At 38.4% G+C, this 233,539-nt stretch overlaps 28 protein-coding genes, 3 long non-coding RNA genes, 2 other non-coding genes and 3 pseudogenes across 44 annotated transcripts; 17 read left to right on the top strand and 19 right to left on the bottom strand.

Annotated features, from left to right (window-relative positions):
- Positions 1-4,111: 4,111 nt before the first annotated feature.
- LOC116187241 (mini zinc finger protein 1-like) lies at positions 4,112-5,086 on the bottom strand. The gene has a single exon (XM_031515896.1). The coding sequence runs from the start codon at positions 4,671-4,673 to the stop codon at positions 4,377-4,379; it is 297 nt and encodes a 98-aa protein (XP_031371756.1). The 5' UTR covers positions 4,674-5,086; the 3' UTR covers positions 4,112-4,376.
- Positions 5,087-16,906: 11,820 nt separating this feature from the next.
- LOC116216062 (myb-related protein 306-like) lies at positions 16,907-19,402 on the bottom strand. The gene is made up of 3 exons (XM_031551980.1): positions 19,070-19,402; positions 18,007-18,136; positions 16,907-17,695 (listed from the first exon to the last, which is right to left on the bottom strand). Exons 1-3 carry the CDS (start codon positions 19,200-19,202, stop codon positions 17,059-17,061), a joined length of 900 nt encoding a protein of 299 aa, XP_031407840.1. The 5' UTR covers positions 19,203-19,402; the 3' UTR covers positions 16,907-17,058.
- Positions 19,403-25,494: 6,092 nt separating this feature from the next.
- Positions 25,495-27,756, bottom strand: LOC116216071 (pentatricopeptide repeat-containing protein At1g74630-like). Its single transcript, XM_031551991.1, has one exon. The coding sequence runs from the start codon at positions 27,666-27,668 to the stop codon at positions 25,725-25,727; it is 1,944 nt and encodes a 647-aa protein (XP_031407851.1). The 5' UTR covers positions 27,669-27,756; the 3' UTR covers positions 25,495-25,724.
- A 1,791-nt stretch (positions 27,757-29,547) lies between these two features.
- TRNAL-CAG lies at positions 29,548-29,628 on the bottom strand. Its single transcript has one exon. It is a non-coding gene; the product is annotated as a tRNA-Leu (tRNA).
- A 2,021-nt stretch (positions 29,629-31,649) lies between these two features.
- TRNAL-AAG lies at positions 31,650-31,730 on the top strand. The gene has a single exon. It is a non-coding gene; the product is annotated as a tRNA-Leu (tRNA).
- Positions 31,731-35,446: 3,716 nt separating this feature from the next.
- LOC116187415 lies at positions 35,447-36,775 on the top strand. The gene has a single exon (XM_031516100.1). It carries the CDS (start codon positions 35,734-35,736, stop codon positions 36,658-36,660), a length of 927 nt encoding a protein of 308 aa, XP_031371960.1. The 5' UTR covers positions 35,447-35,733; the 3' UTR covers positions 36,661-36,775.
- A 2,693-nt stretch (positions 36,776-39,468) lies between these two features.
- LOC116189302 (NAP1-related protein 1-like) lies at positions 39,469-42,902 on the top strand. The gene is made up of 10 exons (XM_031518905.1): positions 39,469-39,761; positions 40,829-40,951; positions 41,054-41,104; positions 41,220-41,291; positions 41,452-41,565; positions 41,666-41,727; positions 41,874-41,925; positions 42,035-42,091; positions 42,225-42,257; positions 42,496-42,902. The coding sequence occupies exons 1-10, from the start codon at positions 39,621-39,623 to the stop codon at positions 42,574-42,576; spliced, it is 786 nt and encodes a 261-aa protein (XP_031374765.1). The 5' UTR covers positions 39,469-39,620; the 3' UTR covers positions 42,577-42,902.
- A 6,905-nt stretch (positions 42,903-49,807) lies between these two features.
- On the top strand, positions 49,808-51,519 carry LOC116189336 (transcription factor TCP14-like). Its single transcript, XM_031518960.1, has one exon. It carries the CDS (start codon positions 50,120-50,122, stop codon positions 51,311-51,313), a length of 1,194 nt encoding a protein of 397 aa, XP_031374820.1. The 5' UTR covers positions 49,808-50,119; the 3' UTR covers positions 51,314-51,519.
- A 4,143-nt stretch (positions 51,520-55,662) lies between these two features.
- LOC116188450 (HVA22-like protein a) lies at positions 55,663-57,590 on the top strand. Its single transcript, XM_031517823.1, has 5 exons — positions 55,663-55,958; positions 56,133-56,159; positions 56,264-56,386; positions 56,766-57,012; positions 57,294-57,590. The coding sequence occupies exons 1-5, from the start codon at positions 55,891-55,893 to the stop codon at positions 57,351-57,353; spliced, it is 525 nt and encodes a 174-aa protein (XP_031373683.1). The 5' UTR covers positions 55,663-55,890; the 3' UTR covers positions 57,354-57,590.
- An 834-nt stretch (positions 57,591-58,424) lies between these two features.
- LOC116188449 (40S ribosomal protein S9-2-like) lies at positions 58,425-60,096 on the top strand. Its single transcript, XM_031517822.1, has 3 exons — positions 58,425-58,580; positions 58,979-59,360; positions 59,680-60,096. The coding sequence occupies exons 1-3, from the start codon at positions 58,553-58,555 to the stop codon at positions 59,861-59,863; spliced, it is 594 nt and encodes a 197-aa protein (XP_031373682.1). The 5' UTR covers positions 58,425-58,552; the 3' UTR covers positions 59,864-60,096.
- Positions 60,097-62,236: 2,140 nt separating this feature from the next.
- LOC116189040 (transcription factor ILI7-like) lies at positions 62,237-63,055 on the bottom strand. The gene is made up of 2 exons (XM_031518534.1): positions 62,767-63,055; positions 62,237-62,531 (listed from the first exon to the last, which is right to left on the bottom strand). Exons 1-2 carry the CDS (start codon positions 62,899-62,901, stop codon positions 62,376-62,378), a joined length of 291 nt encoding a protein of 96 aa, XP_031374394.1. The 5' UTR covers positions 62,902-63,055; the 3' UTR covers positions 62,237-62,375.
- Positions 63,056-66,493: 3,438 nt separating this feature from the next.
- LOC116188344 (RINT1-like protein MAG2) lies at positions 66,494-70,467 on the bottom strand. 2 transcript variants are annotated; one of them, XM_031517631.1, is made up of 4 exons: positions 70,022-70,467; positions 69,687-69,773; positions 68,793-68,896; positions 66,494-68,659 (listed from the first exon to the last, which is right to left on the bottom strand). In XM_031517631.1, exons 1-4 carry the CDS (start codon positions 70,329-70,331, stop codon positions 66,752-66,754), a joined length of 2,409 nt encoding a protein of 802 aa, XP_031373491.1. In that variant the 5' UTR covers positions 70,332-70,467; the 3' UTR covers positions 66,494-66,751. The 2 variants fall into 2 exon arrangements, with proteins under 2 accessions (XP_031373491.1, XP_031373492.1); XM_031517632.1 differs by having other exon boundaries at positions 66,494-68,641; positions 70,022-70,466.
- Positions 70,468-82,649: 12,182 nt separating this feature from the next.
- On the top strand, positions 82,650-83,966 carry LOC116188633 (transcription factor PRE6-like). The gene is made up of 2 exons (XM_031518109.1): positions 82,650-83,073; positions 83,510-83,966. Exons 1-2 carry the CDS (start codon positions 82,948-82,950, stop codon positions 83,654-83,656), a joined length of 273 nt encoding a protein of 90 aa, XP_031373969.1. The 5' UTR covers positions 82,650-82,947; the 3' UTR covers positions 83,657-83,966.
- A 4,243-nt stretch (positions 83,967-88,209) lies between these two features.
- Positions 88,210-89,933, top strand: LOC116188174. The gene is made up of 2 exons (XR_004152211.1): positions 88,210-88,948; positions 89,069-89,933. It is a non-coding gene; the product is annotated as an uncharacterized LOC116188174 (long non-coding RNA).
- Positions 89,934-91,539: 1,606 nt separating this feature from the next.
- Positions 91,540-94,661, top strand: LOC116188173 (probable serine/threonine-protein kinase PBL18). The gene is made up of 6 exons (XM_031517353.1): positions 91,540-91,827; positions 92,674-93,014; positions 93,105-93,240; positions 93,315-93,451; positions 93,545-93,668; positions 93,779-94,661. Exons 1-6 carry the CDS (start codon positions 91,761-91,763, stop codon positions 94,270-94,272), a joined length of 1,299 nt encoding a protein of 432 aa, XP_031373213.1. The 5' UTR covers positions 91,540-91,760; the 3' UTR covers positions 94,273-94,661.
- Positions 94,662-94,998: 337 nt separating this feature from the next.
- Positions 94,999-97,671, top strand: LOC116188162 (probable serine/threonine-protein kinase PBL3). Its single transcript, XM_031517337.1, has 6 exons — positions 94,999-95,311; positions 95,943-96,283; positions 96,374-96,509; positions 96,613-96,749; positions 96,822-96,945; positions 97,050-97,671. The coding sequence occupies exons 1-6, from the start codon at positions 95,245-95,247 to the stop codon at positions 97,529-97,531; spliced, it is 1,287 nt and encodes a 428-aa protein (XP_031373197.1). The 5' UTR covers positions 94,999-95,244; the 3' UTR covers positions 97,532-97,671.
- Positions 97,672-97,872: 201 nt separating this feature from the next.
- Positions 97,873-99,604, bottom strand: LOC116188163 (aldose 1-epimerase-like). Of its 2 annotated transcripts, none has more exons than XM_031517338.1 (5): positions 99,259-99,604; positions 99,105-99,154; positions 98,859-98,982; positions 98,672-98,770; positions 97,873-98,585 (listed from the first exon to the last, which is right to left on the bottom strand). In XM_031517338.1, the coding sequence occupies exons 1-5, from the start codon at positions 99,434-99,436 to the stop codon at positions 97,969-97,971; spliced, it is 1,068 nt and encodes a 355-aa protein (XP_031373198.1). In that variant the 5' UTR covers positions 99,437-99,604; the 3' UTR covers positions 97,873-97,968. The 2 variants fall into 2 exon arrangements, with proteins under 2 accessions (XP_031373198.1, XP_031373200.1); XM_031517340.1 differs by having other exon boundaries at positions 99,249-99,469.
- A 458-nt stretch (positions 99,605-100,062) lies between these two features.
- On the bottom strand, positions 100,063-105,748 carry LOC116188161 (ABC transporter A family member 7-like). The gene is made up of 18 exons (XM_031517336.1): positions 105,486-105,748; positions 104,885-105,266; positions 104,720-104,799; positions 104,474-104,615; positions 104,256-104,384; positions 104,006-104,130; positions 103,659-103,817; positions 103,408-103,570; positions 103,197-103,322; positions 103,009-103,092; positions 102,352-102,713; positions 101,816-102,016; positions 101,562-101,671; positions 101,375-101,459; positions 101,164-101,292; positions 100,977-101,082; positions 100,721-100,809; positions 100,063-100,561 (listed from the first exon to the last, which is right to left on the bottom strand). The coding sequence occupies exons 1-18, from the start codon at positions 105,561-105,563 to the stop codon at positions 100,262-100,264; spliced, it is 2,850 nt and encodes a 949-aa protein (XP_031373196.1). The 5' UTR covers positions 105,564-105,748; the 3' UTR covers positions 100,063-100,261.
- A 2,525-nt stretch (positions 105,749-108,273) lies between these two features.
- On the bottom strand, positions 108,274-110,107 carry LOC116188897 (annotated as a pseudogene).
- A 4,840-nt stretch (positions 110,108-114,947) lies between these two features.
- LOC116188160 (ABC transporter A family member 2-like) lies at positions 114,948-119,721 on the top strand. 3 transcript variants are annotated; one of them, XM_031517335.1, is made up of 16 exons: positions 114,952-115,540; positions 115,642-115,873; positions 115,955-116,124; positions 116,219-116,404; positions 116,506-116,601; positions 116,693-116,893; positions 116,988-117,147; positions 117,230-117,456; positions 117,547-117,664; positions 117,752-117,828; positions 117,931-118,020; positions 118,115-118,258; positions 118,358-118,663; positions 118,757-118,834; positions 118,932-119,108; positions 119,209-119,721. In XM_031517335.1, exons 1-16 carry the CDS (start codon positions 115,169-115,171, stop codon positions 119,473-119,475), a joined length of 2,901 nt encoding a protein of 966 aa, XP_031373195.1. In that variant the 5' UTR covers positions 114,952-115,168; the 3' UTR covers positions 119,476-119,721. The 3 variants fall into 3 exon arrangements, with proteins under 3 accessions (XP_031373192.1, XP_031373195.1, XP_031373193.1); XM_031517333.1 differs by having other exon boundaries at positions 115,169-115,540; positions 118,754-118,834; XM_031517332.1 differs by having other exon boundaries at positions 114,948-115,540; positions 118,115-118,663; positions 118,754-118,834.
- Positions 119,722-119,932: 211 nt separating this feature from the next.
- Positions 119,933-122,205, bottom strand: LOC116188164 (ABC transporter A family member 2-like). 4 transcript variants are annotated; one of them, XR_004152210.1, is made up of 6 exons: positions 121,287-122,148; positions 120,994-121,179; positions 120,789-120,887; positions 120,528-120,708; positions 120,331-120,418; positions 119,933-120,164 (listed from the first exon to the last, which is right to left on the bottom strand). XR_004152210.1 is itself a non-coding variant. In XM_031517342.1 (6 exons), exons 2-6 carry the CDS (start codon positions 121,458-121,460, stop codon positions 120,148-120,150), a joined length of 657 nt encoding a protein of 218 aa, XP_031373202.1. In that variant the 5' UTR covers positions 121,461-121,742; positions 122,071-122,205; the 3' UTR covers positions 119,933-120,147. The 4 variants fall into 4 exon arrangements, 3 of the variants coding, with proteins under 3 accessions (XP_031373202.1, XP_031373201.1, XP_031373203.1); XM_031517342.1 differs by lacking the exon at positions 120,331-120,418 and having other exon boundaries at positions 121,287-121,742; positions 122,071-122,205; XM_031517341.1 differs by lacking the exon at positions 120,331-120,418.
- Positions 122,206-122,448: 243 nt separating this feature from the next.
- LOC116188166 (ubiquitin-conjugating enzyme E2 2) lies at positions 122,449-125,314 on the bottom strand. 2 transcript variants are annotated; one of them, XM_031517344.1, is made up of 6 exons: positions 125,034-125,314; positions 124,454-124,592; positions 124,321-124,346; positions 123,204-123,293; positions 123,008-123,096; positions 122,449-122,868 (listed from the first exon to the last, which is right to left on the bottom strand). In XM_031517344.1, exons 2-6 carry the CDS (start codon positions 124,576-124,578, stop codon positions 122,740-122,742), a joined length of 459 nt encoding a protein of 152 aa, XP_031373204.1. In that variant the 5' UTR covers positions 124,579-124,592; positions 125,034-125,314; the 3' UTR covers positions 122,449-122,739. The 2 variants fall into 2 exon arrangements, with proteins under 2 accessions (XP_031373204.1, XP_031373205.1); XM_031517345.1 differs by lacking the exon at positions 125,034-125,314 and adding an exon at positions 124,950-124,972.
- A 15,081-nt stretch (positions 125,315-140,395) lies between these two features.
- LOC116187287 (WRKY transcription factor 72A-like) lies at positions 140,396-144,606 on the bottom strand. Its single transcript, XM_031515940.1, has 4 exons — positions 143,945-144,606; positions 141,817-142,425; positions 141,595-141,708; positions 140,396-141,495 (listed from the first exon to the last, which is right to left on the bottom strand). Exons 1-4 carry the CDS (start codon positions 144,128-144,130, stop codon positions 140,737-140,739), a joined length of 1,668 nt encoding a protein of 555 aa, XP_031371800.1. The 5' UTR covers positions 144,131-144,606; the 3' UTR covers positions 140,396-140,736.
- Positions 144,607-152,911: 8,305 nt separating this feature from the next.
- On the bottom strand, positions 152,912-155,526 carry LOC116215900 (tRNase Z TRZ1). 2 transcript variants are annotated; one of them, XM_031551708.1, is made up of 8 exons: positions 154,980-155,526; positions 154,461-154,623; positions 154,266-154,336; positions 154,043-154,138; positions 153,782-153,895; positions 153,614-153,682; positions 153,422-153,496; positions 152,912-153,323 (listed from the first exon to the last, which is right to left on the bottom strand). In XM_031551708.1, the coding sequence occupies exons 1-8, from the start codon at positions 155,217-155,219 to the stop codon at positions 153,249-153,251; spliced, it is 903 nt and encodes a 300-aa protein (XP_031407568.1). In that variant the 5' UTR covers positions 155,220-155,526; the 3' UTR covers positions 152,912-153,248. The 2 variants fall into 2 exon arrangements, with proteins under 2 accessions (XP_031407568.1, XP_031407569.1); XM_031551709.1 differs by lacking the exon at positions 153,614-153,682 and having other exon boundaries at positions 154,980-155,524.
- Positions 155,527-156,072: 546 nt separating this feature from the next.
- On the top strand, positions 156,073-157,183 carry LOC116188739 (18.5 kDa class I heat shock protein-like). The gene is made up of 2 exons (XM_031518221.1): positions 156,073-156,368; positions 156,488-157,183. The coding sequence occupies exons 1-2, from the start codon at positions 156,227-156,229 to the stop codon at positions 156,970-156,972; spliced, it is 627 nt and encodes a 208-aa protein (XP_031374081.1). The 5' UTR covers positions 156,073-156,226; the 3' UTR covers positions 156,973-157,183.
- Positions 157,184-159,772: 2,589 nt separating this feature from the next.
- Positions 159,773-160,750, bottom strand: LOC116188898 (annotated as a pseudogene).
- Positions 160,751-171,328: 10,578 nt separating this feature from the next.
- On the top strand, positions 171,329-173,231 carry LOC116189604 (homeobox-leucine zipper protein HAT5-like). The gene is made up of 3 exons (XM_031519324.1): positions 171,329-171,714; positions 172,060-172,454; positions 172,532-173,231. Exons 1-3 carry the CDS (start codon positions 171,618-171,620, stop codon positions 172,949-172,951), a joined length of 912 nt encoding a protein of 303 aa, XP_031375184.1. The 5' UTR covers positions 171,329-171,617; the 3' UTR covers positions 172,952-173,231.
- A 7,684-nt stretch (positions 173,232-180,915) lies between these two features.
- Positions 180,916-182,006, bottom strand: LOC116187252 ((-)-isopiperitenol/(-)-carveol dehydrogenase, mitochondrial-like). Its single transcript, XM_031515910.1, has one exon. The coding sequence runs from the start codon at positions 181,926-181,928 to the stop codon at positions 181,125-181,127; it is 804 nt and encodes a 267-aa protein (XP_031371770.1). The 5' UTR covers positions 181,929-182,006; the 3' UTR covers positions 180,916-181,124.
- Positions 182,007-185,919: 3,913 nt separating this feature from the next.
- Positions 185,920-187,073, bottom strand: LOC116215875 (annotated as a pseudogene).
- A 6,148-nt stretch (positions 187,074-193,221) lies between these two features.
- On the top strand, positions 193,222-196,513 carry LOC116187584 (protein NRT1/ PTR FAMILY 2.10-like). 2 transcript variants are annotated; one of them, XM_031516382.1, is made up of 5 exons: positions 193,222-193,406; positions 193,610-193,827; positions 194,058-194,299; positions 194,495-194,617; positions 195,443-196,513. In XM_031516382.1, the coding sequence occupies exons 1-5, from the start codon at positions 193,334-193,336 to the stop codon at positions 196,341-196,343; spliced, it is 1,557 nt and encodes a 518-aa protein (XP_031372242.1). In that variant the 5' UTR covers positions 193,222-193,333; the 3' UTR covers positions 196,344-196,513. The 2 variants fall into 2 exon arrangements, with proteins under 2 accessions (XP_031372242.1, XP_031372241.1); XM_031516381.1 differs by having other exon boundaries at positions 194,058-194,617.
- Positions 196,514-197,407: 894 nt separating this feature from the next.
- LOC116187585 lies at positions 197,408-198,398 on the bottom strand. Its single transcript, XR_004152095.1, has 2 exons — positions 197,717-198,398; positions 197,408-197,625 (listed from the first exon to the last, which is right to left on the bottom strand). It is a non-coding gene; the product is annotated as an uncharacterized LOC116187585 (long non-coding RNA).
- A 3,547-nt stretch (positions 198,399-201,945) lies between these two features.
- On the top strand, positions 201,946-204,551 carry LOC116187583 (protein NRT1/ PTR FAMILY 2.9-like). Of its 2 annotated transcripts, XM_031516380.1 has the most exons (5): positions 201,946-202,134; positions 202,342-202,559; positions 202,775-203,016; positions 203,212-203,334; positions 203,538-204,551. In XM_031516380.1, exons 1-5 carry the CDS (start codon positions 202,062-202,064, stop codon positions 204,436-204,438), a joined length of 1,557 nt encoding a protein of 518 aa, XP_031372240.1. In that variant the 5' UTR covers positions 201,946-202,061; the 3' UTR covers positions 204,439-204,551. The 2 variants fall into 2 exon arrangements, with proteins under 2 accessions (XP_031372240.1, XP_031372239.1); XM_031516379.1 differs by having other exon boundaries at positions 202,775-203,334.
- Positions 204,552-212,442: 7,891 nt separating this feature from the next.
- LOC116189396 lies at positions 212,443-214,277 on the top strand. Its single transcript, XR_004152394.1, has 4 exons — positions 212,443-212,822; positions 212,964-213,086; positions 213,480-213,643; positions 214,091-214,277. It is a non-coding gene; the product is annotated as an uncharacterized LOC116189396 (long non-coding RNA).
- LOC116189395 (ubiquitin-conjugating enzyme E2 5-like) lies at positions 213,944-216,458 on the bottom strand. Its single transcript, XM_031519049.1, has 4 exons — positions 216,235-216,458; positions 215,211-215,319; positions 215,052-215,104; positions 213,944-214,871 (listed from the first exon to the last, which is right to left on the bottom strand). Exons 1-4 carry the CDS (start codon positions 216,260-216,262, stop codon positions 214,831-214,833), a joined length of 231 nt encoding a protein of 76 aa, XP_031374909.1. The 5' UTR covers positions 216,263-216,458; the 3' UTR covers positions 213,944-214,830.
- Positions 216,459-220,391: 3,933 nt separating this feature from the next.
- On the top strand, positions 220,392-223,060 carry LOC116189394 (protein NRT1/ PTR FAMILY 2.11-like). Its single transcript, XM_031519048.1, has 4 exons — positions 220,392-220,752; positions 220,934-221,151; positions 221,239-221,792; positions 221,892-223,060. Exons 1-4 carry the CDS (start codon positions 220,557-220,559, stop codon positions 222,790-222,792), a joined length of 1,869 nt encoding a protein of 622 aa, XP_031374908.1. The 5' UTR covers positions 220,392-220,556; the 3' UTR covers positions 222,793-223,060.
- LOC116189393 (ATPase 11, plasma membrane-type) lies at positions 222,951-228,348 on the bottom strand. The gene is made up of 21 exons (XM_031519047.1): positions 228,295-228,348; positions 228,092-228,211; positions 227,858-227,956; positions 227,614-227,751; positions 227,345-227,479; positions 227,062-227,241; positions 226,762-226,968; positions 226,549-226,668; positions 226,321-226,440; positions 226,099-226,221; positions 225,848-225,952; positions 225,574-225,718; positions 225,280-225,444; positions 224,956-225,194; positions 224,843-224,875; positions 224,585-224,666; positions 224,336-224,496; positions 224,046-224,231; positions 223,771-223,953; positions 223,502-223,680; positions 222,951-223,220 (listed from the first exon to the last, which is right to left on the bottom strand). The coding sequence occupies exons 1-21, from the start codon at positions 228,346-228,348 to the stop codon at positions 223,124-223,126; spliced, it is 2,871 nt and encodes a 956-aa protein (XP_031374907.1). The 3' UTR covers positions 222,951-223,123.
- Between the last annotated feature and the right edge of the window lie 5,191 nt (positions 228,349-233,539).

Consider the following 233,539-nt stretch of genomic DNA (forward strand, 5'->3'; position numbering starts at 1 on the left):
ACAAATGTGTTTAACAACCATTGGATTGTGATACGTGTCACATAGTAGATCGATTAATTTAGAATACTTTCTACTTCAATTATGCAATGGATGGGATCGGCCGGTGCAGTACAGCTGCAAAGGTAACATGGGGAAGTTAGTTACATGCGTGTCGGTAGGACCTCCAAGAAGTACAGTCACTCTGCACAAATTAATTGAACAATTTTTTTCCTGACAGCGAGCGTTCATCATGGCATGCATTCTTTGCGTATGATGACAAGATTACACAATCGACCAATGGAAGAGCTAACAATACTGAACATCTAACCAGTTTAAAATTACTCAAATTATATGGTAGATAACTGTTGGACTGTATATGCACGCGAGACCCACAAGTGATCGATGGCTCGACCCTTTGGCCGGGCATCCACCACATGGCGAGGACGTATGCAACGGAGCGCGAACGGGCAGCTGCTAAGGATCGATGGGATTTGGAGCAGGAGATCTGATGATCGGCTTTACATATATACATAAAGGAGGGGAATAAAGGCTAACAATTGGAATGGCATGTGAGAGCATCTGATCTGAGAGAGCACATGGGTGATGTACATATCATATCATGTGGATCAATTCAATTAAGATATATGCATTGCTGCAAAACCTAAAACGACAACCATTGCGGGCTGTGCGGTGTAAAACCAAACCCTTTTCTTTGTCGACTTGTGTTGTGTCCCCTTCTTTTCATTTCTTATATACAAATTAAATATTCAACTGAAAATTAATTAAGTCAATATTTTTTTTATCATTATTTAGTTTTTATACACATGGAAGTGTGGATCGCATAATTATCTAACTAAAGAAACTCAATTGTGAAATGAGTTTGCACCGACATCACTCATCGTAAAATGGACTCAGAACTCTAGTCGCTTCATATAAATCCTATGATGACCGAGATCGACTACGGCATGGTACCATCTCTCATCACTATGACATTCACCTCGTAGCACCATACACACACACACACATATATGTATTTATAACTCATTTCCAAATTTCATAGAGGGTTGAGCTTCCAACTCCTCCCTTGGAAGAAATTATCAAGGCTTTACAATTTAAAAAATTGTGACTTGGCCCAAAGCAAACTTTAATGGGCTCGACGAAGCCCATCAAAAGACGGGCTGGGCCTTCAGCCCAGAATAAGGAAGTCAACGGCTAGATGAGATGAGATTAGATGGGTGGAATTGAGAGATGTATATATCGGGTGAGATGTCAAATTGAAAGGACTTTGCTTCGATAAGAGATGTCCCTCTTTGAGCTTACAACAAAAGAGAGTCTGAGTCATCGCTCACCGACTAAGCTATGGCTTCCCCCTCAACAATGCCATGCCCCCGAATTCACACAATTGCAAGCACCCACTACATAAAATTTCATATTCTCATCACCTATCAAATTAATTTTGTTATTATCCCTGTAGCTTTGGAAAATAATCATTATTATGTTTTTCTTTCAATACATAACGAAGCTGATGTCGCAAAATTATGAAGAGAATCGACACTCCTGTCGAGATCAATAATCTTTTCCCGGATGTGGAAGTTGTTAAAACATAGACATCATCGAACGATTCATAGAAGGGTAAGTTGTACTTTGAGTGGCTCAAGTACCATTTTTTCGCTTGTTTGCAGATAACACACCACCCTATAAATGGACACCCTTAATACGCTCGAAAAATCACCACATACGTCCATTACAAGAGACATCGGTATACAATTGACGATACGTACCGGAGAGATATATGGTAACATAAAATTATCAGCATATTTCATAGAAAGATTCGTCATTTAATTTTTCCCTCTTTCTAGGAAGTGAAGAGTTGAAATTTGAGGAAGGAGGTTTGGTATAGTGGTACAAATCATCGACTCAGAACCATAAGGTTCCGGATTCGATTCTTGTCAATGAAATTTTCATACACATTTATTTAGTTTTTACTATTTTTATACTAGGCTACAAGCTTCTCTTATAATAAAAAAAAACTTAAAATTATGTAATTCTTACATTTTATAACACGAGTGTGTCTCATATAAACATAGGGGGAATAGAGATATCCCCATGATCGAGCTAGTTTCGGACAGGAATAAGAAACCAATATTGAAAACCATAATTTTTTTTTTGATAGGTAAATTGAAACCCATAATTAAGATACAAGGTTCAATTGTTCATAAATAATTTGTAGCTACTGAAAGCTTTATTTAGCTAAGGTAAATAATACGAAAATATAAGTAATAGATCAATTCTTAAAAACAATTTGTAGCGCTTTCCGTAATAACTTGAATAAAAAAGAAAGAAATTAAATCATCTATCATATGATATAAGGAGATTAATTATAGCAAAGCTCTGACTTCATCAATTAGACCAAACATATCTAACATGATATGAAGTTTCCTATAACATGAAAATGAGTTGTATCGATCTATCCATTGGGCAGTAAAATTAAGAGATGGTGCCTAATAATCAAGCGAGGAGGTTTTATGCTTGTATAGAAAAATGACCGACATATTATCATAACTATGGATCTAATACATCATCTCTTTGTAAATACATAAAACAAGAGCACACGACACATTAATCATTTAATTGTAATGAAGTTGTTTTCATAAGCATGCCATTTTTTTTTTAAATATGAGACATCTTATATCTAATGTAGCTTAGCTACTGATTTATCCAGTGAATATCATTCTTTTTCTCTAATTTATTATTTCTTTTGGGTGATTTCTTATTTACTATTAAATTGTAACTACCTAGGGAACACCATATGTAATACATAAACATAATCAAACATGCCCTTCTTGTCGCAAAGAGAAATTAAATTAAACATGTATTTAACCATATACATATTATTGTTAACTCACGTGCGGTTCTCCCAACATTAACTAAGTTGCTATCCATATAAAATATGTATATACAATATGTGTATGCATCAGGTAGCTAGTAAATGTTTATCCCTGAACAACACTAATACAAAAAAAAATAAGAGAAAATAGCAACTAGAATTACATAGTTGAAACGAATATCAGATTGAAAGATAAGAAGATATACGTCGATCAAGCAACACATTTTCAAGAAAAGATCACCAAATAAAAGGCGTCTTAAACCGAGTCGAATTACATGATTTATTACACATATATATCCTTAATTATTGCTTTACATCTTGTATTTTTTTGTGAGAAGAAGATCATAAGATTGATCTGATGAAATTAAAAGGGGCTGGGGAGAGCGTACATGACATGACTGGGGGTGGGGCATGGGAAGGGAATATGATATTTCAAGCCCCAAATGATTTTAAACCAAAGATAATCTATCTTTTTTCCCGTGGGATACATATCCTAGCTAAGCTTGTTTGCCTGTCGAGAAAAAAGAACATGGGAGACCCAGCACACATCACTCAATACATACATTCATTCTATAATATAATTGTGGGTTATCGATATATCATTGTTTGAATCAAAACGGAAATCAGAGACTCGATCGACTTCATTTCTGATCGACGATTCCCCTACACTAGAAAACAGCAAACAATTTACTCCAGAACCTTGCTATACGTTTGTAATGTTAGACAATCTACGGTTTCGGCATACGTACTCGTTATAGTCGGGGAAAAAGGAAGAGGAATGAAAGGGAAGAGAAGAAACTAAAATTGTACACAAGAACATATGAAATTTCAAATTAAGAGAATCGACCAGAGTTCCATAATTGAAAGCATCCCATCATAGATTTTGTCGATCAATCACTTGAATTAATCACAACCATTAGTCATTTTCACCTTTCACTTCACTGGTTTTGCTAATTAGTTTCCCTTCACACCTTCATATTAAAATTAGCTGGAAATCCTACCCAAAAAAAGAAAAATTAGCTGGAAATCTTGAAGCGATAACTTTAGACAGTATGCGAAACTTCATCTTCATCCATGAATTCTTAATTATTGTGTGAAAAAGTAGCTAGTCTCGCGACTTCGCATGTCCATCGATTCCCCAATTTTATCATCGTATCGTGAAATCCTTATAAAATTTTCCCATGAAAGCATTTCGAAAAGCTCAAGAGTCATCGTATATATGAGTAACATATATATCGAACCAACTAGAATAGAAAATAGCCTTGCAATTCATGAATTAGGAATTAAATTTTTGATTCCACAGTCACACTTGAACAACAATACAATCATATTATCACACTCGATTCGGAACCGGTCTCCCTATCACAGAAATTTTTCTGTGACTATACAGTACTCCTAGCTAGGACTCTGATCCCTTCAAAGTAATACACATACTGTGCGTGTATGATTAGCAATATATGGGGCAGTACTCCATGATATATGTCGTTTGCATATGTATGATATAATTCGACTATCGGCGGCTGTAATTAGGTGGAGTATACTCACAGACAACCTCGGCAGTCTCAACTTCTCTCCTGTGGAAGTTCCTGTGGCACCCACAGGCAGCGCAATTCAGGGCATCGGCAGTCCCTTCCTCTCCGCTCGCCATGAATTCTCTGCACCCATCCACGGCGTACCCGCCGAGGCTGGCTGCATGGTTCTTCTGGCACTCGCCATACCGGATGGCTCGAATGGCCGACGACGATGTGTTCGACATGGACCGGGTCGACCCGTCTGATCTTCTCACAACCACTTGCCTCTTCTTCATGCTCAAAGGGCCGGCCGGCCAAGAAACCCTAGCGGTCGTGATGACCCGACCCGAGTCCGATCCTCAACCTTTCTAGGGAAGCTTTCCCGATTGGGGTTTCATCTAAATCTGAGAGGGCCTAAAGTAACTAATGGAGAAGAAGAAGAAGAAGAAGAAGAAGAAGAAGAAGAAGAAGAAGAAGGAACAGTGATGAGGAGGAAGGAGTGATGGTGAAGGCAAGGGGTGATTAGTCTTTATGGGTGGTTGATGGCTATGGAACCCTAACCCTAGCATGTGTGTTATATTTATAAAATTGCTCTGGTGGACTTGAAAAGAGGGCCACGAGCAAAGAACAACCCAGCTTTTATCATTTTCTCCATGTCGTCATACTAAAAGGGCAAACCATTTCAACTCTGCCCAATGCCTCCTGTCGACCAATCGTCGCCCGCCACCTCGCCCGCCTCGTCCAGCTTTTCGGTTAATTTTGCCATATAAGTATGAGAAAATTAGGTAGATTGACAGAGCCCTTTTGTCGAGAGAGAGAGAGAGAGAGAGAGAGAGAGAGAGAGAAAACAAGATGTTGAAGCATATTCATATGGTCTGAGATTCCATATGTAATACAATTGTGTCATCATAATATACATATATGTATAATGTTCTTAGTGTATAGTTACTTTTGAAGGTTTCTGCCCGCCCCTTGTTTCTTCTATATAAACAAATGAGAGATCAAGCACAACCTAAATGGTGGCTGCAAAATGACCATAGATTTTCTTTTTTTATATGATTGCAAAAAAGGAGAGAAATTGGTATTGGGCACATATAGCATTTTGCATTCGATAAGACATTTTGATGGGATTTAAAATCTCTTTCTTCATTTATTTTCTTTTTTCTGATTTTTGCAAAAAAAGAAAGGAAAAGAAAAGAAAAGTCTCCCTCTAAATTATTATTAGTCAAAGGAATTGAGTAGGGAAAAGGTGTGGGAGTGTAATTAAATTTGTTGTGGGTCCAAAATGATCCCGTAAAGGTGGGTCACTACACAAACTTCTAGTACTGTGACAACAGCTCTTGTCTCACATATTTAATTTAATTATCATTCACTCCTTGGACAGATGGGCCTATAAGGTCTCGGGGAATATTTACTGTTAATACACAAGTTGATATGACGCTACATCGATCAGTATGTGGTATTATCGTAGAGATCATTCATAACAGACTTCACAAATGAGGAGATTGGTAATTCAGAAGGTGAAATACATCATCTCAAAAATTATATTTACTTTATAATTAAGTTCTTTATATGGACAAATATATATATATATATATCGCAATTTTTAAGTGAATATTTCATTTTAAATCTCATTAACTAACTTCCAAATTTGGGAAGTGGGAATTCTAACATGTCCTTGTCGAAGCTACCTTGACTGAATTCATTTGGTGGCGCAAGAATCAAATCGGAATGAGCAGTCTAATTAACCTTTATCATTAGTTGCACAGTACCCCATAATTTTTGAAAAGTTACACTATACCCCTGACCTATGTAAAAAAATAAAGACGGTGCACCCTTTGTCTAATTTTCAGCGACTTTTCCGGTGAAACTAGATCACATGTATATCATGTGACTTTTTAAAGGGTAAAAAATGTCTAGTAAATTATTGAACTGAAATAAAAATAAAAAGAAAAAAAGAGAAAAGAAAAAGGACACCAAGACACGACCTCACCGAAGGAATAACAGTACATGCAAAATCTAGCAACCCACCTCCACTGTCCAACGATGCTTTCCTACAATCAATCCTCCATTTGGGTCGGCCTCCACCTCTCGAAGATCCACCTCCACCTCTCGAAGATCCACCTCCACCTACCTGGTGAATAAAGAAGTAGTTGGCAATGAGTTCGAAATTGACAAGGAAACCATGAAATGTTGATTCGAAATCGACGGAATGTACAATTTCACCGAGAGCTCAAGTTCTCTCCTCCTCCGCCATTCCAAAGCTAAGCAGAGTCCGTGTTGTCGACGATTGCTCTTGTGAAAGGCAACATCACTAAGTTGTCCATGGATGGATTCCCCAATGCAATCTTCTGCACTCTTTCTCCTCTCTATTACTTTGGGTGAAGTTTAAGCTCGTTGGAAACTGCCACAAGTTGAAAATTGCAATGAATCATTCACCATATTGATTTTTTTTCCCTTGGACAAATGCTTTTCATGTTTCTGCAGTACCCTTAGCTTCAAAGAACTAGGTCTGCTCTGTCGATGGAGTTGTATCAGCCATGTGATAATTGTAAAAAGAACACATAATTAAATTTTTCCTCGAACAAACAGATTATTTCTTTGGGATTGCTCGGATGCATTCTATCGTTGTCTGTGAAACCAACAACCTCAATCTAATTTTGCTCCGTCTTTATTTAATTTTATAATCAATTCACTCAATTGCTATGGACTTTTTTACCCTTTAAGAAGGTCACATGATATGCATGGGATTGATTTTTGCCGGGAAAGTGGGTGGAAGTTGGACAAAGGGTGCACTATGCTTATTTTAACATAGGTTGGGGAATATAGTGTAACTTTTCAAAGGTTGGGGGCAAAGTACATTTTACTTTTTTTGTAAATGGTGCAAAACACATGAAAATTTTAAAAAACATATCCTCCCATTCCTCATCCACTGGGTACGCGCTTGCTCCTCCTTTTCTATTTGTTTAATTTGAGCATGCTTCAAAAGATTAGAGTTTGTTAACATACGGGATGATGGATGCTTGCATTAAATAATATTTTTGCAAAATGATGATGGCAATAAGATTATAATATTATTTAACAGTTAATTAATTTTATCGAAACTAATGAGAACGCAAATCCAAGAGAGAAATTAGTAAGAGAAAAACAATCCATCATTATTAGTAAAGAAACGTGTGCAAAGTATCTTGAGGACCAAAAAGCAAGGCGGGGAGGGCCAAAAAACACGTGGGGGTGTCAACAAAAGAATTGCATTCGATTTTTTTATTAAACAACAATGGATGTTTAAGTAATTAATTATAGCGATTTTTGTCTCGATATAATTTGTTTTCTGATAAATATTATTTTACGATGCTTGTGCATCATCAAGGATATATTATGAGATGAGCTTGATCGTCTTACAAGTTCTTCATTCTTGGTGGGATTAGTCAACTGAGATGAAATGATTTGATTATATAGAGGGAGATCTAGAAAATCTTTTGCTTAAATGAGTGGAAATGTCGAACTCCTGAATACTTCCAAAAATCATTCATTTTCTTATGAAAAATGTGTATATTATTTAATGATTCATCATAATAAATATCAAACAGTTCAACAGTAAATTATGCGTCACCTTTTCTTTTCTATCAATTTCGGAGCCGAAAGTGATCATGAAACCTAATGACTAACTATAACAATACAAATAAACAATGGCTAAGTTGATTAGCTCTCCAAGGAGTGTAGTGGAGTGTTAAGAGAGACGGACGTAGGATTCATATAACGAGTTAGAGAGATTTTTAGGAGTGTGAGGAGTATATAAAGTTTTCGAGTTAGGGGTGAGCAAACGTAAATTTATAGAGAATCGAAAAATGATATATAAATTTTTAACGAACGTCAAAATTAAGGGGAGGAGGGAGGGAGGCGACTGCCTCTTAGCCCCCTCTCTAATAAAAAAACAAAGAGACATAATTTCTATTTTGATTCTAACCAATGAGATATTTTTTATCCTTTTATTCCTCTTCTTACGCTCCATTACCAGACCCATGTACCAATGTACGCCTCCTCATAATATATATATATATATATATATATATATATATATATTGCTAGAGAATGAGAAAAAGTTGAATAGCACTCATTGTTGACATGAAATCATATTAAAATTATCGGTTTCATCGCAAATATGGTGTCTCTCTATGTTTCTTTCTTTTCCTATTCTATTATTAGTTTCTTCGGCCGTTTGGCATATAGATAGTCGCTCTAGATTTGGAAAAAAAAAGAAAAAAAAAAGAAAAAAAGGTCTTGGGTTGGCAGATAAATATATATCGTTATTTATTAATTCCTTGTCAAGCATGTGAATCTCCCCTATAATTGAGAAAAGAAAAATCTCCCTTCTATAAAAGAAGATAACTGAAGGGAAGGAAAAGGACTTGCATTATCATACATACTGAGAGAGATTTGGGTGATGGCCTGTCATTAAGGATGGGATTACTGAGGCGACCTTAAGTGCGCCTCACCAACCCAACCCATTATGCTTTGCCTCTAAATGGAGCCACATATCTATATATATATATATATGTATGAACTTTGTGGAAGATCTTCTACCTTAATTAATCACCCCATTCTGATTTGCTTCTTCAAAATTGGCTTAAAGAATTAGATGTCCAGTGTGGATAGGGATGTTCATGGATAGAGTTTGGGATGACTGGATTTTTCCCAAATTCAAACCCTTCCCAAAACTACTAAGAATTTAAAGAAAAAATCTCAAACTCTTCCCACTAAGTTAACGAGTTTCAACCGAAAACCCATTTTTAACTCGTAAATACACTCTTTGCCATTATAAAAAAATCTAAATAGCAGCGAAAACAAAGCAAATATTATATCAAACCAGTTTCAAGAATAAAAACATCGATTACATTAATATCACTCTCACAAGAGTTCAATAACATCAAGTTTTACCAATGCAATGAGGAGGAAACAATAGATTTCGATGGAACTGTGTGGTAGCTCGAGAAGATCGGTACTTAACCGATGAGGAGATGCTGGAATAGCAGAGAGAGAGAGGCAGAGATGTCAGGCATGAGTAGAAGATATCAAGGGTGAGAGTGATGGGTGAACACTAATTGAAGGCTATTTGTAAACTTAACAAATGAATGATAAAATTTTAGAATGTGTTTGGTTTTTGAATTAAGTTTTGATTTTATTTAGTGTGTAATGATTATATTGTTGAATTATGAGAAAAAGTGTGAAAAAGTAATGAATAGTTGAGAGAAAGTAATGATTAAGTAATAATTGTGTTAATGAATTGTGAAAAAAAGATAATAAATAGTTGAGAGAATTTAATATTAAAAATTGAATTGAATGGTTAAAAAAATAAAAAAAAATAAAAAAGTAATGATTGTGTTATTGAATTGAAAATAAGTGGAGTTGAGTTGAGTAGAGTTAAAAAAATTTTAAGAACCAAACACATCCTTAGGGCCCGTTTGGTTTTATAATGTGATTTTAGAATCGTGATTTTGATTTTAACTCTACCCACTACATAACAAAAACACACGTTTCCCAAGTCAAATTTATAATACCATCTCATTTATCTTTTTCCACAATCAAAATCAAAATCAAAATCAAACTTAATTTAACTCTGAAACCAAACACCCCATTAGTAATTATACTTTAATTTTTGGACGGGTTTTGATGCGAAATATCAAAAATCCTTCCCAAACTCTCCAGGATTTTGACAAAGAAATTATAAACTCTTCCCGTGATCCAACAGACTAAACCTTTTAACTATCCATTAGGGGTTAGGACAGGTTAAAATCTGTTTATAGAAACCCATGAACATCTCTAAATGTGGAAGGCCCTAGAGAGAGGTAGAGAGAGAAAGAGACAGTGATTGACTTGATTGGCACAACTTACCCTATTTTTAATAAAGCTCTATATAGATGTTCATATATTGAAAGTAAAAATAGAACTGGCTAGACCCACCAAAATGGCTTTACACATATAACATTATATGGGTACATAAATTCTCTGGCCATATCTTCATATCCTTCGTTCATTTATTATTAAAAAAAAAATCTCCATATCCCTTAATTTCTCTTTTTTCTTTGATCTCACACCAATATAGCGTATAAACGACTCAATTATGAGTGAACAAGCTGTAGCTAGTCAAACGATACTTCAAGATGCGAATCTAAAAGCAAAATGTAATTAATCATTGGTTGTGGTGTATTTGACGAATTAATTGTCCTCCATGAGGGCCTACTTTACTTGCAGGTTGAAACCTATTGAATAGGAAGTCGATATCTGAGGGGATTCGAAGTCTGAGTGAGCTTAATACACCCCGTGATCCACCGGATAAAATAACAAGAAATGAAAGCAACAGATAGACAGTTTGGATGTAGCTTTCAACGCGATTTTCGGGGGTTTCTCTCTTCCCAATTCCTCATAATCATCATTTTCCCACAAGTTGATTAAATGTGAAAGGGTAAGGAGAGAAGATAGAATCTCTGAGCACCAATAAGAATCAAATTATTGCATATATATATACATATATATAGTATACATAACATATACACACACGGATTCCTATATATACACATACACATGTTACTATACGTGATGTCAATTGTTTTTAGAAGAACATGTGGAACTTTCAAAGGTTAGTTGAGAAGTGATGCGTTATGAAAACCCACCTCATCTTGATATATATATATATATGATTACATGTCAGGCTATTATTAGTTGTTGAGAGAGACTTATTTCTTGTCTCCAACAACTCAGGGCCCGCCATTTTTTCTAAGAAAAGTTAATTTAGAGAAAAAAAAAAAAGCCGCAGGAACAAATTGAAAATTGATGAGGACTTGGGGCATCATGTCCGCGCAAACTTATCTGGCAAATTCATGAAAATTACTTCCAAGATTGAGCAAAAGACATTATTTGAAATGAGCAACATGTTTTATCGTATGAACTAATCACTTGTTAAAAATTTCTCTTCTAACAGATCACAAAAAATCTATTGTCGTTGGAGAATATATATCTTATCGGAGTCATATCTATTTGGCCTGCTAGCCCTGACCCATCACAGCAACATTCTCAAAGCGTTTAGGATGTCCTCACATCCATAGGCGCATTTTAAAATGTTTCTTTTACTCGTGTAACTCGAGGCCCTTGACCTCGGAGTGTTGGGGAATATTCACGAGCGCCACATGATCGGATCATCGCATTGCTTGTCAGGTATCACTCTTTCGATCAAATGGGAAATTCATAAAATCTAATAAAAGATAGAACAATTGAAAAATAGAGGAGTACGACAAATAGATGGGCGAGAATTGATAACCTCCTGTTTTTTTCTTCCAACCTATCACTCTTTATATCAGTGGATGATGGGAAGTGGTGGGGAAGGCCCAACAGGACACGACTTATTTCACTCTTTGTCGTGTAGCTAATTCACATATCAGACAGTTTGAGACTTCCCCAATGGGCTCTTCTTTTGGGCCGGGGGCCCATGTACTTATTTGTCCCCTTCTTGAAATTTTTCTTTGTACCTTTATTATTATTATTGGATTGAATTGAGATTGAGATGATTGATCATTGGTCGGTTCCATAATAAGACGAATCGACCATGAATTGAACGAATGAAATGTGAACAGAGCTGAAAACCCATTCCCCCACCAATCACATCCGTCCTTTTTGTCTTGCTTATCATCTTTCCTAATGGGCCCCCGTTGGGCCCACCTCTATAACGATATATCAGGCGTAAATGTTGAGATGCGGATGTAAAACTAAAATAATAGAAAGGAATCGTGAGATGCGGATGTAACTCTATAACGATATATCAGGCGTAAATGTTGACATAGTGGATTTATGATCTCCGATCGTACTCATTATAGTCTACGAATATGATAAATTGATCATGAATTGGTCCCGCCTCCCTCGTACGCTCTCGAAGACAAAGTATTACCTAATGAACACAAACACGTGGGGGGCCTCTTTATCTACAAAGCACGAGAGAAGAAAGTATGCTGGACATGCGCGCTGATGCATGTGCACACATGGGGATTTGGATGAGCCCACCACCCCAGCCAAACCAAAAGGTCGATAATGCATTCGGCCGACCCATGCCGCTACGTACTACATATGCGCCGGAAGGCTTGCTTTTCTGGGTTCCTCGACGGACTGCATAACTTCCGAGAGAGGACCCAAGACTGCCTGATCGTGGCAGCAGTAGTTGGATTGGGCATCTCTGCGCTTATGCAGTACAGCAGGAAGGGGCACACCCCACAGCTTTGATGAACTCCCGAAGTCGATATCTGGTTTGGCCTATATAAAATAAGTTGTCCTCGGCCGGTCGCGCTTATATCAGTATTTGTTTTCGCAAAACTAGCTACGGGTTTACGTCTATCCAAGGTCCTAATTAACCGTGAAATGTATAAATGCGATGAAGTCCACCCAATGTCGCAATTGGGTTCCCAGAATCGGAAATGGAGCCCATTGCCTACGAAGACTTGGCCCATGACAAATTAAAAAACCCACTATTCTATTTCTTTAACAAATTTCTCCCCTAATATCTCCTCTACTGTGAATTTTTTTAATTTAAAAATAAAATCTAAAAAGGTTAAAAAGTTAGAGTAATCTCGCACGCGCGAAGTACTTGCATATCTTCTTAATATTTATTATTTTTAGGGTTGACTGCTGAAAAAATCACTAACTTTGCACTTTTTCTCAAATCTAGCACGAACTTTTTGAAATGACATGAGAAATTCTTAAACTCATCTTCTATTCTCATGTCTAGCATTCCATCAATCCTCCCGTTAATTTTAACGGATTTTACTTAACGGTGCCACATGGCGTATTCGGATTAGATGAGTGGCCCACATTGGATTTATTTAATAATTAATTATTCTGAAAAATACAAAAATAAGAAAAAAATAGGAGGGAAAGGGAGGAGACAGACTGGTAGCCACGGTGGCCATGATCGCGGTAGCCATCTCCCCAGTTGGGGTAGGCGACGACCTCTATCGTCGCTGGCGATCCCAATTAGAAGGGGTGGCAGTCGCGGTCAAGGCCCCACCAACCACTATCTAGAAATCCCCCGAAATCCCGCTGGATTTATTTAATAATTAACTATTTTTAAAATTAAAATAATTTTTTTTAAAAAAAAGGAAAATTCGAAAAGGAAGGGATGAGGGGGACATTTTGGGGGTTTTCTCAATTGGGGCTGGTGGGCCGAGGCCTTTCCTCCCAATAAGGGTCGTCGACGACAATAGAGGTTGTCACCGACCTCGACTGGAGAGGTGGCAGCCGCGATTGATGCCGCCGTGATCGCCGGTCTCCCTCCTCCATTTCCCTCTGATTTTTATTTTTAAATTTTTTAAAATTTTTTAATCTTCGAAATGATTAATTTATTAAATAAATTCAGCGGGGTTCACTCATTCAATTCGAATGCACCATGTGGTGCCGTTAAATAAAATCCATTAAAATTAACGGAAGAATTGACGGAATGCTAGATGTGAGAAAACGAAACATGAGTTGATGATTTTATGTGTCATTTCAAAAAGTTCGTGCTAGGTTTAAAAAACAAGTGTAAACTTTGTGATTTTTCTACCATTAACCCCTGTTTTTATACCCAAAGGAGAAAGGGTTAAACTTTATTAGTTGATCTTTTATTTTATTCTCCAGGGGACCCTATATATCGGATGAAAACATGAATCATTAGATGGTCCCCAAAATTAGGCTATATAGCTAGGCCGTGCCTAATAATGTATATATATAATTACATATAATATATGCACATATAAATTCCACTTATATATTTTTTTTCTTGGGTAAATTACACTGGTGGTCCAAAATGTTTTACAAATGTTTCATTATGGTCCAAAAAGTTTTTTTCGCTACATGATTGTACAAAATGTTTCAAAGTTATTTCATGATGGTATAAACGGTCAACTCGAGCTTGACGTCGTCAAGCCGACGCTGACGTGGCTACTACGTGTCACCTCCTTGCTGACGTGGCCGAAAAATTTTTAAAACTTTTAAAAAAAATTTTAATATTAAATTTAAAATAATTTTAATATTAAATATTAATTTTTTTATAAAATTATTTTTTTAAAAAAATTAAAATTTTAAAAAATTTTAAAAAAAAAATTTCAAAATTTCAAAATTTTTTTTTTATTTTTTTAAAATATTTACTCTTTTTTGTATTTTTTATTATTTTATATATTTTTTAAAAAAAATTTAAAAATTTTATTTTTTAAAAAATAATTTTCAAAATTTTAAAACATTTTTTTATTTTTTTGAAAATTTTTACTCTTTTTTGTATTTTTTAAATTATTTTTTGTATTTTTTTGGACTTTTTAAAATTTTATTTTCTCTTAAATGACGTGGCGTACTATGATTGGTTCCACGTAACAAAAGTGACACACAGGACGCGCCACGTCAGCAAAATGTTAACGGCTTTAAAGCCAATTGACGGTTTGTACCATCATGAAACAACTTTGAAACATTTTGTACCATCATGAAACAATTTTGAAATATTTTGTACCATCATGTAGCGAAAAAAACTTTTTGGACCATAATGAAACATTTGTAAAATATTTTGGACAACCGGTGCAATTTACCCTTTTTTCTTTAATCAATATATTGCTTATAACATGACGAGGGATGGACCTAGCAAGGAAGGTTCTCGCCGCAGCTGCTGACATATTTGATTATAACCTATCAAAGCTGCATGTATTTACATCTTTGATTTTCTCTAATTAGGAAAATTTATGTATTAATAACGTATAGATAACAGTGTAAACATATTATTTGGTACATATGCTACGTAAAATCAATAATGGTTTCAAATTTTGTGAATCATAGATACATATGTTGGATGATCAAATAGATAAATATTACTCAACCCATTCTTTTGTTCAGGACGGTGGAAAGGGAAAATGAAAAGAAAATAAATAGAAAAAAAGGTGGAGTAAATTAATAAAGAGCTGTCTCCATTTGCCTCGCAAATTGGTCAATATTAATTATGACCTAAATACATACATATATGTATGTATGTATGTATGTATGTATGTATGTATATGTATGTATTTATGAGTCGGCGGCCTCCAGGGATTGCCTTTACAGATGGGGAAGGCATGGGATGCATGCATGGATTGGCGCATGGTTCATACCACAAAAGTCCAACTTTTGCCGAAAAGATTTTTTCCAAAAGTCAAACCTTTCAGCCTTTCCCTCCGCAGACGTACATGTGTTTGCATTTAAAACGATCCATTTGCATATTCCCAAGGCTAAATTTCAACCCTACCAGCTAATTCCTTGGCTTAGATTTTCTCTCATGAATGAGTGTTGCTCTTACTACACCCAATGGAATTTGTTTTGCATTAAATCAACTTATTGATCGTACCAAAAATTTCGGTGACAATGTATATCATCATTCATTCGTTTGATGTTGAAGTTGATGTGACCCCACATAAGTCGATGCAGAAGCAGTGGAGGTGGATGGGGGGAGCGGTGGCTATCGTATCAGTATTCGATACTTTGTCATCGTCGGATCGGACCTTTCTTCTTTAACTGGGAGTAGGGTCATCCAATTAATGATCGAGGAGACAAAGTACGGTACAAGTAAATTATCGTAACTTATCAGAGAAAGAAAAGGCGAATTATTGTAAGAATTTTTGGGATTTTATGGATTCGAATTTGATCGATATATAGGAACCAAAGAATTAATGGGTTAATTATACGACAATTTTTTTTCACAAAAAGGAAATTTAAGAAGAAAAGGAACGAGGAATTGTTTCAACCGAAAAGAGAAAATCCAGAGAACATGTATCAATCATCTGTGAATCGGTGTGCCGACCCATTAGTTTTTACAATCCATTAAATGATCTATCAATTTGATTTGAGTTGCACTTGGGTCTAAGTTTTACCATGCGCAAAAAAAAAAAAAAAAAAATTGGAGGAGAAAATGAATAGTGCCTAAGAAGGGAACGGACAAAAACGAAGACAAGAGGGTCAATTATAGTACGATGAGAGTCGAGTTCATAATTTTTTAGTTAAAAGTAGTCGATTTATATATGTGCGATTATGGTTTGTTATATTCCTGACTCGTCAAGTTTAAATGAGATTTTTCTTAATCATAATTACCTACTGTCCACGATTAATTAGGAGAAATTAAAATCAAGAATACAAAGTCAAGAAAAATATAAAAATTCCATCGTGGTTTGAACTTGAAACAAATTAAATTCTGTAATTTTTCGAGAGACAATTATAAATCACAATGGGAACTTTTGTATTTTTTTCTATAAAGTAATATCTGAACAACTGTTAATTATTAGGGGATAGGGTTGATTAACTCTTCAAATTTCTACCGATTTAATAATAATTTTCTATAGTATAAGATTTTTGTGGTAACTAAAACCAACCCAACTTTGCAATTTTTAATCTTACGTAGAACTTACATTTTAGAAATTCACTTTTACGATAACTCAATGCCTACCATTAATATATACCTCATTATCCTAATTTAACTAAGCTCACATAAAAACTCCCGAAATTATTAGATAATTCAGCTATTTTCATGCCATGGTATCAACACATATATATATATGATTAATTTCTAATTTGTTACACCATGCGGGGCTGATTGAAAAGGCCTACGGATATAGCGGAAATATCTAATAATTATTCCACATAAATTAATGTGGTTCAAAACAAGGACAAGTCTTCGCCTAAGGGCATGTTCATGAAATCATCATCTTGATTCAGGAAGCCTGGACCTCCGTCATCGAGTAGCCATTTTTCAAACAACTTAAATGCCGGAACTTCGTTCATATGTTCTTCTGATTGAAATGCATCGGAGTTGGAGCTGAACACAGTCGTCTCGTGATCTCCTGAGGAACTCGAACTATTCGCTGCAAAGTTAGCAGGATAACAGTGAGTCGTCGTTGACATCCTGGATTCCGTTTTCACCGGTTTGAGAGGTTTCTTCATCCAGCCTTCAAGCAACCGAGAAATGTTCTGGGTGCTGGACGCGTACGTAGAGGCCGTTGTTTGTTCCGGCGGTTTGTCTTTGAATAAGTTCATGCCATTGATAGGCTTTGAATCTACGGACAAGGCCTCGCAAAGGGCTTGTTTGGCCATTTGTATGTCCGTTTGGAGCCTCCTCTCCCACTGACCTCTAGAGATACTGGATTGCAAACTCGTGGTGAGCTCATCTCGATCATCGGAGTAGCTATCGAGACTGGGCCTGAGCTTCCTCAGCTTCTTCTTCAAGTGGGTGTTCCAGTAGTTCTTTATATCGTTGTCGGTCCTCTGCGGAAGGTATGATGCTATAGCAGCCCATCTACGTATCAACATATGAATGTACACACCCCCTTTATTAGCGCCCATCAAGATCACAATCATGGACATAGACACATATTGTACATATACAATATCTGACCATTCAATTTTCGTTTCTTGATTCGAAAAATCTTCTGCCGGACGGCAGATTTATAAGTAGAGGCTATCAAGTCGTATCACATTTATAATCGACATAACTAAATAGGTCCCACAGATATCCTGTGCGGATTCATCAGACTCAAATAACGAGTGTAGGGACTGATTATTACTGTAAATCGTGGCCCTTGAAATATTGAGAAAGTTGCTTAGTACCTATTGCCAAGGAGGGCTTGAAGATGGATTATCGTCTTCTCCTCCTGATCCGTGAAGTTACCGCGCTTGATACCGGGTCGAAGATAATTGGTCCATCTGAGTCTGCAGCTCTTGCTGCATCTAAGCAGGCCTGTAAAATCAAACCGCACCAGCACACAACATGACATCGATCAGAACGATATTTTTGCTATGTGGCAATTGACTCGAACATATTGATCTTTTGTATATTGCAAAACGAAGATATAAATTCCACGGACCAAAATCACAAAAAGTTAATTAATTACCGTGATGATGTATGATATCATCATTTGTCTCATACGAGGATATATACATGTTTATATATGTATAGAGCAATTAAATGATCATACCTAGCTTCCGAGCATGAAACTTCATATATAAAATAAACACAGAAACTGAGAGGAAATAAATTACAACCAGCTTCTTCCAAAGAGATGAAATCTGAACTTTGGAAATTAGACTCGTATATATAAAAACACACACACACATATATAAATATATATATATATATGCTTTTTTTTTCAGTATGAATCCCGATATTTAGAAGCTCAATTACACCCCGATTAATCAAGTGGAGCAGCGTCAGCCTATGAAGGGATAAAACTCTCTCAGCGTGAATTTTTTATATTCATAATGACTCAAATCCAAAACCTTACTTAAGCGAAATATACGTCAAATCGTTTGAATCAAACCACATTTGTTATATATGTTTGGATGTATATGTGCTTGAAAAGACTCATATTTTCACCGAAAAAGGAAAAGACTCGTATTAGTGTATGGTGAATAACATAACTAAATTGGGAGCCGTACGCAGCCCCAGACTATCAAACATATTATGTAAACATAACTCATCGTGTAAACAAAATTCCGATTGCTATCAAATGTTGCTTCTCCTTACTCACTAATCTTTTAATATTACAAAACCCTTCGCTACGCATATTAAAGCGAGTGAAGCGGTAGCCCTTTCATCCCGACGGAACATAGATAAGATTGATTAAAATTACCAGTCACATATATATATAGAGGGTGGAGTGAACGTTCATACCGGTGTTGGCAGGAACGGATCTCCAATTGCTGGGGCCGTGCTCTTGGATGTAGGAGACGAGGACGATGTCTTCTTCAGGAGTCCACGGACCTTTCTTCACTCCATTCTGATCACAGCAAGGGGACCTTCCCATCTCTGATCTGATCTCTACACTCCCCTCTCTCTTAGCTCTTCCAATTAATCGTCAGCTTATTCTTTCTTCTTCTTCTTCTTCTTCTTGAACTTCAGCCTTTCTATTATTTGTGCTAGCTAGCTTCGCTTGTTAGAAAATTCGGAGACAAGCGGCGAACACCAGGACTCCCTTGTCCATACATACACATATATATAGATACATACAATTAATTCTTTTTTTAAAATATCTTTTGGGGTGACATTTAGACGCAGACTCATAATAGAGAGGGTGTAGTAATTAATAATGAGAGAGAGAGGGGCATGCAAATGCATTTTCAAAGAGAGTCAAAGTGACAGCAAGAAGCATTTACTCGAAGGGGCCAGGGTGCCCAAAAGTCATATATATGCTATATTTACCTCCGAAACTTCTGCGTACTTACATACCTGTCGGAGTATCATACCGGTCGAATCAATCATACTAAACAAAAAAAAAATAAATATTAGAAAATTCTAATATAACTTTAGATTATCGGGACACGCTTGGTATTTTAATTAAAATATTTAGTATTTTAATTAAATTATTTAAATGTTTGAACTAAAAATACTAAACTTATCACGATAACACGTAGCGATGTTGGTAAAAGATAATCAAATATACACACACAAGATATAGTTAACATGTATGTCTATATTGAGCGTGGAGAGATGAGTCGTTTCACATCATGTCAGTGATGAACTTCATTCACAGTAATTAATTAATCTTAGCATTCTGTGTGGTACTTCGGGCTTCACACAAAGCCCGGCCGCATCTGGCGTTCGATGCGGGAACCCTACTATATAATGGGAACCCTATTATATAATGGGGCATGTCCCGTTCATGCATCATCCATGCATGAAGGAATTAATAAAAGCTAAGCTTGCCGCATGCAATTTGCTTCGTATGACTCGACTGTAAGAATATATTATGCCCTGTTTGGATTCCCAAACAATAAATTTAAACTTTAACTTTAACTTCAATTTTAACTTTAACTCAACACACTACACAACAAAAATACACATTTCCCAATTCAAAAATTTTAACTTTTAACTTCAACTCAACACACTACACAATAAAAATACACATTTCTCAAGTCAATTTTATAATCACATCTCATTTGTCATTTTCCGCAATTAAAATCAAAATCAAAATCGAAATTACTTTAACTCTGAATCCAAACGCACCATACATATTTACATAGTTAAAGAAATAATCTTTTAATTAGGTGATCATCATGTCGCAATATATTCCGTGATTTGAGTGAGATATTTTGGTGTGTTTGATTTTAAAATTAAGTAGAGTTTAGTTTTGATTTTAATTGAACTGTAATAATTGTGTTGTTGAATTGTAAGAAAATGTGTGAAAAATTAATGAATAGTTGAGAGAAAATAATGATTGTATTGTTGAATTGTGAAAAAAATAATTGATAATTGAGAGAATTTAGTATTAAAAATTGAATTGAATGATTAAAAAATTGAAGAAAAAGGGAAAAATAATAATTGTGTTGTTGATTTTTATTGTGTAGTGTGTAAAATTAAAGTTAGAGTTAAAATTTTAAAAACTTAATTGCAAAACCAAACGGGATGGAACATATCTTGTGGATCGCAATTAATATTCTTTCGATGGGAAGATATCTAAGAAAATAATATTATGAGAGATTTCTACCTCTGCCTATTTAAAATGGCTTGTATCTCTATTTAAATGTCATATGCATAAAGTTTAGAAGTTAGAATACACTATAGATTTCGTTTCTTTTTCAAGTTCCTCGTGACATATAAAATTATTAAAGTTATCAAATAATAGTTTGAAGTCAATTTATTTCGTTGCATAATATATAATAATATATTTAAAATTAATCTTACATCGACTCGGCCAGTGTCGTCCGATGAAGTGATTAAATTCAAGTATGACTTCTAGACAACCCCCAAAGGAGAGTTTGCTTCTCCTCTCTTCTCTTTTCTGACAGGAATCAGTAGTATTCATCAAGGAGTTGACTTTGCGTGCATCATCCCAACAGGAAATTTATTAGTTGACTGAATTTAAAGAATTTCCCATGATGTTGTCGAGAAGTTGAAATCAGATTAGTTTTGCTCTTTGCTTCCTTCTTTTCTATGTATTATAAATGCCAAGTAAGAACGAAATGTATAACTTTTTTCTTTTTTCATTAAATCGCGTACGATATATTTTGATAATTCTATTTGTTAAAATTAATTCTTGTTTGCCGTTCATTCGTTAATGTAATCCTGGCCACGAGACATTTCTAATAAGAAGCGTGCGGAGCTTTTCCTTTGGGTGGTTTGGACTTCAATGGTTGCACCACCGAGAATTTTTAATGTTTATTAAATGTCAAACCCCGTGATATGTGTATTACGGGAAGATTTATCTTCCCATAATAATGTGCATGATAATAATGACAATATGAAGAGCTCATAAATTAGCTAGACTGAAATTATATCTTAAACCAAAATTTTTTTTTCGGTTATAAATAATAGACATGAATTTAGTATAATGAAATAAAAATCCTAACAATTAATAGAGGACATGAAACCATGAAAACCGAACCTGAATATTCGCTTCTTGATTTCCAGGTACGAACATGCACTACTGCACTACACAATTTTTCTATCTTAAACCAAATTATTAATTGCTCTCACATTCCGAAAAAAACGCATTTCTCTCTCTCTCTCTTTTTTTTGAGACTATGAAAGCGTTATCAGCCTTTTGGCTATATATTTTGAACCTCTGAATTACAGATAGTATATGTCCACTGATATGGTCATTTGATAACAGCACTAACACCTCTTGATTAAGAATCATCAGTTGGGATACATATAATTCATGGACATCTACTTATAAATATAGAAGAACGTCATCTACTGTTAATATTTTGTAGGAAAAGATTGGCCAAGATATGTGGAGAAATAATCAAAAGGGGGAACTGAAATTGAATAATACTGCATTAGAAGATTGATAAGAGCTAGCTAAAGAAGAATAATTTATCAGCTTGGCGCGATGACGAGCTTGAGATATATACATCTGCATGTATTAAATAGGGATATTTATCTAAAATAACCCATGATTTGTCCATTTTGTCAAATCTATCATATGTTTTTTTTGTCAAATCTATCCCATGATTTACTTTTTATATCAAATCTATTCTGGCGTTATCTTTTCCGTCGATATCTAACGGCCGTGCTGACGTGACACCTACGTGACAAGTGTGGCACACTATCTCTTCACGTGTCACGTCAGTACGACAGTTAGATGTTGACGGAAAAGATAACGCCGTGATAAATTTGATGCAAAAAGTAAATCATATGATAGATTTGACCAAAAAAAATATCGAATAGATTTGACAAAACGGACAAATCATTGGTCATTTTAAGTAAAAACCCATATTAAATATTCGAACTTATCCCAAAGATGTCGACAACATTATTGTGAGTTTGGATGTACTGTGTGGTGAGGATAATGATGACAACTTAGTACTCTATTGGTAATTCTAGCTAAGGTTTGATGGTATGGGCAATTTGTTGTATAGTGCGGTACCACAAATTAGCGTCACGTGCATGCCTACAACGTTGCTTGCTATATAATATATATGCAATAACTACTAAGGACTCGCTATTCCGACCGAGCATTTGTTTCTCGATCGTTGTTTTGTATGTTCATGGTTAAAGGGCCTGTACGCATTTTAATTTCTAATTGGATGGCGAAAGTTGATGTGAACCGCGAGTGCAGGCACATATGCATCTCCCATACGTCGTGGCACATATATGCAACACATATCAACATGCCCTACATCAACAAGTCATCCAGACGATGCAATCATGCTAATGAATGATCGAGAAAAATAAGGTTGCTCTCCTTGACATGATGTGACTCAATCATATTGGACCAACTTATAAGATACTCACCACCGAGGCCTGGTAGCCTGGTGGTTAAGGCCTGTGGAGGTGCCTTGGAGTTACAAGTGCGATTATCTCCCCGTGCAATTGTGGTTTTCTTAAGGCAAAAATCACGGGGTTGCCAAAAATGTATGCTAGGGGACCGATTGGCTTATGAGAGTCCAAGTAAGCTCCATCCTGCTGACCACTAACGCCTCGATGGGGGAGCTGAGCCATATGAGAATTGTTATGCCTGTCAACAGCGTCGGAGTCTGGGGGGGTGTGACTGCCCACTACATCAAGCTCCATTTGTTTTACCATAAAAAAAAACTTTATAAGATACCCAAATTGCAATGATACATTTTCTTGATGGGTAAATTGCAATTGCAATAATAATACATATTTTATTTTATTTTTTGCTAACCCGGGGTATTCGGGTTTCGTCCGACTAATTCTCGAGGCTTCGTGAACCCTCAGCGGTGCACGAAACGGGTAATCACGCCAAATGCGTTGTGGCTCCAAGAAGTTTTGAATCCAGGATCGGTTGGATACTTAAAATTCCTCCTTACCATTAGGTTAAACTCCCTGGAGTTAATAATACATGTTTTATTGTTTTACTTATAAGATACCCTTTTTTTTCCTTTCCTTTCTAGTGGATGAGGCACTGGTAAATAACGTACAACAAACGGTAATAAGAGAAATTGGCTTCGACAGATCACAAGAAGAAGTTAGCCACACCCTCTCATATAGGGGTGGCAATTCGTGTCGTGTCGTGTTTACACTTGTCCTGTCTAAACGGATTCGTGTTATCGAAGTCATAACCGGTATACGACACGATTATTAAACGGGTCAGGTTTTGGATACTCATACACGACACATTTATATTCGTGTCAACCTGTTTAGACACGTTTAAACCCGTTTATCGAAACGTGTTATAATAGGTAAACGTATACACGATACGATTATAAACGTTATTCGGACATGTTAACACAACTTGTTTATCCGAATACATTAACGCGACATGTTAATCCGATTAACTCGTTTACCCGAACATGTTAACACGACATGTTTACACGTTAACATGGAGATTGAGATGGAGGGAAGGGGGATGTGGACGGGGAAGAGGCGGGAGCCGCATCCAAGGGAGGCAGCGACGGCGAGGATGAAATCGAGCCATGAGGCGCATTGGCTGGAGCGGGACCAGCGAAGCGGTGGGCTTCGAAGGGGAGATGGTGGGAGTGGAGTCGTCGGCAAGTTTGGGAGCAGGGGAGGGCAAGATCTGAGGTAGTTCTGCGGACAATGCGAGGTGCACGGAGAGGAGAGCAATGAGAGCGTAGAAACAAAACTTCGCCATTGATGGATGAGAAGAAAGAAATCAAATCGTAGATGAGATCTAAGGGAGGGTAGTAGAGAAGTATAAGTAGAAATGGAAGTACGGTTGTGCTGTGTTGGATTGGATGAAAGAAAGGAAAAGAAATTAGGTTATGAACTTAGGAAGTTCGGATTACATAAGGATATTTTGGTAAATCCAAATACATAAATGGGTTAACGGATCACATGATTATAGTAACACGATTAAACATATCTAAATAAACAGGTTTAATCGTGTACAATCGGATTACACAAATTCAACCCGGTAAGACACGCTTATTAATCTTGTTTAAATGAGTTGGACCCGTTTAGAGCGATTATAAAAAATGTCCAACCCAAACCCGTTTAACTCCATGTCATATCCGTATTGTGTTATCGTGTCGTGGAAAATATTACTAGTCATACTCTTATGCATTTAAAGGTTTGACTTGGGGCAAATGCAAGTACCGCCGAATTTGACTCCGACAAATCCAACGTATGATTTTCGAGATTTTATCCCAACCATTGGGTAGATGACACGTGTCCAGATTGCCCCACTTCCAAGATGTGATTCAATGCGATGGTGATCTTAGTCAGAGTGAGGTGTTGACTGGTTTAGATCGTACATATCTTATTTCAGCCATGAATGATACCACAAAGTCAACCCCCGTCTCTCTCTCCCTCATAGTAAAATTCCATTTTGTTTTGTTCACCGAAAAAAAAAAAAGAGAACATGATTTCGTTTTATAACAATATAAAATATCCTCAACTTATTAATTAAGATTAATTTTTACTTTTTCATCAAATACCGGCATGGTACCGGGTACCCGGTGGCTGTAGGGGTCGGTTTTGGTGGCTGTAAGAGTCGGTTTCTATCACGGGGAACTCTGTCATCTTTGCAGATGTTTCCGAGAGATTTTATGACTGAGAGGTGGGCCAGCCCATGGGAAGTTGGACGTGTCCAAAGTGGGCTGACAATTGGGCCATTGGTAGTCTCGGTGGCCCATTGCTAATCCCCCCACGGTCACAAAACTCGTCACTCATCAAAGTCTTTCCAAGATAAGCAATGGATCATATATACTCATATGATCGGTTTCACTTGTAGGGGACAGGAAACTTTCCAAAGCACTTTCCCGATGCCGCGATCCCCAACAAGGCGGTCATCGTTCCTCGTGGCTACAGACTACGCTGCTGGTGCCACATTCGGATATCGTCATGACCAATTTAGACACTCTTGATGCACACGACTCGACCCAGCTGAGTTACAACATCACCAGTAATCCCTACAGGAACACGAGCCATCCTTGAAGGAATGAAAGCGACTCCTATCTCTAACCACGATCTCCACCTCGTACAACCGAGAGACTCTCTTCATGAACTCATGGCAGTCCAGGCAAATCCTCAAGTTCTTCACCACTCGAATAGTCTTCCCTCTGCACCATCTCTTCAACCCAAAAGCTACAGCGAGCTTCTCGCTATGCAATTCCACCGAACCTTCCTTCTCCTCGTCTTCTATATCGTGTAGCACGCTCTTAACTTCGGGAACATAACCTCCTTCCTCCCTCAACCTCGACATCATCTCCCTCAGCTTCTCGTAGGCCTCTTGTGATACATCGCCTTGCTTCTGCCCTGCCACAAAATTGTACACGAGCTTGTCCACTTCAATCACGCTCCATCCCGGAGCTTTCTTCATTCTTTCTTCTCTCATCGATTTTCTAATAGCGCCAACATCTTTCCATTTTCCTGCAACTGCATAAATATTCGAGAGCAGAACTCGGTCTCCAGAATTATTTGGATCGAGGTCAGAGAGCTTTTCTCTTACTTTCTCACCCAGTTCGACATTCCCATGGATGCTGCAGGCCCCAAGAAGGGTTCTCCACATAATATCAGTAGGCTCCATTGGCATTTGCAACACAAACTCGTACGCCTCATCCAATTTTCCTGCCCTCCCGTATAAATCGACCATACATCCATAGTGCTCGATTCCCGGTTCTATACCATACAAATCTCTCATCTTAGAAAAGTAGGCGCACCCCTGTTTGATCAACCCGGCATGACTGCACGCGTAAAGCATCGAGACGAAGGTGATCCCATCTGGCCGAACTCCCGATTCTTCCATCTCGTTGAAAAGCCGAATTGCCTCATCCGCACATCCGTGCAGCGCTAGTCCTGAAATTACAGAAGTCCAGGAGACGGCAGTCCTCTCTCCAGTCATCTGATCAAAAACCAACCGAGACATGCCCATGTCCCCACACTTAGAGTATGCATCCAAGAGGGCATTGCTCACAGAAACAATATCCAAGAAGCCAGATTTCTCCACAAATCCGTGCAGCATTTTCCCAAACTCGAGTGCTCCAGCATCCGCGCAAGCAGATAAGACGCCCGTCAAGCTCACCTCCGTCAGTCTCATGCCCGTTCTCTGCATATCCCGGAAGTGCCTAAAAGCCTCATCGTAGCAGCTGTTCTGCGCGAACCCGACAATGACAGAACCCCAAGCAACATCATCCTTCACAGGCATGGTATCGAAAATCAACCTAGCCGACTCGACATCTCCTGATTTCATCAACCCTGAGATTTGGACATTGTACGAGGCCGAATTCCGAAATGGCATTCTATAGAACAGCGACCTTGCACCCTCCAAGTCCGAGCTCCTGAAGCACGCAGTGAGCATCGCATTCCAGGTAACCACATTTAGTCGAGGCATTTCTCCAAACACTTTCCGTGCTGAATCCCCGCGCCCACACTCTGCATACATACTCACCAGTGTCGTCCCGACGAAGAGATGGGTGCTGAGGCCGTGAACGAAAGCCTGGGAATGCAGCTGAGAGCCGGCCCTTAAGGACCGGAGGCTTGCGGCGGCTTTGAGAGCAAAGGCGAAGGAGAAGCTGTCGGGGCGGGAAAGGGAGGCGGAGTCTCGGTTCAGTCGATTGAAAAGCTCGAGGGAGCACTCAGGGGTCTGCGACTCGGAGTAGCCGCGGATGAGGGTGTTGTACATGAACGCATCGGGGCCGGGGAAGTGGGCGAAGAGGATGTGGGCGTAGGCGAGGGCATGGCTGCCGGAGATTGCAGTGGCGCAGTGGAGGAGGAGCTTGCCGGCGACGAGAGGGTCGGCGTCGAGGCCGGTCTTGGAGAGGTGGGCATGGATTTGGCCGACGGAAGCGAGGGTCTTGCAGCGGTTCAAGAGAGAGAGGCAGGGGTGGTCGGAGTTGATCATTCTGCTGGACGATCCGGCGATTCCATGGGCAAATAGTTTTCATTTTTTTAAAAACTTTTTTTTCCCTCTCTACGGACGTGAAAGTCCAACCAGGCTCGACTAATTCAATTTGAATCGGATCACTCTATTAAGGGTAAAACTCTCAAATTAAATTTGTTTTTCTTCATTCACAAGAATCAAAACCGAAACCAATTCGAGTTGATAAATAGCAAATTTCGCCATCGTGTTTTATTTGAGCGAAAAAGAAAGAAAGAAATACATATATAATGTAGGAAAAATAGCTTAAAAATTGTCAATTTTTTTCAAATCTAACAATTTTTTAAATATTAACCTTAAAATATACGACATTTCATTCCCTTATCACTTCTAACAAATCGTCAATAACTCCGTTAAATATGCTAATATGGCAGATAATGGTGTAAACGCGGTGGATGGAGTCTTGTATGGCTGATCTCCTGGACAAAAAATAGTCTAGAAATTCACAAAGTTTCATAGTTCTTTCAAATGTACTATTTTTTAATATTTTGACCTGCAAATTCACAGAGTTTCATTATGTTACCACATCTACCAAATTGTTGATTGCTCTATTAAATATGTGTACGTGGCCTCTCTCCTAGATGAAAAATATAAAAAGAAAAGGAAAACCCAAGAGGAGAAGATGAAAGGAGAAATGAGGACTATGGTTTGCTGCCTAAAACCCTACTCTGATCGCCTATCCACACTTTGATTACCTCAACATCAACTTCTTCCTGAAATTTGGCTAATTTTTCTTGTTCCTAGTCGGTGAATTTTGTTAGCACTGACAAGTAGAGAAAATTTTTAGACGAGGTCCATAATTGGATTTATTCATTTTGTTCTACAACTTCATATTAGTTTTGTCATCTTCGCAGTCCTCACTCCTCCAAACATATTGCAGAGGAAATCTTTTATGTTAATATTTTCTTCTTCTTTTTTTACATGTGAACCTTGATATCCGAAAGTCCAACTGGACCCCAACTAATCTAATTGAGGTGGGTCGGCCCACTAAGAGATAAAACTCTCTCGGCGTGAATTTTTTAATTCACAATACTCGAATTTTAGATTTTACTTAAGGGGAACAAATGCTAAACCATTTGAACCAATCCACATTAATTAATACTACTTCTTTCATATGTACCTATCATATTCTAAGCATTTCTACTTCCTCCACAGTTATTTATTTATTTATTTATTTTGTTTTGGGCATTATAGCTACTGTATTGATTGACATTGTTTCACCGTTTCAATTGCAAGATAGAGAGACAATTAGTGAGGTTAAGAGAGAAGGAGAGACAGGGCAATGAGGTCGAGAGGAAGAGACAGGGCGGTGAGGGCGAGAGGGAGAGAACGAGAAAAGAGAGAAGGAGACTTAGCTCGAGTCGGTGAAGCTAGGCTCGGTTACGAGTTGAAGAGGGAGAGGAGGAGGTAGCATCAAAGATTAGGAAGCACATGTACCCTTGGGCGGAGGTAGAGCTCAAGCTCGAGCTGTTGCTGCATTCCTCTTCTCATTCTTTGGAGCGGAGAAAATCGACGGTGAGGTGATTGGAACTTGGATGGGCGACTGGAAAAGGCAGCGAACCACAGTCGCTGTTGTTTTCCTCTTCTCCTCCTTTCCTCGGATTTTCTTTTCTTTTATTATTTTATTTATTTATTTGTTCAGGAGAAATGCCACGTACGTATGTTTAACGGAGCAATTAACGATTTGATAGATGTGCTAACATAATAAAATTTTGTGAATTTTCAAGTAAAAAAAAAGTTGGATTTAAAACAAATTTGATATTTTGTGATTTTCTAGACTATTTTCCCTACAATGTAATGATAATTTTGGGAGAAAAAATTAAAGACAAAAGATAAAGATTATTGTCAAGAATGGGATTCGAACCCATGCCCTTTCGGACCAGTACCTGAAACTGGCGCCTTAGACCAACTCGGCCATCTTGACTTTGTTGCTATCAGGTTCCAAACAATCAAAATCAAGTCTCTCATTTTGAGGAATCGACAGAAGTAGTTCGCACATTCGGGATTGCCATGTAAAGTGGAACAGTTTTGTAGAACAATTTTTATTCGACAAACATATAATCTGATAGAGCTGTCATGAGATCGATGGTGGGTGGGTTTGGTCGACGCAGTTTTGCGCTTCTTGGGCTATTCTTCGTTCCTGGGTTGGTACTTTCTGTGGGTTGATCACAATCACCACGAAGGCCGTGCCTCCCAAGCTCGTAATGGTAAGAGTGAGACCGGCGAAATAGGGACGATCTTTTAAGGCTCATTTCTTGTCTTGGTTTGTTCTTGTTCAATGTCTTGGTCTTTTTATACATTCAGAAACCATTGCTCTGTGGTCTGATTAAGTCAGAGCTCGAGCTGCCTCCTTATGGAACTGCACATATCTAGCCCTGCATTTCTTCCATAGATGTAATCGGTTGTCTTTAAGGCAGGTTTGAAATGACATAATGGGCACACGAGCATTGTCGACGGATCAGTGACTATATTGTGTTCCAGGTCTTCATATTTGCCTAGAACGGTGTCGATGCTTACACACCCCCGATAGAGACCTTGCTGTTGGGAGGAAATGGTCATTTAGATCTCAGCTTCGAGCTTTCAGACCATCAACTTTAGACGTGAGGGTAAACGAAAAGAAACCTGCAGTAGTACGAATTTTACAGATAAAGTAGTGAGTACTGCGTCATTTTCTTGGCAGTTGTCTGAGCAAATTACACTAGCCAAGGCTTACGTCATCATAGCGAAAGAGCATAACAACCTTCAACCCGATTTGCAGAGTTCAGATTCCAATAATTGCTTCTGCTTATTCTCCAATAATTGCCTCGCCGAATCTGTAGTCGTTAACTCGACGGTTTCTAACTCTAACAGCCCCAAGCCCCAAGGGAACTTGTTTATCCATATTGGTGCTGATTGTATGAATTATGGAGCAATGCTGTATTGGTTTTAATATATAGCAACCATACCATATATATTCAGAGGATCCACCATTGAAGTTCGGAACTTGCAAGAGCTCCCATGGTCCTCTATGCTTCCTACTCTCCTGTAGTTGGCCTTGGAAATGCCAAATAGATGATCAGCCTACTAAGCTGTGCAGCCTGCGGGACCTAATGGATACTTCGTCGCTCAGCTACCTTCGGTTTTATATGGCAGAGATACATCTACCTGAGCAACTGAGAAGGTTGTATTTCTTGATGACGATGATATAGTTGTTGAGAAGGACCTGCAGGACCTCTTCTCTTTTCCTTGGATCAGCACGGGAATGTTAATGGGGTGGTGGAAACTTGCTTGGAATCATTCCACCGGTATTACAGGTAACCCCAACTTCTCGAACCCAGTCATCAGCTTCAGCTCGAAGATTTGATCCACAGGCCTGTGGGTGGGCCTTCGGATTCAATGCCTTCGATCTGCAAGGATATGATAGTATAGCAATGATACGAAGTTGCCACTTTGCCGAGTCGATGAGTTTAGTGTGACAATTTAATTACTTCGTTAATTAAATAAAATACTCTTTCGTGTTATTGTCTTCTGATCTCTCTTCATTTCTTTACGTTAATTAAGTACATATTACATGTATGAAGAAGAATGATGTTGTCGGCCTTTTACGCTGTTGTCTGGCATTTTCACTGTGACATGATATGTGGTATAGGGACAATAGCAGAGACGAAATGTTAGGGTCGAACGTTAACATTTTGTCTGCTATAGCTTTAACGATGTCATCATATCGATTATTTATGTTACGCCGTTATGTGATTGCCCATCGAGTTGATGAAAGACCATCATATTATATATGACTCATTTACTTTATATGATATTCGGTCGACAGCTTCACTATCTCCGTTGGTTATAACCATAATCTAAACCTCATGGTATTGACAATACTCAGAAATTATCCAATTAATTGCTGGGATAATTTATAAAGAAAATTTTATTGATATATTGCATACCGAAAATCCATCTTCAAAGGTGGAGATGGCCGAGTTGGTCTAAGGCGCCAGATTAAGGTTCTGGTCCGAAAGGGCGTGGGTTCAAATCCCACTCTCCACAATATATTCTTCTTTTTTCCCAGTCAATTCGACCATTCTCCACAATATTTTCTTTTTTTTTTTTCCAGTCAATTCCTTAGAATATAAAATAAAGGGGCACCAAAAATTTAATTGCAATCGGCATGTGAGAACTTGATGTACCCTCCACGATAGTATCTTTTTTCCCAATTCAATTCAAAAAAGTAAATTACACTACGAGCCTTCACTAGGAAAATTTGGATCATTCCCAAAATTAATTACTTAAATTTCACTTTTCTATTTCTTCTTTTTTGTGAAATATAAAAATAAAGGAGCATGGAAAATTTAATTAAACTCGGAATCTTTTGATTTTCATACGAGAACGAGTACCACTGAACTCGCCTATATTTACGGAACTAAGTGGGCAGGTACGGGTATTTTTATGAAAAATTTTCGATCCCCATTTAGTTCGGACCGGCTTTTTAAGAACAAAAAAATCACCCTAAGACCATTTGATGATACAAAAAACCGACCACCCATAACTTCGATTTTTCGAGTACCGAAGAAATAAAGAGATTATGCCTTAATCCATACAAGCGTAAAATGTTCAAAACAACTACAAAGCAAGTAACGAGTCCAGAAATCACATTAATAAGAACATCATCCAAATAAGAATATAATTCACCACATGTCAATACAACGAATTTAAGAAGTTCAAAACCGACTAATCTTACAACTTCCAAGTGCAAAGAGTCTAATAAAGAGTACAACCAAAAGTCCAACACAAATAACAAGTCTAAGCATTGTAAGTTAAACATCCAAATCTATAACTTCAGGATCTTCAAGCTCAATACCTTCAGCTTCAACTAAAAAATCTGCAAAATAAGATTAACAAACAATAATGAATCCATATATTGGAAGAGAGAAAAATATTAAAAGAACAAATATAATAGATAACAAAGAGAACTAGTTCTCTGTTATCTGTACATAACAGAGAATGAGCTGAATAGAATAAGGAAGGAACAGAACATCAAACAGAGATGGAACAAAACAGACGACAGAACAAAGTTCTCTGTTTGACAGAGAAGTAACAGAATTGAAAACAGAGAATAGAACATAGTTCTCTGTTCTACAAATTTTTCTTACATCTTAGACTGATTTTTATTTTGATAAACGTAAATACAAAGTATTCATCTCTTGTAAATATATAAGTATTATTCAGGCAGTTCCGGGTACCACCGGGTTACATAGGTCAGTCCCTTATATTTTTTTAATGGGGTTTTTTTCCCTTAAAGCCCAACCAACAGCTCTCTTTGGTTTTTCGAATTCGAGTTTTTTGATTCAATTAGGTTAGGAATTTTCGGGTTTCCGGATTTTTACTTACATCCCTGCTTATATTCTAGTTTAATTGTCCAATTTTTCTTTGGGTTAATAGCAAAAAAAAATCCCAAACTTTTCACATTTTAACGATTTTGGCACAAACTTTTTTCTTCAATCAATTAATTAATAAACTACCGTTTTGATAACAATGTTAGCACATTGTCAATTTCTCCGTTAATTTTAAGCAGAATTGTTGACGTGTACAAGACGGTGCCATGTGGCTCACGGTGATTGGCCGAGTGGGTCTCGCATTTTTAAAAAGTAAAAAACAATTGAAAATTTTTAAAAATAACAAAAAAAAAATTGAGGTGAAGAGGAGGGGAGGTGGTTGGTGGTGGGGGACTCGACGCTGGCCATCACCCCCCAATTGGGGTCGCCGATGACTTCTCCCCTCCACCTCACTGTCAGCCAGCTACCTTTTTTTTTTAAAGAGTAAATTAATGATTTGGTCATCGAGAGAACAATTTACATCAAATCTGACTTCAAGAATTTTTTTTACATCAAATTGAACCTTGAGAGATTAAGTGTATATTAAATCTGACCTTCCGTCGGACTACCGTCCAATAATGGACGAAAAAATATGATGTTGCATTCGTTGATTAACAATTTGCCCTTCGAGAGATTAATATTACATCAAATTGGATCTTGACAGATTAAGTGTACATTAATTGACCCATTTCGTCAATATCTCCATTAACTTTAACTGAAATTGCTGACGTATATGTAATAGTGTCACGTGACACACGATAATTGACCGAGTGAGTTCCATATGTTTTTAAAAAATAAAAAAAAATTATGAACTATATCCCGATCCGTAACTCGAACCATAATCGGAAAAGATAAATCTAACCATAAATCTAATATAATATAATGAAAATAAAAATTAAAAAAAGATGTTGTTCATCTTCTTTGTGAAAAAGATGAATAGCATCATGGTGGCTCCTCACCATGTGAACTTTCCTAAGCCAACCATCCGAAGACCCATGGGTGGGTTTGCGCTGGACTAGCGGGCCCAGCTCGTGGGGTGGCGAGCCCCCGGCTCAGCGGGACCATGGCTTGAGAGGTATGGTTCGCAGAAGCCTCGAGCTTATGGCGGTCTCGGCTCAGCAGATCGCTTCTTTTTTAGGGCCCCAGAGGCTCGTTCTCGGCTCATAAGAGCTGGGCGACTTTCGGACGACGTTGCCAAGTCCATTGCGAGGATTAATGAGCCTACTGCAAGGATCTTCAAAGACCTCTAAGCGATCTAGGGTTTTGGTTGACCCTAACGATGGCCAAATCTCCCATTTTTAGGCAATATTTGGTTATGGAAAGGCTAAATCTAGCCTCGCCATGCCGAGACTGTCCGGGAAAGGTCAATCTGGGGAGGTGGTGGAGGTGGTGATGGTGGTGGAGGCGGTGGCAGTAGTGGAGGCGGTGGCGGTTCCCATGGCTCTGGATGAAATTATGGCTCAAGAAGTGGTTTTGGAGACGGTAGTGACAATGGTAGTGGCAAAAGCGATGAAGGAGGAAGTGGTGGCGGTGAAAGAAGGGGAGGAGGTGGTGGAAGTGGAGGCTCAGGCACAAGAAGCGGTTCTGGGCTCTAGTTACGGAAGGGGTCAATTGGTGTATACTTAATTTGTCATGGTCCAATGTGATGTAAAAAAAATTTGAGGTCGAAATTGATGTAACACCAATATCTCGATAGGCAAATTGTTAATTTAATGCCACATCAGATTTTTCCGTCCATTATTGAACGACAATCTGATGGAAGGGCTCATTTGATGTACACTTAATATGTCAAGGTTCAATTTGATGTAAAAAATTTATTGAGGTCAGATTTGATGTAAATTGTATTTCTCGAGAAACAAGTCATTAATTTACTTTTTTAAAATTTTAAAATTTTTATTTTTTTTAAATGTGGGACCCACTCAGCTAATCACCGTGAGCCATGTGGTATTGTCACGTACACGTCAACAATTCCGATTAAAATTAACAATGATATTGACTGTGTGCTAACATTGTTATCAAATCAGTAACTTGTGAGTTAATTAGTTAAATAAAAAAATTCGTGCTAAAATTGTTATAATGTAAAAAGTTTAGTTTTTTTTTTTGTTATAACCCTTTTTTTCTTTTGGCAAGTGATGTAATTGCAGAAATAGTAACTGAAATCAAAAAGGCAAGTGGCGCCTATTTTTTGAATTATATACTTATTTGCATCATTCAAATGTTTGTCAAGTTAATGAAAGCCTCTTCATACGAGCGAGAGGGAAAGGAAAATAAATTTGAAAAACGGTCATTTTTGTAAATTTATATTGGCAATAATTTCCAGATATTTTTCCAAAAAAATAATAACAATTATATATTTGGTAGGGACATGTCGGGGCCTAACATGTTCTTGCCATGTTTGAACCTTCCAACATCTTCGTTCCAATGCAAGCCATCCATTCCATCTGTTCCCATCCTCAAGCCTCTATATATAGTTGAAACTCGAAACAGATTTCATCTGCCACCAGCACAACCTGAAAAAGCGAACCGACTGGTCGACCGGCAATGCTTCTGCGTATTCGCCAGGTGCCTATGCCTTTGGGGTTTCCTACCTGGGCCCTGCTGCTATTATAGCCCCTTCTTATACGTAACTGAAAAACATTCTTCACCTACCAAAGTTCTAACCTCGTCTTGGCTAAAGCATGGGGAGTAGAAGACACACCAACACTGATCTCCGCTCAGCCTCGTTCTCGGAATATGTCAACAACATAGCAGAGGACTGTGCTCGCTGCCCTGGTGACTCGCTTCCGGAGTATGAGCTTCCAATCCCAGTACTTCCCAGAAAACTCGGCCCCAGAGAACATGAAATAGACGTCTTTGATGCTAAGAAGTATTTCAACATGAATTCAGATGTGCAGACTGCATTGAATAAGGAAGAAAATCACATCCTGGGAAGAAAATCAGGAGCTCCTATCGTGATCCCTGAGACAGGTGCCGGCATCACGAATCCTTTCCAGGGAAGTGGTTCCGGAGATATCCCCCATCAGAAGAAGAAAAACCAGGGAACGAGGAGGCCAGGGATTTTATTCGGGTTCAGCTGCAGCGACTGTTGTTTGGACGCGAAATCAGTCCAAGTCAGTGAAGAATCTCAGGCCAAGAATCTGAACAAGACGGCAAGTGTTTCAGGGTCAGACAGGACAGCGGAATTCGAATTCCCGATCCTAAATGCAGTGGAACCAACGGAAAAGCAGCCTTGGAAGTCTCTAGACCTGTTTGGCTTGGATGCTATGGTCAGAGGAGGAGGAGATGCGGTCGCAATCAACCTTGAGAGGAAGCTGTCGATGCAGACTTGGGATGCGATCCCGAAAGCTCGAACCATTCCGGTTCCTCCAAGGACTGATGCAACTCATGGAGACGAAGTGGACAGTTGTGCAAGCTCGGATCTTTTTGAGATAGAGAGCATCCCTGCAATGTGCAGGCATGCCGCTCTAAGGCCAACTCGAAGCGAATCTCCATCAGAGAAGGAGATTCAGAAAAGGTGTAGCTCGAGCAGAATCTCGTTGTTGGGCTGCAAGAGCCAGAAGTCCGTGAATGTTGCTGAACCAGAAGAAGAAACGAGACCGAAATGATCAGCTCCTGCAGCTGTGAAGACCGAAATGTTAATGTTGTTGTTTTTTTTTTTGGTTCTTTGTTCTTTGTAATTGAGATGAAGCAATGATTTAATTAAAATCTTCCCAAATGTTACAGCTATGGTTTCTTCTAATATCAACATATTTAAGTATCGTATGTTGGCGACATAATCTGTTTGAACAACCCAAACTACTTACAGTCAACGCATTAGCTATGTGGGTGGCGCTGCTTGTGTCAATACTAATGTGACGAGCAGCAGCAGGGATGTGTTGGCTCAAGATATCCAAGTCCGATACCGGAAATACAAAATGGATTCGAGAAGCTCAATGAGTTATAATCTAGTCGAATTGATAAAGTGTAGCTGTTCCCGTGTCAGCAAGGCATATGAGACCGTGACCTTTTCATGTGCCAGTTCAAGTAACCGTCGTGACCACTGTAATATTGTCTGGTGTATCCCGAATATGTGTTTGTCGTTTCCAATCTGGTTCCGTAGGACGATACTTCCCGGGATCGCACGGGCTCATGAAATGACTCTCTGACCCCTCCTTTTTGTGTCATCATTCCTCTTGGTCGTCTAGATTTAGAACTGTCGGAGGGGTCAGGTGAATTTGGACACTTCTGCAATTTTCCAACCGAAGCTGCTTTTCCATAGCCCAACTTTGTCTCACTTTCATGGCTACAAATCCGCAGCTTTTGGTTCAAACATACAAATCAGATTGCCTGCTCCAGAAAGTTCATACATCAGGAGCCAATCCCGAATTGACTTTCGATTCATTCATTGCCAAAGTAAGGCACATGGCCCCGGATACTACTCATGGGTCCGGTATGGTCATCTTTTAACCCCAGAAGTAGTCACCAAGTCGGGAGTTTCTGCCGGCAAATCCAAGCCAGGAGCGAGTGGGATAAAACCGAATCATCAAACTTCGAGTTCCAAGTAAGATACGGTTTCTGGGTTGGACCTGATCTGACAAACGACAGCAAACATGTAAAGCCATGATCTGCCACCTGACCGGTTGATGAAAATAGCCCTTTTGTCTACAAAAGCTGACGCTGAGCCAAGGATTTGGATTACATAAAGTCAGTTACATTTCGATTTCTTGTCCAATTTCATGGTTCCGACTTATATGGAAATTCCAGCCTACGAGAAATTAGAGGGATCCTGATAGGAATGTTTCTTGAAGGGGACCGGTGAGTCGAGATCCATCTCACATTAAATTTTGGACACACAAGACTATTAACTGTTCTTTGTGGACCACAGAGAGTGACAAGCTGCCGGAGTGGCACGAAGGGATGTTTCTGATGATGATAGGAAAAAAGGGTTCGGTGCATATAATCGAATTCACACACTGTAAACTGATGGAAAAGGCGAGACATAACGCTGCACGATTAATAGTTTGCCACCAGTAGCTTGTTTGTAGACACGTTATCGAGTTTTAGACCGGTCTAGTCTAGCAGTTGCAAGGATTGAGAGATACCTCATTCACCCGGATCGAGCCATTCTGAACTGTGCATATCGAATTCAAAGGCTGCCCCAACTCGGAACATTAATTATGTTACTGGGAAATGGTCATAGGATGCGCTTTTACGATATTTTCAGTGTTAAGTGATCACATCACCTATCTAAATCCGTCTTCAATAGATTCGTTGTTTCTACTACACACTATTATCATATAGTACTACCATTCTTCTTTGTCGAGAGTGAGAAGTTGTGTGGACCACCGAACACGAGCATGCACTACCGCCATGACCCATGTCGAGATGATAGGATTAGGTTGGTATCGAATTCATAACGGAAATGAAAAGATAAATTTCACCAGAAAAAAAAAAAGTGTCGTAGTCAGATTCAATTGAGTACAGACGTGTGGAGATGAATGTGCGGGATAGTGCCCGTCCCACCAATGACAGTCGGACAGCAATTAATGCGTGGGCGTTTCTCTCTTTCGAGTCCTTCGAAGAAAAATAAGCATTGTCCACATAGGAAATAAATTTAATGAATAAATATAATGGTGGGGGCTAAACTTATAATAATTAGACACGGGCTGCACGGTTTGCCCAAGTTGGGCTATGCGACCTCATTATAAGTATTAGAAAGTTGGGCTTTGATTCCTGGGCGTGAGCCAATTCCTTTTCGGGCCCATCACCAGTGTTTTTATAGTTTTTCTTCGTCACAAACAAAGAAGCTCGTAGGCCTAATATAAAGTTTTATGTGTGACATTCAAATCCATGACCTATTAATTCTAAGTCGGAAATGGGTGACATTAGACTATGCACCCTTGCTCTTTATAGTTTTACTTCACAAACCCCTTCCAATCGATCCCAATATTCTTTCAATGCAAGATATTGTAAACTCATTTTCTTAGATATTTTTCTTAATTTCAACGAAAAATATATATACATTTACAATACGTTAATAAAACGATGTAACAAGTACTGTACCTATTGAGAGGTTTCATACAATGAACGCCTTGGAACACTTGGTAAGGTATAATTACCTATATAGTAAGTGGTAATTTAAATTTTCTCTTCTTGCTATAATCAGATTATCTTTTCAGAAGAATTATGCTTTCATCCCTCAAACTGTTTCTTGTACTTTCAGACTCGAAGTTACAAGGGATCGTATGAGAGTTGGATGCTAAAATTTTCTTTTTCTTTTTTTTTTTTTAAATGCCAAACAAAACATGCTATATGATTCTCCTATCTTAGGACATAATTATGGAAGGACCAAACTACCCTTCCTGGAAACTTGTCTGCTTCAGATAGGCCCACGTAGGATCCCCCGAGATCAACTCGTCAAGCGACAGATAAACCCGCCCAAAACCCTAAACACATTCTCTCTCCCCTTCTGCCTCTCCTCTGCTTTCTCAATCGCAGCTCAGGGCTCCGACAGGGAGTGTACTTCGAGCGACGAGGAGGAGGTGGGGGAGGAGGAGCAGGAGTTGACTGCTAGGGTTCCGCGAGGATGGTGGGAGACAACGGGAAGAAGATGAAGGTGGCGGAGAAAAGCGAGGAGGACAACCACCACAACTGCTCTGAGCTGCTAGACGGGGAGCTCGTCCTTTCCATCGAGAAGCTCCAGGAGGTCCAGGATGAGTTGGAGAAGGTAATATCCGACCCCCCATCTTCGCTCTTTCCCGGCTTTGGCGATCTCCATGTCGTGTTCTGCTTGTTCATGCTGAATTGGCTGCTTAAAGTTCCGGTATCGTTAGGAAAAAATCTTGCTTTGTTGTGTTTTGTGTGCGCTGGGTATGTTAGAATGCTGATGGATGGTGTTCCTGTCGTCATGTTCTCTTCTACTAGGACGGTTCCATGGATTTGTTGGGCATCAGCAAAATTCTAACTTTTCTTGAAAAATGGTAATGGTTTTGGAAAATTAAGTTTGTTGTTGTGTCCTGCCGTGCCCATGACTTATGGAGTGGCTCGGACTGATCCATCATCGGCCTTAAAGGTCAGGGCTGGCAAGACATAAAGTCGTACTTTGCAGTTCTGGGTTAATAACATAGGATAATACATGTGGGGCCGATAAAATATTTAGGTGGGTCCTGCTTGATGCAATGATCACAGTTGAATCCTACGTGTCCTCGTAGTCCACAAAAGATTCATTAGATTCTGCCTGTGTGATACAGAGTCAGTGCCACTTATTAGGTTCAGCCCTTGAAGCCCTACTTCGATTTTAGGTCCACCAGCTAGTAGCCGCAATGTTGATATTTTGGTGTAGGCGATAACGAAATATTGTCTTATGGCAAGTATCCCAAAATGCATTGTTGTGTTTTAGCTGTTCCTCGCTGCTAAATGTTCTTTGTCGTTGAACGAATTGACATTTGTTGTTTTTCCAGTAGGAAGAGGTTGAAATATAGGCTTTTCCTTTATCATTGGGGTTGATAGAGATTCCCCGGGCCTGCATTTATTGTTTCCGCTAAAGGACATGTGAGTTAACTTATTTGTTTCCAACAATTCGGGTTTAAAAGGAGTTATTTCTCATTAATCCCTCGATCGTTTAATGCTCTCATATTTACACTCTAGCTCCTTCCATTATTTGAATATTCAAATGAAGTTCAATTACTCATTTTCGTGGTTTTTGCGAAGGTGAATTTTTCCCTTGTACAAAGATAAAGGTGCCTTGCTGTTAAAGATTCGGTTTACCAGTTTTCATTCTTGTGGATGTTTTAGATCAATGAGGAAGCTAGTGACAAGGTTTTGGAAGTGGAGCAGAAGTACAATGAGATACGCAAGCCTGTCTATGATCAGAGGAATGAAATCATCAAGTCTATCCCTGACTTTTGGTTAACTGCAGTTAGTAATTCATAGCTCCCCTTTGAATATCATATGATTATAGATATTGTCTATTATTTCTATGATAATTTATTTTGCTTACTTGTGAATTTTCTTCTGTAGTTTCTGAGCCATCCTTCTCTTAGTGAACTTTTGACGGAGGAGGATCATAAGGTGATCTCTGGTTCACATTTCATACTGAGTTCGACTCTTTTCTAATTTTTGCCTTTGGTTTTGTGTCTCACTGCTTGCTTAACATTTTTTCTTTTTCTGCTTCTCTCTTTTATAGATATTCAAATACCTAAGCTCCTTGGAAGTAGAGGACTCTAAAGATGTGAAATCGGGTTTCTCCATAACCTTTGTGAGTGCCATCCTACTAAGTTCCTCATACCTCTGTTGTTATCTTTTCTAGTTTCCATCGTTTTCAAGCTCATGGAAGCTTGACAAAAAGGAGGCATTTGTACTCTGCTTTCCTCATGACTCTGCTGATCATATATTGATCTTCTCGTGTTTTTGTTCAGCACTTCAACCTGAACCCGTATTTTGAAGATACAAAGCTCACAAAAACTTTTACCTTCCTTGATGAAGGAACTACAAAGATTACTGCCCCATCAATTAAGTGGAAGGAGGGCATGGTATGGGTTTTAGATATTGCACTTAAAATGATAGTGCATCTATATTGATGTTGAAAGTAAAAGTATATGTCAGTGAATTGTGTTTGATTTATTTCTGAAGGGGCTAGTTAATGGAGTCAATCATAAGAAGAAAGGGAACAAGCGGCCGTTGTCTGATGAAAGGTTAATTGCATGCTGAAAGTTAATCTATCTTGCAGTAATCCTTCATTATGCAGCATCTTCAATTAATAACATGTACATATGAATATATGCATGTGCTATATGAGTGAAATTTGACTCACTACTGAAGTTACGTTTATGGGTGCCAGCTTCTTTCAGTGGTTTAAGGATGATGCTGCTCTTGATGCCATTAGTGATGAGGTAAATTATTTTAATTCGCATTTATCACCATCACCGAAGGTGTAATCATAATTGGGTAGTCAGTCTATTCCATTTATTACCATATTGAGCATTCTCATATACTCCACAGGTTGCCGAGATTATCAGGGAGGACTTGTGGGCGAATCCCCTTACTTATTTCAACAATGTAAAACATCGTCTCTGCCTCTCTCCTTTTCCTTTCTCGATCAATAATTCTATCCATTTTTTGTTCCGTGGAATGTGATAATATTTCATTTCATTTTTTTTCCTCTAATTGTTTGATTGTTAACCTGTCGCAGGAGGCTGATGAGGAGCTTGAAAGTGATGAAGAGGTAAATAAGCGCACAGCTCTCTTCCATTTCTGTGCTTCCATTCCATTCTCCTCCGGTGTTGATCTTTCCAAACTGACAGCTTCACTAAGGAGTTGTTACTATGCTATATCTTGCCCTGCTCATTGCTGTGTACTTTTTCCGTTTGCTTTCCGATTTTTCCCATGAAAGCTTTCTGAGATCTGTCCCTCTCTCAATTTCTCTCATCAATTTGAATACCGAGCTCTTCTGCTGTTCACAGGGAGGAGAGGGCGATGATGGTTCGGAAGATGATGACGCAGATGATGGTGAAGAAGGAGATGATGAGGAGGATGAAGATTAGAAGCGAACTGAATGAAGCTTTCCTTAGAGCATCGAAACCTCTACCGTGTTTCGAGAATAGGCATGTAAAGTGGGTCCATAGCAGTCAGATCTTATCGAAAGTAAACTCTCATACTATTTTTGTGGTGGCTTAGAGAACCAAGTGGGGAACTACCATACTTTTAGTCAGAGCCGGGCTTTTTCTCTAATAGGTTGAAGCTAATTATTCTTCTGTTTTATTGAGGTATTTTGTCCTATGACATAGATTTCTGTTGTTTCTTCCTGAAATGTGCTTTCTTGGATGAAGATCTGGTCTTGCACCAAAGAAGAAGATGAATTTTAGTGTGATGATTCCATCTATTCTTGGCAAACCGACAGTAGGTCGTGAAGCTGACAGAAGCCAATACATTCGTGACACTATGTGACTGACCCTTGGTATCGTTATGGATGAGCTCCCAGAACAATTGGTGGGAGGACTTCCCCCCCTGTCCCATGGATCAGCTCATCGAGCCCCGTCCCAGCATCACGGTCCGGCCCATGACCGATTGCTCGCTCATGGAGATCAGGTCCTGTAGTTTCCGGACCATGTTGCGGGTGGGGGGGGGTGGGGTTGATTAGATTAGCTCATGTTTATTATTAATCTCTTTTCTTTAGGCAACCGATGTGGGATTTGAAATTATTGAAGGAAATCATCGAGATTGTGTCGACCACGAATGGTGTCCCGGGGAACAGCTGATTTTGCACAGATAGTTTTCCTTCACAGCAGCAGACGCGTGGCTTCCAAAGATGACAAATGACTTGGAACAGAGCACGTGGACTTGTTCTTTTTTTGGTGTTTTTTTCCCCTCTTTTATTTGGGAACGAGGAGCTTTTCATAGAGGGAGACAGTGGGTCATTTTTATTTTTCTAGAATTTCGCCACAAAAATATCGCATAAAATAAAAATAAATAAATACCAAGTTCAGCAAATTCCTTCCCCATAATAGGAGAGATTCAAGAATAGATCGAGAGGACTGCGGTTCATTCTCTAAAATTTTAATGTTATAGGAAAGATTGTATATATTTCTTTTATTTTTAGTAAAATTACGTATATTCATCTCATAACTTGTAAAGTTATTTTTCCTTTTGTCCCTTCAAGGACTTAAACCCTCTCGATCAAAATCCCAGATGCGTCCTGAAGAGATTGTTACGGGGTCGATCCGGGACTCTTTCCAACGATCATTGATCGCATAGTCGGTTCGGGTCGGATCTCGGATAAGTGCAACCTTTTTCTTGGTGTTGGATGGATGGATGCTAATCATTCTACTGGGGCAAAGCAAAGGCAAGTATTTCAGAAGAGCACTAAGGAAAGTACATCGACAGAGAAAAGATTGATTTCCTGATTTACATTTCTTTTCCCCTTGGAATCTGCTGACAGCAATATAATATGAGGTAAGTGATTGTGGGAGTGGGGGGGTTGAAAAAAGCAGTCAAAATATGGGCTTTGAAGATCTAAAAATCGAAAAAAAAAATGCCCGAAAAAATTGAGTCCGATTATCGAATCATTCTTGCCCGATTCCATTCCGTCCATTCGTTCCGAAAATACTGAGACCATATATACAAGGACTGTTATTTGAATAGTTAACACCGGAGATGGACCAAGGGAGGACCGGTGGCAGTCACCTCCCTATAATTTTCTTACTTTAACGAAATTTACATATTGTTCTTCAAATTCTAATGAAATTTATATTCGCTCTCCTTAACTCGTGAAAACTATCATATAATTCGCCCCCTTAAGTCTAAACCCTGGATCCATCCTTGGTTAACATATAAATCACCTATTCAAGAATCACGAAACAAACGTTTTTGGCATGCATGAACTAAGTGCATAATTCTATATATGGATTTTTCTTTCTTATCACGACTGAATCTTTTAAGATCATATCCAAGAAGATATTAGCTCTAACACGATATTATTTGTTCAGAGTTCAGCTATGCAGTGACACAGGGTGGGCACGACACCTCGTCATAGCCATGTATTGCACACGGGCCCCACGTGGACCCCACGTATCGGACGGCTGTGAAGGCCGTGTCACTGCCACCCAAGTCATCTTAGAAAATTTCTACGTGTTCATGCGCTGTCTCATCACACTGACGTGGCATGTCGCTATTGGTAGTCCACGACCTTGTTTGGATAAGATCTTTCTAGCCATGGAGAAACTAATTGCTTTGAGGGGGTTGCATTGCAAGTCATGGAGAAAGCAATTGAAGATGACCTCTTCTATTTTTTTTTTCTTTTTTTTTTTGTTCAAATTATCTGCTACTCTGATGGGAACATTTCCAAATATTCTGTCCCTTCCTTTTACTTCCACCGTCCAAATTCGAGCATATGCAAAAAACCCGGCCAGAAGATTATTCAACGTAATGGTTACTAAAAACTACATCGATAAATTAAAGCAATTACCGGTTCTTTTCACACCTCGCTTGAGCATGGGAGAGTCGAGAGACATCTGGGAACGTAACCTGGATTAGATTGTCATTACCGCGTGACGAGAAGAGTCCCCGTGCGCCTAAAAGAACCATCTCTAAGATAATTGGAAATGATTATGGTGCATTTAGTGGGGCAAAGAACCTTTTGGGTTCTTGATCAATTGCTTCTATTGGGAGAGACAAGTTGGTAATGGTACCCTTTGCTTTAGTGATGGAATTGACAAGGTATGTATAAATATAATTCTTATGGACCCTCTCTCTATCTCTCTCAAATTCCTTTTCCTTCTCCAAGAGCCAATTAGGGCAACAAGCCACTAGAAACCCTAATAGCTCCTCATGGGACCCCGTGTTTGTGCCATGAGGTGGGACCAATTTTCCTCATCAAGAGGCTGTGACCAGTTTAATTATCTTTTTTCCCCCCGTAGTTTCCCAGGTTCTATATGCTGTCAAGGAATAACTTTTGTCTATGCATAAGTGCCATGTACATGTGTGTTAACACATGTTTAGTAGGTACCAACACGAGTAACGGTCACCACCATGGACCTACGGGACGAGGTTGGAGATTCAAGGAGATATATATGTGTGTGTGTATGTATATATATATTAATAGACGTGGTGATTGTAGAGACCGCTGCATATATTTGTAAAGTACTTACTCGTGAAACTCGGAACCGTAAGTCATTTCTTAGGAATTGTATTGTGATTTTTTCTTCTTCCTGGTTACTAACCGAATGGTCTCTCATGAACCAAACACGGGAAATTTTTTTTTTTAAAAAAAACTCGGCAATTCACACCTGAATGGCGCAGATGCAATCATAATCTTGTACTAGAAATCCCTAAAACGTTTTAATTAGTAGGCGAAAGCGAGCCAATACCGACTAATATGTACATCACTTCACTTTCTACTACCCCAAAAAAAATCTGTACATCACTTTCAGAGAAGTTATATATACAATGGAAAGATCAACACGTACCATTGCAAGCGAGGAATAGATCGAAGACCGGGTAATAATCGGGAACATGCACATGTTTCGGGTATCAGGTATTATTATTGCCACGACCGATGTAGTTGGACATGGAAGCAGTTGGGAGTGCTAACATACACGAGGAGGACAGCGATGGCATTGTGCTTGCGAGCTGTGGATGTTAACGTAAAAAGGTTCATTAAATGTTGTGGTGTGGTGTGTAATAGTGAAGGGGACAGAGACAGAGTTAGGACACAGTACTGACAATCGATGATGCTAAAGGTCGACTAATTATGGATGACTGACTTGACCTCTTCGTCATTGTATGCTTATGCTATGCTATTTCACAGCTAAGATTTGCTCCACAAACAAGTACTGCACACATTAAGACATAAGTCTCATCATCATGCTGTCAACATTGCCTGTCCCCTCTCTCTCTACCACAAATTCCGGCTACATGATAGTCGAAGTAAAAATCGGCTATATATGGACCATCAGTCCGTTCCCGCAACTTCCGACCTCAAATAGTTTCAACAATCATACTGCTATACCGTATTTCATTTCCGTTCCATCATTCGATCGATATGAATAAGCTTCACCCATATGGTTTCCTGGTTATTAGGGTACACGTTGCCCTAATTTTGAACAGATTTTAGTCTGTCCTGTAAGGTACAATTAAGGCATGCTGCATAGGTATCCAGTATACATATATACGGAGCATTATTCATATACATCAACACGTACGTAAGATAGAAATGTATTATGATAACGTGGACTCGGAGCAAGTGTTGCTGCAGCTAATTGATTGCAACTTATACCCAAAGCCCTTAAGTCAGCCACATTAGAATTAATTTCCCGGGTCCTTATACTAGAAATGTCCACCCCGAACCGAGTTTGGGTCCACGACCGCGACAGACACTGCCTCGTCATGGCCTGTACTTTGCGAAACATGGGATGGTTCCCCACCAATAAAGACCAATTTGGTCATCAGAGAACTTCATCCCCTTCTACATAGAAGACATTAAACGAACCGCAATGTTATCTTCTTGACTGTATCCTCCATGTTACTACTGTGCATGCAGCTAGATGCATTGCAGACGATGTGCACCGAATCATCGATCTATGCCAAATTATCCAATTAATGGACTGTCTAGTGCTTGGCGAGTTCTCGAGTCATGGGAGTTTTAACTAATTACTTGTCGACAGCTTAATAAGAGCTAGCACGACGGGTCGATGTGAATGTAAAGACAGAGAGAGTCGTTAGGAGGGGGGCAAGGAGCTGTCGTGGTCGATGGAATTATAAGTGCGCAGAGTAGAGTAGAGGAGGGTTTTGGGGTCTGGAGAAAAGGCAGCATTGGGGCTTAAATTTTGTGTGGTCCACAGTGCCCGCCATGTGGGCCAATCATTGAGGAGCCATCAGCAAAGGATTAGATACCCAGCAGCTCCTCTGCCAATCAGAATTCCCCACATGTTTTCATTGTCGCCATCTTTTGCTTTTATTATTATCTGCTCTTCTTCCTCCTCACTTCGCCTACATACCACATTTCCCGAATAAATTCAAATACAATATATATATATATATATATATTGTGAAATTGTAACAATTATAAGATTCACATATCCACGGGATGTTATCATATGCTCAGTTCAATCACAACTATGAGGTTGATCCTAAAAATGCAACACATATGGCTCCCAAATGACACACGGGCAACACTTTTATGTTATGATGATATCCAAGCTTTGAGATTTGCATATCTATGATTGTAGGAAATGAACTTTTATTCTTCGATCGACCGATCATAACCATGAGAATGAGTTATTATTTGCATATCTGAATAGCATCTTCGGGTTAATTAGAACATCCTTACCCGTGCGGGAGCACGGTCTTGGGCATGGGCACTCGGTAAAGTGAGATAAAGGAGACATCAAAAGGTTTTGTTACATCAATAAGGACTTAATTGAAAAAAGCAATTATTAGTCAAGGGAAAGAAGACAAGAGAGAGTCACTAAGCTATAACGAATCAAGATGATTGGATTCTTGAAGACCATTAGAGTAATTTCTCCCGAGAGCATCTCTAGGTAGATTAAGGAAGAACAAAATTTTCATTTTTCCAACTAATCATGGTGAAAGAAATAAACAATTAGCAGATTAAGCAACACGAATTCATAGGATCCAATCATTCTACTCTCCTATATTTTGGCAGGGGGAATCTACGAGGAACAAAGTCCAACATGGTGGAAAACTTATGTGGAAAACAAATAAAAAGAGAAGGAATTATTTCTCTTCTTTTTTCTTTTCTAGCTAGGTAAATCGTGTTGCCTCATTCACCGTTAAGAAAGCATCAATCACTCCATCCGCGAATTGAACCCGCGAAAGGATCAAGCCAGATAGCTAGATCCTCTTCACTTATTGAGGACCAAATTGAGTTCTTTTCCTCAATAACCTTTGCGAGAACAAAGTTCATGTAACCTTCATCAATCGCCGTATAGCCTTCTAGGATAAAATCTTCATATAGCGCAACGTCAACTCAATATCTTTAGCCTGCATAACCAGAGATAATGATTTTTAAGTTAATTCATGAAATTCAAACATGAGAAGCCTTTCGATTGACTGCAGATGTCTCAGCATAAACTCAAGACTCGATTGTGACCAAATTAAGTTCTCGCCATAGCACAAACATGTCTCGTAACATTTGTAAGAATAAAATAATAAAGGGACCGGGTAGGACTTTCCCGATTTAGTTAAGGAGAAAGAACCCACCAAGTGGAAAATCCTCAAGAAAATGACGTGGTCAAGCAACAAGAACGAAGATACCTTGGTAATCTAATTAGTAGGCTATCTTATTAGGACTATCGAAGGAGGAGGAGGGTGATAGAAACCCTAACCCAAAAAAAAATAATAATAATAAATAAAAATAGAAGGGCCCTCTCCTCATAGACGAATCTAGGAATTTTGTCCAAAAAAACGAAATTCAAACGAACTTTATTTATTTATTTTGTGCTAAATAAGAGAAATTTTATATCGTAAAGTTAAGGAGGACTAAATGAGATAATCTCATTGAAAAATTAATAAACTCAATTCATTTAAATAAAAATTTTATAATTTTTCTCGAATTCAAGAGGCGGCCACCCCGCGCCCCTTAAATCCATCCCTGCCTCTCGCTCTCCTTTCCTCTCCTCACCCTCTAAAAGGCAAAAACCACAGGGGAATCCCAAAGTTTTTCACCCCCGAGCAAAAGTTGCAGAAACAAAAGGCAAAGTGAAATGATTACATGAATGAGATGGGACCCTTTATTATTAGTCCTTCCTCTCTCTTTCTCTCTCTAATTTTTTTTTTTGACTTGGGATCGGTCCCATCTCCGGCCACCATTGTCTTTATGGATTGAATGATAAAAAGAGCACCTCACGTGGAGTCTGAACCAAAGCCAACCACAATAAAAATGGAATCTTGTTTCCCAAAAAGAAATGAAAATCCAACCCCATGACTTCTCAATTCTCTCAAACCCAATCGAAAATATTTTGGTTAGTAGCCAGTCCTAGGCTGATAGCCTCAATCTCAACTATAAGGGTCTATTCGTTTCGACTGTAAAAATCCAGACTTTCTATAGTATATTATAGTGTTAAGCCGTAAAGTAAATTCTTGTAATAAGTTTCCTGGGTTAGGAGAATTTTATGCAGCTTGAAAAGGACCTGAAATCTTGTTAATTTAAAAAAGGAGATATCAAGAAAGCAAAGCCTCCTTGAATAACAACAAAGCAATTCCTTTTCTTGAGAAAAATTTTGCTTTTTAAAGCTCACCCCTCATATAATTCCCACTCATTATCTTTGTTGCTTAAAGCTTTCCCTCCTCCCTTATCCTCACTCCCTCTCTCTCTCTCTCTCTCTCTCTCTCTCTCTCCACCTTCTTGCCTGTGCTAACTCAGTTCAAGACAAATGTGAAAACAATCCAACAGACACACAGAGGGGGGGAGAGAGAGAGAGACTCCATTGAAGGGCAAACCAGAAGCTCAAGAAGAGATTTTCGGAGAGACCCACAAGAAAACTTTTAATCAGGGGGCTCACACAAAGGTCGACAGAGGAGAAGTGAGAGACATTGAACTTTGCTTTACTTACTTCTTGATGTATTGCCATGGAAGGAGGCGATCGTCATGATCATCAACACCACCATCACCACCACCATCTCCAGAGACCCAACTTCCCATTCCAATTGCTAGACAAGAAGCTCGAGGAAGAAGCATGCTCGAGCTCCGGCAACAACTATCCCTCCCTTGCGATATCTGCACCCAACCCGAGCCCTAGTAGTAATAACAACAACACCAACAACGGTAACCGGCCCAGCACGAGTCTCCAAGTTCAGCCAGCCCCAGACCAGTCCAAGAAGCCGCCCCCGAAGCGGACATCCACCAAGGACCGCCACACGAAGGTTGAAGGGCGGGGCAGGAGGATCCGGATGCCTGCACTTTGTGCTGCCCGGGTGTTCCAGCTAACAAGGGAGCTAGGGCACAAGTCCGATGGCGAGACAATCGAGTGGCTTCTCCAGCAGGCAGAGCCTGCCGTGATCGCCGCTACGGGAACGGGCACCATCCCCGCGAACTTCACCTCCCTAAACATATCACTTAGGAGCTCCGGGTCCAGTATGTCAGTAGGGTCCCACTTGAGGTCCAACCCTGCGTACTTCAGCAACAACCCCAGCTTCTCAATGGCCCAGAGGAGTCGTCTCTTCCCCGGCATCGGACTATCAACCGAGCCCACCCCGACGCTGCTGAATTTTCAGTCAGGCAATCTGTCAAACATGTTACAAGCGAAGCCGGAGAGCACCTCGCTGGAGCTATCGGACGCTGATCAGGAGAGCGTGACCCGGAAGCGGCGGTCGGAGCAGGACCTAACGCAGCATCAACACGGCAGTTACCTCGTCCAATCCACCGCCGGGGCCCTTCCGGCCAGCCAAATCCCGGCGAATTTCTGGATGTTGGCGAACCCGAACAACCCTCAGGTCATGAGCGGGGACCCAATTTGGACATTCCCTCAGGTCAACAACATCAACAGCGGGCTGTACAGAGGGGCGGCCTCGAGCGGGTTACATTTCATGAACTTCCCGGCACCGGTTGCGCTGCTTCCAAGCCAGCAATTGGGGTCTAGCGGCGGCAGCGGCGGAGGGTTGGGTGCCGAGGGAGGACAACTGAGCATGATTGCGGGCTTAAACCCCTACCGGCAGTCGGCGGGTGGGGGAGTCTCGGAGTCCCAAGCGAGCGGGTCGCAGTCCCATCACGGCGGTGGCGGCGGAGGGGATGACCGGCACGATGCGGCGAGCCACCACTCGTAGAGGAGAGCGTAAACGTATTGTTATACCGCCGACAACGACGATGTCTCGTGTAGTTTGAATGTGTACACACGTGAGATTGAAATTTTCCTTAAATTTGATTGAGCTTTTTCATCTTTTTTTTTAAATTTTATTCTCTCTTTTTACCATTTTCAATTTTAATTTCAATTTTTTTGTGTGATTAATTAATATGGGATTTTTTTTGCCTATTTTTCTACTAATTTTTATTTTGGACAAACTTTGGTGGAATTTTATTGGCCATGTCATTGCGATAATTGGCGTTCAATAAGCTCTTTCATTCCCTTAAAGAAAAAAAAAATGTGACTTGTTGCCTTTTTTCTTGCTGAATTATGTAACTGAATGCCATAGCATGAATTCGAAAACTCGTGCCATTGCATGCATTTACCCTCATGCGCACAACATTATGCGACCTGCAAAATATTCATGTAGTCGTCGCTCTATCAAGAAATATCCGGTATATATAATATGTACTTTTAAATTTATAGGGATTGTTAAGCACGAAGATATATGAAGCCAGTAGTCCAACAATGTGCTTCATAAGATAATAGTGTCAGGTCTATTTTGGTTCCAATGTGTTTTTTTCCATGAGTTGATGATCTCAACGTGTGAGTGTTGAACCGATTGAGATACGTACCTCCAATAAGCTTCCGAATTATATGTAATGGGTTCCGACCCTGAATTGAACATGTCATATGGATGGTTTAATGAGAATCATTATGCTTACTCGACATTTCTGCTATGACACAAACAGAAGTTAAAAAGACCACATATCATGAACAGTGAAGAGATAAAACAGTGTACAGACGACATGTACATAATATATATTGTATAATAAATCACTCATTTATTGCTTTATTTTTTTTTCCTTCTTCCAACTGATCCTAACCTCTGCCGTGAGTCCATGACATTTCTTCCATTCCTCTATGAGATTTTTCTACACCTTCTTCTTCTGTCTAATTTTATCTTATTGTATTTATTTTCCGGAGATATGGGTTAATGCATAGGTATAGGTAGGGACATAAATATGGGAGGGGAGGGGCCCACACCTTATCAGTTCCAGGTGTTGGGTCAGGTGGTGGGCCCCATATGCTTCCTATTGTCCAAACCAATGTACATTTCTCACTGACAAACAGGTGGATCATTCCCACTTCTCTCTTTCTTTTCATTACCTTTTTTCCTGGTTGCTTTCAATTTGGCCCTCCGATTTTACTCTTGTCCAAATTTGCTCCGCACAAGTTCGAAATCATCTCAATTTGCTCATTGTAGTATGGGACTCCACCTCATTATGGTCAGATTTTTATTAGGCAACTTTTCAGGGGGGCCATGGTCATGAAACTACACATTTTTGTACAATAAGTACTTTTCATGGAACCTTGACCAATCTTTACCAAGTTAGGAATTAAGAGGGAGCGAGTTGTTTACGCTATTCTTCTTTTTCAAACTTCCTGACTAGATATGAGTGTGACAATGTCAGTGAAGGCGGCTCCCATGGTGATGTTCCTTGCTCTAGTGATGCTCTCGTTGGTGTATGGTCCCAGCGAGGGAAGGAAGATTATGGGAAAATATGTAGTCTTAGTTAGTTTGAGTGAGGAATGAGTTCTCCCCTGTGAGTAGTGCCCTCCCGTAATAATTTATAGGTTTTAACTTGAGAGAGTAATCAAATTGGTATGTAAGCTGGTATTTGGCGTGGTTATTTGTTCGTGACCTTGAGTAGTGTCCATATCACTTTTTACGACACGGAACTCTGGTGGCGATTTCTTGATGCCGTTAGTCTACAAACTACTTTGCAAAAATGAAATGTGTTTTACAAAGTCTATGCTTCTAATCAAGGAAACTTGCACAATTATGATCGAGCAAGAAGGGAGCGAGTTGTTCACGTCATTCTTCCTTCTTCGTGCTTCTCATAACATGAAAAGTTGTAAATACTGAAAATCTGAAAATAGTCGTGAAATTGCGAGGGGCAGCTAAGACAACTCAAAAGTATCAAAGGCAGAGTGATATTAAAGAAAAAAAGTTGAGGAGATAAGTTGCAAATACTTCTTCGGTAATATATTTTTAAAATTGTTTATAATAATTAATTCAATGTATTTAATTAATATATTTTCAGTAGAAAACAAGGAAAAAGAGGGGAAAAGAGAGGAAGAGTAGTTGCTTGCTGGCACCATTTAGAGATCTCTGGTGGGTTTTAATGACCCTACTGGACTGGGCCCACCGTGTCATTATAATCTGGACCGCTCCTTTGGTGGGCCCACCCCTTTGATGGGCTCATTGAATGATTGGGTCTCTCTCTCTCTCTCTCTCCCCGGTGGAATTTCCTGTTTATTCATGCATCCATCCAAGACTTCCAAGTTGTTAATTAAATCGTCTCCCTCAATCATGTTTTAACATAAACTAATATATAAATTCTCCAAAAAAGAAAAGATGACGTCGATGAAAGAATTTATAAAATAATCAACAGTTAAATAACTAAACATGTCATCGTATCAAGTTGCCGGGTCGCCGCCGCCTTCGACGATCCCCGATCCATCGTGATTCATCTGAAGCAACCAGCTGATGTGATGTGATCGAAGCTTTCTCAACTCGGCTATCTTTGGTCAGCATGCGCCCACGTGCCACGTCTTAAGTCGTCGCCGATGGTCGTAGTTGTACTTAACCGCTGTTTCTCGATGATTTCATAAATGAAATGTTTTCCGCGTAAAAGAAAATGTACCGAGATAAAAGTAAGTCTATTGTTTTACCCGGAATCGGCCTATCTAATCTCCTATATATCTAATCAATTAAGCTAGGGACTAGGGAGTCCTTTCCCAACAAGAAGAATGCATGTAGTTCCAAAAGCCCATTCCTCAATCCTTCCTAATTATGGGATATACTTGATTTCCATGTTTGGAAGCACAAAAGGACCAAAGTACTAAAACTGGGTCAGTTGGTCTTTAATTGGCCCATTAGGACATCCTTAATCCTCGTTGGCCCCATGAGATCTCTTAACCCCACCTTTTTTCGGTAAGGCTCTTAACCCCACCTTTAATCTCCATGATCACCCCCCGTATGGCTATATTGGCTAATAGGGCTTGGAATTGCATATACACACACATACATACATGCAATCAATCAGTCACGTGACTACGTACTTCTTGTGCTGAGCAATCCAAAACAGGCTGGTCGTTGGCATTGCAGTGCAGCCTATAATATCAAAGACCCACATGCGCAAAATGTGTCGTTGTCGAGGTAAGAAAGCTCTCCTTGCCGGTACGAATAATTCTCATCATCGGGATCTCATATGGACTGACGAGGTCTTGTAGTGGACACCCAATCGACAAGTCAGTGATTTCGAGTCTCGGTTCTATATGCATATTTACATGTAAAAAAAAAAAAGGAAATAAATTGAATTGTATAATATTGTAACCCCTCGTTTGGTATCTTTATTCATCTTCAATCAACAAATCGTTAGCAAGGCTTCTGGAGTTTCTTGGAGCCATGTTTGAAAATGAGGGACGACGAAAAGGCTCGAGCACCGCGTGAAAATGACCAGCTGTAGCTCGATTACGGCATGTGACCAGCACATTTGACTTGGAACTGTGATACTGGACCCCTTCTCAGAGGGACTCGGGACATCTTGATGCCGAACCCTAATTGATACCAGTATGATACGACGACACCGGATTCCGACGCCTTTGGCTATACGTACCGGGGATGCTTAAGGAGTCCTTCGAATTGAAGTTGGGCTTGGTAAAAAGAAGCCCAGGCCCAGTAGTCAATGCTACAGTTCTCACTACTTCTTCCAAGAGTTGGGGGATTGGTGGGTGGCAAATTCGTAAATCTGAATAATGTCCCTCCCTGTCAAAGAATCTCCTTTCCTAATTAGTTGAACAAAACCACTGACCTGTCGCAAGAATGATTTAATTAAGATTTGGTGTTACGGTTGTCCCTGTCGCTTTATGGTTCGGTCCTAGGTGAGGCGTTACAGTCAATCATCCGGATCGGCTTCAATTCGTGGATTCGTATTTCAAACAGTTCGGGTGGTAAGCTAAAACCGCTTTCAGCGGGTCGTGAAGTTAACCCCAATCCCGTTGTCCCATCCTGCTGGAACATGAGCGAGAAGGTTTTAACGGTTCCTTAGCCACAACGTCGTGTCTGGTAGACCCGTAAGATCGAAGGTTCTACCTCTGTGCTAACATTCATCCGTCTACTGGAATGGAACCTCCCTAGTACTTATTCTCGTTAAAGCCGTATCCGCGTATAAATGGCGGGACCACCGAGCTTCGGTGCACTCGCCCGTAGCCTAGAGCTCCTCAATCTATTCCTTTCGTAGTTGCTGCTTTCGACAGTCCCCTTGTCTGTTTTCTTCTCCACTTCTCGAAGAGCAAACATCTCTCTCTCTCTCTCTGTTTTTGTGTGTACGAGAAGGCAATTGCTTTTACTTTCTTCCCCCTCTCGCGTCTTTACCTGTTCAAGCAAAAACCCTAAGCGGCTCCCTACCCGTCTCTCGTGCTTGCCCTCCGATCTTGAATTGAGAAGGGATTCGCCCAAATTTGCTCCAATTTCGAATCTTTCTGCCGAAAATGGGATCCGGGTCCGGGATTGCGAGCTTGCTCAAGCTGCTGTTTCAGAACTTCGATGTTTTCGCCGGGTAATGCTCCTCTGCCGGACATTTCGAATTTAGCTCGAAAATCCCAAAAAAATAGGATTTTTTTACAGTCTTATCCGCCATTTTTCTTGAGCTTTGCTGCTCTGTGTTGGAGATGATTTAGTTTCACGTTATGGGCTGGCATTGTGGCTGATGACTTGCTGGAATTCCTTGCAGGCCTGTCGTGAGTCTCGTCTATCCACTGTGAGTTAGTTAAAAACTGTTGTTTCTTCATTCGAATTTGGTGATCGGTCCGATTTATCCGAGGTGGGATTGTTTGGGGTTGATGGGTCCGGTTTTGTTTGCAGGTATGCTTCGATTAGGGCAATTGAGACCAAGTCCCCTGTGGACGATCAGCAATGGCTTACTTATTGGGTTCTTCATTCTCTGATCACGCTCTTCGAGCTGACATTCTACAAAGTCCTTGAATGGTAATACCTCTTGTGGGGTTTAAGTAGTTTCCTTTTCCTTCGCAACGGTTACACTTCAATTGCGTAATTTATCTCGCACATCGGGAGATTCAATGTGGATGACTGGTATTTGATGATCCCGATGTCCGATTCTTTGGTATCTCATTAGATTGGATGATTGAGCTTTCGCTTTTCTCCTAATAATTAGGATACAAGCAGGTTACAAATTATCTTGCGGAAATTTAAAAGCAAAAGTGCATCATTTTGTATTGGGAAATATTTGTTAATCTCTCCAACTATGCATACATCAGAGGATTTTTATACCTCATTCAAGATGGTAATTTTATCTTGAGCATTGAGTTTATACAGTTATAATTCAGATGGCTCAATTCTTTTGCAGGATTCCGATATGGCCCTACGCGAAGCTAGTGCTGACTTGTTGGTTGGTCATTCCGTACTTCAGCGGAGCTGCCTATGTTTATGAGCACTTCGTGAGGCCGATATATGTGAATCCCCAGGAGACCATCAATATCTGGTACATCCCCAGGAAGAAGGATTTCTTCAGTAAACCTGACGACATCTTAACCGCTGCTGAGAAGTACATTGAAGAAAACGGGTCTGAAGAGTTTGAGAAGCTTATTCACAGGGTAACAAGCTCATGCTCTTGCTCCATATGCACTGGTAGATGAAACTATAGTCTTGGCAAACGTTGAGCTCAGCTGATTGCCTGTAAATTGAGTGCAAGCCATTCAGGCCTAGATTATGGTGGGGCCTAATCTATATGGTCCGGCCAGATCCCTTTGATGTGATTTTGAGGATTTCATTGCATTTCATCGATTAAGAAAAAACCCGGGAAACTAAGCAAATTGACATTATTGGTTGTATTTGAAGCTGAATTTTCAAATCTTTCCCTGCTTGACTTTTGCAGGCGGACCGGACAAGGAGGAGTGGAGGGTATGCCATCTTTGATGACGAATATAGACACTGATCTTATGTCTCTGCATACGTAGCTGTCCCTCTCGGTAGTATTTAAGAAGTTAACTCTTCGGGATTTATCTCTTCTTTAGTATCTGTTGTGATCTGCTTCCTCTTTTCTCAGTGTCTCCCTCTGTTTTGTGATGTAAATATTGGGCTAAGCTGAGTTCTTTCTTTGATGTGGATAACTGGATATACATATATATGTGAGAGCTCCTCTTCAAGTTAAAAGCCACTTCTTGGACCGTCACTTCGATCTTTTATGCTTGGTCGGTTACTTACATTGAACATATTGAGATCCACGTGAATGGGCCATGATCATATTGGTGTAGTTGGGCATGGTAATTACTGAGAGTAGAGATCGACATATGTATGTGTATATATTGACTGGAAAATCAATTCGGCCTTTTCTGAAGAAATTTTTTTGAATGTGTATGGATCTCTTGATTCTCCAATAGTTGGTTTGGATGCATTGTTTGCTAAAGAAAAAGTGCTGAAACAGAATTGCAAAAGAATAAGTACTGAATTTAGGATAAACTAAAGTGTGTGGAATACACAAATTTAAAATTGCTAAAATTAGAATTGGTGCTTTAAATTAGAGAACAAGTAGAAGTAATTAGAATTGGTGCCTTCAATTAGAGAACAAGTAGAAGTAATTTTTATAAGAATTTATTAACCTGTTAGAGAACAGTCGAAATTATGTTATTAAAAATGTTTATTACAGCATTGCTTCTGTTTTTGTTTAAAAAATGGTGGGAAAATGCTTATTCAACCTCTCATCGCACTCTTAGACGAACTTGAGAAGCGCCTTTCTTCGAATAATCTTTACGGGAGATCTAATGCGACTTTCTTGTTGAGGATCCGAGTTTGGCACCTGCACGGTTTTGTGACTGATTTGCATGCGTCATGAATTTGCGGGGTATTTATATGGACCATGTGGATTAGTCGGGGCAAATCCGAATACCATTTCTTAGGCCAGGGGGGTGATTTGGGGTCAATAATGGGCCTAAGAAGTCTAATGCAGGCCTAATAAGAAAAGCCCAACGCAGGGGCTCTGCGTTTTGGGGCTTTTTGGCGCTTTTCCCTTCTAATACTCGCCCATGTCGTCTTCTACCAAGGGCTGCCACTCTAAACCCTAGACTAGAGAACAGGAGTAGCAGGGGACGACGCCGACAGCTGCCCCGCCGGAGTAGGAGGACAGCAGCAGAGACCATGGTGCACGTCTCCTTTTACCGCAACTGTACTCTCTCTATCCTCTCTCTTCATGTATATCCCTTTGGCTTAGTGATTACGAGCTATTTGATCTACTGGCCATTGGTGTGATCACATACTGCTTAGTTTGTAATTAGGGACTCGGCTGCTGATATATTCTCTTCCTAGTCACCATTTCTATAGTCCTTAGAAATTATTACTAAATCTCCGTAGCAAAAAATTGATTTTTTACTTTTCAAGATTTTTGTGGATTGGATAGAGGAAGATTGAGGAACAATTGAGTTGTTTCCAGGTGTGTTAGATTTGATTTCTCTTTAATTTTCATGCTGCTGACTTGAAGCTGTTGGATTTGGGTGATAAGGTGAATGATTGCGTTATGATTTTCACTTGGTGAATGTTGTTTATGATTGATTTTTTTTTTTTCAGACGGTAAGACGTTCAAGAAGCCTCGCCGTCCATATGAGAAGGAGCGGCTTGATGCTGAGCTGAAGCTCGTGGGAGAGTATGGGCTGAGGTGCAAGAGAGAGCTCTGGAGGGTCCAATATGTCCTCAGCCGGATCCGTAACAATGCGAGGAATCTTCTCACCCTTGACGAGAAGAACGAGCGTCGGATCTTCGAGGGTGATGCTCTTCTTCGGAGGATGAACAGATACGGGCTTCTTGACGAGAGCCAGAACAAGCTCGATTATGTCCTGGCCTTGACCGTGGAGAATTTTCTCGAACGCCGCCTTCAGACTCTGGTGTTCAAGTCGGGTATGGCCAAGTCCATCCACCATGCTCGGGTGCTGATTAGGCAGAGGCACATCAGGTAACATTTTGTGTAGAATGTACATAAATAAGTTATTGGCGATGCTTCATGATTGGTCTTGGTTCTAGCTTAATTAATCTGCTCTGCATTATTCTGTCAGTCCATTGATTAGCTTTGCGATGATTGCAATTGTTGGATTCTATGGCATAGAAAATAAAGTAGTAAGGGTACAACACTCAGTAATAACCAATGGACCGTTTGTTTTCAGCACAAGAAAGGAATGCTCTCGACTTTTTATTCCTATTACTGTGATGTACATGATTTCTCGCAATTCCATGGATGCTGGTTCTCATTGTGTTGGGTTCTTTTGACCTGCCAGAGTTGGGAGGCAGGTTGTGAACATCCCGTCTTTCATGGTGAGGGTTGATTCCCAGAAGCACATTGACTTCTCACTTTCTAGTCCATTTGGTGGTGGGCGTCCTGGAAGGGTGAAGCGAAAGAACATGAAGGCTGCCGCAAAGAAGGCTGGTGGTGGTGATGGAGATGAGGAGGACGAGGATTGAAGCATCAGCATTAGAAACTAGCTTTGGTGTCTCATCGAAGTGCTTGGTTATTACCTAAAGACTCTATTTGGCCACCTTATACGACTGCCTATCATGTAGTTACTCAGCGTTTTGGTTTTGGTTCGTGATAAGGTACTTGTTTGGTTCGAGATGTTCATCTTTATCATTGAGATAGAAACCTTTTACTTAGCTGTCGCGATCAATTTAATCATGAGGTCGGTGTGATTTTGAAATTGTAGTCTCTCTTTAGAATTTTGTCACTTTATTTTGGTCAAAATTTTGCACTCTGAAAAAAGTCTTCATGTGGATTGCCGATTGTTCTTTCTCCTGGAGAGCTGATCCTAAATCAGAAATCTATCATCAAAAGGTTATAAGATTTGCTAATCGTATTCACAGTGTAGCGCCGAGCTATGTTCTTTCCAAGGATGCTTTGAGCTGTTGTGTGAAACAGGCAATGGAAGCATGTTCTCATGAGAAGATTGGTCCGTGTATCCAGTAGAACCTCATCATGCAAAACTCAAGCCTAGAACCGAAATGAATCGAGCATCTCGTGACGTCTACAATGTACTTCCTAACCCTCAGTAATTCGAGCATGCACGGCATTTGTCGTATCATGTTGTTGGAGGTAAAAGGGACAAAGTGATCGTCCCACGTTGGAAAATCAAAAGGAAATTCTTGGTTTATAAGATATTTGGATTTAACAACATATCAGTTTAAGCTTTTGAATTGCAGATGCATTCATGTCCTGATAGGCTCGTGGATTTTCCAACAAACGGTACGTGTTCGAGTGTGGCAGTATGCTCGTGGTAAGGCGAGCGCCCGTAGTCTAGTGCAGAGCACCTAACGGGCCGTAACCCAAGTATGGCAATTGGCCCCTAGTCTGTCGTTCAATGAGGGATGCTCGTGGTAGGGGAGGGTAGTTATTTTATAAGAATACTTTGGTCCAGTAACATATTGGTTTAAATTTTTGGGATGTGAATGGACTTATGTTCGGAAAAGGTAGTTATTTTATAATAATACTTGGGTCTAGCAATATATCGGATTAGATTTTTGGATTGTGGATGTACTTATATCCAAGTAGGTCCGTGGATTTTCCATATCATGTCACCCTGTTCCTTCCTAATGATTATGCGATGATCTTTACACAAATCCCTTGGCATCAGCAGAATAAATTGGAGTCTCTTTAGGATTTTATCACTTTATTTTGGTCAACATTTTGCACTTAAGTCTTCATGCGGATAGGATTGCCTATTGTTCTTTCTCCTAGATAGCTTATCCTAAATGGAAAATCTATCATTAAAAGGTTGTAAAATAGAGCTAATCGTATTCCCCCGGTAGGGCCGAACGATGTTCTTTCCAAGGATGCTTTGACCTATTGTGTGAAACGGGGCCATGGAAGTACGTACTCATGAGAAGTTTGATCCATGACGTATCGAGTAGAAGCTCATCATGCAAAACTCATGCCTGGGATTGGAATAATTGGAACGTCTCGTACTTAACATTTATGATGTACTTCCTACACCTCGGTAATTCGAGCATACATGGTATTTGTTGTATCATGTCTCGCTGTTCCTTCCTAATGATTATGCGAGACCATCTTTACACAAATCCCCTTCCATGGCCTCTGCAGACTAAATTCAGTCAATCCATGACGAATATATGGCTCTGTTTGGATTCAAAGTTAAAATTTTAAAATTTTAACTTTAACTTTAACTTAATACACTATATAATAAAAATATATATTTCTTAAGTAAAAAATTTTAACTTTAATTCAACAAACTATATAACAAAAATACATATTTTTCAAATCAAATTTATAATTTCATCTTATTTATCATTTTTCATAATTAAAATCATAATTATTTTTAACTCTGGAATCAACGCACTGATATTGTTTCTGGTCATCATCTGTATCTTTCAAGTGGGACCTCATGTCTGTCTGCAGTTGAAGAAAACATGGCAAACCTTAACAAAAAGACAAACCAGAGAGAATCCTAAAAGAACATCACCAGATATCCTAATCATATATACAGTTTATATTTATTTACTGGATGTAGAATAAGTGAAATTTATTAGGTGCACTTTATGGTTAGAGTTATAGAGTCATACCAACACCAAAGCGCATATTAATATCGATTAGTATGCTGTGGGACACCTTGTGATCTTACAGAATATAATATGTGTGAATAATATTTCAAAAAAGAAGTATTTAAAAATATTATATTCACCAATCAATGTCTCAACAGTCAAGTCTTATCCTCGTGATACTCTCTTACTGTCTTCTAGAGATACTCTTGCAATGACATTCCATTATGTTCCTTACTATTTGCAATAACATTCAGTATTACTCATAAAAAAAAAAGTCCTATCCTCGTGGACTGGAATATCAATCAAACTTTATAATAGTTAAATTCGGAGTGGTCGAATGGAATACAGCAGGTTCGACGGCTCTGAAAATCAACTCGACTCCGAAGCATACTAACGATGAAGGAGTTTTCGTCGAAGAATTATACTAATAGAGATCAAGAAGAGTTTTAATGAGCTCAACGTCAGCACTAGAAATGCCCATGTTATCCAGCAGCTTGGACAACTTCTCACTCAGCTCCTCCACCTCCCTGTTCAGCCTCTGTATGTAACTGCATGTCTCCTTCAATACTTCAGTTGGTACCTGAATGCCACCAACAAAGAAAAAAATATACGCATACACATTCATATATGTACATACATATATAATATATTTAAAAGCTTATCAAACATTTATTATCATTATACTCGGCATTGCGGTGTTCTCGGCGTCTCTCGTCCCACATGTCGGGTTCATTGATAACATTAAGTCATCGTCATATATATCATTCAGTCAAATGAATGCTGAAAACGGTTATATATGCAGTTCTGGTTGATACCCTTCCGTTGCTTCTGTGATTAAGCTGCGGGATCAGTTCTTGAAGCTTGGAGACGAAGTCTCGAATCTCGTCCTCGGACAGGGTGGCTGTCGAAGGAGCCGGACTCCCTGCTGACCTTCGGCTAGTGCCAGACATGGCTAAAGATGATCTGATGAAAAAACCCTAGAGAAAAGAAAAAACCCTAAAGTCTCTCTCTGTGAGTAATAGTGAGAGTTTGCAGGGGGAAGTGTAAGTGTGGGAAGAAGGGCTGCTTATAAAGAAAATCTTTAAGTGAGAGGACAGAGAGATGTCTGTCGGTCTAAAAAGACACAATTGATGAGTAGGTAGTTGGAAAACTGCGATCAAAAAACCAAATCTCATCATGTCACTCGATTTCTCGAGTGCGACCGAGAGATTTTCCCGGTCTACATTAAAAACTCAATCTTAGTCAGGCATTTGTATGTTTCGAATCCCTGCATTATAGGTGAAGTCTGTCCACTGACAACATGATTAGTCAATAATAATAATAATATAAATAATTTTTTGATTAATGAGGTAGTGAGAATGGGCCCTTTGTCTCCTATTTCTCAACTGTAGTGGGTCCACAATCACGTAGGCCCTTTAGCCAATTATATGATATTATAAAAGCCCACAAGGACCAGGTTTTCTGTCCATATTATTAGCAATCAGTCATTATTATTATTATTAAAAAACACAAATGCTAAATCCTTGTTCTAATTACACACGTGTCACATTCATAGATTGGATTTTAAGGCCCCCATTATTATTAGACTAGTCGAATTTGCCGGTGCATGCACGGGCTATAATTGTTCGATAACTTACAAAATTACTATTATAAATTCTTTTGTTTGAATATCTATAAAAATGACTTTTCTTTATTCTTATACAATATTTATGCATGCAATCTATTATTTTGATACGTTGCACGATCTAAGTAGTTAACTCATTATCAAAATATATTATTTCTCTTTTATTCGAAAAATGTCTCGATGAATATATTTTATTTTATTGATACAACAAAAGGTGACAATGAGAATAATACTCCAAATTTCATTTATCACCACATGACTCTATCTTACCTAAATAATAAAATTCAATATATTATAAATGTAATTATAAATATATTATTTAAGACATTTTTTTTTGTTTAATAAGACGTTTCATGAGTTCAAGTTTTTTTGGCTTCTAGCATTGAAGTGGCAATGCGATATTGTACCGAGTATCACGTCCCTATTGATGGTGACTCCAAAAGTCTTACAATCAAAGGCATACTTTGTCCTATGTGAGGCACATTTCGAGGCATCGCTTCGGCTTTTATTAGTTATATAGATATAGATGTTTACATGCCACCAAAAAGATGCCTACCTAATTTTTTTTTCTCTTTTCTTGCCTTTTTTTTTCCCTCTTTGTTTCTTTGAGGTCCTAGGAAAGATTGAGCCAATTTAGTGTCATGTATTGTCCTTCTTTAGATAAAGGAACTTTTGTAAAGATCGTTTCTGCTAGAACATTGGTATGACCACTGTATTCATTCAATGGATTTCGAACCTCTTTATCGTATTTAAATTATGTCACTACGAAGCATAATTTATGACCTATACAAGTCATGATTGTTTATTATTATTATTACTACTACTATTACTGTTACTATCATCATCAGCATCAGCATCTTTGAATTAATAAACATATTTTATTATCTAAGATCGATCATGCATTTATGTAAGAATTATCTCGATGATGGAAACCCTAATTCATCATCTTCTTATATATTTGGATGACTTCGTATGTATTCTTTTAATATTGAAAACCTCAATTTTCAACATCAATATTATGTGACAAAATTCGTATAATCAACATTACCCGTATGTTTAGATTGGAGAGAATCAAGGGAAGGGAAAGGAAAGGAAGAAAGGGATACTTGTATAGCAAATTTCAAAAACTCCATACAAAGTACCCCCCCTCCACTTATCGTTTTAACATTTGCTATGATCATGTCCTCAACAATGAAGTATTGAGGATTTAAGTGTATCCTTCTCGGAAGCATTTGAGGAAGTCCGCATATTGATCTTTTACCATATCAAAGGTATACTTAATTTCCTGGTCCACCGAAAAAAGGTATACTTTCCTGAAATAAAATCTTAAACTTCTTGCCTATAGCTCCTTCATCTGTATACTGGAGTAAAGCTTGCTCCCACTTGAGCGATTCTAGACTGCACAGTCAACATCTCAATAGGAACGACATTGGTCCGTCCAAGAACCTATTTTCGAGAATAATTTTTGAGGACCACCTAGGAAAGCTCCTTCAAGTCCAAGTACAATTTGACGTTTCCAATTTAACATTTTCCTCACTTTTCATATTGGGTGTAATCAGAACTATTGAAGGTTCATTTTCAATGTTGAATTATGTACATCATAAAGTATAAGATCTGGTATCTAGAGCTCCCGTTGGGTCTTATCATATGCTTGTGGTCCAAAAAAACCTTTGCAAGTACATAGACACGGTGCACGCTATGTGTCCTCCGGACTAGTCCGGGTTACGTGATCACTCGATCGAGGCAGAGGGCGAAGAGAGGAGAAAGAATATGAGGAGAGTGATGTGAACAGGGTAAATATTCAATGAATATTACTTATTCACTAATGATGAGTAATGTAAGAATCAATCAAAATACTTGTAAATGAGAATTTGTGAACCCGTTATGAGACCAATATTTTTTAAAATATTTTAATTGGATGCTATAGCTGCGAGTAGATGATAATATTAAGCTAATACTTGCTATGTGAAAGTGCATATACAAGAGAATTACTCCATGAAAGTGGGCCCAACAACTGTCATTATTGATGGGGCCCGCTTGGCCGTATCTACCGAACGATCCCAATCCGTCCCCTAAATTTCCGGCGACCTGCCGCGGTGTTCCCGCACAAAACCATTCGGCCAGAAACAGCCACGTGGAGGACTGTGGTTGGCAGTAAACTGTTCACACGTCACTCCCACATGTGACATGGACAAGCCAATATCAAATTAATGGGAGATTTTGTCTTATTGGCATGGTACGTTGTGGGACATGCTGACCTGATTAATTAAACCCTAATTGAGGTTAGGTCAAGTTTTAATTGGTAAGGAGGTGGAGGTACTTATAGCCATATATGATATTAATTCGTTGTTTCAATTTGAAAGGTTTAACCAAAAAAAGTCAGACAGTCGATTTAGTTTAGATTTATCACGTTAGTCTATTGTCTTGGCGTGTTTTAATCCCGAGAAAACGCTTAAACGATCCAATTCAGATTTTTCGGGTTTGAGAAGTGTTGGGCACAACTTGAAGGCAGTAAGAGACGCGGATTCTTTCTGTTGAAATGTCGTATGCATGCGTACACTTACAAGATGTCGTATGCATGCGTACACTTACATACCAAGAAGTGAGTACCGGTTTGCATGCACTTATACTATATGGTTTTTCGACAAAAAATCGACGAAAAATCGTGAAGTTTAAACATTTCAAGATGTCCACGACAAGGTCTGCGTGCATACGCTTGCATACCAAAAAGAGAACAGTACCGGCCACATGCACTTACCCTTAAGGATTTTTTCGACTATTATCATATGCAAGCCTTAGTTGATACAATGTCTGCATATCGTAGGACACGTATCGGAAAAAGAATCGATGCTCGCGTATATGTGCACATAGAGCAGAGTACATGGGAAAGACATAATTTTATGTCATGGTCGAAAATCTCTACGGTACACAAAATCACCTCACTAAATAGTTTAATCTCTTGCTAAAAATTGAGTTACATACTACATATGTATTCGTAAAAGTCGTGCTCGCTGTATAGTTGTAAGAATAAATCGACCTAATCTCAAATTTTATTGAACTCTCTCGCAAAAAAATACACTGGTCTAGAAGGTACAAAGGCGTCATTTCAGCACTCTCTTTGAATGCTATTTGAAGGTGAGAATGAAAAGAGAGAGACTGACAGTTTTTCCGATCCTTCAGCTCGCGAATACTCGATTTTTGGCGATCTTTTCAGCCTCAGCAACACTCAGCTGCCGAATACCATGCTCTTTCAAGGCCTCCCTGCCTCCTGCCAAACTATCTTTAAGCTGCTTTTCGTCCATTCTAAGCAACTTCAGTCCTTCTGATATCTTTGGGAAAAACCCTTCGGGCCTCAAGCACCAAGAACCGAAGACCCCGAACAAGACCTCCATGTCATGGCTGAACCTCTTGACACCGCTATTGTGAAACTTCATGTTGCCCAACAAAACACCAACAAAGAGCGTTCTATCCATCCCATCCGCTAAATTTCTCCAAACGCAGACAAAATCTATTCTGTTCAAACTTTCCTGTATGATTGACATTTTAACTTGCAAATGATCAAGTGCCCCAACGAAAGATTTTGACACAGACCAACCTTCTTCGCCCTTTTCCTGCCACTGCCTCCTGTTTTTCATGTAATCTCGTGCCAAAGCATCGAATCCTCTTAGGACAACAACCGATATCTTCTCAGTCCAACCTGTTCTGAATTCCTCCACCTTCTTGATCTCCTGATCAAGAATACCACGTCCCGGTTCTTCAAGAAATGAACCTCCAGGCTCATCGCTCTGTTCTGATCCCATCTCGATAAAGAAAATATCCTCGCACCATTCTTTGAGAACAGATTCGAAGTATCGGGAAGCATTGACACAGTTTGCGACTTTGATAAGGGCAGCACCATCTGTTAAAGCAGTCAACCCCTCAGCTTCTTGGCACCTGAGAAGAAGGCAATCTAAAAATTTCTGTATTGTAGGAGCACCGACTAATCTGAGAAACTTTGACCTAAAAGAAACAAGAGGCAAGGATCGACAGCGATCTATGACTGATGATAGGCTTCGAAGGTAGCAATCTGAAATAGCAGGAGATCGATAATCTTCAGAGCCAGACATAAGAACAGCTCCCTGTACTTTCTTTGTCCAGATTCTCTCACCCTCTGTCTCGGTCTTTAATTTATCAAGAGTGTCATTAAGCTCTATACCTGCCCATAATTCGAGCCAGTCGGGCCGATCACAGAAGACAGACAAGGAGGAAAGCTTCTGCAGGTTCCTTTCTTCAATGAGTGAGAAAGAGATTCCAGAATTCGCCACGAGGGATTTAATTCGTTTGTCAAATGACATCATCAAGTCAACAAGATGGAGCCACAATGTTCTTGCCTGTGATTTAACCCCGGATATGCTCTCTTCTTCTAGTTGGCTGACATAAATCGGGAATATCTCTTTCGCCAAGTACGTACATAAAGAAGAGATCATAGAGCCAATCCATTCTTCTCTGCAGCTGTAGCCTACTAGATTTGCTTCATCAACCAGTGGTTGCAACAACTCAACCAGTGAGTCCACATAGTCCCTCGTAATCTTATAAACAAGAGCAAAAATAAATTCTGGTCTATCAGTCCACTTTGAAAAGTGCCGTTCGGAAGCTAGGGAGATGGGATTCACAAGCTCCTCTATTGCCCAAAGAGGTTGTCGTAGAGCAATCTCCCGATATTCCCCCTCAAGTTGCCGAGATTTTCTTCTACTCTGCAACTTCTGAAGGCGGCACAAGGATAGGAAGTTTTCACAATATTGTAGCTTGAGATCCCCTTGCATTGTAAAGAGAGGGTTTGGGGCTGAAGAGGGTTTTGATGCATCCGGACCTGAAGAACTCAACGCAGAAAGAGGTGGAGGCCACCCGAGTGAAGAAAGAAGGGCCCGGTGATCTGCAATTGCCTGGGGTCTTAAGATGGCTAGTGCCCGATCTACTCTGTGATCAACTGCAGACACAAGATGTGTCCACTGAGGGCGTGCTTTTGTAACTTCAGTCACTGCATCTTCTATTTTTCCAAGTGTTTGAATTGCTTGTCTGCCTGCTTCCTGCAATAAATTTAAAGCCTGAGGGGACTCGTTTCAATTTTTAGACAATTAGTCAAGCAGGTCATTTAAGGGAAACTGAGAATGCAGGGGGCACACAACTAGGACGAGGAATGAGCGCATGGATTAGTAGAGTGGTTATTAGTATGCTCACTTCAGATGCTTGTGCCGAAGACTGCTTTCTTAAGGTTTTACTGAAGGTCGAAGACACAGCTTCCTCAACATCACCAATCAAGCTGTCAAGTTTTAGTGTTGTTTCTGAAAGACACAATTAAAAAAGCATCATCATGAATCATGAAGCAAGAAATGAAAAATTCAACAAAGCTCAATAGGAAATTATATGCGTTTAAATATCAGATTGCATCACATGATAGAATAGCCTGCTAATTGACATAAGGTAATGATTCAATAAAATCCATATTGTCTAGCCTCTCAATGACAAAAAGCATCTGCACAATGGTGCATAAACCCAATGCCATCACGTGTTACGGAGACCTTGGTCACTTCAAAAAAAACTGCTAAAGGGTTTAAGCAATGATCCTTATTCCATTTAACGAAGCCTCAGTTAACAGGACTGGATACTCTCAATGTAATGTAGCACATGTCCAGCTCTATGGAGCATCCGCTCAGTTCCGCGTATAGTAACGGAAAGAGGATTTTCTTTCTAGAGGAAAAGACAGACAGGTTCTTAGGCAACAAAGAACAGTGAGGTGCAGAATTTTTTTTTTCTTTGTTGTATTTTTGAGAAAATATGAACAAGGACGTTTAGCAACAGCAGAATACATGGACTGTCATGACACTGTAACATGAAATATTCCTAATAAGATCAAATAAATGGCGCTAAAAGAGAAGAACCATCCACAAAGACCCACAAGGAGATCAGAAGACCTTCCATGCTCAGTGCCAAATCTAATATAAGCAGCTCCTATACAGTCGATGTGTTTCCAAGACCGAAAGACAAGAATCCTCTTGTTTCAATGACCTATCCATCAGTCACGAGGTACACCAGAATATCAAAGATAGAATCCCGAGAAAAGATGAAACTAACCTGCGTATGCTCGGACAGTCTCCACCCTCGCTACCTCCTTTGCCAATGCAGGCAGTTCTTCTCCCAGTATCTTCTTCCCTCGACCATCTTCAAGCATCGGAACACAAAAAGTATCAATGCCACAGACTACCCAAATGGCAGAATTTCACAAGCAAGCATCAATAAACATGACCGGAAGCATCATACTTGAGCATCGAAATTATAACCTCTCACACTCAATCCACTTAAAGATTCAAACTTCAGACAGACCAACAACAATCAAATGCTCTCTCATGCATTATATGAACACAATGAATGTACATGTACGTTGGGGGCAAGTCCGGAAGTGGTTGAACCTGATTTTGGGTCAGAATCGCCGGTTAATGATCCGAGCTCATCCAATTTGGCAATGATGGCCCCGATTCGACCGTGAATTCCATCGGAGAAGGAAGAGTAAGCTACGAGGCTCGCTCCGAGCCGTGAATTCAGCTCAATCAGCTGCCGATCCAAGTCAACGCACTGAGTATCCAGCTCGGAGACCAAGCTTGCCGTCCGCGACAGATCCTCTTTCGACTGGAACCGCTCGTTGAGGAAAGACACCGCCAAGGCCGCGAGGTCGGAGGCTGGGGGCAGGGGCAGTGATGTCGCCACCATCGCTGACTCCATGTTCAGGCATTGACCGGAGCACGATCGACCATGGAAACGGACGGCAATGGGATCGGATTGCGCTTCTGCTCCGATTGCTTCAATGGAGGGGATACTGAGTCGGAGGATGACACTGACTGAGTCAGGGCGGCCTCGACTCGGCTTCTCTGTCATGGTTGGACGACTTGGATCGGGTCACAAAGCGCGGGACCCGAAAAAAGAGCTGAATATTTGGGCTGGCCACTTAGATGATTGGGCCCATTATCTCAACTGATGGGCTTCCAGATTTCTTGTAGATGGCCCTTGATGAGCCTAGGGCCCAATATCCGTTACGTAACTCGATTGATAGGATCTTTGCGATGAGACCACTAGATGTCCTTGGAGGACTTGACCTACTCCACGGGTGGTTTCGGTGGATTTCCAACCTTGAATCATCGATCATCGACTTGCCTTGGTCAGGTCATGATGGCGGGCGACCTGATAATGATCAGTACATTGAGCTGGGCCGATTAAGAAACATCCACAGTTCGACCAATGGGCTTCTGCATTTCTTTGTGGATAGCTCTTGATGAGCATAAAGCCCAATATCTGATACATAACTCGATTGATAGGCTTTCGCCGGTGGGAACACGAGATTCTCTCTGCCTATTGGGTGAGACTAATTTTTGCTAAAACGTCAGATTTGGTCCTATCCATGGATGCAGCTTCCAGTGGTTCTCAAACCCCCTCCGAGTCGCATAGCTCAACCTGCATCTTTGACGTGTTTTGATTTCGGGATGAGATGAATCCTAGTTTAGTTACCATTAAAAGATTCATTCCAAGAAGTAAGAATATGGGATGCATGACTGTGATAATAACTTACAATGACCCATTATATATTGATATCGTGTAAAGCCTCTGCCCACACAGAATCCATGGAGTGGAGCCAATCATATTTAGGGTGGATTAATTGTTGACATCAGTGAATTAAGGAATTTCCATCAACTTGTAATTTATGGTGAAAACTAATTAATATTACTTGCTCCCTCACGCGACTAGAAATTAAATAATTAATTAAATATATGGTTAGGTAAATTTAGCGTGTAATTGATCTGCCAGTACCGCAGAGCTTGGGACAGGTTTGACTATATATATATTTTTTCATATATATATATATATATATATATGTATATTCCAATATGCATGGTAGAATCTTCCAGCAAATTGATTATACTATAATTAATTAAGGTGCCAAAGATGGGCTGAAGGGAATGTAAGTGTCGAAATCAAGCTGCAGGGATTCTAACCAAGTTGGCCATGCATTCAAAATTAGCACATATATAGTCTTATTTTCAAAGGTACGTAAAACAAGTGTGTCAAGTTGTTTTCCATAATCTCTTAATTTAATGACTATTTATATGTATGTAACGGCTACTTAAATAAGTAATTAATCTGCCAGTACTACAGAGCTTGGGACAAGTTTGACTATATATATTTTTTTCATATATGTATATTCCAACATGCATGGTAGAATTTTCCAGCAAATTAATTATACTATAATTAATTAAGGTGCCAAAGATGGGCAGAAGGGAATGTAAGTGTCGAAAATCAAGCTGCAGGGATTCTAACCAAGTGTGTCAAGTTGTTTTACATAATCTCTTAATTTAATGACTATATATATGTATGTAACGGCTGCTTAAATAAGTATGCATACGTTTTTAAGAGGATTTTACTTAATAAAAAAGACCTTTTAGGGATGAGATTAAGGTTGGCCGCGCTGAGGGGATGATCAATTGAGTCGATGATGGTTCGTTTGAGATGAAAAATATATAAATACTTTTAATTCACAATGATGTGGTGAGAAATAATTTGTAATAAAATTGCTTCACTTAATTGATAACATGTATGACAATTATTGGAGTTATTAATACTCATTCCAATTTGTTACAATTTAATTGGTACTCTCTTAACGGTAAAAGAAAATTAGTAATTTTTCATGTAGAGATAGGCTCATCAAAAAATTTCTCCTTTGAGACTATATATATATATATATATATATATGGGCGGAGCGAATGTATTGGCAGGGCGGTCAATTGCCCCCCTGAACTTTGAATTTTTTAAAATTTTGTCTCAAAAGTATGTTTATTTATGAGTTTTTTTATGTAAAATTAGTATTTTACCCTCTTGAAAAAAAATTATGTACTATTTATATCAGGTAACATTTTTACTCTCATGGATGAAAATCCTGGCTCCGTCCATATAAGAGAGAGCGAGAGTTGAGAGACCGTGTCCCACTTGTAACAGTACTATTAACATGATATCTTTAATTTCTTTCATGCAAATTCGAGGAAACTAAATAAGGAACAATGAAGATTGATCTCTACGACGGAATTTATACGTGCTATATATATAACATAAGTTAATAATGATCACAGTTGGGTTAAAAATTTGCTAAGTAGCAATTCAATGGTAGTAACGATTAATTAGATAATTATGAAACGCACAGTTGTCGGGGCAGAAACGAGCCTGGGTGCACCGCTTCTTCGGGCTCTCATCCACGATGTAATGGCATTTCTCGCGAGAAGTTAGAACGTTATAGTTATGCATAATTACGGAAGACGTAATTAATTCTTGCCTTTGGGTACTCATTCTCTTTAGATATTCGATTCTGAACTGTTTAAGCCCTCTATTATTAGGAGGTATCGTCATTAAAATCTTTATACCCCGCTGATCTTGTTGTATTTGATTTTTCACTACCTTGGTTGGTGCTCCCAGGGCTAGTCCTAATCCTACACCGCAGAACCTATGTTATATATTCCGGTAAAAGTTTTCTTTAAAACCTCGTAATTAGAGTAATTATATACGTATCGAACATCGACGCGCGCAATCAATTGATATATTACATTTTTCAGCTATATATATATATATATATATATGTAACACTGTTAAAGAAATAGTATATGAATGGACGACAAATTTAGTTATTACTTAGTGGTCGTTGAGGCATATTGAACATTTAAATAAAAAGTTTGAATGCTAATATAGGACTATATATATATATATATATGAGAAAAACCATTTTGCCCCCCACCTTTGAGGGTGAATAATCTTTGTCCTCCAACCTTTGAAAAGCTATACTTAACCCCTCAACCTCTATACAATATAGGCACTTGGCCATTCTGATCAAATCCCGACGAAATTCCGCCTTTTTTTTACAAATTAAATAATAATAATAATAATAATAAAAAAAAAGAAAAACCATCAAACTTCCAATTGGGATTGGGAGCCCCGCCGACGATGTCGATCGGAGGGGTAGGGTGGTCGGTGGGGGCTCCCCCACCCTTTAGGTCGACGTCACTGGCGGATTCTATTAGAAGTTTGTTTCTTTTTTTCCTTTTTAAAAAAAAATTAATTTAATATTATTATTGAAATTTTTTTATTATCATAAATAATTTTGGCCGAAATTTGGTTGAAACCTAACTGTACGGGGCAAAGTATCTCTTTTTTTTTTATAGAAATTGGGGGTAAAGTTAAACTTTTTAGAGGTCGGGGGTAAAGCTCACCTAGCCTTAAAGGTTAGAGGGCAATTTACTTTTTTCTATATATATATATATATATATATATATCCAAACTATATTAATAAGAAAAAAATTGTTCAAATTGCGACATCGATGTCTCCTACAATTTTAAAAATCATAATCTAGTTAATAGATCAAATATTTCACATATACATATGTCTCCTTTTAGTATATTTTGTGAATGCCAAAGCGGATATGGGTTGTAAACTTGTAATAAGGATGCTAAAAATCAAGCATATATACACAATGAGGGAACGAATGGCAATTGAAGATGGATATTCCGGTTATAATTTTTTAGATGATATCATCTTATAAATGACGATATTCTCTATACAACCTATAAACAGTAATAAATATAAATAAACATCATGTATTGATATTTTTGTACTTGATCTGATGAGAGTGTGAGTAATAGATTTTATTATAATGGAGAAGGCACTATTGTAGTTTTCTGTTCGCATTCCCAAAAGCCCAAGAGTCAAGAACCACAATCAATTAATTGAGAAGCATATGTGATCGCTGACCCATAATCCTTATATTGGTCATACGTACACATATACACACATATATATCTATCAATTTGATTCTGATACGTTAAAAAGGTTTTTATACAGCTAAATAAATTTTTTGTTTTTTATTCGAATGTAATAATTTGCATTGCCTAGTTAGATATAAATTTTCTTAATTTTATTGCGCCCCGCCGACTTGTCTTGGATACCAAGAGAGACGAATACTCATAATTGATTTTTACTTGAAACTAATGGTTCGTATGCACTTGGCAGATTTACTCACAAACAATTTATTTTATATATTTATGAAAAAATTGAGCAGTAGCCGAAGATATTATATTGTTCGTTATTTTCTTTTATTTACTTTTTTTTTTCATTTATGTGTTTCTATAAACGTTTATTAAATAACTACCAAGGACGTCGGTGTTCACCCTAATATCTGAAAATTTAATGACTTACATGACAACAATATAAACTTTGGAAATTCAAAAATGTTTATATTCTGTCCAAACAAGTTATTATATATTTATATTATTATAAAGGAGAAGAATTTTTTTTGTGTAGTTTTTAATCTTACGAAATATTCATTCTATATAAGTTTTAATTTATAAGAGCCATTAGATCAAGGAAATGATTGTGATTTTAACAAAATAACTATCCGCTTCCCTCCTTGGTTCCCTCCATTTTACTACTAATATTCTCTCTCTTTCTGTCTCGTTTAGTACATGAGAACGAAATGGAATGGAACGAAAATCTCACCATTGTAATAAACCAGTGCTTATGCAGTGACACTTTCATGAATTAAAATGATCATTTCATTCGGAAAGAATTTTCCTTCCGACTTGATGGAATAACCATTCCTTCATTCCATTATTTCTATTAAATTTTATATGAATCATATATTTTCTTTTAATTTTATAAATCTAAGAATATAATATATATATATATATATAATATGATATCTTAAAATTAAGTTCTTCCAAGTAAATACACTCCAAATTCTCTAGTTCAACCTAGAAATCACTATTATTCTCTCAATATAATCACATTTCACTAATTAATCAATTTTAGTTGCTAAAATCACTTTTAACGACTAAAATATTTTTCAATTAAATATATATTTAGTTATCATGTCCTTTAGTTATTGAGTTCTAGCAACTAATGTGCAACTAAGTTTTTTTAGTTGTTATAGGCTATAGAAACTACATTTTACCTCTTAGTATATTGAAAAATGTAATTGTTAAAGAATTCATTTAGCAATTAATAAACTCTTTAACAACTAAAATTTTAGTTGTTAAAGAACAAAATATAGTTGTTAAAGTTTATACTAACTAAAATAGTTTGGTTGCAATATATTTTAGTTGTTGAATGCGACTTTTAACAACTAAAATTGATCATTTAGTTGCTAATAAACTACTTTGTTGTACTGCATGTACCAAACAGGGCTTTCTTCTTCTTCTTCTTTCGAAAAAAATGTTTTATATATTATAAAATTGAAGTGATTCAAGTAGTTCGATAACTCATCGCCTTAAGCAAAGGTCTTGAGTTCAAATTTTGTAAATGGAGAAAATCCAAAATTAGAAAAGTTTCATCTCTCATTGAACCGACTTATTTTAAACTTGAATTAATTGGGTCCACTGAACTTCTGTGCACAATATATATATTTTGTAACATTTACCGCAATTTATTAAAATACTTATTAACTTCATTTTCTCTTCCATTTTTTTAACTGATTAACTTGATATATTAATTTGGGATATTAACTCAATAAACTATGAACCTAATTACGATTAGAATAGTTATTAATTATCCCTTTCATCATCGTTAATCGTTATATATTATTCCATCTCAATAATATAAAAGTTGAGTTATTATGCGTACGAGTCGGGATATATTTTCCATTTTAGGGTACAAAGAAGCACATCATGATCGACGTGGAATATCTAAATAAATACGTATAAGCCATATACATACATGTATGTCCTAACCAACCCCAAATATTCCATGAGAATTTACAGATAGAGCCCTATTCCATCCTTTTGTGATTCCCAAATTTTATGTGAGATTAAACCTAGGTGAAATTCTCATTAAGCCTAACCATTTTTCAGTCCATGTTCCATTTTTTACTCAAGTTATTTCCTGGCGTCGTTCGGAACAGACCAAGAACAACCCCACCAAGACAATAACCAACCTAAATATTCCATGAGAATTTACATAACAAAAATAAGTGATTAATGGTCACTGTTAGTTGCAGGGAAGTTTCAGGAAAAAATCTAGAATTCTTCTTTCTTTGCTGTGATTTAGTCGATCTAGTTGGCAAGAAATGAGGCGATCTTCGGGAGCAAAGTCTTTTCTTTTGTTGATTTGACTGAAGTCGTATTCCTTCGATTGTCAACTTGGATGAAGGCAATATGTGAAGACTCTTCATACTTCATATTCCGCTCTTCTGATAGTATTCATAAATGGATAAATTCGAGAAGATCCAGACCAGCTTTCTCTTGGTCAGTTCCTCCTTTGGGGTGGCTGAAATGGAACATGGATGACTCTTCACTAGGGAAGCCAAGACGCTCAGGAATTGGAGGTGTTCTTCGCAATTCAGCTGGGAACTTTATTTGCATCTTTACTGCTCCATCTAGTGTCACTTAATCCAATCTTGTTGAGTTGCTTGCAATAAGAAAAGCTCTCCAACAAATTGCTTGCAATTCAGCTTATTTTGGCTCATCTCTTATTATTGAATATGATTTTCTGAATATAATTGGGTGGATTAACAATAGCATTGGCTTTCCTTGAAAGTACAAGGAAATATTCACAGACATCCATCTCTTTGCTTTGCACTTCAGCTCCATCAGGTACCATTAGCTCCCAGAAAAAAGAATTTAACCGCTGATTGCCTTGCCAAATCTGCAATCAACAGAGACCAAGAATTCATAGCTTGGATCTAGTTTTTTTTTTTTAAAAAATATATATATATTTCCTCTGTCTTTTCCTTCTCTATTCTGTTATGCTCTTCTTCATGTGAGGTTTTCTTCTTTTCTCCTCTTTTGTAATCTCTTAAGAACTCTTTGATCTCCATGTGACATTGTTTCTTTATTAATGAAATTCATGTGAGTTATAAAAAAGAAAAACTGTGCAACATAGTCGAGCAATTAACGGCAATAATGCAGTGACTTAGAACTAAACTTTTAATCAAAGATGCCCCTAACATGAAACAGTGGTATAATAATATTTGTGTTTTCGGGGTGAGCAAAGTACTGGTGGACCAAGGCCTGAAGGAGACCATTGCCTAATATTAACATAGAGGGGACTTTATAGCTTGGCTACTCCAATCTACAGTTCCAGTCAATTAAGTTTTACATTACAAAAGTTTGAGTTATCGAATTAAAATCTTTACCCGGTCGAGCTGGAATCGGTTGGTCTACTTAGCCAAAGCACATCCCCTCAATCTGAAAGTAAGATATTCTGCATCAATTTTCGTTTAATGGAATCTCCTATGCTCTTAAATGAATTTCCTCCCCCCTCTTACGAAGAATGTCTATGGGCCTCACTTAATCTAAGCTGCTGAACAAATACTAGAAAAATTATGTAATTAATTAATTAGCTAGATCTGCCAGCCTTTGCGGCCATTGGACGAGGTACAAGCACGTGCATCATGAAAGCATTTAATAATTAATCGTCCGATCAGATATTTATTCCCCTGATTAATCATAATCATAATTATAATAAATATAATAATTCGATTCATACGTGTCTTTGCAGAGGATCCTAAGCTGACCAAGAAATTATTTAGTCTTCTCCACGCTTTTGTTGCCATAATAAAATGATTTTCAGAGACTCGCCACATGGCTCAATTAGGTCATTAGACGTGTTAGGGGGCAGTTCTGTAAATTATAAAAGTTTGGGCTGTCATCGTTATATTAATAAAATCCCAGAAAAACAGCGTTGTTTCTGACACAACGGGCAGATTCAGATTCTGAGCCTGTGAATAGACATAATCTGGGCATAACTGTATATGCGCAGCATGACTCAGATTCTATGACTGACTAACTTGTAGAATCTAAGTAGTGATGACGTCGTGTCCAAATCATAACTGCTTCAAAATCTAGGCAGTCACAATGTTGTCTCTAAATCATGACTGTTGGGTGGTTATAGATCGAGAAGATAAAGCTTATCCAAGATGGATTGGGTCAAAGCTATGAATAATTATCACGTGGGGATAAGATGATGGTTAAAAGCAGTTGGATAACAAGAAGCCCACGTTCTCCATATCAAAGAGGAGATTTTATAACCGTCAAGGGGGGAGGAAAATCTATAAATACCAGAAAATCTCACAAGATCAATACATAATTCATTCAACAGACAGAATCTCTACAGATTTCTCAGCTCAAACGAGCTTTCATTCTGAGCTTGTAGTCGTAAGGCGATCCCCTTAACGATTCAAGTTCATAAGTCTGTGGCGGCAAGATTACATCATCAGTGGTGGCAAGATTACATCCTCAACAACAAGGTCACGACTCCATCGGCTTGTTGACAAAACTTCTCGCTCCCATTTGCTCAGACTGTCTCAACGTGATTGTATTCCTTCTACTTCGTCTACAGGCGACCTCTTATATGAATTCAGAGCCTAAACTACATGCCTCGATGAAAAACAGAGTAGGTCATCCTCTATAATTTTGGTTTGAGTTGTTTATTTCTATCTCGTTGGATTGCAACCATCATTATATATATCTTGTTAATTTGATTAAGTATCTTTCCTCATTGATTGTCTATTTTCATTTAGCTAATCTCTTTAATATATATAATCCTTCTATGGAAGGCATTACCAAAAGAATTCACTTATGATTTAAAGGGAAAAGAGGTTTTTCAGTTTTCTCTCTTTACAGAGAGATTATAAACCGCATTTCTCCCGGCATCAAAATATGACAACGGCTTCTATGAAATGTGATTGCGTGTATATGTGGTGTTAATGGGCCAACTAAGTTCTGAATGCGTTTCTCCTCCCTCTTGATGAAGATTTCAGATCGGGATTGTCAGTAAATATAAATAGAAAATTGCATAATTATAAGTAAAAGACAAATCGATAAATTTTCCCAGCGTTGATTGAGTCCTCCAAATGATCGTGGTCGACAGAGTGAATAGGACTATTATATAAAATAAAGTAAAGGTAGATATATATATATATATATATATAAATAAATATATGAGTTAATCTCTGTCGATCCGTCAAATACCAGCCGGATAGGAGTTTTATCGCGATCTCACATCACGAAAATATCTAATAATATATTAACATGATAGAAAGACTGATCACTGATCAGATTACATTACTGCAAAATCAATTCGAATATCTTTGGATATTATAGAGTGAGCCCTAGTTAATCAGAATTCTGGATATACATGAATAATATTCTATGCATATAAAGTTATGGTTCAGAGTGACTTGAATTTGGTGAGCCTGTCCAATATATATTTTATGATTCAATAAAAACTATACAAAAGAAATATGTGGTAGAAGCAGGACGAGTGTTTGGTCCATCAACTTAGAGAGGAAAAGAGAGAATTTGAGAAAGGGGGTGTAGTGTAGTGGATAACACCCTCGCTTGGTAACTTAGAGGTTTCAAGTTTCATTCTCATCAATGAGACTATATGTGTCCATTTATTTAGATTTCCTTTCTATTTCCTTGTATTAGGTCATGAGCCTCCTATTATAACTGAAAAAAAGAGAGAGAAGAATTCGTTTATATAATATTTGTTAGGGTTTTTAACCTTCTACTTGCATCTTATATGAAGATAAAGGATCCTCCTTTACTTGGCCCTAACGGTTCCTTTTTATTTTCGGTATGTAATTTCGTATTCAGGAACTCAATAAGTCCCAACTAATTCAGTTTGTGTCGGGTTGGTTTATTAAGAAATAAAATTCTCTCAATTAAGGATTTTATTCAATTCACAAAAATCAAATCCGATACCTTATTTAAGGGGATCAATAAGCGCCGAACTGAGTTAGTAACGGTGTTTTTTCTTTTCTTTTCTTTAAATGTGGACATATAAAAATCAATGTTTGCCATGAGACCATGTGTATGTGTATTGATAGTTAGATAGCTATAAATAGGATCTCATCATGTCGAAATTTCATTTCTATTTCCTTGTACTATGTCATGAACCTCCTGTTATAACTGAAAAAAGAAAAAAGAAAAAAGAAAAAAAGAGGGAACAATTCGTTTATATAATCTTTGTTAGGGTTTTTAACCTTCTACTTGCATCTTATATGAAGATAAAAGGATCCTCCTTTACCCGCGGATCAATATCGTGTACAACGTGCCCTGAATCTTCTTTTACTTCCATTAGTCATATATATAATATGTGATTGGCCCTAACGGTTCCATTTTATTTTCGGTATGTAATTTTATATTCGAGAACCCAATAAGTCCCAACTAATTTAGTTTGCGTCGGGTCGATTTATTAAGAAATAAAATTATCTCAATTAAGGATTTTATTTAATTCACAAAAATCAAATCCGATACCTTGTTTAAGGGGATCAACAAGCGCCGAACTAAATTGGTAATGGTATTTTTTCTTTTTCTTGTTTTTTTTTTCTTTTTTTTATATGGACATATAAAAATTAATGTTTGCCATGAGACCATGTGTATATGTATTGATAGTTAGATAGCTATAAATAGGATCTCATCATGTCGACCCAGGGCAAATTTTTTAATTAAAAAAAGACGTGTATCACCTATTGGTCTCTTGGAAGATTCCTAGAAATCCTTGGATTTGATTCCATATATAATGTTACCAATGCCTTTCCAGTTTCCACTCCTAAAACGGCATCAGACTTTTTAGAATTAGAAAGTGATGTATATATACACTTTTGTTCTGACTAAAACACGTCTGGATCTGCTATGAACCTAAAATATATTAACTACAAGCACAACCGGGTCCACCCTTCACAGAACGATCAGAAGGTAACTTCAAATTTTCGCATGCTAATTGTTCCGATTATATATTAAACGGTTAGCTTCCTTGCGATTTTTATCACCTTGTTTTGAATTGCATCCCGGTTTCGAACTCTTGTTTAAATTAATTGATTGCGGGAGTGGATCGTGCATGACATTGGGATATGTCAACGTGGTATATCGAGTACGAACTTCTCATTTCAAGTTGGGACCCTGAGGTGGCCACATGTAGCTAGTGCAGGCGTTGACCGGTCAAGACATGCGGGTGTCACTTACTACGCAGTTTGCCCTTCGCAGAGGAGAATATATATATAGTACGACTGTCTTGAGACACTATTGTGTAATACATATACACGTAGAGATTTTTCTTATATAATATATATTAATATTAATAAAAACTGAGGTAATCGTTGGAGAACTGAAAAAGAATCATAAAACACAATTTTTTTTTTTGTAATTTGATAAAATTATTATATAAAAATAATATAAATTGGGAAAACTATGACTAAAAAACAAATGGTGGAGTGTGATGTTGGAACTAAGAACACAACATGGACTTGCGTGTTGAGACTGACACCAACAGAGGCCTCTTTGCTGTCACAGCGCCTACTCCTCCTCCTCCTCTCTCTACCTTTAAGCCCCACTTGAGAGGAAATTTGCACCCCAAGAAACGATCGATATAGTATACGACCATATGCTTGGCCTTTACATAGTTTGCGGGGGGAGATGTTGTAACCTCGATTAACCACTTTTGCTTTATGACCGATATCATTGTTTCGGTCCTCTAATATGAACAGTTTTTTACAAGAAACGTCTCAACTGATAAGATGAACAAAATGATATATAAGTAATTGGAGAGTGTTACACAATCAAGAAGATTACAATATATAAGAAACCAATAATATAGCGTAAAACCGGTACATGTGATCATGACAAAAGGCTCTCTAGAGATTGGAATATTAACACATGAAATTGAAGAAGAGACAAGTATAAGGTGATATCTCTCTTGGAAATTTCATACCCCATCTCTCTCTCTTGGTGGCATTTGGCATTCTCTTTTTACACCAGGGGAGCCCTTTTTTTTTTCGATGTACATCATGATATTTGAAGATCCAACAGATTTCGTCTGATTCAGTACGAGTTAGACTAGTTCATTAAGAAAATAAAATTTTTTCAATATGAATTTTCTCCATTTACAAAATTCAAATAAAAATATTATTTAGAGAAAATAAACGCCAAATCGCTTGAATTAATTCACGTTAACAAAGGCAAGCCGTATTTAAATCCAAGCTTTAGCCCACAACTCTATCCCATGAAAATTGTGATCTCTCTCTCTCTCTCTTCCCCCATTCCCCAATACCCCCACTACTTCGTGGTTCTCCACAGTTAAGCTTTGCTTTCCACATTTCGGAACCAAACTTTGGTCTCCCTTTCTCTATATATACGCGCACACACATATATATAAAGCTTGTGTCCTATCGCTTCAAGCATTCAATCAAAACCTCGCGCTGGTTTAGTTCTTTCCTGATACACTGATATACACATATATTCACCATCGTCGGTGACGGTATAGAGCAGTTTCATTAAGGAGCTGTCAGTCGTGGTATAATATATCACCATCATGTCGAGCAGGAGATCTAGATCAAGGCAGTCAGCAAGCTCAGGGATCAGTGATGATCAGATCATCGAGCTCGTCTCCCGCCTCCAACAGCTCCTTCCCGAACTCCGCCACAGGCGATCTGATAAGGTATGTGCTTATATTAGACATCTCTCACTTCGGATGTCTCATCTCCCCGGTCTGTTATGAGTTTTGCAGAGATCGGCGTTCCAGAACAAATCGAAGAAAGCCTTTCGAGTTGAGCCACTAGCTAGGGTTTCTGCTAGCTTATAGATATGAAGGAAATAAGTGCATAATTTAATGTAATGAATGGGGGATTTTCCAAAAGAACCAATATATATTTAGTCATCCGATGTTGACGAACCTGTTCCCAATTACCGATTACGCACCTAAATAAAAAACCCAAAAAAATTCTGGAACTCTAGCGAAAAATTCCGGGTTTTTTACTATTGAAAGTAATAATATTAATAATAGTAGATTAACTCGGAAAGGAAGTATGCAGATGTCCAGCTAGTTCATCGTTGATTATATATTAATTAATGATTGATCGTATTCTCCCTGACAGGTTTCAGCAAGCAAGGTGTTGCAAGAGACGTGCAACTACATCAGGAGCTTGCACCGAGAGGTGGACGATCTCAGCGAACGGCTCTCTGAGCTGCTCGCAACGAGCGACACTGCCCAGGCTGCGATTATCAGAAACTTGCTGATGTAATGGAAATTAGCTAGAGAAGAGCCATAAGGTTGTATTAGTAAACTAGCTAGCTAAGAACTGTTTCCTTGTATGGCAAGATTAGATCCTTATTTTGATGTATCATGCATTAGCTATCATGCTCTTGGTGATGTCGTCTCTCTTTGTCGGGACTAATCTTTCTAGGGGTTTTCATTTTTCGGTGCTTGCTAGCTAGCCTAGAAATATTGAAATGGGTAATTGCAGCTCAGTGAAGTTCTCGATTATCCTTTTGCAGACGTTCGTTTTGTGGTGAAACATGAAAATTTTGTAATAAAATTTGACTTCCATTACTGTCGCAGCTCTTCGATCGGTAATTTCTGGCGCATTTGTTAGCTTGCTAGTGTATAATTTCTCTCCTTATACCACTTCGAAGCCGAGCGTGTAAATATATTCATATCCCAGGCATCAACTACAGCTACGACAACATGTGTGCGATATGTAAACACGGATATACGAAGCATTCGAGAAATATATATATAAACTGACAGGAAATATTAATGAGCTTTTACTAGCAAAATTCTAACCATATGCATGCAACATACTGGAGAACATACTGGCATCTATTATTCGTACATTTTGGAGATCATCCTGATTTAATTCGATCGACTCCTCATGTCTTTTTGCGATTAGATCAGTCCAACCAACACTTAATCATCGACTTTTCCTAGTGTTAGTTATTACCATCTGATTGTGAAGTGCTTTAACCGATAAAGATGGAACGAGTTCAACAGAAACAAGGCTTAGCTTTATACGCAAAAGCTTTTCGAAAGAACCAAAGGAGCTAGAGCTAGAGGGGGCATGGCCCCGGGTTTTAATTTCCCCTTGTGCGTTGGGGAGGGGGACTAGGAAGTATGGGGAAAACTAATTTGCGTTAACTTTCATCCCTGCTTTTGTAAGGAAGTATGGGGGATATCCAAACCTTTTTGTTTTTCATATCTCTCGATCTACATCACTCGATATACGAAATTCAATGAGCCCAACTATTAATTTAGGGTAAAGTCTGGTCTTAACTCATTTAAGATCAAAACTCTTACAAGCATCACCATACACGTCGTCATAGCATATGAAAATGCTTTTTGACATATTCTCAGACCATTCAACGCGTCTCGATAGGTCACTTTTGTTGTATTGTCTCCTAATCATGATTTTCTTCATTTATAAAAGTCGAACACTAAATCAAAAAGAAATAGTGTCAGATCACTTGGACTTATTCATAAAATTTTTTTTTTTCCCGTTGCCCTCATCTCACGCGCTCACAAAATCACCCTACAATATCTTCGAGCTCTCGAATTCCGCATAGTGTGATAAATGCAGCCTTTGACTTTTACTTTCATTCCCCGCACGAATACGAGCCCTATACACTAAACTATTATAATACGTGACGCTATACACACACACACACACACACATATATATTTGTATATTGAGTAACGTAGCAGAAACTTCGTTCAGCTGATAGTAATAACAGCTGCACTTTTGTGCATCTTCATAAAACTTGGTTTATTGGGGGTGAATTTTGTTCAAGAGTAAGCAACTCATTAATTCATAACACATTATATATACTCAGCAGCTTGTATATATATATTCTACTTGAGTTGTGCCAGGGAAGGGTCGGTCAGGCACGAAAAGGCTCATAATTAATATCCTCATAACCGACGAGAGAAAAGAGCGTTCATCAACTTGAATATGTCATGTAACCCAAAAGGGAAAAATGAAGTTACCCTTTTCTGAAGGGTAGCCAGCTGGTTCATTGGACGATGCCCTTTTCTCTAGGTAATGTCTATGGCTATGCATTAACCTGTTCGCCCGAAAATGTTGTTCTTTATTTATTTTGGATGTAATGATCAAGGACATATGAACTTCCTGAGCCGGTGGTCCATGTGTACCGTCTAATTGAATTGCCTTAAAACGTCAGGTTCCTACGAAATGGATTTATATTGCGTCATGGTTTGGATTATTATGGATATAACCACTTATACATGTTCGAACCAACAGTTTTCATATATCTAACCTAATACATATGGAGATATATAGTTTGGGCTATTATGGGAAAAGGAGTAAGGAGAACTTGAAAACTGTCCCATTTTTTTTTCCTTTTTCGGTCCTTGTCAGGTGCAAAAAACTGAAGAAAGGAAAGCTACAAAATTACTGCTTACCAAAAAAAAAAACAAGATACAAAATTACATAGTTTTTTTAAAAAAAAAAATTTAACCACTCTTTATCTATCTAATAACTTATTTTGTAATTTTTCAATTTTCATTTCATTCATGCTAACCCTCTTGAACGCACTGCGTGTATGTGAAAATTAGTTAGGTAAGCAATACATATAAGGTGGCAGTTTTTATCGATTTTATAGGATGTTTTCATTTTTAGTATATATACTTTTAAAATTCCTTAACCGGGAAGAATTAACTGGAGCATGGTTATATACTAAGGTAAAACTGTTGAAAAATTAAGGCAGTTAAAAAATGAACTTTTATTTTAATAGTATATAATTAGATAATCGAATGAATTCATAAGGACTAAAAACTATCAAAACCCAATACTTTACAAACTTTACGGCTTGTTTGGTTTTAAAGTGCGATTTTAAAATAACACTTTAACTTAATTCTACCAACAACAAAACAAAATAACTTATACAAAGTCAAAGGGTGAGCCCCATTTATACTTTTTTTTCCACAACAAAACAAAATAACTCATACAAAGTCAAAAGGTGAGTCACATATATAACTATTTATACCATTCTTTTTTAAAATCAAAATTTAATTTTAAAATCCTACTTTGAAACCAAACGCAACATTAGCCATTACAAATTAACTTTTACATCACATGATTTCTTTCTATTCCGCCAAAACATCATATGTTTTCACGAACTACATTATCAATTACTTTATCTTGACACAACATTTTAATACTATTAACTCTAAATGCTCTTATTAAAAATCAACATGGACTACAAAGGATAATATACTTAATAAAAAAAATAACTATATATCATGTTTACAATATTTGTAAATTATTAAATTGGACTGAATACTAATTTTGCCGCATACATTGCAATATTAGAAATTGGGCTGGCACCTCCTAGCTGGGGCTGCTTATTCATGCACGAGCCCAAGTGATTTGGATCAGGTCAGTCGTGGATAAGTTGGACCTCCTTTGCTCAGGCTCCTTCCTCTCGATCGGACGTGTACATTCCATTCGTTCACATCCCTTATGTCTGATGACACCTTTTTCCTTTTTAATAATGAGAATAACCTCACAAACATTATGGATTCGGATAAGTTCATTTGTAAGCACACGCGTGAATAGCAATTTACTAAGGCTACGGGTCGGCACAAGTTTATTTATATATTGTTCAGTGAGAAAAACAGAAAATTGAGGGAGTATCTTATATGTTCATATTATAGTACATACATTTATAGGAAAGTGAGATGAGAGTCACGATCCTCTTCAATCACGATCAGAAGTCATCCACCACATCCACTTTTCAACTTCGGTCAGTCCTATTAATAATTAAAAATGAAAAACTAGAAAAGTAATAAAATACTAATTTTTTAAAATACTAATTAGATGATGATGATAATAATAATAAGTTAATCAGAATCTCATATATATTATTTGTTTTTTCGATCGTCACGTGAACATCTTCCTGGTTGTAGAAAGAAAACAGGGCCCAGAGCCCTTTGCACATGTTTTCACATTGGCGGCTTTCAATCAAAATTATTTGAGGAACCTTTTTCTTGCACTAGCAGCAGCAGACTTCCTTTTTTTTTTTTTTTTTTTTTTTCCCCCCCCCCCTGAAAAGTAGACTTCTTTCTTTCATCACTTTCGACTCCTCTCTCGAGCTATCAATTAATATGAGCATGAAATTTTGCATCGGAACAGTTGTTTCTGGTTCTATCCGGCTCGCGGGGAACTCGTCGAATCCTCATCCTAACTAACTTTGTATCAACCTGCCTATATTGAACATACGACACGTACTTCTTCGACGGACACCTCACCGAATGTCAATAATCCAGTCAATACGCTATTTATGTTATTTGACAAGACAGTGAAGAAATTCTTAGTGAATGAAATCGGTACGTCTCTAGTATTGTGTGAATTGTAGTATAGGATCGAATAAAGGTCACTTTCAAGCAAAGTGACCTCTCTATATTTTATGATATTGTCAAACCCTTCCTTAACTTTTCTCCTACTCTAGTAATTTTATATGAATAGAAAAGGAAAAATTGACCTAAAACTTTTTTTTTTTCATTATGAATATGAAATAAGGAACGAAAAACATAGAGATACGGGATAAGTTTTATTAATAAAATTGCTTATGATATGATGAAAAGTGATGCCACTGCTGCACCAAATTTAATTAGAGTAAATTGACAAATTGATCCTCCAGAGATTGGATGTACATCAAATTTACCTTGAGAAATTTTTTACATCAGTTTAGAACTCTATTTTATAATTGTACATCATACTCAACCTTCCGTCCAAATCCGTCCTATTCCGTCCAAATGTTGTCAATTTACTCTAAAAATTAAAGATAGGGAGAGAAATTGAATTTAGGGAGAGAGAGAGAGAGAGAGAGGAGGAAGGAAGGAGACGATGAATACCCCTTCTTCGTCGTCTTCTCTTCCTCTTCTTCGCCATTGCTAATCCCACTCGATCTCATCGAAGCTTCCCCGCTGAGTCGGTCTCCATCTCTCCGCGTCTCGCAGAGTCGAAGCAGTAGCTCGCTGCCCCACCTTACCTTCCGTCCGGTTCTGCAGTCACCGACTTTCCCCGGCCGCCGATGACTCCCCCCGCTCCCTCCTTCTCTAGCCATGTGACTCTGGTCCTCGGTAATCTCCGCCTCGAGAGATGACTCCGTCGGCTTCGCTTCGAGATCCTCCCGCACCCCCGCTAGCGCCGACCAAGGATTTTGCCATGTCCACAGACGCTCACGCCCTAGCTCCCGGGGCCTCCTCTGCCATGCCGGAGCCGGCGCCGCTGCCGGTCCATTTCGTTCCGTTTCTCGCTTCCGGTTCTCATTTGCTTTCGCTCCCCTCATATAGGAGGGAAAGGAAAGGGTTAGGATTGATCATTAGGACTGTGGTTGACAAGGTCAATTTCGTTTTCGCATTGGGGCTGAAGCGTCGGGGCGTTCGATTGGCAGAGCCGGAGAACGATCTCGCCGTTTTGCAGCTCAGCTTCGGCTTTTTTGTTAGAGTTTAGCATCCTAGTCGAGGCTATCAACCGAATCTTTCCTCTTTCCTGCTCTTGCCTTGTTAGCCTCTGGTAAGACGAATCTGTTTACTTTTTTATAGTTCTCTTCCCTATAGGTATTACTCTGCAGGAGATAATTTTCGTTTTTGTGGGCATCTCGAAACTTATTTGGGTTAGCTGCCCCTGTTATAGGAAAGGCGGTGTTGGAGCAATCGAATTCCGGTAAACGATACAGCACGATGAGGTCATCTGGCAAGTTATTCGCTACAAACATTGTAGTTTTATGGCCAAGTGAGAAAATCCCACCTCAGAAATCTGCTTGCTCGCTCTGCCCGTTTAATTCTTTTTGTCGACTCGAAGTGATGTATTGTTCGGTTTGATTTTCATTTCATATGGTTCTCTGTTTTTTTCCCCCCATCTCCTGGTAGAATTGAGATCGGGATCTTCTGCAAAAACCCTTATAATGTCACTGGGGTTTGTAACCGGAGCTCTTGCCCTCTCGCCAACAGCTGCTATGCCACCATTCGCGAAGAAAATAGTTAGACCTTATTTCCTTGTTATGGTGCTTCCCATGAGTTTTTCGATGTAAGGAGCATGTTTCTGTCGATATATAAGTTGAGAATTTTATGATGCAATGACTCTGATGCATTATGTTTTTGTCACCTGGGAAGCTGGGAAATGGGAAATTTCTAGACTACTTACGAATTAGATAGCTGCTTAGCTGATTGTGTTCAACTATCGACTTTGGATGTAGACTGCTGAGATATGTAGGCTTTAGCTGATCTTCAGTTGCTCAATTTTTTTCTTCTGCAGGTGTTTTCTACTTGTATATGAAAACCATAGAAAGGGCTCACATGCCTAATAAGTTGTGGGAGAGAGTAAAGCTACCCATAAATAATGAGAAGGCACTTGAAATTATTGACAAGCATCTGGTATCGGAAAGTTATGTGTATTAGGCAGTTTTTTCAGTTGTAAAGACAACATTTCAGTTTATGTGTAATGCAGTTTTGCAAATCTTTGCAACTAAGTTAATGAAGTTAATGTATTGTTCTCTCAACTTCTCTCTATTCTGTCCTAGAACCATTATGTTCCACCGTTCCTTATCAAGTTTATCCCCTTTACCAAATAGCTTATTTGCTATATTCAATTGCCTGAATTTGCAGTACATGGACAAAAGCGCATTGTGAACCATCTGATCGAACAAGTAACGCATCCTCAGTACTAATCCATGAAACGTTTTCCCCTCAAGGACATTCTTTGAATTCCCAAAACCCAAAAGCATGCAACTGGTAACAATTCCATCAGGATAAAACAAGGAAATGCATTTGGTGAAACAATGAACTGCATTCTCTCATCTTCTCGACCGTTGCATGTACCTAGGCTTGGCAGCCCATGGACTTGAAATTGAGTCTTAATAACATCTAAAGGACACACTAATGTAGCAGCAATAACACCTGCACCAAATTTCACTATTCAGTCAACTGATCAATCACGAAATTTAACCGCAAAGCCAACCAAGCAGAGACGGGCACGATGTTGGAGCTCAGGCACATGGTTTAGACTCGGGCAATTGTAATTGACCTCGTCAACCAGTCCTAATGATCAATCCTAACCCTTTCCTCTCCCTCCTATATGAGGGGAGTGAAAGCAAATGAGAACCGGAAGTGAGGAATGGAACGAAACGGACTGACAGCGGCGCTAGCTCTGGCATGGCAGAGGAGGCCCCGGGAGCTAGGGCGTGAGCGTCTGTGGACATGGCAAAATCCTTGGTCGGCGCAAGCGCGGAACGGGAGGATCTCGAAGCGGAGCCAATGAAGTCGTCTCTCGAGGCGGAGATTACCGAGGACCAGAGTCGCATGGCCAGAGAAGGAGGGAGCGGGGGGAGTCGCCGGCGGCCAAGGAGAGTTGGTGACCGCAGAATCGGACGGAAGGTAAGGCGGGGCAGCGAGCTACTGCTTCGACTCGACGAGACGCGGAGAGACGGAGACTGAGTCAGCGGGGAAGCTTCGATGAGATCGAGTGGGATTGGCAATGCCGAAGAAGAGGAGGAGAAGACGACAAAGAAGGGGGGTTCGTGGTCTCTTTCCTTCCTCCCGTCTCTCTCTCTCTCCCCAAATTTAATTTCTTTCCCTATCTTTAATTTTTAGAGTAAATTGACAACATTTGGACGGAATAGGACGGATTTGGACGGAAGGTTGAGTATGATGTACAATTATAAAGTGAAGGTCTAAACTGATGTAAAAAATTTCTCAGGGTAAATTTGATGTACATTCAATCTCTGGAGGACCAATTTGTCAATTTACTCATTTAATTAAGATGTCACTGGCTATAATCTGAAAATGAGTGTAGGTGTACGTGGGGTCCACAAGGTTGCGGAGCCAGCTCATCTCGCCGGAGTCGGACACAGCTGCGAACCGCCCCGCTTCAACGGTCGCGCTAACGACTCCGGACAGGGCGAACGCTGTCGCCCCCACCACCAAATGACCATTTAACCCCCAACAACGATGACGTTATTACAAGAAAACCTCGTCACGACAACGCCCAAGGTTTTCAACTGCGTCCGTGTCCTTTATTGTCATTCCGCACAAGATTCCCTCCCCGCCATGCGTGCACGTCCTCCCGCGTTTGTCGTTTCCCGGGACATCTTCAAACCCCCTACCCCAAAAGAGAGAGAGAGAGAGAAAAAAAAAAAAAAAAAACCAACCCTCTGTTTCTTCTTTCCTGTTCTTCCCCGACAGTGTGGAAGAACAGAGAAATGGGTTCCCGGGGGAGCAAGAAACAAGGGGCTACTCAAGTCACTCAGCCCAAGAGCAGAACAAAGGCAGGCCATTGACCCGGAGAGGCATTGAAGAGAGAGAGAGAGAGAGAGAGAGAGGCGATTGCGATGGGCAATTGCTTAGCAGATTGTCGTTGTACAACACACAAGGCCATCACCTCGGAACCTGTCTGCGGTACGAGGCTTCTCTCCTGATCCCCCGTTTTTTGCTTCTGCACTTCAGGAGTGCCATTGCAATGAAATGAGCCGTCCCTACATTTGTTTTGTTTGTCCTTTCCTCTATTGGCCCGTGTTTTGTTCCTCTGTTCTGGGTTGATGAATCAATGGCTTTCATTGTCCCCTCCAAGTGACGATTGTTTATTGGTTTCAAGCTGGGAAATTAGATTGTGCAGTTACGACAATGTGCTTTCTTTGATTGATATGTCGTGTTTTAGGTCAAGGGGTTGGCCGGGAAAATGTCCTTTTCCCGGTCGTGATTCATGAAGCATCCTAAAATTCCACCTTTAGACTTGCATAAGATGTTTGCTTGCCAAGCTTTAGTACTCAAGTTCAATTTCTCTGTCGCATACAATGAAATTTTTTTTTTTTGAACTTTACCATCAATTGAGGAAGCTTTTGGTGAGGATTAGATTTTTGCTTCTCTTGCTTTGGATCTTGGTTGAAATCCTCAGAATGCAGCTGCTCTTGGTCTGAAACATATAGTGTTAAATGGGGTGTCGAGTCGATGGTTCGTACTGTGAGAGCAGGGAAATCTCTCGTTTGCATAAATTGGGGATTCACAGTTTTGATGGTGCTTTGTCTCGTAGAAGTCAATTCTGAGAATTATCATGTAAAATCCAGGGTTTACAGTGACTTGCAGTTATTGTTATGATGCTGTTAGCTTCTTCGAAAATGCACTAATGTAAGGTGATGATTTATGGGGAGTTTTAATAGGTCGCAGTCACAGCATAAGTTACTGTTAGGAGGCAAAAGCAAGCTTGCTTGCTTCCAAATAACAATTTTCGTGTTTTTCCAATCTCAGGAGCCATACATATTCCCATCACTATCGGTGGCCGCTGGTCGACTCCTCTGAGACCGGTGGTTCTTCCACCCCAGAGAGAAAAGTTTCCACCCGTAGCTCTTCCCACTCCAAACTGTGAAGGTGACACACTCGCATCTCCAAACTTGAAACCGTTCACGTATCACGAACTCAAGAATGCGACTAAAAACTTCCGGAATCTTATCGGGGAAGGAGGGTTTGGATGTGTCTATAAAGGTTGGATCAATCTGCAAACTCTTGGTGCTGCAAAGCCTGGGGCCGGGACAGTTGTTGCCGTTAAGAAGCTAAAGCCTGAGGGCTTTCAAGGCCACAAGGAGTGGTTGGTGAGGCTCCTATTTTTTGTTTCTTATCTGTTCCTTTTTCCTGCGATAGTATACTCGAATGCAATTAATAGGTTGCCTGTTGAGTTGCAGTCTGAGGTTAAATATTTAGGCCAACTTCATCATCCGAATCTGGTCAGACTGATCGGGTATTGTCTGGATGGGGATAAGCGGCTCTTGGTCTACGAATACATGCCGAAAGGAAGTCTGGAGAATCATTTATTTCGAAGTGAGTTGATTTTTTTTTTTTTTGAGTAATATAGCTTTGGATTGGCATTTAAGTGACACGATATCAAACTACAGGAGGAGCTGAACCGCTTTCCTGGGCAGTAAGGATGAAAGTTGCAATAGGAGCTGCCAGAGGCCTGTCCTTTTTGCATGATTCCAAGCAGCAAGTGATATACCGCGATTTCAAGGCTTCTAATATCCTCTTAGATTTGGTATACTCTTATTTTTTGTAGGCCAAGTAATCGGTCCTTTCTTTGATTAGATCATCTTAACATCATAATTTGTGTTTTCTGTCAATATTGCAGGAATACAATGCGAAACTTTCTGATTTTGGACTTGCAAAGGCAGGTCCTACGGGTGACCTGACCCATGTTACTACTCAAGTATTAGGCACACACGGTTATGCTGCCCCTGAATATATCGCTACAGGTATGTTATTAAGCTTTTGGTTTTTGTAATTCTCACAGCTTCAATTTGCAGAATTTAAACTCGTAAAATTTTCTTTGTTCCTCGTCTTCCTTCTAAAAATTTCCGAGCAGGGAGGCTCTCAGTGAGGTGCGATGTCTACAGTTTCGGAGTGGTTTTGCTAGAGCTGCTCTCGGGGCGGAGAGCTGTTGATAAGACGAAAGTGGGCGTGGAGCAGAATCTCGTGGACTGGGCAAAACCCTACTTGGGAGATAGGCGGAAATTGTTCCGAATAATGGACATCACTTTAGAGGGTCAATACCCTAAAAAAGGGGCTTTTATGGCTGCAACTCTTGCCTGGGAGTGTCTAGGGGATGCCAAACACCGACCTTCTATGGCCGAAGTTTTGGCTTGTCTTGAGAAGATACCTGTCCCGAAGGAGGGAGTGAATCGCATCAGTAATTTTGATAGACTTCAGCCCATGTCAATCCCGAGCCCAAGGTCTCCTCCTAGACGCCACCACCACCATCATCGATCACCATCTTCCACTGATAGAACACCTAGAGCAACGTCCCCTTTTGCAACCCAAGTTAAATCGCCGCTTTCGAAATCTCCTCACGAGGACTGACCTTCTTGTTCCTTGTGTTCAAAGTAACTCAAAGTGTGTCCCCATGACAGATGCTTAGGTTTCTTGGGAAGCAAGTCTGCATGCCGTTTGTTTGACCCCATAAGAAGCAGATGTAGAATTTTAAGTCTCTTAATCATAGGAAAACCAGCATATATACATTGTTCGTCGGCTGATGTAGAGTTTATTCTGTTTGCTGTTGCTTTTGAATTTGAACGCTTCTCGGGATTCCCTATCGAGAAGAAGATGACTACAAGAACTGTTCTCTGCGCATTTTTTAGGGAAAGGGGACTGTTAATTGTGTAACTGTTTCTGTAACATAATTCATTACTTTCAGTGGAAGGAATGTAATCTAATCTCTCAGTAATAGTTCTCTCGATTTTCGATTTTAATTCATATAATGATGGCCGAAGATTCATTCTTTATCAATGTACGTTCTTTACCTAAGCGCTAAGCGGTATATAAATCCGAAGGCCATGTAATTATTGCATGTCTCTATGGGATTACTGATTTGTGAACGGAAATTCGGGCAATTCACCGAGTCGGGGAAGCCGGTTTCTCCTAACAAGCAAGCTAATATATTTAACAAGAAAAACCTCCGCACTCACCACACGGTTAACGAGTAGGAGGTTTGCCAAGCTATTCTTAATTGCCATTAATCGTCATTTCCCGCCATGCATGCACGTCCAACCACGTCTCTCTCTCCCTCCCTCCCTTCCTTCCCCTTCTGTTTCTTGTTTTCTTATGTATCTGAAAACAGAGAGGCGGAAAGAAACCAGAGAGAGGAAGAGAGAGAGACAGCTATCTTGTCTCTCTTCTTTGTCACCGGCAGCGTGGAAGAACAGAACAGAGAAATGGATTTCAGGGGAGAGCGAGATCACACGGCCACAGGGGATGCTCAAGTTACTTAGCCCAAGAAAAAAGCCAGGCCATTGGAACAGACAAGAGATGTTCAAGAGATAAGAAGGCGATGCAATGGGCAATTGCGTGGGCGCTCGTTGGAAGAAACGCAAGTTCCTGACCTCAAAAGGGCTCTGCGGCAGTAAGAGGCTTCTCTTCGGGTCCCCAGCATTTGCTTCTGTGCTTCGAACATTAGAAAATCCATCCATTTCTTCTGATATGAATCTTTTTGTTCTTGCCCTCATGTTTCCTTTCCCTATTAATTCCTGTTCTGCTCGTCTGTGCACCGGTGAATCAATAAGGGCTTTGATTGATTGGATTGACGTGTCTTTAGGTCGTGGGGTTGGCTGAAGAGTGTTGGTTTTCCAGGTCATGGTTCATGGAAGCACCCCAATGAGGAAACTTTACAATTAAAAGAGGAAAATTTTAGTGAGTTTTCGAATGTTGATTGGCCTTTACCGGAAATGCTTTTCGAATAATTGTTTTAGGAAGGAAGAAAGAACTTATATTAGCTAACGTAGCTCTTTCGAGGCACTCAAAGGTTCCTTCGGAATCCTAAGAATGCAGCTGCCCTTGGTTTTACATTTCTCCTGTGAAAAGGTCTCGAAAACGTTTTGTTTCGTGCAAAATTTGGGATACAAAGTTCTAATGATGCTCTCGATACTGAGTATTTCTCATGTATCATCCTGGGTTTGTTGCGACTTGCATGCATTTTGATGATGCATTCATTCAGGTTCATTCGAATAACAATTTCGTTGTTTCTCCCATCTCAGGAAGCATACATCTTCCCATTACTATCAAAGGCAAGTCATCGGATCCTCTGAGTCCGGTGATTCCTCCACTAAGTGAAAAGAAGTGTGAACGCATAACTCTCTGCACTCCAATATCTGATGTTGACATACTCTCATCGTCTCATTTGAAGTCATTCACATATCACGAGCTCAAGAACGTAACGAGAAACTTCCAGAATCTTATCGGCGAAGGAGGGTTTGGGCGTATTTATCTAGGTTGGATTGACCTGCAAACTCTATGTGCCACAAAGCCCGGGAACGGGACAGCTGTTGCCGTTAAGAAGCTAAGGCCGGAGGGCTTTCAGGGCCACAAGGAGTGGATGGTAAGGATCTCATTTCTTGTTTTCTGTCTGTTCCTTTTTCCTTCGATAGTATAACTGAATGCACTTGATTCATTGCTCGTTGGATTGCAGTCCGAGGTTAGATATTTAGGTCAACTTCATCACCCAAATCTGGTCAAACTGTTTGGATACTGTCTTGATGGGGGTAATCAGCTCTTGGTCTATGAGTACATGCCAAAACTAAGTCTGGATGATCATTTATTTCGAAGTGAGTTCATGTGTTTCTTTCTAGTAATTCGAATATGTAAATATTCTCTTCAAAGCAATGTAGCTTTAGATTGGCAATTAATTGACAAGATATCGAACTACAGAAGGAGATAAACCACTTTCTTGGGAGATGAGGATGAAAGTTGCGATAGGAGCTGCCCGGGGGCTATCCTGTTTGCATGACTCAGAGCAGCATGTGATATTTCGTGATCTCAAGGCTTCTAATATCCTCTTAGATACGGTATACTCCTCTGTCTTGCAGTTTTCGATTATCTTAACATCCTAAATCTCATGTTTTTTATCAACATTGCAGGATTACAATGCGAAACTTTCTGATTTTGGTCTTGCAAAGGCAGGTCCGACCGGCGACCATAGCCATGTTACTACTCAAGTATTGGGCACACGCGGTTATGCCGCCCCTGAATATATCGCAACAGGTACATCGTCACGCACCAGGTTTTTCCACTTCTTTCAGATTTTTGCAATGTTTAACTCATAAGGTTTTCCTTTGTTTTGTGTTCTTTCTGTGATTTCCAAGCAGGGAAGCTCACAGTGGGGTGCGATGTGTACAGCTTCGGAGTGGTTTTGCTAGAGCTGCTCTCAGGGCGGAGAGCTGTTGATAAGACAAAAGTGGGTGCGGAGCGGAATCTCGTGGAGTGGGCGACGCCCTACTTGGGAGATAAGTGGAAATTGTTCCGTATAATGGACATCACATTAGAAGGTCAGTACCCTCAGAAAGAGGCATTCAAGGTTGCAGTTCTTGCCTCGGAGTGTCTAGGGGATGCCAAACTCCGGCCTTCTATGGCCGAAGTTTTGGCTTGTCTCGAGAGGATATGTGGCCTTAAGGAGGGTAAAGACCGCCCCGGTAAATCTGATAGACCTCAGCCCATTTCAACCCCGAGCCCAAGGTCTCCTCCAGGGCACCAACCCCATCATCATCGATCTCCAGCTAATCAAACACCTGGGGAAACATCCCCTTTTGCACCTGAAGTTAAATCTTCGCTTCCAGAATCCCTTCCGTGAACATGACTAGATAGAATTGCGTGTTGCATGGAGGTTTCTTGGGAAGCATATTTGCATACCTTTTGTTTTTGACATAGAAAACAGATGTACAGTCTTGACTCTCTTTGCCATAGGAAAGCCAGTACATATATTGTTCGTCAGCTAATTCTCGAGTTTATTTCTTTTGCTGTATTTCCTTTTTCTGTTAGAACCGTCTTGGGTATTTCTATTGACAAAGAAGACCGACAATGACTATGAGAAACTGTTTTCTGCGCATTTTTTAGGGAAATGGAACTGTCGATTATGCAACTATGCTGCAAACAGTGTATATTACTTGCAGCAGAAGGAATGTAACCTCACAGTAGTTCGTAGAAACTCGATAGAGTTCATCCCATATTGATCTTGATCTGTTATTCGATGGTAGAAATCTCATTCTTTATCGATATACATTCTGTACTTTAAGCAGTAAATCTGAAGATCATGACATGTTTGTAAGTTTCTCCTGGATTAATGATTTGTGAAGGGAAGTTCGGGTGATTCACCGAGTCGGGGAAGCCCTGCGTCTCTAAACAGAGGCCTGAGTGATTAGAATAGACGAACCCGCCTTTCCCCTTCACATTATCCAAATAATTTCCAGTATAAAACTGCACACCAACCTGATTACTCCACAGCTCCATCTCTCTTCCTGACATTTTTTCTCTTAGAACAGCAACCTTATTGAGATGCTCATGGCCGTGGCCGTCGAGAACATAGTTGATATCATACCCGGCAGGCAATTTGTTGATCTGGGACCCAATATCTCGAGGTTGGAGAAAATCGTAGGCGGACCCCTTTATGTCTGAAATTTGACCCGTGGGTATAAGCTGAGAATCGACCGGGGTGATTCTGGAGGCAAAGAGTTGGATTTCATGTGAGAGGATATTGCCACTGTTGTGGCCTCCGAGGTTCCAGTATGTGTGTAGGGCTAAGTTCACAGGAGTGGCCTTCTTGAGTGCCTTTGCTTCCATTTTTATACCGAGCTTGTTTGTTTCTATTAGCAAGAAGGTCACAGAAACGGAAAGATCACCAGGAAAGCCTGCATCACATGAAAAGCAAGAGAAGCCTTCTTAGTTAAAAGTTGGGCAAATTTATCCTTTGATTTAATTGACAATCAAACCTTACCCTGTTCACCATCATAGCTGTCATAGGTGAAGGTTATGTACGAGTCAGGCTCATAACTCTTCACGGTCCATACGACATCACTGAACCCTCTACGCCCACCTAAATTAGATTTGGAATGATCCTTTCAATATTTAAGTTGATCAGAAAGTAGAATGCTATACTTAATCTGATGGAGGTAAACAAATACCGTGCAGAGTGTTGTTTCTTTCATTAGCAACGAGCTTGTAATGCTCTCCATTTAAGGTGAATTGCGCACCTCCAATTCTGTTGGCAACCCTTCCAACAATCGCCCCGAAGTAGGCTGAATCGTTCTGTCAATAACCTCATTATTGTTGGGAATTATATATGTAGCTTTGGACAGTGAAGAAAGGTAGAGAAAATGGCTCATTTGAGTGCCTGCAGAGTAGAAGGAGATGAAGAAGTTGGTCCTGACCTTGTACTTGTCAACAGTATCGTACCCTAGAACAATATCTGCTAAGTTACCTGCAAAGCGATAAAAAAGTCGAGCTAAATAAGCAGCACCAAACTGAAACTTTACAACCCTGTTATGGAATAGGATTGAACAAGAGGGGGCGACCTGAACCAACCATTCCTGTCGGGAAGAACGAGAGAAACCATCCTGGCGCCATAGTGGGTGAACTTCACAGAAAAGTTTCCTCGCTTCAGCTCATACACTCCAACCTCTTTGCCTGCTGTAGGCACAGTTTCTGCAACTAAAGGCAATGCAAGCAAGAGAACACGAAGGAAGAGAACCTTCTTGCCCATTTTTCTGTTATAACTAAAACCAGTATCAGCTGAGTTTCGGAAATATGTTCTGACGGAGAATGGTCAATGAGAAGGAAAGAAGAACTGCAATAAACTTGTTGGCAATGCCAGTCATTATCCGGATAAGTAAACAAAGGCGGCATGGAATTCGACTTTCTTCTGCTTGTAGTTTTCTGTGTAATAATATGATGAGACCCCCATGACAAGGTCTTTTGAACAGAGAAAGGGACAAATCTCTTCGGATGATCCTTTGTGCGTTGTAACCTTTGGGACGGCTAGGAGTGGACTTCTTGTTCATCCTTGGATTTTATCTCATGTAGGACCCCTTTCATTATCTTTGGTTGGGCGGTAGCAGCCACAGAACCCAAACCGAAGATGCCATTTTGGCTTTTAGGATTATTTGGTTCCAGTTTGAATGTTTAGAACCCACAGTTAGAAAGAAATTCAGTGAAGTAACTGAAAGAATCGCTGATATTTTCATTTCTCAACTAGTTCGGAAAGCCGAAAAATGCCTGGTGCTACTGGTATTACCTGGAAACCAACAGTTCTCTTTCTCCTCCGTTAGTAGCTTTCTTTTTCTTCATACGGAACTAAGAGAAAGGAAGCATGAGGTGCGAGGGTTTAACTGAACGAATGGTGTAAATGAGCCTTTTCTTATTATTTCATACATGCATGTCCAAGGAGTACAACAAACGCTTCCCTATACAACAGTACGTGTATGCCCTGCCTAAATCTGTGACTGTAATACTAACCGATGATGAATCGAAAGGTAACTTCAAACCGGAGTCAAACGGGAGTATTGCTTCTACATTCTTGCTGTATTTATCACGAGAGAACATTGAACGCCTGGGCCCCACGGGCTACTTTGATGAAGACGTCCTCCAGGGTCGTGTCAGCCAGGCCCCAAGCATAGACCGTGAACCGGCTCTTAGCATTCTCAACTGCTTGGAACACATCCGAGATTCTGACCTCCTGCTTTGGGAGCTCGAACTTCTGGGTTCCCGATATCTGATAAATCCTCTTTGCTGTAGGGGACAGACCCTTCACCAAGTTCTCCACCTCTTCCTCGTGAGTTGAGGATGTTGTCATGGTGAACACATAAGATCCTCCGTATCGCGCTTTCAGCTGCAACATATAAACGAAGAAAATTGAGTGTTTATGATGTAGGATGCAAATCCTAAAGTTCTAACCTAGACTATTAGATCTGATTTAAATGAATTTGTTTAGACTGATTTCCAACAATCCTTTTGATCGCGTAGGATAGTGCTTTATGATGAAGTTAACCTCTTTCGGATTTCCAATGCATTGCAAACTCCCATCAACAAAAATTCCCAATCGATCGCATAGGACCTCGGCCTCTTCCATTGAATGGGCTGTTGGAAAAGGGAAACAAATTTTTATCAGCAATAATAATATGCTAAAAGTATGTATACCTTTTAGGAAAATCGGTCTCCACATTTTCCATTTTCCTCCTGGCTATTAACTCAGACCAAATAGAGTCAAATTCCACACAAGTAATCAGAAAGATATGGGGGATTACTAGTCAAGATAATAGCTCGATCTTGCTTGGCACGCTTCACGACATGCCACAAGTTGTTTCTTGAAGCAGGGTCTAATCCAGTGCTGGGTTCATCCATGTAAACAACCTAGAAAATTTCAAAAGTGATTAGATCAATTTTATAGTATTTCATTTTGTAGCAGTACAATAATCAAGATTTGAGAAGTACCTTGGGATCTCCGATAAGTGAGATTGCGACACTGAGCCTCCGTTTCATGCCTCCGCTGTATTTCCCCGCTTGTTTATCGGCCACATCTCCATAATATAAGTTCACGCTCTTCAAAGATTCTTCTACTGCCTGCAATAACAAATGACAGATGAATAGATGGGGAAAATGCAAGAGAAAAATAAGAGCTAACTAAACCAATAGGATGACTTACTTGTTCTAAGGCTGGACCTTTTAGATTCTTGAGTCTTCCGTAAAAGAGAAGGTGCTCCCTTCCTGTTAAAGTTTCCCAGAGGAGACTAGAAAATACAACATTAAAGGAGACATTTCTTAAGTTGTGAACTGGGTTTGGAAAATCGTATATCATCTCTACACATTCAACACGAAAATGGCAGTCTTACTCGTGCTGCGGACACACGCCCATGCTCGTATATATTCTGTCCATGTGTGTCCTTATGTCCATCCCCTGAACATAAGCTGCTCCGGATGTTGGTTTCGTAAGGCCAATCATCTGTTAACAGACAAAGAAAAGGTTTCAGATCTCACCAGCAGAAGAGAGATGTTATGTTAATTCTTCTATACAGTAATACAAGTGGGGGAGAAAAGCTACTCATCTCATCAGTTCTCAACACAAAATTATCAATTTTGTACATACCATATTGATGAAGGAGGTCTTGCCTGCTCCATTTGGACCAAGCATTCCGAAGCATTCCCCTCGAGGTAGAGCAAGAGACAATCCTCTGACTGCAAATTTCTCAGGGTTCCCATCCCTTCCCGGGTAGACCTTCTTAAGGTCATCGCAGATGATCGAGTAATTCGTGCTTGATTCAACCAGCAACTTCTCAACCCTCTCCCTCTGCAATAATCAGATAGACGTCTTATCAGTAATAACTGGTCATCTATAGAAGCAAACGATCACCCCAGCTGTTCTTCAGTTTTTTGATGTTTAAATGAAAAGTGCATCTGGTTCCTTTCTTAAACATCTTGTCGGGAAAACAGAGAAACGTTTCCATGATCTGTTGAATTACACATCTTGCAAAGTGCGATCCCCGACACTTAATTACCATCGTTGTTTAGTTTTTCGAGAAAAATGAGCATGGAAAACTTCCCCACTTTTCCACAACCAAACAACTTCTTGCATAGCTTTTTGATTGTGTATTGCTAGGAATTATCAGAATAAGAAATCAATACCTCTTGACTGACATCAGGTTTCTCCATCTGAACAAAAACCTTAGACCCCTGCCTTCTAAAGCTAGGCTTCTGAAAGGATGATGGTTTCCTTTTACGGAATTTTTCCAAGAAAAAAAGAGGACCTTTTCCACTCCCTGATGATATCAATTGATCGATATAGTACGCAAGTAAAAGCACCAGCAACCACTCGACAGTCATGATGATCAAGACCTCCGTCATCCCATTGGAACTGTCACTTAAATCACTCCATCGCATGCCATCAGTTCCCAAAAAGTTCCCGTTGAATGAATACTGAGAAAATTCGTACAGCCCACGGTACAGAGCGAAGCCGGGATATAGCTCCATCGCAATTAACCCACCTCCTGCATCAAGAAAAGATTGCCTTCTACATTTAGATGAAGCAAAGAATATTGACAAAGAAAGCGCTATGAAGAAACTCATTGCTGATATAGTTCCATTGTTGTTTGGTATGGAGGTATGGAGTAGGGATAGAAAATAGAATGTTATATCACGCTATACAAGGCGTGTTGGAGTGTCAAATGTAAGATGAAAAAAATGCAATACCAGAAACAGTTTTCTAGGTAAGTACTAATTCAAGGATCTTAAAGTTAGTGACTCGATGGCAAATCATTTCCTCTCGAGGTATCATCTACTTACTTGGAAATGATGCATCTTGAACGAAGAACTGGAAAAGAAAGCCTCCTAATAGCCCCGTCCCGAAGACAACTATGTAGCCCACCACTTTATGATCGAACATGGAAATCACAAAAAAGAGGCACATAAGCTTACAACTGAAGATGAACGTAATCATCACATAAGAACAAAATAATTCAAAAATGCCAAACCTGTAGCAGTCTTGACGTTCGAGAAAAATGCTGCCGCAAGAAAGGCCAGAGCTATCTGCAAGTTGATGTAGATCAAGTAAAATACGAACTGGATGCTGTAGTCATTCAATGTGAAGAATTTTAGGCCTGAAAAAAACTTAACTGCATTATTATCGTATTATTTCCAAGTGACCTAGATGAAATAAAATTAATAGTACGGTTTTGTTATTACCTATAACTGAACCAAAAATCACGAAACATAGCATATAGAGAGCTGATATGGTGAGAAAGTACGCATAAGAAATCAGCCAATATGGCCCATCACCAAGCCCGTGCATCTTCATCATGATCCTCAGCTTCTGTTGTTTTTCATAAACTAAAGCTGACAAGATAACCTGTTACCAAAATGAGAAAATTAAGTATGATAAATTAGAGAATTGAATTTGATTGTATAGAATTATCAGCGTAGTCATGCAAACTTACGGGAAATAGCTGTATAATAACCCATGTAAAGAAGAGGGTGCCAAGCAAAGAAGATATATCAAGCCTGAGTTTAGTTTGGGGCTTCGGCATTTCTTTGACAAACTCAAGGAGAATTTTGGTGTCTGATCCTCGCAAAAATTGAAGGTATGCATTTGATGCCTGAGAGAAGTTACACGATGGTCAGCTTTTGCCCATTATACAATTATCCAAACTGCATGATATACTTCTGAACTTCCTCAATTGGTGATTATGCAACTATTCCATACAACAATTTACACAACTATTTCACTAATGCCAACCCAACATGAAAGAAACATATTGGAAAGCAAAATAGTAGAAATTCTCACCAGATTTACAGACCGTGGGACACGCAACAATGCCATTGGGTTATTGCCAGAATCGTTCTCATACGTAGAGTTAAACCATATGCTCGCGTTGAAGTTATTGTCATCCGTATTTAAAAAATCATACGCTGTGAAATGGAAATAAGAAGATAAAATCATACTCTGTGAAAAGAAAGAAGATAAAGCCACAAAATTTCGGTGTACCTGGTAAAAGATAAGAAAACTATAGACTAAAAAAATCATGGAGACATACCTGCAACTATCTCGTTAATTTTCCTATCCGGGTTCCCTTTCCTATAACCCTTGTATAATTCATCATTTACTGCAGCAGAACTATTTCGCCACAGATTTAACCCTCGAACACAACTGAGCTCCAAATTGACTGAAAAAAAATTGAATGGAGATCTTGTCAGTTGGATGATACTCTTTCACAGGACCAGCAATCATCAATAACTGATACGAAGTTCATACCTTGTGGCATATCAGAGGATGCCTGAATTGTCACAGAAACTGTCGAGTTCAGAGAGCACTGGCGTTGAATATTGTACAGAGGAAGATCCGAAAAGAGAGCGGGTTCAAGGAAATTCTGAAGCTCAGGCCACGAAGAAGAACCCTGATATTCCAGGAAAATGGAAAATCAGCTACCATAACCAGAATATCGTCATTATCAAAGAGAAAACAAAGAAAAAAGGTAGATAATATGCACGAGAAACCTACCACAAGATTGTTGGATAAACTACTGAAAACATCGGAAGAATTCAGAGCGAAAGAACTAGGAAACATGTTTCCAGCCAAAACTGAAACAAGATTTAGACAAGGATTAAGAGAATCATCCATTACGAGGAGAGACCAGAATTGGAGTTCCAGAGAGGAGAAACATACTTTCTCCGAGAGATTGATTGCTTCCAGTGAAAAGCATAGTTGCAGGACAGGACCCAGCGGTTCTGCATGAATCATCAGGTAAGTCCATAAACGGAACAGAGTCAGACCTCACTGCACGGTACTGGGGAGCCGGGACTTGCATCAGCGGAGGCCATTTAGGAGGGCTCTCGATCGGACAGGTCCCGACTTGATCCACAGTCGAGTACTGAATCCCGCATTGCTTCTGGCACTGACCGCCACCATTTGTATCAACGCATTGGCAGCCACAGTTGTTCTTCGGCTTGTCTAGCTCATTGTTTACCAAGCTTTGTAGGAGGACCAGGAGCAAGCAGAGAATGAACGGAAACGAAATGAGCCGAATGTTCGTCTTGATATTTCGTTTCTGCATAAAGCGCAATGAATCAGACGATAGAAAATGCCGAGATGTCGAAGTTCCATTCTTTTCCTTCCGTAGCTCGAAATTATACGACACCCAGAAAACAAAAACCAACGATTCACCAAGAAACATCCTCAGACGAAACATACGCCGCAGCTAAAGACATTCAAGACAAGAACCCAACGCAAAATTCCTCGGATACAAAGAGAGATGAGATGGGTGGACCTGGAAAGTGAGGTTCTTTCTGAGCAGAGCGTTGGCCTGAGTCCCGAAGCTCGCCGGCCCATGTGACGGGTCCGCCATTGACGACGGCCGCTGAAAGCTGTCGGAGTGTCGGATTCTCCGGGCAAACCCGAACCTCCGGAAGATGTTCTCCGGTCCCCCTCGTGTCCTTTACAATAATCGTCTTCCCCTCCGCAACTCAGTCACCTGTGCTCGAGCAGACAACGGGGAGAAGCCGCACAGGACCCGCCATTTATATGCGTTTGCCTCGAGAGGAAAGATCGTTAAATCAGCTCAGGCAAGTTCAATCGACGTAACCGGGCTGGGTGCCGAAATGACCTCTTTGCCCCTGCTTCCTTCACAAATTTCGAGAATGCCCTGATCCGCCCTAATGTGTGCTCACTCCTCGATGCCGAAACGGCCCGTGCGCAATGACCTTATTGCCCTCCACGCGCTTTGACGCTCCGGGAAAGCGACGCCGGGAGCTTTACCGGTGGCGCCCGCGAAAACTATTCAAGGAAGATTTTGCCTGTTCAAATTAAAATAAGAAATATATTATTTCTTTTGGTCAGACTCAGAGGATTTAATGTTTTCTTTAATTGTTGGCCAAACATTAATTATCGTTAATTAATAGAATATTAGATTTTTCATTAGTCCCAATCTCTTTGAACGTGGATGGAAAAAAAAGCCCTATCTTGAAGAACAAGATCAAATGAATGAGTCTATAATAGCAATGGTACTACCAACACGGATTGCATGCATTTTTCGTTGGAGGTGAACCATACGGGGCATATTAAGCGCCCGGCGTAATTACGTTTGAAAAGAAAAAACAAGGGGAGGAGGAAGAAGACAGAGGGACCAATGCATCATATACATGAATTAAGCAATTATAGTTCGTGAAGTACCTTCTAGATTGACATTTCTTGGAACTGAGACTAAAAACCATACAAAAAAGAAACGAAATTTGTTGACATACTTAATCCCATAAGATCTTTGTTCAAAACTTAAAACCAGGAAAAACTGAAGGCCAAATAGTCAAAAATCTTATTTTAGTAGCAAAAAGGCCATTCTACACGCAACCTTTAAGTTGTATTGCAGTGTGAGTACTAAGACACCAGAGGCCGCCGGAATATAGGTTTGAATCACCTCATCAATAAACTCGCTCGGCGGTTCCTATCACATAGTATTTCCGGAGCTACGACTTTCTTTCCGGATCTAATATTGATCTGCCATCACTCTGAACATCTTTCTTGCACAGGAAGAGAAAACGAAAGGCTGAGATTGAAGCATATAATAAATTTGACAAAGACCCAAACCCATATTTTGTTAAACCTTGTTTCTTGGAAGATATAATGAAAATGACCTGATTGCGTATAATAATAAATCCGCATGAGAGCTTACTTGTTTAGAATATGCCTGGAATTCTTGCAAGCAGTGTCCTGAATAAAAGAAGTACGTTAGGAAGCTGAACAAGTCATAATCAGCATGTAAGAAACAACCACCACCTAATCCTTGAAACTGCTATTACCCTTTTCGTTGTGCAAATCACCGTTTAGATTATGCCCAAAGTTCTGCTCTCATAGCCAGAGAGTGTTATATGACAGTAACGGGAATCCTTCCGGGGATTTTCTAAAGGTTATTGACCAATTCTGTCATTGGAAAGGAACAAAATACTGCTTTACTGCAGTCAAAAAACACGAGTTAATAGTCCGTAGAACCGAAAGTGAGCAGAATTACCTCGTCACCAGCTCCCAGCAAAAAAAAAAAAATATATTCCTAAAAACTTCATCCCTAAGATTTGCTTGGCATGTGTAATTTGATGAAGTTTCGACAAAGCTGTAGTCAAATTATAAGATAAATTGTTGCATCAGCAAAGAGAACACAAACAGAGATATATTACCTTAACAGAGTCATAGTCATAGCTTGCTTACTTGAATGGTGTAGTTTCCAGGAAAGCAGATGATACTGGCAACAGCCATCAATAGGTCTGTAAAATAAAAAACTAATAGCAATAATAATAAGAAAAGCAATCTCAGGTATTTCTATATTATATCTACTCATGTTTAGTGATAGAGCTGAAAGTGAAATAGTTTTCGTATTCCGACGGGCATGAAACCATTCTGCATTTGCCTGTTTCCAGTCTAAAATAATGCAAAAGAAAGACCGTATGCATTTTATTAAGAATGAGCCATGGATTCGATCAGAAATCTTTCCTAAATATCCAAGAAATAGTAATCAGGGACCCTGGCCAATGATCCAATAAACCTAATTTTTAATATTACCAGAACGTGTTGACATCTGCAAGAACAGTAATCGTAAATTTCTCAGAAGTCACTTCAGTATGTCAAAGAACACCAAGGAATTTTTCTTTTCTTTTATTATAATTAAAACATGAAGCTCTTGGAAAATGAAAAACATTCAAATAAGGAAATGTTAGCATACACGGTTATCGGAATTTTCACTCTTGCAACAAATAAAATGTGATATATATTGGTGAAACCAGCTTCGTAAAATTAACTTGGCACATATTGCCTCATATGTATTTATAAATATAGAACTTAAAATGGTAGTAAATACTATCCCAAAAATTAGGACCAGAGATATCTAGTGATCAGCAAAACAATCCTAGTTCTCCATGAATTATCTTCTGATACAAATATCTTTGGGACCGAGAGAGTTAGCAAAACGGTTTGCGCTTTCCCATGTCGCGATATAGGATTAGCTTTTGCCTGTCAACAGCCTCTGACTGCCTTGTATCGGAAAGATCTTCAGGTTTCAGGTCTGAATACGATCAGGGTTCTAACCCAGATTCCAAATGATGCTCAGCCCAAAGAGACTGCATTGCTAAACCATTGAGAATGCAAAAGACCTCAGCAGATCTTGGGTGCAATGGATCAGCAGCTAAGAACTTGTGCAGTTCATTCTCTACTCTGACCCAAATATATGCAGCTTCTTTCTCCAACTTTTTATCCTTGACCAAATTTCGAACTTCAATGGCTTCTTCCCACCTATCCAAACTGGAATAAATGTTCGAGAGGAGTATGTAATACCAATTATCATTGGGCTCAAGTTCTGCTAGCTTCCTCACCGAGAGCTCAGCGAGCTCTACATTCAAGTGGATTCTAGAAGCATGAAACAAGGAACCCCATATAACTGCATTGGGCTCCATCTCCATCTGGGATACAATCTCGTGGGCATCCTTCAATCTTCCCGATCGGCAAAATAGGTCCACTAAACAAACATAATGTTCTATTTCAGTGCTAATTCCATAATCTTCCCTCATACTTCTGAAAAGCTTGAGACCTGTCTCAACGAGACCACCACACCTACATGCAGTGAATGCACCAACGAATGTTATATTATTCGGTTTCAGATCAGTCTCCATCATCTGCTTGTACAGAGCAAATGCATCTTCTGGCAATCCATTCTTTGCGAGGCCAACAATCATAGAATTCCAAGTGACAACATCTTTCCAGGGAATCTTCTTAAATATTTGGAAAGCCTTGCTTATGTTTCCACATTTTGAATACATGCTCAGTAGAACAGAAGCCACATGGGTGTCAGAAGCCAACTCTTGACTCTCAACATAGCGACCGATTTGTTCACTTAATTCAACGGAGCCTGAATCAGCACAAACAGACAAAACACTCACCAATGCAACATCCTTCGGCTGTATCTTCTCCTCTCTCAAGCGATCAAAAAGCCCCAGTGCCTCACTCAGTGCCCCATTTTGGGCATAACCCGCAATCATAGCCCTCTATGAAACAATATCTCTTGTTTTCATCTTGTCAAACTCTAAACGTGTGTCATCAACAGCTCCACATTTCTCCAACAAGGCAGTTGAAAGTATCATATCACGCTGAATAATGTTATCATCGATATACTTCTTGATGCTCAACCCCGTCTTCAGGTCACCAACCTTAGCACAAACTGACAGTACAGACACCGGAGTTCTCTCATTTGGACAGCATTTCTCATCCTTCATCCTTTCAAATAAACTCAACCCCTCACGGTAATACCCGTTGTGTGCATAACATGAAATGATCGAATTCCATTATGCAATACCCCTGCTAGGCATCTCATCAAAGAGCCTCCTTGCCTTCGATACATCCCCGCACTTCGAATATGCAGAGATCAAACAGTTACATGCAATCGGATCCTTCACCATCATACTATCAAAGATCCTTTCAGCAAAACTCAGATCACCAGCCTTCGAATAGAAGTCAATCAAAGCAGTCTGAACATAAGAATCCGAAGATAACCCACGCTTAATCGCCAGAGAATGAACCTCTCTTCCCAAATCGAATTCCAGCAACGAGGCACACGACCTAATAACAGGTGGAAATGTGAAAGAATCTACACCGGCATCGATACGAAGCATCAGTTCAAACACCCTGACAGCTTCTTTATATGAAGAAATGCTCGAATATGCAGAAATTAACGAATTGTACAAGGTCTGATCTGCATCATGAATCAGCCGAAACTTTGCGGGCGTAATCGACTAATCTCGCGCTGAGCAATCTCTTCGCGAGATTCGGGGAGAAATAAGGGAACCCAGTGATGATCAGAGAGTGGGCCCGCTTGAAGTGGTCAGCATGTTCCACAACATGAAGCGATATCATCATGTTGCGTTCCATCAGAGATTCATTAAATAGGAAAGTCTCAAACTTGCAGGGCTATCTGTGTTTCCGAGGGTCGAACAACCTCCCGGCGTGAAGGGCAGTGAATGATTTAGATTGAGATCATCGAAGTAGATCAACGCTCGAGACCTTCTCCTCAATGGAAGCGGAAGACTAGCCGTTGGAAGTGGCAGGGGCGCGAAAATTCAAATAGCCGTTAGGACGTGCAAAGGAACTAACGCCCAACGATGTTATGGCGCCCAATGTTTTATGGCATTATTTAATATTGTGAATAAATGTAAATATAAATAAACAATTGATACTCCGGAGATATAAATAAATATATCTTATTTTATTTTATATTATATTATTTTTTAAGATGATTCTTCGTATTGGAACTACTCATTTATTTTATTAAGTCCAACCTCATTACAAATAAACTTTTTTATTATCTTTCTACTTTTTAAGAAAAAAATTAAAACGAATAAATAAAAAGAAAAAAATAAATACACATCTTACATTTTCATCCATGTCTATCTCCTTATTCATTTTTTTTCTATATTGGAAACTGGCTATAAATCATATAAATTGTATAGTTATAAAGTAATCATGATCAAAACAATATAAATACTTATTTTGATATGTTTCGTTTATAAGCCGTGCAACGCTCGACGAAAGCCGTTATGCGTATACAAATACTTCGACGAATCGAGAATTGCCAACGATCCTATAATTTAGATGTAGACCGGTTGGAGGGAAGGTAGGAAGAAACTTCACTTCTAATTTGAATATTCTTCTTATATTGTGTGAATTAAAGCATCATATCAGTTTCATTCATGGATTGAGGATGCGATCGGTTGCAAAAAGTAAATATCTATTGATAATAAATCATCAATCAATCGATATTAATTAATTTATTTGAGGTTTAGATGATTCATAATTGAGCAAAGCACTGCGTGGACGAAGCAGAAGCTCGAGTTTTTCCTTCTGCTTTTTTTTTGACCTTTTTTTAATGAAAATGTCAATTCTTCCAAAACTATCCATAAAGAAATAATAAAGTTAATTGACAACTATTAAATAAATAAAAGTTAAAGGGTAATGATGTAATATCAACTTCATTTATAATTACATACTTCCAACTCCTCCTCCCACGATTCTCTCTCTCTCCCCGCTCTCTCTCATCTCTTTAACGTGTTTCATCTCTCTCTCTCGTTCCTCTCTACACAATAATATACTCTTCTTTTCTATCAATTTTTCAAAATCGATAATTTTGACAAGATTAATATATATATCATTTAAAAATATTTCGCATGCATTACTTTAATTATTAAACTAAAATAATTTTAAATTTTACACATAGCGTGGGTTACGCTCTTTTTTTTTTTTAATGAGTGCGGGTCACGCTCGCTCTCTATATATATATATATATAGATAAATGCCCCTGTAAAAAAGAGCTCTTCCCTCTTTGACTGAGACTATTTTAATTTAAATGTTTTATTTGGAATTTGATCGTGTATATTCTTCAAGGAAGTGAGAAACAATGAATCCCAATGCATGGGAGCCCACGAAGATGATAAGAATATTCCTTTACCTACATATATAATATAAATATATAAATATATATGTGTGTATATGTGCATAGAAATTTCTAAGTAATAGCAATTATAGTCAAGACTGCTACTTTCTTATGACTGAAATTTGCTTCTTGCACAAGAAACGGGAAGGAAAGCGTTTTATGTAGGATTCGGTTTTATTGGATTCTTTCTGATCTTTGTGCTTGAAAGTGTGCAAGTTTTACGCAAAGTGCATGCAGAAAACTATATATAGACAATGAAAGAACATGAAATGATCGGATTCGCGCGGAGCTGATCGATGTTGAAAGAAAATTCGGGCAACTCTTTAAAGCAGAGCTACTTCCTATATGAAAAATTTATACTCGAGAGCTACTAAGCATTGAGTTTCTTTGAATCTCGCATGTTTCCGCTTCCATATCCAAAAGCATAACTCGAAATATAAAAGGGTTCCATGAGCAATATTATGCTGATTGTCATAGCGAAGAATGTGAGATCCAAGTAATTTCTTTTCATGATTGAACTCGGTACGATTAGAATCAGATACACGTGGTTTGAAGATCGATTCGAAATCTGATGGTCGAGGTTTCTCCCGAAGAAATCCAACACTAATAATCAATTTAAAAATCTTCTTAAATTTAAAGTTTCACTCACAATAGTATGAATTTTTATAATTACACGATACGATATCCACCGTTTATTTAATAGATGTGAGTGAAATTTCGAATTAGGAGGATTTTTAAGTACACCGCTTAATACGATTTAGCCTTTTTGAATTAATAAAGGAGGCGAATGTTGATTTCGACGGTTCGTCGTGCTAACTGATAGTTTTAAATAAATCGGTCAACGCTCAGCGGTTAATCAGTACACGTGTGTCTGCGTTAGCACGAAGCTTCTTAGAACGTAGCCGCATCAAACGATTCCTTCGGCCGCAAGAAATCCTAATCCAAATTTTCTTTTTCTTTTATTTTATTTTAACTAAGCCGTCAGCATTTAAAGTTTTGCTTTTATTATTAAAGAGTTCATGACCAGTCTAGCCTTCCCAATCTCGCTGTCAAATGACATAAGTGCCCCTTCGGCGGTGGTGGATTCCTGCAGGGGACGTCGCATTGAGAAGGCAAATTCTCTTCTTATTTGGGTTTCATATCGAACGTGGCAGAGCTATGCAATCTTGAAAAAAAAAAACTAAAAACTAAAAACAGCCATATATATTTGCAACTTCGGGACGGGATTCGGACCAGTTTACGCGTATCTTAACTAGCTCATCTCGTCGAACCAAAATGAATGGAGTTTAGGATGGAGTGTCATGCTCGCGGCATAGTATAAAATGACTTGAATTTAAGTATTGTAAAATAAACAGTCTTAAGTTCTGTACATGACATTTTCTTGTCAGCAATTTTCTAAATAAATATGACATTAAATATATGCCCTCCACAATTCTGAGAAAGGAAAATGTGTGGACTCCCTCAGTGTTTAAAAATATCCTCGATATTTAAGATAATTATTACTGCAGTGCCACCTATCTTTGACTCGAAAGAACCGAATCAGACAAAATAGCAAAATTAGTTTCATTTTGCGAAAATAGAACATGAATGCACAACTTTTCATTGTCTCAAATCTAACACGATATTTTATTATAGTCTCAAACGTAGCACAATAAGTGGATCCCGCACATTTTTGTTTAATTTAACTGCACATTTCAGTAGTACAACTTAGTATCTGAAAACTCAATTAGGTCTCGACTACTCCAGTCGAGCTGGGTCGGCTCACTAAAGGGTGAAGCTCTCATAGTATGAATTTTCTTAATTCACAAGACTCGAACTCAAAATCTTGATTAAGGGGAACAAGGATCAAACCGTTTGAACCAACCCATATTAGTTAGTTAGCATGTTTTTCTAGAACCGTATTAATAGGACAAGAAAAACCTTTTTACGGCAGTGTTTTGATTCTCATTGAAACTTATTAGTGTTTTTCTTTTTTTCGCTAACTATTAATGGTTGTCCTAATTAAGCATTTGGCAAGAAAAAGGCAAAACTATCAAACATTACCATTTACGGAGCTTGGAATATGGTGGTCTTGTTATCTCTCACTCTCTCTCTCTCTATACATATATCAAGTTCTATTTAGAAGAGTAACTTTATATATAATATAAGGTTATAAAAGTAAATGTCTAAATAAATAATTATAAAAGTATATACAATTAGGACTAAATTAGTAAATGCATATAAATCACTAAATACTTAATAATTTTATCATATAAGCATATTCTTGATGTAAAATATGTAATCTCAAAATTTATTTATAAAAGATATAATTTCTTAAAATAAATATCTATAAAAAGGAACTAAAAGAAAAATCTGTTACATACAATAAGTATGTTTAAATATTAAAAAATTTTAAAAGAGTAATAGGTAAATCTATTTAAAAATAGATGATTTGCAATTCTTTTTTTACAAAATATATGGAGGCCATTTATCAAAATTTTTTAGAATTTGATATTTAGAAAATGTAATATGTTTTCTAAGTAATATCATTTTCTTCATCCATTTTTGGTATTATAATTCATTTCCAATTATTCTGAATTTGTTATTGTATGTATTAATATTTGAATATTTTAAATTTAAGAACATAAATAACTTAATGAAAATTTCAATTGTAATGTCAAATTTTTTAAAAATTCATCTAAAAATAATAATTTTAAACAATAACTCGTGTCTTGCACAGGTAAAAAAGCTAGTTAAAAATAAATTGGATGAGATTTTGAGTCATCATTTGATCGAAAGGATGCCCAAATTTACACATTGAAGCAGTTAAAGCCACCACTCAACCGTCATCAAGTACTCAATTCATTAGCATCCCTAATTTTGTAGCCCAATTGAAATGCTCGGACGATATCATCGTCATGAGCAGAAGATGCAATGAAAGCTGGCATGAAGAAAATATATGTTTTAACTTTCAAATAGACATCGATACACAAATTTATGTTAGCATATATTCTTATAAAGATATAAAGGTTCGATACCATTTCAATTTATACGAGTTTTATTGGAATATCCACTATACGAAACTTTCGTAATATTGAAGAAAACACACTGCAATACTCAATATAAAATATACTAATGTGTCTCCGTGACTCAAAATCACGTTAGAATTTCCGAATTTGCGCAATATTCATGAAGATATAAATATTGCGTATATATCTTGATATACTACACACACAACCTATATAGAAGAAACCGTTCCCGTCGCCCCCCTTAACTCTACCGTGCAAAAAAGACAGTGGCGATTGACTGTAATTTCACTGAATCGTAAGCCCAAGTCCGTCAAAAATCTAAGTCCACGCGCCGCCGAGGTGGCGCGTTGCTCGGACAGTATAAATCCCCCCCATTTCCCCAGGGAGAAACAGAGCCGAGGAGCAGAGCAAGCAGAGGAGAACGGCGAACCAAATTCAACAGAGAAGAAGAAGAAGAAGAAGAAGGAGCGGAGGAGGAGGAAAATGGAGAATCTGTCGAGTGGGTTTCCGCTGTTTCAGCAGCAGTACCGTTCGCTGTTCAAGAAGAACCTTCTCCTCTCATGGCGGAACAAGCGGGCCACGTTCCTTCAGCTCTTCTCTTCCTTCTTCTTCATCTTCCTCATCTTCTGCATCGACAGGGCAATTCACGCCCGCTTCGCCACGTCTACGGCCTACAAGTCCGTCACCGACCCGGACCCTCTGGTGGCCCCGCCGATCCCGCCCTGCGAGGAGAAGTTCTACACCAAGCTCCCCTGCTTCGACTTCCTCTGGAGCGGCAATGGGAGCGCCCGACTGCGGGGTATCGTCAACGCAATCCGGGCGAACAACCCCGGCAGGCCAATTCCGGCCAGCAAGGTACTTTTCGGGGCGTCTCTTGTTATTGACCGTTGGAAATGGAGTTATATGCGTCGCTGGTGTTGATTGTTCAGTGATTCGATTCGATCGGATTGCTGTAGGTGTTATCGTTTAGCACAGCCGACGAAGTGGATCGGTGGCTATACGAGCATCCGATGCGATGCCCCGGAGCTCTGCATTTCGCAGAAAAGAACGATTCTATGATCAGTTACGGATTACAGACTAACTCCACGCCTGCCATGAAGAGAGGCCACTTCGAGGACCCGACTTTCAAGTTCCAGATACCCCTTCAGCTTGCTGCCGAGCGTGAGATTGCCCGGTCTCTCATCGGAGGTATGATACGATATAACGAATGACTAATCATCCTACTAATCTTCCATGTTTTGTCGTTTGATTTTTGGTGATGTTTTGCAGTACCGGGCTTCAGCTGGGTAGTCAGGCTGAGGGAGTTCGCACACCCTGCAGTCGAGACCTTCTCGGCTGTGGCTACAGTGGGGCCCACCTTCTTCCTCGCGATTGCCATGTTCAGTTTCGTTTTCCAGATTAGCTCTCTGACCACTGAGAAAGAGCTCAAACTCCGTCAGGTATCGACTTCCTGCAGCTCGTCCTAGAACTACCAAACTCGAATGCATACAGCATGGAGATACATGGTTTTCTCTTCGGTTTTCTCTTATGCAGGCAATGACCTTAGTGGGCCTTTTTGATTCGGCTTATTGGCTGTCATGGCTCTCCTGGGAGGGGGTCCTAACCCTCATCTCATCGCTCTTCACGGTCCTCTTTGGGATGATGTTCCAGTTTGATTTCTTCTTGAACAACAGCTTCGCGATCGTGTTCCTCCTCTTTTTCCTCTTCCAGTTCAACATGGTACTTTCTTCAGTGTGTTTTTCGACTCCTTTCCTCGGTTTCGTGTGCCCTGCATTTGCGATTAACATGTTCTTCATTCCCTTGGTAACTCTGGCCAACAGATTAGTTTTGCTTTCATGTTATCGGCCTTCATCAGCAAGTCTTCTTCGTCCACAACTGTTGGTTTCTTTATATTCATTATTGGCTTTCTAACTCAGGCAAGAGTATATAAAATCTCTTCCAAATTACTGTTTTCTTCATATTCTAACTCCTGTAACAGTGTCTGAATGAATTTTGTTGTCCTGGCAGCTTGTTACAATATTCGGGTTCCCTTACAGCACCACCTTCTCTGATACGTATAGAATCATCTGGTCTTTGTTTCCTCCTAATCTTCTCGCTGAAGCTTTGAATCTGCTAGCCAGTGCAACTTCCGCCCCCGGTGATCCTGGAATCAGCTGGAAGGGCCGCACAAAATGTTCTCCCAATGATACCGAGTGCGTGACAACAATGGTACGTATCAATGCTGAATGCTCAATTACATCTCCTTTGTTTGTTGTTTGTCCTTCTGTCCCTTCAAGTGAGTTGTTCTTTGTGCTTCTGACAGAATGAAATCTACCTATGGCTTGTGGCGACTTTCTTTGTGTGGTTTGTCTTGGCCATTTACTTTGACAATATCATCCCGAATGCTTCAGGTGTGAGGAAGTCGGCCTTCTATTTCTTGTACCCAGGTTATTGGACCGGGAAAGGCGGAAGCAGAGTTCAAGGTAGTAATAAAGTGGACATATTTTTAACTTCCATTCGATGTTACACAGTTTCCATTTCAATACATACTGCAAACTTTTGCAGAGGGTGGAATTTGTAGCTGCATCGGTTCAGTTCCGCCAGTGGAGCCTATAACTCCTGAAGATGAAGATGTTCTCGCAGAGGAAACTGCTGTGAAAGCACAAGCAAGAGAGGAGCAAATCGATGCTAATATCGCAGTTCAAATCCGTGGTCTCGTGAAGACATATCCTGGGACCACAAAAATCGGGTGCTGTAAATGCAAGAAGACATCATCTTACCATGCTCTTAAGGTAACTAAGCTGAATGCTTCTTCATGTTCAGGCTTTTCTCATTCTATCACAGTATCACCTGGACTAACTTTACTGATACTCTGATATTAGGGCCTGTGGGTGAATTTTGCCAAGGATCAACTATTCTGTCTTCTTGGGCCGAACGGAGCAGGAAAGACAACTGCAATAAATTGTTTGACTGGAATCACCCCGGTAACTGGAGGAGATGGTAATCTTGTCATTCTTAAACACACTCTTGAATGTCAAATCGTGAATATTGTATCTGAAATAAGCTTTTGTAATCTTATATGGACAGCACTGATTTACGGTTACTCAATCAGAAACTCAGTAGGAATGTCAAACATTAGAAAGATTATCGGCGTTTGCCCCCAGGTAAAATATGGAGCACTAACCTTGGTGATCTATCGAGACCATATGATGACTAAGAAGAAGAATTTAAGTCCTCTGTTCAAACTTTATTTGGATGTTTTTCAGTTTGATATCCTGTGGGACCTATTAACTGGTCAAGAACATCTCTACCTCTTTGCCAACATCAAAGGTCTTCCCCCTGCTTCAATTAGATCGGTACTGCTACGCAACTTCCTTTGTTCTCATATTCGTGATTTTTTATTTCAAAAGAGGAAATAACATATCTTCGAGTGATCCACCTCATTAGCAGGTTGTCAAGAAGTCACTTGATGAGGTCAGACTAACAGAGGCTGGCAAAGTGAGGGCAGGGAGCTACAGTGGAGGAATGAAACGTCGCTTGAGTGTGGCTATAGCCCTCATCGGAAACCCGAAACTAGTTATCTTGGATGAACCGGTATATGAATCTAGAATTCTATTTGAACCTTCACTTTCTTGTTTTTTGGCAAACATAAAACCTAATCTGAGATTGGAGCTCTGCTGTGTTTATCTGCAGACAACGGGAATGGACCCAATAACAAGAAGGCATGTATGGGATATAATAGAGGATGCAAAGAAAGGACGGGCAATTATACTAACCACACACTCAATGGAAGAAGCTGATATATTGAGTGATCGAATTGGGATCATGGCAAAGGGGAGACTCCGCTGTATCGGGACTTCGATAAGGTTGAAATCAAGGTTCGGTACGGGTTTTATCGCTAACGTGAGCTTCAGCGGGAAAGGAAACGGCAGCCCTCACAGTGGAGATCAGGCAGTTTATCCAGCGAGGCAAGAGGCTGTGAAGCAGTTTTTCAAATCTGTGCGTGCCCGAAAAAAGTCTATATCCGTTTTTGTTTTTCCTTTGATTTGATGAATACGTAGTTTCTTACTTTGGTAAACCGTATGACAGCAGTTGGATGTCTGGCCTAAGGAGGAAAATAAATCCTTCCTCACCTTTGTTATCCCTCATGATCGGGAAGGACTCTTGACGGTAATTGAGTAAACCCCTTCAGCTTTCCCATCTTCCAGGCAGAATACTTGTTTTCTCTGATTTCTTTTTTAACAGTTTGTCCATGGAATTTGGACAGAAATTCTTTGCGGACCTTCAAGAAAGGGAGAAGGAGTTCGGGATATCTGATATCCAACTTGGTCTAGCGACTCTTGAGGAAGTTTTCCTCAACATCGCTAAGCAGGCGGAACTCGAGAATGCTGCAGCTGAGGGGAGTCTGGCGACTCTGACCTTGTCCTCTGGAGCCTTGGTCCAGGTAAGTGATAATAAAACCGTATATAGATTGGAGTGAAGCGCAAATCTTCATATTCTAGTATGGATCATTCAGTTTCCTCTCTATGTGCGGTTTTGCTCAGATACCTGTTGGGGTGAGGTTCGTTGGTATACCTGGGACAGAATCAGAAGAGAATCCTAGAGGGCTAATGGTGGAGGTGTACTGGGAACAGGACGATTCCGGTGCCCTCTGCATTTCAGGACACTCACCGGAAAATCCAATTCCTCCAACAGTTCAACCACTGCCTTCTTCAGCGACTGCAAACAGCAGGAGCTTATTCGGTCGCAGGGGACCTGTACATGGGATCGTACTTGACCCAAATCAAATATCTGGGTCCAATTCTCAATGATCCTCACCTGTCACCCCATGTACCTACTAAGATATGATATATTCAGTTAGGAGAGGTAAACTGAAATCGCTAGTCTGGTACTTGCGGCCTCCGCGCTGCAATTGTGATGCGAAGAATTCTTTCTTCTCAAGTATATATAGGATTATATGATTATGTTTGTATAAATATGTAACATCCAATATTTTCGTGTGTAAGTTTAACAGGTTACCTTAATAGAAAGTCTCGAAGGATGCCTAAATACCAACAGATAGCAGCCCTATCAGTCCTTTTACCTAGTCGTGAACGATGTTTGTAATAACTTCGTTTATGGTTTATTCCTATTGTCCATCTTGCACGACCAGAAAAATATCGCCAACCCAAACATGGCCAGGTTATGCAATACGAGGACACGACTGCAACGAGAGAAATGCAGTCGAGGACTATATCTGGAATTGTAGATAAGCAGAGAACGAGAGCATTGCTAGAACTTCCCAATTGTCGATAATTGCAAAATCAAAACTTGACGTGCCACAAAATGTAAAACACGACAATGCTTTTACTGCCAATGAATATCAACTGCAACACTAGGATCGATTTGCATGTCTCTTGTTTTTTTGCTTTCACAGCAGTTTCCTTGGTGAGAACATCTTCATCATCAGCGGTGATAGGCTCAACCGGTGGAACTGAACCGATTCAAATTCCGGTCCATCCTACAGTAGCAGAAATTTGCAGTATGTATTAAGATTGAGACTGAATACCGATCGCAAGTTAAAAGGATGTCCAATATATCAATTTGCCCTGAACTTTGCCTCAAGTTCGGCTTTTTCTCAGTCCAATAACAAGGGTTCAAGAAATAGAAGGCCGACTTCCTCATACCCAAAACATTCGGTATTATATTGTCAAAGTAAATGGCCAAGATAAACCACACGAAGAAAGTCGCCACGAGCCATAGGTAGATTTCATTCTGTCGGAAACATGAAGAACAACTCACTTCAAAAGGACGAAAAGATAAGCATCGAATAAAGTAGATGCTAAGCGTTTAGCATTGATAATGTACGATTATTATCACACACTCGGTATCATTTGGAGCACATTCCGTGCGGCCCTTCCAACTGATTCTAGGATCACCAGGGTGGAAGTTGCATCAGCCAGCAGTTTCACAGCTTTGGTGAGAAGATTAGGAGGAAATAGGGACCAGATGGTTCTATGCATATTTGAGGAGCTGGTGTTGTAAGGGAACCCGAATTTCATCAGCTGTGATGAGGAAATTAAAAGGCATATTAGAGATGTTAATATTAAGTGTTAAAAGAATATTAAGCTGGGAGAGATTTTACTTGTTCTTGCAGGTAGCCAGCGATGAATATGTAGAAACCGATCATCGAGGATGAAGCGGACTCGCTGAGGAAGGCCGGTAACATGAAAGAAAAACCAATCTGATGACATAATTTTCCGTGGAAAGATAAACATGTTAATGGCAATTGCAGGATACATGAAACGGAGAAAATGAGTAAAAAGAAAAAGAAAAAGAAACAAAGATACCATGTTGAACTGGAAGAGGAATAAGAGGAGGAAGACAACCGTAAAGCTGTTGTTCAAGAAAAAATCAAATTGGGACATCATCCTAAAGAGGACCGTGAACAATGATGAGATTAGAATTATGATCCTGTCCGAAGTGAGCCACGAGAGCCAATAAGCCGAATCAAGAAGGTCCCTTAAGGTCATCACCTGCATAACCAAAAAACCCGAAGGGAAACTTTGCTTCCAAATACTATATAGGTTCCTGAGATCGGTAGTACTAAGACGAGAAGCAGAAAGCCGATCCATTTATGTACCACTTTTTGCTCTTTCTCGGTTATCAGGGAACTGATCTGGAACCTGAAACTGATCATGGAGATCATGAGGAAGATGGTTTGCCTCAATTCGACCATAGCCGAGAAGGTCTTGATAGGGGGGTGTGGGAACTCCTTCAGCGTGACTTCCCAGGTGAAGTTTCCTACTGCAAGCATAAAAAAAGAGGGAGATGGAGGAGGAGGAGGAGGAGGAGGAGAGCTGGAAGAACATGGACCGCTTGCTCTGCCATGACAGCAGCAAGTTCTTCTTGAGCAGCAGCTTGTACTGGTGCAGAAACAGATTCTCCTTCTCCTTCTTTTCCCGATCAAATTCGAACAATTTTTCGACTCGACGAAGCAAAATTTTGCTTGGATGTTGATGTGGACAAGGATATATCCCTGAAGTTTTGCCTGCCTGAGAATAAGTTCGAGAGATGACGAGGACACGACTGCAGCAGCCTAGAGGTAAGTTAGAGGAGCTCCGTTACCATTAGCAGAGCAGAAGTGGGCGTACGACTACTCAGGTAATACACTAATATGTATCAGATAGTTAATTTTTTTATTTTCTTTTTTGGCCAACTCTCTTTTATTTATTTGCAATAACATTTTCCCCTAAAGATTTATCGATTGATTGAGGTATACGTAGCATGAACGTTCAAAGAAATTAATAGTTAAATCCTTCTCTATATAAATAGCATAGATATGGAGACTCGTGCTAATTTGTTCTAGTCGAATCACCCATTTATCGAGTTATCTGAACCGAATAGAAAGTTTCAAATCACATTACCTAGATGTCTCATGGATCCTTCATCTAGTCATGGTGCCGTCCTCAATAACTTGGTATATGATATACCTTCTGTCAGTCTAGCATGACCATATGGCTACCCCGGAGAGAGGCAGGTTATCCAGCGAGGGGAAATGGATACAACAAGAGGAAAAGCCAGTCGAGGACTATATCGGGTATCAGAGATAACAGGATAGAACAAGAGTAGGGTGGGAAATTCAAAACAACCACAATAAACATAACTGCCGGAACTCACACGAAACTATCGAAGACACTCATTTTATGAACTGAGCACTCTTGGGGCTCAACCAAGAAACCATGTCCTGATACCACCTAGCACAGTCGAGTCAAAAGATGATAACCGAGGAGCAAAGAGACTCATATGAACCAAATCACTCGATAACTACGACATTTATACTTAATGCAGAAAACAATTGTCTGGGCCCAGCTCATTGCAAGCAGTTATTCTGTCCCACCTATTTTACAAAAACCTTAAAGAGACATGCAGACTTATAAGAAGATAAAATGACGCAATCATGGTGAGAAATGCAGCATGATTCAATAATCCACCAGAAACAAAACCAAACAGGTTCTCAGATCTCAGGGAGAAGAGAGTCCCTTAAAGCGCCATGAAAGGAAAGCTTCAGGTGGAATCTTCTATGAAGGTTTCTATCAGTCTGCCGTCCAGCTCTGCTCCACGATTTCCCTCACTCTTCGGTTATACTCTCGCTTGTTCTCGCTGAACATTCTAGCCGCTTCTGAATTCGCAGGAGAGTTAGGATTCGGGTCGCACAGCAATGACTGCACATAGAGAATACACAACACATGCATAAGGATACAGCCAACAAAACCAATGTACATAGGAGAACAATAGAAAAGAAAACAAATATTTGCCCATGAATGAAATCACCAACTGAAAAGAAACATTGAAAAAGAACACCTGGATAGATGTGAGTATGGCAGCAACATCATATATCGGACTCCATTGGTTCTGTAAGATGTCCAAACATATACTTCCATCCGCATAAACTGTAGAATTTTGGGGAAGAAAAAGATTATATATTGGCAACCACAAATACATCACAGTTTTTCCCCTCTTGAATCAAATAGACATAAACACTTGCTCGCAAACTTACTGTTTGGGTGGAACATGCGAGAAACAAATCTCACTGTTGGTGGTTTGTTTGGATAATCTTCTGTGAATTGAAGAGTCAACTTGAACGTACCTGAAGAACTCAAAAAGAATGATTATCACAATGCATTAGCAGAAGCAAATATGACGGGTATTTCATGTTTGAACAGAGAGCACAAATGACACCTTTGACCATCATGATAAAGCATATTGACTATGCATACCAAACTTAAAGTAAGCAAAGCTATCAAACAAAAAACACAGTCCACAAATGAACATAGCACAAACAGACAATTACTAGACAATGCTTTTTGAAAATCGGAATGGAATAGCCAATAATTAATTTCACTTTGGCCAAAAAAAAATAAAATTATATGACAAACTGAAACTAGCAATCAAAACAAGAAAACAATCAATCTGAAAAGAAAATTCATCTATAAATTAATGATATGTCTGACAAACACTATTTCCCGTTAAACAATTTTGTCATAGAAGCTAAAGCCCTAATAGTTTACAATTTAATTAAATATCAAATTAAACAAGATTTACTTATTTTTTATTGTAGAGGAACTCTAAGAAAGTAAAGGGAAATGGCTTTTCTAAGAGAAATGAGGAAATGGACACTCTTGGTTACGAATAAGAGAGGGACAATACGACACGTAATTTTCAGAACTAACTGCAGAGAGTGCCTTAAAAACAAGCAGATGTTTGCTTCGTTTGACTTTGGAGGAATGATATTTCAGATACACAAGAAAGGCGTAGCTACCTGACTGGTTTATTCTCCCCTTTAATCAGTTGCATAAAGGCAATGTCCCCTCCAGCAACTCAGCTCATCAATAGAAGCCCAAATTAAACGAAGGGAGAGCGCTAGATCAATGACCTTTAGGGTCCGATCTAGGTGAATCAAGGACAATAAAAGCCTTTCCTAAATTGGGCAATGTCACAAACCAATTTGGAAAAAATGACTAAAACTTCCCAATAGTCAGTAATTGCAAGATACATATTTGATCTCCCACAAAAGGTAAAACACGATAACACTTTATCGGGGAACTTCAAGGTTGCAAGCAGTCTGCACGAAAAATATATTCTACAGCAAATAAAAGGAGGAAATTTTCACTGACCTCCATCCCAGGGAGTATCATCAGGTCTGCAATGAAAGCCACATAAGAAACTCATCAGCTCATCAAATCATAAACCGACAAATCAAACAAAGCAAGAGCTTGCCATGTTCTGTGAGCTTTTTCGACAACATACCCAAATATAACAGCATTCCATAGCATAATATTGTTATCCTGAGGTGCACCGCTGATACCCGCCGGAGGGTCTTGCTGCAGCCTCTTAAAATCCCTCATCAGCCTCTTCCTCGCAGGAGTTGACATTGTTGCACCACCACCTGCGCACCAAAAGATGCTACTTTTAAACAGGTCCTTTACAGCAAATCATCATTTTCATCAAAGCCATAACAATCCCATGGGGGAAGTCCACAGCCGAGCTGCTTAATTACGCTTTTGTGGTTACAAAACCGTTGCTCGTACAAGAAAATGCTAGCCTGTTCAATTTTACGCAACTCTCCAGCTCAATTACAGTAAAATGATCCATATTAAGACTCCAATTTCTCAAACAAAAGCTTAATTCAAGTCTGACTATCAGTCCACATCAATTCATCGCCAGATTAAACATTTCACAGCCAAAGCCATGGACACCGCTTAGGGTTTCGACCCCCATAAACACGGGCGGCACCCGATCTCACCTCAATTCCGGCGGAACCTAGCTCAGACACAACGGATCAAAAGCAAACAGTCTAAGCAGCAAATCGAGAAGAGAATCGGACGACCTGAGAGCTGATGCAGCAAGGAGATCGAATCAGCGGAGGCTAGGGCTCAGAGCGGTCGACTCTCCCTCGCGCTCTGCGTGTACGAGGCCGCAGAGCGAAGCTGCCGATTGAAGCTATCGAGTGGGGAAGAGCAAGAGGAGAGAGAATCTGCAGAGAGAGATTCTGCGAGAGAGGAGAGAGAGGAAAGCTTCAGCCTTTGTTCAATGGCGAAAAATGGGATGTGGTTGGCTACTTCTGTGTGCCGACCCCACACGCTCTCAACTCTGTCTCTCGCTCTGTCTCTCTCCCCTGTTCAGTGATTGATGAAGACGACCTCCCGCGTATACGTGTTGTATTCTTATACGCATATATATATATATATGATATATACACGCGGATGGCAAAATGTACGTATCTGCAAGTACGATGTATATTTGATTTTTCCAAAAAGCTACAAATTCACGGGTGCTGAATGAGGAAGGACCATCAAAGATTTTGCTTTTTAGTAAGATTTCAAGTATCTATAATTGCTTATTATGTTCATCACCTTTCAAAACTCACTACGGTCGATCTTGACTAATTAAGAATGTTTCGGGATTATAAAACCAGCTGATTTTAAGGGCGGATGCACTCACGAGAATTGAATGAGTGGGATGGAACCGAAGTAAACTGTCCCTAGTCTTGCACTGGACGACTCGACCTCCTATACAACTAAAAAAAGGCTTTCTTCGTTACCCAGAACATGTGAAGCAGATCTCGACTCATGTATTGTTTGAATTTTCGAGCACATTGGTGGGACAATCCATGTTGATAGAGAACTGAATGTGTGTTGATGGAACTGAAGTAAATTGTCCCTTGTGTTCTGCTCATAGACTCTCATCTCCATACAACCAAAAAAAAAAAAAAAAAAAAGGTTTTTTCGTGGCTTGAATTTTTAAAGCTTCTTTTAGCTTTTACATTCATTTTCGCACTTCCTAGATTATTGGCCTCAAGTATGGATTTGGTCAAAGTGAGTGCGATCTTGGTCAACGAGCATTTGGAAAACCATAGTTCGGATCCCAAAATATCAAGATCAACAACGGGGATTGAGAGACATATGAACCCGTGAACCCCTTAGTGTGGCCAGAGCTTAAGCTACTTGGAGGTATCGGATCCTCCTTGAGCTTCTTGAGTCTGATATAGTCTTACCAAGGATGACGGAATTGTTTCTTTAGCTTGAGAGCAACCAGAAGGGTGCCGTGGTTGTTGGAGGTGGAAGAGGCGACAAAAGGGAGGCGGTTTTTGAAGATTTGATGATTAAATGAGGATAGTTTAGCTTGTGTTTGGTTTTTGAGTTGAATAATGATTCAACTTTATTTGATTTTATGCAATGATTATAAATTTGACAAATATATTGATGTGTAAGAATATATACATATATGGGTGTATATAGATGTAAAAATGGATGAAAAATTTATTATTAAAAAATTTATATGTAGATGTGAAAGTAGATGAGATATTTATTATAAAAAAAGTGATTATAAAAATAATTAGAAAAAGTACGTGAAAGAATGTATTATTAAATTATAGAAAAATGTAAAAAAAAAATAATAATTATATTGTTGAATTTGTGAATAACAGAGTTTAGTTGGGTTAAGTAAAATATTTTACTCAAAAATCAAATGAATAGTAATTTGACTTTCTATTACGTATGGTTAATTCTGGTTACTCGTGGGCATAGTCATTTACCCCCTATTATGGATCAAAAGTCTCACTCGTCGTAGCAATTACGGATGAACAGAAATACAATAATTAAACTGACGTACGTAATACTCCTAACTGAATCGCCATTACAACCAACATGGTATGGCCTTATTACTCCATTTTAATAATGATTTTTTTTCTTATTATGCATATATAAGAATAATCGGTGAGAATATCTTCAAGATTGCAAAGTTAATTAATTTCGTAATTTAGGATAGTAATTTTATTTTCATAAACGATTTAATGATAATTCTGGAATTTTTTTGTATACACCAATAAATATCAATTTCGATCATTCCCATTGAATCCTTCGACAATTTAATCAAACACATTCACCTCTCTCTTTTCTATCTGGAGTAGTTCTCACGACTGACTTTAGCAAGCCGTCGGGACTAGCTTTATATATAGCAGGCCCTCAACCCCAACTGCAAGCTTTAGGCCACGACCAATTGCCTATTCCAAGATGTGGTACGATCCGCAACACCAGGCCATGGTTCTCGATTCTCCTATACATTGCTTCTATTAAAAAATTAGTAGAAAAAAAAACTTATCTGAAGACCATCACATTCTCAAATGAATCTTAAATCGGTAAGGTTGGCTAATGTTTTATAGCGGTCACATTTAAGGTTATTACCTGGTAGGCCTGGCATCTGAGCGAGAAGCCACTTCATATTGAAAGTGCGCACATGAAGCCAAGTGACACCATGATAGATTGTGATGAAAATATTCTATCCGGCTAGTCATGTATTCTTCAGAATTTTTTTTTTATTCTATGTATCCATTGCTTTAATTTTTTAACCAGTCTTAGATCACAGCTCTTAGATAATAATTCACCGAGATTATAAGAGCTGGCAAGGATTAAGATTGATGTTTAAGACCTCAACTTTTTACATCTAACCAGAAACATTCGTCAATATCAAAATTTAATAATAGAAACCGCCTTAAATTACACTTCTATGAATAAGGGATTTTTTTTTTCCTCAGAGGCACAAGTCTTCATGTCTGTCCATTTATAATTATCTTATAAGACGTCATAAGCAACCTACTTAAACCACAAAACATATATAGTATTTAATTATGGAATTTCCCCATCAAGATGGCTGGCAATCTGAACTTCTTTTTTTTTAATGTTAAAAAGCAATCTGACCTAATCATGCATCCAATTGGGAGTCAACTGGTGCCTAAAATATACACATGATTTACAGAAATTGCTAAGAGAAATTATTTTTGAAATCAAGTTATTTGCACCCAAAACACCATGTTTGGATCGTAAATGAATAAATAAATAAATTCAATCAATTTAAAACCATAGTTGGGTCGGTTATGTTGGAGGGTACTCATGACAACTTTATTCCTTCTTATCCATTTTCCGTCCAACTTTATCAAATTGTGATCATCATCATATAAGGAGAAAATGACAAAAAATAAGGGAAGAACAAAAGTAAACGAGAGAAGAATTTCTGAGAAGAAAGAAGAAATTCTTAGAAGCAATATGATTGGTGGGAACTAGAAAATGAGAATGAATAAATGAAATACATAAATGAATGAATAAATAGATAGATACATAGATAAATAAATAAACGGATGCTTTGCTCATAGACTTGGCTGGCTAAAAGCTAACTTGAGCAACACAAAAGAATATCTCCATGCATTAAAATCTTAATTAGTTATTTTAATTTGAAATTTTCCAAAAATCTATTAAATCAATTTTTAAAATAAAAATTAGTTTTAATTCATAGATTAAAAGCACATCATCTCGTCAAACGAAAAAAGAAAGAAAGAGTGGACCCTTCAGTCTCTTCCCCAAATCGATTTCCTCAGTCCACCATTGATTAATTTTCCTTTTGAATTATACCTTTCAAAGCAAGGAGAATGTATTTATTTTATAAGGTCTCGAGTTGCTATTGGAATGTCGAGCCAGAGGGGCCTCTCTATATTTGTGGAGAATAAATTTTGATTAGGTAATGATCGATCCGTTTAACTTATTATTATTATTATAGGGAACGTTAACTAAGGTCTATCTGTTTGTTCTCCTTAATCAAAGTATCACGTTTGAATTTTCGAAATAAAAAAAAATTTTGATTATGAGAACTTTATCCCTCAGTGGCCCGACCCGACTTGAACTGTATTAGTCAGGATAAGTTGAACTTTTGAATATTAGGGGTACAACCCGAAAAAATAAACTTATTATATAATCATCATCTTGACTTGGAAGGCCAATGCATAGATCATCTTTTATCATCTGCAAGCCCCGTATCTTGACTAAATATATCTGCCAACACTTTTCGTACTAATCTATAATTATTTCGCAGCAGCAAGAGGACAATTTATGCCAGATTAATTCGAGATCTCTTATAATCTCTCAATCACAATATTGAAAAATGAATAATATATATACAACCAGAAATTTTATCGACATAAATATCATTTTCATCAATATAGATATGATCGATTTAACTTCACCCAGATAATCTATTGAGACATTGCAGATGTCCCGCAATTCAAAATTGGTTCATTATATATGAAAGGCCTTCCATTACAGAGTTGATTACGACATTGAAGATTATTTCTTCCTTAATTAATCCTTTACTTATAGGGATAGGGATAATAAAATTTTCCCTCTTTCTTTTTGTGTTTGGGATTCATGAGCTTCCTCTTTACTTGTGTCACCTTACCATATAGGCCACGTAATTGAGTGGCCAACATCATTAGATGAGATCTACACCGTAAATAATCGCCGACAACACATTAATATAATGTTGGAGTTATCTAAATGATGATATTGAAAATGAATTTGAAAATTGTACTTTCAAAGTTATCTACAACCATACATGACAAGCTCGAATTGAAAGAGCCAATTCGAGTCTTTGTAAGGCGATACATCGATACATCCTGCCAAGACCATCGAATTGCTGGCAACTGATATATCCTTGGTGCAAAGAAGACTACGACTTGTGAGAGTTCTTCAACTTAAGAAGTCAGATCATTGGGCATTGACTTATTTGTAAGTGTCATTTTATTAGGATTTTATTAATAAGAATAATTTAGAAATATAGGAAATTGATTAGTCAAATAAATTTGTTGAACAGATATTGAGCTAGCTAGTCATCATAAAAAAAAAAAGGCAAGAACCTTTGAAATGTATATAGTCTGTCAACTGTCAAGTGTACATATATATGCATGAACAGACAATATTTACTTTTCAAAAGAACCTTATACATCCTACCCAAGAAAAAAGAAAAACCATATGCAATATATATGTATAAGGAAAAAAGTTATTGATATTGCACCGTATGACTACGCTTTAATTTCTAATTGATTTTTATTTTCGTAATCGGACATAGCACCAAACCTAAGAAAATTTCTCTGCCTTTATGTGCGTCCATGGCATAATATATATACTATAGATGTTCTATCAAAAAGGGAATTTTCAAATTATTGTCAAATTCCAAAATGATGGAACCAATAATGGCTAAAAATAGAAACCCAAAATAACATTTGACCTGCATTTCTTCAAAGTTTGGTGTATGCATATTGTTGATAAAGTAAAGGAATATGCACAAATAATTAGAAAAAATTTAAGGCAAGGCATATTTCCACCCCATTTGACTAAACGCTCCTTTTATTGTCGATGGTACCAAATGACCCGCAACTATTAACGAATATGTCTAAACTCCCCGAATCACTCTATTAGACTACTCTTTCCTTTCTTAATTAAGCACACATCTTATCATTGATACAAAAAAAACTCTTCTATTCGCCAACAGAAAATACTCTTATCTCTTTTATTCAAAACCACGATCACCCAAAATTATTTAAAAAGGATCTTAACTCGTTGTGTAATAGATAAAACAAGTTCTTACTAAGAAAATTTAAATCTTCTCCATCTAGGATTTGACTACTCTTTTAAAAAATTACCCCATGGCAAAACATAAAAAAGCGTAAAATTCTCACACTCATTCTAAATAGTCTCGCCATTAAATACAAAAATAAATTACAATAAATTTGTAAGATTTATTTAAACCCATATAACATATGTAAATTTATCTTTGAAGCATCTAAAATTTGTTACCAATAATAATAGGAAAATCAAATCTGTGGGATGTCACTTAAACGTAAAATTAAAATGTATACAAGGCAAGATCCATATGTATTTAAGATTTTTTCTCATGGAATTACAATTTAAATTTTTCTATAATTATTTTAACTTTATAAAATAATTTTATGACAGGATTATCAATGTTCATGGGAATACAAAATTAATGGCCAGGTCTATATATCTTTTTAAAATTATTTTAAATATTTCAATCTGAGTTTATGATACTTTTAATTGTAATTTTTTTAAGAATTATATACTTGATATGGATAGACTTTGTTGACTTACATTCATTGTCCCTGCCAACATGCATCTGATTAAATCTTTTTTGTTTTTTAAATTTTTATTGGCTTTTGTAATTTTAATTTATAGATTATTAGCTTGAATTATACTAATGGATTTTCAATCCCTATAATATGTGCACATTAGTCCAATTATATGAAAATTTGATCTATGTCTTTTAGATAAGTGGTAAAATAGATATATTATTACGTCTACGATAATTTTATTTTAGCACAAATATTTTATATAAATTATTTTTATTGCGATGTCCTACTGGAATCGTGAAGAATGAGGACTATCATAAAACAATAAAAATAAAATGGGAGTAAAAAGGGGGCATGTTCTACGTACAATAATATATGTAATTTAATTACCAATTGACATAAGAATTAAGAAAAGGAAAAGTGTCCAGATAAAGTGACTTGGGAGTCTAACAAAATTTACTAAATTCATAAATATAAGATTGTGGGTAATATGGTACAAGCAATAAAGGGGACGCATTAGCCGAATTGGGGATAGAAATAACCCCAGCCAAATTTTAATTGACTAAATTATTGGTTTCATAATTAACTTAATCCAGTTATAAGCACCCGCTTGGGAGTCATATAATAATATAATATTAAATGAAGAGAATCTACACTAGGAGAGTTTTAAATCTTAGTTGATCGATCCAGCTCAACTGGATTAGTTGCCCAATTAGATTTTCGGATACCAGCATTCTTAATAATATAATAATATGCCTAAGGGACATCCTACATATATATATTCAACAAATAAAAAAGAACAATCTAATTCTCCGTATTTATTCCCACCAAACAAGGTCAGTGCTTTGTACTCTTGTAGTTGCTCATGTAACAATCATAATATATGCTTGCGAAATGACCTCGCACTTCGTTGTGAATTTTATGTATTTTATTGTTTTTTAAAATTAAACTATTAATAATTGAATGATTTTAAATATTGAATTGAACATCTAGTTTGTCATTATTGATATATAATTTTAAATTGCATATAAGTTACTTTTTTTAAAAAATTACTTTTTTATGGTAATGTAGGGCTTGTTGAGTATTAAGTAAACTTAAGGTGGTGTTTGGTTTCATAGTAGGATTTTAGAATTGTGATTTTGATTTTGAGTGGTATAAATGGGGCCCACCCTTTGACTTTGTAAGAGTTATATTGTTTTGTTGTGGGAAAAAGTAATATAAATGGGACCCACTCTTTGACTTTGTATGAGTTATTTTGTTTTGTAGTTGGTAGAATTAAGTTAGAATTGTGATTTTAAAATACAACTCTGAAACCAAACAGAGCCTAAGTTTTTTCACCTATCTTGTTTTCAACCAATAACAATACAATGAATATTCATGCTCTAATATTAGATATTATCTTTTCTTTCGTCAAAATTTAAATAGAATGTTAAATAAGTATATGAAATTTAAAAATAAATAATCAGGTTAACTTTAAATAAAAATAAATTTTATATTAACATTTTTTCAATTAGGTAAATCAATTATTGTGATAAATAGTGGCAATATTTGACAAAGAGAATAAGTCATGAATTGTTGTTAGTTAAGGATTATACAAACAGTAATTGCAGGTCCCATGTGGACCTTCCGTGGCGAGTAGGGTCATTTTAACCACTCGCATCAACTTTTTTTTTCATTTTTAAAATTTTTAAGTTTTTTATTTTTTAAAAAGAATTACATTAAATTTTTTTTTTTAGTGTTTTGAATCCGATGTGCAGTACTTGATATTCGAAAATTTGGTGAGCTTGATTAATCTGACTAGAGCGAGGTCAACTCACTAAGAGACAAGCTCTCCCAATCGTCAAATTTTTCCAATCACAATACTTGCACCCCTAGCCTTACATAAGGATAACAATCCTCTACCCATCTAAGATAAATCTACTTTGATAAAAAAAAATCTATTTTAACACGTTGCCAATTAAAAAAAAAATCTTTCTATTTGTGATGCTAAAAATGTCCTATTTTTCATCCTACAATAAAAATGTCCTATTTTTTTGGTATAACGCAATATTAGACTAACATATTAACTTGAAATTATTTCTTATTTGGGTATTAACAAGGCCTCGGGCACGATATGCTCACTAAGCGATAAAGCTTTCCCAATTGTAAATTTTTCCAACCACAATACTTGCACCTGAGACCTTTCATAAGAATAAGGATTGTCGATAGTCTATTTCAATTCTTCACCAATTTAAGTAATCTCATTTTGTTTGTGACATTATGGATTACTACAAAAAGTTGGATATCCGTAAGAAATACTCTTTTATGATGGATCTATGACGGACGCCATTCCTGACAATTACCCTCATTACAGAAAGTCTTTTGTGACGTCTATTGAGATCCGTCACAAAATTCATGATACAAATTTCCTTCACAAATCATTTTTTGTTCCGTCACAAGTGGAGCATCATGAAGAACGATGGTCATCACGAATCATGACGGGTCTGTGATGATTTGTAACAGAATTTTGTAACGGACTTTGTGACGGAGTCTTTGATCGATTTGTGACAGATTTTATAACGGGTTTGTGACGGATTCCCTGACGGACTTTGTGAAGAATTTGTGATGGCTTTTTTGTGACGGATTGTGATGGAAATCGATACAAATATTTTCCATTTCTGACGGATTTTTTTGACAAAACCCCATGATTCTGTCACAAAAGATACCCAGCTTATGATTTGCAAACCAATCTATAAATATCAATCAATATAAATCACCTCGACCATTGAACCAAAATAGAGTATCTCAATACATTGGTCATCACATCATAATATTAAGTTAAATTAAATTCAAAAGTTCACAAACTGACCCCAAAATTCTGGGGTCAAGATCTAAAAGACAAAGAAATTGTGGGGTCAATTTGATATTCTTGAAAAGTTTGTTGGGCTCACTTGGGCCTGAACAATGGGCTTTCTTCTAGGCTCACAGTTAATAGCTCCATAGCCCAATAGACGCAAGATCAATTTTTTTTTGGTGAAAACCTAAGATCAATTTTCTCTCTCTCTCTCTTTTTCTTTCGTAGAGCAAAAACACAATATGCACTTTTTCGGTGAAATACCGAGGTTGTCATGTTGATCGATGCACACTTGGATGTCTATTTGGCCTCGAGGACCAAAGTATGCACTGTCAATGGTAAGTAACTAAGGCCCCGTTTGAAATTTGGGTTTGATTTTAGAATCGTGATTTTGATTTTAACTCTACCCACTAAACAACAAAAACACACGTTTTTCAAGTCAAATTTATAATACCATCTCATTTGTCTTTTTCCACAATCAAAATCAAAGTTACTTTAACTCTGAAATCAAACGCCCCTGAAAGTACGATAAACGGTGGTGCAATAACACAATATTGTCCTTATAGAGAGACTTATACATGTATACTAGTCTATTACCGTGCGATGCACGGGTTGTTGATATATTTATTCTATTCAAACATGTGTTCGTGAATGCTGTTGCCTCTGTCCAGTACCGAGCCCTTGCAAACAAAGCAACGGACACGTTTTACAAGCTCAGCAACACAAGAGCCCAGATCCAGGCTTACGTTTTCTGCGGTAACTTTTGGTGCAGAATTTCGATCTTCATTATCGCTGTTTCTTGTTAACCCAGAGAATAATTTTTGACCATGTTCTTTTAATTCTTCTGAACTATTGCAGTGATTAGAGCAAGCGTCCCGAAGCTCACCCTCGATGAGTCCTTTGAGCAGAAGAATGAAATCACCAAAGCTGTTGAAGAAGAACTCGAAAAGGTAACGTAGAGAATAGTTCGATTTTTTTTTTTTCTTTTTGGTGAATAGGGACTTTCGGTAACACAGATTTGTGGGGATTCCGGAAGATCCCACCAGGACCACTACCATCGACTCCTTTCGTGCAGGGGCCTGAACTAGCTCAAGGCAATCAGTCAGAATAGCTGGTGCTCGTCCTTCACATGCCATAGCTAGTCGGAGACCCGCTGTATAGGCCGACGCTTCGGGATCAATTGGATCTTCCCCTGTTACCTTCTCCACTCTTACCTCCTCGATCTCTCCTTTGTCGTCAAAAGCCACTGCAGGTCCAAGAAGCCAGGTTTGAGAGCCCCTTTGCTTCACCACGCGGTTTTGATCATTCAGCCGAAGGAGCGACCCTGCAGATAATATTTGATCAGATCCAAACACCACATTAATCGACCTTCAGGATCTGTGATGCCACCGAATCCACTGAAGGAGACTTTCGGTCGAGCACCACTCGATCCCTTTCCAGCCAAAGGCACCATACAAAAATACATTTTAAAATAAAAGGATCAAACAAACTATGCTCATCACAGTCATGGGCACAAAATAACCACTACCCTAAGTTATTGATATATATAAACTCAGTACGAACGTTCAAATTACTCGCAAACCATGTCGTTCTAGCAAATTCACACTCCCAAAACAAATGGGACTCTGTTTCCTCTCCCACATTACAAAGTTTTTTTTTTTTTTAAATGTAAAGGGGTTTTAACAACATATATTTCATGGTTTGACGTTTTTCATAAATCTATCCCATGGTTTAAAAATACGTAAAAATGTTTGTGGTTTACATTATGTTCTAGATCTATCCAGATGTTAAATTTTTCATCAATCATTGATGGAATTGCTGATGTGGCACGTTAGTAATATTTCTGCATAAACGCCGTTACACACAAAGCAATTTAGTCTCTCTTTTTATTAAATTTATTTCAAGTTGAAACATTTAACTTCTATGAATAACTTATTATTGTATAAAGGATATAAATGCAAATATTTTCTACAATTTTGATATTGAAAAGAAGAGTTTTTTTAACAAAAAGGTATTAATTAATTACTTTAATTAATATAATTTTATTCATGTGATTTTACTAATATTATTTATAAAATATATTTTTAAGTGAATAATATAGTTTTTTTTAATTTTTATGTAAAGTGATTTTAACACCATATATTCCATGGTTTGACGTTTTTCGCAAATCTATCCTATGGTTTAAAAAGTACGTAAAAATGCTCATGGTTTGCATTATGTTACAGATCTATCCCAACGTTAAATTTTCCATTAATCATTGACGAGTTGCTAACATGCCTAGGCTTTATGCGTAACGGCGTTTATGTGGAAATATTGCTAACGTACTACGTTCAGAAACTCCGTCAATTATTGACGAAAAATTTAACTACATAATAGATTTATAACAGAATGCAAACCATGGGCTTTTTACGTATTTTTAAACTATGTGATAGATTTGAGGAAAACGTTAAATTATGAAATATATGGTGTTAAAATCCATTGTGTAAATAAAGTATTGAATAGTGCAAATCTAATACAATGAATTTAACATTCTTGGTTCATCATTATTTTGACGATTATCAAAAATTTAATTCTACAATTATAAACTAATCAATATTTTTAAAGATTATGTATAATACATTATAAACATTTCTGCCACGAACAACACTTCCGTGCAATGTGCGGGTGAAATGGATAGTATGCATAAATTTATAGATATATTCTATTACATTTCAAATCATTTCATTATCATGTATCTAGTTGCAACTACAATCAAATGATTTTCAAATAGCATGTGCAACTAGATGCAGTTTAATCAAAGGTATGATCTGAATTGAATGATTTTCAAATCATTTTATTTTAGTTGCTCATGCAAGACGTACATGATTGGGGTTAGGCACACTTATGTAGAGGTCACTTTTCTGCATTTTCCTTTCCCAAACAATTTTGAATAGTTTCCACAGGTAACTTCCATTATAGGTTGTTGATCATGGAACTGGCATTATCCTTTAGCACATCTCCGATCTTTCTATGAGAATCCCATGAAGTCCCACGATTTGTCATGTGCAACTGGTTCTTTAGGTGAATGAATACAAATATAACTACATCCAGACCTAATTAGATTGAAACCAGTCAACTTAGCACGACTAGATTAAGGTTTTAATGAAAATGATGTATAGTGTAATCTTGTTATAGCCAGTGAAGTACCCAAGAGTGTTCGAACATCGTCCTTAGTTAGCATCGCGACAAATCCATTAATGCTCTTCTCGTGGCTATGGAGAAAAAGCCTTCGTGGCAACATCACTACAATTGGCACTCAAAATATAGTGAAGGTTCACATAAGTTTCAAACTTCCCAATTTCATTGATCATCAAGTTAATTTTTTCTTTTCTTTTTAAATAATAAATTAACTAGTTGTAACTAATAAATGTTAACGTACTATATTCCTTATTCATTATTGGGCTTTGCCCCGTTTATTCAATAATAATAAAAAAGGTAGATGTTCACGTATTATAACTTGCCAATGACTTTTTGAAGTATGCCCATGTGGGTCGTTGAAGCTGGAGTCTCGCCATCATGCTTGCTGCTCATGTACACAATGTGCGCTTGCATGTAAAGATCCGGAGGAAACAAAACCAATCATCAGTGATTTAAGAGGTGCATCAACTTGCATTATGCCAACAGAAATTAAAGCATAATATCGGACTAAGGAATTGTATAAATCATGTGGTGTTTAAGGCCTCCATTTAACATTTCAACCAAAAACTTTCGTCAAGCTACCAAATTTAACAATAGAAACCACCTACACTAGTTCTACAAATACGAGATTCTTTTTCCTCAAAAACAAGGAGGCACAAATGTCCATATCTGTTTAGAATTACTTATAAGACATCATTAACAACCTGTTTAAAACACCGGAATATATATATATATATATATATATATAGTATTTATGGGAATTTCCCATCAAAATGGCAGGCTATTTGTCATGATGCTTCCAACATGCAGTCAATTGATGACTGAAAGATATACCTGATTAAAAGAAACTGCAAAAATAAATTATTATTTATACCAAAATACCATGTTTGGAATCATAAATGAATAAATATATTTATTTAATGAATTTAAAACCATAGTTTTTTTTTTGGTGAAATTTTAAAACCTTAGTTGGATCGGCTATGTCGGAGGGTACGTATGACAAGTTTCTTCCTTGTTATCCATTTTTGTGTCCCAATTTTGTCAAATTGTGATAAACTTCGAAGGATATCACCATAGAAAAAGATAATATACGAAGGAATAAATGACAAAAAATTTAAAAAGAAGGTAAAAGAGAGAAGAATTCTCTGAAAAGAGAGAAGAGATTCTTAAGCTATATTGGTGGGAAATAGAAAATAAACTCAAAAAAGGATAAGTTTGGCTTATAGACTCTTAAAAAAAAATAAAGAAAAGAAATCTATAAGCAAACTTATAAAATTGGCAAAGCTTATACAGTCACGAACACAAAAAATATTTTCTGTGTATTAAAATCTTAATGCCTTGTTTGGCAAATAATTTTTTTTAACTCTATTCCACTTATCATCAACACAATTATTACTTTTTCCTTTTTTTTTCAATTTTTTTATGTTAACTACCATTCAATTCAATTTTTAATACTAAATTCTCTCAACTATTCGTTACTTTTTCAGATCAAACTTTTACTTAAAAGCACCTAATTTAATCATGAGGTGTTATGAGGTTAACAAGATGCACTCTATATGACAATTTACTCATAATGAAAAGTTTGAAAATCCCTAAAAGCGCATTATCAAAGTTAATTAAATTAACTTTTCAGTAAAAACTTATATTAACTAATAGATTTAAGAATATCTGATCGTAAAAAAAAGTGGACCCTTCAATATCTTTCCCAAATCGACTTCCTCCATCCTCCATTAATCAATTTTCCCTTTGTATTATACTTTTTTTTATTGTATTATACTTTCTAAAGCAATGCACTGTGATTGGTGAACAAACTGAGAACTAGAATATATTCGTTTTATATTCTTGTAGAGATACAATTAATTTTGATTAGGCAATAATCTAGTCTATATTAAACTTATTATATTATCATTATTTTGACTTGGAAGGCCCATGCATTGATCATCTTTTATCTTCTGCGTGCACGTATCTTGAATATAAAATTAGTATATCTGCCAACACTTCATATTAGTCTAAAGTTATTTCGCACCAGCAAAAAGATAATTAATGTCAGGTTCAGAGCTATTATCTGTTTTTTAATGTTAGCACTTAGATATGTGCTGTAATTTGTAAATATTTTTTTCATGTGAATTCTAACATTCGAAAGCCCAATTGTGCCTCGATTAATCCAAAAACTAATGTCAAGTTAATGTGGGATCTGTTATAATTTCTCTATCAGAATGCAACAAAATTAATAACATATATAACTGGAAAGTTTATCGATAGATGGATCAATTCTTATCTATATATAAATATCGATATGATAGATTTAACTTCAATAAGAGAATCTATTGATACATTGCACATGTCCTGGCAATGCAAGATTTGTCTCGACTATATGAAGGCCTTCAGTTATAGAGTAAATTACGACATAAGTTATTTCTTCCTTAATCTCTTAATTTTTTGGATAATATTTTTTTTTCGGGTTATAAGGGAGGTTCATGAGAGATATTTCATCTTTTGTAATTTTTAGGTAATGTGCGGGCATGTATTTCGAGTAAGGAGTTTGGTCAATAAGCAGCCTATAGGGAGATGCAGTGGATCAGGTGGACTGGTCCCTTGGTGGGATGGGTCAAGCTCAATATCAATGGAGCTTCATTAGGTAATTCCGGAGCAACAAGTGCCTGTGGTCTGATTTCGAGATGAGAACGGGCCTTGGGTTCTTGGCTTTGCACAAAGCATTGGCCCCGTAGCCACTGCAATAGTTGCTAGGTTGTGGTGTGTGTTGACTGGATTGGAGCAAGCCAGGATTTGAAGTTATCATAAGGTGGTATCGGAATTAGATTTGGAAGTAGTCCATCGAGACCCTTGTGCCCCAGCTTTCCATGTTGGTGGCTCCTATTTGGGAATTATGCTAACGAGGGAATGGAGAGTTGAGATAAAATCATACGTATCATGAGGGAAATATGCTAATTGGTTGACGCAGAGTGCTATTCATTTGCCTTTAGGAATCTATTATTAACAATCTGTATCGATTGGTTTAGAAGCGCTTTTATTTGGTGGTATTGTTAAGCTCCATATCCCGCTTTTGTATTGTTAGGATCAACCAACATGTATTATGTAAATTTTCTTTTATTTTTGGACTCTTGTCTCGTTTTATCCAGCGGAAAAAAAATTTAAGAAAAGGGTGTTTGGGGGTTCGTTGAACTTCCTTTTTACTCGGGGTACCTCACCTATAGGCCACGTAATGAGTGGCAACATCATTAGATGAGATCTACATCGTAAATAATTGCCAACACATTAAAATGATTTTGCAGTTATGTACTTATGATGTTGAAAATGATTCTACGTCCAATCCAAAAAATTGAAGTTCCAAAGTTACCTACAACATACATATTTGCATGCTCATATTAAAAGAGCTTCTCGAAACTAATGGGCGACGACCGATCCAAACGTTAGCGACCATTTACATTGAATGCCAACTACCGGGAGTAAGAGCCAAATCAAATCTTGCAGAGATTTGGCCCGATAGATTACACCAAGAGCACTGATTGCTAGCTGGCGACCGATATCCTTGGTGCAAAGAGAGCGGACTACGACTTCTAAGAGATCTTCACTATGCTCTCTCATCGATTACTGTGCACCACCGGAATTCCCCGGCCCTATACCATTCCTGCTGCCGATTATTGACTTGAGAGCAGCAGCCAACACAGATTGGAAACTCGGGTCTGCGGTGATTGCCTTGGTTGCTGCCGCTATAGTGTCAGGTAATGCTATGTTTGACGAAGATGAGCTGTTCTTTTGCAAGTATGACTGATAAATACTACCAACCTTGTTGTCTTCCTGGCTCTTGTTGATGTAACCACTGCTTGTGGCATAACTGGGAAGTCCGCTGCCACCAGTATTGATGCCCCAAGATGTGATTGGTAATGCGCTTGGGATTGAATCCGAGGAGCCAAAGCTTAGAGTGCTTGTTGAGGAGAAAGGTCTACTTGATGATAATATTGGAGGGTAGGTACTGTATGTGGAAGGGTTAAACCTAGTGAACAGGTGCGAGGAAGAAGATGAAGATGGGTTCGAAGAGGTGAGATCAAGAGTGACGGTCGGGCAAGAGCTCAAGGATGAGGCAGTGGGCAAGTAGAACGGCGATCTGATGGCACCACCAGGTCTCAAGGTTTCTGGCGAAAGATGATAGTTCATTCCGTGGAGATTAGTGGCAGTCGATGGGCCCTGACCTGGATTAGAGCTCGAAGATGAGGAGCCGGAGAGAAGCATTTGGGCAGCAGCCGAGGTGGTGGAAGCCATGGCAGTGGCAGACATGGGAAGTGGGTGGTTGTGTGTTCCTTCATACGTTGTTGTCAAAATCGACATGTCTTCTGCGCATCTTTGCACCTGAAATATTTTCCGATATGAATCCAAGTACACACCAATTAATATATGTTGAAAAACGAAGATATAGTAATCGTAAGTAATTTCTTTATTATCTCTTACCTGCTTCCTCACGGGACAAGACGGTCCAACCGTGCATCGATAGTATGCGCGAGGACATGGATTGCCTTTTGCAATCTTTTGGCCATACTTTCTCCATTGACATCCATCATTCATCTGTAAAAGCGTCATTTAAATCTTATAAGCCAGAGTATGTCTTATTGCTATATATCTTCGGACCCCAAGTGCGATGAAGTATTGAATTTTAATCATATAGATGCTAACCGTTGGGGCATCACATCGAGCTCGGACAGAAACCCTAGCTTTCTTCACAGGATTATTATTGTCTTGCTGGGAAACTTCATTGTCTCCACTCCTCATTGTCTTCGGAGCTTTACTTGGTGGCCAAGTCTGCCCAGGCTCCTCCTCCCTCTGTTCTTCAAAGCTGTTCGTAGGGCTCAAGTTGGTGGGCAAAGTAGATTCGATGGTACCTGGCTTCTCCACTTCGAACTTGCACTCCAGCCCAAGCTTCAACTCTTGATCTTCTTCTTCTAGCTGAAACTTCTCCTTATCAACATTGCCTTTTTTTGGACTTGACGATAATGGCTTGTCGATTTTCTCTTGTTCCTTCTTTGAGTCGCTGCTCGAGGGCGCTCTTCCAAGGCTCAGCGACACAAGTTCAGATTCTCGACCAGTTCCTTGATCATCAATGTCTTTATGTTTTCTGATTGCATCAACCGATGGCTTATGATCTCCTTGCTTGGCGACGTCGAGGAATTGCATCTGAAGGTTATTGTAATCTCGCATTATCTGATCCAAATACTGCTTTAGTCTCAGATTCTCTTCTCTCACCTGTCCCATCTCTGCTCTCGCAGATTCGAGCTGATCTTTCTCCTGCAAATCAAATGCATCCATAAATCACAAAAAAATTAATCAATGGCAACAAATAATTTGTTACTTATATATAGAATAGCTATAGCTGGTTGTGCTAAGTGTTAACTCTAAATGATTAAAATCATCATATGTAAGTCGATTCTTATATATACATATATAGGCCGGCTCCTCAATTAAAGTCTGCAAGTTTGTTTATGTTTGTTATATCCACTACAAGAATACGGATTTATGGACGTGAAAAGTCTGCCTTAAATAGAGACGAATGAATTGATCATCCGGAAATGGAATGCCTTTCTTGTATGTCTTATAAAACTAAACCAGAATATAGCATATTAAAATTGGATTTATTAAGAGAGGAAAATGCACAACAAAAAGTATATACTCTAATTAATATTAACATTCTATATTACTCGCCTTCTAGAAAACGAAGTGTTTTGTGTTGATCTAGCTAGGACCTATATATGCAAAGGTGGTGTTTTTCGGTGAAGGCCTTTAAAATCTCACCTAGGGTTTCAGTTTTTGACGAGTTGAAAGATTAGGATTTAGAAAAATGAGGAGGGATAGATCGATTCATCGATTCATAGGCAAGTGATGTGGAAATATATCTGCGCGAATAGTCAAATAGAAACGGGCAATGGCGAAAGGGGGATGAAGTAAAATCCAGACCTGCAATATATTGAGAGAGCATGAGTAGCTATCACTGATGAAAAAAATATCTGTATGCCTTCCAAAAATCAAGAAAGCCATAGGCTGTCGTTTTGAGCAGTCAACTTGTGCTGGGTCAAGAATTTCCAGATGATTGATTTCGACTAGTGTTTTAACCTTATTAACAATTAGCTGAAAAGGGCGCAGGACTTTTAGACCCACGAAATTGGACCCTGTGTTTGTCTGACCAATATATATATTACTTTATCTATTTTCCCGATAAATTTGCCTATTTTTATAATAATTCAAGAAGTCGATCTTTCTTTGATCAACTGCATTCTCAATGAGTTGAAAGCTCTACTGAAAATCGATTGGGTGATGAAGATGGCTCGGACACATATGTATATATTGTGTATATGTTTATATATGGAGAAGTTCAAGATCTGGGGCTCAGATCAGGAGGAGCAATCTTGAAGCCCAAAAATATGAGTGCAGAAATATGAGAGATCAGGCTTGAACGATTCGATATTAATCGAATAAAACCGTAAAAATAAGGCATCACGGGATAAGATTTATTCAGCTCCATGTAGTATGACTAATTATGAACACTGAAAGACTCGATGCCGAAGAAAATTAAAGGAGAACGTCAAGTCTTAGCTATCAAAAGCACATAAGGAATGCTCAGCAAAAAAAGAAAAAGCATATAAGGAAATTTCCAATAATGATTCTTATCGAACATTGATGGAGGACTCGGCCGGTTTGAAGCTCATCATGTTCCCATATTAAAGCTAGTACACACTGGCTCGGATACAGATCTCAAGTTCAAGAGAAGGATCGATATATATACGAGAGACAGAAATGAATCGATAATCACCTTAGCTGAAATGTTATTGTCTCCCAGTACTCCTCGATCATCATGGCCATTTAGATGATGACCGGATTTGCCGTTCAATCTCTTCTCTTGATCATTATTGCTGGCTACTTCTGGATGATGATGCCGGTGATCTTCTTCATCAGCTCTGGGACCCGACCGTCCGATATCATTCGTCACAGCCTCCATAGTGGTCTTCACCTCCTCTCTTCGTGTTCTTGTTCCTCCTCTTTCCTTCCCTTTCCTTATAAGGGTATTCCCACAAACAAAATGTCAAGCATAAATGCGTGTGTGTATATATATATATGTATATAGCTAAGGAAAGAGCCTGCAGTATTTGACTAAAAATTACTCAAAAACTTTCAACTCTCTGTCATCTCATCACACAGACACAGCAAGCGAAATGTCAACAGCCCCTTTCTTCTCTCTCATCCCCTCAATTTGCAATCTAAAACAAAACACAGTCCCAACTCCCTTTCTTTCATAGGCTCTAGAAAGAGTATGAGACGGACCATTCTCATTTGATTCCTTCCTCACACTGGCGTATACCTATTCTTTGAGAAAATTACGGATCTCATGAGACTCAATTGGGACAACAAATTGAAACTTGGGATTTTCGCTTTGAAAACATATGCTCGCACGGTGGAGGACTGGCCCCCTAATCGAGGAATTCGTAACCTTAGTCCAATTTTCTGTCTTGTAGTAAAAGAGGCAGACAACTTCAACGATTGAGAGGTTGATGTATATATAAAATAAAGAACTGTCAAGAAAAAAAATTATGATGAAAGGGATTAAATTTTATAGAGTGGGCGCAGAGAGCTTCAAGCCGCAAAAATCGGACCCCACCTAATACATTGGCCCCCGCTGATATCGTTGAAGTTTCCGTACAAAATTCATATACATATATATATTAGTCCAATTTCTTATTAAATTGAAATATCACAACCAGCCAATACATATACATATATATATATAAAAAGTTCGCATGTCGATTGGTAAAGTACTTTTTTTTTTGTCAATACTTTGCCACCGTACGTTTCTATAATTTTGTTTCTTAGTTGTTTACGTTCCACCTTTTGAATTTTCAATTCGTATTTATAATTATTACGTTATTAGTACTTAAGTTGAGTGATTATTTGGATAAAAGTAAGTTGATCGATGATTGATCTAATCTTAAAGTATAAGTAATATATCTAAACTTTAAGCTTAGGTATACCCAGAAACATCAAGATCAATTTGGATTTAATATTATTAGGTATTCAACTGATCAGATCATTAGCATTGACTTTTTCTTAAACCAAATAGGAAAAAAAAAAAAGAAAGCATCGACTTATTTGTGAGTGTCATTTTAAAAGGATGATGCCTGAGCATATATGGTTGGGCTAAGTTCATTTTCTGGTTATATATATTAGGTTTTATAATACACATCCGCAGAATATTGTTGACATATAACTCTGGTTGATAAAATCAAGTATGACGGGACAAATTCTGTTTGGAGAAAGAACAAAGAGAACTTGATTTCTAGGACATATTGATAAGAATGTCTAAGAAAATAAATTAAATTATTTGGTCAAATAAATGTTGGACCAGTATTAAACTACAGTCGTCATAATAAGAGCCGAAGATGACAAGAACCTTGAACTGTAGACTTTGTATAATGTCTGACTGCATGAATAGACAGATATTTACTTTTCAAATGAACGATATATGTACATCCTAACCCCGAGAGAGAGAGAGAGAGAGAGGGAGGGAGGGAGAGAGAGAGAGAGAGAGAGAGAGAGAGAGAGAGAGAGAGAGAGAGAGAGAGACCCTATCATCAGAAAACAATTCTCAATATAACTACATGACAAATGAATGCTTTCTATTTGATTTCTAATTTTGTTATCAGATACATGCATAATAAAAGAAATTGGCATAACTATACCCATGTTGTAGTTGTGTTGATTAATATTCGATGCGAAGCGGAATAGAAAGCAAAACACGTAATTAAAGAATATTCTCTGCCCTTTATGTACTCTTATGGCATGATATATATAATAGATGTTTTATCAAGAAAGGAGAATTTTCAACTTTTTGTCAAATTTCAAAATGATGGAACCAACTATGATTATTGGTTGTAAATAAAAATCCAAGACCTGGAACATTAATTTGACCTATATATATTTCTAAAAAAGTACGTGGTGCAAACTTGTGCTGCTTATACTTTTGAAGTTACTACCTATGTATGGATATATACACAAATCCCTCTCTCCCATTATATCATGTAATTAAAAAAATATAATTAAGCTGATTATTAGTTTCATAATCAATTTAATCCACTTATAACCATGCACCCGTTTGGGAGTCATATATGCCTAAGGGACATCCTACTTATATATATATATATATTCAGGAAAAAAAATCCTACTTATAATATATATATGTGTGTGTGTGTATGTATTCCCACCTAATTAACCAATTAAGGAGAATTGAAGAACAGACAAAAACCCAAGAAGACCTAATTAAACAAGGTCAATGCTTTGTACTTATATATATATATATATATATTATAAAAACACACATGTATATGCTTTATGTCTTTAGTCTACCGACTATTAATAGGTTATCTTACCACAAGTTGCGAAGTCTTCATCTTATTTACCATTTAATTAGGCAATTTCTTAGTGTAAGAATTCCTACCATAGAATACGGACTGGATTGAGATTCCTACCATAACTATTTGTAACAGATATATCCAGTTAAATAGAGAATGCATGGATTTGAACGCATGAAATTAAATGAATGAATGATTAATTAAGAAACAGTATAATTAAGGAGCTAGCTAGCTAGATTCTCGGGTTGGACAAGTCAATTGGGTGTTGTGAGAAGTTATTAAACAGTGTCAACGATTCCTATCAAACCATGCATTGAAATGGGACAATTTGATCAATATAGGTTGTTTCAAGCAGTTCGGAACTTATTCCGTATACGCAAGATCTCAGATTCGAGTTATTGTGAATGTAGAAAATTCAAACTGAAAAAGATTTACCCTTTATCCAACTCAACTAGATTAATTCAGTCTCAACTGGATTTTCAAATATCAGAGCTCAAACAAAAAAAAATAGAGCAATTTGTAACCACTGGCGTTTGCATATTGCTATTCCCTTGTGTCCTACGGGGATTCAGACTATATATACACACATGCATATATATATATATATATATATATATATGCGCGCGCATCGATATCAAATTCAAAGACAGTATTAGTTAGAAGATCAGGCTTTTTGCAAGAAAATGTTCATAAACAATAATATATTTGCTAATTAAGTATACATAAATGTACAAATTGATATCAGGGCGTGTTCATATATAGACATCAATATCAAATTCAATTATGAAACTTACAAGGGTGTTAGCGTCCTTAAACAGGGATCAGTGCACATATCTTATTTTTAAAATGGGGGAGTTCACTGTTTTATGAAAAAAAATATACATAGGGGTGTTTGCGGAATTTATCCTTATATAAAATATGTTACATTAAATCACCATCACGTCACATAAGAACCACTTATCACAAAGACTCACCGAGCTTTTCATAGGTTCGAAAGGTTCTAGAAATTAATTAATATTGTACGTGTTGTAGCTAGCTATAACCAAAGGCATGATACATATATTAATACATATGATGTAAGCCTCTTATGTATAGCATTGCTTTGACATGTTATGTACAAAAGTTGATCTTAAAAAAACAAAATTTGAAAGAGATGAAATGAATCTAATTTCCTCTCTGTGTAACACCCCAAAAGACAAAATTCATTAGGGAAATATAATAAATTTACGCATGTATATATTTATATTATATATAAAAGTATGATAAGTTTGTCCAATTTTCAATATTTGAAAAATGCCTCTATATCCTCGTATCTTTTCCTTGTATCTTTTCGGCTTGTGACTTTTCCTCGCACATTTTCAGTGTATATATATACTCGCTATTTCTATTCATTGTTCATTTTCAACGTTTTATTACCTTGCATCTCTCTTAATTGAACTAGCCTTTCATCACAGCTATGTTTATTCTATTATTATTTCATAACGATTTATACTTTCAAAACTTCGTTGCACCATATGTTTGTTTTCAATGTCTCAACATGTTCATACATTTTTTTATCTCATCGCTATGAATTACGTAAATGTTTTCAAAAGATCTCGTTTCCTCAATTTTAGTTCCAAAAAATACTTGTATACTTCGTAAATTTTTACATTTCTTTCCATACCTTTTACTCACATTTTTTGTATGCTTTGTTAGTATAACCTTTTCTCACACTTTCGACTCTCTATTCATCGTTCATTTTCAACATTCATTACATCACATGTTCTATCATATATTTCCTCATCTGAGTTAAACTTTGTACACCTCTTCTAAAGTACGATCATTCCCAAAGTATTTCTCCAATTTTTTTTCCTTTCTGCCCTCAGTAAAATAATAAGATTACTATTTTACCCTTTCATTCAAATAATGCGAATGCTGCTAAACATCACATCTTTTCAATAGCATGACATCATTTCATTTGTTTTATTAAAAAAACTAACTTCTAAGTATTTTTTCTCATGACCTTTCTATTTCAATGCACCCTTTCATACATTTTCACTATAAAAATTGCTTATCATGTTCTTTCTTATAATTATTTACTTTAACAAACGCATCACGCATGAAATAACTTTTCCATTAAACTCTCACGGTTCCTCTCTCCCAATTCCTACTTACATTTGTATTTTTTTCTATTTTCTCTTTTGGTTTTTAATTACCTTTTCTTTTAATTAATCTTATTATTTGACTTTGCTAATCTTTGTAAATTTTTTTTCCCACTCTCTTTCTTCTACCATAATCCTTTTATTTTATTTTTCAAGTTTCAAAAACCAGTTTGTACATGTTCTTTCTCATGACCTTTCGGTTTCAAAGCGCCCTTTCATATTTTTTCACTATAAAAGCTACATAACATGTTCTTTCCCATAATTATTCACTCTGACAAACGTATCAAATATGAAATAACTTATCTATTCAATGTTCACAGTTCCCCTCTCTCCTTTCCTATTTACATTTGTATCAATAGATTTTCAATATTTATATTAAGAATTTTTAAAAATTATTTCATAGATGGATATTTTCTGATGAGTTACTGACATATACCCTGTAATTAATTCCTTTCGAAAATACCAAACAAATTCAAACAATTTTAGACTAATTTTTCAAAATTTATATTAATTTACTGAAAAATTTATTTAAGATATTATGCCGTTGCTAATTTTTTTTCAAAATACGAGTCAAATTTTTTATGAGACACTATGGATATAAAAGTACACATTTGGGAGAATAAAAAAGAAGGAAAGAGAAAAGGAGTTTCAAAGAAAAAAGATGCCATATCATTAATTTCTTTTTTTATCTTATTTGGTTTTATCTTATCTCAAGTTTCTTCTTCTCTCTCTATTCTTATTATCTTGTCTTTCTTCTATCCACAAACATCGGTTATCATTTTATCCATTGCCACTGTAGTGCTTGCCACCACCACCTACTAACAACGTTGTATAAGCTTAGAGTCCTCATGTTGTCAATGTCCTCCCTTCATGAGCTCTAGGTACATTTTCTTTCCTGCTCCTCAAGGGTACCTGGGTAACAATGGAAAGATAAGTTGCTTCCAATGAAAATTTAATATCGATTATCAATACAACTTATCAGTTTGCAACTGAAATTAAATTTACTCTTATGCCTTAGGTGGGATATAAAGTGTATTGCTACAAATAATAAAAGGCCAAATTTCTACTTTTTTTGGGGTCATTAACCCTCATAGACATTATTAAATTTTTTTTATTTATTTATAAATTAAAATAAGAACAGATTTCTAACTAGATATGGTCATAAATCAAATCAAAATGAAATACTATTAATTTGTATATAATTTGTATGTTTCTTTTTTAAAAGATGATTTTGAACTGATGAACATATTGTGGCCCATTAATTCTGGTATCGTTTTACAAGAATATATCCTTCGGGTATTATGTATTTTAACCTTATCAAAGAAGGATAAGGTTTAATGTGTAACACACGTGAAATCATCCTTCATAAGGCTCAAATACATAATACTCGAATGACATAATATATAAAATTCATATCTCTTATTTGGCTCCCCCATCAATTCACACGTGTTCATCTTCTACTCTACTTTTTACTTATTTGTCTTCAACCCCCACTCTATCTCTATCTTTACCTAAGTTTTTTTTTTTCAATTTTATCACAATTTTATAAATTTCTTAATAATAGCACAACTATGTAGAATTATAAATGGTATATAATGATGAAAATACATAGGTAAATTTAATTTCAGTTGTAAATTGATAAGTTGTGTTGATATTCGATATTAGATTTACATTGGAAATAACTTATCTCTCTATTTTCACACATGTATCTTTAAGCAGCAAGAACGAAAATGTACCTAGAGTTCGTGAGAGAAGACATTGACAGCATGAGAACTTTAAGCTTGTGCAACATTGTTACTGGGTGGTGGTGGCGGCAAGCACTACAGTGACAATGGATAAAATGGTAGTGAATGTATGTGGACAGAAGAAACAGAAGAGAATAAAAATAATGAGAGAAAAAGAAATCTGAGATAAGAGAAAATAAAATTAAATAAAAAAAGAAATTAAGGCTATGATATATCTTTTTTTTTGAAACTTTTCTTGTCTTGTTTTCTTTTTTATTCTCCCAAATGCGTACTTTTGTATCCATAGAATCTTATAAAAAATTTGATTGGGACTTTGAAAACAAATTACCGGTGATATAATGTCTTAAATAATTTTTTAAGTAAATTAATATAAATTTTGAAAAATTCATCAAAAATAAAAAACAAATTAATCACATGATATATGTTAGTAACTCATCAGAAAATATCTATTTATAGAATAATTTTCAAAATTCTTAATATAAATTTTGGAAATTCATCAATACAAATGTAAATAGGAAAAATGAGAGAGGAACAACGAGCCTTGAATGGAGAAGTTATTTCATATTTGATGCGTTTACCAGAGTGAATAATTATAGGAAAGAACATGCTAGATAGTTTTTATAGTGAAAAAGTATGAAATGGTGCCTTAGAATCGAAAGATCATGAGAAAGAAAAGGTATGAGTTGATTTTTTAAAATTGAAAAAAATAAAAGGATTATGGCCGAAGAAAGAGAATACGAGGAATTCTTTTTCAATGATTAGCAAAGTCAAAGAATAAGAACAATTAAAAGGATAAGTAATTAAAAATTGAAAGAGAAAATAGAAAAAAATACAAATGTAAATAGGAAAGGGGAGAAAGGAATCATGAGAGTTGAATATAGAAGTTATTTCATATTTTGAGTTCGTTAGAGTGAATAATTATGAGAAAAATATGTCAAGTAATTTTTATAGTGAAGAAAGATGAAAGGGTGCCTTGAAATTGAAAGATCATAAGAATGAACACGTAAAAGTTAGTTTTTCTATTAAAACAAATGAAAGGATGTCGTGCTATTGAAAATATGTGATGTTTAGTAGCACTCGTATTATTTGAGTAAAGGTAAAATAGTAATATTATTAATTTATCATGGGTAAAAAGGAAAAAAAATTGGAGAAACACTTTCGGAAGGGTTGTACTTTAGAAGAGATATGCAAAATTTAATTCGACTGAGGTAATATGATAGGGCATGTGAGACAACGAATGATGAGAATAAGCGATAAATAAAGAGTTATAAGTGTGTGAGAAAAACTCATACTAGCAAAGTGCACCAAAACTGTGAAAGTAAAAGATATAAGAAAGGTAGAAATTTACAAAGGATTTGAAAATAACCACGTGATTCATAGTGATGAGACAATAAATGTATGATCAATACAACAGACTTTGAAAACGAACATATGACTCAACAAAATTTTGAAACTATAAATCGTTGTGAAATAATAATAGAATAAACATATTTGTGATGAATGGATAACTCGGTTGAGAGAGATGCGATACAATAAAACGTTGAAAATGAGCAATGATTAGAAAGAGCCAGTTTATATAAATAATAAAAATGTGCGACCAAAAGTCACGATCTGAAAAGGTGCGAGGAGAAGTCACGAGGGTATAATGATATTTTTGAAATATTAAAAATTGGATAAAATTGTCATATTTTTATGTATAGATATAGATTGATTGATAGATATAGATTGATTGATTGACTTGATCTATCCATGTTTGGTATTGGAAAGGATTAATTAATTTCATGTACGTGAATGATGAGTTAGTAGCTACCTAGATTTCAATGTAAATGCACACCAGAGGCAGCATGTCAAACCCAAAGAAAAATACTTATCAAAGTCAACTAGTCAGCTCTTGCACATGGAAGATAAAGCTAACCTAGATTATGGGCAAACATCATCAATTATAATAACATTCTTGATTTTGTATCGCCTAAGTCGATTATTCACAAAAATTTCCACCTAATGTATATTTCTTCCGATTGAAAACAGTCAATATAAAGTTCGTCCACTAATAATGCTATTTATTAACTATAACACATTTTATGAAATTATTTTATCATTATATTTTCGAATCTGCACTGCTCATGAGATTTTATTAAAAAAAATGCAGTTTACATTTTGCTTTCTGTCTATGTAAGATTATACACAGTTGACTGATGAAAGCTATTACTTGTCAATGTTTTATCAATTTTTAATTTTTTCTTCGAAGGAAGAGAATATGGACTAATTCGGACCATACTTGATTGACATTCTTCGTGCCCTCCATATTGACGAATCGGGGCCAGGTTGTAATGTTGTTTCAGTCTTATTTGTCGGTTCATCCATCGGTATTCATTTGACAACATTCATACGCGCAATTTACTCCAATATATACGTACCGCGTTCTTGATCCGGTGAAGTCACAGAAATTGGTTAAGCTTGTAATATCGTTATGTTCACCAAACATATGTTATGCTAAGGATCATTATCTTTTCAAGTCAACCCTCTGAATTTACGCAGATTACAACTAACCCCACAAAAAAAAAAAAAGAAAGAGAAAAGACCTTTTCAGAAGGAGACCACACACTCCATTTAGATCGAACGATACATTATTTTCGATCAGTTACATACAAGCAAGCAACAGTTGTAAGATCCTAACTCGCCATGCCTTGCTAATTTACGGAATTATCTTACTGAAGAGAAAAAAAAAATGCAAAAATATCATGAACCCAAACCAACTGTTACACAGGACACATGACAGCAAAGAAAATGCCCCCCGAAACTTGTTTAATTCCAATGGTCGAGTAAGTTCAGAAACCTTGAGTGAGTGCAAAGACTCTTCCGTATAGAGGTGGCTCCAACGCAGAGACAGCTGCTTCGATTTCCTACCGAGTGAGAATGCAAATTAGTATCTCCACCAAATACAAGATAAATTTTGCTCTTTGGTTTGTTTTGCTTTCATCAAGGAGTTTCAGAAGGGTACCTCACGTTTGTGTCGAGCTGAGAAATGGATTAGAAGTATGGCTTTGTTCTGAAACTTATCTGCATACCCAACAATCTGAAAGGAAGCGCGGAGTGTTATTACGAGTAGCAGACCATGTTATGCAAGCAGAGACAGATGAGTTAAATTCGATGAATGCATTTAGGGGACAAAGTACATGTCTCTAAAACTAACCTCTGACAGGTGAGTGTGTCCATACTCTCTTGCATCTTCGACAGTCACCGTGTCATTAATGAAGGTGCTCTAGAAGATACGGTGCATCAGAATAACTAACATCAGAAACCACTTATTACCCTTTAACTTAGCACATAGTGACGGTATTATTAGAATAGGAAGTGATACCTCCAAGATTAGAATCTTAGCCCTCAAGACATCGACGTTATCACTATCAGCTATAAAGTCAGACATTGTGTCTCCTGTAAAAGCAATCTCAGGTACAGTTATGGTGTTCGTGACCTGAAATGCGAAACATCATTATGATTTATGCATGGAGGCAAGATAACAATAGGATTGAGACACACAAATTGGAATTTAACAAAATAGAAAGAAATGCTGCCACATCTCCCAAATAAAAGCTAACTGCAACGACAAAGATCTGCCTACCTCAACACCAGACAACCTCAAATCCCGAATCTCTCTGCCAGAAAGGCCTGCATACTCCTGCTTCAGTTTCTGCTTTACAGAGTAGACTACGTAGCCCTATGATACAACAGAAGGAGAAATAGAACTGTCAGGCTCAGAATCACTCTTTGATCTAGAATGAGTGATTATCTTTCCTATGGAAATAAACATAAAGAGAATCCAAAGACGAAAAACCAGGACCGACCTGGCTTGAGATGACATGGTAAGTCCTAAAAGCTCTTACTTTAAGATCTTTCCTAATAGAAATCTCCTCTCCTGCATGCATAAGTCGTAGGATCTAGGATAATGCAAGTATGGAGCAAAGTGAGCGAAACCCGACAGCCAGCAACTGAATTTATACATCCAAAAAGTTTGGAATTTTTGAACTGGCGAGCATTACCAACATCCATGCCAATGAGATTAACCTTCAGCTCCGAACCATCCATCTTCCTATGCACCTTGAAGAGACTCTCCACGTCTTCTTTCACAGAACTTGGAACGATAACTGTCGGAGGTTTCAGACTGAACAATCCACGACTCGCAACATACATGGCGACTCCTCCCTAATAAATGAATGCCTCATTACTTAATACATTTTATAGAAAGGAGCAATATTTCGTGACTCAATAAATTGAATAATTATCTGAAACTCGAAATGCAACAACTCAATGGGAACTCCAAAACCAATATGCTTCTTCATCGACTATGAAAACCGACGATAATTCTATCACAAAAATACTATCAGTTGCTTTAATCAAGAAAAAAAATCAACAATTAGTGTTACTGATTGACAAATATCGGGCAAAATGAAAACTTTTTTTGGCCAAAATTCATCATCCCCCAACATTTGAGGAAAAAATTGAAACTTCCTCACCAAACGACAGATGATTTGAGACGGGAAATCAAGAGGGCAGCTTACAATGTGGTCCATGTGGGCGTGGGAGATGAAGAGGAAGTCCTGCGCAACAGCGCGCTGCGGGCACCGCCCGATGTCGAATGCCAACTTCAGCGACGGGAAGATGATGCACGTCTCGTGCCCGGCGATCGACAACCCGTCGACGGGGTACCCTTCGATCACCAGTTTCTTGCCGGTTCCAGACTCTCCCGGGTCTTCAGCTGTAGGGCTTCCGGAGCTTCCTTCCATTGATACGGAGCTCATGTCTCCCGCCACGCCTTCCCACTCTCTCTCCACTCCCCTCCACTTTATTCCTCGACTTTGCCTTCTATTCGAAGATCAACTCTCAGGGAGAAAAAAAAAAAAAGGCTTCTTCTTCTTCTTCTTCCCACTCTGTTGCTGATCTGAGTTCAAAGATCAATGCGCAGGCAAAGCAGAGCTAGGCAGCCGTTCCAAACCTCTCAAAAAAGGGATTTTTGCGTACACCGATTTGGTGGCGGCGGATGTAGTGGCGGCGGATGGGAAGAGGAAGTGGGGCGTGCCGCGACGCTTGAGAGATAATCTTTTGCTGGAGAGGGAAAGTTGGTCAAGATTTGAAAGATACAAAGTTCTGGGGCCAATTTGATATTCTACAAAAGTTAGAAGTGAAATGGGCCCATGTTGGGCTCACTTGGGCCTCAACAATGGGCTTTCTTCTAGGCTCACAGTTAATAGCTCCATAGCCCAATAGACCCAACATCAATTTTCTTTCTCTTTTTTTTTTTCCTTTTAATTTGTTCGTAATGCAAAACACAATATGGACTTTTTTCGGTGAAATACCGAGGTGTGCTCGTCATATTGATTGATGCACACTTGGATATGCACTCTCAATGGTAAGTAACTAAAGAATACGTCCTTATAGTAATAGTGAGACGAATCCATATATATGTCATTGCGGAACATGCGTCGTGATTGCGGTTTCTTAAAGGAAGTCTTCGGCTGTGATACGGAAGGAAAGCAAGGAATAATAAGAATGGCTTTGCTTGAGACCGCTCCTGAGTCCTGACTATGCTCTCTAATTCAAAAGGAAGTTAGGAATAATATCAAATATGCTTCCCCTTATAAGGAAACCTCTCGTTTCCACGATTTTCCGTCGAACTTCGAAACGCACGACCACGCGAATATATGTATATCTTCATCGGAATATATACTCACTAGCAGTGTCTCCTTGTTGTTTTAGTGGTTTCGGTCCGTTTGGTGGTTAGCCCGAGCCCTTGGATTTGCTCTTTTCAATGCCGAACCTAATTTCGAGAAGCAAGACCAGGGCTCCTGAGAAAACTCGCTCCCGCGATACCCGTGTGGCCGAGGAGCTGAATCCTTCTTCGGGATGGACGGAGGACCCGAACAACCATTACCTTCTTATCGATCTTCCTTGTACTGAACTAACTAACTAACACTGTCGTCGTGCTTTAATTTTACCGGCTTCTGCTTTTCAGTCCGTGGTTTCTGAACTTTGTATTGATTCATTTGTTTTCTTTCTGTTGTTTGATTAGATTTCAAGAAGGAAGAGATTATGCTTCGGACCGAAGGATCCAACCAAGTGAACATCAGTGGAAAACGGATGGCGAGCGACCACAAGTTTGTTTATTTTGACGAGACCTTCGACCTGCCGGAAAATTCAGACATTCAAAGGACCAGTTGGAAATTGGAAGCGGGGCTACTCACTGTAACGATCCCAAAACGGCCAGTGCCACTGCCAGAGGATGAGTATGATCGACCCAAGATTGACGAAGCCGGCACAGGGAATAATGCCGATGAAAAGGAATCTGTTGCAGACACCTCGAGAATCGAATCCAAAGAACCAAAGGAGGAGAAAAGTGGCGAGGCTCAGAACGAAAAAGAAAGCTGCAGTGAGAGTAATAATCTATTCAGTTGGGGGATCGCAACAATAAGCAATAACAAGACCGTGATTCTGACAGCATTCCTCGCCTTCTCGCTCGGGATGTTCACATCTCTAAAACGTGGCTCGGGTTCCTAGAGGGAAGCTCCGGAGATTCCACGCTAGATCTTCTTTGTACAACAAACAGCATGCCGATCATGTTTAACTATTACATCCTATAGAGTTACAAAAGAAATAAAACCATAATTCGTAAGTCAGTGCAAGTAAATCGAATTGTCCTGTTTTCCCGTCGCTCTACAGACCGCCCTTGGTTCTCTTTGAAATGGATCAATAAAACAACAACTCATTTGAAGAATTGTGATATATCTAGTCTCCGATATCCGGTGGTCACTTCCGATAAGTTTTGTCCCGATCTACCTTGCAGCTAGTGAGAATTCTAAGTCGCATATAACTCGTCCTAAATGATCTGTTTTCATATAGAATCAGGCATGTTAAACAAAAAATGTTTGAGTTTCATGTATATAACACCGTTGCTTCGAATGCTAAATGATCATTTATTCTCCAACCCGGTATCATACATGGAAGGAACGCATAGAATAGTCACTTTGCTTTATGTGCATAGCTCTTTTTATGCTTTCCCCTAACATGGAAAAGATCACCAGTTACACAGCTATCTCCAAGAAACCATCTGTACGTAAGTACCGAAAACTTTTCATCCTAACATTTAAGTCCTTTTGCTGATTAATCTCATAATCTCTAATGGCGTACACCCGGATTCAGGAGCCGCCTCACACAACACCACCAACATCGTAGGAACCTCCTTTGCCCGGTAATTGGAGTCGATACTCAGAAGATTCCTGTTCCTTCAGAATGAATAGAGGACTCCAACCATCGCTTACTCACACTCAAACTTCCTTGTATGGAATTCACCTGTACTTTTGTCCAGAAGACGGATCTTTATCGAATTTTGTGAACAAGGAAATTAACTTCTTGGGACTCCTATAGAGCTTAGCGGAGGGGCGATCAAACTCGAGATCTGTGGCTCTGAAGCAGCCATTTTCGGAGAATGAAAGGTGAGTGAGGACAGGTCCATCAAGTTTGAGAAGACCTTCACATTGCCGGAAAATTCAAACATTCATGGGATCCAAGGCGAACTCAAAGACGGGAAGTTCACGGTAGTTATCCCAAAGCAGTCCACGACAACATCGATATTCAGTAGAGCAGTGGAGGTCCTTGACAAGAATAAGGGAGGCGATTTTTGCGGTACTTGTGGCCTTATCTTTCGGGCTCCCGGTATCTCGAAAGTTGTATGTACGAAAGCAGACAATACATGCTGTAACACGCTTCTAAAGTCATAACAATACATATATCAACAAGCTCCATAACTGTGTTAAGAGTTTTAAGCAAGGTTGTCAGAAATTCAATTCTACCTAGAATCGAATTCTACCTAGAATCGATCGAGGGTCGTGGAATCGTAAATCGTAAAATCAAATCGTGAATCGTAAGATTCTACCTATAATTAAAAAAAAGCATATATATATATATATACACACACTAAATCCCATGTCAGAAATAGTAAAAGTAAACATCAAATGATGAATCTTGTTGCTTCCTACTTCGTTCGTCAAAATCAGATGGTGCTTAATCTTCACAAAAGAGCGCTCCCACTATAACAACCTCAAATGAAAATTGATATAGTATCGTGGTCACGGATCCTATAGGCGAAGTTGTTTTTTCTCCCTAACTTCTTCTTGGTCTATTCTTTCTTGGAATCATCTTTGCACCTAAAAAAGTCGAAAAAATTTCAGCCTAAATCATCTCAAACCATACGGTAATCAGGAATCGGTCGGAACCCAATTCGAAGCAATTCCAAAAACTTTTTAAGTCCCTATCACTTACAGTCAAGAGACAAGTTTCAAACTTTTCATAAAATAAGAGAACCGATGAGCAATACTGTTGCACAATGAAAGAGATGAGGGGGGAGAGAGAGGGGGCATATGACTTTGGGTTAAAACTAGAATCGTAGAATTGGTCTGATTCTACGATTCTGCGATTTGGATCGCGATTCAGTCACGATTCTACCTTCCCGATTCATGCCATGGAATCGGAATCGGTAGCTACCCCTTGAATTATAGAATCGTAAGATTTTATGATTCGAATCGCGATTATAACAACCATGGTTTTAAGTGACACCCTTCATGATGTACAGATACCATAACTACGATTAAACGAGGACTACCATACCTGTGTTAGATTGTTCCTATATATTCTCTACCTTTCATTTTCCTAAATTCAGATTATTGGTTCTTTTGTTAGGCCTCGGCCTCGTTTAAGCACTGAGAAAAAAATATTGGCGACAAATATGTTCCATAGAGTTGTTCTATCTACTTCACATTCATAGCCAAATGGCTCAGCGGACAGGTCGATTGGTAGTGGTGGTACGCTTGACGCGACGGAAGCTCTCACAACCACTTTCTTCTCTCTAACTGGAGCACTCGGTATGCTTTGTTGAGGAGCATCGTTTTGGAAAAAGCCTTATCATGGACAAAAGTATTTCGAAATAGTTGCATCAGAGAGAGCAACGCAAGGAAATGGGGAAAGAAATAATGGAGAACCTGTGAACTAACATATCTTATATCCAGTAAAAAGCCGATTATCATGTTGGTTTATTCGCTTCAAATTGTCAAGTCTCATCAAACTTGTGCTTAACAACTTTAACACCCTAAGTTGTTAATTAGGGTAGGCACAGGCATTTGAATTGGTTTGTGGACGTACTATAATGGTATTTCAACTTTTGGTATCGGAGCATACACGAAAATTATTACTAACCAGTAAACATGCACCAGAGTCAAGCAAACGATAATAAGGAAGTAGAAAGTAAACCAATAGTACACCTTAAATTCGAAGACGACAACCTAACATGAAATACTAGAAGGAAGCAGATCTGCGTTTTCAGTAAACTTAATAATGTTCGTTTTTTGCCAGGTGAGCAAATTAATGGTGGACTGAGGCCTGAAGGAGACCATCGGGATCCGAGTGGCAACATCGCAGACTGCTCCTGGTCCATGTGGGATGAAAACAGCGGACGACTTTGAGGTTGCTCCGATCTCCTTCATGGTGTCAAAGTACTGAGTCAGAACGACCATGTTCATCACATCCTTCGCGCTTGTTCCAGGGACGTTCTCCGAGAAACCAAACACACTGTCCCTGAGACCGTCCACAATCGCCTGGCGCTGACGGACTATCCCATGGCCTGACAGGTACTTGGACTCGGCCTCTCTCTCTGCCCGTTTGACCTGCAGGATCTTCTCCGCATCGGCCTTCTCATTCGCTGCAACCCTCAGCCTCGCAGCTGAGAACAAGTATCAATAAAATGTGCAACATAAGTTAACAACACAACCTAAGTCGAGGGAAAAAAAAGAAGGGAAATAAGTGCAAACGCGAGGTATTTGAGAATTGTTCATACTTACCAGCATTGATCTCATTCATGGCCTGCTTAACATGCTTAGCAGGTTCGATGTCAACAATCAGTGTCTGCACTGTGCACAATCTCATAGCCATAACTGGACATGGCTTACAAACATGAAAAGGTGTGTGATTCATCGAATCAGTCCATTCTCATGTAATTGGCCCGCTATTATCTGAATTATTTTCTACATTACCTTTTCGCATTCTTCTTCAACAGCTTTGACAATTTCATTCTTCTGTTCAAAGGATTCATCGAGGGTGAGCTTCGGCATGCTTGCTCTAATCACTGCAATAGTTCAGAAGAATTACAGAGCATGGTCAAAAATTATTCACTGGGTTAACAAGACGCGAGGATGATGAAGATTGAAATTCTGCACTAAAACTTACCATCGAAAACGTAAGCCTGGATCTGGGCTCTTGTGTTGCTGACCTTGTAAAACGCGTCCATTGCTTTGTCTGCAAGGGCTCGGTACTGGACAGACTCAACGACAAGCTATCTCCAGGCCCTCAGTCCATAGGTGATTCCCAGGGCTGCGAGAGCCGCCCAGACCCATCAATATATATATTTTGCTTTGAACACGTTTGTTCTCTGGATCCCGTCATCCTGTGTGCACGTAGATCAGTCTATCAGAACCATCGACCTTCGTAACTGATCAGTCCCTCTCTGTCTCACTCACCGATGCTGTCTCCTCTCTAGCTCATCAGAGAATGTTGTTGGAATTTGAAAAGAGGTCACGATTGCCCTTGGAGATTTCGCCAACGAAAGTCACTGGTCAAGCATGGCAATTGCGGTGACGGGCACGACCTATAGCAGACATCTTGGTCATATTGTTGGATACTAATAATCATGGATTTGCTAGAGCTCACAAAAAGTAGCAAATGAGAAATGGTGAATCTCTCTGAGATGATTGGATGTGCAAGGTCTCCTCGGTGGGGCTGGTTGGAACTCGATTCCGATACAGGCCAAGAGCACGAGGCCTATTCTAGTAAACTTTTTGGAGAGGGGTCTATTTTGGTACATGACTTTGTAATTAAGGAAATTAACTTCTTGGGGCATTTTTGCCTACTCCTGAAAAGTTCAGGGGAGGGGCAGTCAAACTCGAGATCTGTGGCTCTGAAGCGACCATTTTCAGAGAAAGAAGGGCTAGTGACTAGTGAGGACACGTTCAACTTTGAGAAGACCTTCACATTGCCGGAGAATTCATGCATTCATGGGATCCAAGGCGAACTCAAAGACAGGAAGCTCAAAGTTATTATCTAGAAGCAGTGCGCAACAAGATCAATGTTCGGCAGAGCAGTGGAGGTCTTTGATAAGAATAAGGGGTGATTTTCGTTTACTTGTGACCTTATCTTTCAGGTTTGCTGATATCTCGAAAGTTGAATGCAAGACAGTAGATGGTACATACTATGACATGCAGATAATACGTCTAAAGCTCTGACATAATATCGGCCGTAAAGCTCCATAACTGGCTTAGAGTTTCAAGTGTCACCCTTCATGATATACAGACACCAGACCTGCGATTAACAAGGAATACAGTACCAGTACAAGATCGTTCCTATATATATTTTCTACCTTTCATTTTCCACAAAAAAAAGATGTTCCATAGAGATGTTCTATCCACTTCAACATCATGATCAAATGGCCCAGCGGACTGGTCGATTGGTGGTGTTGGTGGGACGCTTGACAGTAGCCCTTACAACCGCTTTCTTCTCTCTAACTGGGGCACTCAGTATGCTTTGTTGAGGAGGATCGTTTTGGAAAAGCCTGATCAAGCATAAGAGTGCTTCGTAAGAGTTGCATCAGAGAGAGCAACGCGAAAGGAAATGGAAGAAGCATCGAGAACCTGTGAAGTAAGATGCACTGCATCAGTTAAAAGCTGATTATCGTGTTGGTTTATTCATTTCCAATTGTCGAGTCTCATGAAACACTTCCATTAGGATAGGCACAGGGTCCTTATGTGAATTGGGTTGGCAGAGATACTCATAATCGTTTCGACTTTTGGTAGCCGAGCAGACACAAATAATTCTCGTCACTCCTAGTCTTTCATACTTCATACAGAAAATTCTTGCAAAGTAAGTTCTATATATGACTGGCAATGGCCCGAACCTTCAGCTTTCCAATGACTATGCTCAAACTCACAAATATATTACTTACCATGCACCATAGTCTCAAGCAAACGGTAATAAGGCAGAGGAAATTTGTATTAGGATGCGAGGTCAGGATTAAGTAAAGTATACATTTTTTTTTTTTGCTGAGAATAAAGTATACATTTGATTTGGGCCTTTTACCTTCTTTGCTTGCTTTCCTGTTTTGATTCTCCTACGTCCGGCGTCCAGGTCATTAGGTTACTGCGAATTGCCTTGAGGTGTATATATAACAGAGAAACTATACAAGATTGCGTCGAGATGCTCGCAATATACCGATATCACCTATATATATCCCGAATATTCCTGTAATACATACTCCTCAATCTACTGGCCCCTATGCTACCAACAGATTGCGACAACGAGTTTGAAAGAGAAACAGAAATATTCTCAGTCAAGATATCTGCCAATCACAAAGATAGATATAGGCACATAACAGACGAGAAGGTCACCACGTGCCAATCGCTCTCTCGGACAAAATGATAGTCCACCGCTATGTATTTGCTACGATCATGCTGAATTGGATTCGCAACAAGGTATGCTACGGTGGTAACACTATCGTGACAAGAAATGGTCGGATTTGTAGAGTGGCAGCCGATGTCGTGGATGAGCAGTCGAAGCCAAAGAGTCTCATCAACTGCGTGGGGAAGTGCTCGTTGAATTGGTTGGAAAGGCCCAGGAGATGCGGAGAACGCATTCTCTCTTGTGGGCTGCAAAGGAGGAGGCCCATGGGAAAGTCAACCGCCCCTTGGTTTTATCAATTAGGCTCAGGTGGAGCTGAAAGGTAGGGACTTGAGGCTGAGTAGAGGTGGGATTAGAACGAGCCACTTGAGTAAAAAATTGATGTGGGAAGATAGACTCGTCGAATTGAACATGCCTAGACATATAAGCACGATTTGTATTGAGTTCAAGACATCGATATCCTTTATGCTCATTTGCATGTCCGAGAAATGCGCGAGGTCTAACTTGGGTGATGTATAAGGAGTTAAATTCGGAAAGCAAGAGCACGGGAACACACCGAGAAAGTTCTAGTCCGAAAATTTATTAAATAGCTTTTCAAAGGGGGAGGAATTTCACAATTGAGGTGTGAGGAGACGATTGATTTTGAACATGACATCGGATGCAACATCAACTCAAAATTTCATTGAGCATAGACTTTGAACTAAAAAGGTACGGACCATGTCTAATATATACTGATGGTTATGTTCCGCCATGCCATTTTCTTGAGGCGTGTGAGAACACACAATGCAAAATGAGATACTGGAATATTAAAAGAGAATACTAAGTTGAGAATTTATTGTTAAGCTCTAATCACCAATCACATTGAAATGATTCAATTTTTTTGGTTCAATTGATTTTCATTTTTTTTTTAAATTTAAAAAATTTCAAAGACATCTATATTTCCTTTTGTAGGAAAGGAAACTAGAGGTGATCTGCCCTATGCAATATTAAATTATATTCATCTTCGATACTATAAAAATATATTTCGTCAATTAGGCGCCAGTACTTTCATATTTAACATGAATTTAAATAAAAGTATCCGGGCATTACCGTGCTCCAACTATAGTACTATTTTTCAATACGCTTGTGGATGGATTGTTTTGTAAGAGGAAGAAAAAAAAATTAAGAATAAGAAAAATAAAATGTAACAATTTGAGATAAGATTTAGGCCCGTTTGCTTCGGGGTTTGGATACGGAAACAGAAATGCAATTGGAATGAGGTGGAATGGAATTGGAAATTGAATGATAAGTTTTAGTTTTAGTTTGGTTTGATAAGTAATTAATATTCAATTTCTTATTTATGATTGGTTCATTGCCCATAAAATGGAAATTAATTTTCAATATTTGATTATTATTCGTAATATTTCAATTAAACAATTAACAAGTATCCATATTGCTCAATAATTACTCATATAATATATATAAAAAAAATTCAAGGAATCTACAAGTATTTATGCAGCGAAATAAGTATTCATATAATACATGTACATGTAAAGAATTCAAGGAATCGTTTCATCGAAAAAAAATAGAAAAAATGTATCAAATTGATTTTAAGTGACATGATATTTAGAATTAAGATGATAACAAAAGCTTATATAAGCAATTTTCCATCAAGTCTATTATGCAGATCTTTGTTGGTTGAATCTCTTTCTTTTTGATAATTTAAAGGGGTCAGGGTGACGCGAGGGCCAGCAGGTTCAGTAACAAATAGAGTGGATCTCCTGACATTTTCTTCCTGAATTTGCTCAATTTTCTCCTCCCTTTCACGCCTCTTTATGGTCATGGCTTGACTTAGGGTTTAAAACTTGAATTACAATCTTTTCTTATTTCTGATTGCCTGCCTCGGTCACTAAGCAATCTAAGAGATACGTTATCAAATGAAGCTTTCTCAACATCATCAAATAAAATCAAATAATATCTCAATAATCTCTATTATGGCTAACACCGACAACCCAAATCAACGGGCTTCCTCTCCTCCCTATGGGAGGGATTTCCCCGATATTTTCAACTATTAGACTATGAGAATACCGGTGGTCTCGCCGACAAAAACAATCGAGAGTCCAAAAGAGGGATAAAATTTATTGTATAAAACAATAATTTATGGTGTGTAAGACCAGGGTAGTCAGTTGAGAGATTTCTTCCACTCGCACACTCTCCCTATTTTTTTCTTCTCTTAATTTTTCTTTTTTTTAGTTTTTATAGTTCTTCACATTTTTTATTATTTAATTCTTCTTGCGTACACTATCTAATATTTGGAAACTTAATTGGTTCTAGCTAATCCTTATTCGAGACCGGTCAATCCACTGACGAATGAAACTCACATTCTCGGATCTTCTTCCACAAGACTCGAACCTGAAATCTTAGATGCAGGAAAGAAGTGTCAAATTACCTAAACCAACACATGTTATTATCGTTATTTGAGAATAAGATTATTTCAACAAATTAGGCTAGTTGATATCTTATAGATTTTATAAGATATCACGATACAGATATTTGAGATTAGATTTGTTTCTATAACCCGATACCGCACATGGAAGGAAAGCATAGATTAGTCACTTTGCTTTGTGTGCATTGCTCTGTTTATGCTTTTCCCCTAACATGACAAAGATCACCAGTTTACACATCTATCTCCAAGAGGCTGTTCGTATCTAAGTACCGGAAACATTTCATCCTATAATGTATAAGTCTTCTTTCTGATTAATCTCATCGTCGGTCCTTAATGCAGTCGTACCTGTACGTTTGGCTTCATTAGTAACATACAATACTACCAACGGAGGAGGACCCTCCTTTGCCCGTTAATCATGGAGTTGATACTCAGAAGATTATTGTTCCTTCGGAATGGACAGAGGACTCCAACCGTCACGTACTCACCCTCAAACTACTTTTGTCTAGAAGACGGATATTTATCGTACTTTGTGAAAAAGGAACTTAACTTCTTAGAGTTGAAAAATCATGCGGGTTTATATTAACATTTTATTGTATCTTTAACTTGATATTTTAAATTTTAAGTAACTTTTGTATTAATATTTTGTGGTAAATGTCATTTTGCATCCTGCCATTATTTCAAACCATTGACAAGGGTTTGAAATATTCCCTTCTTTTTTAAATAAATGCGAAATGCTGTCGTCATATCGACTAAGGCAAGTTTTACTTTGGTATTAATTTAATTCTGATCACGCTTTAGGAATACCGAGTCCTCCGCCTGCTAGGGCTGTTGAACCTGGACTGGATAAGAAGATTGAGATGATCGATTATGAAAGCGATTTAAAGTTCTCGTGGATATGCAAGACATGCAAGGAAGAAGTAAATAAGTTGATTATGTATAGTTTGAAGGCTCATCATTACTACAAGAAGGGCAAGGGCATAAAGAAGAGCGAGGAGCACCTAAAGAAGGCCGGAAAGGCCAAGACCAAGGGAAGGTCCAAGGCCCCCTCGAAGAAAAAGGGTGGTGGCGTGGAGGGCTCTTCTACCACATCAAGGGGCCCTTAAGAAGGCTACTACTGCTACAGGTCCCTCCAAGAAGGCCACTACAGCTACGTCAAAGGGCAGAAGAAGGGTTTGGAGGAGGCTGGTCCAAGTGGGAAGGGTAAGAGTAAGCTTAGAGGACAATGTCCCTCTAGAAAACTACGAGCATCTCCGGGGAATTATCGCGAGTATGGTGAATAAATTTGAGTGTAACTTCATATAGATTTGAATTATATGATCTACAAAATTGAAACATTTCCTCTATTTTACTGGCAGACGATGCACACGGTGCTGCCGGCCTACTTGATTCTGCTCTTTGGGATGAAATATTATATATGACTAGCATCGGATTAAACCTAGAGCTTGCAAAAGTAATTACCTCCATCGGATTAGCAAAAGTATGAGCTTGCATCGGATTAGTGTCTTGACCATGGTTCGCAACGGGCCTCATCCACGCCCACTATTCGTCTTTGTTTGTTCTTTTAACCACTAATATTAGAGTATTATCAGCTTAAAATGCACAGCCTGAGGGCCCCTTTAGTGGTCCACATATATAGGGCCGGCAATATTTGATACGACACGATTACACGACACGGACACGACACGGAGTTAAACGGGTCCAACCCGTTTAGACATGATTAATAAACGTGTCTTAGCGGGTTGAACCCGTGTAACCCGATTATACACGATTAAACCCGTTTATTTAACCATGTTTAATCGTGTTACTGTAATCGTGTAACACATTGACCCGTTTATCTAACTGAATTTACGAAAATATCCTTAGGTTAACCCTAATTTCGAAATTTCGAAGGCAATAGGCTTGGCTTTCAATATAATTTGGATGAGTATAATTGAGAACTGGGACTTGTTTTTGATGGATGAGACTTGTGTTTGGCTTTCAGTATAATTTGGATGGTGTTTGAAATTTTGTTGAGCTGCAGTGCAACTGTGCAATGCATGGAGGAAATAAACGGATAAACGGGTCGTATAACGTGTCCGGGTAACCAGATTGAATGGGTAAATGGGTCGTGTAAACGTGTCCGGGTAAATGGGTTTATCGGATAAACGGGTCATGTAAACGTGTACGGGTAATCGGGTTTAATCGTGTCGTGTATTCGTGTACCTATTATGACACGTTTCGATAAACGGGTTTAAACGTGTCGTGTACGGGTTGACACGAATATAACCGTGTCGTGTACGGGTTTCCAAAACCTAACCCGTTTAATAATCGTGTCGTGTACGGGTTATGACTTCGATAACACGAACCCGTTTAGACACGACACGTATAAATACGACACGATACGAATTGTCTATACGTGACATATAGACGCGGGATGTCCTATTACAGATGGGTCAAGAAAAGCATGCAGATCATGTAGATGGACGAGCTCACATGATGCCCATCAGCTAGAAAACCTTGACAGATTGTACGACTTTGGAACATGCTCTACCATTTCATTAGTTGTCCCCTACATAGACGTTAAACGGTCATGTCGTTGAACAGTGGCAATAGGGATATATACATATATCGATACTATATAATCACGATACGAGAACGGCACGGGCTTGCATCTTATCTGAGTAATGAAACTTACATGCCATAGGAAGAGCAGTACAACAAATTAAACCCTAAAAATAAGATACGAGATGACAACGTTCGACGGACATCCCATTCTCTCACTATTCCTTATAAGCATATGAATCCATGCATGCGCGAATTTCAAACATGTGTAGTGCTCATGATAACTCCCATAAAAGGAATTTATGTCCAAATCTCATGCCTCATATGATGATTAGCTGATTGGGAATGACATAGCGAGAGAGAGAGAGAGAGAGAGAGAGAGAGAGAGAGAGAGAGAGAGAGAGAGAGAGAGATGTGAATACATTACTTTATGTGAATAATCAACGGTAAGAGCAATTTATTCAACATGAATTTTGTTTTATTCTGAAAGATATATAATTGAGAGTTAAATTGTTGTATCACATTCACAAGTAACTAAGATAATAACTGATCTATTGGAGATTTTCTCCTAACATTCTGCCATTTAACATTAATCAATTTAATTCCACTTATCTTTAATTCAACAATACAATTATTACTTTTCCTTTTTTTTTCAATTTTTTTAATCATTCAATTTAATTTTTAATATTAAATTCTCTTAATTATTTATTATTTTTTTCACAATTCAACAACACAATTATTACTTAATTATTATTTTCTCTCAACTATTCATTACTTTTTCACACTTTTTCTCATAATTCAACAATACAATCATTACAAACCAATTAAAATCAAAATTCAACTCAATTCAATTCTAAAACCAAACACAACCTTTAATGATCGATAATTCGGTTTGTAATCTAAATGTCATGGGTTTACGGATAAGATGTACGTACGTGAGACAAGGACAGGTATAGCTCGGGCTCTCTATTCAGTCCATGTACTTAGGCACGGACCATACTTGAACCACAAAACTGTGTGGGGCCAAAAATCACAACAAGCTTGAAATTTTTAGAAATTCACCCCCCAAAAAAAGGTTTTTTAATTAAAAATTAAAGAAATGAAGCATGAGATGAGAAGTGACAGAGTAGCCCAATGATCACGTTGACCTGGCCCGGTTGGACCCACCTGTTGTTGCTGAGAAGGCTGGCATTGACCCGGTCAGTTGAACCTGTTCCTCCCTCACTCGCTCTTGACTTAATTATATCCTCTTGCTTAATATTAGTTAATAGTTCATTTGCTACCAAATTCATATAGGATTATGAAATATTATTTGGACCTATTCGAAAAAAAATTATATATATATAGAATTAGATTTTTTTTCAATTATATTGTCGACATGCAATTTTTTTTCTGGCTAATAAAGATACAAACTCGATATCTCATACTTCCTTTAATAAGTTGAACGTAATAATTAAGTTCAATTAGCTTTGCAAATGTGATAAACTTGATAATCACGATATTGATATTGAAATTTGGATAAAAACAAGGTGGCAAGTTCTTGCTTATCCGAAACGCAAGCAACAATCATATGATGCTGGTATGAAACCAGTAATCTCGTATGTGTCGATCGACTCTGCTGACATCTATCTGCACGGCTCAATCAATAGTTCAAGTCACACACTCCCATAATCCATTTTCTCTTCGGAGAATTCACTTCAACTAGAATTATTCGTATCAAATATAGAATACTTGTATAGTTGAAGGGAAATATCCAAATACATGTCTTATTATTTTCAATAATCCATATTTGTAGCAATGAAATGCTATTGTTCCTCCTCAAGTGATAAATGATTGATTACAAATATCTACGATCTATATTCTTTATAAAGGACCAGAAATACCTTGCTTACGTATCATTAGGAAATGCATTAACATAAATACGGCAGTAAGAAGAGGTAATACAAAAGTGTGTAAACTATAAAAACGAGTCAAAGTGGATTATCTTTTTCTCATATTTTCTATGGCATTCCATGAAAACTTTTGATTTATTTTTAACTTAGAAATCTGCTCGAAATGCTATAAGTTGGTGGAAAATTAGTCATAATTTATAGTTATCCTTATCTTAAAAGCTACAAACAATTACACGAGCAAGTGTCAAATCTTTCATGAAGTTATTTCCGTGAAAACATGCTCTATAGAATTGAGAATACTATTTAAAAAAAATGAGGAGATGGGATTGAATTAATAATAAGAACTGTTCTCTGAGACTAAAGAAAGAAATATTAAGAATCGTAAAATCTGCATCTTCATGAGTTATTTATATGAACTCTTTTCAAAACACAAATCTCGATCCGAAATAGCAAATCATGCAGAAATTTGAAAATTCTAAGGAAGGTATGCAGAGAAGTTTCAGAAGCACTTATTCTATATAGCCCGGTTGTTCGTTTAATTGTCATATCAAGATCAACAATCTCTATGATACGTCGTTCGAGACTCATGCTAACTCTTACATTCAACTATATCATCCCATCTTAGAAGTATAATTAGTCTAAGAAATTATGGTAATCACAACCAATTCAAACAATATTAGACTACACCATTAAATCAAATAAAATCAATAAAATGAACAAATAAATCAATAAAATAATAAATTAATAGAAGCTTTTTCTTTTTGGAAATATAAATAAAAGCTTTTGTTTTGCTAAACGAATAATAAAACTTCTAATTAGTCTAAGAAATTATGGTAATCACAACCAATTCAAACAATATTAGACTACACCATTAAATCAAATAAAATCAATAAAATGAACAAATAAATCAATAAATTAATAAATTAATAGAAGCTTTTTCTTTTTGGAAATATAAATAAAAGTTTTTGTTTTGCTAAACGAATAATAAATAAAATCAACTTAAATTGGTTGGAGCGATTCGGATCTTATTTCAGCTTTAGCAATATCTCGAGTTTGAATTCTTGTGAATGTAGAAATTCACGCTGTGAGAGCTTACCTCTTAGTGGACTGATCTAGTTCGGCTAAATTAGTGAAGCTTAAATAACTTCCAGATATGAGGACTCACATCAAATAATAAATAAATAAAAGCTAACACCTGGCCTTCTGGTCAAAAGAAAACTCCTCCATTTCTATGTTCTCTCCATCACTGCCAAAGATCATAAACGCATCATCCTCAAAGGAAATTTTAATAAAATTCATTGTCATCATAATACGCTTAATATTTTAATTTAAATATTTAATATTTTAATTGAAGTGTTTAATACTTGTAATATTTGTGATAGATTATATAAAATACTAAATAATTCAATGGTAACACTAATCACTTTAATTGAAAGTAAAAGGAAAAAGATACTTGTATTAATGACAATTATTAGAAATATTAAACACTTCAATTAAAATACTAAACGCTTAAATTAAAAAATAGTAAACGGATCCCGGTAACGGAGCGATGACCCCTATTCTCTTCTTCTCTGCCATCTCTCCCTCCCCAACTCCAATCATCTCTCTCTCTCTCTCTCTCTCTCTCTCTCTCTCTCTCACTCTGTGTCGTCAATCTCTTCATTGTTCTGAGTGATGGGTGTGAGCTGCCGCCGCTGTTCCTCCACCTCCCACATCACTGCCATCATCATCACCAGCTTCTTCCGCCATAAGTCTTAATCTCCACCGCTCACAGCTCCCGAAACCTCATCCCTCCCACTCCGTCCATAGATTCTCAGCTGCCAGCTCCCGGGGAAGATCTGAGGAAGAATATGCTTCGACCCACCATGCCCGGCGGCCTCCTTCAGACCCACTCGGCGGTCCCTCTCTCTTCTGACTCCTTCTTTTCTGGGTCCTCTTCTTTTCTCGGTACACCTCTCTCTCTCTTTCTCTCTCTCTCTCTCTCTCTCTCTCTCTCTCTCTGCCTGCTCTGCTCTGTTTGGATTGGATTCTGGTTTACTCTTTTGAATTCTGTACCTCTGACTGTGATGGCGATAGGTCAGATTAGCATCCTTTCTAAGAAAATTTGCTACTTTAAGAGTTGAGACAGATATCCGGGTTGCGTGAAAAATAACAAAAAGAAGAATCTTGATTGATAAAGGAAATGATGTGCGCTTTTCGACACATGGATGAATTTCGGAGTTGTCGATGATTCATCATTCATTAAACAATGTCGGGATTGAGAGAAGTTCTGAAATTTATGTTGCGATTCAGGTCCGAGATCCATGCTCAGCTTTGAAGATGCCAAAGGCGGGAATGGATCAAAAAGACCATTCTTCCGGTCCTTCGATTACGAAGAGATCGCCGACGAGGACTTGGAGGAGTACTTCCAGCAGCCTGAAAAGAAGCGGCGACTGACGGCCGATCAGGTCCGGTTCCTCGAGAGGAGCTTCGAGGAGGAGAACAAACTCGAGCCTGAGAGGAAAGTCCAGCTCGCCGAGGATCTGGGCCTTCAGCCCAGGCAGGTCGTGATCTGGTTCCAGAACCGCCGAGCAAGGTGGAAGACGAAGCAGCTTGAGAAGGACTTCGAGGTCCTGCAATCGAGTTATAAAAGCCTGGCCGCCGAATATGAGACTCTCCTCGAGGAGAAGGGTAAACTGAGAGCCGAGGTAAGAATTTTCTCGATTCAATTGCTTCATAAACTATTCCCGAGTCTTGTTGAATATTAACTGTATTTCTGGTGCAGGTTCATTCCCTCAAGGAGAAGCTCGAGGTGAAAGATGGAGAGACCGAAAGTTCCGAACTTTCTGCCAAATTATCTCAGGAACCACCACAAAATCCCGGCATGGATTCAGCTTCTGATGGTGAAGTGTCCAAAACTCCGACATTGAGCTCGAAACAGGAAGACATTTGTTCGGCAAAGAGCGATATATTCGATTCAGAAAGTCCACATTATGCCGATGGTTCCTACTCTTCGCTTCTGGATCCCAGTGATTCTTCCTACGCTTTCGAGCCAGACCAATCAGATCTCTCCCAAGACGAAGACGATAAGCTTAGCAAGAACTCCCTAGTGACAGCAAACATTTTCCCAAAGCTCGAAGATTCGAACTCGTGTAATTTCGGGTTCTCAGGTCTTGATCATGCCTTCTGGTCCTGGTCTTATTAGATCATTTGCCAATTGCCATGTTGGTTTTCATATTCTCGTGTCGTGTTCCGTTCTGAGCGTGGGCATGGGCGTGTAAACAGCAATAAGTTCAATTAATGGCGGATTTCCTTTTGTTGTTCAGGCTCGAAATATCGGTAGTCTTTGCCTCATTTGTAGATCCAGGTCTATGAGTGCAATTTAGTTTTGTTCAGGGACTGTTTGGGGAGTGTAAATTAATAAATATGCATCTAGAAGAAGGCATGTCAATCTCGTGAAATTCTGTATCCAATGCCTTTTATTGGAAAACAGTGTTCTTCGTTTTTTTTTTTTCCAATAATCTCTATAAAAGATTTTACCAACTCAAATGAGAGACTCTGCTCTCTTGGCAGTCAAGAGCCGGCACACGAATGTGATAGAAGGATCGATTCGGGACCCCCGTATAGCTATGTCGATTTCTCGATTCATAAAGCAGCACCCTGTGAGAAGCTACGTGAAGGAAGGAAGCCATGAACAAAAGCTTATGATCATGCAAAGGGTGGGAAATCTTATGATTGCTGAGTAGTCATCATCATCTCCTCCATGCAAGGATGATTATGGCATCATAAGCAGGTGTTCTGCTTTCTCACCGAGTGGCGGGGCCCACACCCTTTGCTGATGTGAAAATCTATGGAAAGGTCTTAATCATTGAAAGTATTTAACTTCTGAGTTGGGTATCCTCTTATAATCATCCTCATTAGAGGCTTTATTTAACTTTTCCCTAACCGGCGCAGGCTGTATATGTTGGGTCCCCAATCGAGCCATTCTCCGGGGCATGTCCTGCTTCCGGTTACGAAATAGCCCGTTATCTACAGCTGGATGGTTTAAGCATAATCGCGGTTGGGATAATCGGGAGATGCGATAATTTCGGATAAGATGGTTTTGAAAACCATGTGAATATTTTGTAGGTGGGATGATGTTTTACTATCAGTCTTCCGGGTTTCGTAATTATTTAAGAATTAAAAGAATAATTATAATGAAAGGAAGCTAATGAGGAATTTCCAATACGCCTTGTAAAGAAAAACCAATTAGAAAGTGCCATTTGGAACCCTTTGCAGAAGTCGAGGTCGCTGTATAGAGGGAGACTCGGGGATCGGCGCCACGTGCGTGGCTCAGATGAAGCCTCCGAAATTTCCGTCACATCATGGTCCCACTGACAGAGACCTCGGTGCAACATGGCAAGCTAGTGCTTGAATCTCATTGGGTGGTGGGGAAAGTGGACCCACCGCGATGATATTAATTAGTTTTCCGAATTTAAGATAGTTTATTCGGAGGGTAAAAAGGACACTGACTTTTTTTTAAGATATATTACACTATATAGACTAACGTTGACAGATATTTTTATATCTATTACAATGTCGATTTTTTACCAGAGGTATTCCAACGTTACTAATTTAATATCACCATCTAGCCTCAGGCAAAAACTAGTAACGTTGGGATATCTCAGGCAAAAAAAGACGTTAGGATAGATCTACGAATATATATCAACGTTGGATTATATTGTGTAATAAATCATTTTTCTTAAACAAGACAAGATTTTGTACGATTAATTTCTACGATCGAGTGAACCAATAAAGATTATATTTGATATTAGAGTGATTCGAATTTCGAACTTTAATTTTCATGAGGGAACTTTTCAACGATTATATCAATCATATTGAATTTGCATTTTGATTTTTCTCTATGTGTGCCATAATATCCAAAGAGTGCTTCTAGTATAAGACATTAAATAATATCTTATGGTGGGACACTAATCATATCCATTAAATATTCCAACATAAAACCTTGACTATTCATAATTTACATATTTTTCCCCTCAATTGTAGTCCTTTAATTATTCATTTAGCGGTTTTTACTCACAATAATTAGTATTCATTCCTCACTCATCTGACACATGACCTAATCACACATCACACGTGTCCACATGCTAGATAAAATGTAATCGAATAATGGGAAAAGCTGACCCTAATTAATCGGACTAATACTGAACCGATAGTCTAGTTTTTTGCAAATCCAATTTAGTCTTATTTATTCAATCGGTTTGTTTTACTTTTCATTGGTTCATTCTATATTTTTTAACCAGCTTTTTTCGATTTTTCATAGGTTCATTCTATCATTTTCAATTCCGTTCACCATGTTCGATCATCATCTAGCAATTGATATGGAGGTTTCAACCTTTTCTATCATCAAATTATTTCCACAAACAACCGATTTTTGCATTTCTTTGTTCATAATTGAAAATTATGTTCACTGAATTGAAACTTCAACTCCCTCATTAATTTCGCGATGCCTTCAATAAGAAAAGAGTCCCCTGCTGAATGTCCCGCCGTTGTGACGGGAAAATAATTTTCGATTACAATGGCCAATTCCAATCGGCATGTTTTGTTTCACTTCGTCAAACCGCGCCATGGCTCAAGGCTTCCAGTAGTATTCTTGGAGAGTTCATCGGAGGTCGGTCATGTTGATCTTTCTCATTTTTTTCCCGGCCTCTGATCAGTTTTTCTTTTGGGCAACAATAATTTCCTTATGTTATTCCCTGATATAGAGAGATATTTAACAATTTTTGTCATGTAAGTTGATATTTTTCAAGGATATTTCGTTCATTAATTAAGTTAATTTTTATATCTAAAACCATTTTGTATTATTAGTTCAAACTAAATGTATTGTCTACTAAAGTTCATTTGTGTTATAAGCCTATAAATAGTCTTAAAAATAAAAATTTATTTAGGAGAGAAAACAAAAGCATCGGTGAAGATGAACCTAATAAAAAAACTAATAAGTTCATATATTTATATATAGGCCTAAGCCAATTCTATAATTCACTTAAGCGAATATATCTAAAGGGGTAACAACAAGTAATTGTCAAAGGCTTCGAGCAATAATGATTTTGGTCGATTGAATGACTTACCAAGGCCGACTTTCATATTTTATTCTTATTTATAATCTCAATTGTTGATGAATGCAACAATGATGACGATCATTTGATAGAAACAAATATTTGGAATATAGCTAACTTTTATTTTGTTTATTTATATTGGCAAAAGCTAATTGTAATGTCTATTAGAGCTCATTTGTGATATAAATAGTGTTAGGAATATAAATTCTTTAGGAAGAAAAAAAAGCATCAGTGAAGATGATCATGATGAAAAACTAATAAGTTTGTATATTTATATATTGGCCTTGATCAATTCTACAATTCGCTTAAGCAAATCTAACTAAAGGAATAACAAGACTTCGAGAAATATAGATTATGCTTAGCTTTGTGAAGAAGAAATGCGGTTAAAAACAATTCAGTGATCCAAGTGAGTTGGTTGAATGAATTTGGTCTTTGCTGATATTAAATAAAGTCTCGAGTTCAAGTCTTTTAGATAAAAAAATTCATATTGAGAAGATTTTACTCCTTAATAGATCAATTCGACTTGATTAGATTAATCAGAACAAATTAGACATCTAGATACGAGAGTATACCCTAGAAAAAAAACAATTAAGTGAAATTGCATGTGCACTTATTCATAATCTAATTTTGTGAAATTTCTTTCTTTCTGAGGAAAAGATACCGCAATCTAAATTTGATGCATCACCAAAGACGCGGCCTATTGATTTCATATGAAAAGGTCCAGCTCCAGCTAGGCACGTCGAGTGTCGATGCCGCCACTAATGGAAAGCTGACGTTGCCCTTTCCTCTCGGTGGTGGTGCTTTTTTCTCCCTCCGTCTACCTCATCTTATATCCTTCTCATTCTTCTTTCCCGATCTATCATGGAGGCCCGGTAAGAAGTGATGATGGCGGCTCATTGTGTCTGTAGCCGTGCAGATCGCCTTCCCTTGAGGTCGATTTTGCTATTGTGGTCATTGCGGTACCCCTGTTCCTATCAGACCCAATGCCCCTCCTTTATCGGGTTGTCTCTATGGCTGCAATCGTTCTTCCCTATCGCCTTCAATCTGAGGTGGAGACAGTTTTGTTAGGAGTCCCAGAGGTCGCAGCGGCCCTCCCCTCTTCCTCTCTGTCTTAGGTAAGGTTCGTGTGGTGGCGGTCTCCTCCTCTACTCCAGTGAACATGCACTCTTCCTCTTCGCCACCGTCGCCTCACTCAAACTGGCCATGACCAATTCAAAGGGGTTGCCCAACGACCCCAACCTGTAGTGTCCTCATCCGCATTGGAGACGGTAGCAACGATGCAGTAGACGCGGCCTCCTCGTACTTGACCCTCCTATACTGATCGGTTTCTTCCATCTCCCTCCGATGACGGTTTCTTTTCTCGGCCTCCCATCTCCTCCCCACAATTGTATCATTGCCCACCACGACAAACGATTGTGGCAATAGTCTGATTTCTCCACCTTTCGCAGACAAAAACCAATACCTTTTTGTTGGTTTTTGCAGGTCTCGGCTTCCTATGTGATCATTGATCTGACCATATCAAAGAGGCCTTGGGGCTCCTTGGTTTGATTACTCAGGGCCAGTGGTGATCACTGGTATGAATCGACCAGGCTCCCTAGTTTGATTACTTTGGGCTTTAGCTGTTAATGATTAGATAGATTGATTATGCATGTTATTCGTGATTGTTAATGGGATCTTGTGCTCGGATACTGGCCTGAGATACCCTAACTATCAACTTTATTCTAGAGTAGAATTTCATTGTGGATTTAAGATGTCCTCCTTCCAGATTACTATTGGGGTCCACGATGAAATACTATTAACATGTAGTGATTGGAACCGACGGTTTCAAGATAGCAAATTACAATTGTATATGTTCTTCTTTGATCTTCTCCTATCTTTCCTTTGTAGTTTGTCCATAGATTAAACGTTTGTTTTCGCTCTTGTAATTTATGATCGGTATTTTACCATGTATCCATTTTTGTTGTGTATTAATAAAGGGTCCACTTATCTACTTGAGCCCCAAAAAAAAAATCTAAATTTGATTCTGACAATATATATAATATATCATATAAAAAAAGAATTTTCTTTAATAAATATATCTCGTCGTTTTTTTTGTTGTGCACCCGGATATCCGAAATCCCAATAATAAGTCTCTACTAATCTAGATTAAGTCGAATCAGCTCATCAAAAGAGTAAAACTCTTGATTTTCTCCATTCACACTACTCGAATCTAATTTATTTAGGAAGAATGAGTACCGAAAAAGCTTCATAATGTTTTTATAAATCACCTTATTTGACAGGTTTTTCTCGTGTGTAATACATATTAATTGGTGGGCATAGACATTGTCTAATAGCTTATTTGGTTTGCAAATGTGATTTTAAAATTACAACTTTAACCTAATTATACCTACAATAAAACAAAATAACTCATACAAAGTCAAAGAGTGGGCTTTCTTTATATCACTTTTTTCACAACAAAACAAAATAACTCATACAAAATCAAAGGGTGGATCTCATTTAAACCACTCTTTTTCAAAATCAAAATCTGATTTTAAAATCTTACTTTGAAACCAAACGCAGCATAAATATCTACGGTTGCTGTTTCAAACATATATAATTATGCTTTCTTTTGTGAGCGAGAAGAAACCAGTAATGAATTACCTTTCAAGCAAAAAAAAAGAAAAAAAGTAGCCGGTAATAGTAGAACGACGGTGTCTTGCTTATTATTGTTCGGCGGGACGTTCGAGAGTTCGAGAGGAATCCACCCACAAGTACTAGCTGTTTATCTCTTGATACCTAATATGAGAAGAGGAAAATTACTGAAATGTAATTTTTTTAATATCTTTAATATTAATGTTGAAGCTTTATGATTGTTATCCTGAAAAACAAACACTATAGCTATGTAGTAATCAATGCTGCCTAGCAAAAAGACCCTTTTCTATAGATGGTTGACATTGTCATATCTCCATGATAATATTAGATGGTGGAGATTGGAGAAGCTTTTGGGTGGAATATAATAGACAAAGTGGTTAGAGTTGCACAATCATGCGCGATTATATTAACATTATATTGTATCTTTCACTTAATATTTTAATTTATAAGTAACTTTTGTATTAATATTTTATGGTAAATGTCATTTTGCATCCTGCCATTATTTCAAACCATTGACAAGGGTTTGGAATATTCCTTTTGTTTTTCTTTTTAATGTGAGAGGTACTCGTCTTATCGATTTAGGCTAATTTTTATTTAGATATCGATTTAATCCTGACCACACTTTAGAAATACAAAGTCGTTAGATTACAGGTAAAAGATGGTTACTGGAAGCATGGGTAGATATGGATCATAATTAGTGGGTTCACGTATCTGTAAGTGATATGCCATAGAGCCAGTTTATGTATTCAAATAATTCCTTTTATGGCAATGAAGTTTATTATATTATTCATATATTGTTTGTGTTTATTAGAATAAAATCCTTAAGATATTTTATTGCTTCATTCTTAAAGAGTTAAAAATATGAGTAGCGCAATATTTCAATAAGAATATCTTTAAATTGTTCATGATCGTAAGAGATTTAATTATATATTATCTTTACGAATAAATTGTCACTCTGTCTATATCCATGATTAGTATACAGATACTAATGATGATAGAGTAGTGAGTCTCATACTATCTGACAACTATTGGCAGTACAGACATGTGGATGCTTATATAAGTAGTCGAACGTGACGTTTAGATAATATTCACATGATAATTTATTAATGTCAATTAATATTATCTAGATGTATTAATGCATATAGTCCTTAGACCTGCGATGGAACGTTATCCCATGTATGGGTAATTAAGATTTGTTACTGCTAATATATTTGTGCTTAACCTGTATATTCAGCAGATAGTGGTCCTAGTTAGTTATACTTGAAGGTAAGTGTTTGATCAAGACGGAATTCACTAATCTGAGTGAGCAGAGAAAATGTCATATGGTTATGAGTTTTATTCTGGATCAAAAAATCCTCGATCGGAATAGATAGACTTGAATAAAAAAGAATTTCCGTTAAGTGCTCCAGATCGAAGAATGAAACCAGATGATTCGTATTGTCGACTATAGGGTTTGACATTTACCGTGGCCTTGGCTAGACCGGGATCTTGTAGTGAAGAGACCAGTGCATGGCATATTTGGTCACAGGTTCATTATAATGTTTAATTATACATTCGTTACTATTTAAGTTGTCATGATATGCTACTAGGCATCACTCATGAACTTTGGGAGCCGAGACATTTTAGGAATTATACTTTTGGTTACGAAAAGAGTTTCCAGTAAAGTTAAACGAGTTGATATTATGATCCCATTATCATTTGGTGATGAACCTAGTTAGTCACACACATTAAGCGTATTTAAGCCGAGAAAATAATTAATTCTGATTAAAGAAGTTAATTAGGAATTAATTATCGAATAAGGCTTGCAATGTGGCTGCAGAGGTGCTAGCACATCCCGAAATTGAATCCAACATCAAGGTAGATCTAATTAAGGAAATATGAGAGTTTCCTTATTTAAAAAGTTCATATAAATAGATGGTCTATAAGTGAAAACTTGTGTCAAGGACAAAAGTTATCTTTCTTTCTTGCTTGGAGGCCAAGTCATTAGACAACTTAAAGTGCAAGGGCTAATTTGTGATTAATTAATTCATATAGAATAATTAATAATTGCAATTAAATCCCTAAGGTAAATCTAAGAATCTATGTATAGATGTGGTGTCTTACGATTAACTCTAAATGTGTTGTTTATTCTCGAGACTCGAAAAGTGAGAGAGAGGGGAAGAGAGGCTCGGCCAAGACCTCCTAGCTCAGCCACGCCCCTAGCTTCACCGATCGGAGGCCATCCCAACCTTGGCTTGAAGAACTGGTGTTGTCTGAGACGACCTTGATGCGGTCTTCCCCTTGGGTGGCGATATTTCTATCACGTATGAATATAGCAATTGTAAGATATTGTAATACATTCAGTTTCTTGTAGCTTAATTTTTATGCCCTCTTATTATTGTGAAAATAAAAATTTCTTAGATAATATTTTATAAGACAAAAATAAATCGTAACTTGCACTTATTATTAGCTCTTGTTTCCTCGATCCGATACTCCCAGTACGAAACTTTTCCTTCGAAGCCCATATACATATTATATATTATACAACTACAACAACATTATTTTTCTGCTATCCGAGAAAATAATAAAAGGAGGAATTAATTTCTTCGTTTTTTGGATATGTATAAATGAGAAAATTGAAAAACAAAGTTTTCAGGCTGTCGATCGGATGAGGAAGCCGCCGTCAACGACCAGATTGTGGCCGGTGATGAGCTCCGAATCATCGGATGCGAGGAACAGAACGGCGTCCGCCACGTGGCTTGCCTTGAGTGGCTTCTCCTTCAGCAGCATGTGGGGCCCGTAAACCTTCTCAACGTCATCCGCCGCATCCATCCCAAGCGCGCGGCGAGTCAGCCCGCTTGCAAGCGCGTAGGGCGAGACGCAGTTCACCCTGATCCCCTTGGGCCCGAGCTGGACGCTCGCCGACCGCACCAGCCCGAGCACGGCATGCTTTGACATGTGGTAATCAGTCCGCTTGACCCCGCCGCACATGGATGCGACGCTTCCGGTGCACACGATGCTCCCTCTCACGCCCCGGTCGACCATGGCTTGCGCCGCGTGCTTGACGCATGCCGCCATCCCGCGAACATTGACCGCAAAGAGCTGGTCTAAAAACGAGAGGTCGAGGCCGAGGACTGTCTGTTCCAGCGGGCTTACTATCCCAGCATTGCTAAACATGATGTCCAGGGTCCCCTGGGCCCGCAGCGTGGTGTTGACGAGGTCCCTCACCTGATCCTCGTGGGTCACATCGCAGTGCACAAACTGGGCCTGAGCCCCAATCGACTCCGCCACCTGCTCGCCGAGGGTTTTGTTTATATCGGCGATTATCACTGCACGGGCCCTGTGGTCTGCGAAGAGGCGAGCCGTGGCCTCTCCAATGCCACTGGCACCACCAGTCACGATGGCCACCTTGCCCGCGAGCTTGCTCGGGTTTGTTCTCGGTGGATTTTCTGACATCGATGTCCGATTTCGCCTGGGACAAGTACATAGATAAATCGTATGTGTTGGTTTATATAGAACATGCGAGGCATATCCCGACAGTGCTGCCCCTGCCATGCCGTTGCCTGTCATAAATGGTCCCATCTCCATCTGAAAATCAAAGCCAAATTGATCTAACCCAACGGTCAAATAGCTGCCCTAGAATTTTTTTTTCTTTCATTATAATTCTGATGGAACATGCAAACCATTTTTCTTTATGACCGTCCAACATCCAATGATATTGTTGTTTTCATGAACTTTAACGGGCCATTTGATTCGCCGATTGTTAAATTACGGGGAAATGTGAAGATTACAAGAAAAAAAATAACTATGGAATCATTTTACTTGAGCTAAAGATCGAAAAAAAAAATTGTTGTGTTTGGTCTATATATTGGATTAGGGAAATGTGGGTGATAATATAATATATGATTTGTTTTTATAGAAATAAGATATAGAATCTACGGTCGTAATCCGAGAATAACAAAGTGTTTCAATCGTAAAAGTTTTCCCAACCACACCCGTAAAATTTTAATCCAGGAAATTGATTACTTTATCGGGGAATCACTTTACGTCCAAACGGCGTAAAATAGCTAGGTCATATAATCTTCGGATTTTTCTAGGAAAATCAGAAGATTACATCCAACCAAACAATCCCTAATTGCAAAGCGAACCGGTCTCCCTCGAGAAAGTATTAAATAATCCTACTTCATAATGATGTGGTGAAGAAAAACTAATAATATTATTTCAATTAAGAAGACTTACCACAATTAATCGAGTGATTAGTACTTATTATTTAGTTTATTGCAATTTAATTGGTTCTTTCTCATGTCATGTGGCGAGGTAGGATCACCGAATAATCTCTCGTCTCCCTCGGACGCATCGACCCTAGCACTCTAAAATTTTTCCACAACCAAAGAGATCTCAAGAAACGTTTTTGGCTCTCTCTCTTTTTCTCGTTAAATTGCCGTTATCCCCTTGAGCATTGGAAACACTATGCATTCGGATTATGATATCATGTATGTGTTACATTGCATCACCTTAATGGCCGAGGTTCACGATTAGGCCGAGCTTAGATGTAAGATAGCAAGAGGCTCATTGGGCTATATCATCTTAAACTAGTATATATTGGGCCATTAACCTATTACATGGGTTCATACCAGAGGTGGGGATTTATCAGCATTTAATTAATTGAGGCCTATATAGATATAATTAAGCGGCATAAATGATGATTCTATTTTATAAGAATCGAAGGAGAATATGTTACTTTTATATTGAGGGGAAGTATTTTGGCTAGTAGACCAACCGCAGCTTGATCGGGTAAAGATTTCAATTGAATAACTCCAATTTTTTGTAATTTAAACTTAATTAGAACTGTAGATTTTGTATTGGCCAAGGTACAAAGTTCTATTCTATCCAGTATTTTTAACATAAATCAATTAATTGATACGATAAATTTGATTCACCAAATATATAATTTTTCAAAATGACAAGTAAATATCACATCAGATAGATTATTACTTTTATTATTTCAATTTTTCAATTTCTTCCTTATCTCTAATCTTATGAATCCCATATTCCATATCTATACAACACTATATATTATGTATATATATACGTGCAAGTCTACATATATGTATCATCTTTTCTTCAGACCACTCATCCCGTTTGGAAATGAATTCTCTTCATCCAATAACTTTCTCGTTATTCAGTAAAAAAAATTACTTCCCTCGTTTCTCTTCTTTGAATTGCCGCAGCATGTCTTCCTTGCCATTAGCTGTGTCACTGGTCCCATGCTCCGGCGAGGATCCTGTCCAGGAAACTCTCTCGCCGTCGAGTGATATGCGGAAGTTTCTCCTAAATCTCCCTCTTCTTTGTGGTTCGGGCACTCATGTGATCGACTCTCTCTGTTTGACTCTAGAGAAGAAGGATCCTAGGAAACCCGAGGCTGGATGCGTGCAACCTCTGGTGTAAAAGGGAACCTGCCTCGTGTGCAAGGAGTGCACGGACGACTGGTGCGATCTGAGGTTGGACTATCTCGAGCCAGGGCTTAGGGTCGGCCGGAAGGTGGTCCGGAAACTGCAGGAGAGTATATCCCGGAATCTGCTCGATACGGGGAAGCTCCACCTAATTTTGGATCTAGGTAACATGTTACTTCACTTGACCAGTTGCTCCAACTTAATCCCTGATGAGCAGCACCTCGTTGCAGAATGTAATGATCTGGACAAGACCACTGGCGACCTGTTTGTCGAAACGAAGGGCGTAAAGATCACAAAGTTGCGTCCTTTTGTCCACTCATCCCTAAGGGAGGGGAGCACAATATTCGACTTGACTGTTTACATGATGGGACCATGATCCTATGCTGACAGGATGTTGCCCTTGCTCGATCCTGAATGTTGCTATTTTGGGAATCGGGTAATTACCAAGTTGGATTCAATCACAGGAGTAAACAATTGGAAGAGCCTCGACGTTGTCCTTGCCATGGAATCCTACACACTAATCCTTGATGGCGACCCCGAGTTCTGGCCCAGCCACCAGGAGAATCTTATCCTAGTCGAGCCATACAATTATTTCGTCAATGATCGACGCACTTACCGTAAAGATTGCCTCCCTGAAGAATCCCGAAAGCGAAGATGAAAGACCCCACCTGGCAATTATCCTCGATGTTCTCAAGGCCATCCACCAACGCTACTTTGATCAATACGATCATGGAAAAGGAGGGCCAGTCAATGTCAGGACGGTGCTCTCCTTACTGCATCGAGACGTTCTCAAGGGTTGCGAATTTTGACCGGGAGAGCCAATTGGGTAACAGAGATGGCAAGAAAGTTAGGCGCAACCATTGTCTGGGAGCCGTCCCAGTCGGTCACGCACGTGGTTTCCGAAATCTGTACTGGCTACTACGCTCGATGGGCAATGCAACAGAACAAGCTCCTAGTCCACCCCGAGTGGGTCTTCGCTGCCAGTAGACTATGGAGGAGGCCACCCGAGCACGAATTTGTGCCGAAAGTTGCCAAGACATACAGAGAGTGGTGAAGATACCTCGAGAACGGAAATCGGATCAGCAATATATCTTATTCTCTATTTGATGTTTTCCGTTGTTTAGGTGCTTTAGTTTTAGTTTTGGGTCATAGTGCGAATTTATGCTGAAAGTTGCCAAGACATACAGAGAGTGGTGAAGATGCGTCGAGAACGGAAATCAGATCATTAATATATCTTATTCTCTATTTGATGTTTTCCGTTGTTTAGATGCTTTAGTTTTGGTTTTGGGTCATATGTTTCTAAGCTCTGCTTTTGGGCAATTTGATTCTCTCTTCTAATTTAGGTTGTGTTGGATTGTGTTTTGACATTGCTTATAGATAATCTGATTTACTGAGATTTTGACGTTACACACAATGTTTTGATGTCTATAATTTGTTAAGTCTCTATCGAAGCAAGATGCTAGACATCACAGCTGCTTTGACATTGCCCAGTCGATCAATCTGCAGGGGATGACCCATCTCGGATGCTAAATTCGACTTGTATATTATGCTTCCTTTGACCCTGCATTTTGATATGGCCCCAGCACGACCTGCCTCGTGAAAGCTACGGTTCCGCAGGTGTTGACACTTGCCATCAACTCGATTAACGATCTGCAAAGATTATTATGCGGATAATATGTTCTAGTCGATATAGGGTATTGTGTTAGAAACTAATAAACTGAGACATTCTCAAGCAGGTCGAATGTTCACGAGAAGAATCATTTGATCGGGTAACGGAAGTGGCAATACACAGCTGGGGGCTCTCTGTGTTTCAAAAACGTTCCTCATCTGTCATATTGTTCGTGAAAATGCTCACTCCAAGTCTCGCTGGGGCTTGAAACATAATATAAGAGTTTCTAGTTCACCCCGAGTGGGTCTTTGCGCTTATCCACATATGCCTGACTAGGTTTTTCGTTAATTACCCTTCTCTATAACGACCTCGTTAATTCTGCTTCTCCATGTCGATCTCATGTAACATACAATTTCTCGCGCAAAAAGAGTTTGGTCTGATCCAAGTTTCATGATCAAAGACCATTCAATGATAACACTGATTTTCCCTGCATTATGAGGATATATCAGATGCTTCTGGCGAATTAGAGGAGGACAAATTGTTGGGGCAATGGTGCAGCGTTGCTAAACAGAACTTGGGTAGCTAAATATTATTAACTAAAAGTGGGAGCCTCCGTCGATGACCAAGTAATGTCCGGTGATGAACTCTGCTGCATCCGAGGCCAAGAACACGACCGCGTCAGCCACGTGCCCTGTCTTGAGCACCCCCTTAAGATGTGAAAACTGTTCGATGTGGCTCTCGACCTCTTCCTTCTCCTTGCTGTACATAGCGCAGAGCAGCAGGGTCCCAACCGCCCCAGGAGACACACAGTTGACTCTGATCCCATTTGGCCCTAGCGCCTTGCTCGCCGACCTTACGAGCCCCAGCACAGCGTGCTTCGACATAACGTAGTCGAACTTCTTTGGAGACCCTATCTCGGCTACATTACTCGCTGTGCATATTATGCTTCCCTTTACTCTGCCTTCCACCATGGCCCGTGCAGCGTGCTTCACGCAAGCTATGACCCCGAGGACGTTGACCCTGAATAGGCGATCACACAATGTTATGTCAAATCAGAGGATGTCCTGCGTACTGAAGTTTATTATTCCAGCATTGCTGAACATGATGTCCACCCGCCCGTGTTTTTCCACAGTCGAGTCCACCATGGATCTGACCTATTCCTCGTCTGTCACATCACAGTGGGCATAGGCGCAACATTTGGACCCGAGGGAAGACACGAAGGCCTGTCCCTTCTCATCCTGGATGTTTGCGATCACCACGAATGCGCCGTGGCCGATGAATCGGCATGTGGTCTCCTCGCCGATACCGCTCGCTCCGCCAGTCACTATGGCCACTTTGCCATCAAGTTTCTTCTTGGGACGTGATGATGATGAGCTCTCCTCCATAGGATCACGTGGATAGACTAATGAAACAGTAATTTCTAATAAACACACACAAGTCACGAGGAGGCCAATAATGTATATCCAACGTCGTCCGTCGCCCGACCATTATGAATTCTATTAGCAAATGAACGAATACAATATTTTGTTGGTCCGTGAAAGAAATTTAATCTCACATTCAAGCCCTGAAGAATATTCGTGAAGGGGCTCATCAGTTAGGAGAGGTTTTTGTCTTTTTATCAGTAAACTAGGTTTGGCGTTTCCGGTAATCCGCGTTGCCAGAGTACACAAAATTTACTCGTAATTCAAGGATTCAAAATCTACTATCAGCAATTCATAACTAGTGTTCAGCCGATGCCTCCGGTTTTCCATTTGTGTCATTTTTATCCATTGAATACTTGATGATATATATGACTGGTCTGTCATGATCAGATGTGTCGATCCGTTACTTGAAATGTCTAGCTTAGTGGATGAGTATAACATGGGCATAACTATGTGACAAAATTGTATGAGATAGGAGCCGAGGTGATGGTATTGGCCACGTCTTCCCATAATGTGAACAACCTACAACAACGTCAGCTCCAGTTAGTAACTTGGACCCGTTTCCACTAGATTTTACAGGAATTGTTGATTGGCGGACTCCATTATAATTATCTCACGACAATGAATTTTTTTTAAATAAAAATAGAGTAAATAAAAAGTGGGTGAAAGAGCCAATTCAAGGGTCACCTCTCATTTCAGTTCATTGGATATCTTGATGAAAACAAGCCGTCGTCGTCCTTTTGGGCTGCTGTGACCCCGTGAACATCATATAAGTCAGACTTTTATTTTCCTTTGTTTATGGCTCTTTGATCGGTTGGAAAATAATCATGTCCTTAGCTTCCCAGATTATCGGATAACATATGGTGAAGTAGGAGTTAGTGATGATCTGATGATCCAGTTGACATATATTGTCCTGCAAGGGAAAAAATGAAAAAGAAATCACAAACTTATATGAGGCTTGGGTCCAGCAACCTATCAGCCATGGTTGTCAGAATCGCGATTCGAATCTTAGAATCGTACGATTCTACGATTCAAGGAGCATCACCGATTCTGATTCAGCTAGGTGAGTCGGGATTGTAGAATCGGAGCCGAATCGCGTGTTGAATCGTAGAATCGCAGAATCGGGCCGATTCTGCGATTCTACGTTCAGGCTGGATTCGGCCCAAGCCCGAGCCCAATAAGCGGGCCGAAGCTTGGACCCGAAAGCCCAAACCCGAAACCCCTCTCCCACCCGCCCTTCTTCCTCTTTTCCTGTCACGAACCCTAATTTCTCCCCTGCTGAAGTCCTTCCAATTCGACCTTCGAACGTCTTCGACGAAATCTTCGAAGCTAGCTTGCGGTTCTTCCTCTTTTCCTTCCGAGAAGCTAGCTTGTCCAAGCTTCGATTGCGGTTGCGGACGAAATCTTTGATAGTTCCATACCATTCTAGGTACTTTTCCTCGCATTTCTCTCCGATTTCTTGTCTCTTTCTCGAGACGGAGACTGGCAGAAGAATTTAGAGGGCAAGTACAAAGACTGGCAGAAGAAGTTGCATCCTGACCTTGTCCATACTAAATCTGAGATATGCTTTTGTTTTCATAGATCTCAAGCGAAGAGTTCTTCCGATATTTATTTTAATAGCTTTGCTGCATTTCCACTACAGCGAGAAAAAGAGTATGCTGCTGAACAATCTGCTCGGGTAATTGATGCATATCGAACGCTTAGCAATCCGCTGCCAAGAGCTATATATGTTGTAAGTTCAATCTCAGCTTGTTTGCATAAAGTTGCAGGTAGAACCTTGAGGGTCAACATGCTAGTTCAGTATGTTGATGCTTGTAATTCCTTATATTGATGCTTGTAATTCCTTATATTGATGCTTGTTTGAGTATGTCATATTTCTCACATTAATTTGGTGCCACTAATGACTTTATATATGAACTGCCTCGTTTCTTCACAGCTAAAGCTTGAAGGTGTAAATGTTGATGAAGAAGAAACAGTTTCAGAGCCAGAACTGTTGAGTGAGATATGCCATAAAGTTTTTGGGTGGATCCTTCTCTGTTGTTATATGCACGAGATGTATATGTTTTAGAATGGGAATTTATTTGTACTGAAGATCGAATTGCGGGAAGCAATTTTTTTGGAGGCTATGCAATTCTAACTAGGAGTGTGGATATGGGTTGCAAACATGAGCTGCTGATGGTGATGGATTTTGTGTGTTATTTTTCATATTCTTTTGACTGTCTCCGCTTATCCGCACGAGAGTCGTCATTCTCGCATCGGATACAAGCAACTTAATAAATCTGCCTTCCCTGTTTAGTTGTTTTGTCGAAAACTATTTGATAGGGGGAAAAGCAGTCGATGAATAATGATGCTGACTGCTGTTTATTGTGTAGTCTCTATTCAATGCCCTGCAAGTGGAGAATGAGCACGATCAGACAGACCTGATTACCACTCAGCATTGAAGTACTATCAGTTGCTGGAGGGATTTCCACTCACAAAGGGCTGCTTGACTGCTTCCCAGGTACCTTTTCCCTAACTCCTTCCCTTTTTTTTTGTAATAAAATTTTTGCTGCTATTAGTCGTCGTTCTAGAATGAGTCGTTCTGGACTGAGTTGATCAGTTAAGCCATGTTTGTGTTAGAATTGTTAAGTGAGTGACTGTTGAGTTTGGGTTGAACAGATATGGCCTCTGCAAGTGGATCTGGTAGTGCATCGGCTAATAATACTGGGGTAGTTGTCAAATCTAGAAAAAATGCAACTGGAGTTAGAGATGATCCGGCATGGGCACACGGTTATGAAGTTCCAGGAGAAAGACTAAAGATTAAATGCAAATACTGTAACGATATTTGAGTTATGATTTGGATTTTGAACCTTGAATTTCGATAATTTGTAACGATATTTTGAGTTTTTATGACTTATTATTGATTTGTTGGTTTGTGTTTTTATTTGAATGAACAAGAATTAATTTTTTTGCTCAGAAAAGAATGTTACGTATATATATATATATATTTTTAATTACAGGTAGAATCTTACGATTCACGATTCGAATCGCGATTCACGATTCTACGACCCTCGACCGATTCTAAGTAGAATCGCAATTCTGACAACCTTGCTATCAGCTTAAGTTTTTGGATTGCAGATCGGTTCAAGTTCGTGTAAGCCAAAATAAAAATTTTACATGGTATCAGAGATTCAAAACGGGTTACGCTTTCGTGCACACGTCTGGGTTCACACCACGCCGGATTTGGTTTCGAGACAGCCAAGAGTACACCTCATGTTAATCATGCCCAAGAGTGATCCGGTCCAATTCTGAGGTAGCAAAAGTGCACCTCTAGTTAAGCCCAAGTATGGAGCTCCGGGGTTAGTTTGTTGTTTGTCCCCCATCACCCGAGCACGGAAGAGGATACCTGGCTCTTAGTCAGTTATTGAGAGCAGATGTTTGTTTAAGAGCACGTGCAAGTGCTAGACCACACATTGCCACGTAAGAGCGAGTGTTGAGATATGTTATCCCATATGAAAAAAAAAATGAGAAATAAATCACAAACTTATATGAGCCTTGAGCTTTTCTGTTCCCTGGAATTGGCTTTGGGCCTTTCCTGCGTAGTTTAGGTGGAAGATGAAAAAGGCCACCTTCCTAGGGGGGCCCGAGCCATCAATGATATACTCCTGTGGAAGAGCTAGAATTCTAACCTTATGTCAAGACCTACATCCCAAGGGACAATCTCAAGTGGACATTTTCTATGGGGCGTAAGCCTCCCAAAGGATAACAGAGGCGTGCAAACTGGACAAAGATTGGCCATCGAGTGCAAAGGCAGAAGGGAGCTTGACTACAAGTCCCACCCATCGAGCGGGGACAAAAGTCGGCCTTAGTGATCCGACAGTGTCGAGTGGAAGCGCCATCACTCAATGGATAAAAGTTACTCTAGAGGCAACCTATCAGCTTAAACTTTTGGTTGCAGATGAGCTCAAGTCAGTATAGGTCTAAGTGGAAATTTTAAGGATGGAGAGAAATCTATAAGGGAACGTTCGGAGAATTCAAAATACTACGCAAATCGTGATCTTGAAATGATTGGAAGTCTCTGGCTTATTTTAACATATAATCAATTAATAAATAAAATTGAATCTTTACGGCAAATAACTCGGGAGGGTTTTGTCTATCAGTGTGATGTGTTTGTTTTGACGATAAGATGATGGAGAAGATCTTCTAAGTTGAAAATAAGTAGTAGAATATTAACCATGAAAAAAATAATAATAAAAGTAGCAGAAAGTTAAACAAAATAATAGATGCATGTGTTTCTTCAATTTGACAGCTCTCTCAAGTTTGTCCTTCGGCCGCTTACGATCAATCATGTAGACCGATACGGTCACTTTCAAAACAGTTCTTTAGATCTTATATATTAAACGTAATTGAACTTTCAGCCATCACCCTAATAATAACTCTAAATATTAATTCTAATGTATGTGTATGTAGCATCTAATATATCTTACTGAGCAAATTGAGATCTTGAAATGATTGGAAGTCTCTGGCTTATTTTAACATATAATCATATAATAAATAAAATTGAATCTTTAAGGCAAATAACACGGAAGGGTTTTGTCTATCAGTGTGATGTGTTTTGTTTTGACGATAAGATGATGCAGAAGATCTTTTAAGTTGAAATTAAGTAATAGAATTTTAACCATAAAAATAATATATATATATATATATATATATATATCTTTGTCACATATTGATGGTGTTGGTGTATGGCTATATCATTGACTAATCCGGGTGATCAAGTAACAAAATAAAATGTGTCGTTTCATTGTATATATTTATAGGTCCATGAGCCTCGTTCTTGTAATAAGAAAAATTAATTAATTAATTGAGTCTGTTGTTCTTTGCTTTCACCCGATTCAGGCATGGTACTGCTACTAATGATGTGCACCATGCAACTATGACAACGAGTCAAATATATAGAAAGACATCGTTGTGGGCTCTGCAGTCACTAGCGTTATATATACCAGCCGCAGGAATCTGCCATCTGAGAAGGCACAAGCTGAAACAATAATTTAATTAAGTAGTGCACTGTGAAAGGTATCGACTTAGCTAAGTTTTATGGTGATCGAGCTTAATTTAAAAAGATTGATGGTTGACAGGGTCACTTAAGTTAGTAATTTTGAGTTGTAGATGAATAGCTGCTTTTGATTATGTACTACTAGCTTCTTAATTACAACAGTTTAACCGACAGTTCTAGTGTTCGCAACTATGCCCCTAATGATGCCGACCGGATTATACATAGTTAGCTAATTCCTATATCGGTAACATTCGCACGTTTCGGCACTGCTAATTTAACTCTAAATCTGGAACTCCTAACCTAATCAAGATAATGTGGTGGGGATACCTAACCCATCAATTTTGTCATGGAAGTGAGTGGATGGTAAAAAGCATAGGATCGGAAAGCATACCAAAACACGACATTATCACTTCCCACCATTTGGCCTCGATTAGCTAATTATATATTGGAAAGCTTTCATCAGGCCAAGAAAGAGAACCAGTGCAGTGGCGCCACACGTTATTTTCATACAATGACTAACAAAAGTTGAATCCGATTTCTTTTTTTCTTTTTTTTTAATATAAGTCCCGTGAAATTCTTATTCAAATGTCAAAGTACAGAACATAATTCAAAGACTCCGTAAAACGACAAAGATGAAATGAGGACAACATAGAGTTAGAATAAAGACAAGAATAGAAGGATAGAGATCTGGCCAAGTGTTTTAGGCGAGCCTTACGATCAAGCAATAAAATCTAAAAATTTTGTCTACTCCTAATTTGGCTAACGAATCAGTAAAGTTATCAGATTCTCTGCAAGCATGTTGGTATCGAATCCAAGCAAAACGGAGTGAGAAAATATGAATGTCTGATGAAAAAACTTCGATACCTCCGAGGTGGACCTGCTGACTTGGTAATCCATGAAATATACATTACATGATGATGAACCATAGGTCGATGGATTGGAAGCAGAAATTTGAAATGCTTTCCTACTTGCCAAAACTTCAATTCTTGTCGATCGGTGGAGGATATTAGGTACATATTTCAATAAAGCCCTTCCACACGACTTTTCCAATTACGGAAATTATCTGAGTAATCTTTACAATCATGCCAAATTGCACCTCACCATATGTATATGCTGACAAAAGCGTTGCAGCTGCTCATGCAAGTTTCTCCTTCTCCTAGTTTGGTTAGACTTGGCAACTTCTGACTCCAATAATTATCCTCATTCATTACAAGCTCGAGGCATTAAATAAGTATGGAAAACTATATTACAAGCTTGAGCATTAAATATATATACACTGCTTACTACCGAGAACTTAACTGAGAGCTTTCTATCCTCCAAAATTGACTCCCTCAAACGAAATCATGGGGATCGAGGAGAACGAAGAGCGTGAAGAGATCAAGTATAGCGGAGTTAGAGCAATGCCCTTTGTTATAGGTACGAGCTACAGAGTCGATCAAGTAGCTACTTTCTCCGAGATATGTTCCGTTTAAGAATAAGCTTCTTAGTGTTCCATGTTCTGGGAACCATTTGGTTTCAATCTCCTTTGTTTTCCTCAGAAAGTATTCAAATATCGGCCTAATTAGCAGTCATTCATCTTCTTTTTTTTTTTCTCTCACTATGGAATCATATTTGTGTAGGGAACGAGACATTTGAGAAGCTGGGGACGATTGGGACAGCATCGAACCTCCTAGTCTATCTGACCTCTGTGTTCAACATGAAGAGCATCACCGCCACAAACCTCGTCAACATCTTCAACGGAACCATCAACCTTGCCACCTTAGTTGGCGCTTTCCTCTGCGACACCTACTTCGGTCGCTACAAGACCCTAGGATTTGCTTCCATATCATCCTTCCTGGTAATCTTTAATTTCACATAATAGTAGGGGCCAATACGGTTCGGTTAACTTTGATGTTCTGAAAAGGCCCCGAAGCAGAGCTGAATCATTCCTTTAAAGCAAAGCTGCTTTCTGAGAGTTTCTTTTACTTCGGGTCAACTCAGTTTAGCTGGTTTCGGTTTTCTGGTTCGTTTTGGATTTGATGTTTCCGGCCACCCCTTACTAAAATGGCATTTTCTGCTATGTGTTAGGGAATGCTTGTGCTCACGCTAACAGCTGCAATATCAAAACTTCACCCTCCCCAATGTAGACCGGGCGAGACTGAAAATTGCCCAGGACCAAGCACGTGGCAGATGTTATTTCTACTGAGCGGGTTTGGGTTTTTAGTCATCGGGGGCGGCGGGATTAGACCATGCAACTTAGCCTTCGGGGCGGACCAGTTTAATCCTAACACTAGCTCGGGCAAGAGAGGAATCAGCAGCTTCTTCAATTGGTACTACTTCACCTTCACTTTTGCGATGATGGTCTCCCTAACGGGAATAGTCTACGTCCAGTCCGATGTCAGCTGGGCCTGGGGGTTGGCTATCCCTGCATTCCTGATGTTAATTTCATGCTCTCTCTTCTTCTTGGGCTCGAGAATATACGTGAAAATCAAGCCTGATGGTAGCCCGTTGACGGGAGTCCTCAGGGTTGGGGTTGCAGCAATTAGGAAGAGGAAGTTAAAGTTGCCCTCCGGGGCGTCTCTCGGGCTCTTTAACCACATCCAAAAGAGTTCCATCAACGCTCAGCTCCCTCACACTGATCAGTTCCGGTAATGATTTATCGATACTCCATCATATATCTCTCGTCTGTTGGTATATGTACATGAACATATATAGTAAACCATAATATTATGTGTTGGAGAAAAAGTGGTGATGTGAGAGAACACAATGTCCCACATCGGTTGAAAAGAAAATATGGGAAAAGTTTATAAAAGACAAAGGCCCAGTAACCCATTGGCTTAGGCTTTTGGGTTGCATATGGGCTCGAGTCCGAATTTAGGCCCATTTTTAGATTTAAAAATTTATCCAACTGGTATTAGAGCCCATGGTTATAATCCTGGGTGTGTAAGGCGGCTTCGTGCCATGAGGTGCGCATAACGAGCATGTATGCACGGGTCCGTCCGTGTGACCGGTAGGCTCGAGTGTAAGCGTAACGTGCGCCTCGAGCAAGCACCCGTTGTGTCCGATGTTGGGACATCGAAGTGAGGGCGGGTGTGATTAAGTCGTGCGGTCTCGTCGATTGATTAAGGTCACGTGTCTCGTGTAAGACGACACGATACCACGTGAGGGCGGGATGTTGGAGAAAAAATGGTGATGTGAGAGGATACAATGTCCCACATCGGTTGAAAAGAAAATATGTGAAAACTTTATAAAAGACAAAGGCCCAGTAACCCATTGGCTTAAGTTTTTGGGTTGCATATGAGCTCGAGTCCGAATTTAGGCCCATTTTTAGATTTAAAAATTTATCCAACATTATGACTACTTACATTTAGACGTTGATATGACATTTTTCTGTGCAATCTAGTAAATGAACGATCTCCAATTAACCGTCCTAGTTTCTGGCAATTACTTATAAGAACCTCATGTTTGCGCAGATCTCTTGACAAAGCAGCGATCATAACTCCTGATGACAAGTTCAATGAAGACGGCTCAGCCGCTTCTCCTTGGAGGCTCTGCAGCATTCAGCAACTCGAAGAAGTGAAGTGCCTCGTGCGGACGCTTCCAATATGGACCTCGGCAATCATTTATTATGTAACCTTAGTCCAACGGCAAACATATACCGTCTTCCAAGCCCTCCAAATGGACCGTCGCCTAGGGCCATCGTTCAAGATCCCGGCTGCATCGTATACTATGTTCTCAATGGTCGCCCTCACAATCTGGATCCCGATCTATGACCAAATAATTGTCCCAGCACTGAGGAAGATCACTGGAAAAGAAGGTGGGATCACGGTCCTCCAGAAGATGGGAATCGGTGTGTTCCTAGCAATTGTCACAATGTCCGTGTCCGGTTTTGTCGAGGTACAGAGGAGGTCTCTGGCTCTTAAGAACCCAATTGGTTTTGATCCTATACGAGGGTCGGTCTCCTCCCTGTCGGGGTTGTGGCTAGTGCCTCAGCTTGTGCTTGGGGGGCTATCAGAGGCCTTCACGTTAATAGCCCAAGTCGAGTTTTTCTACAAGCAATTTCCGGAGAACATGCGGAGCATTGCTGGGTCCCTAGCATTTGTGGGGATCGCGGTTTCAAGTTATTTGAGCAGCCTACTGATCTTGATCATTCACCATACCACGAAAGGGACCGAGACCGAGTGGTTGCCTCAGGATCTTAACAAGGGGAGGTTGGACTACTTTTATTACTTAGTTGCCGCATTAGAGGCAGTTAACTTAGGTTACTTCATCGTATGTGCACGGTGGTACAAGTACAAAGGAAGCAGTGGGGGTAGGATCATTGAGGAAGTCGATGTCGAGAAAGTTCAGACAGGAAAGGAACTTACTCCATAACAAAAAGAAACAAAAAAAAAAGATAAGGAAAGAAGAATCGCGAATTTGAAATGTAAGGTTCTTTTCAGTTATTTGGGAAATATGTTTTGCCAAAAGGTATTTTCGAAAAACGCGAGTTATTTTTTTGTAGTTTGCACCGTCAGTGAACATTTGCAAAGTTGCTGCTGCCATTAACCAGGTAGGTTGTTGGCAATGTCGATCTGACTAAGAATGCCCAAGGTTTGGCCGCCGAGGTTGATTCCGTTAAACCAAGCTCTAGGGAAATGACTAGAAAGACATAAGAACAAGAACCAGCTCCAAGGCCATGAAGCCATACCCGCACAAAGGCCATGACTATATCTTGTGTACCGATATAATTACGAGATCCAAAGCTTACTTGATATGTCCAAGCTAGTCAGCCACTAGGACGAGCATCACTAGGACAAAACGGGTGAGTTAGGAGGTATTGGTACCGACCAGCCACGGCCTTCAGTACAACGTTGAACAGCAGCTAGTTATCAGTGAGTAACTTGGATCCGTTTCCATCTTAAACCTTCCGCGTGGTTTTTAATGAATTTCATCTGTTTATGATGGTTTCCGATGAAAGGCATATATCTCTCTCAAGTTGTTCTGCGCCCGCGGGACAGCTTTCAAGACAGTGCTAATGATATATCGATCAGTACGTACAATCATTTTCCAACTGAGGTATTTAAAATAAATAAATAAATCCAACATGCCCTAAAACCTTAAAATAACTTAATTGAATTTTCAATAACTATTTTAGTACGCATTGGTTCTCGGCTATTCAAGCAACACAGTCTGGTTGTCATTTGCTTAACCTTACCCTTCAGAGGCGATTCACCCGACAATACTAACATTCGAAACAAATTTGATCGCCTAATGCAGAATTTACATAGTATTAGCTAGCATATCAATAGAACCATTCCCTTTTCTTTTTTGTCTTTTTTTGGGATAAATAGAACCATGCCTTCATATATAACAAGTACGTCTCCATACCGTGTTATAGGTTTAAATTCGGTATTCTCAACCCTAACCGAGACATTGCGGAGGCCAAACCGGAAATAGGAACTAACCAATGAGGGTAAATTGCACGACTGGTACAAAATATTTTACGTTTATAACACTTCGGTACAAAAACTAAAAAACGTAACAATCGAGTATAATTTCTTTTCAAAATGTAACAGTGTTTGTACAAACCGTCAATTGAGAGCTAACGGTGTTAATTTTTGCTGATGCAGCTCTTACATGGACTGCTCAGATGTCAAGTTTGGAGAGGTGGCTCCTACGTGGCAGCGTGTTGTACATTTAAATAAAAATCAAATTTAATAACAATAGAAATAAAAACAAATTGAAATAAATTATGTAAAAATTACCTCTCCTCTCCTCTCCTCTCCTCCCTCTTACTCAGACGTCTCTCCCCTCTCTGCCCATCTCGTCGGTGTCTCCGCCTCTAGCAGGTCATCTGCGGTCTCCGGAAGCCCATTGGAAGCTCCTGGTCGTTGCAACCCTCTCTCCATTCTCTCCTCCTTCTACATTTTGTTTCTTCCTTTTTCTTTTATTTCAAGGAAATCGGAGGTGGGGCCGCTCCCCCTTGCGACCCCACCCCCTGATCAAGCTCGCCGGGGAGCTCGATCATGGGATGGAGTGGCCGGCGGGGTGATGGTCGTGTGGCAAGGGCGGTCCCTGACTGTGTGGACGAAATCCCCCGAAAAAGAAGAAAAAAGAGTCTTTCACTCCGTATTGGGGTGTTGATTTGAGCTCGATGAAGGAACCGTGAGAGGGAGGAAGAAAGCGACAGACTGTCCGCTTCATTATCAATTTTGTCCTAATCGTCAAATGTACCATAACCAATGATCAATCTTGTCATGGGAATTATGTCTGGAGGTAAAGGAAAATACACCAAAAGCCCACAGCATGAAATGTTGGACTTCTCCAAGACTCCAGCTAATCAATGTCATATACTAGAATTTTTTGTATTTCGAAGATTCAGCCTGCTTCATACTTCCGGCCGGTATTCCGCTGACTTCGTCTCTATACATTGAGGACTTGACGAATATGATTGGATGCCGTAACGTCCGTCACGATAAGATGTGTTGCTCACTTGAAATGTTAATTAACTTAGCAGACGAGTAACACGGGCGTAATTATAGGACAGAAATGGATAAGATATGAGGTGATGGTATCGGCCACGGCTTTTCTATAATGTGAATAACAACGCACATCAGCTCCAGTTAGTAACTTGGATCCGTTTCCATCTTATAACAGCAATTGTTTACTATTGGACAGCATCATTACTATCTCACGACAATGAAAATTAAAATTAAAATAATTAATAAATAAGAGGGCAAAAGAGCCAATTTTGAGGGTTACGTGACGTGACTCACGTCTCAGCTCAGTAAATTGGATGTATATTTTGATGAAAACAAAACAAGCCCATCCTCATTCTCTTGGCCGTGCCGTGACCACCGGGGTTTATCAGAAAAGTCAGAACTTTATTTTCTTTTACGGCTCTTTGGTCGATTAGAAATTAAGGTTGTCTGTCATCGAACTCTTTGAGCTGTTACATCAATACAGTAAAGTAGGAGCCAGTGTTGATTAGGAAAATATTTAATAAATGTTACTGTGTTACTCAAGCACTGATGAGTATCTCCCAATAAAAATGCATAGAAGAGAGAGTAGTCTGTTGGGCTATTGTAGGCTTGTTTACATGCATTTTTATTTGATATCACTTAGCCAACTTGCTGAATAACGCTCAGCGGAGGTACAGAGAACTCGCAGGGGATTGTTTGAGGAATCTTTTCTGCTGAGGTGATTGTTCGAGGAATCGACAGTATTAAGCTTTCCTGAATATCTAGCAATGAATCCAATGATGGGAAGTAGCTGGCTAATTTTATCATATAATAGATAAATAATTGAAACTTTCAGGCAATAACTTGGGGGAGTTTTTGTCTGTCAGTGTGATGTGCATGTTTTGACGATAAGAGATGATGGAGAAGATATTTAAGTTAAAAATAAGTAGTGTAGAATATTAAAAAATTATTAATAGAATGCACGTGTTTCTTCAATTTGTCAAACTCCGGCAGTGAACTTTTTATCTGTTTCTGACTATGCTTTCCGATCATTGGCAACTCTCAAGTTGTTCTTCGGCAGCATGCGACCACTGGCCAGAAATTTCAAGCATGTGGGTTGAACTTTTGCAGGAGGCCGGCATGCCCTTCAATAATTTGATCGATGGGGACAAAAGCAGGATAAATGCCCTAAGTCAAGAAAATGAGATTCACTCCTTTGCTTGAGCAGGACACTTTTTGAAACTCTTCCAACTCTATAGATATCGACCGATACGGTCACTTTCGAAACAGTTCTTAGACCTTATAAATATATATATATATATATATATATTAAACGTAATTGAATTTTCAGCCATAAATTCATTAATAACTCTAGATATTAATTCTAACATATGTGCATGCCGTATCTAATATTTCATTGTCACATGTAGATGGTGTTGGTGTCTATATCATCCACTAGTCCGGGTGATCAAATAACAAATTAAAATAAAGTCTGTTTTTCTTTGATTTGACCTTCGTACCTCTATTCTGAGTCGTATATACTATTGGTGACGTGCACCATGCACCTATGACAGCAAATCTTATATATACAAAGACATCGTGGTCGACGATAGTCACAAGCGTAATATATATATACACATATTAGTCGTAGAGCATGCGAGTTATATGAGATAAATAAAAAGAAATTTTGAATAATAAAAAAATTCAAAAATAAAAATTTCGAGCACGGCAAGATGAAAGTGGAAAGACAATAAAAGATTATAGAACTACTAATCAATAGTTGCAAAAGAACTTAAGGCAACTCTTCTTAAGCAGAACAGAAAGAGTTGATAAAGACTAACAATTTTCGATGAGAACTCCCGAATCAGTGCAAAAAAACAAACGAAGGAAAAAAATTTGAGATATGTAAGTCTCCATTTTCATATTTGAGATCGAGAACTAGAAGTGACCAAAAAAAGCAGAAAAAAGAAAAAGAAAAAGAAAATTGAACAGTGTACCTTCACATTTAATGTTACATATACTTTTTGGGAGCTTGCATCCAATGGTAACAATATTTTTTGGAAGATGAATCAATCACAGTTTATGTATGGTACTTCCAATTTATAACATTTCATATACAATGTATCTATAAAAAATATATGATCTAATTTACTTTTTAAAAACCAAATATGATTCATATATGTAAAAAATATGATCTAATTTTTCTTTTCTATAAAGAAAATATAGTATAGTAATTCAAAAAATGGATGATTGATCCCACAATTTATCATCCACTCGGAATTAAAAAATTCAATAAAACATTCAAAAATTCGAAAATATTACATCTAAGAATTCGGGCATTCTGAGGTCATGAGGCCGCGCGCATCATGTTATGCTTTCATGTAGATATATAGACTCCGGGAAGTTGCCATTTTGAAAAGGCAAAAGCTGAAACGAAAATTTTATCAATAAACTATAAAGGGCGACAAAAATCCCATTGAGGAGGATTATACCCGCGATCTTATGATTCGGAGTTAGCGACTTGTGACAATATTGTAGATGTGAAGTCCTCGATACTACTTTTGATTATACATGAACTAGCTAGTTTCTTCTTCTTCTTTTTCAGTAATAAGGGAGGCACATAGGCATAGTGCAAGAAAAAGAAATAAAACTAAATAAAGGGGCACATAAGTCTCACTTGTAAGAATCGAACTCAATATCTCTTGGTTCCGAAAGAAGCCTTTTACCACTGCACAAAGACCCCTTCCTTAACTAGCTAGTTTCTTAATTAAAATAATTTGACCTGACGCTGACAGTATTAAATTTGGCAACTATGCAATGCATGAATTATACATAGTTAGCTAATTCTTGTATCAATAACAAGCACATTCCGGTACTGCTAATATAAGATTAAATCCGGAACTTGGAAACCAAATTGACCGAGACAATGTGGAGGGAAACCTAAAATCAGGAACTAACCCCATGCATCAATTTTGTCATGGGAGCGACCGGATGGTAAAGAGCATAGGATAGGAAAGTATTCCAGATTCCAGAAAGCAGAATTATCACTTCCCACATTTGACCTCAATTAGTTTATCCATATGATACGATATGGGCAAGCTATCATTAGGTCGGGAAAGGAAAGGGATGCGGTGCTGGTGCACACGTTATTTTCATGAAACGTATGCCAGTGGATATTAGGTATACATTTTTTTTGTGTGTATTCTGGTATTTGAAAATCCAGCAGATCTCGACTAATTCAATTCAAGTCCACTAATGAGTAAAACTCTCCCTATTTTCTCTATTCAAGATATCAGGTATACATTTTTCACTAGATTCCTCCCGAGAAATTTTTCCAATTATAGAAATTATCTCTGACAAATCCTTATAATCTTGCCAAAATTGCACCCTACCTATCATCGAGTTGCATATGAGAAAAAAAGCATTGCCCACCTCTAGATTTGGTCCGGAGTGGCATGCAACTTCTGACTCCAATAATTAACTTTATTGTTAATATATATATATATATATATATATATATCTTCATTAAAGCATGTATTTTAGAAAATCACAGCCAATCGATCGATACGTTATATACACAAATATTACAAGCTTGAGCAGTAAGTATATATAATGTTCACGTAACTGAGCAATCCTCCCAAAAGAAATCATGGGGATCGAGGAGAGCGAAGAGCATGAAGAGAGCAAGTACAGAGGAGTTAGAGCCATGCCCTTTGTTATAGGTATGAGCTACAGAGTCGATCAAGTAGCTACTTTTCTCTGATATATGTTCCAGTTAAGAACGGCCTTTTAGTTTTCAATGTTCCGGGAAAGATTCAGTTTGATTTCCATCTCCTTGTTTTTATCAGAAAGTATACATATATCAGCCTCATTAGTCGTCATTCAGCATACACTCTTCTTGTTTTCACTATGGAATTGTACTCGCGTAGGGAATGAGACATTTGAGAAGCTGGGAACGCTTGGGACGGCATCTAACCTCCTAGTCTATCTGACCTCTGTGTTCAACATGAAGAGCATCACCGCCACAAACCTCGTCAACATCTTCAACGGAACCATCAACCTTGCCACCTTAGTTGGTGCTTTCCTCTGCGACACCTACTTCGGTCGCTACAAGACCCTAGGATTTGCTTCCATATCGTCCTTCCTGGTAATCTTTAATTTCACGTAATAGTAGGGGCCAAACTTTGATGTTCTGAAAAGGCCCCGAAGCAGAGCTGAATCATTCCTTTAAAGTGAAGCTGCTTTCTGAGAGTTTCTTTTACTTTGGGTCAACTCAGTTTAGCTGGTTTCGGTTTCCTGGTTCGTTTTGGATTTGATGTTTCCGGCCACCCCTTACTAAAATGGCATTTTCTGCTGTGTTAGGGAATGCTTGTGCTCACGCTAACAGCTGCAATATCGAAACTTCACCCTCCCCAATGTAGACCGGGCGAGACTGAAAATTGCCCAGGACCAAACACGTGGCAGATGTTATTTCTACTGAGCGGGTTTGGGTTTTTAGTCATCGGGGGTGGCGGGATTAGACCATGCAACTTAGCCTTCGGGGCGGACCAGTTTAATCCTAACACTAGCTCGGGCAAGAGAGGAATCAGCAGCTTCTTCAATTGGTACTACTTCACCTTCACTTTCGCAATGATGGTCTCCCTAACGGGAATAGTCTACGTCCAGTCCGATGTCAGCTGGGCCTGGGGGTTGGCTATCCCTGCGTTCCTGATGTTAATTTCATGCTCTCTCTTCTTCTTGGGCTCGAGAATATACGTGAAAATCAAGCCTGATGGTAGCCCGTTGACGGGAGTCCTCAGGGTTGGGGTTGCAGCAATTAGGAAGAGGAAGTTAAAGTTGCCCTCAGGGCCGTCTCTCGGGCTCTTTAACCACATCCAAAAGAGTTCCATCAACGCTCAGCTCCCTCACACTGATCAGTTCCGGTAATGATTTATCGACTACTCCATCATATATTTCTCTGTCTGTTGGTATATGTACATGAACATATATAGTAAACCATAATATTATGACTACTTACATTTCAACGTTGATATGACATTTTTCTGTGCAATCTAGTAAATGAACGATCTCCAATTAACCTTCCTAGTTTCTCGCAATTACTTATAAGAACCTCATGTTTGCGCAGATCTCTTGACAAAGCAGCGATCATAACTCCTGATGACAAGTTTAATGAAGACGGCTCAGGGGCTTCTCCTTGGAGGCTCTGCAGCATTCAGCAAGTCGAAGAAGTGAAGTGCCTAGTCCGGACACTCCCAATATGGACCACTTCAATCATTTACTATGTAACCTTAGTCCAACAACAAACATATACCATCTTCCAAGCCCTCCAAATGGACCGCCGCCTTGGGCCATCATTCAAGATCCCCGCTGCATCGTATACCGTGTTCTCAATGGTTGCCCTCACAATCTGGATCCCAATCTATGACCAGATACTCGTCCCAGCACTGAGGAAAATCACAGGAAAAGAAGGTGGGATCACCGTCCTCCAGAAGATGGGAATCGGTGTGTTCCTTGCAATTGTCACAATGTCTGTGTCTGGTTTTGTCGAGGGGCAGAGGAGGTCTCTGGCTCTTAAGAACCCAATCGGTGTTGATCCTATACGAGGGTCCATCTCGTCCCTGTCGGGGTTGTGGCTAGTGCCTCAGCTGGTTCTTGGGGGGCTCTCCGAGGCCTTCACAGTAATAGCCCAAGTTGAGTTCAACTACAAGCAATTCCCTGAGAATATGCGGAGCATCGGCGGGTCCCTATTGTTTGTGGGGTTCGCGGTGTCAAGTTATTTGAGCAGCCTACTGATCTCAATCATTCACCATACCACGAAAGGGAACAAGACCGAGTGGTTGCCTCAGGATCTTAACAAGGGGAGGTTGGACTACTTTTATTATTTAGTTGCTGCATTAGAGGTAGTTAACTTAGGTTACTTCATCATATGTGCACGGTGGTACAAGTACAAAGGAAGCAGTGAGGGTAGGATCATCGAGGAAGTCAATGTCGAGAAAGTTCAGACGGGAAAGGAACTTACTCTGTAACAATAACAAACCAAAAAAAGAAAAAGGAAAGAGGAATCACAAATTTGAAGTTTAAGATTCTGTTCAGTTATCTGACAAAGATGTTCTGCCATAAAGTATTTTTGAGAAACGCAGAGTAACTTTTTTGCAGTTGTATGCACCGTCAGTGAACATTTGCAAAGTTGCTGCTGCCATGAACCAGGTAGGTTGTCGGGCAATGTCGATCTGACTAAGAATGTCGAAGGTTTGGCCGCCGAGGTTGATTTCGTTAAACCAAGCTCTAGGGAAATGACTAGAAAGCCATAAGAACAAGAACCAGCTCCAAGGCCATGAAGCCATACCCGCACAAAGGCCATGAAAATATATTGTGTACCAATACAATTACGAGATCCAGAGCTTACTTGATATGTCCAAGCTAGTCAGCCACTAGGACGAGCATCACTTAGACAAATCGGGTGAGTTAGGAGGTATTGGTATCGACCAGCCACCGCCTTTAGTACAATGTTGAGCAGCATCCCGTTATCAGTGAGTAGCTTGGATCCGTTTCCATCTTACACCTTCTGTGAGGTTTTTATTGAATTTCATCTGTTTATGATGGTTGCCGATCAAAGGCATATCTCTCTCTCAAGTTGTTCTGCGCCCGCGGGACAGCTTTCGAGACAATGCTAATTATATATCGATCAGTACGTACAGTCATTTTCCAACTGAGGTATTTAAAATAAATAAATCCAACCAGCTCTAAAACCTTAAAATAACTTAATTGAATTTTCAATAACTATTTTAGTACACATTGGTTCTCAGCTATCCAAGCAACAGAGTCTGTTGTCCTCTGCTTAACCTTACCCTTCAGAGGCGATTCACCCCACAATACTAACATTCGAAACAAATTTGATCTCCTAATGCAAGATTTATATAGTATTAGCTAGCATATAAAAAGAACCATTCCCTTTTTTTCTTTTTCTTTTTGGGATAAATAGAACCATTCCCTCATACGTCTCCGTACTGTGTTATAGGTTTAAATTCGGTATTATTAACCCTAACCGAGACCTTGCGAAGGCAAAACCGGAAATAGGAACTAACCAATGAGGGTAAATTGCACGATTGGTACCAAACCTTTTACGTTCCTAACACTTTGGTACAAAAATTAAAAAACGTAACAATCGAGTACAATTTCTTTTCAAACTGTAACAGTGTCATATAAACCGTCAATTGTGACGACGTTATTTTTTGCTGACGTGGCTCTCACATGGACTGCTGAGATGTCAAGTTTGGAGAGGTGGCTCCTAAGTGTCAGCAAAAATTAACGCCGTAAATCTCAATTGACGGTGTGTATAATATTGTTACAGTTTCAAAAGAAAATGTACTCGATTGTTACGTATTTTAGTTTTTGTACCAAAGTGTTACAAAAAAAAGTTTTGTACTAATTGTGCAATGTACCATAACCAATTATCAATCTTGTCATGGGAATTATGTCTGGAGGAAAAGGAAAATACACCAAAAGCCAACAGCATGAAATGTTGGACTTCTCCAAGACTCCAGCTAATCAATGTCAAACATGATTGGATGCCCTAACGTCGGCCGATACCATCACCTCATATCTCATCTATTTCTGTCCTATGATGTGAATAACAACGTACATCAGCTCCAGTTAGTAACTTGGACCCGTTTCCATCTTATAAAGCAATTGTTTACTATTGGACTACATCATTATTATCTCACGACAATGAAAATTAAAATACATAAATAAATAAATAAATAAGAGGGCAAAAGAGCCAATTTCGAGGGTTTACGTGAGGTGACTCGCGTCTCAGCTCAGTACATTGGATATGTATTTTGATGAAAACAAAACCAGCCCATCTTCATCCTCTTGGCCGTGCCGTGACCACCGGGGTTTATTAGAAAAGTCAGAACTTTATTTTCTTTTATGGCTCGTTGGTCAATTAGCAATTAAGATTGTCTGTCATCGAACTATTTGAGCCGTTACATCAATACAGTAAAGTAGGAGCCAGTGTTCATTAGAAAAATATTCAATAAGTGTTATTGCGTTACTCATGCACCGATGAGTAACTCTCAATAAAAATACATATAAGCAAGAATCTGTTGGGCTATTATTGGCCTGTTTACATGCATTTTTATTTGATATTATTTAGCCAACTTGTTGAATAACAATCAGCGGAGGTACAGAGAACTCACAGGGGATTGTTCGAGGAATCTTTTTTGTTGAGGTGATTGTTCGAGGAATCGACAATATTAATCTGTCCTGAATATATGTAATTAATCTAGCAATGAATCCAATGATGGGAAATAGCTGGCTAATTTTATCATATAATAGATAAATAATTGAAACTTTCAGGCAATAACTTGGGGGACTTTTGTTAGAGGCAGTTAACTTAGGCTACTTCATAGTGCGTGCACGGTGGTACAAGTACAACGGAAGCAGTGAGAGTACGATCACTAAGCAAGTCGATGTGGAGAAAGTTCACACAGGAAAAGAACTCACTCCTTAACAATAAGATCCCAAAAACAAAAAGTGGCAAATTTGAGGTGTAAGGTTCCGTTCAGTTTTCTGGGAGAACTATTCTTGTAGAAAGTATTTTCCGGAAAAGTGAGTAATTTTCTTGGACCATCAATGAAGATTTGCAAAGTTGCTGCATCCATGAACCGAGAAAATTGTCAGCAATGTGGATCTTACTGGGCCTGTCCGGATGGTTTGGCCACCGAGTTTGATTCTGATAAAACAAACTCTAGGGATATGACGGGGGAGCCATAAGGGTCTGCTCAAAGGCCATGAAGCCATAAGGTCCTGCTCAAAGGCCAATATAATTATGAGATTAGGAGCTTACTTGATATTTCTAAACTAGTCGGCCACTAGAACGCGCATAATCAGGACAAAACGGATGAGTTAGGTGGGAATGGTACTGCAGGCCACTTCCTCAATTTATTACTATGTGAACTGCAGCTCCTCAGTTAGTAACTTGGATCCGGAGCTTGTGTGGTTTTTACTGGACTCCATCTCTTTATCATGGTTTCACTTTTCGATCAAATTAAGGTATCTCTCTCTCAAGCTGTTCTTCACCCGCATGACAGTTTCTTACACTACACTGTGCTAATTTTATATCAATTGGTATACAGTCATTTTCCGACTAAATTAATGTCCTCTGCTTAATCTTACCTTCAGAGTCGAGTCACCCGACATCAATAGCTATAACATTCAAAACAAATTTGATCTCCTAATGCAGGAATTACATAGTGTTAGCTAGCATATAAACAGAACCATTCCCTTTAAGGATAACAGAACTCTTCCTGCACAACTAATAAGTACATCTCGATACGGTCGTACGTTTAAATTTGGAACTCCGAAACTAACTGAGACAATGCAGAGGCGAAACCGGAAGTAGGAGCTTACCCATGATCAATCTTGTCATAGGAAAATACAACCATAAAGGAGCATTAACACTTCCCACATTTGTGCAACCTTGCTATATCCCCACGTTCTTGCACGGCTTGTTCTTTGAGCCCTGCTTCTAAATTCCCCCTCTTCCCGTTCTACAGTCCAAACCAGGCCGTATGGAGTATAGCCAAGTGGTAAGGCATCGGTTTGGCCTAATAAATAGCACAAAGTGAAATTTTCATTTGGGTTCATTCTTCATGACTTTGTATCACCTATTTTATCTCTTCCCTCCTAAGATATATTTTCCAGTTAGATAAATCATCTTATCTGACAAATTATTGTACACTCATGCCAAATTACACCTCTCTTCTGCATGTTTATACACGTATATGATGTAAGCCGTCTATTTTTTTTCAGTTACAATAGAGGCTTATGAATCTATCATGTGAACTTGACTACGGATTTGAATTGTTAAGTTTGATTATGTTCAGTCATCCGAGTTCGAGAGATGGATTGATTCAAACACACATAAAATTCAAAACCACGAGTCATTTTCCGGATATCATGACTGAATCCCTTAATCAGTTGCTCGAATATGATCTCCATCAAGTAGCTTTCCATTTCCTAGGACGTCACGGGAAATGAACTTCTTGAATAAGGGACATGGTCATCATGGCCTAGAATAGTCGCATTTTTCCGCAAAATGGCAGTTCCCGCAAAACAGAGCCTCAAAAGTTATTATTAAAAGACAGACCACCCACTGATTTTCTGATTCATGATCCACTATACACATGTGAGAACATGATCTCTCTGTCGAGGATAAGGTGCGTTGTAAGCTTTTGTGCTTTCTCCAACATAAACCAAACATACAAATAAATTAATAGAAATCTAGATTGGGCAGCTAGGCTGATCTTGAAAAAGAGCTTCTTCTTGGACCTAGAATTAAAGAGGTTTCTTGTTCAATTCTTGTAAAATTTTCTTTGAATCTACAAACGATTTGGCACATATTCATTCCAAAATTTTGAGTTGTGTCGATATATGATAATGAATTCAATCTTATATACTTATGATTTTGCTTTTATTTTTGATGTGAGACACAAGACAGTAATTTTCATGTTGGCCAGTCACCAGTATGAAATATACATATATATATATATATATATATACACATACAATAGGTTTTTTGACCCGTGCATTGCACACTACTGATATAATCATATTTACCTAATTCAAATTTTAATTATTTTTAGTCAAATTTCAAAATTTTCATAAAGAATTTTCTTTTTCTATAGTATATAATATCTAATAATTATATTCAAATATATTAAAGAATTGTGATTAATTCATATATTATTACTATGCTAGAGAAGGAGTAGTGATGTAATCTTTTTAAAATTATCATTTCTCCAGTTCGGTCAAATTTTGGTATGCCATAAGTTTGAGGATAATTTGTAATTATCATAAACTTTGAGGATATGGTAAAATTAAAATATTTCACGTCCAACTATATTTATGTCTATGTATTAAAATTATTAATAATTTCATTTATAAACTCCTAGTTTATATGCATTTATTAATTTAATCATATTTAGTTCTAATAATACGTAAATTTACTATTATACCACTATTTATTATACAGTATTGAGCTTTACATAATATACATATAGTATGTGATATATATAGATATGTATTTAGAAAATTGAAACAAGAACAAGCATTTATTATTTGGTTTGACCGGCTGCTGTCACATCTTCTAAAACCTGCAAGTCAAACCTCGACGAAAGCACCTTGTTTTACGTTGACTCAATTACACTTGTATATGGACTGTTATTTAGAACATACGTCATGTTCTTTTTTCTTTTTTCTTTTTTTATTGAATCACGAAATATTCTCAATTTATCATTAATTAATATTAATTCTCTATTTAAACATTCAACTCACCCTTCTTATAAAATATTATTAATAAAATTTATACACCAAAAGTCTATTCATATAAAATGCAATTTGTTAGTTGCATTATATCTCGTCATTTGATAATTGTATTGGATCTCTTCAATCAAAACCTTCACGTATAAATATTGGATCCCTATCTATAGTTTGCCAATTTCCACTCTTTGTCAATTCTTCTCTTGACTGTTGACGACTGTGAATCCTAATTAGCTTGACTGTGAATGACTGTGATTAACTTGACTGTGAACGATTGTGATTAATTTCTCGACTTCAATTCCAATAGCTTCAGCTCGACTGCGAATGATTGTGAACCCTAATTAGCTTGACTATGAACGATTGTGATTAGCTTGTGACGCAGCGAAACTAAAGAACAATTATAATATATTGATTCGCGCACGAATACCAAAAAACAATCTTCTATAACCTGTTGATTTTACGAATACCAGGGAATGTGCATCAAATTCGTAGATTCAATCAATGCTGAATTTGGAAAAATAGAGAAAATATTCTCTTGAAATTTAATTCATCCAAAAAACTCAACTATCTTTAGCCCTAGGACTTATAACGCTTCAATAGGCTTAAACGAAATTATAACAAAGGAAACGAAATTATAACGAAGGAAATAAACTGTTTCGTAAAATAAACTATTCTCTAAAATTGTAAAAACACCCAAATAACATAAAATTGCCCGTTTTCTGCAGTATCATTTGTCCTTAAATCGTCATCGTTCGAACTATTATCTTGATCTTCACGAATAGAGAGATTAATATGTTTCTGTTGTTTTCTCACTTGCCACTTGAATGCCTTCTTCTATTTACGAACTCTTTCTCTTAATTCTTCGTACATAAAATTACGTACACATCTTAGCCAATAAACACTTTCGCTGAATCTTTGCTTTCTTTATCGAGTCACGTGCACTTCGACCAACTTTGGCAACTGAATAACCTCCGAAATTGACACTGTAAGCAACCATGCATCTTTCTTTGCATTGGAAATTTCTTCATCTAGAATAATCTGAGCACAATAGTGAAAAATTTTATCATCTCCAATATCCTTTAATACGGATTTGTTGACAACGAACGTTGATTTTCCTTGATCATCAAATACAAATCTTGTAACTTCTTCTTGATCTTCATCTGGGTATATATCAAAAACTGGATTGGCTTCATCATATGATATGTCTTCGATCCTCCGATCCAATTCGTCCTCCTCTAACAGCACGACGTTGACTAGCCGTTCTTCTGGGCGGCATCGCTGATCCAAGAGCGAACGTGGCTTTGATACCAACTGACGCAGCGAAACTAAAGAACAATTGTAATATGTTGATTCGCGCACGAATGCCAGAAAACAATCTTCTATAACATGTTGATTCTACAAATACCAAAGAATAGGCATCAAATTCGTTGATTCAATCAATGTCGAATTTGGGAAAATAGAGAAAATATTCTCTCGAAATTTTATTCATCCAAAAAACTCAACTGTTTTTAGCACTAGGGCTTACGACGCTTAAATAATCTTAAACGAAATTATAACGAAGTAAACAAAATTATAACGAAGAAAATAAATTATTCCGTAAATTAAACTATTCCCTAAAATTGCAAAAACGCCCATGAATGATGCGGCAGAAAACGGGTAATTTTATGTTATTTGGGCGTTTTTATAATTTTATATCTTTCGTGTAATTTAGGCATTTTAAATTCCTATTTAAGCTTTGTTAAACCCTAGGGTTGAACGTTTTGTCTTTTGATCAATTAATAAAAATTGGAGCTTTCGTACTTTTTGCCCATTCTCGGATTTGATTCGAGTTGGATGTCAATTTCCTAGAAATTCAAAAAATCAATAGGGATTGAAGGTCGTAGTTCCGGTATTCTGCGGAATCAATGGGTCTGTGACAGATTGTTTACGTATACGTCAGCTTGATTGTTTACAACCATGATTAAATGATTCTAGATAACTGCTGAGTTATCAGGACTCGTGGATGCTTCCGAAGGGGCCTGCACTGTGGGTCGGATTGCATTTGTCCTAATTGCAGCAGCCGAAACAATGTCATGTTTTAAGCAACGCACCAGGAATACTTTCATAGTAATGTTGCAGCTTTTAGGAGGAATATGTGTCGGTGCCCGAAAAATAGATGCTTCATCAATATGTGTTACTAATTTACTACAGGAAGGTGTGCTCATTCCATTATCTGAAGCTACTTGCAGATGGGTCCATGCACGAATACATGTGGAGGCCACAACTGTGGTAATCAAGCTTGAAGAATGATGAGGTGAAACATGTCTAAGATTGAAGAAAGACTCATCATATTAAATACTATGAACTACTAGATAGGTAAAGGCAAGGTTGTCAAGATAGCTCGCAAAATCTTAAAATAGTGTGATTTCATGGTCTTGCACCGTCTAGGTTAGCTAGTTGAATTATAGGATAGTAAGATAGAGGATCCAACTGATCCTAGTACATGTCTTTGGTTGATTTTAAAGTAATTTTTGGACAAGCAAACCCGATTTTCCGCTGAAATTTTGGCCCATTCGATAACATATGATGGCAATGATGACGAATATCTTGACGATGATTTAAATGACATATGAAATTTTTTTATTATTATTATTATTCTTCACAATCATCGCTATCTTCTACAACTTGATTGGTGATGTGCTTCTTCTTCGCGTAAATGAAGAACTGTCAACACGTGTAACTGCAGCAATAGAGACAACAACATTGCGTTTCAAGCACGGCACAACCACTATAATGATTCCTTCTAACATTACGGGAGTTGGGCTATGTCTTGATTGCTTCTCCCAAGTTGTTCCTCCTAGACTTTTTCAGTGTTCAATAATGTTTGCTCCTCTACCTGATTCTCTACAGAAGATGCAGCTGCTTCCGTAGCGGCCAGCAATTTAAACGGGGTGTTTCCGATTGCAACGGTTGCAGCAGCATGGACAATAATGTTGCTTTTCAAGCACGTCTCAACCGATGCCCTAGACAAGATGTTGCGGTTTTTCGCAGAGTGATGTGCCGTTATCCAAAAAACCGTTGCTTTATCAACCTTTGCCATTGTCTGAAGGTAATCATTTCATTAACTGCCTTTGAGTACTTCCTTTTCAGCTCTGTAATTAATTGTTAATTGTCTATTATTTTCATGTTTTCGATTGCTGATGGGAGCACGATGCACTAACTTCTGTGGTTGCCACGACTGTGGCAATAGGAATGCGTGATCGAAATGCTGGATAAAAAGACTCACCACTGACAATGACAAGATTGAAGGATCCGGGATTAGAAAGGAAGCATCGAACCTGCATTCGTTTAGATACTATGAACTACTAGATAGGTAAAGACAAGATTGTCAAGATAGCTTGCACATTTAAGATAGTGTGATCTCTTGATCTTGCACTCAGCTTCCTATCTCGATCTCAACCAAAAGATCTAAAAGGTAAGGATAGGTCTAGGACAGCTAGTTGGATCATAGGATAGTAAGATAGTTAAGATCCAACCGATCCTAGTCCATGCGTCTTTAGGTAATTTTAAAGTAATTTGAGACAAGCAAACCCCATTTTTGGGTCGAGATTATGTTCCATTCGAGAACATATGACAACAATGATGACGAAGATCTGATGATGATTCAAATGATATATGAATTTTTTTTTTTTATTCTTATCATTGTTCTTGACGATCATCACTATCTTCTTCAACTTGATTGGTGATGTGCTCCTTCTTCGCATAGAGGAAGAAGCGTTAACATGTATAACTGCAACAGCAGAGACAACAACATTGTGTTTCAAGCACAGCGTGATCAGTACCTTCAAAGAGAGGTTGCCGCTTGTTGGAGGGTCATCTGTCGCTGCCCTAAAAATCAGCGTTTCATCAACATGTGTAAACTGTTTGAAGGTAACTCTTATTTCAAAGTCATAATAATAATGACCTCTAATCCAAAGAAATAGATGTTCTGTTGTTTTGTTTTGTTTTGTTTTGTCTGAAGTATTTTTGGCTTTCATGGTTCAATGAAAAAATAATTATCTTGCAAATGGGTTTCTGATGCACGGATGTGTGTGGACGTCACCACTGTGGCAACAGGTGAAACATGAAGACTCATCACACTGTGATAGGAATACTAACAAAATTGAAGAAACCGTATGATATTGAATGATACTGGTGATACACTGTAATACTAGCTATGATGATCCACTGTGATACTAGCTATGATGATATTGGTGATACACTATGAATGTTTTGTGAATTTTGTGACAGAACTGATTGTCATATATTTGTTCCTCTGATCATCCCCAATATAGAGTGCAATTATGCATTACATAATCCCTGATTATTTTGTCACAGGTCCCCGTGTTCCGGTATCTCATCATCTCTCGATTCACTTCCTTTATTGTTGATGTCCTGATCATCGCTATCTTCTTCAGCTTGAGTGGTGATGTGCTCCTTCTTCGCGTATCTTTCGCAGTAGTTTATGCCCACAAATGAGAATGATCAAACCATCTATTGATTGTGTTTAGTATCTTTGCTCCAATCTAAATATGGTAATCACTAAGCAGGGAAATTTTTGCAGAAGATGATCTTACTGGGCATAAAACTGTTGTACCATCTTAACTTTACTAACTGGTTTAAGTAACTCATGACATTTTCTGTAGACTTTTCTAGTTCTAGAAGATAGACACTTATAACACCATCAAATATTACAGTCGAAGCCTCAGTCCATATAGAAGACCATCCTCTTTCTCAGCATTAAGGCATAAACCACGACTCTATTCATTCCACTTCCATGGACGCATATCATAATGGTACATTCACACTTCTACTACTTCACTCTATCAATCACTTACAAAATCGAAAAACTGCTTCTAACATTCCTAAGTCAGGAAAGTTCTCACAAGTCAAACTCATACTCTCCTGAATCATCACTTCCATTTCAACACCAATAGTTAAATGAGGGCCAGGTTAACCACAGAAAAAGAAAAGGCATGACTATGAGGGCTATAGAGAAAACCAGGGGACACGAACAAACTTCACCTTTCACTTTTCAATCGTACTGATTCTTGTCTTGCATCATCAAGTAAGCTGCTTCACCATTGAGCGGATCCGGCGGATTTGGATAATGCAAAAGCTGGGGAAGGAAAACCTCGAAATCATTTACAAGGTCTGCGACAATTAGGAAAAAGAAAAAATAGATGCAAGTGGAAAAGAGTGATATCATTCGTCACTGATGAATGTGAGAGAACTAACTACAAGTATGAGAAGGGAAGGCTGTTTGTATTTACAAAAAACAGAAGAACATAACACTCACCAAACATAGGACTCCATGATTGGTTGATGACATCTAACCGAACAGACCTAAACCTGCAAATTGGCCAGAAATTCAACAGAAAGCAGTGTGTGTCGTGAATTAATTTACAGTGAAGGGATGAATCTGATTGCCAGCTTTAATAGGATCAGGGTGGCTCACATCTTGTCAACGTTTGGGTGATATATCTTGTTGATGAACCCATTTGAAGGAGACCTATATGATTCTGGGAGCTCAACGCGGATCTTCCAGACCCCACCTTCATATAAGCCTGAAGTGCATTTAGACGGGCATTAAAATGGGCGAGGACCATACGTTTCGGAAACCAAATTGGACCCCGATAAATTACATGATTTGCGTATTACCATTTTTCTTCTATCATGAACACAGCATGGAAACAGAGGGAGAGAATGGAGGGAGAGGATGTCAACAGATTAACAAAAAGTGAAGTGGGATTGATACTATACTATCTTATAGTCCGTGAAATTCCACATTGAATTCATTGAGCCAGTCATTCATTGTCTCCACATTGTAATCACTCATCATCCTAAATAAAACACTAAGCAGCATAATTCAAAGCTAAGATAGGATATTTCTTACCTATTAACTTCAGCATATACTAAACAACAGAATCTTAGAGGATACGCAGAATAACAGACCAAGGGCCGCAAAGGATTTTCTTTTCGAGTGGACTAACAGTCCGTAGTACATTTTAGTACCACTAGAGGTAAAGACCAAGAAGCGGGGCTATTGAAGACCACAAACTACGAAAGAACAACAGACTTTACAACCTCATAACATCCATCTCTCTTCTCTAGCTTGGAGACGACATGATTTATGCTCATAAATTGTACAATCCAACACCTTGAAAAAAGACAATCCAAGTTAAGGAACTAGCACTCTGTCTATAGTCGAGAGTAAGGAAGGGTCAACACATGAAAAACATCATTAACACGAAAAGCCAGCGAGCTTACTTGTGTCAGTTGGAATGCTTAAACACAGACAAGGTCAGAAATTTCAAGAAATGAAATTGCTTAGGAACACGCTGACAATGCTCAATTGAAATTGCTAGGAGGCTCTGCAGCATTCAGCACTTCGAAGAAGTGAAGTGCTTGGTACATACCCTCCCAATATGTACCTCGGCAATAATTTACTATGTCATTTTAGTCCAACAGCAAACATATACCTTCTTCTAAGCCCTCCAAACAGAACATGGCGTTGGGCCATCGTTCAAGATCCCCGCTGCTTCGTATACCATGTTCTCAAGGGTTGCCCTCACAATCTGGATCCCGAGCTATGACCAAATAATCATCCCATCACTGAGGGACGGAATCACAGTCTTCCAGAAGATGGGAATTGGTGTGTTCCTAGCAATTGTCAGAATGTCTGTGTCCGGTTACGAGATTCGGAGCTTACTTGATATTTCTAAGTTAGTTGGCCACCAGGACGAGTGTAACAAGGACAGAATTAACGGATAAGTTAGGAAGTAATGGTAACTGAAGCTCATCCTCAGTAACTTGGATCCGGAGTTTGGGTGGTTTTTACTGGACTCCATCTTATTATGATGGTTTCACTTTCGGATCAAAGGCATTTCTCTCTCAAGTTGTTCTTCATCGCGAGACAGTTTCCAAGACTCTGCTAATCTATATCTATATTTATATCTATACATCTATTTATATAAACCGGAAGCATTTTAAAAGTTCTCATAGAGAGCACATTCGTTTTTCATACTCTCGAGTTTCTCTTTTATTTTTTAAAAAATACAAATAAATTAATGTAAATATAGACATTACTTAACCATGAAATAAGTGAATAAGTAATAATAATAATATAAAATAATATCATAAAATAATAATATAATATAGTATAATATAATATAATTGTTCTTAATTCAATCTTATAGGCCGATTTATAAAGTATTTAAATAGGGTTTGTTACTTATATAACTTGAATAAGTCAACAATATTATGAATAAGATGTATCAATATAATTACATAATGAGGGTCGATCGAAGAATATGTTATGTATTTTTAATAAAGATATTGAATTGTCAAAATTTCAAATACTTTATAATAATTGTATTAAATTGAAGTAGAATTTAACTATTAAACAAATATATGTATTTTCCATCATATATGTATTGTGCATGATTTTATTTATTGGTTTCCCCGTGCATTGCAGGGCAACCCTCCTAGTTATATATCAATCAGTATGCAATCATTTCCAACTGAGTTTTAAAAAAAAACATAAAAATAAAAATAAAAAAGCCAACCAGCTCTGAAACCTTAAAATAATCTTTATCAACAACTATTTCAGTACGCATCAATTCTCAGATAGCTGGGTGATCAAGCAACAGAATCTATTGTCCTCAGTTTGGTCTTACCTTCAGAGTTGATTCACCCGACAATACTATAACAGTCAACAAATTTGAATTTGCCTAATGCAGGAATTACTTAGTGTTAGCTAGCATATAAATAGGACCATTCTTTTTTTGATGAGTATAAATAGAACCATTCCTTTTTCTGATAAATAGAACCCTGCCTGCATAACTAATAGGTACGTCTTGATGCTGTTGTAGGTTTAAATTCAGGACTCTGGAACCTAACTGAGACAATGCAGAGGCGAAACCGAAATTCGGAACTAACCCCTTAATCAATCAAAAAGCAGCATTAACACTTCCCATATTATATTTGACCTGGACAGATAGCACAAGTGAAATCTATCACTTGATGTAGTTTGTATCCCCTATTTTATCTCCTCTCCTATCATATGTTTCCTATCATGAAAATTATCTGACAAATCATTGTACATTCATGCCAAATTACGCCTCCCCTCTGCATGTTTATTTACGTATACGGTGAAGCCTTTCTTTTTTTTTTCCAGTTATAATGGAGTCTTATGAATCTATCATTTGAACTGGACTACGGATTTAACTGGTTAAGTTTTATTCTGTTCAGTCATCCGAATTCAAGAGATAAATGTGATTTAACACACGTAAAATTCAAAACCACGAGTCATCTTTTGGATATCATATCCGATTCCCTTAACCAGTTGCTCGAATATGATTTCCATCAAATAGCTTTCCGCAAACCGAACCCGGAAAGTATATCCTAGGCCATCCCGGGAAATGAACTCCTTGAATATGGGACATGGCCATCATGGCCCAGGATAGTCGCATTTCTTTTACATGTATTTTATTATGAAAATGGCACTTTCCGCAAAACATAGCCTCGAAAGTTATTATAAGACAGACCTACTGATGATTTTCTGATTCATGACATCCAAAGTCCAAATTCCACTATACAAATGTGAGAACATGATCTCTCTGTCGAGGATAAGGTGCGTCTAAAAGGTATTCTGCTTTCCCCAATTTTTGAAGGAACAAGATAATCCAAACATACCATTAAATTAATAGAGATATCTAGATTCGGCAGCTAGCTAGGCTGATCTTGAACAAGAGCTTCTTGGGCCCATAATTCAACAGGTTTCATATTCAATTCTCGTAAAATTTCCATTTTGAATTTATAAGTGATTTGGCATATTTAGTCCCAAAATCTTGAATTGAGTCGATAAAATGATGAATCCAAATATATTATATATTTAGGATTTTCTTTTTATATATTCAATGCGAGACATAAGTCTGTAATTTCCATCTAGGTCCGGCATCAGTTGAAAAAATATATATATATATATTTCTTTTGTGGGATTGGTTTTCAGGTTGAACAGACTCCATGTGTAGTCTATCGCGTGACAAACCGGGTTACCAAACTTACAAGACGAAATATATATATGTGTAATTCACGTTAGGAGAGTTTTCCCCTTAGCTTAAACTGAATTAGTTGCCACTAATTGTGCTTTCGATTCTACCACTAATTGTGCTTTCGAATACGAGAATGCTTACTAAAAAGTATCTATATGTTCATATATATATATATGAACTCGAGTGTTAGACTCTAGCGTTAAAGAAAAACGAAAATTTACGATACAATATTCTATTTATTTATAATAATATAAAATAAAATAAATTTAATGATATTTATTAATATGGATTTTGTAGTTGCAATTGTATATAACATACAATATAGTATTAATACATTACATTTACTTTATATGCATGTGAGGATATTTCTGTTGTTAAAGATATATCATATGAAGTCTTTTAAATCTTATGATAAAGTCTCTAGGTAATGCATTTATATTCAAATATATACATTATTTAGTTTGACTGGTTGCTGTCACCTGTTCTATACCTCCAAGTCAAACCTCGACGAAGAAATAACCCTTTTTTTCATTTTGACTCAATTACACTTGTATACGGCCTGTTGTTTAAAACATTAATTCACCTTTTTCTTTTTAGGTTGGACCACCAAATAGTCTCAATTTATTATTAGTTAACGTTATTTCTCCACTTAAACATCCAACTGACCCTTATTATAAAAAAAAATTCAATAAATTTTAAAATTGGATTTTTTACTTAAAATGGTTCATGGTTTGTCCGTTTTGTCAAATTTATCCTATGCTTTTTTTTGGTCAAATTTATCACATGGTTTACTTTTTACATCAAATCTATCCCGGCGTTATCTTTTCCGTCAACATCTAACGGTCGTGCTGACGTGGCACTTGAAGAGATAGTGGGCCACACTTGCCACGTGAGCGCCACATTAGCATGGCAGTTAGATGTCGACTGAAAAGATAACGCTGGGATAGATTTGATGCAAAAAGTAAACCATGGGATAGATTTGACAAAAAAAAAACATATGATAGATTTGACAAAACGGACAAATCATGAATCATTTTAGGTAAATACCCCTTTAAAATTTTCCGTCACAAGTTCAATTTATATAGAACGTAGTTTGCCGATAACATTATATTTTGTCATTTATCAACTGCATATTAGATCTCTTCATTTGAAACGTTCACGTTTTGATATATATTAAATTTTAGATACTCGTTTATGGTTTGCCCAATTTCCGCTCTTAAACAATAAGACATGGAGCCTCTCTCACTTCATCTCTTTCTTTTATTTGTATTTTCCCTCGATTAGTTTGATTTTTGTGTGGTAATTCAACAACCCGTAGAAAAACAGCAACTCTAAGATCCGATGCATCTGTGTCACCCTATGTCACCAGTGACGATCGTAGGCCCCACACGGCCTCAAGTGGAACCACAAGATCTCCCGAGTTGAGAAATTCCAAAAATTATTAGGTGGTGCTCTGAGACATTACATTACGAAGGTGATAATTGACGACCCGTAGTTGCATGAGTTTAGTGCTGTCCATGTCGACGATAAGTTCGATAAGGACAGTCTCAGTGTTCGAGCAATATATGATTGAGAGGCAGGGAAGATGAAGAAAAGTTTGGCAGGTAAAAGAGTTGGAACTGTGTGGACATTGACAATTCTTCTTTCACACTGAATTTTCATCACTACAAAGCCCAGACAAAAAGCAAAAGGGCACACACGGTTAGAATTAGGAGGGGAGGAGAAGGGGAAGAAGAAGGAGAAGAGCCATGGAGAAGAATGAGGGTGAGGCTGTGCACCGGAACGGTGAACCGAACTCCATGGAAGCGGTAACAGAAGCTTCTTCTTCCCCGACTCACGGCCCGAAAGGTAATGGAACCGCAATGGAGATGAACGGGAATGCTGTCAGTACTCAAGACCATAAGATCAACTACAGGGGGTGGAAAGTCATGCCCTTCATCATAGGTACGGGAAAAACCTGAACCAACCCGACCTCTTTTATGAGATATCTGCTTCATTGGGCATCCAGGCCTTTCCAGTCACGGAAAGCTGTTCCCGGCTTTCCGGTTTTCCATCATTTTTGTTACTGAACGTTTTAGCAGTTGTATGACTGCTGTTATCTAAAAATGGGGTATTTTCCTTAAAGGGAATGAAACCTTCGAGAAGCTCGGGGCAATTGGGACGTTAGCGAACCTCTTGATCTATTTGACATCCGTGTTCAATCTGAGTAGCATAACTGCCGCAAACATCATTAATATCTTCAATGGCACCACCAACCTCGCTACTCTGCTCGGAGCTTTCCTCTGCGACACGTACTTTGGTCGATACAAGACTCTCGCCTTCTGCACAATAGCGTCCTACCTGGTACTTCATTATAAAATCCTGAATCGAGCTTAACAAGATTCATAAGTTATAGATTTTTAAACCGGTCTTTTTCGTCTTTTCTAAAAGGGGTTGCAAGCTATACAACTGACAGCCGCAATCAAGAACTTGCACCCTCCTGATTGTGGGGACAATGCGACTTGTGATGGGCCCACAGCAGGGCAAATGGCATTTCTAGTCACTGGATTTGCGATGCTTACTGTTGGGGCTGCAGGAATCCGCCCGTGCAATTTGGCCTTCGGGGCTGACCAGTTTAACCCCAACACGGAGTCGGGAAGGACGGGCATCACCAGCTTCTTCAACTGGTACTTCTTCACCTTCACCTTTGCCCAGATGGTCTCCCTCACCCTGATTGTGTACATCCAATCGAACGTGAGTTGGGCGATCGGGCTGTTGATCCCAGCCCTCCTGATGCTTATCTCATGCGCTGTGTACTTCATGGGATGGAAGATGTATGTGAAAGTCAAGGCCACCGGAAGTCCCATGACGAGCATTGTGCAGGTGCTTGTGGTCTCAATCAAGAAGAGTCGGTTGAGTCATCCCAAGCAGCCGTGGCTCTCTCTTTACAACTACATTTCTCCCAAGTCCATCAACTCCAAGCTTCCCTACACCGATCAGCTCCGGTACTGATTCAGCAATTCTGCTTATGTTCTGTTTTCACTCCTTTGTGCCACACATTGTTTCTCAAACATAAATCTGATGATCCATTTTCCCGCCAACAGTTGCTTGGACAAGGCGGCAATTCTGACTCCAGAAGACAGACTGAACCCAGATGGGTCGCCTGCAGATCCTTGGAGACTCTGCAGCATGCAGCAGGTCGAAGAAGCGAAGTGTGTCGTAAGAGTGTTGCCAATATGGGCCGCTATGCTGATATATTACATTGCAATGGTCCAGCAACAGACCTACGCGATCTTCCAGGCCGCCCAGTCTGACAGGCAGCTCGGGAGCACGAATTTCAAGATCCCATCGGCATCCTATGTTGTCTTTGTCATGATAAGTCTCACCCTATTCATCCCCTTGTACGACCAGGTACTCGTCCCATTTCTCCGTAGGGTGACGGGAAAGGAAGGCGGGATCACTCTACTTCAGAGGATGGGAATCGGAATGTTCATTGCCATGATCACGATGATCTTGTCAGGGGTCATGGAGGAACGGAGAAGGACAATCGCCCTGACTAAGCCAACAATGGGTACCGATCCCAGGAGGGGAGATATCTCCTCCATGTCAGCTATGTGGCTTATCCCCCAGTTCGTGTCGACTGGCTTAGCAGAGGCCTTTACATCCATCGGGCAGATCGAGTTCTACTACAAGCAGTTCCCGGAGAACATGAGGAGCATTGGAGGGTCCCTCTTCTACTGCGGGATGGCAGGGTCGAGCTACCTGAGCAGCCTACTCATATCAGTCGTCCACAATACTACGAAGGGGTCAGAAAGAGGCGACTGGCTCCCCCAGGATCTCAACAAAGGGAGGCTCGACTATTTCTACTATGTGATCGCGGGCTTGGGGTTCCTCAACCTCATCTATTTCATGCTCTGTGCTAGGTGGTACAAGTACAAGGAGAAGGACGAGATTTGCCCCTTACCCGAAACAGAAATGCAGCCAGCTGAGAAGGCTGTCGTCTAATGTTGTATGAGTTCCGTGGAGGATCAATCATGTTTGTACCCCGCTAAAAAGGATCCCGCATCTTGGGACTCCGTTAACATATTCACATCATATTAGTATCTCCCTTCATACGTATACGGTATATATGTACCATGAGTAGGGCATTTGAGCCGCAAAGGTAGAAGAGCATCAACTTGGATTTTCTCGATTTGATAATTAACATAAGAGAGAAATCGATGTATTAGTTGTTCTTTTACCACAAGCCAAGTACAAAATGTCATTACTCTCAGCAGTTCTATGCAAGGGTAGGAGAGAGAAGACAACAGAGTAGAGGAGAGATTTTCTTTTTGGATCAGACGGTGTAAGCCTGCTGAATCGTCTCAATATCCAAGCCCTTCAGTCTCACCACTGACTCCACATGACCTTTCAGTGTGTGAAGCTCTCTCAACCTGCAGAACCAGACCCAGGAATCATCAACCCGAATGATGAAACTCATGGACAAATTTTAGTCGTTTCAGTAGGAGACAGCAATTAGGAATCACGTATAAATGCCTAAAGACTGAAACCAAACCAGCTTCACCAAACTTGAGAATTCAGTTATGATTACTGGAAATAAACTCCCTCTCCCAACTTTCCATAAGTCATTCCCCGGAAAAACTCTTTCCATAGCTTCAGTCGTGATGGATACCATTTTTAATTTACTCGTATTTTAAAGATAGCCTTATATTACCTGGCAATTTCAGCTCTCCTCTTAGCTTCTTCCGCAATGTGATTGAGCTCTGTGAAGCGGTTTCGCTCAGTGAACATCTTCGTGTCGGGAGGCTGCAACCCGTGAAGAGTCCTCTGTGCATGCGCCCATTGAAGCTCACGCTGTTCCTTCCCGAAGTCCTTTTGTCTCGTAAATGCAATCTACAAAGAGAAAAAGGGAGGAGAAACTCCTTGAGGACATCAATAATAATAGATTGTGATACTCGTCCGTAAAATTTTCTCATCCCATACCCTTTGCTCGATAACAAGATCCCAAGCCCTTCCACTCAAGGCGTAACGGATGATGAACTTTATGATATCGAGAGGAATGTAGAAGATGATGTTATAAAGCCATATGACACCAGCCCATCCCCACCCAATTCCTTCAATTGCGGAGAAGGCCCAATTGGCATAAACAGCGATAAGGGTCGCAACCTGCACAAGGGGGAACATACAATTAAGGTACAAAACTTGGAAATTATCATTACGGCTGTTGCTTTTATCTTATTCAATCAACTTTTACTCACCAGTTGAGCGATCAAAAAAGCCGCCACGAGCAGCAACCCAGGACGCTCCACATAAGACCAACCACGAGACCGAGTCACAAAAATAAGGGCCTGACTAATCGTACTAACTTGCAGGTATATCGCAGAGGCAAGCTTTCTGAAGTCATCATGAGCTGTCTTCTCCAGAGTGGGCACTCCAAATATTCTCTACAAGACCAACATAGTAATGAATCTCTATTTAGTTTGTAAGGGTAAGTCTAAAAGAAAACGTGTTAGTTCTACAACTAATTACGACAACTAGATAGACTCACTGGGAAGAAATCTGTTTTGTACGCAGCCCAGAAGAATATGACAGTCATCATTGCTAGGTAACTCCCAAGAACAATGCCAGTGGTAAAGATTTCTGCTAGCTTCCAGCTGTCCGGTAAAGGAGACGGTTTGACCCGATCCTTTGAAATTGTCATAATAGTTCCTAAAATATCACAGGACAATAACTTCATACGAATAACACGCTTATATCTTGCTTGATATTTATATGATATGGGAGAGCAGCAACTAACCGTCATTAAGGATAGCTATGATCAGCACCATAAAAGGTGGGAAGTCGAACTTCCATATCAGGGCAAGCAACATGAAACCGAGCTTCCGGCAGCAAAAGAAAAGAAAGGGGATTTAGATTCATTTCAGTTACTGCACTTCTTATCAAATCTTTTTTCCTCTCCACAAGTAATAAACAAGATAATTCGGAATCACACTGGAATGGTATATAATACAATGTTTCAGAATTTGTGCAATTCTCCCAGAAGTCTTTAACTTACCACAATACGGATCGTGATGGAAACAGCATAAATCTGCCAATCAGAATGAGATGGAAGTGAGACAGTGATAGACAGGCAACAGGAAAAAGGAAGAGGTAGAACTGATGCCTTACAGTGTAATTCTTCATTCTCTGGAAAATCGCGCGACTGGTAAGAACAGCACTGATGATGACACTAAGGCCAGGTTCTGTTAGCACAATATCAGAAGCACTACGAGCTGCATCAGTTGCATCAGCTACAGCAATTCCAATGTCGGCCTTCTTAAGAGCGGGAGCATCGTTAACTCCATCTCCAGTCATTCCACATATGTGTTTCCTTGCTTGCAGCCGTTTCACGATCTCATACTTGTGCTCTGGAACCACAGCAATGGTTCCAAACAAATCAGAAGAGTTGCGCTGACAATTCTAAAGTTCGAAGAGGGATCGGTAGATGGATACCAGGGAAGACGCCAGCAAAGCCATCTGCCTTCTCAATCAACTCATCAATCGGTAGTGCAGCAATTGACTCGTCCTTGTCCTGTCCCAGTAAAGCAGAAGAGGGATACATGTTGGTTCCCATTCCCAATCTGCGTCCAGTTTCCTTTCCTATCGCCAGTTGATCCCCTGAAGAGGAGCAACAGGAATCAGACAACATCATGATTCCATTGAGTAACTTTTTCAGTTCCTTCATGCGAGACGGACACATGGAAATTAGCTGTTCTTTTTACAACAAGGCTACGGAAGACCACTCACCAGTAATCATTTTAACGTTCACACCGAGATTCAAAGCTCTCCTTATAGTCTCTGCACTGTCATGCCTCGGTGGGTCAAAAAGGGGCATGAGGCCAATGAACTGCCATGGACCTCCAGGACTTTCTTTCCTTCCTTCAGGAACTTCCTGCACGAAATGAAAGGTAATGAGCAGGTACTTTAGTAAAACAAAGAATCTATGCCGGTAGCTTGAAGCTAATAATTCTATGAGCTATCACAATAGAATTTCTAAGAACAAGTGTCCAAGTTCAATAACCTGATATGCGACAGCAAGAGATCTTAACCCACGCTCAGCAAATTTATCAATTACAGCATGCACTCTGCGCTCAATCTCGGACTTGTTGTGTGCAAGGTTTAGGATCTAGAGATCAATTTAGCGAACAAAGTAAATAACAAACAATAGTCAAAATAAATAATAACACTCGCCCAAAAAAGGAAAATATAATAACAACAAAAGCAACAGATGACCATTGGACAAGATAAGTCAGTGAAGGCAAGTATCATAACCTGTTCAGGTGCACCTTTGCTCACTCTATGCATCTTCCCTTGACCATCAATGTAAGTCAATGCAGTTCTCTTATCAGTAGGATTGAATGGAAGGAAGTGAACTTCTTGAATACCTGCCCGAGCCTTTTAGTCCATTGCAGGTTAAAGTATTGCAATCAGTCGTGTGAAATTATACTAATTACAGTATATGATGAATTCGAAATAATTAGCAAGATAGGTCACCTCCTTCGGATCAGCCAGCATCCCTACTATAGCAGCATCAATGGCATCTTGGTTTTCCGTTCTCGATGCTCGGGCTGCCATTAGAACCACCGTGTCTGGGTCCACTCCTTTGGCGAAAACCTAAGCCACCAAAAATTATATTACTCGTAATTAGAACGCCACGAATGCTGAAGTTGAAGTGTGACAGTGTGTCAATAAAGAGAGACCAGCATTAGTCCTCAGTACAACCTCAATCAGATTCTTGTCAACAGTCAGCTTATTCAGGGTAAGTGTCCCAGTCTTGTCGCTGCAAAGAACATCCATGCCTGCCATCTCTTCAATAGCAGTCATTCTCTTTGTGATAGCTCCCTGCAGTAAATAAAATATTCAATCAAACATCCATAATTCTTAGACATTTCAATTGAACTCTGACAGGGATCATGTTCAGATTTCATGGCCCACCTGCTGAGCCAATCTGTGTGAGCCAATAGCCATCGTGACCGACAAGACCGTGGGCATGGCAATCGGGATTCCTCCAATGAGCAGCACAAGAAGGTTATCAATTCCAGGACGATACTCCCTGTCTTGGATCGGGTACATCACTATAATCTCTATTACCATTCCCACAGCAATAGAACATATGCAGAAGTTCCCAATCGCTGTCAAGACCTACAAAAACAGCATGACACAAATTAAACAGAGTAATTTAATTTTTATAATGGTTGAGAAAATCTGAAAATTGTAGCAACTCTGTCGCCTTGCCTTCTGGAAGTGGCCCACTTGGTTGGTGGTATCAACAAGGTGCGCAGCCTTCCCAAAGAAAGTATGGACTCCAGTGGCAATAACAACCGCTTCGATTTCTCCTTGTTTACAGGTCGAACCTGAGTAAACACCATCTCCAGGGCCTTTGGTAACGGGGAGAGACTCACCAGTAAGAGCAGACTACAGAATTAAATAAAAAGTTTTTAATAAGATAATGCCACCTGGAGTAAATTAATCATACTTAAAACAGATAAAAGAAAAGAGACCAAAAAATGAACCCCGCCTGGTCAATTTTCAGTGGATCTCCATCGAGAAGACGAGCATCAGCGGGAATAATATCACCAAGTTTGATACTTATTATATCACCAGGAACCAGAATAGCAGCATCTTGCTCATTCCACCTCCCATCACGAAGAACCTATACATGATTCATTATGAACAGATCAGTAATCACAAACAACTATAGCAAAGGCCCCATGTACTCCATCAGCTTTCCAACAGTATTGACAACTTATACAGACTCAAGGAAATGGCTGCACAAACTCCAATCACCTTGGCTTTAGGAGCGAGACGGGCCATGAGAGCAGCTGCGGCATTACCCGCATTGTTTTCCTCAATAAAGCTAATGGTGGAGTTGATGAGAAGCAGCGTGATAATACCAACAAAGTCTTGCCAATCAGGGGGCTTTCCCTGATAAACCAAGTAGGACAAAGAAATGAGCAATAAGGCTCCAACATAAACATTTCAAGGAAAACTCTGTTAGACAAATGGAAATACTGTAACAAAAGGGACTCACTCCTCCATTAGCTAGAGCAATGGCCATTATAGCAGCAGCCTCCATGACCCATGAGAGAGGGTTCCACATAAACCCCAAGAACTTCAAGAATTTGCTCTCCTGAAACCGAAAACTGACAACCCATGAGGCAAAACAAGAACTCAATCCTCAAAGAGAACATGGACGGAACACAATGCATCAGAAAGAGAGAGAAAAGAGAGAGGAAGAGATAGGGAGAAGTGACTGGATAGGTGCCTTCTTCTCCTCAAGCTTGTTGTGCCCAAAGATGTTGAGCCTCTCCTCAGCAGCTTCAGTTGTCAGACCCTCCCTGCTACATCTCAGATTCTCCAAAACTTCCTCGATGGGTATGTTTTCCTGCAATAAAGACAAAACCTTTAGGCACTGAGGACCAAAACTCCATGAAATTCTTGCGTTAGATCTGCCATTTTCTCTTTTACCAAATCCACAGCTTCCTTCAGCACTGCTTCCAAGACTTCAGACTTGTCCCCCATCTTCTCGCCCGTCCTCTAACGCCACCAAAGACTCAAGCTTTCTACAGGCTCTTTACTCAATGGGAGCTAGAAACTAAAACCCATTAAAGAACAGACGGGGCAATGGTTCCAGCAGCAGCTCAGAGGTGCAGAGAAGAATCGAAGGAAGAATCTCATTAATTAGAACATGCGACTGCTAGTAAAATGCAGCTCTGAGAGGTAGGAATGAACGAAGAAGACAGACCACCAACACCAAATCTGCTTAAGAAGAAGAAGAGAGGAGAGGAGAGGAGAGGAACCGAACAGACGACGAAAGAGAAACCGCTGTTGGAGCACTGGCAGAGTAACAGTCCACAAAACGCAAAACCTTTTCTTCGCATTTTCTCCCCCCATGAAATGTCCAAATGGCCCCTGGTGGGCCCACTCATTTTTCTTTCTTGGAAATTTGGGAATTGAGTTTTATTTTTTTGATAAATGTGGGAAATAATAAATTTAAATATGTCGTGCTAAAAATGAAATCAATTATCTTGTGAAATTTTTCTTAAGAGCAATGCTATGTCCTCACGGATTATTCCCTAAAGACTTGTGTCGGTGTAGAGTCATTGGCTACGGACTTATACTTCAGAGAATATGGATTCAACGTAATCGTTTCTTTCCACTTTTTCAGCTTTGACTTTTTTATATGATGATAGGTGGCGATTATGCGCATTGAAATAGCTAAACCTGACCTTTATCATAGAAACTCGCATTTCAAATACAAAGGGATTGCATTCATCAATATGTTCTGTAGTAAATTTTTTTGAAAATTTTGAAATTTGTAAATTTCAATCCTTCAAATTAAACATATTATATTTAATTCTTGCCTTTTCAGTACCCATATCGATATAGGAGATGTCGCTCTTCTAGTATGGAACTACAATCATTACGTTTAACTTCTTAATTTGACATGGTGACTCTTGACGAAAGAGCTTGTCGAGTGTTCTATTTTATCCGACGGGCCGAGTAGAGTTGGTGTATGTTGTCGTATTTTCTTATGAAATTGATGTTGATATTATTGTTGGAAATTGGAAGGACATTGTTGTCATTTCATTAGGGGTTCTTTTTTGTTGGATATTTGTGATAAAATAATGCATAATTTCATATTTAAATAAATAGCAATTTCTCAGGGATGAGGACACCTACCAAGGCCAATGGATCATAAACTGCACATGCAACCCAATCAGCTTTGGAAGGGCAAAATTATTTTTCCTTGATGGAATCAATTTTTTGGCAAGTAAATGGTACATTAAATAACTTCTCTCTATTCTCTCTCTTTGAATCCATCCTTCTATATCCATCCATAAATAAAACTAAAACTCTTGTTTGAATGAACACATGTCAAGTAATAAATTTTTACTTTTTTTCTTATTTTGATTTTTTGATATTAGTTTATAGTTTCATCCATTGTTATCAGAACCGGACCGGACCGGCCGGTTCGACCGGTCGGACCGGGAATCGGCACCAAGTCCGGTCCGGTTCGCCTAAAAATCGAAATGGCAGCTTTGAATCGCCGGACCCATTGAACCGGCCGGTTTTAAGCAAAATTTCATTAAACCGGCCGGTTCTATGGGTTTTTATGGGTTTCCTATTTAATGTAAAAATTGGTTGGTTGTGTAAGAATTTGAACTCATGACCTCTTACTTTTCATATTAGCATACTACCAACCAAGCCACCACCACTTTTTTGTTCTTTTAACTCTACTTTTAAGTACTTATTAAAATAAAATATTTATTTTGAAGTAAGAAATATTAAATATAGATACTTTTTTATACTATTGTTATATTTCTTTAAAATCATCATACTTTTATCTTAATTATCATAATTTTTTTAATAATATGAATATTTATTTTATTTTAAATAAACGAGCGGTCCGACCCATCGAACCCCCGGTTGGACCCATAAACCCATGACCCCGTACCCCTTCCGGTTCATCATCCGGTCCGGTTCTGATAACACTGGTTTCATCTAAGGCTCATATATATATATATATATATATATATAATTTATTTACCTAAATATATTTTTTTATTTTAAGTCACCACCAATTTTCGATAAAATGAAATATTACTTCAACCTATTGACAATCCTAGCTTTGGTTAGCCGTGATCGTGAAATGTTTTAAACGAATTTCAAAGGCATTTAAAATTAATGAGGTTCTCAATGATGAGTTTTCAATTTAGATTTGTACTTAATAGAAAATATAATAATTATAGTACTTTATATTTATAGGTTTGTTGTATTATTATAATATTGTACATAATTTCAAACGCTAAAATGCACTCATATATTTTTTACTTTTTATTACTAAATAAAAGAATTCTCACAATTTTACATAAAGATTCCTCGTAATATTTGAATACATCCTAGTATGATATCATATGTCTAAAATGTATCGAGATAAAATATAATATATTGCAGTAAGGACAAACTATAATAGTGACATATAAAAAATATGAGATACTTAATATAGAGAAATTAAGTAGAATTATATGCTAATAAATATAGTGGCAATTTTATGTGTAAATACAAATAGATAAGATATAGTTATATCTACAAAGCATGAATTAAATATTTTAATATTTTATAAAATTAATTATATCTCCATATTTAATATTTCCTATAAATTTTTATATTTTTATGTCTTTTTATCATGTTATCTAATTAAGTTTTTCATTTCTTCCTCCACATCTATATGTTTATTAAATTAAGGGAATTTCAAATTTATAGTGTTATATCAATTTTAAAATAAGTCACGCAATATTAATTTGTTAATACTTTTATACTTTTCAATATTATTAATATCATTATTTATAGTTCTATCATATGAAAATATTGTTGATTGAGATCTTTTTTGAAGATCCGCGACATCGCGCAAGCTTCTTTGCCACTTTATAATTAGAGTTTATACTTTCATGAGTGTAGAAAATATGTGAAATAATGAAAACTACTGTTCCTTGGTAATAAAAAAATCATTTAATTTATTTTTAAAAGAAAAAGACCTATGATCCAATTGGAAATGATTCTCGGCCACATACCTAAGGTCATAAGATTCATTTGTCCCCTAATCTCTGCCATCTCTTCGCCTAAAACCCTATTTGTCTCTCTATTTTTTTGCGATGAAATCACGGGGTGTTCATAATTTATTAACTCATATTAAATTGTGTTGTAATATGTTAATTAGCCTAGTCACAAGATACTTCCTTCGAATGCATAATATATATATATATATATATAATCAACCAACAAGGAGCATTGTTCATTAACCACGCCATGCCCCGTGTTTTATTTGTCCCTGTCTTGTTAACTTACACTTGGATCAATTAGATATAATTCCAAATTTTAAAATTTAAATGCCGAAGGAAAAAATGAATATTCCTTTTACTTACTCCCCAGATATTTAAATCCAACCTCTTTTCTCTAAATATAATTAATCAATGTCACATGCTAGGCACATACACATCCTAAGTTAATTAACATCCTAAATTATATTGTCTAAATCAATCTTAAGATCTAAAATGGAAATAACATAATTAATCACCTCCTCAATCATTTGAGCATATGCAACCGACATGTGGCCATGGCCACATGGTCATCTTATATTTCCTTAATTAAATTATCTTTTTTCATCAATTTATCACCTGAGATTCACTGTGAATCACCCAGATGAAAAAGAGAAAATAAAAAATCGAAGACATTTGTCCGTCCCCTTTTTGAGGAAAGGAAATTATTGTACCTATAGATTTACTGAAATCCAGATTAGTTTGGAATTCAGCTATGAATGTAATTTTGCCTTCTCCCTATATGTCGATTACATCTATATTCTGTGTCATCGGCTTAACTCAAAATTCGATGAATCAGAGTATATTCCTCTTAAATATTGAATGATTCCATCAACTTGAAATGTTAATTTGTTAGGTACAATTTTGTCTTTTCACATTAATCTTCATATATTATACATACATGCCTTTTACTCTAGTGGTATTTGATAAATTAAGTGCTTATTTCATTAAGTTAAAATTTTCTATTTATTTCATAAAGTGATTATGTACTTAAAATTTACGTAGTTTAGATTATCATATCTCATATTTCTCTATTTTTTTCCATTCAGTTTCCCTCATAACTAACTTGTGACTAATTTTTAAGCACTTATTTAATTAAGTTAAAACAAATACACCCCAAGTTAAGTTTAGTTAACTTATTAATCCCATGGACTGATCAATTTAATTTACATGACATTAATAATATTAATTTGATAATCAAATATAAAATATTTGATATCAGATGAACAGCTCAAAGATCAATAATGGAGGGATCGCAGAGCAAGCTGTATCAAAAAAATACAGATATACTTTTCAAGGATTTTCTCTTATATAATATAAGTTGAGAAAATTTTCAAAGATTTGTTCGTGTCTGGTGACCGGCTTATCAACAACCACGGGTCTCAACTTTTCGAGTTATAAAAAGGAAAATCAAATTGAAAAATTCAAAGAAGTAATTAACTATTTGATAATTATTAAGTTCTAATTGAGAGTTTAATGAACGTGTAAGACATCTTTACATGAGTACTCGCACGAGAAAATTTTAGATGATCCTACCTCAAATGACGTAGTGAGGAAAAACCAATAAGAATTCTTTAATGAAGAGTAATTATGGCAATTATTTAAGTGATTAGTACTAACTTCCTAATTTTATGCATTTCGATTGATGTTTCCTCATGGCACGTGACGAAATATGGTAACCCAATAACTTTTCGTGATCGCACGGGCTAAACTATTATTTTACGGTATAATCAACATAAGAGTCAAAGTAAGAAAACATTAGCAAACACGTTAGAAGAATTTTTCATGCCAAATATGTTTAGAGGGCAATTTTCTTCAACTTACTTAACAAAGATACACCTAATATGCAGCCCATAAAATCCAATAATGGTGCGATAAGGACAATATAATATATATTTTTTAAATTGCATCTTCTTCTTTATTCGAAAAAGAAGAAGAAGAAGAAGTTGCGTCTTCTTCAGGGGTTGCAAGTGGTATTCTTTACTCATCAAAAAAAAAAAGGTGGTATTCTTTTGCTCAAAGATTGTACGTGAAGACCAATAAAATGAAAATTATATATTCAAATAAAGAGAATTATGGGTCACCACTCAGTTACCCAGAATTAAACTTGGATA

This window comes from Punica granatum, chromosome 8, assembly GCF_007655135.1.
Source record: "Punica granatum isolate Tunisia-2019 chromosome 8, ASM765513v2, whole genome shotgun sequence".
Lineage (NCBI taxonomy): Eukaryota > Viridiplantae > Streptophyta > Magnoliopsida > Myrtales > Lythraceae > Punica > Punica granatum.

Coding starts and splice junctions, on each gene's coding strand:
- LOC116187241 (XM_031515896.1), bottom strand. CDS start 4,673: ATGAAGAAGAGGCAAGTGGTTGTGAGAAGATCAGACGGGTCGACCCGG.
- LOC116216062 (XM_031551980.1), bottom strand. CDS start 19,202: ATGGGAAGGTCCCCTTGCTGTGATCAGAATGGAGTGAAGAAAGGTCCG. Junction 18,137..19,069: donor ATCCGTTCCTGCCAACACCG/GTATGAACGTTC, acceptor TTGATTTTACAG/GCCTGCTTAGATGCAGCAAG. Junction 17,696..18,006: donor CAAGCCCTCCTTGGCAATAG/GTACTAAGCAAC, acceptor GTTGATACGTAG/ATGGGCTGCTATAGCATCAT.
- LOC116216071 (XM_031551991.1), bottom strand. CDS start 27,668: ATGATCAACTCCGACCACCCCTGCCTCTCTCTCTTGAACCGCTGCAAG.
- LOC116187415 (XM_031516100.1), top strand. CDS start 35,734: ATGGGGAGTAGAAGACACACCAACACTGATCTCCGCTCAGCCTCGTTC.
- LOC116189302 (XM_031518905.1), top strand. CDS start 39,621: ATGGTGGGAGACAACGGGAAGAAGATGAAGGTGGCGGAGAAAAGCGAG. Junction 41,105..41,219: donor TGACGGAGGAGGATCATAAG/GTGATCTCTGGT, acceptor TCTCTTTTATAG/ATATTCAAATACCTAAGCTC. Junction 41,566..41,665: donor TTAAGTGGAAGGAGGGCATG/GTATGGGTTTTA, acceptor TTATTTCTGAAG/GGGCTAGTTAATGGAGTCAA.
- LOC116189336 (XM_031518960.1), top strand. CDS start 50,120: ATGGAAGGAGGCGATCGTCATGATCATCAACACCACCATCACCACCAC.
- LOC116188450 (XM_031517823.1), top strand. CDS start 55,891: ATGGGATCCGGGTCCGGGATTGCGAGCTTGCTCAAGCTGCTGTTTCAG. Junction 56,160..56,263: donor GTGAGTCTCGTCTATCCACT/GTGAGTTAGTTA, acceptor TTTTGTTTGCAG/GTATGCTTCGATTAGGGCAA. Junction 57,013..57,293: donor TTGAGAAGCTTATTCACAGG/GTAACAAGCTCA, acceptor TGACTTTTGCAG/GCGGACCGGACAAGGAGGAG.
- LOC116188449 (XM_031517822.1), top strand. CDS start 58,553: ATGGTGCACGTCTCCTTTTACCGCAACT. Junction 58,581..58,978: donor CGTCTCCTTTTACCGCAACT/GTACTCTCTCTA, acceptor TTTTTTTTTCAG/ACGGTAAGACGTTCAAGAAG. Junction 59,361..59,679: donor ATTAGGCAGAGGCACATCAG/GTAACATTTTGT, acceptor TTGACCTGCCAG/AGTTGGGAGGCAGGTTGTGA.
- LOC116189040 (XM_031518534.1), bottom strand. CDS start 62,901: ATGTCTGGCACTAGCCGAAGGTCAGCAGGGAGTCCGGCTCCTTCGACA. Junction 62,532..62,766: donor ATCACAGAAGCAACGGAAGG/GTATCAACCAGA, acceptor GGTGGCATTCAG/GTACCAACTGAAGTATTGAA.
- LOC116188344 (XM_031517631.1), bottom strand. CDS start 70,331: ATGGAGTCAGCGATGGTGGCGACATCACTGCCCCTGCCCCCAGCCTCC. Junction 68,897..69,686: donor GACTGTCCGAGCATACGCAG/GTTAGTTTCATC, acceptor TGTGTCTTTCAG/AAACAACACTAAAACTTGAC. Junction 68,660..68,792: donor CTTCGGCACAAGCATCTGAA/GTGAGCATACTA, acceptor GAGTCCCCTCAG/GCTTTAAATTTATTGCAGGA.
- LOC116188633 (XM_031518109.1), top strand. CDS start 82,948: ATGTCGAGCAGGAGATCTAGATCAAGGCAGTCAGCAAGCTCAGGGATC. Junction 83,074..83,509: donor GCCACAGGCGATCTGATAAG/GTATGTGCTTAT, acceptor TCTCCCTGACAG/GTTTCAGCAAGCAAGGTGTT.
- LOC116188173 (XM_031517353.1), top strand. CDS start 91,761: ATGGGCAATTGCTTAGCAGATTGTCGTTGTACAACACACAAGGCCATC. Junction 91,828..92,673: donor CACCTCGGAACCTGTCTGCG/GTACGAGGCTTC, acceptor TTCCAATCTCAG/GAGCCATACATATTCCCATC. Junction 93,015..93,104: donor AAGGCCACAAGGAGTGGTTG/GTGAGGCTCCTA, acceptor GTTGAGTTGCAG/TCTGAGGTTAAATATTTAGG.
- LOC116188162 (XM_031517337.1), top strand. CDS start 95,245: ATGGGCAATTGCGTGGGCGCTCGTTGGAAGAAACGCAAGTTCCTGACC. Junction 95,312..95,942: donor CTCAAAAGGGCTCTGCGGCA/GTAAGAGGCTTC, acceptor CTCCCATCTCAG/GAAGCATACATCTTCCCATT. Junction 96,946..97,049: donor CCCTGAATATATCGCAACAG/GTACATCGTCAC, acceptor ATTTCCAAGCAG/GGAAGCTCACAGTGGGGTGC.
- LOC116188163 (XM_031517338.1), bottom strand. CDS start 99,436: ATGGGCAAGAAGGTTCTCTTCCTTCGTGTTCTCTTGCTTGCATTGCCT. Junction 99,155..99,258: donor CGTTCTTCCCGACAGGAATG/GTTGGTTCAGGT, acceptor ATCGCTTTGCAG/GTAACTTAGCAGATATTGTT. Junction 98,586..98,671: donor CAGCTATGATGGTGAACAGG/GTAAGGTTTGAT, acceptor CATGTGATGCAG/GCTTTCCTGGTGATCTTTCC.
- LOC116188161 (XM_031517336.1), bottom strand. CDS start 105,563: ATGGCGGACCCGTCACATGGGCCGGCGAGCTTCGGGACTCAGGCCAAC. Junction 104,385..104,473: donor ATCCTCTGATATGCCACAAG/GTATGAACTTCG, acceptor ATTTTTTTTCAG/TCAATTTGGAGCTCAGTTGT. Junction 103,818..104,005: donor TCCCACGGTCTGTAAATCTG/GTGAGAATTTCT, acceptor AACTTCTCTCAG/GCATCAAATGCATACCTTCA.
- LOC116188160 (XM_031517332.1), top strand. CDS start 115,169: ATGGAGAATCTGTCGAGTGGGTTTCCGCTGTTTCAGCAGCAGTACCGT. Junction 116,894..116,987: donor CCGAGTGCGTGACAACAATG/GTACGTATCAAT, acceptor TGCTTCTGACAG/AATGAAATCTACCTATGGCT. Junction 118,835..118,931: donor ATCGGGAAGGACTCTTGACG/GTAATTGAGTAA, acceptor GAATTTGGACAG/AAATTCTTTGCGGACCTTCA.
- LOC116188164 (XM_031517342.1), bottom strand. CDS start 121,460: ATGCTTGCAGTAGGAAACTTCACCTGGGAAGTCACGCTGAAGGAGTTC. Junction 120,888..120,993: donor TCCTCTTCCAGTTCAACATG/GTATCTTTGTTT, acceptor TTATGTCATCAG/ATTGGTTTTTCTTTCATGTT. Junction 120,709..120,788: donor CTGGCTACCTGCAAGAACAA/GTAAAATCTCTC, acceptor TCCTCATCACAG/CTGATGAAATTCGGGTTCCC.
- LOC116188166 (XM_031517344.1), bottom strand. CDS start 124,578: ATGTCAACTCCTGCGAGGAAGAGGCTGATGAGGGATTTTAAGAGGCTG. Junction 124,347..124,453: donor TGGAATGCTGTTATATTTGG/GTATGTTGTCGA, acceptor CTTTCATTGCAG/ACCTGATGATACTCCCTGGG. Junction 123,097..123,203: donor TCGCATGTTCCACCCAAACA/GTAAGTTTGCGA, acceptor AAAATTCTACAG/TTTATGCGGATGGAAGTATA.
- LOC116187287 (XM_031515940.1), bottom strand. CDS start 144,130: ATGGAGGCTGTGACGAATGATATCGGACGGTCGGGTCCCAGAGCTGAT. Junction 141,709..141,816: donor CTCGATGTGATGCCCCAACG/GTTAGCATCTAT, acceptor ACGCTTTTACAG/ATGAATGATGGATGTCAATG. Junction 141,496..141,594: donor CTTGTCCCGTGAGGAAGCAG/GTAAGAGATAAT, acceptor AAAATATTTCAG/GTGCAAAGATGCGCAGAAGA.
- LOC116215900 (XM_031551708.1), bottom strand. CDS start 155,219: ATGAGCTCCGTATCAATGGAAGGAAGCTCCGGAAGCCCTACAGCTGAA. Junction 154,139..154,265: donor ACCATGTCATCTCAAGCCAG/GTCGGTCCTGGT, acceptor GTTGTATCATAG/GGCTACGTAGTCTACTCTGT. Junction 153,896..154,042: donor TGAGGTTGTCTGGTGTTGAG/GTAGGCAGATCT, acceptor TTCGCATTTCAG/GTCACGAACACCATAACTGT.
- LOC116188739 (XM_031518221.1), top strand. CDS start 156,227: ATGCCGAACCTAATTTCGAGAAGCAAGACCAGGGCTCCTGAGAAAACT. Junction 156,369..156,487: donor CCTTCTTATCGATCTTCCTT/GTACTGAACTAA, acceptor TTGTTTGATTAG/ATTTCAAGAAGGAAGAGATT.
- LOC116189604 (XM_031519324.1), top strand. CDS start 171,618: ATGCTTCGACCCACCATGCCCGGCGGCCTCCTTCAGACCCACTCGGCG. Junction 171,715..172,059: donor TGGGTCCTCTTCTTTTCTCG/GTACACCTCTCT, acceptor GTTGCGATTCAG/GTCCGAGATCCATGCTCAGC. Junction 172,455..172,531: donor AGGGTAAACTGAGAGCCGAG/GTAAGAATTTTC, acceptor TTTCTGGTGCAG/GTTCATTCCCTCAAGGAGAA.
- LOC116187252 (XM_031515910.1), bottom strand. CDS start 181,928: ATGTCAGAAAATCCACCGAGAACAAACCCGAGCAAGCTCGCGGGCAAG.
- LOC116187584 (XM_031516381.1), top strand. CDS start 193,334: ATGGGGATCGAGGAGAACGAAGAGCGTGAAGAGATCAAGTATAGCGGA. Junction 193,407..193,609: donor AGCAATGCCCTTTGTTATAG/GTACGAGCTACA, acceptor ATATTTGTGTAG/GGAACGAGACATTTGAGAAG. Junction 194,618..195,442: donor CCTCACACTGATCAGTTCCG/GTAATGATTTAT, acceptor ATGTTTGCGCAG/ATCTCTTGACAAAGCAGCGA.
- LOC116187583 (XM_031516379.1), top strand. CDS start 202,062: ATGGGGATCGAGGAGAGCGAAGAGCATGAAGAGAGCAAGTACAGAGGA. Junction 202,135..202,341: donor AGCCATGCCCTTTGTTATAG/GTATGAGCTACA, acceptor GTACTCGCGTAG/GGAATGAGACATTTGAGAAG. Junction 202,560..202,774: donor CTTCCATATCGTCCTTCCTG/GTAATCTTTAAT, acceptor CTGCTGTGTTAG/GGAATGCTTGTGCTCACGCT.
- LOC116189395 (XM_031519049.1), bottom strand. CDS start 216,262: ATGTTCTGTTTGGAGGGCTTAGAAGAAG. Junction 215,320..216,234: donor TTTGGAGGGCTTAGAAGAAG/GTATATGTTTGC, acceptor AATGCACTTCAG/GCTTATATGAAGGTGGGGTC. Junction 214,872..215,051: donor ATCATGGAGTCCTATGTTTG/GTGAGTGTTATG, acceptor TTCCTTCCCCAG/CTTTTGCATTATCCAAATCC.
- LOC116189394 (XM_031519048.1), top strand. CDS start 220,557: ATGGAGAAGAATGAGGGTGAGGCTGTGCACCGGAACGGTGAACCGAAC. Junction 220,753..220,933: donor AGTCATGCCCTTCATCATAG/GTACGGGAAAAA, acceptor TTTTCCTTAAAG/GGAATGAAACCTTCGAGAAG. Junction 221,152..221,238: donor GCACAATAGCGTCCTACCTG/GTACTTCATTAT, acceptor CTTTTCTAAAAG/GGGTTGCAAGCTATACAACT.
- LOC116189393 (XM_031519047.1), bottom strand. CDS start 228,348: ATGGGGGACAAGTCTGAAGTCTTGGAAGCAGTGCTGAAGGAAGCTGTG. Junction 228,212..228,294: donor TGAAGGAAGCTGTGGATTTG/GTAAAAGAGAAA, acceptor TCTTTATTGCAG/GAAAACATACCCATCGAGGA. Junction 226,669..226,761: donor CACACAGATTGGCTCAGCAG/GTGGGCCATGAA, acceptor TATTTACTGCAG/GGAGCTATCACAAAGAGAAT.